This window comes from Pristis pectinata, chromosome 4, assembly GCF_009764475.1.
Source record: "Pristis pectinata isolate sPriPec2 chromosome 4, sPriPec2.1.pri, whole genome shotgun sequence".
Lineage (NCBI taxonomy): Eukaryota > Metazoa > Chordata > Chondrichthyes > Rhinopristiformes > Pristidae > Pristis > Pristis pectinata.
Genome location: NC_067408.1, coordinates 81,195,835 through 81,484,192, shown reverse-complemented (window position 1 = coordinate 81,484,192; position 288,358 = coordinate 81,195,835). Strand labels below are relative to the sequence as shown.

The following is a 288,358-nucleotide window of genomic DNA, read 5'->3' as shown; positions in this document are numbered from 1 at the left end:
CTCCTGATTTAAAACACTGCATTGATGTTGATAATATGCTCTCTGCTGCAGAGCACCTTTTAGGCTTTGTATTTCTTCTCTAAACCAGTCTGCCTCTCTATGTCTCCCTCCTCTTTTAAAGAAGAGGTTTCTCTTGTAACCTTTCACTTTGACCAAATATTTTGACTATCTGTCATTGTCTATCTTACTGGACATCAGTGTCAGTTTTTGTCAAGAGTTAAGTGTGTTAGTGTTTTGCATTACATTAGAGGTGCAATATAAATGCATTTCTTGATGTTGTACATGATACTGGACAAAAATGTAATATAATCTAAATGATATAGAAGCTGGAGAATAATATTAAAATGTTGATTTAAATAAAACTGCAATTAAAAGTCAGGGAAAGATTGCTTTAAGGAACTGGAGAAAGATTAAAGCTGGAAAATCTAACAGGATTTAAGAAAATAATCACAAAGAAGGAAAAGAGAATAATTAAAAATGAAAATCACACTTACTATAGAAGAAATTACAATAGATTATTTTACTGTTCAATGTGGGACTGTAAAAAATGATGTGCTAGTCCAGTTTTTCTGATGATTGTTACCTTAACCCTGAAATTCAGCCACATTTTAAAAAGGTAATGGCAGCATTAATATACCATTGAGAGAAACTAGTGTAATGAATTATAGTGGACAGAAATAATGAGAGTTTATCTATTGTCATTGCTGAGTTTTTTGATGTCAGAAGAAGCCATTGAACCATCTACAAAATGCACTGCCAAAACTTGTCAAGGCTTCTCTGCCATAGAACCATACAGCAAAAAACAGGCCCTTCAGCCCACCATGTTGTGCCGTCCATCAAACCACCCTCACACTATCTAAACCTTTCCTCCCACATATCCCTCTATCTCACATTCCTCCATGTGCCTATCCAACAAACTCTTGAACCTGTCCAATGTATCTGCCTCCACCACCACCCCAGGCAGTGCATTCCGTGCACCAACCACTCTCTGGGTGAAAAACCTCCCCCTGACATCTCCCCTGAACCTCCCATCCATAATCTTAAAGCCATGCCCTCTCGTCTTGAGCATTGGTGCCCTGGGAAGGAGGCGCTGGCTGTCTACTCTATCTATTCCTCTCAATATTTTGTATACCTCTATCATGTCTCCCCTCATCCTCCTCCTTTCCAGTGAATAAAGCCCTAGCACCTTAAGCCTCTCCTCGTATTCCATACGCTCTAATCCAGGCAGCATCCTGGTAAATCTCCTCTGCACCCTCTCCAACGCCTCCACATCCTTCCTATAATGCGGCGACCAAAACTGAACACAGTACTCTAAGTGTGGTCTAACTAGAGTTTTGTAAAGCTGCATCGTCACTTTGCGGCTCTTAAACTCAATCCCACCATTTATGAAAGCTAACATCCCATAGGCCTTCTTAACTGCTCTATCCACCTGTGAGGCAACTTTCAGTGAACTGTGAATATGAACCCCCAGATCCCTCTGCTCCTCTACACTGCCAAGTACCTTGCCACTTACCCTGTACTCTGCCCTGGAGTTTGTCCTTCCAAAGTGTACCACCTCACACTTCTCCGGATTGAACTCCATCTGCCACTTGTCAGCCCAGCTCTGCATCCTATCAATATCCCTCTGTAAGTTCTGACAGCCCTCCACACTATCCACAACACCACCGATCTTAGTGTCGTCCGCAAACTTACTAACCCAGCCTTCCGCCCCCTCATCTAAGTCATCTATAAATATCACAAAAAGTAGAGGTCCCAGAACCGATCCCTGCGGGACACCACTAGTCACTGCCCTCCAATCCAAGGGCACTCCTTCCACCACAACCCTCTGCTTTCTACAGGCAAGCCAATTCCTAATCCACACAGCCAAGCTTCCCTGGATCCCTTGGCCTCTGACCTTCTGAAGAAGCCTACCATGAGGTACCTTATCAAACGCCTTTCTAAAATCCAATATAGACCACATCCACCGCACTACCCTCATCAATCTTCCTCATCACCTCCTCAAAGAACTCTATGAGGCTTGTGAGGCAAGATCTTCCCTTCACAAATCCATGCTGGCTGTCCCTAATCAGTCCATTATTCTCCAGGTGTTCATAGATCCTATCCCTTAGAATCCTTTCTAACAGCTTACACACCACAGATGTAAGGCTCACCGGTCTGTAATTCCCTGGACTATCCCTACTACCTTTTTTGAACAAGGGGACAACATTCGCCACCCTCCAATCCTCCGGCACCATCCCCGTGGACAACGAGGACTCAAAGATCCTTACCAGCAGTTCAGCAATCTCCTCCCTCGCCTCTCGAAGTAGCCTGGGGAAAACCCCGTCAGGCCCTGGAGATTTATCCATCTTGATATTATTTAACAACTTCAACACATCCTATCTCTTGATATCTACAACCTCGAGAACATTACCCTTACTGGCACTCCCTTCCACGTCATCAAGACCCCTCTCCTTGGTGAATACCGAAGAGAAGTACTCATTGAGAACTTCTCCCACTTCTGCCGTCTCCAGGCACATTCTCCCACCTTTGTCTTTAACTGGACCTACCTTTACCCTAGCCATCCTCCTACCCTTCACGTAGGTGAAAAAGGCCTTGGGATTTTCCCTAACCTTACTAGCCAATGCCTTTTCATGTCCCCTTCTAGCTCTCCTCAGCCCTTACTTAAGTTCCTTCCTCGCTACTCTATATTCCTCACGGGCCCTGTCTGAACCTTGCTGCTTATACCTCATGTACGCTACCTTCTTCTCCCTAACTAGTCATTCAACCTCTCTCGTCACCCACGGTTCCTTCACCCTGCCATTCCTTCTCTGCCTCACCGGGACATATTTATCCCTAACATCCTGCATAAGATCCCTGAACATCGACCACATCTCCATGGTACATTTCCCTTCAAAAAGGACATCCCACTTTACACTCCCAAGTTCTCTCCTTATAGCCTCATAGTTCGCCCTTCCCCATTTAAATATCTTCTTGTCCTCTCTGCACCTGTCCCTGTCCATAACAATTTTAAAGGTTATGGAGCAATGGTCACTGTCCCCCAAATGCTCACCCACCAATAGATCCTTCACCTGTCCTGGTTCATTTCCTAAAACTAGATATAGCATGGCATTCCCTCTAGTCGGCCTGTCAACATACTGCGCCAGGAATCCCTCCTGGACACATTTAACAAATTCTGTCCCATCTAAACCTTTGGCACTAAGCAGGTTCCAGTCTATATTTGGGAAGTTGAAGTCTCCCATTATAACAACCCTGTTATTTTTGCTTCTCTCCAAGCACTGCCTGCCAATCTGCTCCTCTATATCTCTACCGCTACCGGGGGGCCTATAGAATACTCCTAGTAGAGTAACTGCTCCTTTCTTGTTCCTTACTTCCACCCATACAGACTCTAAAGATGATCCTTCTACACATCCATCCTTTCCACAGCCGTAACAGTGTCCCTGACCAGTATCACCACCCCTCCTCATCTTCTCCCCCCTTCCCTATCCCTCATCATCTTCCAAACTCATGATCTTTATCATCTAGAGGGACAAGGGCATCAAGTACATTGGAATGGATCACTTGCTAGTTCCCCCTCCAAGTCACACAACATCATGACTTACCAATATCCTATCATTCCCACTGGATCTGATACTGCAACTCCCTGCACGACAGCACCTTCAGTCAAGGTGGTTTGGGAATTCTGGAGAGGGCAGAAGGGGGTCCTCAGTCTGGAGTGAGGACAGCTGTCCAAAGACATAGGGAGATGAAGCTGAGGCCTCCGCTGAGGGCAGGATCAGAAGGGATGGTGAAAACACAGCAGGAGTGGAACTGGGGCAGGGATGGGGTTCGAAGAAAAGGCAGGAGGAGAAAGGTCAGGAGGAGTATTGGAATCCAAGAGCTGTTGAAGTTTGCATTCTTTGATATCAGAAAGGAAAGAAAAACGTGCGTCTGTTGCGGTGCTGAATCCAGCAGAGGATTAAGGGCCAACATGCTCCTGTAAGGGTAAAAGCCTGGGGTAACGAGTTCAGGGCATGCTGGTTGTCAAAGGATATTGAGGATTAGATAAAGAGAACAAAGGAAACATATGACAAGTGTAGGGAACTAAAGATAAACCACCCTGTCAGGAGTACAAAAACGGTACTTAGAAAGGAAATTAGGAAGGCAAAGAGGGATCATGAAATATCACTGGCAGACAGGATTAAGGTAAATCTGAAGGTGTTCTATATTAAGGGCAAAAGAATGACCAGGGAAAGTAGGACCATCAGGGACAACCTGCGTATGGAGCCAGAAGGTTTAGGTGAGGAATAGGTATTCACTGAGGAAACAAACTTTATAGTTGGAGAATTTAGCGAAGGGGAAGATAAGATATCTTTACTAGTCAAATGTACATCGAAACACACAGCGAAATGTGTCTTTTGCATAGAGTATTCTGGGGGCAGCCCACAAGTGTCGCCACGCTTCCAGCGCCAACATAGCATGCCCACAACTTCCTAACCCGTACATATTTGGAATGTGGGAGGAAACCGGAGCACCAGGAGGAAACCCACACAGTCACGGGGAGAACGTACAAACTCCTTACAGGCAGCGGCCGGAATTTAACACGGGTCGCTGGCGCTGTAAGAGTGTTGCGCTAACCGCTACACTACCGTGCCGGTCCAGTGCAAGTCTCAATAAATAAATATGAGGTACTTGATGCCTTAGAGGGCTCAAGAGTAGATAAATCCCCAGGACCAGATGGGCTCTACCCCAGGCTGCTGTGGGAAGCAAGGGGAGATATTGCAGGGGCTTTAACTAAAATTTTTAAATCCTTGCTGACCAGAAGTGAGGTTCACATTGATGGGAGGGCAGCAAATGTGGTCCCCCTTTTCAAGAAGGACAACAGGGAAAAGCCTGGTAGTTACAGACCCGTAAGCCTGACATCAGTAGTGTTTGGAGAAAATGCTGAGGGACATGATTAATGATAAGTTGGAATGACAGCCGACGTGGCTTTTTTTTAAAGAGGCAAATCTGTCTGACCTATCTGATTGAAATTTTTGAAGGGGTAACAAAGTGTATTGATGAGGGCAGAGCAGTAGATGTGGGTTACATGGACTTTGCTAAGACTTTTGACAAGTTCACACATGGGAAAGTGGTCCAAATGGCTTAGGCTCTTGGAATCCAGGGTAATTTGGCAAACTGACTACAAACCTGGCTCAGCAGTAGGAAACAGAGGCTGATGGTCGAGGGTTGTGTTAGTGATTGGATGCCTGTGACCAGTGACATTCTTCAGGAATCAGTGCTAGGACCATTGCTGTTTATAATCTATATGAATGATTTGAATGTAGATATGGAAGGCATGATCCAAAAGTCCACAGATGACACTAAGATTGGCAGAGTTGCTGATATATGGAGGGTAGGCTTAAACTATAGAGAGATATTGATGTGTTGGTGAAATGGGCTGAAAAAGGCAGATGGAGTTTAATCCAGACAAATCTGAGGTGATGCATTTTGGGAGTACTAATGAGGCTAGAACATAAACCATGAATGATAGGTTCATATTGATGAACAGAGGGACCTTGGAGTACAAGTCCATAAATCCTTGCAGGTGGAAGTACAGGTAGATAACATGGCTAGGAAGGTATATGGGATACTGGGCTTCATTAGTCGGGGCACTGGATACAAAAGCAGGGAAGTTACACTCCAACTTTATAAAACTTTGGTTAGGTCTCAAATGGAGTAGTGTGTGTAGTTCTGGGAACCACACTATGGGAAGATTGTGATAGTCCCGGAGAAGGTGCAGAAAAGTTTCACTAGGCTGTTGCCTGGGATGGAGTAGTTCAGCTATGAGGGACGGGAGAAGCTAGGTCTGTTCTCCCTGGAGCGGAGGAGATTAAGAGAGGACTTGATTGAGGTACATAAAATTATGATGGGTATAATAGATAGGATAGACTGCAGGAAACTTTTCCCCATACCAGAGAGCATAGAGCAAAACAAGAGAGCATAGATTTAGGATAATGGGGAAGAGAGTGGATATGAGGGGGAGCTTTTTCACCCGGAGAGTGGTGAGTACCTGGAATGTACTGCCCAAGAGAGTGGTTGAAGGGGGAGCATTTAAGAAGTCTCTGGATGAGCACTTGAATTGCTTAGGCATAGAACAGTATGAGCCAAGTACTGGGAGATGGGATTAGTGCCCACTGGTCAGTGTGGATGTTGTGGGCCAAATGCCCCTGTTGCCATACTGTATGACTCAATGATTCTATGATTCTGAGATCGCAACAGCTTTGAGACAGAGTAAACCAATGTTGTTGCAAAGATAGGTCAAGAGCTTGTACGGTATGTGCCATTATGTACATGGCATAAAGCATGGATACAATGACAACACTGCCTTGAGAATCTAATTTTAATCTCAATCCTTTCACCTTGTCAGTGACGAAAATATGATGTTACTCCTGTAGGGATTTTTGAGTGAAGTTTAAAATAATTGCACTAGATGTTATCCCTGCCCAGAAAACATCTCACACCTCCAGAAATTAATCACCATTGTAAATATCACTATTTTTGCTCATTTGCAGTTTCTCAAAGAAGTCGAGGGATTTTCTTCAGCTTCAAGGATACTAATAGGTACACTTTAAGAGCTATTAAACATAATTGTTTTTAATTTGCTATTTAACAGACTATTGCACACATAATTAGTAAATAGTACAATATATTTTTTCAATGTTTTTAATTATTTAAAATCATGTTACTCACATGTGGTGAACTGGATTCTTTGATTAAAATGCTAATTTTTATTGATAAACCCATTTTCAGTTGCACTAATCAAACTGCACCAAATCAAGGACTATCTTACAATGTAAAATTTTAGTTGAAATGAAGGACATTCCAAGCCACTCCCCGACTGCAGTGGTCCATGGCAGATGTTACATTCATCAACATGCAAATGAGTCCTAGTAGAAAACTAGGGAAAAATCACTTTCTAAAACAAGTGCAACATGGGTGCAACATGCACCCAGAATGTTAATTAAGCCCAAGGCCCTTTATCATTAGCACATAGCAACCAGAGAAAATGTTTTTCAATGCAAAAAGATAAGAGAAGTCAGTGGTGCATGATCTGTGGACAATCCATCCACAGTGCATGAAATTTGCTAACAGCACAGATGTGCGATTTGGATATTTAAGCAACCTTGTAACTGATGGGGGTGTTGTTCACCAATTTACATATCTACTGAAATATTGTGTCAATACAACTTAAACTTTTAACATTGCTATTCACAGGATCAAAGCCTTCAGCATAAAACGAGCAGTCAAATTAACCTGATAATTGTCGATTGCTCACCTTCCAAGGAACAAACAGCAAGGGTTTGAAAATTATCCCACTGTGTTCAAGAGAGAAGAGAAAAAGATCAGAGAAACAAAAAGTAGCAGGCTAAGTATTATTTTGCATGTCAGCTACTGATATCATTGGAAAGATTAATAGTTTCTTCTCCAGGACGAAACCAGTAGCTAAAATGATGGAGAGACAGGTATAGTACACGGAGAAAATAATTGTTACCAGTGAAATGGAACACTTAATATTTCATAGAGAGTGACACTCAGACTGAATGCAACAAAGAATGTCTGTGTTGAATGATGGCAAAATATAAGGATTGCAAAAAAAAACATTAACAACTTTTGGTGTCACTGGACTACGTTTTGAAAGGACTATCACATTTCATAGTATCACTTGCCAAAAGAAATAAAATGGCTGAGTTCCACTGCCCAGATCAAGAAATGAAAGTCATTGTGGACAGCTCTTAATTCAGGAGAATAACATAAAATCTGTGAGAAAGAAGACAAGAGTTCACTGAAATAACTGCTGGAACAGAACTCTTCATAGGGAATTTAAAAACTGGCGTTAAACCAGAAATAGCTGGATGGTCATCAAAAGATAATAGCATGCATACTGTTGAGCTCTGGCTCCACATTCTCAGAACCTCTTGCCTCCACTGATCCTCTTCCTCTTGCATTATTATTTAGAACAGCAGTGTATGAGCATACAACGTTCATAAGCAGGAAAGAACTGGCTGAACAATTAAGTCTGGCTGGAAGTTAATGACAAAACATTTCCTCAGTCCCTCCCTTTCCCCTTATCATTTTGTTACCCACTGTTCTACAGCAATCTTTTCCACTCATCGGGAAGTCTGTTCCAGCTGCCTCAGCCTTTCTGAGAACCTGATAGGTGGGTAGGAGGGTTATGGTTTGTACCTAAAGAGTCTTCAATGAGCTGAGACTTTAAAATGAAGAAAATCACTATCACTCTCCAGCAATCCTGGTGCAGGTTGTGCTGAATTTTTGTATCCTGCTCAATACTGCCATAAATATAGGAGACTCACAATTGCAAGTTTCTTGCACGAGAGGGAAGAGGGTGTGTGTTAATAAGTGAAGCTGGGTATTAAATTGGTTAATTTGGGGGCTATACAAAATTACAGTGTACAATCCCTAAATATCAGTTCCATTCGAGATTCGTTGGGGCACCGGAATAGCAGAATGCCTAAGGAACTGCATGGCCATAAAATACAGCAAATTCCTGACCATTATGCTTTAAGATTTCAAAGCAAATAATGAGAAAATGTCTATTCCTCTTAAAAAGGTAACAAATTATGAATAATCCCTAGAGATTGAATGTTTCAGTTTTTTAAATTTTTGATTTAGTTCAGGGTTTTGTTTTGTTTTTTTATTCAGATTTGCAAAAATTGATTAATATAGGTTATTAAAAAAGATCAGCCAAGAGATACATTAGCTTCAGTCTGTATAGGGATAATGTTTTGAATAAGCTGACAGCTTTTCCAAGCAAAGTTGCTGGCGGCAGGGAATTGCATGCCTGCAGAGTTTGCATGTCAGCCATTACAGTGATCTTCCCAATGTCATTATTGGCGATTGTGAGCAGAGGATTCAGGTGTGGGGAAATCTAGAAAGCTAAGGAGAAAGGACAACTCAATATAGAGTCATGAAATGGGTACTGAGTCCTCTCCCAGGCCAACATCCCCAGTCAATGGGCTCTATTAGACAGGCCACATCATTCAACATACCCAACATCTGGAATTTAATATTCCAGGACACTTAACCTTTACAAGTGAGAGACAAAGCGGAAAAGAAGAAGCAAAGCCCTGATTTAAAAGATGGGATAATGGACAATGGTGAGAAAGGATCTCAGCTCAGAAATCAAAAAGTAGAGTTTTATTAGATGGAGCTAAGGAACAACAAAGGGCTGGAAGTATTTGTGGTGTTTGTCTATAGGCCCTCAAATAATAATGAACTATACAGTGCATTATAAATCAGGAAATTAGAGCTGCATGTAACATAAGTAATACAGTAATAATGGGCTTTACATAAAGACTCAGCAAACCAAAATAGCAGTAAAACTGTGGAGGACAAACTCATGGACAGCACATGAGGTGATTTTGTAGGTCAGTGTGTAGAGGAACTAACAAAGGAGCAGGTTATTTTAGATTTGGTCTTAAGCAATGAGAAAGGGTTAATCAATACTTATAGTTTAGTGGTCTTTAGGGAAGAGTAATCTTCATATGGTAGAATTTTATATTATTTCTTAAATATAAACCAAGGAAACTACAAAGATATGAGGCATGATTTGGCTATGTTACATCGAGAAACTGCATTAAATGACATGACAGTTAACAAGACATGTTTAACATTTAAAGAATTTATCCATAGTTTGCCATGAATATCCCTTTAAAGCAGAAAAAATAGGAAAACCACAGACAACTGTGGTTAACAAGGGAAGTGAAAAAGTACTAGATCAAAGGAAAAGGCTTATAATGTTGCCAGAAGAGAACAGTAGATTGGAAAAATTTCAGAATTCAGCAAAGAAGGACCAAGACATTGATAGAGGAGTGTAACCTACCATGAAACATAACAACAGACTGTGAAAGCTTCCACGGATATGCGAGAAGGTAGAGATTAGCAAAAGCTAATGTGGTTAACACAGAGAGAAAAAAAGAATAGGAAAAAAATCATTTATTTTGGGGTTGGAAGGATATAATTAGCCAGGTGCTGCAGGGATTGCTGCTGGGTCCCCAGCTGTTCACAATCTGTGTCAATAATTTGGAAGCCACCAGAAACACTTTAGTAGTCTTGGCCGTGGCCTATGAGATGTTTCCAGAAAGCACATGGAAGCTTTTATGATGAAGGAAATGACAATTTCACGGTGCCAGACGATAATGGATTGTAGTGAGACTCATGAGTTTGTGTACTACCTTAATTGAGTTGAGGTTTAAATGAGCATGTCACAGCTTGCATGAAGAACTTATTTCTGACAGTAAGCCCCAGTTTCCATCTACTCAGTTCGTACACTTTCTGAAACAAAATAGTATCAAGCATACTTTTGTTCCTTCATGCCATCCAGCTTCAAATGGAACAGCTGGGAGGTTGTCTGAATAGAATAGTTAAAGAAGCCCTCAAGAAGCATCGCTTGATTTTTCAAAACTCAGCATGAAGTAACACTTAACCAATTTCTTGCTGTAGTCCAGAAGAACTCTGGACTACCACAGGGTACAAACCTGGAGTATTTTTGAAGAGGAGAAGGTTAAGAACCTGCTTGAGCCTTGTTCAACCAAATTTGGCTTCCAGAGTTTATCAGAAGCAGTAGAATCAAAAACATCAATACGTCACTAAACAGAAAGATTGCAGTTTCATGCAAGAAGGAGATTGTCTCTTTCATCGACCTAGCAAGTCAAGCTTGCACAAATGAGAGGGAGGAATCATAGCAGAGGTTTGCAGAACTAAGAGTTATTTGGTTGGAATTGGTGACAAAATTCAAAGCATTTGTGTGGATCAAATGATCTCTTTCAGAGATAAACCATTTAAATATTTAAATCACTTAATCAAGAAGTTGTGTCTGAGTTGGATCCAATGCAAATTACAGGAATTGAAGGACCAAATTCAAGCAAGTCCAACAATGAAACAGGATCACCATTTAGTTGAAAAATTCACTTAACATCAAAATCTATTAGGAGGTGGGGAGACTCCAAAACCTGATTAATGGATTAGATTTACAGTTGTTAATCATAAAATATATGTTAATATTTTTGGAGTTGAAAATATAAAAAGCAGATAAACAAAATTACCTTTCTCTAATAAAAACACTTGATTTCTATTGTTAACCATGGACATATTGCTATCAGTTTATTTTTATGTGTATTCATGATCTGATTGGACAAGAGTCAAATTAAATTCCTGTTTTCTAACAATGTCACAGTCAGTCTGTATCAGGACCATAAAGACCCAATATGTAAACGGTTAAGTGTTGTAGCCTGAAAATAAACCATTACCTCAAAGCCTTTTTGAAGAATCTATAGATAACACTGAAAAAAAAATCAGGCCCAAAAAAGTAACCCTAATGAATCCAGCACAGTGGCACAGCTAACAGAGCTGCTGTCTCACAGCACCAGAGACCCAGATTCAATCCTGACATGGGGCGCTGCCTGTGTGGAGTCTGCATGTTCTCCCTGTGACTGCGTGGGTTTCCTCCATGTGGCTCCAGTTTCCTCCCACATCCCAAAGACATACAGGTAGGTACATAGAACAGTACAGCACAGTACAGGCCCTTCGACCAACAATGATGTGCCGACCAATATAAACCTATACTATGATCAATCTAACCCCTCCCTCCTACACAGCCCATAACTCTCCATTTTTCTTACATCATGTGCCTATCTAAGAGGATTTTAAATGTCCCCGTTGTATCAGCCTCTACCACCATCCCCAGCAGTGCGTTTCAGGCACAAACCACTCTCTGTGTGAAAAACCTACCTCTGACGTCTCCCCTAAACTTTCCTCCTCTTAACTTAAACTGATGTCGTCTTGTATTGGCCATTGCCGCCCTGGAGAATAGGTGCTGGCTGTCCACTCTATGCCCCTCAATCTTATACACCTCTATCAAGTCACCTCTCATCCTCTGTCGCTCTAAAGAGAAAAGCCCTAGCTCGCTCAACCTTTCCTCATAAGAAATGTTCTCTAATCCAGGTAGGATGTATGTTGGCCCTAGTGTGTAGATGAGTGGTAGAATCTGGGGAGTTGATAGAATTTAGAGAGAATGGGATTAATGTAGGATTTGTGTAAATGAGTGGTTGAAAGTTTGCACAGACTTGATGGGCAGAAGGGCTCGTTTCTGTGCTGCATGTATGACTCTAAAAATCTGCACATGATAAACAATAGTTAAGATTTATTCAGTGGGTCAATACAGCAAGTGTTGTGGTTCCAGGACAGAAAGACCACAAAGGATTCATCATCAATCAACGTTAGGTGCTGAGCTAACTAATCTCAGCCAGTGGGAGTAATGCAGTTAGTTTCAATGGCCCTCAGCTAGAAAGGGTAAGATAATTGCCAGTACTCCTGGTCTGCATCACTCCCTGCTGGAAGTCGCAGATGTGTGCACATTGTTTGTGGACAGTAACTGCAATCCTAATTGTTTCTCTTCAAAGAAGTAATAACTTTAGCCCATCATACAGCAACTTTGACAAAGTACCAAAGGCTATTAGCATGCAACAGACTGGTAACTTAAAATCAGGGACAAATAATTAGGAAATGAAACTGCTTTTGCCAGTTTTGTGCCCAATTTTGAATCCACTATTTGGTCTGTGGCTTAACAAAAAACATGAGACAAACGAGATGGACCATGCTATAGGTCTCTACTATTCACTCACACATGATTTGTGGGTGCATGATTTTTATTTCACAACTCAGGTTTTGGGTAGTCACCCATCCCTGATGAGTGAGGGTGTTTCTTAAATGGAAAAGTTGCATCCTGGTGATGTCATTGGGATCTACAGGCCATTTTAACAGAACTTGATAGACTTAAAGAGTCAGACTAGAAACACAAATGGTTAAGAATCCTAAATGCAGGAGGCTGAGATCAGTGTCAGAGCTTGTATACGAGGCCCAGGGGTTAAAATGTCCCAGTCCACATGTATTGATCGATGGGAGTAAGGCTTCTGGATGGTTCGCTGCCTGCTTCAAACTATGCACTTCTGATGACTATTTTGGGATCAATCTGTCCTAGTGATTTAAGGCCCATTATACTATTTCCTTGTAGATGCAATTTCAGTTTCAATTCTTTTGCACCAGCCTGTCTACCAGCTGCTAAAAAAGAAACCTTTTCAAATATATAAGATGATCAACTACAGGACTAAATGTGCATTGATTCAACGAGTACCACTGTTGTGACATTTTATCAAATAGTGCTGCTTCTCAGTCTTCTGCAGTTCTCACGGAGCTGTATGAGTTAGGTGAGAAACACAGACATCCTCTGTAACATGTAGCATTCATTTTGTAGTATGCATATAGAGGCCTGTCTTAAAGGCAATTTCTTTATTATCTGTAATTTGTATCAGTATCCTCTCTAAGATACTGAAGGATAGCCTACAAGTTAAATGCCAATTAAACAACAGAACTTACTGAAAGTGCCTGTTCACAGACAGGCAACCACTTCATGCCAGTTCAATACTCATAATGTAACAATATATATGGAGTGGAGTTAGTCCAATGGTACAATTCTTCTTGGGGTACGCACCTGATATTATATAAGCTGCTTGTGTTAATAACTCATGTCACAAAAGAAGTAAAACTTCCTCCCCAAAATAGACGGGTTTGGAACAGTAAAAACCTAAAAGTCTGAAACAAGAATTAAACCTGCTCACTCTAGCTTTAACTAATGGGGCAAAGTGTGGTTAGCAAATCCACCCCAAGGAGGCAAATGGGTGCTTTAAATTTTTCAGTGCCGTCACTGTAATAGCAGTTGTGGTTTTAACCATGATGAGCCTGGACTACCCTCTCCCAGGAAACTTGCCACCATTCCAGTAGATCTACCTGTTCCCTGCTCTTAGTGGTGGCCTCGTGTAACAGGCTTTCCAGTCCGACAAACAAATACTCAGGCTGACTGCACCAAGCACCAATGCAAAAATATTAAAAGACACCCCACAGCTATAAGCTGCAGGACTTAAAGCATGCCTGTGGTTTTTTCAGATTTCCCATCCACAATTTCTTACACCCTGTGCCAAACATTTTCTAAAGATACCACAATGCCACAATGATAAACAAAGACTTCCAGCATGGTGTGAATAAGTTGTCACATCCAAGCAGAACTGCATGCTCAGCACTGTGAACAAAGAATCTTGTCTAAAATTTGTGAGTGTCTGCTTGACATGAGGAAATTGGTCAGGTTATATCCATCAATCTTTACACACTTCCATACACTTTAATTGACTGAAATAAAGTTGCTTGACCTAGCTTTCATCCTAAGTCTCTCCTGAGACAGTTGAAGTTATATTGGAAAATGAGGAATTCAGCAGGAACTTGAACAACTATTTTCTGCCTTCATGGAAGAAGACACCAAAAACCTCTCAGCAACACTGGAGAAATACAATTGTATAATGAATGAGGAATGTAACAAAATCAGGATTATTGAACAAGTAGTATTGAAGAAATAATTGGGTCTGAAAGCCAATAAAGTCCCAACACCCGATGACCTGCATTTTATGGTTTTGAAAGAGGTGGTGGTGGGGATAGTGGATTCACTGGTTGCAGTCTTCCGGAATTCCATAGATCCAAGAATGGTTCCTGCAGATTGAAAGGTAGCAAATGCTGCTAGACTGCTTAAGAAAGGAGAGAGAGAGAGAAAACAGGGGGCCATATTCAGTCAACAAAGTGCTAGTGGAACTCGACAGGTTGAGTAGCATCTGTGGGGGATGAGGAATTGTCAATGTTTTGTGTCGAGACCCTGCATCAGGACACCAGCAGATTGTTTGTTGCTCCAGATTCCAGCACCTGCAGTCAATTGTGCCTCAACAATATTCAGTCAGCCTAATATCAGTGCTGGAATCGATTGTTAAGGAAGTGATAAAAGGGCACTTGGGAATTAATTATACGTTTGAGAAGAGCCAAGATGGATTTACAAAAGTGAAATAGTGTTTCACAAATCTGATAGAATTTTATTTGAAATTGTAGCAAGCAGAATAGAAAAGGGTGAACCAGTGATTGTGGTGTATTTGGAGTTACAGGAAGCCTTTGATTAAGTTCCACACAAGAGGTTACTGGACAAAATTACAGTGCAGAGTATTGGTAGTAGTATACTGGTGTGGATTGAGAATTGGTTAGTGCACGGTAAACAAACTAGGAATAAGTGCGTCATTTTCTGGTCGGCTGTGATTTGTAGAGTGCCATTGAGATCACTACTGAAGCCCCAGCTGTTCAAATACCACATCAATGAGTTTGATGAGGGGATCAAGTGTAGTAGATCTAAGTTTGCTGAAAATACTAAGCTGGATGGCAGTGGGGACTTTAAGCATGCAGAAAGGTGTCAGGGGATATAGACAAGCAGGGTGAATGGTTAGGATGTGGCAAATGGAATATAATGTGGAAGATGTGAGGTCGGCTATTTTATCGGAAAAAATTAGAAAAATTAAAGTTTTTTTTTAAATGGTGTGAGATTGAAAGGTGTTCAGAGACACCTGAATGTCCTTATATGCAAATCATTGAAAGCTATCTTGCAGGCACAGTAGGCAATTAGGAAGGCAAAGGGCATGTTAGCTTTTATCACAAGAAAAATTAAGTATTTGTGCTCAATTATATAAGATCATAGTGAGACTATATCTGGAATATTGTGTACAGCTCTGGTCTCCCCACCTAGGGAACAATATGCTTTCAACGGAGGGAGTTCATGGAAAGTTCACCAGATTGATTCCTGGGTTAGCAGGCTTGATCCATGAGGAGATATTAGGTAGTGTGGGTCTACACTCTCTTGAGCTTTGAAGAATGTCAGGTAGACAACATTGAAACATTTAGAACTCTTATGGAGCTTGACAAAGTAGATGTGGGCATGAACTTTCCGCTGGCTGGGATGAACAGAACCGGGGGTCACTGCCTCAAAATAAAAGGTTGGCTGTTCAGGACAGAGATGAGAAGAAATTTCCTCATCTAGACAATACTGAATCCTTGTAATTCTCTACCCAATACAACAATGGAGGCTCAATCCATTCAAGACTGTTAAATTTTGATACATTAAGGGAATCGTGAGATGTTGGGTAAGTGCAGGAAAGTGGCACTGAGGTAAATGGTCACCTTAATAGATGGTGAAACAGGCACAAGGAACGAAACAGGCTCCTCCTACTTCCATTTCTCATGGTCTCAAAATTCTAATTCCTTTCAAACCACGTCCCAGAATGTATGTGATTCACAAGACAAGAAAAATGCTTTGGACTTTAAGACTAACTTATTAGAAAAGGTAATGTACATTTTCTCTTAATGTTAAAAAAATAGCAAAGTAATGAGACAGTGAATAGGGAAGAAAGGGAGCTAAAGTAAAATGACTTACTTTCTAAGTCTTTAATTAAGCAGCACAAAATTATAAATACAACAATAAAATGTTCCCATATCTGAATAGATTTAGAACTGTGAAATTGGCATTCTTCAAGAAACGCTAAACTTTATCTACTAAATATTAATATTTTTTTTATTCTGCTCTCATTATAAAATAAAGCCATAAATGTCTCAAACAAACCTGTACATGTAATGCAACTAACATTTCTCTTGTATAATATCCAAATACTATGCACAGTCACATAATTCTACACAACAAATTGTGTCAATTTCACTTCTCTGAACTGGGCTTTTGACACAATTCTCCACCACATTCATCCTTTGTTCATTTCATTGGCAGCTCATCGAAATATCCTTTGGCAGTTCTGTAGCCAAGTGGGACAAAAACACTGGACTGCAATCTTTATAAAATCAAGTCTATCAGAAAGTGCGATGGCACGTCAGCAAAGAAGAGATTAGCTCCCTAGTATGACTGTCAAATTGCTGCATCTGATGACTCATGAGTGGATTGCGCCATCTTTAAAGGAAGTCTTTCAGGGAGGCTTTGACTAACACATCCAAAGAAGGGGTTGGGGGGGGAAGGGGTGGTGTGGAAGGACACCACACAGAAGCTCAAGAGAAGATCACAGAATTTCAAGGAGATCTTCAAGATCTTCATAAGTTTTCCACAATGAGATGCTTTGGTTCCAGACATGAGCCAAAAGCAAAGGTTTGTTTCTCACCATTGGCAAACTATTCACTTTCACAAACCCTCTTTGCAATCCCTCCCCAACCCCACTCCTAGTTGAAACAGTGGAAAACACACAGGGGCATATTTTAATGATTCACATTAATGACTGGGATTTGGAGGACTTGAAAACAGTGCAAGTGTGCATTGGAATAAAAGGGGCTGAGCATCCTTCATCTCCATTAGGGAAATTCCCCTTAAGTGTTATAATGGAGTAATCAGTCATTAATTGCATTCTAGGATGAAGTATAAGAGTAAGTTGAGAAATGATGTGTAGTGTGCTTGAGAAGAGGAAGGTGACTTTCAATGCATTATTCCCAAAGCTCTCCACCTCTGGAGTTTCTTTCATATTATTTCTAAATCTGTTCAATATCATTTGATAGAGATTGATTGTCACGATTAGTCAGCAACTCTACCATCATTATAAAATGTAATGACTGGAATGCAAATTAGACAGATGTCAGTCTTCCTTTGTCTAACAATTCCTATGTTTCTCAAAAGTATAAATGCAGGAAAAATACATGAGGTATTGTTGGGATATTAACCTGAGTTTGCCCTTATTCCTTTATTCTACCAGAAATGTTGACTTGCTACAGTGTAATGTGTGGCCTGGCAAAGGAATTAAGGTGTCATCACTCATGTTGTGGAGAATGTGCTGAGGTTTTGCTGATTATACTTTTCACGGTGTGTGTCTGAAAGTAACATCATTGATTAATGTAAGAGCAGGTTGTAAAAAATGTTTGCTTAGTTGGAAATGTGCATCTTGGAAAACAAAGCAAAGCAGCATTGCTTAGTAATTGGATGAACAAAACTGAAGGAGCTTTTGAAGATCAATAGACACCCAAAATATATACCAGTTAAAGGGATGTTAGCTTTGAGCAATGGCAGTCCAATTTCAAGCATTATTGAATATTTCCATATTAGATATAGAATTGGTGGGGGTAGAGAGAGAAGTTCTCAGCAAGGGACTAAAGCAACCAAGGTGTTCAGGACCAATTCTGTGTCAAAAGTGACGGACACCCTCATCAAAGCATGCTCCAGCTGCAACTCCAACCTTAGAAGAGGGGAGGAATCACTTTGCCAGAGGCACTTAAGATCACCATGGCTGTCATGGACTGTAAAATGCTGTGCTTCTTCTAGGATGGAGCTGGAATTATTTGTAATGCATCACAGTTTGCTGCCAACTGCAGCCTAGGAGTAGGAACAGGTCCATTTTATTCCAAGAAAGCTGAGTGCATTCCATTCACTTTTGCAATGGACTACAGAACGAGCACAGGCACAGCTTTGTGAGAATTGTAGGTTTGCCCACAGTGCAAGGTGCATTGACAACATGCATGTTACTTAGTGGGTACTGTTTGAAAGCTCTGAGATATACTGCAGTCATTTGGGTTTCAATGACTAGTTAGTGTGTGCCCACAAACTGTGCATCATGTAGGTCATGCCCAGTATCGTGACACTTGCCTTCATTCTGACAGTCCATTTGCCAGTCGTATTTGAGCCAAAATTGGACAAGGGTGGGTGGGCAAGGCTTGAAGAAGTAGCTCTGATATACAAGCCATGCATACGCATCATTCAGCTTGCACAGAGGATGCCAAGCTGCCACACAAAATGTAACAGAGCAGTCCTGTGGTGTATTTAAACTATGCATTTCCTACCAGGTTTGCTCTGCAAGAGCCCTCTGGTGTTCAGCAGAGGGAGCATCAAGGTTCCTCATGGTCCACTCCATGCTAAGCGACCTCATCACCAGGAGGGGTCAGCCCTTGCTGTCTGTTAACCAGTGAGGAAAGAAATGAGGAAGAGTTGGAGAAAGGATCAGAGACAACCCAGCCAGCTCATTTCTGCCTCAGCCGCTCGTAAATGACTCAACTTGACCGCATTACCGATAAACACAATCTCAGTTACCCATTCACCAGCAGCCTCATCTGCCCTTTCCTCTGTTTGTGACCATCACCGTCTCTGCTCAAATATAAATGTCACAATAAAAGTCAATGGAAAATGAATACTGCAAACCAAATTTACAAATCAAACCATCCAAATACCATGCAAGCATTCACAGATACCCTTGTGCATTTACTTGGTACATGAACCAAGCCCTCACCAGAGTGACTGGTGAAAACTCCTGCCTTTCAGTGGAGAAAAAACAGGTGTCCTTGGAGGACAATCTTGGGTCTGGAAGCAGCAGCAGTTTGGTCTAGCTGGCTGAGAGCAAGGACATTGGCAGGTGGCAGTACTGAAATCACAAACACTGTCAGCCTGAGAGAGGTGTTTTGTGCTCCACTGAGCCACTGGCACCAGAAATTGGAGGACAGATTGCTGGCTTGTAATCCCCTTTGAACATAGGTATCCACAGACACAACGAGCAGTGTGTAAGCCTGTATTACAGCTGTTTGATATTCCACTGAGCACCCTGTCAGTGGATGGTTTCACTTTGTGCTATTATAGAAGCTACAGTAAGTCTTTGACCATCAGGGTGCCACACTGCACTTATGGGTGGGTCCATAAGTGTGTTAGGTGGGAAGGATGGGCTCCAGACTCTGCACAACACCCTGTGCAGGGTTGATACTGAACTCGTTATGCTCCTTGATACAGCAATTTCTGCTGATGCATCAAGTACACTGTGTGCATCTCCCAGTCTTCTCCTGAAGATTGCCCTCTTGAAATTCTCAGTTAAATCCTTAACAGTAGGATTTATTCAGGGCTACAGCCTCTAGCAAGTTGGCACCTACACCGTCCCTTCTCCCTGCACTGGCTGCAAATCTTGTTGACTGGTGATCATACAGAGACATAACCCAATACTATCCATCCTCTAAATACATCAGTGTACAAGCTGGTGGCTGGGAGTGTTAAAGCAAGGATTTCCTTTTCATTGTCACTCCCTTCTTGCACTAACTTTTACCACAGCCTTGCCAGGCTCCTGATTTTGGCTACCTTGAAAGGGAATTGCAGAAGGTACAGGTATGGTGAGAGAAGGGTCAAGGTAAGAGGTACCTACACCATTTGCAGCTCATGAGTCAGAAGAGATTGGATGATGAGGGTGGTGTGGGACATGAGGAGGAGTTTGAGAGCTTGAAAATCTGGCACAGAAGAGGAGTTGAGGCCTGGGGTAGATCTGCCATGGTTATATTGAATGACAAGGCAGACTTAAGGGGCCAAGGGATCTACTCCTGCTCCTGTTTTCTTGTGAATAACTGTGAGCATAGCATCATCTACGATTTCCACTTCACTGCTTGCCATAGAATCAGTCATGGTTGCTGCATGATCTCATCTTTCATTTGCCCAAGTAAACATTCTCAGACTGTCCAGTTTTTCCCGATAGTTATAATCTCTCTGTTCTGGCTCTAAAATGAATTTACCACAGAATCTCAATCCACAACTCTAAAGTGTGGAACACTTTCCCCAGATACAATTTGAGAAAACAAAATATGTAACCGGGTGTTTTTCTAACAGATTTAAGTGGGCATTGCTCAACATTTTAACAACCTCAACATACTTTAATAAAATATTCTGACAATACTGGACAGAGCAGCTGAAGGGATACAGCAACTCATTTCTGACACTATAGAATCACATGCTTATTCTTAGCAGTATTATTACTTTCTACAAACTGCAAGATGTCTCACGGTTTTAGTGACATAGAGTAAGAGAGGAGTTAATGATGCACATAAATACACCTAAACATTGTTAGATAAAAAACATTCGCCTTTTGCAAAAGGCCTGTTACTTAATTTGATTGGGAGAAAACCTTTGGATTTATGTCTGTTTACACCCTGCTTCCAATAAAACTTTAAGGAAGCCAAATTTTCACATGGCTAGTTGCAAATATGATAAGACATGTCTCCTTGCTTCTACCTTCTTATTTACCCCTTGAAAATAAACTACAGAATGGTCTTGCAGTAATGATGTCCTGATTATTTTTTATCCCTATTGCAGTGCCTAGTAGCAATCCATTCCCTGCCATTTGATAAGCATATGGCTCTGGGATTATTTTGCTTTCTAAAGCTTACCTAAGACTTCACAAAAGCTCTAATGCTGAAATAAATAGTCCTGGTTGGTAACTTTAAGTGCACTTTATAGCAGAGACAGAGCAGAGTATAGTACAGTATTTTGCCTCTGAGACTTGTTCCATTCACTTCCAAAACTTTGTCAAGGTCAAACACATCAGACTGTTGCCACTGTAATATGTTCAGAGTTACCGGTAGGGGTGAGTTTCTAGACAGAAATCTTCTGTTACTAGGCAACACAAGGCTATGAAATGTACTTAGAGGAATACTGCAGGGATTGGTCCTTGAGCCCCAACTATTCACAATCTGTATTGACTATTTAACTGAAGGGACCAGCTACCATATTTCCAGGTTTACTGATGACATGAAACTATGCGAGGATGTAAAAAGTAATGAGGATACAAACAGGCTTCAAAGGGCGAGTGGGCATCAACAGGGCAGAAGGAATAAAATGTGGAAAAATAAGGTTATCCACTTCGGTAGGAAACTCAGAAATGCTGAGTATTTTTCAAACAGTGAGAGGCTGAGAAATGTTAATGTTCAAAGGGACCTGGGAATCCTGGCACACAAGTCGCTGAGAATTAACATGCAGATGCAGCAGGCAATTAGGAAAGCAAATGGCATGTTGGTCGTTTATAGCAGAGGAATTGAGTACAAGATTAAAGCACTGTTACTACAATTACATAGGGCCTTGTTGATACTGCACCTGGAATATTGTATCTAATTTTGGTCTCCTTACTTCAAAAAAGTTTCTGCTTGCTGGAGGGGGAGTGCAGTGAAGATCCGCCAGTCTGGCTCCTGGGATGGCAGATCTGTCATGTGGAAAGAGATTGAATAGATTAGGTTGGGATTCTCTCGAGTTGATAAGTATGAGAGGCAATCTCATTGAAAAATACGGAATTCTTTGAGGGCTCAGCAGCATAAAATGTGGGAGGTTGAATCTAGAACTAAGGGTCACAGTCTCAAAATGAGGGGTAGGCCTTCAGAACTAAAATAAGAAATTACTTCACAAGGGTTGATGAACCTTTGGAGTTCCCTATCCTGTACGGTTATGGAGCTCCATCATGGACTGTTTTCAAAACAGAGATCAATAAATTACTGGACATTAAAAGATCAAGAGATCAAGGAAAATGGTGAAAATGGTGTTTGAGGTAAAATAACTTGTTGACTGGAGGAGCAGAATCAAGGGTCAAATGGCCAACTCCTATTTCTTTTGTTTTTATGCATTGTAAGAATCACATGCATCATAAAAATGAAATTCAATGATGCAGCACTTGTTTTGCTAGCTGATAAAGGCACCAAGGTGTCCCAGATAGCAAGTGTATATTTAGACATAGACCAGACTAACCAAACCAATGATCATTAGAGGGACTGCTGGAGCCTGCCACATTACAACTATTTTATTCCTCATGTTCATCTGTTCCATCTCCTCCTTAAACATAATAAGCCTGGTCCTGGTGTCACTACCAGGCATTAACTCTCCTGTTTGCAACCAGCACATGAACTCTTCAGGCAGAACTAAACAGCTTAACATAAAGGTCACTTTGGTGATGGCACAACCAGGTCATTTGAATGATTTTTTTTGCCCACTAATTTACTGGATTTGTGTCAAAATACGAGTGTAGATCAATTTTTAGGTTTCTCTAAATGTGTCAGCATTTATTCTGTAAGCTTTATTGCTATTTCTATCCATGGTGGAAAACAAATGTGGAATATGGGCAGTGAAATGCTGTGGCTCTCCAATTTGTGAGGAAGTCCTTCAAAACTCTCATTACTTTGTACTGGTTGACCATTTTGTCATAAACACAGACAGATCTCAGTGCAACTCTATCAAAGTCAATCCAAGCAATTTTCTGACAAGTGAAACTCTGCTGCATCTAAAAATAATATGGTGTCTGGTTGCCTCAGGTTCCCCTGGCACTGGGTGAAATATACTGCATAAATTATTTTGCAAAGGATGGAATACTTATTAAAGTCAATAAAGACTTTTTGCCAGTTTGACCTACAGAAAACATAATTTCAAATATCATGTTATGTCGGCTTGATTTTTGAATTAGAGTAAATAGTCTTTTCATTGCAGAAAATTCACAGAGGGAAGATTACTGTTTCTATCATGTATGTCGGAAGCTTAATTTAGAAGCCATTTATTTTCTTGAAATACATTATAGAAGGTCCTTGTGGTCTCCTGAAATAATTTATAATGACAAAACCAACCTCATATGTCGAATTTCACCCCTTTCCCAAAACAAAATGAGCTCTACAATGATAGTAAGTAACATGTTATCATTTTACTTATAAAATTCAATATATTTGCCAGGAAGAATAAATTATTTTGAAAGAAGGGAGAAATGAATGAAAAAGCTTTTTCTCTTATCAGCCATGGCAGGCATTTGAAATTGTCATTCATGAGTTTAGCTTAAATGTAATGAGAAGTTGGGCGATATTTGTTCTTTTATAATATTTGATGGTTTAAGTACTGATTTGATTATAGAACTTGCAGATCCGGATGGCCATTTTTTTTTAAGTGGAGCTATAGATTCTTTTTATTTCACCTTTAGAGCTTAGATCATTTGTTCACAGAGTTTCTTGTGGGTGGTCCTTGAATGCAATTTAAATGTCTCAGCAAATCTGATCCAAAATTTAAGGAAGTGCAGAGTATAATGTAGATATTTTAGGATACATTTACTTTTAATATTTTCAAAATATGAAGAAAAAATACAGATTCTACAAAGCAGAACTTGTCACTATTTAATTTTGACTATTAATTCAAGTTAGAAAATGTCAGGTGTACGTGGAAGAATCATAATGTCAGGCTAGAAAGAATGATAGATCAAACCGTACAGAAGAAAATTGATACAAAGGCCTTTCTTGTACCATCTCCCACCCTGTAGACCATGGAGCCTGAAGAGGAAGAGAGTTCTGAAGAGGGTTGGGGACAGATAGATGGAGGATCAGGGTGGAGGGGGAAAGAGAGAGATTCACAGGCATGGTGTGTGTGTGTGTGTGTGTGTGTGTGTGTGTGTACACACACACACACCATGCCTGTGAATCTGTCTCTTTATAGTAATGCAGAGTATATATTGCTTTAAGGTTGGGGGTTGTGGCACCATTACCTGAAGATGGTGTTTCATGCGGTTAACCATTGCAACATTGTATATACCAGGACACTGTGCAGTATTGTCCTAATCCAAAAGAGTTGGATTACACTCCACAGTACAAGTAAAAAAAAAATTCGATGTACCACAGTGGTGAGAAGGATGGCATATCAATCATAAGGATCTCTATTGCCAGAGGGAGACTGGCACTCAATGACTTAAAATAAGGGCAGCAAAGCAGAAGTCTGAATCCCTCAGATCTGAATGAAGGAGCATGCATAAAAAGAGGGTCAAAGCAAGAGCAGAAACAACACAGGAAGGGTATAGAAACATAGAAAAACTACAGCACAATTCAGGCCCTTTGGCCCACAAAGCTGTGCCGAACATGTCCCTACCCTAGAAATTACTAGGTTTACCCATAGCCCTCTATCTTATTCAGTTCCATGTACCTATCTAACAGTCTCTTGAAAGACCCTATTGTATCAGGCTCCACCGCCGCTTCCGGCAGCCCATTCCGCGCACTCACCACTCTCTGAGTAAAAAACTTACCCCTGACATCTCCTCTATATCTACTCCCCAGCACCTTAAACCTATGTCCTCTTGTGGCCACCATTTCAGCCCTGGGGAAAAGCCTCTGACTATCTACCTGATCAATACCTCTCATCATCTTATACGCCCCTATCAGGTCCCCCCTCATCCTCTGTCTCTCCAAGGAGAAAAGGCCGAGTTCCCTCAGCGTGCTTTCATAAGGCATGCTCCGCATTCCAGGCAGCATCCTTGTAAACCTCCTCTGTACCCTCTCTATGGCTTCCACATCTTTCCTGTAGTGAGGCGACCAGAACTGAGCACAATACTCCAAGTGGGGTCTGACCAGGGACCAATATAGCTGCAACAATGCCTCTCGGCTCCTAAATTCAATTGGTATTGGTATTGGTTTATTATTGTCACTTGTACCGAGGTACAGTGAAAAACTTGTCTTACAAACCGATCTTACAGGTCAATTCATTACATAGTGCAGTTACATCAAGTTAGTACAGAGTGCATTGATGTAGTACAGGTAAAAAAAAACAATAACAGTAAAGAGTAAAGTGTCACAGCTACAGAGAAAGTGCAGCGCAATAAGGTGCAAGGTCACAACAAGGTAGATGAAGGACAATACACCATATGCCTTCTTAACCACAGAGTCAACCTGCACAGCCGCTTTGAGCGTCCTATGGACTCAGACCTCAAGATCCCTTTGATCCTCCACACTGCCAAGAGTCCTACCATTAATACTATATTCCGCCAACGTATTTGACCTACCAAAATGAACCACTTCACACTTATCTGGGTTGAACTGCATCTGCCACTTCTCAGATCAACTTTGCATCCTATCTATGTCCCTCTGTAACCTCTGACAGCCCTCCAAACTATCCACAACACCCCCAACCTTCATGTCATCCGCAAACTTACTAACCCACCCCTCCACTTCCTCATCCAGGTCGTTCATAGAAATCACAAAGAGCAAGGATCCCAGTACAGACCCCCAAGGTACACCACTGGTCACCGACCTCCACTCAAAATACGACCCTTCAACAACCACTCTTTGCCTTCTGTGGGCCAGCCAGTTCTGGATCCACACTGCAATGTCCCCTTGGATACCACGTCTCTTCACCTTCTCCATAAGCCTCGCATGGGGTACCTTATCAAACGCCTTGCTGAAATCCAAATACACTACATCTACTGCTCTCCCTTCATCGATGTGCTTAGTCACATCCTGAAAAAATTTAATCAGGCTTGTAAGGCAGGACCTGCCCTTGACAAAGACATGTTGACTATCCCTAATCAGATTATACCTCTCCAAATGTTCATAAATCCTGCCTCTCAGGATCTTCTCCATCAGCTTACCAACCACTGAGGTAAGACTCACTGCTCTATAATTCCCTGGGCTATCCCTACTCCCCTTCTTGAATAAGGGAACAACATCCGCAACCCTCCAATCTTCCGGAACCTCTCCCGTCTCCATCGACGATGCAAAGATCATCATCAGAGGCCTTTCTAGTCTGTCTGTTCCTATCCTTCTCCAGTGCTAACATAAAGGAGATAGAATTATGATCACTATCACCAAAATGTTCACCCACTGAGAGATCTGACACCTGACCAGGTTCATTTCCCAATATCAAATCAAGCACAGCCTCTCCTCTTGTAGGTCTATCTACATATTGTGTCAAGAACCCTTCCTGAACACACCTAACAAACTCCACCCCATCTAAACCCCTCACTGTCTGGAGATGCCAGTCGATGTTTGGGAAATTAAAATCCCCCATCACAACAACTCTGTTATTCTCACACCTTTCTAGGATCTGCTTCCCTATCTGCTCCTCAATAACCCAGTCACTATTGGGCGGCCTATGAAAAACACCCAGTAAAGTTATCGACCCCTTCCTGTTCCTAACCTCCACCCACAGCGACTCCGTAGACAATCCCTCCACAACGTCCACCTTTTCCGCAGCCGTGACACTATCTCTGATCAACAGTGCCACTCCCCCACCTCTTTTGCCTCCCTCCCTGTCCTTCGTGAAGCATCCAAAGCCCAGCACTTGAATCAACCATTCCAGCCCTGGAGCCACCCAAGTCTCCTTAATGGTCACCACATCATAGCTCCAAGTATCGATCCAAGCTCTAAGCTCATCTGCCTTGTTCACAATACTCCTTGCGTTAAAATAGACACATCTCAAGCCTGTCTATCACCTACCTATGGTACTTACTCCTAGCTTCCTCTATTTGAGAGCCAAACACCTCTTCCCCAGTCTCTTCAATACAGATCCCACCCCCCAACAATTCTAGTTTAAACTCTCCCCAGTAGCCTTGGCAAACCTCCCCACCAGTACGTTGGTCCTCCTGGGATTCAAGTGCAACCCGTCCTCTTTGAACAGGTCATACCTGCCCCAAAAGAGGCCCCAATGATCCAGAAAACTGAATTCCTGCTCCTTACTCCGATCCCTCAACCACGCATTTAACCTCCTCCTCAATCTGTTCCTATACCCACTGTCGCTTAGCACAGGCAGTAATCCGGAGATTACTATCTTTGAGGTCCTGCTTCTCAACTTCCTTCCTAATTCTCTATAGTCTCTTTTCAGGACCTCATTCCTCTCCCTACCTATGTCATTGGTACCAATATGTACCGCTACCTCTGGCTGTTTTCCCTCCGCCTTCAGGATATCTTGGACCCGCTCCGAAACATCCCGGACCCTGGCACCTGGGAGGCAAACTACCTTCTGAGTTTCTTTCCTGCGTCCACAGAATCGCCTGTCTGCCCACCTAACTATAGAGTCCCCTGTCACTAGTGCCCTCCTCTCTCCTTCCCTACCCATCTGAGCCACAGGGCCGGGCTCTGTGCCTGAGACACTGCCACTGTTGCTTCCCCCAGGTAGGCTGTCTCCCCCAACATTACTCAAACAGGAGTACTTATTGTCAAGGGGTACAGCCACAGGGGTACTCTCTAGTACCTGACTCTTCCCCTTCCCCCCTCCTGACTGTGACCCAATTGCCTGATTCCGATGGTCCCGGTGTGACCACCTGCCTATAACTCCTCTCTATCACCTCCTCACTCTCCCTGACCAGACGAAGGTCATCAAGCTGCATCTCCAGTTCCCTAACACGGTCCCTCAGGAGCTGCAGCTCAACACACGGGGCACAGACGTAGCCTTCCCGGAGGCAGGCAGGGAGTACAGGAAACTGCACTCATACTCCTTCCTTAACTCAAGTCACCTATCTTTCCTCGCCACTTTACACCGAAGCCCCTTGAGCCAAAGCCCAGAACACTCTGCTCCCTCTCACTCCGCTGCCCGCTCCGACGCTGCCCGCTGGATAGGGCAGATCGCTTTTTAAACAGTCCGCGCCTTACCTGCTGACGTCACGTGCCTGCACAGTCCAGTCCCTACTATTCCCGATTAAAACTTATTTAAAAACTTATAAAACAGAACCTTACTCAACTAAACCTTACAATAAAAACTCTATACAAAAAAAAAGGAAAACTTATCCGTCCTGAAGTCCCGACCTCTGCCAAAGCGAAACCCATGAACTCAGTGAATATGATAAAATGCATGAGGCATTTAGCACTTATCTTGAACAATTGGATATATTCTTCAATAACATTGCCAATAACATTGTAGAAGTTAGAAATGAGAATCACAAAGATTTACAATCAGGAGCAGGCTATCTGGTCTTTTGAACTTGCTCCGTCATTCATCAAGATCATGGCTGATCTTCTGCCTCAGCTCCACTTCCCTGCTCTATCCCCATATCACTTGATTCCCTTAACATCCAGAAACCTTTAGATCTGTGATTTGAATGAACAAAATGCAGTGGCACCTTACAGCACAGTTGAGATCTGATTTAACGAGCTGGCTCATATTCTGGAGATTCCTTTGACCCATCATCATCAGAAATGTCTAAGTTACAACTGCATAATCAAATGGCAGAGGAATGAATCAGCAATAACATTGTAAGTTTAAGACACCAGGCAAGACATTGTAGTTCTGCAGACATAAAAGACTGCCGATGCTGGAAACTGGAGCTCCACACAAGATGCTGGAGGAACTCAGCAGATTGGGCAGCATCTGTGGAGGGAAGTGGATAGTCGACATTTTGAGTAGAAACCCTTCGTCTAGACTGAAAGATAGAGGGGAGATAGCCAGTGTAAAAGGTGGAGGTAAGGGGTGGAGCAGGAGCTGGCCAGGGATGTGGATCCAGGTGAGGAGGGATGATAGGCAGATGGAGGATGGGAGAGTGGAAATAGCGATAGAAGCTGGGAAGTGACATGTGGAGGCGGCAAAGGGCTGAAGATGATGGAATCTGAAGGGGAGAAAGGTGGAGCATGGAATGAAGTGAGGGAGGTGTGAGGACAGATGGGAACAGTGGGGGAGGGGAATCAGTGGGAGGAGTGTGTGGGTGGCGGGCAGATGGAGTGGGTGGAGGAGGGGAAAGTTTTGCAACTGTTTTGGATCCTTTGTTGTGTGTGCAGACTCCCTGACCAGCTGATTAGGTGGAGAAGCTCACCTTTGCCAAAGCCTATGGTATTTCTTTTGATGCAGGATGGCATTGAAGAGTGCGAAGGAGCCTTGGTCAGCCCAGGATGTGGGAAGTAGAGCTGACAGATACGACAATGGCATTGGCTTCATCTTCTCAATTGGACTCATAGGAGTGCAGAGGGCTGTTTCAGTGGCAAAGCAGCAGGTCACATCTGAAAGGCAGGAAAGTCTGCTATCATTAACAGACCAACCAATGCCAGAGAGAGATTCTGACTTTCATGATACCACATGTAGACCAGGACCTGTACATGATAAATAACATGTACTCAACCACTGGTAGCCAAGTGAAAAACTGCAACAATTTTAAAAATATCATCATTGGTAAATGGTTTCATGTTAAAAATGACCATTGATATACCTGTGAAGCATTCAGTAATAGGCATGATAGGAATCAGTATCAATTCAGTTAGGTGCACTGACCTACTGACCTGCAGTGATAAATTACTGCAAACATACTCAGGGTAGTAATGATGAAATTTGGAAAAATCACATGTGTGGTTCAGCATGATGAAAAGCGGGTAAAATTACTAATGATCGTGGCAAATGAGTAAGGATTGGCTACAGGTAGAATCTGACTGAGCATGCATTTACTGTTTCATTCAGCACAATCGGGGTGCACAAATTGTTAACGCAGTATGAAAATTTACTTAATGAATTGTAGAGTGGTATCAATGGGTACAAAGCCATATAGGCAGAGCCAGTGGGCAACCCATCAAACCTAGACTTAGCAGTGTGGTGTGGCAATGATCACCAGATCTCTTTGAATAAAACTGTCAGCAATGAACTACATCCACTCGCAATCCATTGGACCTATATGTGAAGCTGGTAGGAACAAAATTTTCTCTAAATTGTAATTGTCCCATGCTTATGCCAACAGAATGTAGATCTGGCAATTCAGTGCTACTGGCATTTTTGAACAGGCACAGGAAGCTATATGATTATAAAAAGTTGCCTTACAGGGTGAAGTCAGCCCCAAAAGTATTTCAGGTGGTAATGGAAAAAATATTGTAGAGAGTTCCCTGATAACAATGTGATCAGAATATCAAAGTCCATGCAGGAGAACTTGAAAGTGTGGAAAGAGTATCCAAGAGGCTGCATTGTCACAATATTTAGTTGAAGCAAATGCATTTTCATGCAAGGTAAGGTCATAAACTTGGGCGTCAAGGTGGAAACCAGTGCTGGTTGAACACAAAGGGAGCTGAGTAATGTTATAAAACTCCAGTCCTTCTTTGGAATGCTTCAATACTCCAACTTTACTGAATCATCAATGCCACCCCTTTTGCATCAGCTGCTATGAAAAGATGAACCTTGGATCTAAAGTGAACAGCAGTGAATAGCATGAGAGGTACAAGGCCAGACACAGCAGCAACTCTTTCCTTTCTCAATATGGTCTTAAACATGCGCTGATCCTCACATAGAGCACATACAACAGTGTGGGACTAGTACTGTCAAGATGCGTATGATGGCCTCAGGTCATGAGCTGCCAATCACATATGTATCACGTACACACACTCCCCCCCCCACCCCCCCCCCCCCCCCCCCCCCAGTGAACAATAGTATGCACAGATTGAAAAGGAGCTCCTGGCTATCATTTCTGGGGTTGGTTGGTATTCTCAGACAACTTTCCACCCTGGTCATTGACTACAAGCTGCTATTGTCAGTCTTTGACTCAAAATCAGCTATTCTGACGTTGGCAAATTAGCAACTACAACATTGGGCTGCGTTGCTCTCACAATGTGACTACTCCAGACAGAATGCCAAGGCTGACATTCTGTTGTGGATTCTATGCAAGAGTGTCACCATAAACCAGGAAGAGCAAATTTCCACACTATATTTTCCACTTGTAGCTTATAAGATTGCCAGAGCCACATGATGTGATGTCACACCACTTGGGCAAGCTGGAATCTTCAGCAGGCATCAGCGAGGACATTCAGATTCTCCAGAGGAGGTGGCACGAACTTACCATGAACCGAGGACATTTGAAGTGGGGCCATCAAGGGGTCACTTCAAAGCATTGCAGGGGTGTGTTCTCAACAACATTCATGAGTATCTGGCACAGTCTGTGCAAAGGCTACGGCTTGGAGTTTCATGCGTTGTCTGAGTATTGACTGGCACATTGAAGATGTGAATAATGTGTGCTCAATGTGTCAGGACTGCAGGATACAACCACCTGAGTTCCAACAGAGATGTGGAAATGGCCGACTTAGCCTTTCTAGAGGGTGCAGGTTGATTTTTTTCCAGTTAGGAATGGATTATTTCTTTGTTCTGCTGACAGCCTGTTGTATTACTGCTGCTTACTTCAGTTTTTAAGAAGCAGTGTGGCTTAAAAATATTAGTGTGAACTATAAGTGTTGCTTTAAGGAAAGTGGGGTTGCTGTTACTTTTATAATGCCATTAACATAGTGTTATACACTTACACAAATCCAAAATGAATTCTAAAGAAAAATGAGTAGATCACAGAGGCCTTTGAATCTGCTCTGTCATTTAATTAAATCATGACTCATCTCCAGCATCTCTGTTTTCCTGCCCAATCCTCTTTTGTCCAAATATCTATCGATCTCAGCCTTGAATATATGATTCAGAATCCACAGCTCTCTGGGGTAGAGATAGGCGGTTTCACAACCACCTAAGGAAAGAATTCTCTCATCTCCAACACCTTAGCCTGAGGCTGTACCCCTTAATTCCAGATGTTGCCAACAAGAGGGAACATCCTCACAACATCTACCCTGTCAGGCCACTCAGAATCTTACATTTGCTTCCTCTAATATTTTTCTGCAAGGATATAGAGGGATCCATAATGGAAATGAAAACCAAAAATGAGAATTTACTTCAGCATAGGTCCTGAATTAAATCTGCTCAATCCAATTCCCTTTATCATTGCAGTCACTAACTGGTTTGCTTATAAACTCAGCAGCTGAAGAGGAGGTTTGTTGTGTTGGTGGTAAGATCAGATCTGTGGATCTAACTGATTATCAGCTTTAAAGCAGAAACCAGTTAGATGCAACATAAACTTTGGGCAAATTTAAAATCAGAGTATTTATTACACATTTAGTATAGGCCACTTGGACCTGTTTGAGCAACAGTGCCTCTTGGGAAAATAATTTCCCTGAAAGACACCCCACTTACAAAACTCATGCTCAACAGTTCTAACTGTTGAGAAGACTGATGACACAAAAGATCTGAGTCCTTTTACGTATCTTCACCTATCAAGAGAGCCCAAAAATTGCTCTGCTCCACGCCGACCATCAGAGCCACACATCATATTTGCCTGCAGCCAGAAGTTCATCACCTGTCTTCCTGTTCCCAGCCATTTGTTTTAAATCAGATGCTTGTCCGGAGATCGGAACAAGAGAGGACACAGGAGCTCAGAAGCTGAATAAAAGCTTAAAGAGGGGAAAAGATTGGATCAGAAAGAGAGGACGGGGGACTGTGGAATGGAATGGACAGACAACCAAAGGGGAAAATAGGGGAGCATTGTCAGAGAAAGGATAGGATCAGTGTAAAGGACAGGATAGAGAATTAGTGAGCAGAGACAGGACAGGGGAATCAAAGGGGAGTGAGGAAATAGCTTTGGAGGGAGAGGAAATCGAAGTATGATAGAGGGGACAGGTAAACAGAGATGCAGCCTATAATTTTCCATCCATTTTGCTTTGCTGTGCTCCCCTTATTCTGTATATCCCCAGGGTCAGTTGAGAAAATATGGACACCATGGTTCATTATTGGTCCAAATATTTTATTTAGTTACTTTTATTCTCTTGTTATTGAGCAGGCCAAAGGTATATGACCCAGGAGGTCAAATTAGTGAAATGCTGATTCACATAAAACAAACAAGAAGATTTATATTATATTTGTAACAATCAGCAGTTACAAACAGATTAGAATGGTACCTGCTATTTCCGCAAAGATGTTTCAATGAGACTAGTTGGATATGGTTTCAGATCTCTGGTGAAGATTTCCAATAGCTTATGCATACACTACTCACAAGAGAGGATATTAAACAAGATCTATTTACCATCTATGTTCATGATAAAAATCACTTGGCACGAGTCTAAAGAGGAGTGGATAATCCTATTCAATACTGCATATAAATAACAAGTTTCCCTGTGTTTGCATTTCTCAATAATCCAAGGATAAATGAGATTTAAACTGTCATTTAGTGGCCAGTTAAATTGTTCACATAAGTATAAATTTCTATTTATACCCACTCCACATCCATTCTGTAAAGCATATTTCCTCCAGTTGTCAAAACTATGGAAATGAATGATTATGAAATGATGCTAATGATGGTGTTCCAGACACACCAAGGATGTTTATTCACACCAAGTTCGGTAATATATTCAAAATGGACATCCTTTGCATCCTAAAATCCAATAGGATTTTATTATCCAGCTGACATTTCTGCTGAGGTAAAGGCTCCTTGGTTTTCCTGATGGACAATGTAGGATGAGCAGGAGCTCAGACTGAACTCAGGTTGTGTGTTGTGTTAACGCCTCTCAGCTAAGGGTAGTCAGGATACAGTTGTTGACATTAGAATCCTGAGCACGCTCAAGACAGTTCCTGCTGCCAAACACCATTATTTTGTCATGGTCTTTTATTAGGCCTAACGAGAAAATTACTAGAATGATTTTTAGTCAGGCCCCACTGACTCATCATGACCCCAACTGCACATGCTAAGAAGAACCCCATTGGCTTTGGGCACTCTGTTGGCTGTTTGTGGAGGAAAACTTGGAAGGTTAGTTCCAAACGGCTTGAAGAGAAATTTAACCGTCCACCTGCTCAATCTCATTACTGCAGAAGTATGCAAGTCTATTCAACAATTTAAGTGAAATGCTACGCTTAACTTGCATAGCTAAATGGAGATCCCTAATGTGTTCCACTTTTTAAATATTTTAATTATGGTTATTGTTACAGCTGGAGCACGCCAATGTGGTCGGCACCCAGTTGTGCAATTTCTGTTGTAACTGACAGCTAGTGCCAATCTAAACAACCAGTAATAATAGTTTCAAACCTGCTGGATTTTTCAATATTGTATTAAGTTGGAAGACTAATAGACACGAAGAGGATTCTTTTAAGTAAATAATAAATGCAAATCAGAGTCTTGTGATATGAAAAGTGTAGAAAGGTTTCTGATTCTTCCTTTCCAAATGGTGAAACTTTGCTTTCAAATGTTGCTTTCATTCTTCTTCCCTGTAATACCAAGTGTTGTACCCACTGAACTCTGTGCAGTTTCTGAAGGCTGTAAGTAAATTTTACTTACTTCTCTTCCTATCTGGAGCCATAGAACCTCTTTAAATTCATGCCAGATTCAAATGTAAAAAAGTGGCAAAGGGTAATGATGGATTTTATGGGGGAGTGGTGGTATTGAGATCTACCTGTAAACTATAAGGATCATTCAGCCTAAAATCTTCAGGTTTAGATTTAATGATCAAGCATCTAATTTCAACATTCAGCTTCTTACGTAAAGAACAACGTGTGACTACAGTCAGAATTACTCCTGAGAACTTTAAACATTTTAAACTATGCATTGACCTAAATTTTCATCAAAACTAGCTTTTGTCCACGCAGAAAATTAATAAACCTTGTACTAGCGCATGGATTTGATTTAAGGTTAAAATTACCATTTGGAAAGGAAAGATCAGAAACTGTTCCATGTTTGCCACATCACAGGATTCTTATTGGCATTAATAACTCAAAATGAATAAATTTGATATTCCTGTGAGATTTTATAGGATAAATACTAAGATATGAAAAATGTAGCCAATTTATTAGATTGAGAAAGAGTGCAGGCAAATCAGGTCATTTGATTACTTAGTCTGCCAGGCATGAGAGAAAACCCCAACGTACAAGGCAACTTTTTTTTACTTAAGGGCAGATGTTTTCTTGCATTTTGTTTCTGAGGACCCTTCTTGCACCATAGAAACATCACTGATCCCTTTCACCTTACCATATATGTATGTTATCAACTGTATGGTTGGTCTGCATTTGCATTAACTTGGTGCACCCACATATGCACGACTGTGTTTGTGCATTGCACTTTGGTGACCTACAGGACAAGGATTAGGCTCATAGAGCATGTTATGTACGAGTCTATGATCCATTAGTTTAAGGTCATTGGTGGGTTATGCAGGAGATATGAATCCAATGGCAGAGAGCAGGGTTGAAACTCCTGACCAGTAGTGAAAAAAATGAGGGCAAAGGCAAGAGAGGTAGACATGGCAAAAGCTTTAGCAGTTGCACTAAGTCTGATTATCATACCTCTTTGACAGTCCCCTTTTAGACTTCAGGCGGCCTCAGGATACCAGTTGAGAACCCTTGTTTTGGAGAAGTAAGTTAATCAGTTTTGCTGCAAAATATTAAAGAATTGAACATTTAGATCAGCATAACTTGATAATTCAGCTTTCTGTTGTTTCCAATTCCACCAAGGCTGTTTCATTTTTGCAGTTTTAAAACAAAGTGAGTTTGATTACTAAATTAGCATTGGAGACATACTTAACATGTAGCTGTGGTTTTTTTTTTGCAATGCACCATCGTACCCCAGAAATGTCACTCTGTCTAAAGTTATCTTGGAGTGTTTACACTTGGCAGTGTCTGGAGAAAAATGACTAAGAAAACTGATTACTACACAGGAAAAGAAAGGCTGTGATCTGGGAGTAAAAGTCCCTAGTGAGGAAATCTCTAGAATCCAGAAGCTCAAATTGATTTGCAAGCTTGCTAGACATGTTCCTTCCGATCATAATTTAATTCTGCAGTGTTTGGATGTCAGTCCCTGCTCGTGATCCCAATGAGTCTAGTGAAATGGTGCATGCTCTCAGGATGAAATATGTAGCAGATTATCTGACTGTGTTGACGTCTTTGCTCCCAGGAGGTTGATATTCAGGCACACAGTGTGGAGCTATGAAATTAGAGCTTTCTATGTAAATGCAGATGGATCTGTTTGGGAATCATGCAGAGTGGAGTGAAATATGCAAGACTAGCTCCAGATTCTCTGTGAAAACGTGACATATATTGTCATCGCAATTGTAACAGCATGCAAGAAGTGGAACACAGAAATGGCGAAGCCAATATTTAAATGTTACATCTGTCACTTTTTTAAGTTCCATTTCAGCTCTCTATTAACCTGTTAACAAATGGTTTACTTTCATTTTACACCAAGCCAGGCTCCAGCTCACTTCCATACGTTCCCATATTTCATTGCTGCCATCTCTAGGAATTACAAGGTATTTCAGCTCAAGGTCTGAGCCATTTAGTATTGAACCCGAATTAGATGACATAGGCCTAGAAATTCAAATGAACATTAACAGATGAATAAAAGAATGCCACTCCAATGACCATTTCGATTGAGGGCCTGTTGTTGCAAATTTCAGTAGGTCAGAAGGCCGAAGATAAGCGGCCAAGAGGGGTGAGGGTGGAAACAAAGTCCTTTAATTTGGGTTTTGAAACGTCGGGAAGGAGGTCGATTAATTTGGGAGGGAGATCAGTTTGTCAGGGGAGGTCACTGTGACACAGGGGAGGGGGTGCCCTTAAAGTTCAAAGATGACAATGAGCCTGGGTGGTGTTGCTATCTGGCACAGTGTTGTGAAGACTTAGCTTCTCAGGAGTGCCCAGTGACAAAGGCTCCCAGGACAATTTGGTCCAATTTCCCCAAAAGGAGAGTTCCTCAGGGAAAGACATGGTTCTAAATGCAATTGATATGATGCACACAAGGTTGAAGTACCCAATCAAATTTCTAAACTGGTACAATTCAATCCAGTATGCATTTTCGTTAAATGTTTTGTTTAGTTCTCAATAGGTTTGTTTCTCAGCAAACACGTAACCATGGGAATCTAGAAATTCTCTTCTTTCAGCACTAGTTACAACCCCTGAGCATGAATAATTGGCCAACCTCAGCAGACAACCATCGACTTTCTAACTAGCCCTTGGCAAGTTCTGTACTCTCAACAGTGGCAATATTTCTCTTATTAATATTTTTAATCAATGTAAACACATACTTAATAAACACAACATGGGTAAATGAATGTCTGCTTTACTTTTGATTCTTAGTGGCAGAAAACCAGTGTGCTCTCCTCTCTTTTGTTCACACAGTACTGGCAAACATGACCCATTTTCTGTCTGAAGACATTAAGGTTCAGCACAGCCACCAACAGCCCTGCAGGAGATGACATACTCTAAATAAAATCTGCAGCTTTATATGTTTATACGTTTAATAGAAGTCAGGAGCATTACTGAATTGATAATCCACGTGAGATGGAAAGAATAAACACGAATTCTAGAGATCTAAATTGTAACGATATAAGATAGGTTAACCTTTCGAGTACAGTAATATTTGATGAAAAATCATTCAAAAACATTATCCTCAGATGTTAATGATGTTTGTAATGTTTAACACAGTAAATATTTTTCTCATAAAAGTGCCTTCATATAGCTGATTTGAAATATATGTATGTAGAAGCTATTTTTATGTATCAATACACACACTGAATCCTAAAACTAATGTCCCAATTTTAACTCCAGAGAAAAATGAAAGGAAAAGAAAACACAAGGCTTGTCCAGGTAGTCCCAGGCAATTGTCTGATCAAAACCTTGGGAAGCTTTACTGGATATTACGTAGCAGGAGGTCACATTGGAACAGGGATTTTGGGAGGAGGGAAGGGGAAAGGGGGTGACAGAAATCACACTTTAACAACCTACATGTCCACATTTCTGCCTTTACCATGTCCATGCCACTTTGCACACAATCTCCAATTGTCAACCTTTCCTTTATTCACTCTGGCTTCTCAAGGACAAATCAGCCCTAAATGCCCTCCGTAAAAAACTTTGCTTGTTTGAGGACAAAGTCATGGATTTTGGAGGAAAGCACTCAGCTTTTCCCAAAGAGCTGATGAAGTTGGTGCCACCTTCTCCGTGCAGATTACCCAATATTGCTTCACCACTGAATCCCATCTTGTAAAATGAGATGAATAGCAGCTCAGTGCAATGACAAAGAAAGAGGAAACTTGGGGAAGTTGGTTACACGTGGCTTCAACTCGCTTGCAAAAGAAATTGTTAGTGTTACATACCAGCAACAATAGAAGCACACCGAGTCATGTATAAGTGTTAGAAACTATTTTATTAATAACTACTTGTGATAATAAGAAAAGCAAAAATGTTAGATGTTAAACATTAACCCCAAAACTAATAAACTCAAAGTGTGTGTGTGGCAAATTCCCAAACCCCAAGTCTAGGAATAGTTCTCAAAATTCAGTTCAGCAAGTCATAAGGTGAAACGTGAGCAAAGGCTTTGCAAAACCACCAACTGAAGAGAAAACGTAGAGAGAAATTACAAAATCCACACGTTCCACAATGGAACCCATACGACACCTCAATCGCCAATGATCTCCATCGCTTTGTTCCGAAGTATCTGCCACCCCGAAGGCATTCGATACGTGGCTGTTCACAGAAATACCTGTTTTCCAGTACAGGTTAACGACAAAGTGGACTCCACTTGATTGCTCCAAAAATCCATACGTGGATTGTAGTGACAGACACAGCTATTGTTCTTCATCCATTGATACGGAGACCAGCAGTCAGTGTCTCTCTCTCTCTCTCGCTCTCTCTGACTCACTGAGCAAAACAGCCAGCACATTGTTATAGTCTTGCTGTCTTGATAACACCACACACACACACACAACTACTCTACCGTCCAGATGCCTTAAAGGGACATTCCGCAAATAGCAACCTGGTTCATAACATTAGCAACACCAATTCCAGCACCTTAAGTGCACTGAAAGCTGAGCAATTTCACCCCCTTTAAGCAGTAGCATTTATTGACTTACCTCCAAAAGTTTGCAAAATAGTCATGCACAGAAAAGATGAATTAAGTCTTTCAATGCCAAGACATCAAGCTTCATTTTGAGTGGTAAATCATTCTGGGTCTCTGAGTTTGAGATCTTTCTTTATAACAACAGCAAATAGTTCTGCACTGCAATTAAGCAAATGATTTACATTCCAGAAAAGTAATTCAGACTGCAACCATGAAGTTATAACAAAAGCAAATTACAAAAGATATAACTGTTATAAATCAGGCTGCTGATCTTTTTTCATTAATTTTTGAATTATGAGGAGCCTTAGGAACATTAAGTTGAAATCCCACAGCGATTCCACCAATCTGCCACTTTAAGCCGGCAATAAACTTTTCTGCCACTTCCCAAGGGTTCCCAGTGTGTGTGGGCAAGTGGGAGAGTATGGGGGGGTGGGGGGGTGGGGGGGAGGGAGGGAGGGTGGGAAAACACCTGGAGATTGTTCGCTCCAACATAATGTAAGAACTATACGTCAGTCCCAAGCAAGAGGAAGCCCTGCCATGGCGTGCTCCAGCCTCATTTCCATTGATTAAATATTCAGATTAAAACCTGGCATCAAGCAGCTCTACAAGATTATGAAAAGTCTCCAATTAAGTCTTTCACCATTATTATTTGGGCAAAGAAAGCATAGCACAAATATAAAATAATGAGTTGCTGGACCCTCTGGGACATGGCAAACAACGCAAGTAAATATCACATTCTTATTTTTCCGTCACTAAAAATCTACAATAAACTCTAATGAGACCTGCTAATCGCTCGCAATTTTGAACCGGTGCATCCATTAGAAACAGCATGTATGCAATGTTGCAATGCCTTTGCACAGAGATCGGCATTGACCTGTTTGCCAGTTATAATGCTCTGGATTCTTGGGAAGGAAGTGACAGACCCACATCTAGTTACTCTCTCCTTTCAACAGAGAACATTACAACAGTAGACACAAAGAGAGTGTTAGACATACATAGCAGGTCAAGCAGCATCAATGGACAGAGAAACAGAATTAACATTTCAAGTCAATAAGCTTTCACCACAAATGAAAAATGATAGAAATAAAACATATTTTATGTTGCAGAGAAGAGGGTAGGATGGAGAAAACAAAGAGAATGTCTTGGTAGGATGGAGACCAGGAGAGATTGATTGACACAAGAGGCATTGGTGCTGGCTGAGGCAGGTAGGTAGGTGATTGTTAATCACGGATGCCCTCTCTGGAGGAAATATAAATAGGAACAAATGACAACAGGAGAGGAAAGAGAAAGGAATGCTAGAATTCTGAAGTTCAAATTGAAGGAACAAAGTTACACAGATGCTGGAAATCTGAAATAAAAGCAGCAAGTGCTTGAATATTCAGCAGTTATCCTGGAAATCTCTGGAGAGAGAAACAAATTTAACATTACAGGTTGATGACCTTCATTAGAACTGCTCAGTTCTGACGCAAACTGGAAAGGCTTGTTTATCTGAAACTGTCAAAATCCATGTTGAGTGCTGAGAGCTGTAAGCAGGCTCGTCATAAAATAGGATACTGTTCCTTAAACTTGTTTAAATCTATGTTGAAATGGTGCAAGAGGCCAAAGGAAGGAGGTCAGACTCACAGTGGGATGGACAATTGAAGTGGCAGTCAACTAGGGTATTCTGCAAAGTGGTCACTTAATCTGTATTTGGTTTCTCTAATGTTGTGGAGATGGTGAACACTGAATACAATGCACTAAATTGGAAGAGGTACAAAGTAATTGCTACTTGGTGGAAGGAGCATTTGGGTCTCTGGACAATGGGAAGAGAAGAGGTAAAGTGGCAGGTGTTGTATCTCCTGCAGTTGCATGGGATGATGCCATGAGAGGGGGGTTGGATGTTGCTGGAGGTGGAAGAGTGAACCAGACCGTCATGAGGTTACAATCCCGTCAGAATATTAATGTAGTTAGAGAGATGTTTCCTCAGGTAAATGCAGCATCTGTCTCTTTACCATCTCTGGGTAGCACACTGGCTAACTTGGCAGATGAACAACCCATGAAAGGTTAATGCAGTGATGACCTTCGCAGCTACAGAAAAAGCTGCCCCAGTTCTTGAAGTTGCTTGCATGGTCAGCCTGTAGCAGATGGTACATCACTGTCACAGCCTCTAGAGGAAGGCAAAAGTGACAAGAAGAGGTGTCAGGAAGTAAATATTGGTCTGGACATATTAACAGCTGAAAATGTATTTTCTGAGGTAACACCACAACTGCATATGGTGTTCCTAAACCTGCATGGAATTATCTCAATCATAAGGGCTTTACAATTCATGTTCTCAGTTCAGAACGTATTGCAGCAGGAGAATATATCAGAAATTTGGATATTATGGTTCAAACACCTTAATTCAATATATGCATTTGCTAAATATTGTTCAATAGCAAGAAAGTTAATTCATAAAATCTACAGGTCAGAACTGCACACTAAATTTTTGACAGTACACTACAGAGTTTACGACAGAGAATGCAGCAAGACCTATATGAGACCTAATACGACCTCAGTCACCTTCTTTGATGCTTAGAGACCTTTAAGTCTTTGATGGAAGATTATTTTCTTCCCTATTGGCAATCATGCTTAGCTAGTGAGGAACTGTCATAAATGTTTTAATATTTTCTTGAGTGGTATATTCATGCATTTCACTGCAGCACACAAAATAAAATGAAAGTTTCATTTGTACAATAAAGTTATAAGGACATAATGCACCTGCTTTGGATGATTAGAGGATATTTTATGACAAGTAATAAATAAGTGAATAGTTAAATACTTCCCCACTTCCTCTGTAGGCTGTGTGACTTATGATAATTGCATACAAAGAAAATAATTCATTGAAGTACAACATAAATCAAATGTTTGCATGCATAGTTTTGACCTACCAAATGAATAGACCAACCATATTATTAATTGGTATCTGTGTATCAATGCAGAACTGATGAATTATTATTTGAACAATTGAATTACATTTCTGAATAGAAAAACCAGTTTTGTCGGCTGAGTTACCTTCAGCACAATTTTTCATACCTGTTACTTATTTCAAATTAGTTTATATTTCCCAGTTCCTGATTTGAATGCTTCTCTTTCTTGCTTTTAACTGATAACAAGTCTCCCCCACCTCCCACAATCAAATCTTTATACTGTATGTCAAATTTGACAACAATACTTTTTACAGAAATACAAGCAGGATCTATATTCACAACTTACACCTACGTACTGCTTTAAGGCAGCAAAATGCCCTCAGCAAAATGAATTCAGAGAAGCGTTGTGGCAGCTGATGAAAAGCTAAACCATCATGATGAGTTTTGAGAAGTTCTGCCAAAGTGATAGATGGAAGGTCAAGCAGAGCTTTCCCAAAGTGTGGGGATGTGATGCCAGGCAGGACAAAGTGGAGGGTGAGGGAGAGGGAGAGGGGTTTACAATAGTCCAGACACAAGTGTGAAGATGCAAAATGGAGTGTATGTATGGAGGAAATTGATGAGGTACAACAGCACAAGATCAAGCTTAATCTGCTGGGAAAGAGGAAGCCAAAGTATGCCTAGAGGAAAGAGTAAAAACTGATGTAGGATAGGATTTAGATTGCACTCCTTTGCATAAATTGGATTGTACCTTGTATTACTGCCTATCAGTTACATCACTTCAAAGATCTTATATTCAGATCCACTTAATCCAGGAGGACAAGTGGAGACACAACTGGCTATCTTTAACTGGCAAAATCTAAAGTGTTTTCGACTACAACATATGAGTTTTTATACAACTGCTTCTATTTTAAAAAAAAGAATTAAAACGTTGGGTTTGCTACTTTAAGTAGGCTCCGTAGGCACTCAGAAGTTGCATGCCTAGAAATTGGATCACATAGTGCTGTTTCTTTCAGCACAATCCAATCTAAAACCAATGCAAATTACATCAGCAATAATTTCCGAGAGAAAATCATGAAATTGGACTGGGTACTTTGGTCAGGATCCATACAGCCACGTTTGTTGTTACCCCAGTGTCAGACACGCACCTAATGATGTCGGTCAAGACACAGTACATGCTTGAAGCCTTCCAAACATGAACTGGTGCTTCCAGTCCAGAGACTAGCTGTCTTCTGGTGATTGTAAAAGAATGAGAAGCACAATGCAGCAAATTCTACCATGAGATGGTCCCCAAGGATCAAGGATAATTTGTTTCCAATCCAGTTCCCGTGGGTTCCAATGTGGCTCATGAGACCAATGTGACAAACACAGACTCATCCACAATTGGGGCAGAAAGTGGTTGACGGGAAAGGCAAGTCAATAACTTGTGAGGTGGTGTCTCCTTCTACCTCTTGCACAGGGCTTCTGTGTCCTCAGGATGCAGGGACTTGAGGTTCTCAATATCTTACTGAGTGCTTTTGCTCCACTTTGAGTGGTCGTGGGCTACAGGTTCCCGGGAATCAATGGGGATGTTTTTCAAGGAAGCTTTGAACACTTCCCTGATTCTTTTTCTCTGTCTACCTGGTAATCGCTTCCTATGACAGAGCTCAGAATAGAGTGACCATTTCATGAGTGCTGTCAAGAATGCAAATGATGTCACCTGCCCGGTATCGCTGACTGAATGTAACTAGATTCTCAATGCATGGGCTGTTGGTCTGGGAGAGGGCTCATCCTTCCAGAGGATTTGGAGGATTTTGTGGAGACAACATTGGTGGTATGTTGCCAGTGCCTTGAGATGCCTGCTATTGGGTGTTCTTGGGTCTTTTCATAAGTGTCAATTATGGCAAACTTCAGGGCAGCCAAAAAGTAGTGGATGTGTTGCAGCTCTTGCGGGCTGCAAAAATTGGCAGATTGTCTGTGAGGCATCGTCAACAAAGAGCTGCTTCTGTAGGGTCCTCGAAAGCTTCGGCGTTGATCTTGTTGCAGCAGCATTTCTGTTGACACCAAAGTTTTGGAGCCAAGTTGGTGGAGGTAACAGAGCAGATTAGGTGGTGGTCATCCCAGCAAGCAATCATCAGTACCACCAGCTGTGACGCAGAGGATATGACCATCTTTGCAATCACTCGCTTGGTCGATGACACAAGCCAGTGCTTGGACCCAGAGTGTTGCCATGTTAAATAAACAGATTCTTTGTCATGATGAGGCCATGCTCCATGTGAAGTTAGTTTTCCCTGCTCCATCCTTGACGATCACGCCTTGCCAGGGGACTGTGTCCCTTCCCACCCTGCCATTAAAGTCACACAGAAGAATCAGTTCATCTCCCTTTTGGAAGACAGATCAGGGTTTTATCAAGATCAAAGTAGAAAGATCCGAAGCTTCCAGAGTTGGGCGGTAGGTACTGACGCCTGCAGCAAGTTGGTTCCATAGTGGAACCAGCTGAAGGATCACTATTTCCGTAGAGGGTGTCATTGAGATGAAGGACTAGCTTTTTCTTGATGGTGAAGGTCACTGTGAAGACAACATTCCTCTTCTGATTTCTCCCTCCAGAAGATGATGTACCCACCACCTTCTTCTTTAATCTTCCCATCTCCTGCCTGACAGGTCTCACTCAAATCAGTGATGTTGGTGTCAAAGCATCCGAGTTCCTGAGTTATGATAGCAAAGTGGTGTTCAAGTCTGCCACCTTTGGGGTTGTCCATGAGGGTCCTGACATTCCAGGTCCTGAGCTTTATGTTGTGGAGTAGAAATTGCCCTGTGTGTGATTCCTCATAACATGGAGAGGTCGTTACATGTCAGTTGCCACATGGGCTTCATAGACCAAGGTCTCAGTCCACTGGTAAGGGAGACCAAGACAACTGGATATAACACTCACATGTAACGATGGGTACATGCATACAGGTATCAACTGGCACGTGTCACATATTCAGACACACACACACACCAGTTACAACATGGGCTTCACACACCTCTCAAAGTGCTGAGACAAGCAACACATCTTCTTTGGAGTACTAAATTACTGAGGAACTAATTTTATGGGTACACTGGAGGGCAGTGTGCACCATATATAATTGGAAACATTAAGGAGTATATCCATAGTACTGGATGTATCCAGTGATGCCATGATATTTTCTCAGCACTGCTTCAGGAATATTCTCTCCTTCCATGTGTTTCATTCACAAACTTCAATCTCTCCCCGTGCTCCCTCCATGCTTTCTTCATCCTCGCTCTCCTCCACAGCAGCTACAGTGTGTGTTGCTGCCATCTGGCTGCCTGAGGGAGTGTTATTAAGGGCTGATGCTCGTCCTTGATTGTGGCAGCTGTAATAAATTGGGCAAGTCCCCATTGGAAGCTCCGCAGGTTACAATCACACCCATCTTTTTGGGTGGAAACCTCACTAAGCTGATTATATACTCGCCTGCAGTCAATTTTGCAATCATTTAGGGGAAAGCTGATTTGGTGCTACATGCACCAAAAGAAATCCAATTTCCAAGAAAATGTGTCTGGGAGGATTAAATATGCAAGGTTGTGGGCAGAAATTGGTCCTCCTCTCCCTCCAACCCTCCTCCCAAGTGAGTGTACATTTCCCCCATTATCTATGTAGAGTTTTCTGTCATGTTTTACTTTAGTCATAATTTAGATAATTAAATGGGTTGCAGATCTTATCCCAGTTTAAGATGAACAGTAATTTTAATGATTATTTTATGCTCTCCCAAATCACAACGGACTGGGTCTCGCAGCATGAAACCATTGATTCCAGCTGGAGCAAGTGCCTCGTGCACACATACTGAGTCTGGAACTCGGGTCACCGAGGAAGTGGTTGAGGATGACTGGGCCTAAGATGCTGCCCAGAGGAACTCCTATAGTGATGTCCTAAGGCTGGGATGTTTAATCACCAGTCTCTGAGGAAAGGTTGAGCCAGCTAGGGCTTTTCTCATTGGATGACAGAGGATGAGAGACGACTTGATAGAGGTGTATAAGGTTATGAGGGGCATAGATAGAATGGACAGCCAGTACCTTTTCCCCCTCAGGGTGGCAAAGGCCAATATCAGAGGAGTCAGAGGACATCCATTTAAGATCATAGAACACTACAGCACGGTACAGGCCCTTCCATCCACAACGTTGTGCCGACGTTTTATCCTGCTCTAAGATCTATTTAACCATTACCTCCCACACAGCCTCCTATTTTTCTATCATTCATGTGTCTATCTAAGAGTCTCTTAAATGTCCCTAATGTATCTACCCCCACAACCTCTGCAGGCTGTGTGTTCCACACACCTACCACTCTGTGTAAAAAAAAACTTACCCCTGATATCCCCCTTATACCTTCCTCCAATCACCTTAAAATTATGTCCCCCCGCCCCGTGTTAGAGGAGGAAAGTTTAGGGGAGATGTCAGAGGTAGGGTTCTTATTATTTTATTTCATTTTATATATACACACACATACATATACACACACATACATATACACACACAGTGGTGGGTGCCTGGAATGCATTGCCGGGGCGGTGGCAGAGGCTGATACAATAGGGACATTTAAGAGACTCTTAGATAGGCACATGGATGTAAGAAAAATGGAGGGTTATGGGGCTGTGTAGGAGGGGTTAGATTGATCATGGAGTAGGTTTATATCGGTCACCACAACATCATGGGCTGAAGGGCCTGTACTGTTTGATGTAATCACAATCACCTGCTTTTGTGCTAGTTACGAACTGAGAAAGTTCCCTTTGTTCCCTATTGACTTCAGTTTTCCTGAGGATCCCTGCTGCCAAACCCAGTTAAATGTTGTTTTACTGTCACATTCACTTCACCTCTGGAAGTCAGCTCTCTTAAGCACGTCTGGAGCAAGGCTGCAGTGGTCAGCATGGAACTTCCTGCTGGGACTGTGGGACAAGGAAACAATGAATCCTGTGGGGTGATTCCCTCATCAAACTGCATGCCTCATCACCAGAACTCACCAACAAGCACCAAGACCTCATTTGGCTGGCAGTGAGAGGGGCCTTCCCCATCAGATTGTCCCTGCAGGGTTGAAGTCTTACTCCCAATGTATGCTGCCCTTGGGACAGCAATGATCATAGAGTCGTAGAGTTAGACAGCAAACAGGCCCTTCGGCCCAACTTGTCCATGCTGACTAAGGTGCCTTCTTGAGCTAGTCCCATTATCCTGCATTTGGCCCATGTTCCTCTCAACCTTTCCTATCCATGAAATGGTCCAAATGTCTTTTAAACATTGTAATTTTACCCAACTCTACCACTTCGTCTGGCAGCTTGCTCCACGTACCCACCACCCTCCGTGTGAAAAACTTGCTTCTCAGATCCCCTTTAAATCTTTCCACTCTCACCTTAAACCTATGCCTTTGAGTTTCAGATTCCTCTATCCTGTGAAAAAGACTGCAACAATCCATCTTAACTATGCCTTTCATGCCCATTATAAACATCTATGAGATCACCCCACAGCCTCCTTTGCTCCACAAAAGCAGTCCCAGCCTATCCAGTCTCCTTTATAACTCAAGCCATCCAGTCCCCATAATAGCCTTGTGGATCTTTTCTGCACCCTCTCTAGCTTAATCACACCCATCCTATAGTATAACGATCAGAACAGCACACAATATTCCAGGTCCAGTCTCGCCAATGTCTTGTACAGCTGTAATATGATGTCCCAGCATCTTGTAGTCAGTGCCCTATCCAAAGAACGCAAGTATGCCATACACCACCTTCACCACCCTACCTGTGCCACCAGTTTCAGAGAATTATGTATATGTACCCTAGGTTCTCTGTTCTACAACACTCCTCAGGGCCTTATGTAAATCCTGTCCTGGTTAAGAGCTCCAAAATGCATCATTTCACACTTGTCTGAGTTAAATTCCATCTCCTATTCCTTGGCCCATTGTCACACTAGATCAAGATCCTGTTGTAACCTTAGACAACCTTCTTCACCAACAATTTTGGTGTCATCCACAAACTTACTGATCATGTCACTTACATTTCACAACCAAATCATTAATATACATGGCAAACAGTAGGAGAGCCAGCACCGATCGCTGCAGCACACCACTGGTCACAGGCTTCTAAAAACCATCTTCCACAACCACCCTCTGACTCCTTCCATCTAGCCAACTTTGTATCTAATTGACTAGCTCTCCCTGGATCCCATGTATTCCAGTCTTCTGGACCAGTCTGCCATGTGTGACCTTGTCAAAAGCCTTGCTAAAGTCCATGTAGAAAATGTCTACCACCTTGCCCTCATCAATCCTCTTGCTCACTCCTTCACAAAACTCAATTAAATTTGTGAGACATGATTTCCCCACACACAAAGCCATGCTGACTATCCCTAATCGATCCTTGTCTTTCCAAATGCAATAGATCATGTCTCTCAGAATCCCCTCCAGTACTTTACTCGCCGCTGATATTAGGCTCACTGGCATGTAGTTCCCATTTGTCCTTGCAGCCATTCTTAAATAAAGGCACAACGTTAGCCACCTTCCAGTACCTCACCTGTGGCTTACAGAAGTACAAAAACCTCTGCCAGGGCTTCAGCAATTTCTTCCCTTGCTTCCCACAACTAGTCAGGTCCCGGGGATTTATTCACCTTTATGCGCCTCAAGACTTCCAACACCCCTTTGGTAATGTCAATATGTTTCAGGACACAATTGTTCTCCTCTCTGAATTCCATACTTTCCACTGTAAATACAGACAAGTCATCTAAAACCTCACCCATCTCCCATGGCTCCATACATAAACAACACACTGATCCTTAAGGGGAATCTATTATTTCCCTAATTACCCTTTTGCTCTCAATATACTTATAGAATCTCTTAGGATTCTGCTTTACTTTATCTGCCAAGTATATCTCATGTCCCCTTTTTGCTCTGCATGTCTCCTGTTTTCCTTCTTAAGTGTACTGCTACATCCCTAAAACTCAAAGGACTCACTTGATACCAGCTGCCTATATTTGACATATGCCTTCAATCATATCTTCTACCATTGTACAATTACCAATTTATGATTTAGATCATACATGAAAACTAAGAAATTGCTTCCTTTGTGACTAAAATTGTCATGATTTCTTTGGGGTGGTTGAGTTGGCCATCTTCATGGCAGTAGTGATATTGATCTGTGTTCATGGTATAATGTATACTATTACTTCTAAATCCATATCAATGTTTGGCCAATACACATTTTATAAGAATGAGACATTCCAAAGTCCACACCATCCATTGTGAGCTCTCTGGATTTCCCTGAACTGCCACCTGTAATCTTTCATTAAAAGTATTAATTTGCCTACACACATTGAAATTAAATGAAGCAGTGAAGTTAATAGTCAAGACTTTCCACCTCATTGCTTGCCAGCCCATAACTTTCCAACCATTAAAGTGAACAGGTGAAAAATCTCAAGATAATGTGTGTGGAATTGGAAAAACCTAGCCAATATCTTCATAACCCTCAATCTCTTTCTCAACAGATATTGATCCTGGTTCCTTTTAGAAGTGTTATTTGGCCTAGTGTAAACTACAGGACTTCTATCATGTCTTTCCATTCTCATTTTCTCAGGTTCTTTGTGGTAATTATCTATGACATCCATCTTTAAGAAAGTCACCAAGGAAGGAAAATGAAGGATACTGAGATCCAATGAATGCAATTAAAACCATATCTACTTCCTCGATCATTTCAACTCTGTGCTGCAAAATTAAAGCCGTCAATTCAAAATTTACAGAGAAAATAAACTGCAAATGGGGGTACAGGTTAACTTTTGGATGTTAGTATTTTCACAATTTTATTTCAGATCCTGACAGGACTATCAAATCTGCTTGGTATCGTTAGTGCCAAGAATTTCTGGGCCAACGGGTCCAGAATTAATTTCTATTGGAAGATGTTTCTGTCATCCAGTGTTGGATAGCAGACAGCAGCATGAAAGAATCAAAAGAGCTGGAACTAAGGTAGCAATAATGTCATCAGTGTAACACTGGAATCTGCCTTTCTTTCAGATTAAAATGATAAAAAGCCAGATGGTGAAATTATATCCCTTTGTTTATAATTTTCCATTGATAAAACCAATATAATCAAGCTTTTTTTTATAATCCTGAATAGCCTCAAACAACTTAGAATCAATCCAGATTTAACACTGATATTCTCTGCACTTCAGTAACATTTTTGTTGTATTGTCTCCGTTCCTAAATTTTGTACTGTGGGACAAATGTTACCATCTGACACTTGTGTGGCACCTTGCCCACCAAGAGCATAAAATGAGAGATCTTGACCATGAATTCTGAACAAGGCAACAATTTCACAGTTGATGTTCCTGCTGAGAATGAGTCAGAGCCTATGATGTTGTTATTCCCTACTCATTGGTGGACACTTCAAATCAGTTTATATCAAGACCTTTCAGACTAACCTGCAACAAATTAATCTGCAAACCTTTGGCTTCTTCCAGAGCTCTAAACTGTTATCACCTGTGAGCATTCAACTGTTACCTTGTTTTTAAACTGACTCAACTGCTGCTTTTACTCCTTTAATACTTCTCTTGTGCCAGATTAGGAAGTGATATGGTGCACCCAGACTGCACCTCATTCTTTCCTTTCCATCAGATCTAGCGTTGCATCTTCCTTCAAACGCCCAGCTGCCTTTCATCAAATCCTGCCTATCCAAGATGGGTCATCAGTCCTGCAACAACCTGGTCTCTTGAATATAAGTTTCTGCCGTCTGCTGTACAGAAATGATTGAAGAATGTCATCGCAGTATCTGCCTCCCTTCGTCTCCACCAGATACACTTTCTGCTGCCTTGCCAAAGCTATTCTCTTACAATATTTTTGCATTCTTAACCTAAGCAGACAGGAAACTTGCTTCTCTCAGAGGAAAATGTCCCCTTTTTGGCTTATGTTTTCCTCTTATTATAAGATTATAATAAGGAACCATCACTGATCGTTTCCATTGGTAAGATTATCTTGAATAATACAGGTTCTCCCCAGGTTACGACAGGGTTCTGTTTGTAACCTGAACAGTTGGCAAGTCAGTAGTGCAGCCATCTGGCAATATATTTAAATAAAAACATAGGCCAACTAAAGGCAAAGTGTAGTTAAACCAGGACACTTAACTCAACCATTCAGATATTGCTGCGAACTGAGTTCCCACATAACAGAAGATGCCTGCAGCCGGGCAGCATCCAGCAAATCCATCCCGCCGGTCTCCCAAATGCTTTTTCACTGTACCTAAGTTGGACATTTGTAACATTGGGAGGACCAGTTTGGAGTTTTATTTTCCACCAGATTTACTTCAATCTTTTACTCTGGATTGAATAAGAACTCCCGTACTTCAGCCAGAACACAGTTCTCATGTGAACAGCTGACAGAAAGCAGACAGGAAGCAGTGTGCCTCTGAATTTCCCGTAACCCTGTCGCATATCTTTCTTCCAATTCAGCTCTTCATTTTTTGGTATAAATTAATTTCCCCTTCTCTCTAAATTGATCACTCTTGCGAACCAACGTATAACCTACCTTTTTATTCAGCATTTAACAAATTTATGAACAGTAGTAGGAACTGCATTTGCAAATTCTGGCTTGGTCCATGATCAATTACATCGATTGCATCACAAACCTCTACAAATTCTTTTAACATTACTGTAAATCAATTAACATTGCCTTTACCATCTCCAGAGCTTTTAGAGGGCTTAGAATGGGGTCTCCCACCAAAGTTTGTTACAGGTACCCAACGGCCCATTACATTTTCTCCCTCTACACCATTGATAATGGCGTTGATTGTATTCTGTCCCTCCCCTATTAATTCAGGAGTTTCTTGGGCTCCTTTCTTGTCATCATTTCTGTACATTCATCACACTGACGACCTCTATATTCAACCCAAAATTTCCTGACTGTTTAATATTGCTCTCGGAGATACCCACTGCTGACAAGAACTTCCTGTTTTATCACATTGTCTTTTCAGCTTTGGTGGTGTCCTGCTTCCGGGGGCTGACCTTGCCTTTCAACGTAAAACAAAATCACGTCCAGAATTTAGTTGGTAAATTAATTCAGGATTTAATCTGATACATCAAAATTCAAGTAATTCTTAGCAGACTGTATCAGTATGAAATAATTATATTACAATTACCTATCCATTCCCAAATGACAATAATTAGGAGAGTACTGTTCTGCAGCAGTGATTTATACAACAGGATTTCTGATAACTCTTGCAATGTAAAAAAACGTTATCACACTATGCAGCATTTCAAAAGTTATCACACGCTGTGGTATCATGATGAGGAAAATAAAATCCCTCCGGACTATAGCTGTAGATCTATCCTATAACATTGCATTATGATTGTAAAACTACATTCACATCTCACTGAATTGTTCTGAAGTGCCAACAGCAACTTTTGCTTCATGCACTGTAGTATTGCTATTATGGCTGATGTGAGAGTCAGGGCACTTTGAGCACTTTCACTGGAGTGAGTATCCTCAGACATCAGTGCAAGCTCATCTCATTTAAGCATTTCAGTGGTGTTCCAGGCATGAAATACCAGTAGAGCTGCTAAGACGAGCTCGAGATCAGAAGCCAACTGATCCCTGCCCACACTGCAGTCCTGAGCTGACAAGTGGCTTTACAAAACTGCACATACATTTTTTTTGTTTCTGTATTTTACGCTATTGAAACATAGCAGTTCATAAATTCTGATCCAGCCCACTTCCCCATCCCAAATTCCTGGGAGTGGTAATTTGTATATTTGAAGCAGACACCCACACGAGAACACACCACAAAAACCAGGATGCATCCAGAGGCATCACTGGGTAGTAGGGAGAGGCCCCTGGGGTGGGGGCTGCCTCCAAACACACTGCAGGCAGCTCTCCACACTAACCATTGCTCCCACTCTCTAACAGTTGATGACCTGGCCCTACAAATGCTCCCTCTTCACACCACTGCCAAAGCCCCTCTGCACTTTCCAGGCCTGGCATCAGAACAGAGGAAGTCAGTAGAAGGGAGAGAAATCAGTGCATGAAGCAGTGAACAGGGCAACACTTGGCACAGATGGCCCAGCCAACAAGTACGCGAAGAGGTTTAATATTGTGGAATCCACGATTTCCACAAAATCACAACTTAAGTAGGACCTGGCTATTATAGTTAAATTGCACACCAAAATCTTGCAAATCACCATTGACCATAAACCTAACTGGATCAGTCACTTAAATACTGTGGATACAACATCAGGTCAGAGACTGGGTATTCCGGGACGAGTGAATTACCTCCTGAAACCCCAAAGCCTTTCCAGTACCAAAAAAAAAAGCCAGGAATGTGGCAAAGTAGTCTCCATTTGCAAGGATGAATACAACTCAACAACACTCAAAGTTTACAAATTACCAGAGAAAGCAATGTGCACAGCTGAAAGCCCATCCACCACTCATAATATTCCCTCCCTCCGTCACCAATGCAACATGGATCCAACTACAAGATGTATGGCTGCAACTTCTCAAGAACTCCTCTAACACCCAGCTCAAACCATAGACCACTACCATTTGGAAAAACAACAGTAGCAGCTATATGAGAATACCACAACCCCAGGTCACACATCATCCTACCTTGAAAATATATTGCTGTTTCTTCATCATCACTGGGTCAAAATCCTAAAATTCTCTATCTAACAATAATCCAGGATACATCCACCACACACACACACTTAATGAGTTTTAAGGCGGCTGCTGACAATTGTCTTCTCATTTAGAGATGGGCAAGAACGTTGGTCCAACTTGAAGAAGAATGAAAAACATTATGATGCTGGAGGAACTCAGCAGGCCAGGCAGCATCTGTGGAGAAAAGCAGGCAGTCAATGTTTTGGGTCGGGACCTTTCTTCAGGACTGAAGATAGGAAAAGGGGAAGCCCAGAATGTAGGAGGGAAAAGCAGAGCAGTGATAGGTGGACAAGAGAGAGGAGGTGGGGTGGGCACAGAGTGTGATAGGTAGATGCAGGTAAGAGATAGTGATAGGCAGGTGCGGGGGAGGAGGGGAGAACAGATCCACCGGGGGATGGGTCAAAGTTAAGAAGAGAAAGGGGAGAAAAAAGGCAGGGTAGAAAAAAAGAGATAGGCTAGGAAAGGGAAGAGGGTAGAAGCATGGTGGGGGGGGGGGGGGGTTGTGGGGAGGGGATTACTTCAAGTGGGAGAATTCAATGTTCATGTCGTCAGGCTGCAAGGTTCCAAGACGGAAAATGAGGTGCTGTTCCTCCAGTTTGCACTTACAATTCTGCTGGCAGTGGAGAAGGCCGAGGATTGACATGTCAGTGATAGTGTGGGAGGGGGAGTTGAAGTGACTGGCCACAGGGAGATGCAGATCGGACAGCATAGGTGCTCTGCGAAACGGCCACTTGGTCTGCGTGCATGGTAGTGGGGTTCCATTGGAGACGACGTAGACAAGGTGACTGGCATGAACATTGAATTCTCCCACTTTAAGTAATCCCTACCCCCCCTCCCCACAACCCCCACCCCCCATCGTGCTTCTTTTCTTCCCTTTCCTAGCCTCTTTTTTTCTACCCCCCTTTTTTCCCTTTCTCTCCTTACCTTTGACCCATCCGCTGGTGGATCTGCTCTCCCCTCCTCCCCCACACCTGCCCATCACTATCTCTTAGCTGCATCTATCACCATTTTATGCCCACCCTGCCTCGCCTCTTTTGTCCACCTATCACTGCTCTGCTTTTCCCTCCTATATATTGGGCTTCCCCTTTTCCTATCTTCAGTCCTGAAGAAGGGTCCTGACCCGAAACGTTGACCGCCTGCTTTTCTCCATGGATGCTGCCTGGCCTGCTGAGTTCCTCCACTATCATCGTGTTTTGCATCTAGACTCCAGCATCTGCAGTCCTTTGTTTCTCTCATTTGTCCAACTTGTTGTGTCGACATACAGTGAATATATAGAGAAAAATAAGAGTTAACTTGATATAGACAACCTCATGGCTGAGAAACTGAGCAACATTAAAACTTCTAGTTTTTCACTGATGTAAATGCAGCAATCTGCACAACATTTGGAGTATAAAGCATTTTAAAGTACCTCTGCAATATGGCCATAGAACTTATTTCTGACTTGAGAGCGTTATAAAGAATATTTATGAAGAAATAGAGAGCAAAATACCTCCGGTGTGGAATAGCCAATCAATCAGCACGAATTGGCTATTCTAAAAGGTCTAATGAGGGACACATTAGTTTAATCTATACATTGCATGTTCTTCAGCTCAATGCGGCTGTCAGCATTCCACTGTTGGCCAATAAACGCAAGTACATAAAAGATTCAGAAATGGCCGATTAAAAATGGGCCAAGTAATTATTTCAATGAACTATCCGCAGGCTAACTGTGCTTTTCCAAGTGACCTCTAATCCTCCACATCCTTCAGTGTCGAGTTAAAATTACTGCTCCTTTTGTCATTTTTCTTCAAAACTGTTTTCTTTTCTCCACAGCTGATTTCAAATCTGATAAACAGGCAACACTTAACTTCATTTAATGGAAAGTGAAAAATTCAAAAATACCAACATGTTGCCACACTAATTTAACTTTTTATTGTAAATGACAGAGTTAGACAAGTGCACAAGAACCAAAAAGACCAAAAGTTGCTGACTCTGGATTTTTAAAAGGATTAATCAAATAAATGAAATTCAAGTGCAAACAGCTGAAAATTAGTGGTGTTTTCTGCCTGTAATTAATTTTCACTGACCAGCAGTCTTATCCCAATGACCCTGGGTTTGCTTTTAATCTAATCTCCTTGGGTTATTCAATGAGAACTGACTTGCAATCTTAAAAATGAATGTAAATCCTAGGTCTTCTGACTTGTTTACAAGCTGGTGTTTGGTAACTTCTGGAGAAGGTCTTTTGGCACCATTTCATCAACAACCTGCAGTATTTACAAAACACATGAAGACACAGTACTTTAATCATTGCCAAATATCTTTATGGTAGTCAAACACTTCATATCAATGACAACTGAGACAGAGCTGATTACTTAGTTGCAGTCAGTCCTCATTCCCAGTTCAGTACAAAGATGCAAAGAAAGTGCTGGAAAAGTTAAAACTGGATCTAACACCAGCCCTCGATCTCTCTTCCCAAGGACAAAAATGAAGCTCCCCTACTGACTGACCACAACTCTGCAAATATCAAAGCAATGGGAAAATCTGGAATTTGTACCATGCTGCAGTTCTACCTGACCCACAATGGTCATAATCACCAATAAAAAAAATGTAAACATAAGTAAGCATTCCAACCTAATCTCTTAATAGTGACAGGGACCAAAGGAATATTTCTTCAGTAAGTGTTTGTCCAATACTCTAACAAAATGCCAAAGAATCAACTTCAGTCATTCTATATTTACTTTTACTACAACAACCATCTTCAATGTTGCCATTAAACAAAACAAGCGTAAAACACTGGTTTATTATTCCACAGAACAATTAAGACATTTGCATTTTCAATCCAGGTGTGTTATCAATTAAAGGTATCATTCAGTGTTTTCATTCCATTTTCAAGTATTTTCTTCCTCGTATCACCTCAGCAGTCTAGTCTTCTCATGTCCAGGGTCGCCACTGTTATTCTTGTAGAATCATTGTAGCATGATCACTTCAGCAAAAGCAATACATTGTGAAATCTAGCACATGCATATTGAAGGAGGAAAAAAACCTCAAAACTTTTTCTTCAAAGAAACCTATATTGTTCCAAAATCATATCCTGTGGATGAAGTTATTATTTTCTACAATATGCTGGCCATTTTAGTGCACTTAAAATAGTTGACTGAATTTCTGGAAACGAGTTGTTAATTTTCCAGAACCAGTCTATTAAATTCAAATATTACTCTTTGTTCAAACATGTCTTATGTTCCCTGGTGTATTTACAGGCTTCTGAAGGTTAAATGATGTGAGGCATTCACGCTTTGAGATATTCTTGGTAAAGTTCCTCCAGGTATCCCCATTTCTCAGAGGAAAGTAACCATTTTTCAAACACTGATTCAGTCTTTCACAAATTGCTAAGATGATGCAGTCCAATCACAAATGTGGATTGTTCATCTTCAATTTCAAACAAGTATTTTGTTCCTTTTGGAAAATCTGTACTCCAATTTTTTTTTTCCTTGAACCTTATGATGATGTGTCAATGTCAATCTATGACTTTTTCCAAAGTAAGACTTCATAAATGTATTAATTTAAGACAAAGCACAGTTGCATATAAGTCAAACTCAGGCATGAAATGGCTTTGCTTTTAGAGAAATATCTTGCTGATCCGATACCTGGTGAGAAAGGGCATGTTATACTTTATACATGAAAAAGATCAGTCTACAATTGAGGCTTAGGTCACAAGCAATGTCTCCTATCAGTAAAATGTTATCTAGACCAGTGATCCTGCCCTATTCTGTGCAGGAACCATGACTGGTATGCCACCCATTCGCTGAAGATTTGCATGACTCACAGTAAAGGAGAGTGGGTGCTGTGGAGGTGTTTTATGACCAAGTGAACCATTGCACCTTGCTAAGTTTTGTGAAGATGGAGATGAACTTGTGGTAATGACCACTGCCTTTGGTGTGGTGTGGTGGCTTCCATTCGTATACAGTGGACGACTCTGTGCTTGATTGGACGACATAGTAATCGAGTGGCGCATGTGACCATTATATCGATTGAACATGTTTGATTCATAGGTGGGATTTTTTCTTTGCCAGTAGTGGGCACTGTATGTGTTTGCTGATGCAAGGGTATCATTTTCAGAGGAACCGTCTGGATGGAAGCCTTTGATGGATGATGATGGTGGGATGTCATCTTCCCTGAAGAAGAGAATATTGATTAAAAATAATCAGATTGATTGTGAACCAACCGTTGAATCTGATACAACCTCATTTTATGTAAAGAAATAATGCAATGATAATGACGATCATTTTATGAATTAAAAATGTTGAACCTATAAGTCACTCAAAATCAAAATTTAATAAACTAAATAGATCATTGCATTGATCCTGTGCTGGAAAAGACCACAGTCTTCAGATCCAGTATTCCAATTGCACTCCTATTTTGTTAGGCTCTTTGTGCAAGTGCAGCAAAGATAATTTTCCTAATGTGTCACTTGTACTCTATATATTTTGTCTGTACTGCAGGTAGAAATCAATCACATGAAAACTCCCATACAGAGAAGGTTAACCTTCTTCATGGTATCATTGTGAAACTAACACAGCATATAAAACATATCATCAAGGGGAATCCGACCACACGCACAACAACTGTGCATTTTATTTATGATTAAAAATAGTGACATAATTCATCCATGTTAACCTTAATTCTAATTTAAAAAATCATTGTTTTACGAAATAAACCAATGTTTCAATAAAACTAAAAGCCTTTAGGTTAATTCCACTGTGTGTTGATTGTTATGTTCCTATTCTGCAGATTTAGAACAGACCTTGAAGTAAATTACACTAATATCTTCTGTAGAGTTGCCTAGCAACTTGGAAATCAAAGTGGATTCAGCAGCAACAGTCTGGCCTAGTTTCAAACCCACGGACAAGTTGTGAAAGCACAATCTTCTGATCATCTTTTTGTCTCTTTACTCGACAATCAGATATTTGTGAAGTTACTTTCAAGGCACCATCGTCCTCAAGGTCACCTCCAAAATCACACACCATCCCCTACTAGGAAAAATGTTGCCATGCCTTCATAGTGGCTACAAAATGTTGTACTGGGTCAAAGTGCAGCCTCAACATCACCTCCTCAAAGGTTACCAGGGATGGGCAATAAATGCTTGTCAGTGAAGCCTGTGTCCTGTGCATGAGTGACAAGAATACACTGGGAATACACCATTGATTCAGTGAATAGAAGCGCAGGCCAGTGTGAAAATCAAACCTATCTCCCAGCGCTCCATATTCCATTGATACTCATCATTCAAAATATTTTAACCAGTTTAACCTTGCATTTCAAAAATGACTTTTCAAAATAAATCTTGTTTGCTTAATTTACCAAATAGAAACTGACTGTATACCTGATCAGACACCCCATGAAAAAAGGAACACATCATCAATTTTTTTCCATAGTCCATCAATCCTCATCATGCAAATTTTGTACATTTTTTGGAATAATAATTAAGGCAGGAGATTTTAGCTTAAAGGATGACAAATGTAACTGCTCTGGCCTTCAAAGTGAAAATTACATTTATTCATTTAACTCAATAAATCAGGTACTCTGCACAATGGAAATGGAATGAAAATGTGTATTTCAATAAATTTTCATCTGCAGAACTTAATAGGAAACAATAAATTTTGGGGTAACTTACCTGATGTCAATCACATAGTAACACTGAATCTCTCGTTCGAACTTCTTGCAATCACTGATGGTTAAATGGAAAATTAGGTCCATTACCTTTCATAATTTTCATCCTGAAGGCTGCAGCAATTACAATTGTCATCTTTTAAGCTAAATGCAAGGTCGTACACTTTGGTGGGAAGAATAGGGATTATTACTTCGATGGTTCAAGTCTAGTGGAGGAGAGGAACAAAATAATCTTGGAATAAATTACCAAATCTACCAGTTACCAAAAGCTGTGCCACAAGTTGGCAAGGCTGTAAAAGTAAATGAAACCAAGTACAAGGGTTTATCCCTTGAGGGATAGAATTGAAAATTAGGGGCAGAGATAGAATATAGAGAGCATTGTGTATGGCCCTGGTTACCATCCTTGTGTCCAATATTCATCTGAAGCACATCTAATTATTCACCGAGGCTCTCCCTTGCACATGCGCTGTTATTTGAAGCGCTGGGTCCCTTCAAGGTACCAACAGCCCAACACCAGTTGTGTCAATCACCTGGAGAACTGGAGGGAGGCAAGTTCTACTGCAGCTGGTCCCCCTGGGCTCATGGGTTTTGGGAACTTCTGTCAAAGAAGCCTTACCAGTGCATCTTGTAAATGATACCTAATGCAATGTTACCCTGGTGGTAGAGAGAATGAATATTTCAGATGATGTTGGGATGATGATCAAGCACACTACCTTGTCTTAGTTGGCGTTGATCGTCTTGTGTTGGAGGTATCTCACTTTCTTGGCTTACACCTTGTAAGTAGTGGATAGTTACTGAAACTCCCAGTTGAATATCCTGCTCCTGTAACCACAGTATTAATAATGGTGCTCCCCTTCCTTCCTTAGGATAACGATGTTGGGAGATTCAGCAATGGTTAAAAAAAAACTGCCAATAAATCAGGAATCGTAAATGAATGGAAATAGAATAAAAAGGTAGTTTGACTCTTGTTGGAAGTGGTCATTGACTGTTGCTGGTGTGACATAGATGCTACCGGCCACCTACTGGATTATTATCCAAAACTTTTTGACTAATGACACAGGCTGCATCAGTATCTAAAGAGTTGCACACAGGAGCGAATATGGTGCAGACATCAGTGAACATCCCCACCTGATCTTATGGAGGACAGAAGGTCACTGATGAAGTAACTGATGATGATTGGGCCTGGGATACTGCCCTGAGGATATACTGCACTGTCTGCAACTAAGATAATTGGCCTCTGTACAGACTTCCACCAGCTCCTGATGGGCGGTGTGTGTCACTATTCTCGAAGGAAAATGCTTTTAAGTGCTGAACAGACCACTCTTCCACCATATGCATCCTACAGCAGCAAACAGGCAAGCAGGTGGTGCAAGCTGCCTTTTGCCCAAAAACTGCTTTTTGTGCTTTTGCATTGTGTTTTCTTCCATCTTATTTGCATCAGGCAAATCTCAACCCTCCCCAATTTTGTTAGGGTTGGCAAATATATAAAATTCAAATGGAAGCTTTGGAAAGACTGAAATAATACTTACTCACCTTTGCAGTCCTAAGTATGGGCACTGCTTTATATCTCATCTCCTGGCCAGATTTTGTACAAACCTCATTAGCTGCTGGTGTACAGCCAGCATTGTGCTGTAAGCTTAGGATAATTATTCCAACCCCATAAAGTTGGGCATCTTTAGCTCATTTGGCCTTGGATACCAACTGTTCCCGGAGCAGATTTTGCTAGATCACAATGCTGAGGTTTATGTTGAAATGAAGATTAACACACACGTAATACAAATACTTTGAGCTTTATTTCAAAAATACCTTGCTGCAATGATGTGCCAGAACATGAAAAACAGCAGGAAATAGCTTTTCATGTCTGGTGGAAGGTACTAAGCTGATTGTTGGGGTGGTACAGCAAGTTATTTTAACGCATAATTATTGGACATTTTAGAGCTCCTTTCATGACCTCAGGACATCCAAAAAGCATTTCTCAACAGGCTGAAAGCTTTAGATGTGCAGTCACTGTTGTGAAGCGGGAAATAAAGAAGCCAGTTTCCAACCAACAAGATCCCAAAGTAGAACTAAGAAAATGATCAGAAATAAAATCAGAGAATGCTGGAGATAGTCAGTAGGTTAGGTAACATCTGTGGAGAGTGAGAAAGAGACTGATGATCAATCTGCTTTGGTGTTTTTGTTTAAGGGATAAATGTTGACCAGGATACCCCTGGGAAATGCTCCACACCATTCTTTTTTTTTTAATTAATGCCTCGGTGTCTCTGACAGTGCAACACTCCCATCAGTACAGCACTGAATGCCAGCTTAGATTTTGTGCTCACATCTCTGGAATGTGGCATGAACTCAAAATTGACCAACTCAGGAGGTGAGAATATTCCGGTCTGGACCATGCCAGACACCCAATAAATGCTCCTGCTGTTCTTAGAGGACTTAGTAAGAGGGCTTAATAAGTCCAAAATCCAATAAGTACAGAAGGAATGTCATATTGTCAGAGGCACATTTTCAGGTGCCATTAAGTTGAGGCCCCGTATGCTGTTTATTTGAATACAAAAGATCTAAAGGAACTATTACAAGTGTAGCAGCCAGCGTTTACCTCTCAGTCAATACGAACATATACTAAGAATAACTGGTCATCATCTCCCTGGTTGTTTGTGGCTGAGAAAATGTTTAGTGATGTCCCTAGAAACAAACAATGCAACAAAATGCCAAATTCCACTGTCTTTAATGTAATGAAGTACTAACCGTATCTCATTAGGAATTTCTTCCTCTTCATACTTGTTTTTGCTTCTCCGGTAGAACAGAATGACAATAACAAAAATGATGCCGAGCAGAAGCACCAAGATTCCAGTGGCCACAGCTCCAGCTATGATTCCAACATTCTGGAATTGTGCTGTTGAAATAAAAGAAAACACTGAATTTTAGCTTTGTTTCCTATCAGCGTCCATTTAACTCTTACCTTTTAAGGGCTCTCCACACTCTCCAAATTGCAAGAATCTGAGACTCAGAGTGGTTAAGGCACAGGAGACAATCATTTGGGCCAATGAATCCATGCTGGTGCCTGACACAGCAATCCCATCAATCCCATTCCCTCGTTCTTTCCCCATAGCCCTGAAAATTATTCTCTCTCAAGTGACCACCCAAATAATTTTTGAAGGCACTGATTGATTCCCTGCAGACAGTCAGTTCCAGATCATATTCTCTGAGTAAGAGCAATTTTCAAAGGACAGGCAGGTAACTTGCTACCAAGCTTGTACTGCTTCCTAAACAGCTGGTGAGAGATTCATTTTTTAGTCTCTGGAGAAGTAACAAGCCCACACGTGGGACGTTTCCCTCATGCAGGTGGTGTTTTGGGACCTGAAACTGCATGGAACATGCTGATAGATACTGCCCAACTGTACAGTGACACCTCAAATTTCTAATAAGCCATTCCAATTAAATGCTTTGGGCTGCACTGAAAAAGTACTTTGATGGTAAATAAGGTTTTACCCATTCATTGCTGCAGCTTCCATTTCCAGGTTGTAATTTATCCTGCAGCTCCTATTCTGAAAAGAGTTCAAGACAGTGAAAATTGTACATATTTCCCTATGCCCAAAATCCATTTCTCCCTTAATCGAAGACTAATAATGGGATGAAATTTGCTGATCTTGCTCTGCCCCACTCCATCCGAACTTGACACCCAGGTCCCCACATCTGGTCCAGATGTGGCAGGCCAATCATGCTCAGCATCCAGTGCCATGGTCTGAGCAGAGACAGGGCCTCTGCCAGTCCAGTGAGACCCCTCCTGATGCCTTTGACAGCTGGCAAAGCCTCTTCCCCATCTTTGCCCAGTGTAAAATGTCATTGAAATGTCTCTTTGCCATTTCAAAGCTACTAAAATTGAAGTAAATTGGAACAATTAGGAAAATTTAAAAATATCTAAAACACCTAAAATACTCAAAATTAAAAAATATTAAAGCATTGTTTTTAAATTAACTTAGCTTCTTGTTTGCCACCCATTGTTTAAGCCCAAAATCCAAACTGAATTAGTTTCAGCCTTCGAATCTGTCAGCAAGTCCTAGTTATCTGTATGCCCTAACAGTCACGTCTTACTGCTAGCTAAACAGCAAAGCAGTGAGATCTAGTCCAATATTTCTAGAAACCACAATGTTTAAAATCTGCAAAACGCCTGGGAGAGATTATTTTTTGTATAGCATTGCAAACACAGCCTGTTGCAGAAATCTTACTGGAGTTCCCTCCCCCCTACCATCACTATATTAGCATGACATTTCCATTTCTCACATTAGCCAGCCTGTAATGTCTCTGTGAGATTGCCTCATTAGTGTCAATTAGATAAGTACTGGGAGGTCTGTGCAGTGGACCTGCATCCCAAGAGAACAGAGTTGTGATTGCCTGAACTAATTTCACTTAGGACCATTAACAACCATGAAAGAGGTGACTTTCATTCCAGCAGTCTGGCTTGGATTGTCATATGTCACCAAACAGTCCCCTCACTAATAATATTTTTTACAGATCAACTCAGAGGATAATGAATGAATAATAAACAGCAGATCTTTATGAAATAGAATTTTTAAATGGAAAATTTCATAAATACTTTTGATCCATTCCCTAGTGTGTTGTTTTACATGGTAATGTTAACAGCATCTAATAGACCAGAGCTCTATCCATCTTGGCAGAAACAAATGCTAATTATGATGCCATTTTTGTATAATATTTACCCTTTGTTGTTTTTGAGCAGTTTCATGATAATAGCCATGAGCTTCATACTGTTTTGTCACCTGTTCTGCTCATCTCTATCTGAGATTATCTCAAATGTGCAGCAACAAACAGTAATTTTAAATGAAAGAGGCGGTACATTTCAAAGCATATAAATGAACTGAAAAGATAGGTTAGCAAGTTAAGACTATAACTATTGCAGCCATTGGTAGGCAGCTTGCCAGAAATGCCCAAAGAATTCCACATTTAGCCCCTCCAGTTCTGGTTAACTTAACTGTTCACAGTTAGGACAACTACAGGTCCATTACAAATGATCCTGAGGGAAAGTGTACATCTTTAAAAAAAAAATCACTCACTAGTTCCCATGCCTGATCACTCTCCAGTAAATTCTATTAGAATCATAAATGTGCAAGTTCCCCGATGCAAATGTGCAGTCTGCATCATATGCTATGACTCTTCATACATGTACCCAGACAGTGAAGTTTATTTGAGAGTTATGGCCTTGATTAAAGAACGTTCTGTTCATAACGCTATATCTGTTTATCTCCTTACGTGCACCAACATAGGAGGCACTACTCTGGCATTGAATTTGGGATGTTGCTACTTGAGAGAGTAGCAGGGCAATAATTTGGTGTGAGGTAAATAGATGAAAGGGTTCTCTACATACAGCAGTGATGATGGCAGGCAGTGAATGTGTCAGCAAACTCGAAAACCACGAGCAGAGAGTTCATGAAGACAAACAATATTAAGTTCCTCGGTGAGGAAAAAGAACAGAAGCAGCCACACACACACTAGGACGATGAAATATTGTTGCTAGTGCTAGGGCCAAAGACGTTTATTAGCACTGCAAGGTCTCATATACGGACATGGTGGAAACCTTGAAGGGTCATTTCCAACTGACACCAGAGATTTGCAAGAGCTACAAACATGACATGTGCAATCAGGGATTAGACAATACAGTTGGCAAAGACATTGGCAAAACGGTGCAATTTCTAGACCTTTTTAGACTGGGAGTTGTGCAATTGCTAGGTGCGCTGGTGTGCTGACAGAATTCAGAAAAAACATGGTTCAACTGGCAGTATTCTCTCTCTTTTGATTCCTAGGTTATGCGCTCAGACTCCAAATCAGGATTGGAGCACACAATCTTAACAAGCACTCCAATATATTACTGCATATCGAAGCAAATGAGCCATTTAAACCAAGGTTTTGTGAACCTGCTTAGATGGATGTGGACACTGCAATGAGAAGACGGTAGGATAGGTATGAATGAGTTCAAATGTGACACAGGCTTTATTCATCGGAAGCATAACAGTTAATTTTCTTTTGCATCAAAAAAAATTACTCAGTAATGGCACAGGTTATTGAAGAAAATTGTTTATCAAATGCTTAGTTAAATTGATGAGATGGAGATTTATATGACAAACATGCCAACTTGAACATTGTGTTGAAAGCTTACAACTCCTTGCTAGATTTACAATGTGGCTGAATCATTTGAATGGCTAGCTAGCTAATGTTTACAATTCCTTCAGTAACATTTAACATCCCGATTGTAGTTATTGTATGGAATATATTAAAATCTTAAGCAGGTCAAACTGAATTCTGCACTCACAGGAAAAGAGAAAAACAAAGCACAAAGTTATATTTTCCGCAAAGTGTTGGTGTTGACAAAGTACTTACGTGCAATAACCTGGAGATCAATGGCACAGTTGTGGGATCCCATTACATTAGTAACTGTACACTGGTACAAACCATTCGTGGCAGTGCTGATATTCCGGAGAATCAGTGTCCCCTGCGTCTTATCTGGAAAAATATATTGAACGTATTTACAAAAATCCAATGATATTTAAAGACCATTTTTAAAGAGATGCAAACTGCATCAAATGAGCCACCACAGATCACAATTTAGTTGCTACTGATGACCAAAAGAGGGGTGGGGGAATTAAATAGAAACAGGAAATGATGAAAGAAACAGCATCTCCATTTACCTCTGTTAAAAGACAAAGCCACAATTTAGGTAGACACTTGGACTGCAAATTTAGAAACTGTTACCACAAAGCCAAAAATTCCAAGGACACAGGTTTAACTCAAAGTTACTGTACATTCCTGCTCCTTCCCCCTGCAGTAATGTCCAAGACATGCCAAGATGTAGAGCACTCCATAAAATTGGTGCGGTACATACATCATGATCCTCATCGACCAGAGAAGGTCAAAGGATAAACTGAAACTTTAACATTAATCATCCATTGGCTTTGAACTACTTGCGGACCCTAGCTGCTACTGTCCAAATCACGACGTTGCAACACAGACCCACGTCCTTTGACAGCAAAGATTGCTACAGGAAAAGCCAGCATCCAGACCCTGTTTAATGGTCTGGAGCAGAGAAGGTCTTGGTCACATTTCATTTGATAAGGCACCTAAAAAGCATCTCACAACACTTTCGCCAGAACAGAAGCAGTAAATAAAAGAAAAACGTTGCAGTTAGGTGCAGCACACTTTGTGTGCAATGCTCCTGCCCAGCAACAAGACTTGGGAAAAAGGTACAGAATAAACAATCACACATAAGCCAATTGCCAATCTTTAGGCTAATTTTCCATGTGACTTTTAGCTATTTCCATCGACACCTACAGATGCTGAACCCCATAGTGCTCGGTTTCAGCACTTCTGTAGTGCCGAAAGAAACAACCATGCTTAGATTTATACCGCTGTGAGGCTGCACGATCGATAACGTTGGCTGTGTGTATCTGCAATTTTGGGTCTCTGAGAAAAATAAAAATAATTTTAAAATGCGTATCTTTTATATGTATTTATTCATACACATACAAAGCTGGCACAGGTTCAAAGGGTCAAATTTCCTCCTGTCGTCCAAAATTCCTACAGTCCTATATGCACACACAAACTCAGAAATACACACATAAGCATTTTTTGAATTTGAGAGTATATCTCTGGTTTCCACAATAAGACTGTCTGTAATTGTGACAAGGGACATTTATGTGGATTTAATGTAAGTCAAGATGCAAGTCGTCTATCTTTCTCCCAGGGTAGAAATGTCAAGTACTAGAGGACACACATTTAAGGTGAGTGGGGGAAAGTCTAAAGGAAATATGCAGGGCAAGTTTTTACCCCCAACACAGAGAGCGGTAGGTGCCTGGAACAGGCTGCCGAGGGAGTGGTGGAAGCAGACACGATAGTGGTGTTTAAGCAACTGATAGATCGGCACATGAATATGCAGGGATTGGAGGAATATGAATCATGTACAGGCAGAAGAGAATTAGTTTAATTCAGCATCATGTTCAGCACAGACATCATGGCCAAAGGACCTGTTCCTGTGCTGTAGTGTTGTATGTTCTAAGACAGATTTAAATATTGTTATCAATAAAACTGGCCCATACTCAAGTGTTTGCAAGTCTGGAATCTTAGCTTTGAGATGGCAAAGAGAGCCAAGTAGCAGGCAGCTGTTGATAGTGCCAGCAGGCTCCTCACCAGGAGAAACTGAAAACAGCACCCACACCTGCAGCAGAGTGGATCCCAGCAGGAAAGTCAGTCTTTCCTAGTGAGTCCAGCTTCCTCCTTACCCAAACAAGCGAGGAGATAGAAAAAGAGGAATGTCGCTCCAGCTACGGATTTCATCCAGTTTCTTCTTAGTTAGATTTACTCAAGAAAATTTGCATTACTGATATTTTCCCCAACATTTAATTTGTACTACTTGGAACAAGGTCATTATTATTAACAGAAATATTTTCAGGAGAACTTAAAGATCTTTAGATATATTAAAAATTGGTCCAATTTCATTGTGAGATGTTTTAAAACTTTTTTCTATCTTGGATAAATGTATATTTTATGGCCTGATGAAATTTTTATTGCTACTTCAATATTTAAACCCTTGTTGGAATGTTATGTACTTTTTAATTATTAATAAGAACATCTTTACCCCAAAGTTGGGTAGAATACAATGAGTGTGGATAAAGGTTGCAAGCTAGTTAGTCTCCTCTAAAACAAAATACAAAATAAATAAAATTCCAAAAGTTGTTTTTATCCTTGGGATAGTGCGCATGCATTTACCCTTGGAGATGTACCTGTCTTTTCAATACTAGGATCCTCCTTCAGGCTTGCCCATATATTTTGAGGATAAATTTTGCAATGGTTTGCTTTCAAGATGGAGTTCTCCTGGTTAGGGCTTCAGGTGATGGGTAAGTACTCAAAAATTCATATCCTGTTGTTCATCTAATAATGCCAGCTGCCCTGCCATTGCCAATTTGCTCTTTGATTTTCTGTGGTACAGAGCTGCCCTTACTCCAGGACCACATTTGTAGGATCACTCGAATCGGGACACATCAGGCAAACCTGTCTTTTGCAATCTCAGCTTCACAAGCAAGGCAGTTACACAACGCCCTGAGGCTGGCTTGCCACTAGTCTTTTACTGCAGGGATGTTACTTCATATGCCGGTAAATGTCATCATGGCATTAAATTTTCAAGCCACCAGCGACAAATGTTAAATCTGTCATATGACTATCCAAAGATGTGTCATCTTGTGACAAAAATCTTGTCCAATAGGGACAAGACATTTATCACTTTCCCCTGTAGAAAGTAGGCATCAGCTGTTCACAGCATACAGGCTTTGCCAAATTGCGGAGCTCCCAAAAGTACAGAACATCCTATAACTATTATGACAATTGTTCATCAACCCCAAGGTCAGTTTTAGTAGCAACTTTCACACTATAACCTGCTCACCAGCAGGAGCTAAGACACAGGGATGGGAAAACCCAGAAGAAAAGTTTCCTCTTTCTGTCAGGCCTTGAGAATTTCATCATGCAAGTCAATTAGCTGGAGCTTTGACAATATTCATGAAATCTTTATCTTATGTCAAACCGCACAGTCAGAATTATTTTGAAAAGTAGTAGTCTGAATGTTTGGCTCCCAGAACAATAGTTCATTTCCCCCTACTCCATTCCTGAGAGATTCCAGCTGAATGATAATACAAAAGGTAAAGTTCTCAAGGTAATACGTGTTTGCTTCTTGGGATAATGGAGGTGGGTTTGAAGCAATGGAAGAGGCAGCCCATTGAATGTTCAGCAAGTATTTCCATGGCACAATTCAAGAGTTACAATGCAGGAAGTGAACAAGTGGACAGAAGCTAAACTATTGCCAGGGCGTGTTGAGACACAACTTGTCCTGAGAAGAGGGATTTGTTGCGTTTGCAAAATGATCCCAAGAATCCAGCTTAAATCACTGCTCATGCACAAGCTTTCACTTTTCAGTAGCCCAAAAAAATTGAGCTTAAATTAACTCCTAAATAAACACTTAAATTAACTTCAGCATTATAATATCTATCCTCTTTGACTTGCTATAACACTCACAAACTCTGGACTCCGGTGAAATGAAGTGCAAAATTTTGTTTCTTTGCATTGAAACAACATCAAAGTTTGGAACTTCCCTTTGGCAAGGTCTGCAATGGGGTACATCACACAAAATCTAAACTGCTGCTCTTCAAGGTACAACTCTAATGACACCTGTCTGACTTTCATCACAGGACCTCATGGCTTTTTGACAACCGACACCACGTCAAGGCCATTGTCAATTCATGTCCCAAACTGGCACTTCTTCAGACTCATGCCATTATTCCATCATCCTCAGTGTCAGCCGGCTGACCTGCTTTGCCTTCTTTTTATTTATTCATTCATGGGATGTGGGTGTTGCCGGCAGGAACAGTACTTATTGTCTGTCTCCATTTGAGCTTAGGAAGGCACACTCTACACGATGAAGATGTTTCGATTGCTCAGTTGGGTAAGGAGCATTTGGTATTGACTCAGCAACTACATTTCCAAATCAGCATAGCTTGCGGCTTGGAAGAGAAGTTTAGATGACAGCACACCCATGCACCAGCTACCTTTGGCCTTCAAAAAGTAAATGTTAAAGCTACCAAAGAAAACTTGGCAAGAATCATTTTTATACACACACACACACACACACACTGTGCTACACCATGGCGGCGATGGAGAGCATGATTGTTAAGAGTGCCGAATAAACTGCCAAACAAATGCTTTGTCCTGGATGATGTGAAGCTTGAAGCTTGAGTTTTAATACCTTTGACTTGTAGATAGTGGAAGTCAGGATACGAGTCACTCACTGCAAAATAACCAGTCTATGACATGCTTTATTTATTTGGCCACCCTGGTTAAATTTCAAGTGAATAATAAACCCCCAGGATTGTGAAAGCTGGGCTTTCAAAGGTGGTAGTATCAGTAACTGTTAAAGACTACTGGTTAGAGTCTTCTTTTGTCTAGTGAATCTTGTCTGAAACTTAGCTACCTTACATACATATAAACACATGAATTAGAACAGGAGTAGACCACTCAGCCCCTTTAGCCTGCTCCATCAAGGTTGATCTGAATTTTACCTTGCTCTGCATTCCTGTGTACACACAATAACCTTTTGCCTGGAGTGAGAAATAGGGGCCAGTAGGTGATTGGTGGACTGAGGAGGGGTGAAGGATGATGGGCAGATGGAGGCAGGCGGAGGAGGTGAGGGGTGGTGTTGGGAGACATAGGTGGATGACGGGTGTAAGCAGACAAAGATAAAAAAAAAAGCAGATGGAGCCAGCTAGGGGGACAATGAGGGTGAAGGTGGAGACATTGCTGGAGGGTGATAACCGGGAACACCAAGGCAACCTCTGCTGGAATCTGATACACAAGGGACGGTGGTGGGGTGGGGGTGGATCAGAGGGAGACACACAGAGACGGCTTGCCTCATTATAGGAAGGACGTGGAAGCTTGAGAGAGGTGCAAAGGAGATTTACCAGGATGCTGCCTGGATTGGAGTGCATGTCTTGTAAGGATAGGTTGAATGAGCTAGGGCTTTTTTCTTTGGAGAGAAGGAGGAATGAGAAGTGACTTGATAGAGGTGTACAAGATGATAAGGGATAAGGGGCACAGAATCGAATGGACAGTCAGAGACTTTTTTTCCAGGGCAAAAATGGCTCAAGCGAGGGGGTATAATTTTACAGTGATTGGAGGAAGGTCTGGGGGGATGCCAGAGGCAAAGGGTATGTGGGGGGGAAGGGTTAGATAGATCTCAGAGCAGGATAAAATGTCGGCACAACATTGTTGGTCAAAGGGCCTGTACTGTGCTGTGATGTTCTATGTTCTATCATGTCTTATAACCAGTGGTCTTTTGCCAATTTTTATTCCTGCTTTATTTAAACAGTAATTGTTAACAGTAGCATTAGAAGCTTCAAAAGAAGTCTGCTGTGTCATGGAGCTGAAGTGACATTATTGAAAGTGATTTACCCACAATATTTCAATTACTTTTGTACTTTGGACAGGGTGTATTAAATACGTTGTTTTTTTTAAAAAAATAGGTTGAACAATTCCAAATCAACTCTTTGACGAGGCTATTTAATTAAAACATATCCAAAATAAATCACTTGTAATATACAGAAAAAGTGCAAGCTGAACTTATTCAAATCTAGGAAGGGGCTTTGATAATTGTGCTGAGATGCACCCACTGCCCAGACTCACTGGTCGCAGTCCCCTCCAGCCAAAGCCTCAACGAGGTGGAAGTGGCCCCAGGCAGTGAGTAGGCCTCAGCTAAAGACATTTAAAAAATAGTCAAATAGATTTAAATATTTAAAATGTAAAACATTAAAATAAAATAAAGCATTTCAAACACTTAACAGCACTTACCTTTTTCAAAGGGTCGGTGACCCCATTCAAACAAATGAGGTTGCTGTTTATTGTCAGTTCTCCCTGATGCAAAGCTGAGAGACTGGTTGCAAAGTGCATCCAGACCTGTTCTTCAGCACACCAGTGCTCCAAAGCAGAGATAAATGCGAGAGCAGCAATGGAGTAGAAGGTAAGACATATTGGCATTTCATTCTCAAGACACGTCAGGCCTAGACCTTTGATAACATGCATGGTAGCTGGCCACTAGAAACTGCTTGATTTTCCATGGGATGTCTATAGCCCCAGATCAAGCACATCCTTCATCAAGACCTCAGCAGAAGTAACACTGCTTTATGGCAACATATACTGCCAAGGCAGAATTCCAATGAACTTTTGCCTCATTATGTAACTAGATACAATAAGTTCCCATCAGAAGGAACTGATGGATGATCATCAGATTTTGCAATGGAATGTGTCAACAAATTGACATTGGAATGAAATCACACTCTGCGATATTAATAAAGAACGTGGATGAAATTTCTCTGCCTGTTGTTTTAATAAAATCATTATTTCATATTGCTTTAATCAGTAAGTAATGAAATTCTAGATTTAAATGTACAACCATAGGTTCAGAAATTTACAGTACAAAATGAGACCATTTGGTCTTCTGCAATTACATAACTTCTTTGTTAAAGCAAATTTAAAAACTTATCCCACTGCCACACTCTTTTTCCCATAATTCGCTTCAAGTAATTTATCTAATTTTGCCTTATAAACACGTTGCTATCTCAACTTTTCCCATGGGAATGTCTTTAATGTGCCACTGTGCAAAGAACTTGCTCTCATCCCCTCTCCTCACTCTTGCATCATTTGCCTCAAGCATCTCATCAGATACCTTTATTAGGCATTTTCTAAAAGTACATATTCTTTACAATTACTGCATTCGCTTTAACTCTGCATTATTCCTTTCATCAAGAGTCTATTAAATTTGCCAAGCACCACTTGTTTTTACCATGTTGGCTGTCTTTAATTAACACCTGCTTTTCTAAATGATTATCAATTTTATCTCACATTGCAGAGTAAACATTTAATCCAATGATATGTATCATGAAATCACATGCGTGATACATGAGGATCATAACATAGGTCTCTCCCATCTTTTCATCCCTAAAATAACAAGTCCCTTTAACAGAATTTTAATGAAGTGTCCTGAAAATGAGAGGGACAAACACCCGATTTCGAAATAGACGATCAGGAGAGCCATCAGCATTGGAGACTGAATAATTCTAGGCTGCATTGGCTCCAGGCTGCCAGCACTATGGAAATATCACAAAATACAACTCGGCAGGTGAATAAAATAGATTGCAATATATTAGATTAATATTGCACAATTTTACCAGATTGTTTTCCAGGAGCAATTTCAGGCAACTCTGCCTTTGTGCTTTTCTCTCTGGTTATTTCCTTCCCTGAAGAGATTAAATAAGTTGTGCTGAGTCCATGACAGTGTGAATTGCACATGATGCATTGCAAATAGTTGGCTTAATGGGCCAAATGACCTTTCTCTCTTTCTTACTTGCCAATGATTTCTGTTCCTTCTGCATTCTTGCTACATATGTGGCAAAATTTTAGAGGCCTTATCTAATCTCAAAGAATTATTTTGTTTTCATACCAATGTTGATATTTTTTTAATGCAAGATCACCAACATTCAACACAGATCTGCCAGAGGTGACAGCACTCATTCAGGAAATAAATGTTCTGCTTGCAAACTCACTTCCACTGTATAAAGGACCTTAGACTGCAGGAATTCTCTTCATTTGTTACCCTTAGCAGCAAGCACTAAGAGGTCTGAAGGGGTGAACAACAATGTCCCATGCCAATGTACTATCTCAATGCTGTAATCTATATCTGTTACATTAATGTAACTCCCAGCTAAGAATAGTATCCAGGTCTATCACTATTCACCATGATCTCCTGATATTTTACACCAATCCATTTCATTATTCCTTTGATTAATGTTGTCTGATCTTTTCTTCCCCAGTCATGACTTCCCCATTCATCTCTGTCATTTGTCTTGTTCCCATTTGCAAAAATTTACAGTTCAACACTGTTTTGTACTGAATGCATGCATTTATTTTTATCAATATTCCCTATGCTGCATTTCACAAACAAAGGTCTTGTCAGTTAATAAGTCTCAATGTCTTATTTATATAAATGAGGTAACTATTTCACTGTAATTATACCTGAAGCATACACTTAGCCATCATCATTAATTAAATATATAAATTCTATGACATACTGCAGGGGGCCAGATTTAATATTGGAACACTGGCACTTGAGATTTTGGCTTTGAAAATCAGAGATGTCTTCATGAAAATATGTATAATCAAATAAATAAAAGGTTTTATTTCTGATTTGCTGAATAGAAATACTTCATTCTTAAACTACAAGTAGCATTTTTTATACGAAGTTCAGAAATGCAGAATAATAATTACAAAAATATGTTTAATTAGACAAGTTATAAAATCAGAGCATAGACCTTACCCTGTACTGACATTGGTGGCAGCTTAGCAAATGAATCAAGCTTTTCCCAGGAATACGTTGGGAGGGGGAGACCTTCTTCAGAACTACAAGTCAGAGTGACATCATTTCCAGCAGCAACAACTCCTTGAAGTCTGCACAATGGGATAGCAGGAGGAACTGCAAGAAGGGACAGCAAAATGTTAGGCCTAAAACATCAAGAGTTAATATAAAACTTAAACTTTAATTTTAAAACTAAAGGAAGGAAAGCAGTTCCAGTTCAAAGAAAAACAATCCCATTTTCTCTAATCTCTCCGTGTGGCTACGAAGATCCAAAACTGTCCCAAGATCCTGAATGATTAATATGTAAAGCAACAAAATCAAATTCCAGGTTTCACACAACAATTGTCCATGATGTTCAAAGAAAGTTCCATAATGTGCTCCCACTGTATTCTCATCGGGGGTCAGAGGCCAACCTTCGGACACTACAATCAACATATTCTGTTTGCAGGTAGAACTGCATTATAATTGGTTCCTAAGTACTAGTGAGTCAATTGCCAGTTATACCAAGCACGCACACTAACACTTTTGTCTCTGACTTGTACTGTTACACATCACATACTTCCATTTATATTGTGGCATTATGTAGTACGCCCTGAAAACAGAATGATTTCTTATGTCAAGAATTGAATTTTAGATTCAACACATATAAATATTGTGTAATGATACCCTTGCTGTCAAATTAGACGATCAACTAGGGATCTACTGCTGTTCTGTATATTGCTAACCAGCAAAGAAAAGATGAAGCCAGGATATTACCTTAAATAACCCACTTAAGTAATTTAAGGAACCATTGTCAGCAAGAGATACATACAAGGAATAATCACACAACAGATTTTACATGTTAAACCCACATTTTATTTAAAAAGCAGAACCATACAACACAATTGAGACTATTCAGCCATTGTGTCAGTGCTAGGCTCCTGCTCTTTCCACAACCTTCTATCATTTTTCTTTAAGAATATAGACAATTTCCACTTGAAGGTTACTGAATCTGTTTTCAAACAGTACATTCAGATAATTACATCTCATTATGTGAAAAGATTGTCATCTCACCTCTTACGCTATGCTTGTTACCCTAAATCTGTATTCTCTGGTTAATGACAAATTTGCAGCAGAAAACTTTTTCTCAATTAAAATATCAAAACTCTTCAAGATCGGAGAACTTGTATCAATTCAAAGGACAATCCCATTTTCTCTAATCTCTCCATGCAACTAAATTCTTTCATCCTTAGTACTATTCCAGTAAATCACTTCTACAACTTCCAAAGTCTTCACATTTTCTAATGCATGCTGTTTTGCTTTAACCACACTACTTCAGCTAATTCTTAGCTGGTATACTCTAAAGATTTAGCTTAATATCCTTCCTTTTGTGTTCTACATCCATGTTATTATAGCTGAGGACTCCATGTGCCTCTTTAACAGCCTTCTCGACTGCCATCTTCTTTTGACAGATGTACATCCAACTGTCTCTTTTTCTGTGCCCCCTTTAAAATTGTCTTGTGTACTCCACAATAAGACCAAAATTAGTTATTCTCCATTTAATTTCATTGTCACATGTCTATGCCCTCCTGAAACCTATTACTATTCCCCTCATTGCTTACTACTATACTTTTTGTCCCCTAGCCAACTTTAAATCCATACTAGTCACCGTCTCACGTTTACTTTCAGGGCTCCAATTTTGCTAACAAGTATATTGAATGGTACTTCTTCAAAAGTTTACTAGAGTTCATATATACACATTGTCCTAATTACTTTCTCACATCCCCTCAGTTACTGGAAAGAACTCCAAGTTACTCAAGTGTGATTTTCTTTTAATAAATTCATGCAGTTTTCATTTATTAACCCACATTCTTCGAAGTGCCAATTAATTTTGTCCTGTTCCATCACTGCTGTGAGGCTGACTCACATTTAATTACGATGTTTGTTTCTCATCCCTCCTATTAAGATTTGTGAAACATGAGAAATGCAGGATTGCTCTTGCACCACTCCCATAGCCAAGGAGGACTAGAGGATTGTGATCTGAGCTTGCTTAATTACTACCAGTATGGCTTTCAGCAAAATAACTGGATATTGTGTGAATTCCTCTGGATAGAAAAGCTACATTTAGCCAAAAAGCTGACAATACCCATATCTATCCTGTGATCCTATGATACAGGGTATTATATAATAAACATGTTTGTAAGATATAGTGGCAGGACATCAATACTTCACCATCTTTTATTTTCTATTGCATTGACAAGCTGTCCAATTTGGGCACCACAAATTCTTTCCTTCATTTTTAATTGGACTTGCGGTTGTCTATTGACACAGTCAGAGATCTAACATGAATCCATGTGGATGTGCTTCACTGCACCATTAGCAGCTATGACAACTTCACACCACAAAGAGCACTACAGTGGGACAGTGTGTTTCTGGCGATAATTTCAAAGTAAATAGCAAAAACTACATTGCAAAAGCAAAATAATTAAACAGCATCTTGTCTGCAGCATCAGCTCCATAGTACACATCTATGCATGCTGGAATTCTAAATCTATCTGAAATGCTGACCATATTAATATTGAGTGCACTGGTGTGCTTATCATCAAAATTATTCTGTACGTTACAGAAAGCAGCCAAGCAGAGGTGTTTCTTCTATTTAATGCCCACTCTGTAGACATCATACCAATCAGCTATTCCTTATTTTATTGTGAGCACCTTAGCTGGGCGTGTGATATATTCTGGAGTCTACCCTGGACTTGTATTGGGACTGCTAGCAAGGACTAAGCATAATAATAATTCAGGACATAGGAGTTTCAAAACAAGGTTAGGTACTTCATTCTGCAAGGCAGTGCAGAGCACATGGCGTTTACAACATATATACATTATATGATAACATCATATGACTAATTTACAGATTATAGATGGAAACACCAAACTGCTTTCTCTATTTAAAAATTACATGATCACTCTTTATGCATTTACAAAGTCATTGCGAATTCAGTCTGTTGACTGGCTTCCTTAATCAGTTTGACCTCCTGAAACAGGTTATTCTCTCCAATGTTGTAGCTGTTCCTTGAACAGAAGGACTTGGAACATCTTGTCTTAATTCACTGCTAATCTGCAACTCTTCAACAGTAATAACTCTACGTCAACATCAGGAGTAGATTTATCATCACTTTGACATCTTGAGACACATCTGTTCTGATCATCTAATTGGTGTGGGCATGTTAACTTTCCTTTCATGCATGAATTTCTCTACACTGCAGGCAAACTATGCATATTGCCATGACTTCCTCCAAACTTTTATCAATATGCTGCCAAGACACTACGTACCCATTGATCATGCTCATATTACTGATTCTATTATGCCCCCATTTTCTCTTTTTTAAAAATATCTTCATGATGTAGGAAGGGCCATCTGGTCCAAGTCTGTTCTCAGAATATTCCAATTAGTCCCATTCCTCCATTATTCTCTCTCACATGCCCATCAGTATTCTTCTAACTTTTACAAAGCTGCTTGGTTAGTGAACGTGCAATACGGTTCGTAGCCAATTTCTATCAGCAGAATTTCTTTCCTTTATTGCCTCAGTGCAGCATGGTATTTTTAACTTCTGTATTCCACCTTGCAAATCAAGAATTTTATGGCCAGGAGTAACATTCTCGTCCTTTCCATACAGATGTAACAACCCACAAGCCTTGTTTAAGAACTCCCAGACTGCCTACAAGGTTTGCTATGCTCCATCCACCATTTTCTCTCTTTTCCCATCAAAAGAATCTTGCAGCATCCAAGACCTCTGTGTGTTTGAGCTTTACTATCAATGTATTCCATCCAGTATGTTTCAGACCAACACACTGAATATTTCATTGGCAGCAATTCAGCGATTCATGCACAAGGTCACCCTGGTCTCTCTGAACACCACTTTGCAATCTCTCACCATTCCAAACAAAAAATACTCCCCATTTCTATCAGTGGATGACTTCACATTTTCTCACAATATATTTCATCTGCTACCCATTCACCTATCTCTATCCCCCTGAAGTCTCTCTCCATCCTCACAACCACACCAGCACCCAGCTCCTGGAAAGAAATCACTGTGGAGGTAAGCCACAGATGTTAATTTTCATTTTTTTTCCTGAGTTGATTTAAATGTATTTAGTTACTTTCTAATGTATTAGTTAAATGTATTTAGTTAATGTCCACAACATTAACAAACATTCAATTTAAATAACATTATTGATAGCCGGTGCTCCTGGGATGGGGTTTCCCTGGTTACCAAGGCAATTTAATGGGTGGAATTTGATGCTACTCTGAGCCTCTCCAATCAACTGAGAACCAGTTCCCAGTGCAAGATCATGTCCAGGGAAAGAGCAGGCAGCAAACTCTGGACACTTGGAGGTCAGCAAAATACCACCCCTCACACCCATTCCCAGACACAAAGGAAGTGAAAATAAACAATTCTGAAATAAATAATTTTATGATTCCACATTGAAATAGAATTTCACAGGACTGTAAAAGATCTTGCTGCTGCCCTTTCCAAGTTAGAATGGCAGGGAGTTAACTGAAACCCTGGGGCTTTGAAGTACCTAGTGTGATCAAAAGTTTGAAGTAATCAATGCCTGCTTTTCCACAATGATAGCTATCAAAGATCAAAGTTCAGAGTGAGCAGACAGAGGAAAGTCAAGCAGGGTCAGTGTTGCTCAGACTGAGCACTTTTTACCAGCTGGCAATAAAAAAAATGGAATTTCCTCACTCAAGGATGGACATAAAAACATATAATAAGGAAGGTGGAATTCTTTTTTTTAAAAAAGGAAAAGGTTTACAAATGGAGTATGTGATTGTGTCCTTATACCAACTTCAGCATGCCTCACTCATCAGGATTTCTTCATTACACAGAAGTTCAGTGCAGTGACAGCAACAGAGTTGAAGGACATTTATCTTTGTTTCTGGTGCTGATGCTGCCTTCATTTCACTGACAAGTACAGCTGCTTTATCCACTATCAATCGAGTTACAAAAGAAAAAAAACTTTTCCCCTTACCTCTTTATCAAACATACAACAGTCTCCTGGAACTTATTTCCTTAAATCCTGAGGTGCTGGGTGATTTATCTACTACAAAGTAACATTGTCTGAAAATATTTCGACAGACTAGCTGGTGCTTTATCATAAACACTGAGAAGAAAGGAATACATTTTCATTTCTATTAATGTCAATCATCGTCTCCTGTGTGCCAATGAGGTTTGGAAGTTGGAGGCCTGTAAAGCAATGATTTCTTTTATAGAAAATTCACAATTGCACAAGTGCCACACTGAGGTTTAAGTGTAGAAAAGTCACAGCAACACATTCTCAATTGCCCTCTCCCTATGAATACCCCAGGGAGTATTCATAAATATGATTTCATGATATGTGCAGCTATGACCTAGTTGGTAGGATTATAAATGCAAATTTAATGGAGGATGGAAACATTTGAAACTGGAGTTGGCTATTTGGCCCATCGGGGCTGCTCTGTTCTTCAATTAGATAACAACTGACAGGCTCAATTGCTTCACACTTCTTAATATCCTTACGTAAACTCTAAAGCTTCCAATGTCATAGTACCATTGACCTTTAGATGAAGAGAGGGCACCAGAACAGGAAGTTAGCCCCAAATTTCTGTAACCATTTGTTTGAACCTGCTTTCTGATTTTGCCCTTAAATGGCCCAACTATAATTTTAAGACTGTCCCCTTGTTCTCAATTCCACAGTGACTGAATTGATGTGACAATAAGGCTCCTGTGCACTCATTCCAATTCTTGGATTTGCATTATGAATTATTTTTTGTGAAACTACGAGGCTGGACTATTACACATTATATTAAAAAAGATTAGAATATGCTACAATAGCACCCTCTGCTGCTTCATGCAGGAATAAAAATCTCCAATAAAATCTAAAAAAATTTAACAGGATCATCCATCTTTTCATTGGTTACAATTTCCCAGCAATACTATTTTATGGAGGAAAAAAAATTGTCATTTGAATGTCAAACCTAGGCCACGCAGCAGACATAGCTCTGTGAAATCCTTTCAGTTATTAGCCTAAATGTGCAAGAGAAAAAAATAACAACAGAAATCCATTGCTGGTGATTCATTAATTAGTGCAGAAAAATGGATTTAATCTTTTCCTTTTAAGTTGAAGAAAACTAAGTGCAGCAAGAAAAATTGGGTTAGGCAGGTGGAGATTGGAGGGTTGATAAGACGGTTATGACGTCTGCTGCCATCTGTTGGGATTTTTGTGATCTGCAAGCTCCTGTTCGGTTACCCATGCTGCCAATCGGTGAGACATATCAAAGGCCAGTGCCATTGTGATGGATCGTGCTGATCCAATGGATACCACCAGTTCATGCCAAACCTCCAGCCTTCCTTCTCACGGTACCATGCGGAATGGGAGGGAAGTGAGAGCAGGGAAGGAGAGGAAAGTATAGCAATTTGGTGCCCTGGTGGCTAAAGTCACCAAAATTCTGGGAGCTCAAGGACAGTTGCGTTTGCACAAGAGCCCAGCAAAGGGAACAAACTTATCGGAGGAATGTCTGGTTGGCAGAGACTTCAGGGATTGCAAAAATAACAAGGGGATTTGAGCGTAAGGATGAAAATTTTAAAAACTGAAGCAACAGTGAGATGGGTCAAGAAGCATAGGTGGAGTGTCTGAACAGAAATGGATTAAGTTAGCATTTGGGCAGCAGAGTGTTAGATGACCATTTATGATAGCCAGAGCACCAATGGAAGTTTGGCCATTAACATAAAAGCATGGGTGAGGGCTTCAGTAGCAGATTAGTCATGGCACAGACAAAAAGCTGCATATTACAGGGACGGAAACAGATGGTCTTCATGACAGAGTAGCCAGATGCTGAGCTCTGTGTCAAAGAGGCGAGGTGGTGGGCAATCTGTTTCAGTCTAAGATACTTTCAAGATGGGATGGTGTTCATGGCCAGTGTTCAGAGGTTGTAGCCAGAAGTCAAAGTCAACAATTTTGGTATTTCCGATACTTAACAGGAGGAGATTTCAACTCATCCATTTCTGGAGGTTGAACGTGCAATCCAGGGGCAGAAAGGTAGGTGGTGGTGGTAATTATCAGCATACACGTGAAACCATCCATCATGTTGCCAAATGTGGAGCCTTTAGTTTTTAGAGTTGCACTCTGGTTTTGTTTCATACTAAATACTTCATTGAACTAGTGTTTTAGTATTCTTGATAGTTTACCTGGGGTTTAATTTAATGGTCATCCCTTCACATTTGTTTCAGTGCTATTTAAAATCCTGAATTGCAAGTCTCTCCTTCCTTTCAAATCTAATATGAACCTCAATCACGTTATGTTCACTGTTCCAAAGATAGACCCTCACTTCAAAATAATTAGTTCTAGTTCTTCATCCATCACTAAAACCAGTATACTTTCAACACTCAAAGTGCTGGAGGAACTCAGCGGGTCAGGCAGCATCTATGGAGGGAAGTGAACAGTCAACATTTCAGGTCGAGACTCTTCATCTGGCCTGGATTCCAGATGAATCCTGCCCAGATGAAGAGTCTCGACCCAAAACATCGACTGCCCATTTCCCTCCATAGATGCTACCTGACCTGCTTAGTTCCTCCAGTGTTTTGTGTGTTGCTCCAGATTCCAACATCTGCAGTCTTTTGTGTACCCAACTACTTTGTGAATCCTGAGATGCATGGCCTACAAATATTCGCCATCTGTTGGCCTGATGACACAGAACTTGACCCGCACCTTGCGGACACCACCATCCACCCAAAGCCACCTAACCCCACCCACCCACCTACCTCCACTACATGGTAGAACTTACCTTTGGGAGCCACACAGCTGTGAATGCACTCTCAGCATTGCCACTCTGGTCAATCAGGGAGGCTCTGCCATCTGCTAGCAATTAGGCCCAGATAGTGTAAACCTAGGATCTGCCCCTAGACCATAATAGTCCTCTGCTAACTCATGATATCTGAGCATTCAGATATATAGAAACGATAGAAAATTTTAAAAATCATGATAAATTATAATTTCACTTAAGCCAATTTAACTGCCACAACTTACTGAAAAACATCAATATTAAAGAAAATGAAGTGGGAAAAAAAAACACTTAACTTTCTAATGAAGGTGGATGAATGAATTGGGCTGTTCTAAATGTGCCAGTAGTATATGGCTTAAAGCTGAGGGGCCAGAAATGCAATGTATCAGGCCCCTCATCTCACCAAGTTACAGAATAACCCTGGACCCAGTAGTAGGTCCAGTAGTGCAGTGGGAGGTCAGATGTGCCCATACGTGAGCTCCAGAGCGCTTTGAACTTCTGCATTCCACTGCACAGTGTGGAATGAGCTGTACGCTCACTGAGGTTAGACAGGGATACCCCACCCAATCACCAGCTATCTGTCAACACAATCGGCTCTCTAACACCGAGGGCCACAAGTCAAACACCACCAAGGAAATGCAATAAACTGTGAACGGAGAGATTCAAATGACTGAATTTGGCAGTTTCAGAATTATTCCCAGATGCATACATTTTATCCAATATTGCAAGTTTTACAATGGAATTGTAATAATACTTTACTTATCAGAAGTAAATCTTTCCCTAGATATGAGTAACCCCTTCATGCTTTATAGACATGATGAATAAAACTTGAAGACTGAGAAGATCCCAGAGTTACAGGAATGTCCTGTTCTTTGAAATTCGGAAACATGATCCATTTCAAAGCATCTCCTATCCACATTAAATTCTTGTCCACGTGAAAGCAAAGCAAAATCTTATTTGAAAAAGCGCTGTAGAAAGATTTGCCAGTTTCTTAGCAATAGGGAAAAACTCAAGAAGCTCCATTCATCGTAAGTGTCAAAATCCATATCTGTGAATCAGTGTTCATTAACACCTTTTAACTCAGGTACCTCAGTCATCAATGTAATTTTTTTCTTAATTCCTGACCAAAAGGCATTTGACCATTTCCTATTTTCTATTTTGATATTCAGAGAAAATACAGCTGCCACCATTTTAACCCTAACTAGTTAAAAATAACCAAGTCACGCAAATAATACCCATTCTTGTTGAATGCATCTCATAGTGGGTTGGGACTTTTATTCACCACCACTGACCACTGCAATGGAAATTATTTGATACACATGGTTGAGGTGGAAATGGCAGTGCCAGAGATGGAAACACAACTACACCTGAGCAAATGATGGAAGCTGCTAAAGAGGTGCAACAGCCTTGGAGACACAGGGTCTCTACTGAGCCCTCTGGATCCATTTATAGGAATCAGAGCCATCACTGTCACTACCACAAGGCCATTGCCCCACTTCACAGGCAATAATGTTGAGAACCAGCCAGCAAGGAAATCACTGGTATTAAGGTCTCTTTCTCCCCCATCAGTATTTAAACACAGCAGATGGAGCAAGTTGCCCAGCAGTGACTAGAGCAGGAACAGGTACAAGGACATCTAACTCAAAAGAGAAATTTGAGATAGGTCTTGCTATCCAATTCTACTCCCTTTCCAGCCACTTCAGGGCAGGATAGTGGATGAAAGCCAAGTCCAGGCTAGTTAATCTTGACATCTATACTACAATTCGTTGCTTGTCATCTTTCATTTTTCATAGGTGCAGGAGTCATCACATTTCATAAAGTATAGCTTTGATTTGTTTTTTTTTGAAATATGACAGTGCTTAGATTGCAAAACACAAGATGTGAGTTCAAGAACATCTAGGTAAATGTTACATTATATATAAACCATTGAGTGAAATTGATAAACCAGTGCAACTTGGCTGAACTTGAACATGATTTGGTGGATTGATCCAAACTGAAAATAGGATTGAAAATGGCAGGCTCAGATTGACTTGTAACACTTAAAGGCCAAGCTAGAAAATGCAATTTCAAGCCATCTATACAGTCTCAATCCGAACATTAATTCTGCAGTTAAAGGTTCAGGGTAGCCTGTACTCTTTGGAACATTGAACAATTGTGTAATAGGAGAGATCAACAGACATCAATGCAAATCATACTGTGATACAAGAAGTTTCAAGGAAACTGGGAGACAGTGGCACTTAAGCAAGGTGGCAAAATGTTATCAAACACATGGCAAGCATGGTCATAGCGACAGAAAATTGCAGAAGGATAATTAATACCTAGAACAGACAGTCCAAGGACACCTATGTTCCTTTCTCCTCTGTCAGGCGGATTGTTCACCAAACACTGGTACGTCCCAGTGTCTGACAGTTGACTGTTATTAATGAAGATGGAGGCACTCAGGCTGGGCATGGTGATGACAAATCCCACACGGGAATTAAAGTGGCTGGCCCCGCTGATTACCTGGCCTCCCTGGTACAAAATTACCTGTGATAGAGGAAAGCAAATCATTTAATTTATTTCAAGTCTGGTTCAGTTCAAAAAAATCCACACATTACATGCATTTACTAAAACTTCAATTTATCACAAAGTACAGACATACAGATATCATTGTCAGTCCACATACAATTGTACCTGCAGCACAATAGCTCTCATCATGTTTGGTCCGTATATAGATGTTACGGACAACAACTTTTGGAAGTGATTTGCTCATCTGAATATTTTGATATGCTCCAAATTTCACTAATTCTGAGAAATGCTGAACAGTAAAAGATATCCAGTCCAAGTTCCTTAGGACTAAGCACCATTCAAAGCAAAGATAAACTTTGATTATGGAAACCAATCTTTGAGTGTGTACCTTTGTGTACTGATTAATACTTTTTGGTTAAGCATATGTAAACAAATATATAATTTATAAATAATTCTCAAAGAGTCACTCATTTTATGTAGTTTAATTTTCCTGGATTAGGGTTTCTCTTGGAATTGGTAAACTGACCCAATGCAATCATAAACCTGGAAGGATCACTTAAAATTGTTTGGCTTTTCACACCAAGGTGGCCCACAAAAAGCTAAGTCATCAATATGATATTGCATAAGCCAGTGATACGCTAATGAAGGCCAGCTGATTCATCTTTGTGCGTGGTCTTATATGTAGCAATGCCCTTTCTTGAATCACTGTTAGCATAATACAAATAGCTTTTCACATTGCTTTTTGGTGTTGTATATAGTTGCGTTATCAACATTGACGTTTCTCTCAGCTCGCACACTTACCTTTACATCAGTCTCTCAGATTTCAACTTTCTACATAATTATCAGCATAACAATGCATATTAGACCCATTGGTATTATATGGGTCTTCCCTGGTCCCCTAAAGCACAAGCACAAATGTCTCAAACCCAAAATGGCAACACGTAAAAGTGCTTAATTGGGGACATGATTCATTTAAGTGCAAATCCAAAATATATTTCAATTTAGACTATGCATATTTGGACTTGAGACCTTCTCCTGTACTCACTGTCACTGAGGTCTACTTTTTCTGTGATACAGGACAGAGTTTTTTTGCCCCCTTTGTTAATGAAGTGGTAAATGAACTGTATAGAATATTCTGCAGAGAGTCATTACAGCTCAGGACGTGGCTATATGGACCACTAGTCTATGCCGACTCCCTGTAAAGCAATCCACTCAGTCTCATTACCCGAACTCTGTTCTTTATCCTCCAAGTTTACTTCTTTCATGCCTAATCAAGCTTCATGTGATAACTACCAGTTTCGGCAAAAGGTTCTTCCTCGCATTTCTCCTGTATCTCTTACCTAAAACTTTAAATCACAGTTGCTTAATCTTTGTACCATTAGCTAATAGAAAATGGCTTTCCTTTGTCTACCTTATTTAAACCTATCATAATCTTGTACCTCTGTATCAAATCTGCCCTCAAACTCCTTCGCTCCAAGAACAAGCCCAACATCTCCAATCAAATCTTGCAGCTGAAGTACCTTTCTTCCAGGAAAATTTCTGTTAGAAACAGGTCCTTCAGCCCAACTGATCTATGCTGTATTTCCCTGAAGCACTAATTTCTAAATGGAGGAAGTTATTGGCTCATTTTAAAACAACCTTCATAATATATGATGTCCAATCTCTTTTTGGCAGATTGGAGCATCCTTTTAGTGAAAAGCAATGGTTGTGTGCATATCAGTGATATCACTTATCAAACATTCCAGAGACATTTCAGGGTATTGAAAGCAGACAGCACACATTTGGGGAGAAGAACAGCGATAGCTTAACATATTATTGATATAGAAACAGTGTGACAGCCAATTCAGCTGAGCTAAACTTTAGCAGGCTGCTCCTTTAAAAATAAAACTTTGTTAGATTCAAAGGAACTGTGTCAGTCCTTCTACTGAAAACAATGGGATCTCTAGTGTGTAACGAGGCAGAATGCATTAGAATTACTTTTAAATTCCCATTGGCACCACAAGAATGCATCATATATATGTGCCACATTCAATAATACCAACAAACTACTTTCAATCCCAATTAATTACTGATGCTTTGATTTATATTTTCCTCCATTCTCACCCCCAAAATGCCCATTTCTTTTCGCTTAAACACTATTCAACCAGAGTAGACAAGATAGAAAGCTATACTGTCTATTTTAAATCTCTTGCAGAGAAGACATGTCAACTTCAAAAGGAGAGCACTATTAAATTTATTCTCCCACCAATGTGAAACTGCGCTGTTATGCCCTGCCTAATCACTGCCAAGGCTATTTAATAAGTATAAACTAATAAACAGCCTTTCAAGAGCTCAAATTAATAAACCAGGGCATATTCCTATAGAGCAGCAGCACTCTTATTAGTTAAACAATCCTCTAAAATGAAGCATCGCTAATTTAAAGTAGCCTTGTACACGAATCATTGAAAGTTAACATGCAGGCATAGCATGTAATTAGGAAGACAAATGGTACGTTCAGTTTTATTGTCAGAGGATTTGAGTACAAGAGAAAAGGTATCTTACTGAAATTATTAAGGGCCCTGGTAAGACTGTGCCAGGACTATATTAAACAATCTCCATATTGTCCTTTGTCTTGCACTTCACTCTTTCCTCCAGCTGTGTTTTGAAAACTGAAGCCCTTCCGCTCTCTCTTCCACCCCCCCCCCCCCCCCCCCCACTCCCAGTTCTGGAGAAGGGTTGCTGACCCAAAACCTTAACTAGTTTCCATAGATGCTGCTTGACTGGCCGAGTTCCTCCAGCATTTTCTGTCTTTGCTCCAGAAATTGCTTTCAGGACTGGTTTCCCTGAGTAAGGAAGAATATACCTGTGATGGAGGGAATGCAATGAAGGTTCACGATTTTGATTCCTGGGGTGTGTAGAGGTATTGTCCATGACGTTAGTGAATGGCGAGACAGGTATCAGGGGCTGAACATCCTACTCCTACTTCTATCTTTCATGTTCCTAAAATGGTTTAACTCAGAATCATTTTGAAATCAATTTCTAATCTATCATTGACTCTGAAGTAAACATGACCACACATTAAATAAAATAGCTACGGCCTCCTCGGGCAAAGTAAGCAGTGGAGAGGTCTGCTTCCTAATCAACTCCTTGTGGTGCTTGGCGATGACGATCCTGGTGAGTTCCTGCTCACTAGACCTGGAATATCCAATGGTGAAGTGCCGCCCACAATACTTGCCATGGGAAATTCACTTCAGCTATCCTAATGACGGTCTACATTCCAAGACAGGCGAATGTAAAGCCTGCACTATTCTCCTCAATAAACAGCCCAATGAAATGGTATACCCCGAGGCCCTGTTCATCATAGCTGGGGAGTTCAACCAGGCCAACTTCAAGAGTGTGCTTCCAAAATACTACTAGCATGTCTCTTGTCCCACCAGGGGCTCAAACACGCTTGACCATTGCTACACAACCTTTAAAGACACCTACCGATCCATCCCCCGCCTGCACTTTGGTATATTAGACCATCAGGCTGTGCTCCTTCTCCCTATGTACAAAAACTGAAACACGAGGATCCAGTATAGAAGGTCGTACAGTGCTGGTCTGAGGAAATAGATGAGCTTCTATGTGACTGCTTTGAGTCAGTATACTGGTCCATATTCAAGGACTCAGCGCCCCATCTAAATTAGCATGTCACCGCCATCACAGCCTTCATCAGCAAGTGTGCAGAGGACTGTACCAAAGAGGTCAATCTGGGTGTTTCCCAATTGGAAACCATGGATGAACCACTCCCTACTGAAGTCCAGGTATGTGGCATTCAAATCGGGTGACCCTGACCTATAAAGGAAATCAAGATATGACCTTTGTAAAGCTATCAGGGATGAAAAGAAACAATACCGGTCCAAAATCGAGTCCCAGACCAGCCATCACTTGTGGCAAGGTTTGCCTGCTACAACAGGCTACAAGACAAAGTTGGGCAGCAGTGCTGCCAATAATGCATTCCTCCCCGATGAGCTCAATGCACTATATGCACGTTTTGAACAGAAGGGCAATGAAATGTCACCACCTGCCCCAACAGCCTCCGACGCACCTGTACCCACAGTCACCATTGCGGCCGTGTCTTCAGATCTTGTGTGGATCAGCTGGGAGTACTTGCAGACTTCTTTTAACCTCTCCCTACTCCAGGCTGAGGTTTCCACCTGCTTTAAGACCACTATCATCCTAATGCCAAAGAAAAGTAAGGTAACATGCCATACTGACTACTGCCCAGTGGCTCTGAAATCCACCATCACGAAGTGCTTTGAGAGGCTGGTCATGGCACGCATTAACTCCAGCCTCCCAGACAACCTTGACCCACCACCGAAACAGGTCCACAGCAGACGCCATCTTCCTGGCCCTACACTCATCTGTGGAGCATCTGGATAACAAAGTCAGACTTCTATTTATTGACTACAGCTCCATCTTCGATACCATAATTCCAAATAAATTCATCTCTAAACTCCTAAACCTAAGACTCAGCATGTCCCTCTGCAACTGGATCCTTGACTTCCTGACCAATAGAGTGCAATCAGTAAGGATAGGTAGCAACACCTCCACCACAATTATCCTCAACACTGGTGCCCTGCAAGACTGCATCCTCAGCCGGATCTCAAATGATAACGAGATGGAGTACGGGAAGGAGATAGACAGCCTAGCTGCATGGTGATATGACAACAACCTTTCCCTCAATGTCAGCAGAACAAAAGAGCTAGTCAATGATTTCAACGAACACACACCCTTATATGTATCAATGGTGCTGAAGTGGAGATGGTTGAGAACTTCAAATTCCTTGGTGTAAATATCACCAATAGCTTGTCCTGCTCAAACCATGCAGATGCCATGGCCAATTAAGCACACCAGCGCCTCTACTTCCTCAGAAGGCTAAGGAAACTCAGCACGTCCCCATTGACCCTCACCAGTTTTTATAAATGCACCACAGAAAACATCCTATCTGGAGGCATCACAGCTTGGTATGGCAACTGCTCTGCCCAAGACTGCAAGAAATTGCAGAGGGTTGTGGACACCGCTCAGCACATCATTGGACTCTGTCTACACTTCCCGCTGCGTCGGGAAAGCAGCCAGCATAATCAAAGACCCCTTCTGCCCCAGTCATTCTCTCATCTCCCCTCTTCTATCGGGTAGAATATACAAAAGCTTGAAAGCATACACTACCAGGCTCAAGGATAGCTTCTATTCCGCTGTTATAAGACTATTGAATGGACCTCTTGTATGATAAAGATGAACTCTTGATATCACAATCTATCTCATCGTTGCCCTTGCACCTTATTGTCTCCCTGTGCTGCACTTACTCTGTGACTGTAACACTATATTCTGCCTTCTGTTACTGCCTTTTCCTTTGTACTACTCAAATGTATTTATGTATTATCTATATGGATGGCATGCAAAACAAAGTTTTTTTTTGCTGTATCTCTGTTCATGTGACAATAATAAACCAATTACCAAATTATCCTATGTTTGGTCCCAAAAAGATCAGGAAACCAAACCAAAAAGTACATTAACTTGGTGAAGCACAACGCATCACATGCATTATGCTTAAATACCAAAGAAAACTTACCAATGGCAGGTTTGACTCAAGCACCTGGTTCAGATTGGCTCATTTACAAAAACATCATGGGCTGTGAATGGGTGCAATCTGGTGAATTATCAGCTCTTAAAATCCTACTGCTTGCCATCAATGTAGGAATGGATTCATAATTTAAAAACTTGCAAAAGATAACTTAGAATAACAATTTAAGAGATGGGATCAAAACGGCTTCTTTTGAGGAGATGCTGCTCTTATAGAGTGATACACTGTAAGCATTTGGGAAGTGCAGTTATTTTTTTAAAGAAATTAGCAGTGATTAGCAAATCAATGTAGACAAGAGTGAATTTATTTGGATCTGTGGATTGCATATTTTTCACAAATTTGTACACTTTAAGTACGCAATAAAGGCCAACAAGAGGTTTGTTTGCCTTCAGTGCTGGCATATTTTGAATGTCACATACAAATCTTTTACGATGAAACCACTTGGTCACACCACTATCACAATCTGTGCGTTCGAAGACTTACGAAGAGTCTACATGATGTCAGCCCTTGCATGAGAGTGTCTCTGGCGTTCCACATTTAAAAAAATATTCACACTAGGTATCTGTTCAAGGAAAACCCACATGTAGCAGTCAGGAAGAAACACGTATTGAAGATGACCCTAATAAAGGACACCAGCTATTCTTTATCAGAAGAATAATTTTAAAACTCTGCACGAGAGTGTGGAGCAGCAATTTTGGACTCCTCCTCCACACAAAGAGAAATTACCAAGTTTTACTTATTTGTTTTCTCTTCCCTTACTGACTCATTCCCTGGCACAAATGTACACTATATACCGCTGGGATGGAAAGCAACAATTTTCACTCTATTGACAGTGAGAAAACTGACATTTTCCAAAAAAGCTGCCAGCTACAAGTGAACCCCCATCAGTGGTCCAGGGCCTTAAAATATTCCATTCATGCAATGCTGTTAAAAGCCTTGGCTTACGAGCAGCAGTCCAGCATGTCGTCTTCTGATCTTGTGGAAGTCCATGAGGTGGTGCACTCGGAGAGCAACACCAGTCTGCTCTCATTTCCATAATGACAGACACCAGCATCAGTTACGTTCCCTTGGAGTGATTCAATTAGTGTTTTCTTGGTGGCAGTATTAGTTAAGAAGAACATGTGAAACTGACAGTGAAACTGCTTAAGTCTTGCTGTCTACAGGTCCAGCTTAAGTCAGCTGCACAGCTCAGGAATGGGAACCTCATGGAGTCCAGCAATAAAATCTAATTATCTGAGTATAATTACTCCTGTTGTGCACCGATGCTTAGTCACCTAGGCAAACTATAATGCAGAACAAGGCATTGACAGCAGAACAGTAACAGAGTGCATACATGTAGGATCAGTTTTTAAAATGACATCAATGAATGCTCTGTGCAGAAATGAACACCTTTGCTTCCAAACAACAGCAGTGCCTTCTGTTTTTTTTAATCCAGTTTCAAAATGTTGGAAAATCAGATTAAAGCCTGGAAATTGGATTTCACCAGTTTTTGCCACAATAAGTATATTTTGTCCTATTGCCAAATTGGTTATCACCAATAAAAAAATCACTAGGTTGAGTCACCCTTGCTTTAAGGAACAGTTATAGTTTCACCCACTTGTATTAGAAGCCAACTTGCCCATTTACAGACATTTGCTGCTGCCCAAGCTCACAGCTGCCATCTCTTTCTAGTGTTACCTGCTGGGAAATGGGTCAATGTTGTTAAAGAGTTCTCTCCATGGTAACCCCAGACGTTGCCATGGAGGCAAGGGAAAATATTGGATGGAGATAGGGCTGAGGGCAGAAAAGAGAGAGGGAAAAGAAAATGGACAAGAGAACGAAGGGTTGAATGGCTTTTTAAGCAGTGGGGCCTTCCAACCCATTGGGTGGCCTGATAGGATCCTGCCTACAGTGATTATCCAGGCCACAAACTGTGGATTGTGGCATCTACTGCACAGATGCTTGAAAGCAATCTCTAGCTTGGTGCATTGAAAAATCATGTCAGTGCTGCCCATCTCCTGAAGGGAATTACATGACAATAAAAATGTGATAGTGAGTGAAAATAAAATCAACATCCAGCACGGACCTTTCAATTCACTCTGGTTCCCACTATTTGCTCAACATACTTCTTATTTTGTTATGAGTGAACAATGAAGGTGGCAAGTCACTACAATTTGATCCAAGTTTTGTCACCACGTGCATGAAATACAAAAGGGAACAACACCTGCATGAGGTGAATTGTGATAGATAATGCCTGATACAGTATCCCGATGGTCAGGCCTTCTGGCAGAAATGAGGGGAAAGAGTTCAAAACACACACTAAACACTTTTTATGCATGAATTACACATGTACTTTTCCTAATCCAATTTCTAGGCTTAGGAGTTGCATAATGCAGTGCTTCATCGTTATCCAAAAACCACTTCCTACTTAGAGCATTGGACAGGCCGAGGAAGTGCCCACCAATTGTTAGCACAAATGTGGAGCCGTCTCTTGAGGGACGGCACTTCCATCTCACCCCGATGCATGCTCAATGACATGCAATACGTCATACAGCCTGAGAGAACAGGCAACCACTGCAGCATGCAACATTTTCCTTGATCTGCCAATAGTGGCAGCACCTTCAGCTGGAAGGGGGAAGTCCAGAAATTCCCTTCCTAATCCTCCCTGCATCTCACCCTCTCTTAAAATGCTCTCCAAAATCTTCCTCCTTCACAAAGCTTTTGTCATCATATTTATTATCTCCTTATGGAGCTTGATTTCAATGCGCTAATGTATCCGTGAAACACCATGAGATTTTTTTTTAAAAAGGCAATGTATAAATGCAAATTATTACAATAAGTGTGAAGCAGCAGCTGCAGAGAAAGCTCAGCAGTACACAGAGCCAATGCGCTCATGAAGGAGGAGGCAAATTCCTTCTCACACTCAGACAGGTCAATTAGAGGATATATATTCTCCTCATAGACTTTTACAAGGCGTAAATAAAGCAAAGTGAATACATATTTGGTGTTGGGAATAATAAGGTTACAGGCTGTGCCTTGGTTACGAACACCCAATCTATGAACACCCCTACATACAAGCGAGCTCCATAATATCATTAAATTCAAAAGTCCAACATATATACATATGTTCTTTTCTACAAACGACAGAATTAGTTTCCACTCTGTCTCTCCCCACTTTCAGTAATTGATCTTCCATATCAGTCTTATGTGCTTTTGATGCCATTCCTTACAATACCGTGGATGTATGGTTTACTGTGGTTTTTGTGCATTTTCCGACTTAAGGACAAAATCAACCTATGGATACTGATAGTAAAGACACCTACATTAGACTATTATTCATTGACTACAGTTCCGCCTTCAGTACGATAATTCCAAACAAACTCATCTCCAGACTCCAAGACCTGGGACTCAACACCTCCCTTTACAACTGGATCTTTGACTTCCTGACTAACAGACCGCAATCAGTAAGGATAGGCAGCAACACCTCTGCCACGATTATTCTCAACACTAGTGCCCCACAAGGCTGCGTCCTCAGCCCCCTAATCTACTCCCTATACACTCACGACTGCATGGACGGATTCTGCTCCAACTCCATCTACAAGTTTGCAGATGATATGACCGTAGTGGGCAGTATCTTAAATACCGATGAGTCAGAGTACAGGAAGGAGATAGAGAGCCTAGTGACACGGTGTCATGACAACAACCTCTCTCCCAATGTCAGCAAAACAAAAGAGCTGGTCATTGACTTCAGGAAGGGCGTGGTGCACATGCTCTTGTTTACGTCGATGGTGCTGAGGTCAAGCAGGTGGAGAGCTTCCAGTCGAGTGAACATCACCAATAGCCTGTCCTGGTCCAACCATGTAGACACCACGGCCAAGAAAGCTCACCAGCACCTCTGCTTCCTCAGGAGGCTAAAGAAATTTGGCATGTCCCTTTTGACCCTCACTAATTTTTATCAATGCATCACATAGATATCTTTATTAGTCACATGTACATCAAAACATAGTGAAATGCATCTTTTGTGTGGAGTGTTCTGGGGGGCAGTCCGCAAGTGTTGCCACACTTCCAGCGCCAACACAGCATGCCCACAACTTCCTAACCCGCACGCCTTTGAAATGTGGGAGGAAACCGGAGCACCCGGAGGAAAGCCGCACAAACATGGGGAGAACGTACAAACTCCTTACAGACAGTGGCCGGAATTGAACCCGGGTCGCTGGCGCTGTAATAGTGTTATGCTAACTGCTACATGACCATGCCTGCCTATCCAGCTGCATCACAGCTTGGTATGGTAACTGCTACGCCAGCAACCGCAACAAACTGCAGAGAGTTGTGGACACAGTTCAGCACATCACGGAAACCAGCCTCCCCTCCTTGGACTCTGTCTACACTTCTCACTGCCTCGGTAAAGCAACCAGCATAATTAGACCCCACCTACCCTGGATATTCTTTCTTCTCCCTCTTCCCATCGGGCAGAAGATACAAAAGCCTGAAAGTACACACCACCAGGCTCAAGAACAGCTTCTATGCTGCTGTTATAAGACTATTGAACACTTCCCTAGTACGATAAAATGGACCTCACAACCTACCTCGTTATGACCTTGCACCTTACCGTTCACCTTCACCGCACTTTGTGTAGCTGTAACACTTTATTCTGCATTCTGTTATTGTTTTGCCTTGTACTACCTCAAAGCACTGTGTAATGAATTGATCTGTATGAACGGTAGGCAAGAAGTTTTTCCACTGTACCTCGGTACATGTGATAATAATAAACCAATTTACCAATAGAAACAGAACCTGTTCATTATCCAGGGATAGCATGTAATGAACTTTACTTGTTATGTCTTGATTATTTGTTTGCAAAAGCAGAATAAAACCAAGTAGCAGAGGAATGTATGTGACGGTAGGTATCTGTAACATCTCTACTAAGGGAATGGGGCAATGGCCCACTTTGGTCAGTAAATATCAACATAACATTTGACAGGTGCACAGAATAACTGGCATTAATTGCTCATGAAATGCAGCCTGCTGCAAAGCTCTTTCAGCCCACAAGCGAGCTTTAGTGACTTGCTCCAGACTCAAGTTGCATACGCCTCTTGCATTTGCTTGATGTTTGGCAACCTTATTCAACAGACAATGGGTTACAATGTTTTTTTTAAGAGCTTATAAAGAACTATTATCTAACTTTCTACTCCCAGTTTGTTCAAGTATCTAAAATTTTGCCTTAATGTTTAACATGACATTGACCATGACCCTGGTAGGCATGTGTTCTTCACTATAATTATTCTACTTTCTTGACAGTAATCTTCTCAAAGTGACTGGGATTCATGGCTATATCAACAAAAGTGTTTGTTGCCATGGAAGTGTTCATTTGATTATTACCAAGGTTACAGATACATTAGCATAATATTGTGTTTATGGACAAAGACCATAAATGAAATTGTTTTTTCTTCATTAAAGACAAATAATTGGGAAGTCAATTCTTCTGCATTTTGGAGAGAAACTATAGGATTGCAACATTAAAAGAAAAGGTGTGCGTCCTGGCTAACAAACTATCTATCACCAGCTAAATAAATCACTACACCATAGCATCCAAGATTTAGCATATATCCTTTGATGTTGCTTGAGTGCTATCTCTATTAGTCACTTGCAGAATCCATCATAGAACTATTAATGAGGACAACCAAGGAAAAAGTAATAATGCAATCATTCCTGGTGCTCCCCATGGTGCATCTTACAAAATTGCTCACTGCCAAGGCCACAACTTTCCATTGACAATAATGGTTGGTTGGGATGGTGCAGTTTTGTGATGTGCATTCCCAGCACGTTGGAATTATGACTGCAAAATCTTGATTACCATCCTAATCAAGGCCAGGCAGGTATCTTCTGACATATCAGAGTAAGGAGACTTTGGTCTGAAGACAGCCTTGATAACATAGGTGCAGCATACTCGTTTGAGGCCCTCTTCCAGAGCCAGCAGAGAGATTGTTGAGTTCCCAAACAACAGGACCGTAGCTGTTCCAATATAAATTGTAGCTAGGAACTAGCCAAATGAAAAACAAGGCACCGTAAAAAAACGACTATAACTTTGGGAACCAGAAACTGGTAGCAAAACCCTTCTTTTTGAGGAAAGCAAGAACACAAAACAAATTCTCGATGAGTGCAGTTCTTTGCATGGAAAAAAGATCAACAATACATCACACATTTTAAATAAAATAGATTTTTTTTAAGTGGCATTAAGAAGCCCCTTTATAGAAATGTTGCTGTTGCATCAACACAAGGATTAAAAAAAATCACAAATCCCTGTATTATCTTTGCCAGGCATCCAGATTGAGCACAAACAAACCCAGCCTCTTTGACTGGGGGCCAAATTGCCATTTTTGAATACATTTAGTTGCAATATTCTTCAGTATGTTGAATATTTTGTTGATGCATAAAACCAAGAATTTTGCATCTAGAGTAACTGTCATTATAATGCCCCAGGTCAAACATTGGGCAGATCAGACGTTGCCTCCTGTGCATCTAATACTAATCAGAACTTAATAAGAATGTCAGAAACAGAAATAAGAATAGGCAAATGGCCCGTTGAGTCTGCACTATCATTCAATAAGATTATGGCTGATGCAACCTTGGACTCAATACCACTTTCCTGTTCTCTCATCATACCTCTTTGACTCTCTTATAGCTCAAAATTCTGACAATCTTAGCCGTGAACATTACATGATAATGAACAACCACTGATCCTTTTCTGACAGAAGTGATGAAATCAAGAAACTTGCTCTGCCATTGTAAGGATGAATTCCTTTCTATTTTGGCGACCTTCCATGATTCAACCTACTCTGGGCCTGCCTCCTCAAAATACACTGTACATTAGAAGCTGAAGGAGGTTTTGTTGAGAATGTTTTCTGCCTAATCCTGCCTCTCAATTAGCATGATGATGTCGCAAAGAACATTAGAACACTTACCCCCATGACCTAGGACAATCTTGCAAGGAATATCAAAAATAATGCAAAAAATATACATATTTGGAAAAAGCAGGTGGTCAGATGCTATTTGGGAAACTTGAAAATTGAGGAGGCAGCACTGCAAACATAAATAAGCAAATGGCAGACACATTTGGTTAATTACTTTGGCTCAGTATTTACGTGCATTAAATCAGAGACCAGAACTTGACAAAATTAACGTAAGCAAAATAATGGTGAAGAATGAAATGGTACTAAAGGGTGACAAATCCTCAGTCAAGTGATTTTCATCAAGAGTTTTAAAAGGAAGTAGGTGAGAACATTGGAAACATGTAGTCAAGTCATCTGCAATGTTCTTTCAATTCAGAATCCATTTCTTTAAAATGGAAAATTATACACGTCATTATGCCATTCAACAAATTCAACAGATGGAAATCAGAGAATTATAGTTTACTTATTTTAAAATCTGTTGTCTAGAAGTTACTGAATACTAAAATTAAGTTTAGAGTAGCTCAAAGCCTCAAAAACATTTCATCCAAACAAAAAAAAATTCATCAGACTAGTCTGACATGACCTACTCTGTTTTCTCTGAAAGGGTGAATGAAAGGTGTGGGCAGGAAAATGTTTATGGATATTATATGAACTTCCAGAACACATGTAATATAGGGCTTCATAAGAGTCCACGAACTAAAGCTGAAACTCATGGAATGCAAGGCAAATTATTGATCTTATGAAATTATTGAGCAGCAGGAGACAGAGTTGATTGTGACTTATAGTATGTCACAGGAAAGTGTGCTGGGGCCACAACTATTTCACCATATTTATCAGCAAAGCTGATGCTCCTATCCAGAACGATAAAAACCAAGTATTGTAAAAATACAAAGAGAAGGAGAGGAAATTACAAAGTGAGATTAGTGGAGTAATTGAATAGACAGAATTAATGGCAAATTGATTTCAATGTTGACAAGTATGAACTCATCTATATTAAATCTAAAAAGCCTGAAGAATAACATTTTAATTGGGTAAATGCTAAAAACAGTAGAGGTCTAAATAAACCTAGGGGTCCACACAAGTGTCATGGACAGCTCAGAAAATAAGTTGCTATTTGAATGCTAGCATGTAAATAAGAGGACTAAAATGTAATTGGGTATAAATGTTGCCACTATTTAGAGGAATTGGACAACAACAAATTCACCAGGATTACCAATGTCTGGGCTACACAGGACTACAGCTATTTGTGTGAATGTACTAATGCTTGCAGAAAAGAGGAAGGGAGAAAGAAAACCTATTTAAAAAATTCCAATCAATTATCAATCTGATTGAGTTGTTGAACTGCTGTACAAATGATTTGTCCGCAACTGTAGTAGTGAAAGGGAACTAAATATCTGGAAGCTTGTAATGCAAGATAAAGGAGAATATGCCCACTCCTGTTGCTGCAGGGGAAGAGGTGAAAGGAGCTCACTTAAATACATAAGAAAATGCTAATAGCATAACAAGTGACAGGGGAAACGTGGAAAAGGCACTGTAGCTGAGGCTGTTTTCTACATGAGAACGGTCAAAGAAGAATTAAACAGAAGGGAGCACTAAATAGTAAATACTCCAAATAAGTCCTCACTCGGAAATATAGCAGTAATATGCCTTCCCAAACAAACAGAAAGGTTTAAGGAGGAAACTCGTGCCCATTCTCTGATTGGGATGCCATTGAAACCTCTAAATTGGCATCAAAATTATGTAGTTTCCTACTACTCTCACCGAGTACCATTTAATGTAATATCCAGGTACAGAAGGCTGCGGTGACTAAAGTATCTGTAAGAGCAGTCTTTAAACTGAAACTTGTATCACTTGTAATTAAACATAGAATGGGCAGGCCAGATATTTTCAAGGTCAATAGGGAGCTCAAAGGAATAATGGCTTCTCAAGAAAAGAGAAAAGTACTTTTGAATCAGACTGTGTTCCCATGGGAAATTCTGGGTAAGAATGTGGACTGCTGGCAGAGCAAACAGAACTGCAAAACAGGATCAGACTGGCAAGATACAATTTGCCCATCAAGAGACAGCAAGGGCCAAAGAAACATGGAAACATCTTGAGGTTTGAGGAACAAGGGAATGGTAGAATGTGTTCCTCATTCCTAATGCCTTGCGAACATTAACGTTCAGCCACGTAGATGTGACTGAAATTGGATATAGACTAGATGTGTCATATGCTCTCTTTCCCAAATGTTATTAGCAAACCAGTTGTGTTTTTTTTAAATCTCAATCCCATGGATTTCATCCTCATTTTCTGGTGCCTGGTTACAAACTAACATTATTATTCAAAACAGATATATATCCATCCATGACAGTATTTTGAACTGAAGGATGACACATGTTAATCTACCAGTTCAGTCCCTGCAGTTTTGGTCATTTGACAAAAGCCACAATAAACATAAGAAGTTCTATTAGAATGATATGGTACAATGAAAATTTGCAATCAAAGTTTAAAAGCCAAAATCGTACCTAGTACAACAGACAAATTGAAATTCTAAATCAGAGAGAACCAAGATCAATGAAGAGTAACAATCCAAATGACTTAATGTTCCACACTCCAATCCTGATAACGCTTCAGAAGTACTTGGTTGGCTTTAAAAATCCTTGGGTATGTTTGAAGCTCAAGAGAACACTATATATATGCAAGCTACATAAGGAAAATACTGGCAGAGGACAGGATGGTGAAAGCAGCCAGTCTACAGCACCAGAGAAGGAGATAACTAGGAAAGGAATATGCATGGCATGTTTTTCAATACAAGCTAGCTAGCTGCAGCCAGCAAAACAAAAGATAAAGCAGGAGTTATGCATTCTAAATTGATGTTCCTGTGAAATGCACAAACAGCACAAGAAACTTGGGGCTAATTAGGTTTACCTAAATGTCTGATTTCTTAATGACAAAGGATAATATCAAGGATAAAATCAAAGCAAAGGATTTGTTATTTCTTACCATCCAGCCTGCCCTTGTATTTGCAGAGGGCCGGTCTAAAGGAATCCTGGCCTCCTGCCAGAATTGGATTCACTAAAATATGCAAACTAGGGCCCAACCACACATAAGCAATCTTGATGCAATTCTTCTTTCCATGTATGTGCTGTTCCCACTTCACAAAACCAAAACACCAGCATATTATGCAATCATTAGATTTAGCTGATTTGAAGACCATTGAATAATTACAAAGAAAAACTCTCTCAATGTTCTGCATCCTTTTCATGGAGTCACAGAATTGTCCAGCACAGAAACAAGCCTTTTGGCCCATCACATTTATGCTGAGCTTTTTGCACATCTACACTAATCTCATTTGCCAGCATTAGGACCATATTCTCTATACCTTCCCTGTTTAAGTGCCTGTCTAAATGTCTCTTCAATGTAATAATTGTATCTGATTCTACTATTTCCTATGGCAGTGTGTTCCAGAAATACAAACCACTCTCTGTGTAATAAAATTATCCCCAAGACCTTAAAATCTCCTACCTCTCACCTTAAAACTATGTTCTCTTACTTTTGATAGCCCGAACATGGGAAAAAGATTTTGACTATCTGCCCTATCTATGCCTCACAATCTTATAAACCACTCACCCCTCAGCCTCCTTTGCTCCAGGGGAAACAAGTCCAGCCTATCCCATCTCTCCCCGCAACTAAATTTCTCCAACGCAGTAACATCCTGACGAATCTCCTCTGCAGTCTCTCAAATGCAACCACATATTTCCTATAGTACGGCGACCAGAACTGCACACAATACTCCAAGTGTGGTCTGACCAATGTTTTGTAAAGTTGCAATATGGTACCTGGACAAGAGTCTCTGCAAAGTAATAATCATACTTATATTTTCCTGATGTATGGCAGTAGGTGGATGCCCGCATATTCATCGGTCACCTGTTCTCTGGAATTGCTGCAGAAGCCTATGTGAGGGGAACATGTTCTCAAAACTCACATGTAGAACACCCCTCCCCCCCACCCCCATTCCAAACTCAGAGCTCGGGGGATTTAAACGTAGGACCAAGATACCACACCTGGTTCTCTTTTTAAGTCCCACTCATACTATCAAATGACAAGTGGAGAGTTCTGCAGAGGAAGATACTGGTGGACACACGACTGGACTCGTGGGGAATTCAGCTGAGCCCAAGCCAGAGAAACACACATCAAACAAATCGGCTCAGAGTTTAACAAGTGTCACAGAGACATGGAGCACAACAACAGGCCATTCAGCCACCAAGTCCACAACAACCATCAACCACCCGTTTACACTAATCCTATACTGATTCCATTTTATTCTGCCCAAATTCTATGTAAAAGGATGCATTCAAATACAGTTTAAAAAGATATCCTTAGTAAACCTCAGCTACAGGAACAAAGTAGCCTGATGGATATGTGGCTTTTGCCCATGCTCACTCAAGGTGGGAGGTGACTACCCTTGCTCTAGTTGCTAGCGACTTGCCAACATTGTGGTGCCCTTAAGTATCACTGTGAGGCCATGTTAATTGAAGGGACACTCATTCACCACAGAGGGGTGCTCCTAAACGGGACTGACATGACCAGAGGCCACCCTGGGAAAAAGACTGTGACCATTCACCTTATTAATGCCCCTCATGATCTTATATACCTCTAGAAAGCCACACCTCAGCCTCCTGTGCTAAAAATGTAAAAAGCGCTAGCCTATGCAGTCTCTTATCCAGTGTTTTGTCCTTATCCAGTATCTAGGGAAGCTCTTGAATCACCTAGGTATAGAAGTCTATGGGCTGGAAGATGGGACAAGTACAGATGGATATCCACCAGTTGGGGTGGAATGTGGTGGGCTGAATGGCCTGTTTCCATGCTAAATGACCTTATGACTCCATTCCAGAAGCTGAATCACTTCAGCTGTTTGATTTTTCTGATGCTTCTTCTAAGATATGAGGTTGCATTTTTGCTCTTTTATATTCCCAGAATAGGGAAATGGTGCAGAAAGCCAAATGAGAACGAGGTCAGCTACTGCTCCTTCACCTATATCCGCACTTATTTGCTACTCCCAGCGCAGCCCTCACTGACTGCCCACTTCCACATGCAGACCACAGGCAGATGTTGCATCTTTCAGCCACCTGCATTCAACAACTAAAACCAGCAGAAATTTTCAACTGCAAGTTGATAATACAGTATATGAGGTGCAACAACCTTCAGTTTCTTTCAAATATTTTTCTCCAGGAGGTGACAACAACCCCAGAATTGGGGTCTGAAATTCAGCAAGGGCAGTCACCCAGAGGAACCTGAAGAAGAAATCCGAGAGTGGAGGTAGTGGATTGGGAAGGTTCGGGGCTGGGAGATGGAAGGCTGGCAGGTAAAAGGGGGAGCAAAGAGCTCAATAAAGTCTCTATACCGGCTGAGACTCAATATTCTGAAGCTTCCTTTGAGACTTGTTGCCAATTGTGAAAGACCTTGAGTACCTTGTCCAAGTAATTCAATATAAAGAAAGCTCCTGTTGTTATGATGTCAGGGAGACTCATCAGAGGCGTTGCTCTGGAGTAAAATAAACAAGGCTATTCCCCAGTGTGAATATAGCATAGGTACTATTAGGGCAGTTTCTTGATACCTCCTCTCTCCCAATAACCTCACCAGCCTCATGTACTACATAAGAAAGAAACTAATTTTAGGGAATGCAGGCAAATGCAAACATATCAATTTGTAAATGGAGTACTTTTCTTTAAAAGAAAAACCAACCTGTTCTGGCTGATTGGCATTGGAGCGAGGTGTCACAGTCCAGATGACGTTCAGTTGATTCAACGCCGCACTCGTTTTGAAGGTACATGGTAGTACTGCTGTTTGACCTCTGGCAACCTTTACACTCGTACTACCCACAGTAACTTCTAACAACTCCACCCAACCTGCCAAGGAAAAGTTAACATTACACCAATGCAATACAGCCATCTAACATCATTAATCACTGTTAGAAGATATTGTTTGTGTCATGCACTATTCATGAACTGTTCACAGAGTACAAGATATATTGGAAATGTATGATGAACCAATAACATGAGCAAACAGATCAAATGATGAACTTCAAATTTGTGAATTTCAACTCAGTTGCAAAATTGTGTTATAGAATAGAATACCTGTCACCACACAAGACAAAGATACTTCTCAACAACATAAGAACTTGTATGAGCCACATGTGCTTTAGGGTTGAAAGACAACCAAGAATATTTTGTATTCATCTACATTCTTACAAGGAAGTTTGCAGTGCCTAGATTGGATTTCCACTGTTTGCTTTATTGAAGGAAATATAAGACAGCATTTGAAAATCATGCACTCCAGTGTATTATTCAACCCTCAACAATTTTCAGGTTACACAAATCTTATTACAAACGCAGGGGAGAGCTTTGCGTGAGAGGAATGCATTTCAAAGGTGCGACCGGCTACTGCAAGATCTCACCAAGGTTATCTATTAGGACAGCACTATGATCATGAAAATAATCATCAAAACCATTTTCTAAATTCATTTCACACAGGCAAATCACTCAAGGTTTGGTCTACTTGTGCATGTGACAGATACTGCACTCACTTTTTAAGAGACCCATGAGAATTCATAAGGTTTAGCATGACAGCAAGGTGACAACATGGTAGAGCCAAACTATTTTATTACATTGCTGGTTCCCCGAAGTCCAGCACGCAGTGGATGACAACCACACTGAGTTCCTATCATTAACCAAATCAACTTAAACCATTTGACCAGAAGCAAAGAATTCTTCACATAAACTGGCACAAATCTATTTAACCAGCTAGCGCTCTCCTGGAAAAAGTCAAGTAAACAAATGATTGACTGACCTCTGAACAAGCTCCTTGCTGCAATGGAATACAACTTGATTAACTGTTAAAAGCACTGAAGTTAAGGAACAAATCCATGTATCAAATCACGTCTTAATAGTCCAGATTTTCCTGAGAAATGCCTACAATTCCCTACCCGTGTGTCACTAAGTTCAGCAATTCAGAAGACTTGAACGTTCTGATAGATCGCCCTATATTCTTTATTTTAAACCCCAAGTGAATCAGTTTACCATTTGTTTTCCATTTACTTCTTGTGCTTCTTTTCTTGAAAATCTGAAGTAACTACTCCATAAAAGAACAAAGCAGCATTATATTCACAAACTCAGAACATGCCACAACATTTATTTCCTTACTGGACGTGGCCGTCACTGCCAAAGATTGCATTTATTCTCCATTCTTCAAGTGCTTCTACTGATGAGGCAATGAGTCAATCACATTGATGTGGGTCTGGAGTCACAGGTAGGTTAGTCTGCGTGAGGAAGACTGCTTTCCTTTCCCAATGAACATGATTAAACCAAATGAAGAAACAAGACACTGCAGATGCTGGAAATCTGGAGCAGCACACAAAAAGCTGGAGGAACTCAGCAGGTCAGGCTGCATTTATGAAGGGAAATGGGCAGTCGACATTTCGGATCAAGATCTTTCATCAGGACTCAGGACCAAATGACTTTTTGTGAGGATCTGATAGATTCATTGTCATCACTTAATAAATCATTTTCTTTTGCCACAAAAACCAAGGTGAACTCTGTCTCTGGATCACTGGCCTAAGCTTCTGTGTATTAGTCCTGTAATTTAGGTCTTTGCATCCTCAGCCAAGATGATAACTATTACCAAGGAAAACAGGAAGTGTCCCATTATCCTCTTCAAATAGTACCTTAAAATCTTTGGCATCCATCACGTGATAGCAGAGGGGACCACAGTTTGTCATCTGATCCAGAAGGCATTGCACCCATTTTAATGCACCAAAGTGACAGTCCAGATTATGTCCTCAACTCCCAGAAGTTGGATCTGGCCCCATGTTTTTTGACTGAATCCAAGACACGCATTACAACAAATCATGCTTTAATATATTTGTGGGGTATGGTTTTCCTGTCCATTTTGATGGCATGGATTGCAACTGAAATACAGATCAATGAGTTGATGTAGTCTGATGTATTCAAATATAATCATTCTTCAATGGTGAACTTATAAGGAGGATAAAACACCAAGACCAAGCTTCCTTCATCAACTGCTCCAAAAACCTTGAAAACATCCAAAGAAGTCACTGGATTGTGATCTGAAACAAGACCCCATTTTGGTCCTTTGTTGAGACTAAGGATAATACATTTACAGGAACAAGAATAGCTACTCACCTGCAGAAAATTGTTTTAACGTTCATTAACCATTAAAGGAAAATCCTGATCCATGTTAATGAATAATAGAGGAACCTCTTTCTCAACATTCTAAACATTAGACAATTCCACTCTGATGATAGTATGCGGTGGATAAAACCTGGGAAGTTTAGTTATCATTCATTCAGAAAATATTATTTCTTTGATTGTGCAAAACATAATGGTAAATTATGAAGCAAATTGCAATGTTTGTTATCCACTGCCCAACTATCTTGTACAAATGACGTTTCTAATACAGCAAGCCTTGCAGCCTTAAAGTTACCTTGCTGATAACTTGTGCTACCTTACCTAAATTAATGTTCTTGAACTGATTTCAAAGTTAGTGAGTGTCTCAATTTTTCAGCACAGAAACATGCTTGTATCTGAAATCTTGATTTTATTTTCATTACATTTGAGATGGAGCTTAGAAGTTATTAACATGGCAAAGACAGCAGTAATGACAGATAACAAATATAAAAACAGCAGCTGTACTCTAGAAGTCGTATTTTGCCCCATATCTTTGTCCACCGCCACTTCAGCTGCTGAAGGCAGATTTTTCATTCAGATCAACAATGTACAAAACGAGGGCAATACACAACAGGGATCTTCTTATTGCCCTTTGAGTAGGATTTACTACAAGTAGAGTGGATCAATAAGGATGACAATACCACAGTTCTGACAATAATAGTGGCAAGCATCCTTCATTATTTACAGTCAGGAACAGAATTGAAGTTTATATTGTTAAATAAATACAAAGTAACAGAATTTCAAATCTTCTAAATTCTGTTTCTTTTGCTTCATTTTTTTGTTAAACACATGCAAAAAAAAAAAAACTGCCTTTGAATTAAAACTGACATTTCTCAGTCATTATCTGATAAAGTTACTATGTCATAATTGCTAACTGCTGCTTGCCTTGTTTCAATACCAATAGCAATTCATCCATCATGTGTACAAGGACACTGTGGATCCCAGATAATTCTGAGTTTAATGATTCTCAATCACACTAATCGTGAAACCTTACCATTAAAAGATATTGAAAAATCCATCCAAGTTCACATTCAAATTTTCTGCAAAGGGAAGTTCTAACGGAAATCAGGCAGTAGCAGGTCATACAATCTTCTTTACTATTGAGTCCATGGTGAAAACTATTCAGGGTGTACATCAGGCATCTTATATGCCACTGCCTAACATGCACACTCAAAGTCAAATTCTAATAATTTTATGCAACACCATAGTGAGACTGTAAATAATCTGATTTTCAACAAAATTGTGTGAATTTGTTGTATTACTGATATTTTGTGTTCAATCTTTCAACTTCTCAGTAAGTCAGGTAGCATTGAAAGTGAAGGAATGACAATCAAGCCAAAATCACGACTAATTGGACCATTCTTAGCTGTGAAGACAATTCTTTGGTGGGTGAGCAGAGTTTTCCCTGAAAATGTTATGTTATCTATGAAGAGTGAAGGAAGATTGAGTATTCCATCTCTGCCAATGACACACATAATTCTGAAAATCCAATTAGACCATAGTTGAGCAAATATAACATTTATCTGCATTCCAGTAATGTGGCTATCATTTCACTTTAAACAGCATAAATAACCAAATTTTAAAGCACAAATGAAAACAAAGAAGGGATGAAAATAAACAATGTACTCCCCATCCTTCAAAAAACTGTAAAACCCTAAAGGTTAACTTGAAGGTTGAGTCAGTAGTAAGAAAGGCAAATGCAATGTTAGCATTCATTTCAAGAGGACTAGAATATAAAAACAAGGATGTAATACTGAGGCTTTATAAGGCATTGGGCAGACCACATTTGGAGTATTGTGAGCAGTTTTGGATCCCATATCTAAGGAAGGATGTGCTGGTGTTGGAGACTGTTCAGATGAGGTTTACGAGAATGATCCCGAGAATGAAAGGGTTAACATATGAGGAATGTTTGATGGTTCTGGGCCTGTACTCGCTGGAGTTTAGAAGGATGAAGGGGTATCTCATTGAAACCTACTGAATATTGAAAGGCCTGGATAGAGTGGACGTGGGGAGGATGTTTCCAGTAGTGGGAGTGTCTAGGACCAGAGGGACCAGAGGCCTCAGAATAGAAGGACTGCCCCTTTAGAACAGAGATGAGGAGGAATTTCTTTAGCCGGGGGTGATGAATCTGTGGAATTCCTTGACACAGCCAGCTGTGCAGGCCAAGTCATTGGGTATATTTAAAGTGGAGGTTGATAGGTTCTTGATTAGTAAGGGCATCAAAGGTTAGAGGGAGAAGGCAGGAGAATAAGGTTGAAAAGAAAAAATAAATCAGCCATGATCGAATGGCGGAGCAGACTCAATGGGCCAAATGGCCTAATTCTGCTTCTGTCTTATGGCAAAGTCAATCCTGTACTCACTTTATCTCCTTAAGTCAAATTGTATCTGAGCTATTATGATGCTACCTGCACCTCTCATTTTCTTTGACTGCTGTTCATCCTGCAATCTCCACTCTCCCATGGAAGCTAATCTTTCATGCACACTCACATCAGAAACTTTTGCCACGTCTTCAAAGTTTCTTAAAAGCCTGCATCTTCAATTGTGCTTCTGTTCACTCCATAAACACAAAACACCCCAGAATTTTTGTTTATCTATTTGCTGTTTGTCCTTCTTTCTATTTTCCTTTTTCTACATGCACCCAAGTGCTTACTGCATAAACAGTAATTGCTGTTCTTCTCATGAACGTCATATTCTCATGAACGTTTGTACGTTCTCTGCATGTCTGCGTAGGTTTCCTCCGGGTGCTCCGGTTTCCTCCCACATTCCAAAGGTGTACGGATTAGGAAGTTGTGGGCATGCTATGTTGGCGCCAGAAGAATGGCGACACTTGCGGGCTGCCCCCAGCATATTCTCAGTAATGCATTTCACTGCGTGTTTCGATGTACGTGTGACAAATAAATAAATAAACAAACAAACAATAAAATAACTTTACTACTTCATCCCAATCAGAAGCTGCTTTAGGCTAAAGGGACTATTTTGATAGTGTGGTAAAATTTAATTTAACACATTGCAGGACACTGCATTTTGCAATTCATCTGCCAACAATTTTCCTTTTGATGAGAGAGCTTGTTCCATTTTGATATTACTGCCATAGCAATTAATGTATTTCACTTAACCACTGCGCAGATATAAAGGGATTGAAGCAAATTTATATAACTATTGCTTAACCTAATAGGGATAAAAGTGTGCTTGATAATCCTCCAATGCTGATGAAATGTCCATGTGTATAGATTACTGTTTACTTTTCTAAAGTTAATTTACTTAGGATTTATAGATGGAGGTTTAAAGACAGCTTGTGTTGAATGACAAGTTTCCAAGGGATTTTTCCCCAGAGGTTACATCTTGTGATTCCTTAGATATCAAACTTAATAAATCTGCTGGAAAAGTAATGCTTCTGATGTTCTTCAGTGATACAATATAGGTATTGTTTAACTCTACAGATCCTGAAAGATAAATGGCTCTTTTTTGGGTTCAATTTATTTATTTTATTTTCATTCTGCACTTCTTTTTAATTACCTTTCTCCCCCAACCACCCCTTCCAATTTTCTCCCAGTCACTGGGCTCAAGCTGGATACAGCTACAACCTTGTATTACAAATACAGATGTTACATATGGTAATAAAAGTGATATCAATAATTCCCGTTGTGAAGTACATGAAGTAATGAAGCAAAATGCTGCATACATTACCTCAGCTACAAAATGACTATACTTTATTGCTTATGCCATTTTAGGGAGTGATTAATTCTTTTGCTATAAGCAGATTAAGATGGTCCCAGCTGCCAGGGGTGTGCGTCCCTGGTCACTGCAGAACAGGACTAAAGGAAAGAGATCAGGTGTTTCCTGTTGCTATAGTGACAATCTGCTGTAATCTGATTTTAATAACTATTTATAGTTTCCTTCACTAACACAATGCATGTACGTAGCCTATTCGAATTCTGCCAGGTTCAGATGCCAACATCCCAAACTAGAAAACAGGCAAATGCTGACAGTGACAGAATACAGTAAATGGAAATCAAAAAAAACTGCATACACTGGAAATCTGTAATATAAATAAAAAGTGTTGGAAAACTCAAGCGGGTCAGGCAAGTTCTGCAGAAAGAGAAGCAAAGTTAAATGTTTTAGGTTAGAGTCTTCATCAAAACTGGAAAAGGGAGACAAAAAGGTAATTTTAACTTGCAGAGAAGGTGAGGAAGAAATGGACAGAACAAGGAGAATATTTGTGTTTGGGTGAGATCAGATCAAATGGGTTAATGAGGCAGTTTGACGGTGATTATGCTTCTTTGCACTATGGGACATCCCCAGTGGGTCAGGTTGTACTAACAGAGAGAGAAAAACTGAGGCAACATTACAGATGGATGCCTGCCATAAGATGAGAGTTCTGGCAGAGGAAAAAAAAGAACAAGTTACCTAAAGTTGGAGAACTCAATATCCAGCACAGAAAGCTACAATGTGCCCAGACAGAAGAGGAGGTGCTATTCTCAAGGTTATATTGGGCATTATTATTACAGTGCAGGAGGCCCCAGGCAGGTAAGTCAGAATGGGAGTGGGATAAAGAATTCAAGTGGCAGGAAATAGGAAGTTCAGAATCACTACTGCAGACTGAATACTAGTGCTCTGCCAAGTTTTGTCCTATCTGCATTTGGTTCCTTCAGTGTAAAGGAGACCACATTGTCAACACCAAATGCTACTCCAGATTGAACAAGTGAAGTGAATTGCTGTTTGACCTGGAAAGACTGAGTCCTTGGATACTGGGAAGGGAAGAGGTGAAAGGAGACATGTTGCACGAGGATGGATCATTCTTTGCAACTTCTACTAGCTCCAACAAGATTCCACGACTAGAATAATATTATGCTCAACTTTCAGCATTTTGAAGTGATCGCTCCTGTCACAATCCCTGATCTGGTCTTCCATCACCACCGACCCCTTCCTCAGCAATTGCAGGGAGATGCAACACCTGCCCTTGCAACTCTTCCCTTTCTACCATCCAGGGAACCAAACAAATAGTCGTTCCAAGTGAAGCAGTGATTCACTTGCACATCTTCCAATCGAGTGTACTGCATTTAGTGTTCACAGTGTGGTCTCCTCTACATTGGAAAAAATAACAGACTCAGATTTGGTGATCACTTTGCAGAGCTTCTGCACTCAGTCTGGAGGAACAACTGAGCTCCCACTTGCCGGCTACTTTAATTATCCATCCATCCCCACTCTGGCCTTACGGTCTATGGCTTCCTGCACTATTACAACAATGTGCAACAAAAGCTCAAGGAACAACAACTCATCTTCCGTCTGGGCAAGTGACAGCCTTTCATACTCAGTATCAAACTCTCTAACTTCAGGTGACTGACTCTTTCTATCTGTATCAGAGCTGCCCATTTCTGCCTCTAATTCACCTGTGATTCTAACTCAGCATTTCCTCTCCCCATTAGCGCAGCCTGACTTGCTGGGCATCTCCCAAAACCCTGCTAACAGCAACACATTACACTGGAAAGAACAAGAAAAACAACCGAATTCCAAGTCTACAAACTCGGCCACAGATCAGTGGTGGATCAACTAACATGGAGTTGAATTCTCACTTGTATCTTATGGAGTCAAATGCTATAATTCAGTCTGTTTTCATTGAAACTATATATTCTTCTGAATAATAACACAGGCAGTTAGATAGAGTGAGGACTTCGCATAAATTATAACCAACATTCCACAACTTGCATTGGAAAATACAAATTGTGTAAAATTATAATTCTACATTGACACTGAAGTATGCACGTGAGATGCTTACCAGAGTGAATAGATCAGGAAACCAAGCACAGAATGCCAGACTGAGGAAGGGCAATGGGCTGGGATATATGCCAATCTGATGCCCAATGATCCCAGTTATAGGCTAAAAGAAATAAACTGAAACTTCTTCAGGGAACTGGGTCAGGACTCCAAAAAGAGGTCTCTGCCAACAATCAACAGTTTGATACACCTGCTTTCATTCAGTACAACAATCTGCCAATATCTCAACAGATCAGGAATGAGAAAGGTTTTAATCTAGCAGCCTTCAAGCTAGCCACATTAAGGTGCAGAAACTTACAGCGAAGGTCAGTAATGAGCATATCTAGGTCCCAAAATAGTTCTAGCTTCTGCTGCACTCTTGCCCAAACACATGTGCATTTTGGAGCCCAATTAGTCTTGGAAAATTATTTGACTATGACAAACTAATTGTACAGACTTCAATAAACTGAGTAGGATCTACTTCTCCATTGTTGAATTATCCCATACATACCACTCCTCCAGGTTAAATATTTGGTGATAATTCTTCACACCCAGTGCCAGTCCATACATTTATCTCTATAATGCTTCACAGAGCAAAGGAATGGCTGCCTCTTCTGGAAGGACTGTTTGGTCCCGGGATGGCGGGAAAGGATGAGGTAAGGGGAGGCATTGTATTTCCCATACTCCTAATTTGACGGTTTTAGTCTGCACCCTCTCACAAACATTCCCTCTCTCTCCCCCACCCGCCCGCACACTTAATACACTTGTTTTCTTTCTTTTATCATTTCAATGACCCATAGCAATAACTGCTTCTCTCTTCACCAATACTGCTTGACCTATCGAGTGCTTCCAGAACTTTGTTTTTGACTTTGGGTTTCCAACATCCATAGTATTTCAGCTTCTCCTCCAAAAAGAACAAAAGAAAATGGCTAGTGAGAGACACTTTGAAATCTAAAACAAAATCAGAAATTGCTCAGCAGGTCAGGTCGCATCTTTAAAAAGAGAAACATTTCAAGTTGAAGACCCTTCGTCAAAAATGAAAAGGAGTCAAAAGAAGCTTGTAAAGCTGCAGGAAGGTTGGAGGTGGGGGAAAAGTCTCCGATAGGGTAAAACTGGGGTTACCATGGGGATAGGCTATAAGCAGATCATCTGGTCAATGAGTGAATTAGAGCTGATAGAGAGCGAGAACACAGACAAAAGAACCTAGACAAATGGATGTGGGAATTGCGAAATGCAGAGCAGGAGGACAAGCTCATGAGGTCAGGCAGGGCATATCCTCTTCTAGAGGGAAAAATAGGGAAGGAAAACCAAACTGAGCTAATATTACAGACGGATGGCTGAAACAGACTGAGAAATCAAGTTACCTGATGTTGTAGAATTCAATATCAAGTCCTAGAAAGCTGCAGTGTGCCCAGCCTTTGAACTCATGCAGGTTCAGCAGTCCATTACTGTAATTGAGCAGCCATGGAGATCGAATTAAGCAAAGTTTCAGTCGTGAAAAGAAAGAAAATGGATAAACTAGCAGAAAAAAATGTTGGGTCAAATGCAGCAAAATGCTACAGCTAAGCAGATTACCAATTTAGAATGTGCCCAGCTGGGCTGATATTAGGCAACAGAGTGTTTCCATGTTTGAATGCTGAGCAAGAGTACTACTATTTTGTTGCTTATACTACAATATGGAGCTCTTACCTCCAACATGTATTATGACTTCACTAACTGTACCCTTGGTGTTCAGGTTCTTGGCGCCAAAAGGCACTGAAATGCAAAATAAAATTGGCCATAGGAATCACTAGCTCAGTTTTTGTTTTTCTATAATATAAGACTAGTAAATGATCCACTGCAAATTCATTCAACAAATTCCCTCAAAATTCCCTTGCAGTTTGATGGCAGCGATGGTAATGAAAGAGTATGCTGCATGCAGATGGTAATTCTTATTAGCTACCCTCAAGTTTAACAATCTCAATGCTCTACTGGCCATCCACCCAACCTAGCACAAATGCAGTGACATCCAAACCGCTCCTATCCCTGTCCCAACTCCCACAACCCTTTTACCCATTTCCTCTGCTCACTGCCTCTCAGTCCAACAACGCCACACGTTTTGAATTGTCAGCTTTGTTTTCTACCCCTTCAAGGCTTCACATCTCAACCCTCTAAAGATAGGAACACTTCTCTAAACTGGCATTTGTGCATCCATAATTGTAACCCCTCCTTGCCTGCAAGTGGCAAAATCCTAAATTTTGGAATTTCTTCCCTAAGCCTCTCTGCCTTCTTACGTTTTTTTTTAAATGTCAATCATTTAAAACCTACTTCTTTTACCAGATTTTAGGTCACTTGTTCCAATATGCCAAGTGGCTAGGCATCAAATTTTGTTTGGTGATATTCCTATGAAGTACCATACGACATTTCGTACACTGAAGGTGATTTCTAGTTACCACATGTTCGTATTTCAAAATACATTCTGTGGTAGATTAGATATCTTTAATAGTCACATGTATATTGAAACACAGTGAAATGCATCTTTGCACAGAGTGTCTTGGGGGCAGCCTGCAAGTGTCGCCACGCTTCCAGTGCCAACATGGCATGCCCACAACTTCCTAACCCATACATCTTTAGAATGTGGGAGGAAACCGGAGCACCTGGAGGAAACCCACGCAGACACAGGGAGAACATACAAACTCCTTACAGACAGCGGCTGGAATTGAACCTGAGCCGCTGGCACTGTAATAGTGTTACGTTAACTACTACACCACCGTGCCTGCATGGTGCATGCATTTTTAAAAAAAATTTCCCTCATGATGCACAGGCCAAATGTCCTTTGAACAGCACAATATCACTGTTCACTACTATGATGAAATAATTTCATTTTGACCTATTTATTTTTATGAAGTCAACATTATTTGTTGTTGTTATTTTAATGTTCACACCATTGTTTTTATCTCCAGGATAACTAAGCTTATAAATCTTTGAAAATGATATATAATGAGTAATTTCTCACTCAACTTGAGTTCCTGTCCAGACTCAATCTTACATCGACTTGGAAAGCTAAAGAATCAATTCATGTTTTTCTGTCCAAGTAAAAGCACGTAATGTTGTTTATTGGCAGGAATGAAGTTCAAGCAACAAAGAAGGATTGCAATGGAGCAGTGAACCTCTATAGCCAGAGCCTGAAACCAGGACTTAAAAAGAGACACTAAATAACAAGCTGACTTGCTCACTATTTCAGAGATTATTAGAAACAATATTTTTAGAAACAAAGATGATTAGAAACAATAGTTCAAACTGCATACAGCTTTAGTTTACTTTCAAATCATAGCTTTATTACTCTACCAGAAGAGCACTGCAGTTTATTTATATATAGCATTAGAATGTTGTATCACTGTAGAGATGGTCCTTAGCTAAACCAAGAGAAACATCACATGGGATTAAATTCAGTAACACTCAAAAATAGGTATGGGGATCTGTGTGCATGATTAACTCTCACCCATTCATCACTGTGCAGGCAGCATGCAATTTGTGCTGCCTGATCTTTTAAATCAGGGCAGTGAAGTAGCCATAATGTTTGTTGCAAACATCAGCAAGGGACCTGGTATTGCAAGTGGCTAGTGCCTACTTAAAAGGCAGCTTGAATCCCTCAAAGGGGAGGTACATTCTGGTGGAAAGAAGAGTGAAAAGTGAATCCAGGCTATGAAATTTTCAGTAATGAGTGAATATGCAATACACAGCAGGCCTTGGTGTGATACATGGAGAGGAGAAATATCTTATATCTGCTTGAACTCAAATTGACAAGAAACTGAAATACTCACAAATTATTCTGACTGCAGAAATCCCAGGAAGTGCTTTATATCATTGCTTTGGATGGCAAGAATAAAGCTCAAGCAACAGAGGACTGTAGTGCAGCAGTGCCTCTTTGTAGCTGGAGCCCAAAACCAAGGCTTAAAAGGGGAGACACTAAATAGCAAGCTGATTTGCTCGCTTTTTCAATAATGTTGTATCTCATTATTTCACTGCTCTGAAACAGTTAACTAGCATAATTTCAGTATTACAATAGTAAGACTGCACTTCAAAAGTACTTCTTTGGTTGTAAAGTGCTTTGGAATATCACAATGTCATAAAAGAAAAAATAAATAAATGCAAGTATTTGTCACAAAGTTTCTGGTCATAAAAAATTGATATTCAATTCTCTCAGGCAATTAATTTGGCATTTAGTTTTTAAAATAAAAACAATATTTTTACTACCTTTTCAAAGTTTAACATTTCACTCCACCCATTAACCTCATTATTCCACCTTTTATTTTGTTTCAAAAGTTGCTTCAATCTTTTGTTTTTACTTCCTGGTTTGCTATCTGTGTGAATACTACAATGTGACTGGCTACATACATGACAGCAGCATTGTTGCCTAAAGCCAACGAATGAGAGGAAGTTGTCAGGGAAAGAGAAATCCATTTCAGAGAAATGCTAGATTTTTCTATGTAGCTTTCTTCGAGATCAGCGTGAGCGGCATCATTTTACTGCTGCCTCCAAAATTTGGGGCTCTATGTTCACTTGTACAAAGTTAAGATTACTGTTCGAAGTAAGCAGTTAGAAAATGGCAGCCCTGGTGTCAAATCAGCACCGCATACAAACACATTATCACCATGTCACTGCTACATTTTGCCACATTATTAGGAATGAACACAGTTCCTTTATCACAATGATGCCCTCTGTAATTCCCAATACATTTATAGAATAGGCTGTTCCACTAAATAGACGGAATGTGCTTGATGATTTTTTTTGTTCCATGACTATTTGTGTTATCGCCTTCATAACACTCCATGAAACCACACCACACCACACTGTGAAATAATCCTGAAACAAACAAGGATGATTACATTACAGGAAAGCATGTGCATGGTTTCAAACCACAAGGCAATCACATAGCAAAACATGAGCATCCACATTAATCATGAATGCCTACAGCTGCTCTTGCCTTTTCCCCTTGTGAGATGTGAATGAATATGGTAGTCATGTTTAATCAATTACTTTGTAATTGGTATTGACCAAAGTTGAGACAGTTGTGAATATCACATGGAGCTATAAAAGTTGTTCAAAAGTGGAAACAATACCTTTTTATAATCTTTCAGATAATGAGGCTTTTAAAACATGACAGGAAGAAAATCTTGCCAATATTACGCTTAAAAAGTCAAGATTGCACATAAACAGAAAGCTGTTTTACACATAGTATTAGTTGATAACCAAAACCAAGTAATTAAGTCTCATTAACACACACAACAAAAAAAGTTAAATCAAGGAGGATGTAAAAGGCATTTCATGCAATGAACGTCCTTATCTGATAGGTAATCTACCCTATGTACGTTGGTTCCAAATCTCTGACACATCCTGGAACCATGTACAAAATTTGAAGGGGGATGAATTTGGAGAACATCTTTAACGTGGACAAGTGAACTATGGCAGCAATCAGTTAAATTACAGGCACAGTCAGATACAATGCAAAACATGGTATTTAACTGACGATTCTTGGTCTTATTTATTATGCAGAAATTTCCAAGATTTGTATGGTAATTTTGCAGAAAAGCAAGTAACCTTCCCCAGCTCTAACCAGTTGTCAGCATTCAACCACCTAAGGCATTCCAATGGGCTTCAGCTAAATTTAGCCAATCTGTGAGGACTGCTCTAAGTAGCAGCCTCCCACATGCTGTCAACAGGAACCTGGAATAGAAATGGCTGGGAAGCTGTTGTAAAATTAATTGAATACCCTTAAGTCATTTCCAAACAAAATGGAAACAACGCAAGATATCCAAATGATTTTCTGCTCTTTTGTGATTAGTTTGCCTCTACAATTCCCAGTAAATCCAAATACACAACCTCTCAACCAACATAATAACTTGAGAAATCAGACCAAGGCTGTTCAATCCAGGAATGACAAACAGAATATCTCAGCCACTGCCATACTCAAAAAGGGGAAAAAACAAAAACAAGGATATAGAGTTCACCCCTTTCCCCTCCAGCATTAGGCAAAATAGGATCTCGTGAAGGTCCTGTACTAAATGTTCCTCCACTGAAGGCTGACAGCCTGCATCCTGTGAAGACTTTACAGAGAACAACGAAGTCAAAGTAAGTTTATTGTCATGTGCACAAGTACACGTTTGTACAAGTGTAATCAAAAACTTGCTTGCAGCAGCATCATAGGTACACAGCATTAGAGACACAACATTCACAAGAAAATCAAATTAAGCATAAATTATACACAATTATACAAGAAAGAATACAATTAGAACAAAAAAAACTAAAGTCCATTCCAGTGCAAAGTGGTTAAAGTGTTGCTAAACCGAGGTAGCGATTAGGGTTGTGCAGGTTGGTTCAAGAACTAGATGGTTGAAGGGAACTAGCTGTTCTTGAATCCGGTGGTGTGGGACTTCAGCCTTCTCTACTTCCTGCCTGATGGTAGCTGCGAGAAGATGTCATGGCCCAGATGGTGGGGATCTTTGATGACAGATGGTACCTTCTTGAGGCAGCACCTCATGTAGATACTTTTGACGGTGGAGAGTAACGTGCATGTAGCACCAAGCTAAAGTTACGAAAGTCACAGTCAGGCCAAAGTTCTGGGAACTGCCAAGAGAAACGTTCAATAAAGTGCCTGATGTTAAGAGAGGAAGACAGAAGAGACGAGATGCAGAGTTAAAGGGGTTAACAACAGGGAGCTAGGGTTTGCTCTGATAAGCAAACAGAGATGAATTGAAAGTAGTTTCCCATTCCAGTATAACAGAGACTACTGAGCAGGTCTCACACAAAAAAAACCTGCAGCCCTGGCTGGAGGTGGTGAGTAGGCAGATGTTGAACCTTCTTTAATTGCATGGGCGGATGCAATGAATGTCTTCACCTGATAGGTAATCTAGCCTATGTACTTATGTTCCAAATCTCTGACACATCCTGGAACCATGTACAATGGAGTCAACTAAGACAGAGGGAACAAACTGATGGGATTGTATTGTACATGACAAACCACAGAAAATAATTCATTATGAGCAAGAGCTTCAATGCACTAAAGCCAAGCTGCATTTTAACTAAAAGCCAAGGAAATATTGGAGCAGATGGTCTGCTGCCCAGAGGTTGCTGGCCAGCTGACCTTCCAGTGTGGTTCCAGGTGCAACCTTTCACTGCACTCACAGAAAAGGCATGAGAGTCTCAAAGCCCGGGCCCCCAGGATCAATAGCTGTCAAAGTTGTTGATGAAATTAAATACTTATAAATACCTATGAATTGTTAAAATCTAAATATTTAAACAATCCAAATTTGTTAAAAATTTTAAATACTAAAACACATGCTTAAAACGTATCATACAGTTAAACTAACTGAATTTAAAGGTCTATTTACTGTTCACCAATATACTACTTCTACCCCATTGTTTTATCATAGGGTCACAAAGCGTTGACTTGATTAGGATTACTGTACATGTACCAGGTTTAATCTGGCACAGGTTCAATGAACAGATTTCCTAGCCTGAGCGCCAGAAAGTTTTCGGATCATACTGCCCCATTATTAACGGGTGCAGGATCAGCCATCAGCACAGGTAGCACAGCGGAAGACGATAGCTGCTTAAGCCTGTACCAGCACTGGACTTCGGCACTTCCACAGAGAAAGAGGTAGCTGCTGATGCCTTGCACAAGATCTGCCTCATTATGTTTACACAGCAATAAAATTAAATAGAAATGGCTAGGACCTTGATTTATTAATCCTTGATAAGTTTCCCAAAAGCACCTTGAACACTGCATCCAGTAAAGCACCTATTACACAGAGAATTATACATACAATTCAACAGAAAATATAAAATCTCAGTGACTACATTTCACTACAACCTACAGCAAACTCCATATAGTGAGCACAGCTTGAGGGTGGCAAGAAATTATTTTCTATTTTTTTTTAAGAACAGACGGTATGCAAGACAAGTTTTTCACTGTACCTCAGTACAAGTGACAATAATAAACCAATACCAAAGCAACAGAGGTACTCAGACAGTTACAAACTAAAGTCCTGCAGTTTTGACCAAAAGCCGGCAAGTTTGCTCAAGACTTGACCTGGAGGAGAATAACAGGGATGATGGAAATATGGTGGTAAGTCATTTCCACAATTTTCTGATTGCTGCCTCATAGTTTACTATGGGTGAGATCACTCAAAATCCATCGCAGTAGCAAAATCTTCAGTATTATGAAGAATTAGCAGGATGATAGATTGCTCCAAAAGAACATAGAACGGCTCTCTAGACAGATAATCCATGGAGAAATCAATTGAAGAGAATCGTGAACTGAGAATCACAAAGAATCACAGAGAATGTTTTAAGAGGAACGCAGAATCATCACACAAAATGCTAAAGCTACAGGAGTGGAAAAGCACTAAGATTTAAAGAGTTCAGGTGCACAATTCCAAGTAGGTGGGCAGAATGATAAAACTATAAAATAAAATGCGAGATTGCACAAATAGTGCAAACAGAACAAAGGCACACAAAATTCAAGACAAATAGAAATGCACTGGCAGTAATAAAAGCTGATGTGTTTTATGTGACCAACTCTAGGAATGTCAAGCAAAGGTAGTAAGGAAATTCTCTAGGTCAGCATCAAGGATAGCTAGCTGTAGTTGATTGAAAAGAACAGAGAAACTGGAGGCAGCAATGTGATAGAGGTGGTTAAAAATTATTCAGGGTTTTAATAAATGGGGAAATTAGTGAAAATTTACTGCCAATGTTTGGTGAGTTGGTGTTTAATTGGGAAAACTATTACCCAAAGAATGAAAGGTAACATTAAGAGAATTTTCCCAATAGACAATGTGGTGGAAATAAAATGTACAATTCTTAAACAGGAAATTGGATAAATATTTACAAAAGAAAAATCACAAAGTACAGTGAAACTCCAATAATTCAGAGACACAAGAGACTGCAGATGCTGTAATCTGGAACAAAAAAAAGAAACTGTTGGAGGAACTCAGCGGGGCAGGCAGCATCTGCTGAGGCAGAAAAGTGGTTGATGTTTTGGATCAAGACCCTGCATCAGGACCCAAAACATCGACCATCCTTCTGCCTCCACAGATGCTGCCTGACTTGCTGAATTCCTCCAGCAGTTTCTTTTTTTGCTCCAATAACTTGACATTTGATTGTTCGGAAATTCTAATGGTTGGCATCTAGCTCACTGATTAGTCCACAATGTGAACCAGTGATCCTGAGCATGGCAGAGGCCAGAGTCCTGACTGTGTGCTGGAGATGGAGTTGGGGTTTGGAACACCAGGAGTGAGGAACATGGGTAGGTCTCCATGGAGCTGTGGTCTCGAGTGGTTGTATGTTTCCCAATCCCTTTCAACTCACCTAGAAAATGTATTATACTGTTGTGCAACATGTAAAAGTGAAACATGTATAGGTATTAATAGGAGTAGCATCCAATAATCCAGAAAATCTGCTGGTCCAGTACTACCAAAATCCCAAGGGTGACATATTATCAGATTTTTACTGGATTGGGGAAGTGCAGGGGAATGGCACAGAAGGGGCTCTTCTTTCAGAATCCAATAGAGGAATATGACACAGTTAAACTACACTGCAAACTGACAGGATGACAGTGCAGAGTGATGTACAATCCGTGGATTTTCAGCTGTAAAACACTTAAAGCAAAAATAATGAATCTAAACATGTATAGTTACATTTATGCTGTGTATTTATCCAACCATTGTAATTTGATCCTATTTAAGGAAATCCTCAAGTTCTATTTGGAACCAAACTTACTTTTTGTGAAGTGTCACAAAAATGTAACTAACCTAAAGCAAAATTATCAAAAGATAAGCTGAATCCTGATATCAAATCTAGCCTAATCACAATACAAAGGGAAGGATGAAAGTAAAGAGATTTCGTCTTTATTTTAAGAGAAATACAATCCAAGGCAATAATACTGCTTGAGAGCGAGGATGATGTTAAACTGTTTGACCTTTCCCCTTGTGACTGATCACAGTTGATCCTCTCAAAGTGTTACTGCCTGGTAACAGACCAGAAACTGCACACTGTCCTAGATTATACAAGACAAGCACGTACATACATGCAGAGTTTATAATTCAATGGTCCTTGCACAACATAATTACAGTGTCACAGAAACTCCAACTGCATAAACAAAATTACTTGTGATAAATCGTGGCCTTATGAAAGTGTATGATTGTTTGTGAAACTACAGATTTTACATCTGTAATCAAAAATAAAAGTGGAGGGAACTATACAAGTGACAACTCACTATCAATTTTTATGCTTCTGTAAAAAGCCAAAATCTAACCCCTCTTGTAAAACATCTACAGCTTTGTCTGAAATTCCTGCACAAGAGCTCCACACTTTTGTATCTTGACAGAGGCAGATGGCAGTAGACAACATAGAATCATGCCTGCATTAGGTAAGCCAGTGAGTGTTTCCAACCTTTCTAAGATGGGACCCATGAACAGCTGCATATGATCTGTTTACATGTTACAAATCCCAGACAGAATTAGGGCTGAAGTGCACAGTAGCTGACTGTTTGTTTGAAGATAGAATTACCACAACTTGCACTATTCATTTTAACACTTTGAGAAATTTATCAGATTATCCTCAACAGAAGCACTTTAGCCCCAAGCCAAAAAGCAAAATTGCACAAAGCCAAATCTCACAGGCGATGATTCTATTGGACACTATCAACCACTGTCAGCTCAGCTCATCTTGGACTTTCACTTATGCTTGGCAAAACATGGAAGCCCAAAACCAGCTGGAGATTGGATGCTGGAGCAAGCAACCTCCTACCCTGCCACTGGATTTGTCGGGGTGGCAAGGAGACAGCATCCTTATTCATTATCTTTGTGGTAAAAAAGCCCCAAGCCTATTTGACTATACCTATCTGAACAGCTTTTTAAAAAGCTCTGCATGAGAGACATTTAAAAATAGTTCAGAAACATTTAACAGCAATGAGCCTTCAAAAGCCGTCACGGTACTCCTGTAGCAGGGCCCCAGGCTACACTGCCCAAGAGCTGCTCTACTCAAGGAGGATCAGGATATTTGACCCTCCACACATGAAAAAGGCTAGGGCAAGTGAGCTGGCCAGGTCCAACACAATCTACTTCAACCAAATGGTAAAAAATGAAGATTATTGACCCTTATAACCACACTCCGTTTCAGAATAAGGGGTAGGCTGTTTAGAAGTGAGATGAGCAGAAATTTCTTCATTCAGAGCGTGATGAACTTTTGGAATTCCCCACTCTGGAGGGCTGCAGAGGCTCAGACACTGTGTTCATTCAAAACAAGATAGGTTTCTGGATATTAAGGGAGTCCCAGGATATGGAGGTAGTGCTGTAAACTTGTGCTGTGGTAAAATATCAGTCATGATTTCAGTGAATGGCAGAGTAAGCTCACAGGGATGGATGGCCTACTTCTGCTCCTATTTCAGAAAACCATAGCCAAATCAGTCCAAACTCAGCAATCCCTTCCCTTTTGTGAAACTTCATTCACTTGGATACACAGAATTATTGAACAAAATTATTTGTTGAAATTTCCTCTGAGCCCTGTGTCTGATGATTCACACTGTCAAGCTAAATTAGGGACACACTTGTTTGAGCAGGGAAAATGTACTCAAAGTCCCATTTATGGGACTAGCTGCTTCCCTGCCCATTTATTTCATCTGACCCCATCAAGCAGTTTAGTTTATCTGCTTGAAAGTAATAAGCATCACGAGGATTGATGGAGAGGATCAAAAGGTACAGCCCTATAACCGCAATCCAGTCTCCTCACTGTCTCTTGTCAAAATCATAATAAATGAGTGTTGCAACATTTCATTCAGAACGATTTGTTATTGAACCATAAGTATTATTACATGCCAAATTTGTTAACTTCTAATATCATGGATTATATATAGAGGCTGATCTCACGATCACAGCACTGCAACAGGGAAAAAGACAACATGTGAGTACTGGGCTTGCCTGTGGGGCTAGATGCTGACCGTGATTAATTATCAATTAATCTGAATCATCTTTCTGCACTCCTGACACTTCGCATGTGATGTGCTAAAAGGAGTTAGAAGCAGACTGTTCAATGGAAACTTGTGACCTGCAGATGGGCTGTTCATCCAATGCCCACTGCTCATAAGAAGACCATGAGCTACCCTGGTAGCAGAATAAGAAAAAAAGTTGCAGACACCATGTCACATACCCACCCTTTCTGCAACCATCCCGAAGCAGCTTCAGATTGTTACGTGGCTAAAGGTTTTGACAAGGTGTGTTGTCTTGTACTGAAAAACAAAGTGTGTATAAAGCATTGATGAACGTGACATAGAATAGTGAAACAGAATGCCCGACACTTAGTTAAGGGCAACTCCTACACCCAGCTTTGTGCTAAAGAGCATTCAGTGGGAGAATATAGAACATTACAGCACAGTACAGGCCCTTCGGCCCACAATGTTGTGCCGACATTTTATCCTGCTCTAAGATATATCTAACCCTTCCCTCCCACATAGCCCTCCATTTTGCTATCATTCATGTGCCTAAGAGTCTCTTAAATGCCCCTAATGTATCTGCCTCCACCACCTCTGCCGGCAGTGCATTCCATGCACCCACCACTCTCTGTGTAAAAAAAACTTGCCTCTTATATCCCACTGCCCCCCCCCATACTTTCCTCCAATCACCTTAAAATTATACCCCCTCGTGTGAGCCATTTTCGCCCCGGGAAAAAGTCTTTGACTGTCCACTTGATCTATGCCTATCATCATCTTGTACACCTCTATCAAGTCACCTCTCACCCTCCTCCTCACCAAAAAGGTGAGCCCTAGTTCACTCAACCTATTCTCATAAGACATGCTCTCCAATCCAGGCAGCATCCTGGTAAATCTCCTCTGCACCCTCTCTATAACTTCCATATCCTTCCTATAATGAGGCAACCAGAACTGAACACAATACTCCAAGCATGGTCTAACCAGAGTTTTATAGAGCTGCAACATTACCTGGCAGCTCTTGAACTCAATACCCCAAATTATGAAGGTCAACACACCATACGACTTCTTAACAAACCTATCAACTTGCGTGGCAACCTTGAGGGATCTATGGATGTGGACCCCAAGATCCCCCTGTTCCTCCACACTGCTAAGAGTCCTGCCATTAACTTCGTATTCTGCCTTCAAATTCGATCTTCCAAAGTGTATCACTTCACAATTTTCTGGGTTGAACTCCATCTGCCACTTCTCAGCCCAGCTCGGCATCCTATCAATGTCCTGTTGTAACCTACAACAAGCTTCTACACTATCCACACCACCACCAACCTTCAAGTCATCTGCAAACTTACTACCTCACCCTTCCACATCCTTATCTAAGTCATTTATAGAAATCACAAAGAGCAGGGGTCCCAGAACAGATCCCTGTGGAACACCACTGGTCACCGACCTCCAGGCAGAATACACTCCATCTACAACCACATCTATGGGTGAGCCAATTCTGAATCCACAAAGCCAAATTTCACTGGATCCCATGCCTCCTGACTTTCTGAATGAGCAATCCATGTACACCACATCCACTGCTCTACCTTCAATGTGCCTTGTCACATCCTCAAAGAATTCAATCAGGCTCGTGAGGCACGACCTGCCCCTCACAAGGCTACACTGACTGTCCCTAATCATCCTATGCTTCTCCAAATGCCCATAAATCCTGTCTGTAAGTATCTTCTCCAGTATTTTGCCCACCACTGAAGTAAGACTCACTGGTCTGTAATTCCCAGGGTTATCCCTACTCCCTTTCTTCAACAAAGGAACAACATTTGCCACCCTCCAATCAACTGGCACTACTCCTGTGGCCAGTGAGAACGCAAAGATCACCGCCAAAGGCACAACAATCTCTTCCCTCGCTTCCCGTAATAACCTTGGATATATCCCGTCCGGCCCCGGTGACTTATCTATCCTAAGAAGGACCTGGATATCCAAGTGTGCAAGTCAATAAACGCTCCACAATCAGTGCTGTACAATATTACTGAAGCAAATAAAGTGTTAGGATGTATTGCCTGAACACTTATATAAAAAATAAAAACCACTAACCTATCTTCATATTTATCCTGTGTCAGGGCACATCCTGAATATCCAGCTTTAATTCCCTCCTATGGTACCAGATAAAAAGAGCATCTGTAAAAGATACAGTGAAGGTCTGCTAGATTTACATATAGTTTATGACAGCTGAGAGTGCAAGAAAGTGGTTCAGGGTTTGGTGGGGTCAGTGGAAGAGAAGGATAGAAGAAATACATTACCTTTGGGAGAGCATAGACACAAAAGTGTAAACCCAGATATGGTATCTTTATGCCATATGGCCCTGGTGAGACTGCACATGGAATAGTGTATGTGGTTTTAATCTATATGAAAAGGATGTTCATTTATTGTAAGGGTTAAGAGTGGATGCATGGTTAATCCCAGAAAGTAATAAGATGATGCCAGAGGAAAAGTAGATTTGGATCTATTTTAAAAAGGACAGAAAATTATGAAACAACCCTGTGATTTCTTATTTTTTTTAAAAAAAAGCAGAATTTTAAGTACTGTGAGGTTTCACTTTAATACAATTGCAAACAGCAGAAAAAGTGCTTAAGCAAAATAAAAAGCTCAAAACTTTTAGTTGGCTACATGTTAAAAGGAAAAAAAACAAATTGCTGTAAAAAGCTTTCTCTTTTATGTGGCTACATGCTCATATAATGGGTAAATGCAATGTCCATTCACCGTTGTTAACCAAGTTTTATCTTCCTTGGTTTGTAAACTTAAACAAGAAATGAATCAATATGAAGCATTTTCTATTCAACTTTTTATTAAAATTGAGAGAGGAATTTTTACCCTCAAGATTTCTCAGTACCCTCCTCTCCAATAAGTATGCAATGGGACCCATATTCAATTATCATAATTCCTAGCAAATGCAACAGCACATCACAAAATAGCTTTTAACTCAATTCTGACTTGAATTCACTCAAGATAACTAATGAGACAAAATAACTGCACATCACTATAAAACAATGTCATCTCAAGTTGGTGTCAAACAGAGGCAGACCTTGCAGTTTTTTGATCACTGGGATTCAAAAGCAAGAAAGAGTCATCAAAAGTCATTTTCATCTTGGTCAGCAAAGAAAGCTACCAAGAAAAGGGACAAGCTTAGATGGGCATCTTGGCCGGCGTGGACCAGTTGGGTCAAAGGGCTCGTCTCTGTGCTGTACGACTCTACAAAATGAACTCAACCTGACAGCAAAACTGAGCACACTTTTCTGATTGCCTTCAACTTTCATGGAACAGTTTACGAATGAAATGTCCAATATACTTTCTGGAATGTATTTAAGATTATAAATAGTGCTTTTCTGCATGAGTGAATGAGCAAAGTTAAAAGAAGCAGATGACCCATTTGAGCCTCACAAGAGATCCAGCAGATGGTGCGGATTAAATCAGGGGAAAAGACAACAGCACATCTTTGATGCAAGGGAGGTCAATGCCTCCAAAGATCCATCTGTTTCCAAGTCTGATCTGTGGAGATTTCTACTGTAGGCAAATTGAAACCACAATTAATTTTGACAAATCTCTCCAAATCTTTCCCAATATAGCTGTTTATTTGCCTCTTTAAAATAATGATGCACAACTGGACAGCTCTAATTGAAACAAAATACATAACCTTTATCTTCATTAAAAATAAAACTAAACATGACAAACTATTCCTCATTGAAAGAGCATTATGTTTCATTTCACTTTTAGAGAACATTTAAAGAAAGAAAATTCTATGCTGCTAATTTTGGCAGCTGTTTCAATTCAGTCAGTTCTGTACTTTTATTTGATATCCTAATGCCTTTTTACAATTAAGGCAAGCGGCTTGCTATTAAAACAATCTCTTTTGTACGTCATTTCCTTCACAGACAATTGACATTTCTGTTTATTTGATCAATAACCCTACTCAAACCTGGATTGCCTTTTAATCTTGACACCTTCACTTTTTATTGATACACGTTGGACAATTGCATTCAAATATCACTCCCATGAAGGGACTCCATAGTTGCTCCATTGCCAAATGCTATTCAAACTTTGCAAATATACTATAATGTGGAATCTGATCAGGTTTCAACTGTACACAGATGACACCTAGCTCTACCTACACACCTCCTTTAATTAATCGGCTTGCTTGACCAATATCCATGTGAATAAAAATTCCCAGCAATTAAATAATAGGAAGACTAAAATGGTCGTCTTCAGTCCTTGTCTTAAACAGTTTCTTAATGACCGACTCTTTGGCAACTAACTGATTCCAAACTTGTATCATGTGTTGGATCATCATGCGACTGCCCAGTAACCTACACTGGATCTTCATTAAACAATATTGTGATTTTAAAATTCTCATCCTCATTTTCAAATCCTTACCATTTACTATACCCACATTTTCTTTCAGTTGTCCAATTCCCTGACAAGCCTGTGCATCTTCATTTCCAGCCTCAAGTTTCTCTCTTCTTCTTCTCTGGCTGCAGGCATCTTCTGTTCCAATGACTTCAGCATTCTGGCCAGGCTCTCTGTTGCTGCATCCTGACCTCTGGAATTCTCTCCTTATTCCTTTTTGCCTCCCTCTTACATCCCATAAGCAGCTCACTAAAATCTACTTAAAAATTTCTACATCAAAAAAACTACTTAAAAGCACATAAATACCATTAAGCAGTTAAACATTTTTAAAGAAAATTCATTTAATTCAAACCCAAGTTTATAAATTGTTTCAGCCTCAGGTAGTTGTCAAAGAGTCATTAGTTCTTATTCTGCTGCCTCACAGCCATTTCCCCTCTTTCAAAGAACACTCACAGCTTTAGGTCTAACCTAGTGTAGGGGTCAGCAGCTAGGTTTTCAGCACAACTGCAGCCCACCACAGGACTTCACCTATATTCCAAAAATCAGAGGGTAGCTGCGAATTTGCCTGTGAAGCTCAACGAGCATGTTCAGGACTTTCTAATTCACGCAGGAGGTCCAATATCGGTGGTGCTTACGCTGTAAAAGTGCTAGCTGTCCCACACAGCAGTTTCTGCCTCTGCCCCCATGGAAGGCAACAAATTACATCCATCCTATCACCCCAAGTCTTGGTGCTTCTTGCTGACTATCAAGGATCCTCCATACATTTAAAACAAAAGGTACCCCCTGCCTAACCAAACTTAATCTCATAGCTAAAATGCTCCAGTCCAGGCACCATCTTCACAACTCTCCTTGGCACCCTCTCTGGTGCCATCACAATCTTCCTGAAATATGGTGGCCACAATTAAAGGTGGTATTCTAACCAGTGCTTTATATGGTTTCCCCTGCTCTTATATTCTATCCTTTGGATAATAAATTAAAGCATCCCATATCCCTTCATAACCAACACATCTGCAAATCCTGCCATGTTCAGGTAACTGACGGCATGCACTCAAAGCTTTCTCAGTATCCTATTATTTGTTAGGTAAGCCCTTGCCAAACTCTGTCTGCTTTGGACAGAAATCCTGGAGTCCAGCTTCTGGATGGCCTTGTTCTATCTGCTTGACAAGCACACTTGAGAAACTCCATCAGACACCAAGTCACCTCCAGGTTAATTGGTCAACTCACACTCCTTTTCAATGCAAGGGTTATATATACAGGGCAGTAATCATGTGGGATGGCTCTGGCAGTTGCTTTATTGTCTGCTCCAGAAAGACCTCTATAAGCTTACTGGGATACAGTGGGGTAGTACATATCAATAGTCTGTTTCAACATCCTGCTAGATTTTTCCCCACTTGGCTTTACACAGGCTCCACCACTGCAGGTTTTTCATCATATCCTGTGAAGTGGAGGCCACCATGTGAGGGGATAAGTGGCATGCCACAGCTACCAGCTCATCTTTGCAAATCCCACTGCTGGCCCAGCAAGCTTTGACTGCCCATGTCTTCAGAGTGTCAATGTGTTATTCTCACCCAATTAGGGGGCTAGATAAAGCCTCTATGCAGTCAACCAGCACCACTGGGGTTTTTGAGACATCTGCAGTGCAATCCTAACACTGATGCAGTCCTATTACTAATGCATACAAGAGAAGAAGATGCTAACTAAACTCAGCAGCATAGACTCTAAGTTTCACTTGGCCATAAAGGATCTATTGCTTGGTTTGGTGAATACACAAATCACTAAAGTATACTCCTTGCATAAAGTAATACAGATTTTAAAAAGAAACAATCTTACACAACAGTGCTCAATAAGTTACTCTTCCTCAGTAGTATTGACAAAATAGTGCCTTTGCAATTTTTAGTAATGTAACACTGTGTTTAACACAGTTACTAATGTAACCAGCACATCAAATGCACAGACCAATATTCCTATCATGTATGTATAAGTGGGCAAATCACATCCTACAGATTAAAAACAAACAATTATTTGATCACATTTTTAGAACATAAGAAAAAGCAGGATGCCATTTAGCCTGCTTGAGCCTCTGCCACCTTTCAAGATCATGGCTGATTTTTTTTTAAACCTTGGCACTATTTTACTACTTTATCCCCATATAATATTAGAAAGCTATTGATCTATGTTTTGAACCCTCTCACTGACTGAGCCCCCACATCCCTCCAGGTTAGAGAATTCCTAAGATTCACCAGTCTCTGCGTAAAGACATTTCTCCCCATCTCTCATTCTTTCTTTTTCAATATTTTTATTAATTTCAAATAAGTAGTACAAAAGGCATGAAACAAAGGAAAATGAAAGAAAATGTTACAAAATAGATTGTATTGAATCACACTAGAAATCACAATGCTTCATATTGATAAACAAAAGAGATATCAATTGATATTGATAAGTTGGAATAAATTTATTATATGAAAAAAATCTAACCTTACTACCAAAACCAAAGCTGTTTAATAGCATCCTAAAGACATAGTAGTATTGGCCAATATCCGTACATTAAGCACTACATCAGTTGTTTTGAAAGTAGTTCAAAAAAGGTCCCCATAATATTTGAAAGTCCCGAATAATGCAGTTAAAGGATTTGACTTAAAACTTATTTTAAAAAGTATGGAAAAAGTTTGAAATACCTCTATCCAGAATTTTTCCAAACTTGGATATGACCAAAATATATGGATTAAAGAAGCCTCTCCATTATTGCATTTGTCACAATAAGGAGATATATCCGAATAGAAACGCGATAACTTATCTTTGGACAGGTGAGCTCTATGGACCACTTTAAATTGAAGGAGGGAATGACACGCACATAATGATGAAGTATTAACCAGTTTAAAAATTTGATTCCGGGTTTCCTCAGAAATTGAAATCTGCAAATTGCCCTCCCAAGCATTTTTAATTTTCCTCATCTCTCAACAGTGGCCCGATTCTAGATGCTATGCCCAAGGGAAACATCCTCCCTGCATCTCCCATTGAGCCCCTCCAAGAACTCAATGTGTTTCAATGAGGTCACCTCCCATTCTTCCAAACTCTTTTCTCATGAGTCCTAGTCCATTCAATCTCTCCTCAAATGACAGACCAAGAAACAATCTGATGAATCTGTGCTGCACCACACTACAGCAAGTATATCATCATTTAGTTAAGGAGACCAATGTTGTACATAACACTCAAGGCAAGGTCTCATTAAAGCACAAAACAACTAAGATACCTTTACTCCTGTACTCAAATCCTCCTGCAACAACAGCACATCATTTCTCTTTCTAACTGCCTGTTACAACTGCATATTTCAGTGACTTACATACAAGGTCACCCAAATCCCTTTGGATATCAACATTTCCCATTCTCTACCATTTAAAAAAAAACAACTTTTATATCTCTTACCCGTGTGAATATCTCATATGAAGAAGATCATTGTGTCTGTTTGTGTCTTAGGTATTAGTTAGTTAGCTAGCTTTTAGACAGACCAGTAGCTTTTGATCTGCTAGTTTGTGATCATCTGCACACGATATAGTAGCCAAGATTTTAGTAACGTTAAATTTTCTTGATTTTATATATGTAAACTTGTTTGATACCATCTTCATGTTCCAAAGGTAGGTTCATGGTTCCCGAGTTTATAATGGGTGGGATTCACACTACTGGCCACCAGATCTTAAGGGAACCACTGCTGGCTGCAATACATGCATCAGTGCATTTCGAACTTGCATATCTGCATACTGCACCATGGAAATACAGAACACTCTGGGGGACAAATGGGAATGCACCAGGAACCAAAGGCATTCCATCATCTTCTGAGTTGAAGGATACACTTCACATCTGGCCCCTCAGTTATACATCAGCTATAGCTTGTTAGTCTGGTGCAGCCCCATTCATTTGAATAGTGTCTCCACTCACTGACATCAGAAAATATTCATATTTTCCTTGTGCAATTCTTCCAATGAACAAACACAGCGCCTCACAGTGAGGCCCTGCAGGTTGACAAGGTCATCCATGATGTAAGAGAGTCACACCATGGGGATGTGGGGCCTTGATGAGCAGAGCAAGAACATAACCTTTGAAAGCTAGTTCAGCCATAAAGCACTACTATTAACAAGTATAACAAATAGGCTAATTTTTTTTAAAACATCGATATGCAGAAATCTATTTAAAAATGAATAAATTAATGCTTACCTTTGTCCTTTGCTACCATTCTCAATGAAATAAGTGGAAAGGCTGTCCTTATGAAGTGCCCAACCTAGTACAGAGTGATTGTCCACATCTGCCACTGTAAGTATTCAGACACAGCTGCAACTTTGTGCTCTCTTATTGGACTCAAGGAACCATCCAACATTGAAAAGCATTAGGGATTTCCACATCTGCAATAGAAATACTGATATTGCACGATGTGAATAATATTGGCTTGTTACTGTAAGGAAAATGATAACTTTTCCCTACAAAATCCAAACCAACCAGACTTACGATATATGCAATAGTACTGAAGAGAAGGGCCAGAGATGCTTTGATCTTTGTCAATGAATGCTGATACACTGTCTACCAAATTGTCAATAATGGGTTTGTGTACAATTGGTGAAAACATCCTTCATCCAGAAAACCACGAGATATGGCAAATCTTACAGAATTAAATTTCAAATTAACCACATTAATTGATGTGTTTAGTGATAAAAAGAGCATTTATTACATTTGTTCTGGAAAATAACAATACCTGTACATTCTTAGATCATAGGAGAACATTGCACTGGAATATACAGCAACAAAAAGCATCTGTAGCACTGACACATGAATCCCACTGTTGTTTAGCTAATGCAGATGCCTGACCAAAGATATTCGACAAGGTTTGAAGAAGATGGAACAAGCATTCATAAGACAGAAAACTCTACTTTCAGGATTAACAGGAGATTTTATGCTTATAGCTTCATTATGTAGGTATAACAGTACCACTTTTACTGTAAACTTAACCTCAGTGCATTGGCACTGTAACTGTGCACTGTGGTACGTCATGTTATTAAGTGATATATGACACACAAGAATTTGTCAAGTTGATGCTTCAGATACTGCGTACTTGTATTGAGCAAGATTTTGATGTCAAAAGAACAAAAGATAATGACAGTTATGGATATTGATTATAGATAAATAATGCAGCAGCTTTAAATGAGAGCCAAAAACTGATGTCAGAGATAGTGATTCCAAATGACATTTTGCTACAATATCAAGAGGCATGAAGTTCCTGTATTTGCATTCCAGCTTTAAATTAAACTCAATAGAAAAAGATAAACTCCACATAAGTAAACTTGTATTAGTTGCTGCTTTTCATTGCTTGCTGATTGGAAATTAACTCTAAACTGTTCAGCTTTTCATTCCTGCAGGTATTAATTTTTGTTAGACATTAAGATTTAAAAAAATACATTTTTAAAATATCTAGAATACCTAGATTCATCTAGATATTCCAGCATCTGCAGTTCTTTGCTTCTCTTTTTAAAATATCTTTCTCCATTTCCTTTACATCTCCTCTTCCTTTTTAATTCGATCATTCTTTCCAAATCAATTTCCCTTTCTCTACTCGACTTAATATTGAAATCATTTACATTCAGTCACTATCCTGTTTATTTCACAATTTGATCAATTAAGTTGCAGAGCAGTTTGTCCTGTTCACTCAGATTCCAGAGGCCCCATTTCCATCACACCCCCTCCAAGACCACAACTTTATCAGCCCTGCACTTTCATCAGATTGACACACAGAAAACTAAATAAATTGGATGTCACAGGGCAGTTCACATAAAAGATATCATTAAGTACTCTCTTACTGTTGCTGGGTCAAGCAAAATGAAATCAACAAGTTCCAGAAATTTACTTCTAACTCTTGAGTTCGACCACCATCTCCTGCTCTGACCACTGTTGACTGACGTATGATTGTACATGGTGTTTATTTATTAAGTTCTGGGATGCAAGGTTTTAGGTTTTCATAGTCATGGTTTCTCACCCTCTGTTACTCAGATTTTGAGAGCTTATCATCGTGGATGATCAAATTCAGCGACTAGGCATCCCAGAAACACTTGTGTGTTTTTGATCAGCTGCATCTTCTTCCTCTCAGAAACATCAACTGTTCGTAACTATGGATAACTATCAGACACTGAAACACTTCCTTCACAGGCCGAGCAGTACACAAAGATGGTTTTGTTGCATAAGAACAGAAATCTTAAGGTTTTCAGTAATCTCAAATAAGAGCTCTGCAAAGTAGATAACAGAATGGGACACTGAGTGGAAAAGTGGTAACAGAACAGTTAAAGCAGTTTTATAGGAGAGCTGTGGTTTGCAAACAGTACATCAATGATTAAACAGCTCATTCTAAGTTTAATTCAATATTGACTCTGCATCTCATACACAAGTAACATAATAAATGCATTATGTTTAAATATTCCAACTTAATACAAAGTTTTAAATATAATTGCAATTTCTTTGACTCCGCATTTGGTTCATTTTGTCATTTAATCCATTTAAGGGAAGTAAATCAAGTTCATGCCCATTTAATCTGTGCCTTGTGCCACAACTCCATTCCACTCCCAGCAAAGAAAATTTCTATTTTTAGGTTTTCACAACACCTCAGAAATTATTACACTAAAATTCTCCCTGCATCATGTCTCGTTTTCACGTGATCATCATTTCCCATCTGTGCAAAGTTCTGCATAGAATGCCCATGGAAACTAAACTCAGTTTACATAATTTTATAGAACCATAGAACAATACAGCACAGTACAGGCCCTTCGGCCCACCATGTTGTGCCGACCTTCAAAGCATACCTAAGACTATCTAACTCCTTCCTCCAACATATCCCTCTATTTTAAATTCCTCCATATGCTTATCTAACAATCTCTTGAACTTGACCAACATATCAGCCTCCACCACCACCCCAGGCAACGCATTCCATCGACCAACCAACCACTCTCTGGGTGAAAAACCTCCCTCTGACATCTCCCTTGAACTTCCCACCCATTACCTTAAAGCCATGCCCTCTTGTATTGAGCATCGGTGCCCTGGGAAAGAGGCACTGGCTGACCACTCTATCTATTCCTCTTAATATTTTCTATACCTCTATCATGTCTCCTCTCATCCTCCTCCTCTCCAATGAGTAAAGCCCTAGCTCCCTTGGTCTCTCATAATCCATACTCTCTAATCCAGGCAGCATCCTGGTAAATCTCCTCTGCACCCCTTCCAACGCTTCCACATTCTTACTATAATGAGGCGACCAGAAATGGACACAGTAATCCAAGTATGGTCTAACCAGAGTTTTGTAGAGCTGCATCATTACCTCGCAGCTCTTAAACTCAATCCCACGATTTATGAAAGCTAACATCCCAAACAACTCGCCAAAGCCTTTTCGTGTCCCCTTCTTGCTCTCCTCAGCCCTTTCTTAAGTTCCTTCCTTGCTACTCTATATTCCTCACAAGCCCTATCTGATCCTTGGTGCTTACACCTTATGTATGCTGCCTTCTTCTTCCTAACTGGTTGTTCCACCTCTCCCATCAACTACGGTTCCTTCACCCTGCCATTCCTTCTCTGCCTCACCTGGACAAATTTATCCCTAACATCCTGCAAAAGATCCCTGAACATCGACAACATCTCCATAGTACATTTTCCTTCAAAAATGTCATCCCAATTTACACTCCCAAGTTCTCGCCTTATAGCCTCATAATTCGCCTTTCCCCAATTAAGTATCTTCCTGTCCTCTTTGTTCCTATCCCTGTCCATGACAATGCTAAACGTTATGGAGCAGTGGTCACTGACCCCCCAAATGCTCACCCACCGAGAGATCTGTCACCTGACCCGGTTCATTACCTAAAACTAGATCTAATATGGCATCCCCTCTAGTCGGCCTGTCAACATACTGTGACAGGAATCCGTCCTGGATACACTTAAACTCCGCCCTGTCTAAACCTTTGGCACTAAGCAGGTGCCAATCAATATTTGGAAAGTTGAAGTCTCCCACAATAATAACCCTGTTATTTTTGCATCTTTCCAAAATCTGCCTCCCAATCTGCTCCTCGGTATCCCTGCTGCTACCGGGGGGCCTATAGAATACTCCCAGTAGAGTAACTGCTCCTTTCTTGTTCCTAACTTCCAACCACATTGACCCTTAGAGAGGATCCTTCTACATTATCCACCCTTTCTGCAGCTGTGATAGTGTCTGCAGCTGTGATACTGTGACCAGTATCACCACCCTTCCTCCTCTTTTCCACCCGCCCTTTATCCCTTTAAAAACACTGAAAACCAGGAATATTCAATATCCATTCCTGCCCTGATGTCAGCCATGTCTCTGTGATAGCCACAATATCGTAGTCCCACGTACTTATCCAAGCTCTCAGTTCATCACCCTGATGCTTCTTGCATTAAAGTAAATGCACTTTAGCCCATCCACCTTACTACTTTTATAGCCTGTACTCTGCTTCTCCTTCCTCAAAGCCTCTCTACCTGTTAGATCCGACTTTTACCCATCCCCTTCTTCCTCCGACCTACCCCTCTGGTTCCCATCCCCCTCGCAAACTAGTTTAAACCCTCCCAAACCACCCTAGCAAACCTGGCTGCCAGGATATTGGCCCCCCTCGGGTTCGGGTGTAACCCGTCCTCTCTGTACAGGTCCCACTTTTACTTTCTAAATTTAATTAACTCTTAAATGAAATAAATGGTAACCTGAAACTAGAAACCCAGAGATTCTCCACGATCTCAACACTAGACAGTTTTGTTTTTCATCCTATTGCCACCAAGCATTTTAGACTCAGCTTCAAGCAGGTCCTAAAACTACAGTTATTTTGAGTATTAATGTCCACAAGTGATTGTGCGATAACCCCTTCAATCTAAAGCCATCAGTGGGAACTTATCTGACTGCAGGATCAATGCCTTAGGGGTTGAAGGAACACTGAATACTTAGCAGATTCCTCCACATTCCAAAGACATACAGGTTAGGAAGTTGTGGGCATGGTATGTTGGCGCCAGAAGTGTGGCGACACTTGCAGGCTGCCCCCAGAACACTCTACACAAAAGAGGAATTTCACTGTGTGTTTCAATGTACGTGTGACTAATAAAGAAATCTTATTAATACCTTGCATTATTTTGGATTCTACTTGTACACCAGAGAATAGTTATCAGCAGCTCTGGGAAATTCCAAACACACGAAGGGCACAATGGATCAAATATTTAAACATCTATCTTTTATCAGCATCACTGGAATAAACAGTTGTCTCGGATCAGCATTGCTCCGACCCTCAGTAAGAGTTAAGAGCTACTTTCAATCATTGTTGATAGTGAAGAGAGAAATATTGGTTCAAATTTTATGAAAACATAAGAAACCAGAAGATTAGGTTAATCAGTCCCTCAAACCTACTCTGCCGCTCAGTAAGATCATGGCTCAACATCACTTTTCTGCTTTCTCTTCATACCCCTCAACTTCCTTGTAGTTCTCATATCTGTCAATCTCTGCCTAGAATATATTCAATGACAAGACCATTCTCTGGGGTTAAAACAATTCCAAAGATATATAACCTTCTGAAGCAATTCCTCTTCCTCTCCATTTTAAATGGGCTACCTATTATTCTGAAACTATGCTCCTTTGCTTTGGAAGGCGCAAGTTTACCTTCACATTTACATAACCAATGGAATTTAGCTCCTTTGCCCAAGTTTGGAACAGAACTAAAATGAGGTCGAGCCTAGCAGAACCCAAACTAAGAATCAATCATGGGTGAATTTCCTTGTCAAGGACACTTTCAATAATTTAGATTGACAGGCAGTAAATGACCAGAATGGATTTGTCCTGCTTTGTCCAATCAAAGTTACAACTGTTAATAAAGCTTGAAGTACTATCTTCATAAATAAGTTTCCTATTTTTTTAAATATATGAATATTAGAATCCTCAGGAGCTATGCATAAAACTAATTCAGTTTTAAATTGAGTGTGCTGATTTGCACCAAATCTTATGGAGTCTGATGCCGTGGATTTTCACATGGGTCGAAACTCTTGTAACCTCTTTTTATGTACAGCTTTTCTAGTTTCATAATAGCTTTCACTTCCCCATTGATCCTTAAAAATAACTGCAATCATACAGGTCAATACATATTCCTAGTGTTAATAATATCACATACATATATTAATAAAATATACCTACAATTAATAAAGCATTCAGATCAAAATTTCAATTTAAGTCTTGGCTTAAATCAATTAATCTTCAGTTACTCTGTAGAAAATATTAAATCATTAATAATTTATAAAATTTCAATTCAGCAACACAATAATAAAAGCAAATTTACTTCTATCAATCAAAGTTCTGCATAAATTAAATAAAGGAAATATAAATGAAGTATGATGATGAATGTCAATGCTGGGGAAGGACAATCATTTTTCTCCTTTGTCATCCAGTACCAGCATTTTCCACAACAATCCTTGGTACCTTCAGACTGCCAATGCATAGTCAACTGTGGACACCCTCATATCCAAGCAAAATAAGATTACTCACTGAAATTACTAGAAAATGAAGACTAGCCTATTAATCAGGGCTGGATTTTAATTAGGTTATGGAGGAATATACAAAAAGATTAATATCATGTATATCTTTGACCTGATGCAAATCTCCTGAAAAGCAAAGTTCCAAGATACACCAGTCACCCATAACTCTTCAGTGGAAGAAAGGTAAAATTTACATGATATAATTGACAACTTTTCTTCTTATATATTTACTTAGGCCTAGTGTCACTTCTCAATCTTGTTAGTGGATGTTACCTGCCCTACAACCAGGGCACATATTTACAGTTTAATTTCTTAGTTAATTAATAGCCTGACCTAGGAAAATTGCATTGTGTCTTTGGTAAAACTGACTGGTATCTGAAGCAAAGACAAAACAGTGCTACTTTTACTGGAAAGATTAAGAATGGTAACCGACTGTGCAAGAAATGTAGTTATTAAATTATATCACTTGTTATCATCCTTTGTGGAGGAACTCAGCAGCTCAGGCAGCATCTATGGAGGGAAATGGACAGTTGACTTTGAGTCGTGATCCATCATCTCCACCAACCCTTCTTGCTACGAACTCTTTTCCCAACAGACTCAAATAAGGCACTGAACCATGTGCCCACTTCTATGCAGATCACTAATAACATAAGAGATACAAATAGATAAGATATCTTTATTAGTCACATGTACATCAAAACACAGTGAAATGCATCTTTTTGCGTAGCATGTTCTGGGGGCAGCCCGCAAGTGTTGCCACACTTCCGGTGCCAACACAGCATGCCCACAACTTCCTAATCCGTACGTTTTTGGAACGTGGGAGGAAACCAGAGCACCCGGAGGAAACCCACACAGACACAGGGAGAATGTACAAACTCCTTATGGACAGAGGCCGGAATTGAACCCGGGTCGCCAGTGCTGTAATAGCATTTGCTAACCGCTACACTAGCGTGCCAACAGATCTTGGGTGCAAAATCTGGCTTATCATAAATTTATAAATGTTCATGTAAAATTCGGCATTATCTTTCAAGATACGAGGCAATTAAAATCATACAGCATTGTATCATTTGCATACCATACACTGATGTCCTACAAAATATGTACCACTATGGGATTGCTTCAGTTAATCTTTTTGCTGTGTGTGTAATATTGCTACCTGTCAGAAATCATTGTTCCTTTCTCTCAATTCATATGATTGAATAAAGCTGCATCCAAGGTCTATCCTCCATTATACCACACCTCAAACAAAGGAAAAAAAGATTAAAAATATACTTAACAGTTATTACAAAAGAGAACGTCAAGAAATGAGTGCTTTGGTATCACTATAATAATCTCAAAACAGAATATGCAAAAATAAGAACTTAATAGCAAATTTAGTGTATTAAATCCATTGTGGAAGTAACATTAAAGCAAAACAAAGGTACTGTAGTCTTGAAGTACAGAATATATTCTCTTTTATAATAAATGACAGTAAAGGTGGAAATGCTTGGTATGTCAGGAAGCAAGTGCGAAGGGAGAATCAGAGTGAATAACCTCTAGATGATGGGCAACTAAACCAAAAGTGCACAAACAACAATGATAGATAAATGAGATCCATTGATTTCAACCACACCCATAATTCATTACAATTGTGTAAAAAAAACAATGTAAATATCCCCACATTTTTGATTTTTATCATCCAGAGATGTCAAATTATGTAACAAACAACTCTCATCTTACTCTTACTGCTCTGGGCTAAATTTAAAATAAACACAGCAGGGCGTCCATCAACGTTCCTGGTGTATAAATAGGTCATGAAGTATATTCCATGCAAGCATATATTTGAATGAGTCAAACAGTTCGATTCATCATTGAGAAAGGAATCTACAACTACAGCCAAACTGTTTTGAAATATTTCAAGTTTATTAAACAAGCATTCAAAATAAAAACCCTAGAACATAAAGCCCCGTCATAGGATTTCAGCCCCTGCTCCCCCCAGCCAACAGCTCAAAGAAAGATCGGATGTGCAGGATATCAACAGCACATGGAGGTTATCAACACTCAGATATTAGAACTTATTGGAGTTCAGCTCTCGTCACATTAAACGAGAAAAGATGAAAGGATCGCACTTCATTTATGACCATTTCTGCCTGATGGTTTTATCATTAGATTATTGTTGTATAATATTCTAGCTCAATGAGTGTCAGGAATAACCAGCATTAGAAACAAACAGCTTTACCTCTTATTGAAATTAAACAGAACACAACAGAACAGTCTGCTGAGATTTATTCATGGCATGGGGACAGCTCCAGGAAGTATTATCTCCATTAAATGCAGAAATAAAAGACTATGAATATAATCGGTATGTCTGGCTAAAGCTTTTTATCCCCAACACATGAACAGTTTTCACTGGATAACTCAATCCAAGAAAGTATGCAGATCTAATGAAAGTCTACCAAACTGTAATGATAACTCTATTTCTCTTTTCACAGAAGCTGCCTCAACTTTTGGATATTTCCATCATTTTCTATTTTCAGGAAAATTAAAAATGATCATTGACAATTCAGACAAGTGTGAGATAATCCACTTTGGGAAGTCAAATTCTGGAAGGACATATGGAATAAACAGCAGGGACCTGGATATACAGAGGGATCTTGGGTGCTCCCTGAAAATGGCAACACTGATGGATAGAGTAATGAAGGCAGCATTTGGTATGCTTGCCTTCATAAGCCAGGGTATTGAGTATAAAAATTGGGACATCATGTTGCAGCATTAGTTAATGCTCATCATTGGTAAGACCACATTTAGAGTGCTGTGTACTGTTCTGGTTGCCACACTACAGGAAGGATCTGGTAGCAATAGAGAGTGCAGAAGTTCACCTAAATGTTACCTGGAATGGAGGCTATAGTTATAAGGAGAGTATGGATAGGCTGAGTTTACCCTCATTGGAATGTAGGAGGCTGAGGGGGTGACCTTATAGGAGGTCTATAAATTTATTACAGGCAAAGATAGGATAGATATTCAGACTCTTTTTCCCCCCCAAGGCAGGGGAGTCTTGAACTAGAGGGCAGTGGTTTAACGTGAGGGGGAGAAATTTAGAGATCTGAGGTGTTTTCTTTTTACACAGAGGGTGGTGGTTATGTAGAACAAGCTGCCAGAGGTGGTGGTAGAGGTGGATACAACTACAAATGTTTAAGAGGTGTTTGGAGAGGTACTTGGATAGGAAAGCATGGAGGGACATGGGCCTAATGTAGGAAAATGGGATTAGCTTAGATCGACACCATGGTCGGCATGGACAAGATGGGCCGAAAGGGCATGTTTTTGTGCTGTACGGTTCTGTGATTCAATGACTTTACTGTTAATCTTTGGGACATATTTGGAAAGTTTGTCAATTTTTTTTTCCAAACAAACTCAGGAAATACATTTTTGGTGAATTCTTCCATCCAAAGTAAAGCAATTTCCCCACAGTGTTGTAGATCTTTGATAAACCCTACAAAAATGTCTACCAGTCTGCTGATTTGGAAAAACTCTGTTTGTACAGTTATATCCGACAAATAATGGTACAGCTTCAGTTAGCAGAAAACAAAACACTCATCTCAAAAGGCATGCCATATAAAGCACTGGTGTCAGCATTTATTCATATATGAATAGTCAATAGGCTTTTGGAGAAAGAAAAGCAAAACACGTGGTGAACATGTGGGAAGGAACAATGGTAAAATTGCCTGATTTGCATCTCCCTACTCTAGGAGAGCAGTATGGCGTAACAGAACAAATCACAGCCTAAAGGGCTGTAAAGTACCTTTTCCTTCCACGCATATCCCTTTAATGTAGGGTTAGTCCAAAACTGCACCACCCATATTAAGATAAGATATTTATTTATTAGTCACATGTACATCAAAACACACAGTGAAATGCACCTTTTTGCGTTACTGAGAATGTGCTGGGGGCAGCCCACAAGTGTCGCCACTCTTCCGGCGCCGATATAGCATGCCCACAGCCCCTAACCTGTACGTCTTTGGAATGTGGGAGGAAACCAGAGCATCTGGAGGAAACCCACGCAGACACGGGGAGAATGTACAAACTCCTTACAGATAGCAGTGGGAATAAGGGGAGAAGCATCTACTGAATGAGAGCATCTGGGCATATCCACAAAACAATTCAGGACTTCAGAACAGCATCATATCATTTTTAAGGCACTTTGCTTGCTTCCTTCTTTGGCAGTCCCTTCTTTGGCAGTCCCTCAGAGTCAAATGACTTCCACTCCAACTCTGAGGAGATAAAGATGCCACTGCTGCTTTCTTTTAACGTGAGGTGAATGTTGCACACTGCAACCCACATTTTAATCCCCCATCTCCTCCAGGCATGGATCACTGTCCAGAGAAACAAACCCCTTCCCCGCTCCCACCATGCTTCTTCTCTTCTTCCCTTTCCTAGCCTTTTCTCCCCCCTCTCTTCTTACCTTTGACTCATGCCCCGGTGGATCTGCTCTCCCCTCCTCCCCCGCACCTGCCTATCACCATCTCTTACCTGCATCTACCTATCACCACCTTGTGTCCACCTATCACTGCTCTGCTTTTCCCTCCTATATATTGGGCTTCCCCTTTTTTTACATTCAGTCCTGAAGAAGGGTCCTGACCCGAAACGTTGACCACCTGCTTTCCTCCACAGATGCTGCCTGGCCTGCTGAGTGCATCCAGCATTGTTTTTTTCATGGATCACTGTCTCCCTGCATGTGTCCCTCTTCCCTGATGACCGTCCTCAATCCCCCTCCCTCTTAGCACCTCCCACTACATACAACTGCTCTCTTAGTTCCATTCCCTTTCATTTCTGTAACCCCCTCCACTATTTTCCCTCTGCACCATCCCACCCTACCAACCTGACCCATTTCCTCTTCTCCCTTCCAAATCTCTAGCTGCTAGCCTCTTGCTCTTTCTCAAGATGAGGTATCCCACCAACCACCACTATTCTTCCCCAGGGCAGTCCAATTGCCAACTGCCCTCCCTATACCCTCCCCTCCAGGTAAGTCACCCAAAGCTCATGGTCCGGCCCAAAGCTTCGAGGTACTTTTAACCTAGTGTAAGCAGCACAAAGCAAAGCAAGGGGATGGACACCTTAAGAATTTCATGACTTCTGCATATAAGCTTCCAAGTCACATTAAATCACTACTGTGTGGCCTAGGAATGGAGATTTAGGTAGAGGTTGACAAAACCAGAGGACACTAGGTTATACAGATATGAAAAGGTTGTTCAGCTTCACAGAACAAAGGGTGCAAGCCTTGGTGCTCTGTATGAGTATATGGCTCAGCCATTCATCAACAGGGACAAGTAGCTGGAATTATCGACCTGGTCCTTACATCCTTGCTTTCTCGTTGGCAAGACCAGCATTTACTGTCCATCTCTAATTGCTTTCGTGAAGGTGGTGATCAGAAGTCGTCTTGATCCTCCATGACCCTTCTGGTAAAGCAACTCCCGCTGAGCTGCAAGGCATGGAATTCCAGGATTTAGACCCAGTGATATATTTCAAAGTCAGGATGGTGTGTGACTTGTAGAGGAACTGGCAGTAGTGGTGCTGTTCCCATATGACTGCTGCCATTATCTTCCATGATGATAGAGGTCACCAGTTTGGAAGGTGTGCAGTAGCCAAGGCAAGTAACTGCAGTACATTTTGGTAGATGACAGGCACTGTAGCCACTGTACACTGATGGTGGAAGGAAGGAATGTCCAGGGAGATTAATGGGGTGCCAATCTAGCAAGCTGCTTTTTCGTTGTTGGCATATTATTCATCCAGGCAAGTGGAATTGAGCTCTTTGGTCCCTGCTTGGACCAAGGCTGTGATGAACAAAAACGTCCATCACTTTGCTGATGATTGATCGAGTTGCCTTGATTTGTCCTGCTTTATGTGAACTGCACATACGTGTACAATTTTCCACATTAGGCAGATGTCAGTGTTGCAAACATATTGGAAGAGGTTGGCTAGATGTGCAGCTAGTTGTTGGAGTCAGGTCTTCGGAACTGCAGCTGGGATGTTAACTGGTCCTACAGCCTTTGCTGCATCAATTGTTCTCAGTATTAACATCACATGGAATGAATCTAATTGGCTGGAAACTGGCTTCTGCGATAGTGGAGATCTTAGGAGGAAGATGAAATGGAAAATCCACTCAGCATTTCTGTCTGAACATGATCATGAACAGCCTTTTCTTAAGCACTCAATAATTTGGGTGGGGGGGGGTGAAATCAACATGCGAAAGGATGTGAGTGTTCTTGGAGCTGCACGTGTGGTAGGAATGCAGAGCTTCGATGGTCGATTGCAAGATCACTTAACTCTGTCCATTGCTTGCTGTCTTGGTTGTTTAACACACAAGTAGTCCAGAATTACAGTTTCACCAGTCTGGTTTTCTGCAATAGCCTTCTGCATCCTTCATTGAACCATGAAGGATTCGCTGACGTGATGGGAACAGCAGAGTGAGGGATATGCTATGCCTTGAGGTGCAAACTGTGGTGTATATCTGTTGCTGACGATGGTCCACAGTACCTCATGAACACCTAGTTTTGAACTGCCAGGAATATTCCAAGTCTATCCTATTCAGCACATTTGCGGTGCCACACAACAGATTGTTCTTTGTGTGAAGACACGATTTTGTCTCCGCAAGAACTGTACAGTGGTCACTTCTACCAATGCTATCATGGACAGATACATCAGCCACAGGTAGATTGGCTAAGACAAAGTCAAGCAGATTTACCCCTAATGTTGTTTCATTCACTCACTGTTTCTGACCAAGTTGGGCAGCAAAACCCTTCAGGACTTGGCTAGCTCAATCTGTGGTGGTGAGACCAAGCTATTCTTGGTGAAGGACACCAAAGACCCCATCCCAAATAGACTCTGTACCTTTTCTACTTTCAGTGCTTCTGAGGACACTACCAGGGATCATGATGGAAGAATCTGGCACATTGTCTATAGGTATGCTTGTCTAGTCTATAGAACACCAGTCCACAGATGTTTGAGAGGAGGATTTTGCAAAGTCAACTGGGCTAAGAGCAACTTTGAATTATCTGAATTCAGTGCTTGGTCAATATCAAGCTGTTCTTCTACCTCTACTCCTTCTTTGTTTCAAGCAGCTTTCTAGGCTACTTCAGTAAGCATTTACACATGGGTTGGATCTGGAGTCGTACATAGGCCTGACCCAGTAAGGGCAGCAGGTGTCCTCCCTGAAGGATATTAATGAATCAGATGTGTTTTTATTGACAATCCAAGAGTTTTCATAGTCATCATTAATAAAACTGGCTGTTATTTTTTTTTAAATCAAAGTTCCAGATTGAGAACTGAATTTAAAGTCCATAGCTGCTGTAGTGGAATTTGAACTTGATCAGTCCAGGTTTCTGGTCTTGTAACTTAACCACTATGCCATTGCCATACCATGGGATAATGCTGTTGATGATACACAAAGGCCAGCTGTGCATAGACCCTGGGCATGGAAACAATAACAAGTATCACTACCTTTCTAGGTCAGAGTCGAAGAGTCAGAGCTATTAAACAGGCCCTTCAGCCTACCAAGTCGATGCCAACCATCAACCACTCATTTATACTTATCCTACATTAATCCTTTTTTATTACTACTTCATGTCAACTCCCCTGGATTCTAACACTTATTTACACACTGAGGCCAATTAAACCTACCAACCCACACACCTTTGGGACATGGGAGGAAACCCCCACGGTTGCAGGGTGAATGTACAAACTTCACTGAAGTCAGGATTGAACCTTGGTTTCTGCACTGTGAGGCAGCAGCTCTACTGTGTCACTGTGCTGGCCATTTGTACCCAGTGTCTTGAAGGATGGATCTGGCTACAATGTCATATGAACATTCCATTCTGCTGCCCTGTTCAGTACCACCTGTTGCTCATTGAGAAACTTGCACAGAGGGACTCCTTTGACCATGTTAATTAGGTAATAGCCACAGTTGAAGCCCTCCCACCACTGCACACTGAGGTGCAAAGACCTCTCAACTTCATGAAATAATTTTTTTTTTAAATTTTCTTTACAGCGTGGTAACAGGCCCTTCCGGCCCAACGAGTCCGCACCGCCCATTTTAAACCCAAATTAACCTACCCGTATGTCTTTGCAATGTGAGAGGAAACTGGAGCACCCGGAGGAAACCCACGCAGACACGGGAGAACGTACAAACTCCTTACAGACAGCGACGGGAATCGAACCCTGATCACTGTAATAGCATCGTGCTAACTGCTACGCTACCATGCCGCGTCATGCTGATTTTGTAAATTAATGGAATTATAGGTCTTATGCTGTGAGATGGTGACATGTGAATTATGAACATATGCATTATATCTCTGCAAATGTTATGAATGTATTTTTTGGAAATAAATGAGACTTCATCAATGGCATCGTCAAATTGGATCATTAGTGCTGGATGGGACAAAGCTCAGACCTGGAAAATATTGGAATCACAATGAACCCTCTGCAATACACAATGAAGTCGATTTGCATGAGAATCTCACAGGTTATCTCAGATCTAACTGATTATTCATAGAAAAAACAATTTAATGAAGCTTTTCCAGCAGGTGGCTGTCCCTTAGTGATTGATGATTTCTCCTAATTTCGAGCAGCTGAACTAACAACATGTAGTGGCTTCAGTCCCAATCCCTCATCTCAAAAAGATTTTCACAGTACTTCAGGGTGACAAAGTCATAGTGAATTACAACATTTTAACATGGATTTCAGCACCAAATGAAAACAAATATCATATTACAGTGGCTAGCCACAAACTTCGAGGCAAAAAGAATGTTGTATATGATCGAGGAATCTGTGCACAATGTAATCAACACTCATCTTGACAGGAAAATGTCCTGAGCTTTCCAGCACTGCCATATCACATCAAGGTGTGTCTTACAAATGAGAAGATTTGGAAAAAAAAGTATTAAAAAAAAAATGATGATACATGCTCCTTCAATATCTCCATCTGCCATCGACACCCCAGCATTGACACCCTGGCCCTGAATTTTCAGGTTGCCAACTTGAAAATAAACTGGTTATGTTGGCGGAATATAGTACTAATGGTAGGACTATTAGCAGTGTGGAGGATCAGAGGGATCTTGGGGTCCCAGTCCATAGGACACTCAAGGCGGCTGCGCAGGTTGACTCTGTGGTTAAGAAGGCATATGGTGTATTGTCCTTCATCAATCGGGGAATTGAATTTAGGAGCAGTGAGGTATTGTTGCAGCTATATAGGACCCTGGTCAGACCCCATTTGGAGTATTGCGTTCAGTTCTGGTCGCCTCACTACAGGAAAGATGTGGAAGCCATAGAAAGGGTGCAGAGGAGATTTACAAGGATGCTGCCTGGAATGCAGAACATCTTATGAAAGCAGGTTGAGGGAACTCGGCCTTTTCTCCTTGGAGAGACAGAGGATAAGGGGGGACCTGATTGAGGTGTATAAGATGATGAGAGGTATTGATAGGATAGATAGTCAGAGGCTTTTCCCCAGGGCTGAATCGGTCGGTGGCCACAAGAGGACATAGGTTTAAGGTGCTGGGGAGTAGATACAGAGAAGATATCAGGGGTAAGTTTTTTTACTCAGAGAGTGGTGAGTGCGTGGAATGGGCTGCCAGAAACAGTGGTGGAGGCTGATACGATAGGGTCTTTCAAGAGACTGTTAGATAGGTACATGGAGCTGAGTAAAATAGAGGGCTATGGGTAAGCCTAGTAATTTCTAGGGTAGGGACATGTTCGGCACAGCTTTGTGGGCCGAAGGGCCTGAATTGTGCTGTAGTTTTTCTATGTTCTATCCCACCTCAACCTGTAGTCTGTCTCTGTTAACTAATCTTCTCAGCATGCTAATTTATTTCCTTTCATTATCAAGATAAGATTTCTTTATCAGTCATATGTACATCAAAACACACAGTGAAATACATCCTCTGCGTAAATGTTCTGGGGGCAGCCCATAAGTGTTGCCACGCTTCCAGCGCCAACATACCATGGCCACAACTTCCTAACCAGTATGTCTTTGGAATGTGGGAGGAAACCAGAGCACCCAGAGGAAGCCCAGGCAGTCATGGGGAAAACGTACAAACTCCTTACAGACAGTGGCCGGAATTGAACCCGGGTCACTGGCACTGTAATAGTGTTATACTACCATGACCTTGCGAGAAACTTCTTCACCATGCCTTGATATCACATCCTTATTATAGATTCCTGCATTTTAACACCTACCCACACCAGGCCAACATATCAGTCATTCCCTGCTTCTCTCTCCATCATTTCCCAAATAGTGGGATCTCACTCACTCCCCTCCAATCAGCAGAATCAATAGAATTTGGAAAAGAATAAGAGAACTGAATCAGCGCATTAATTATCTCCATAGTCATCACTTTCAAAGCCCTGGGATGTAGGTTACCACAACTTTGGGATTTATGAGATTTCAGCCACATTAACTTCTCCAGTTGATTCTTCTCCCTCACAAATACAAACTTCTTTTCATTCCTCATTTGCTCTAGATCCTTGGTTCTCCAGTATTTCTGGAATGTTTTTCTGTCTTTCATTGTAGCACAGATGTACAATTCACTTCCAGCATTAGGGCTGAGACAGAAATGAATGTTAATTTTGTATTCAATATTCAGCAAGTGTCTATGTGCACAAATCTGTGTGTGCGTTTGTGCATGAATGTGTGGTTTGAGTATCTCTGTGTGCTCAGTATGCATGCAACTCTAGAGTACAAAGGTGTGTGCTTACAAGATGTCTGTGTGAGTGTGTGTATAATTTGCACATGTTTGTCTGCCTCCATATACATGTTAAGTCTGTGCAACAGAACCTGGTCTTCCACCCCTCAGAATAAGTCACCTGCAACCCCAAGGGATTCCCCAAGAAGGAAGGAATATGCAGCTGAAAAGGATAAAAGGACACAGCAGGTAAATGTGATTATAACTGTTTGCATTAAAAGGGCTGACTGCAAGAGGCATTAGTAACTGACACTTGAAAGACTAAGTCATAAGAACGTCACCACCTGTTGGTTTCCTTCCAAGTCACATACCACTGAGACTTGGAGACATATCACTGTTCACTTCATCGTTGCTGAGTCTATACACTGAAATTCCAAACCAATATCATTGTAGGGGATGAACGACGACCAGAAGGACAGTAACAATTGCTCTTTACGATCTCCTTGAGGGAAATTACGCACCAACAATAAACGCTCACATTGCTAGCAACAACTATATCCATACTTAGAAATAAGGCTGTATCACTGCTCATCACTGAGAGCAAATAATCACCCCCAAAATGTCACCTTGACAGTCGATGTACAAAACAATGTTAAAAAAAATCAATGTTCAAGGCTTTTCTAATTAAGAGCTTTAACATGTTGGCTAATAATTACTGTAAAAATTGATGTGAGAAGTTATTAATATATGCTATGAATTCCAATAGAAAATTCAACACCACCTTCATTAAGTTCTACTATCAACTGGATGCAAGACTAACGTCTTGTACATTCATCACTAGATTGCTCTACTGAAGAAGTTCTGACAAGCGTCAATACAATGGCCATGAAACTATCATTTCGATTGTTAGCAGTTAGAGTCAATTGCAGCTGCAGGCTAAAACCACCGATCCAAGGCACTGATTTCAATAGTGCAACAAAATTCATTTGGTTGCAATATTGTCCATCAACATTATAGCATTCAGCAAGTCAAATCTTGGAATCCAGGGACATTCAGCGAAATGTCAGAACCAAATGCTGTAACTGTAACAGTCGCCCAATGCTCATAAAACAAACACCAGCTAAAATATTACTATTCAAAAATGCAAATACTGATGGGCAGCTCTGTACTGTCTATTCATGAAGAATAAAATTATGCTTTTCATAAATCCAGTTTTAATTCATGGAGTAGAAATAAAATCTACTTATTCTTCTTGGCCTTTCTGTTCCCATCTTAACATCTTTAAACTGGACTTTTGCTTTGTACAAAAAAAAACTCATTTCTAACTTTAAAATTAAACTGCTTTTATCCCTCCTCTTGGCTTTCTGCAGCCATCTAGAATGCGGGACAACTTGTGCAAGAAGCTCCAAACTCTTGCTCTTTAATCTAATTATAAGCGGGTCACTAGTAATTTCTTTTATTGTGTCCTAGATGTTAACAGATCAACCTCTGAAATGGATTATATGGGGGAAAAAAAAGGTAAAATGATATAATCATTAGAGCCTCCAGGGTGTATCATGCAGGGAAGCATAGAAGTCAGAACAGTGAAGATTTACGTGCTTGCATGGTAAATGTAATTGGGTCAATTTCTGACATGGTTTTATGCAGCAAAATAGGGAGTAGCCATCAACAAACAAAGATCTACTAATAGCTTCTATTCACCCCCCATACCCCCCCCCACAAGCACTAGCTCAAGTAAAAAAAAACTCATTACAAATGATTTTTGAATGTACTCCTCCATCATTACTGTTTTTAACAATCAATTACAAATAATTATGGCAATTTTAACTTTATTGTTATTCCTTAATTAACAACTGCCTATAATATTTCACTGGCGATTCCACCACTGAGACAAGAAGAACTCTTGCAATATTTAAGTGTCACCGAGTACAGCAACATCAAAACTGGTTAAAAGGCACTATGCCCAAAAAAAAATTTCTTCCCCTCCACTGATTCTTTGATCATTCACTGGAATGATAATGACCTTTGGCTGATATTTTATCCCCAACTCCAACCTCCAATCACAAAACCTCGACGTGCACCCAGATAGAGATTAACTCTGTCAGAGCAGACTAGGAATTAAACCTGATCTGTAGACCTAGTTACTGAATAAATCTGAGAGATGAATTAGATGTTCCGTTCACTGAATGAAATTGTCTGTACATGCAACTCATCATGGTTTCCTGACAAAATAATAAAAATATAACTATCAGATCCTGGAGGTGCTCAGCTAGTCCATCATCCCTATTTTTACACACAAACATCACATATATTTTACCTTTACATTGGTGCATAATTTCACCAGCACAAACTTAAGAGCTCTTTACAAAATGTTTAAGGAAACAGATGGAACAAAAGTTAAAGGATTTTTTAAATTGTGAATCACTGACAGTGAACTTTGTTGTATCTTAATAATTTGTTCAGACAGACACAGCTTGTTCACCACAGCCCCGTGGCCAATTTTGGTCTGCGTGACTTAACAATCTGCTTCCATTACCCAAGCAACTCAATTCTACTTGCAATCATGTTTACCCTTCAGTACAAATGTTTCCAGATCTTAACTTCCATCACTTGCCACTGATTCACTCTCTCTCCTTTCAACCACATCTTCTGCTGTGCATTCCCTATCACTTCTGACTTCCCTTTTGATCTAAAACAGTCGGTCTTCAACACAAGTCACAGCATCATCCCATTATGTCCCTACTTCAATGAACTGTGCTTACCATGACAATGAATTGATCTGCTGTCTTCGCCTCCATGCCCACTTCTTTAGTGAGGAGTCTTCATGCCCGTTCACCCATTATCAGAATTCCCAAACTACCTGGGCTCCTCCTCCTGATCTCTTATCCTCACGAGACCTATTCCTTACAAACTGACTGTGCCATATGTGTCGCCACTCACTCAAACTTAGCACCTCCACTCTACATGGAATATGTCACATTTTATTTACTAAAGTCTAAACGTCATATTAGATCTATAGACAAAGTTAGCACTGCTGATTTTATTTTCAGTGAATAAATGAATTTTGAATCAACTCACCCAGATATATCATGAACAATAATTTATCTTTTCAGGTACTCTATCTATGCCCTTACTCCACCACCAAGACTACAAGGTCTACTCCTAGGTGGTTCACGATTGCATTTCAAAGCACCAAATTTAAATTGCTAATATTAGAATAAAAATGATTCATAAATTTGATATTGTAAATATATTGGTTCCTATGGCACCCCCATTACCATGGGTAAGAAGAATGAGGGTGATCTTATTGAGACATACAAGATCCAGAGAGGGTACAACAGCATAGATGTTAATACACTTTCACTTGTGGGAGAGTCTTGAACAAGGGGGCATAGTCTCAAGATAAGGGGCATTTAAAATGGAGCGGCATAAAAATTTATTTTTGCAGAGGGTGATGAATCTCCAGAATACTCTACCCCAGAGGGTTATAGAGGCCAGATCATTAGAAGTACTTAAGGTCAAGGTAGATAAGTTTTTGAAAGATTTAGGAATCGAGGGTTATGGGGAACTGGTCCAGATGAGGAATTGAGGCCAGTGTTGATCAGCCATGATCATATTGAATGTCGGGGCAGACTTGAGGGGCCTGGTGGTCAACTCCTACCTCCATTTTCTTATGTTCTTGTGATCAGAAAATTAAGGCCATTTTAATTTTTAAAAATATAGCATTAAAACTTATTATTCTCAATCTGGTCAATAATAATTAAAATAGTACCAATTTTGTGCTTCACATTCACATGTCAATATATTACATTTAATTTGGAAAAAAAAACATATGATGACACTTTGTTTCCACTAATAACCCACGCTTAGTTCTTTCTGGACAAATGCTTTCAGATTTATTCAAATGAACTCATTATCAGTTCAAAAAGGAAGTTGCAATGACAGGGAAGCTTGGCACAGGCAGTCACACTGTTTGGTTTGAAATATGGAGTGCTGTGACACACAGCAAGGCTAAACAGTGATAAACAGCAAACTCCAAGAAAACAGTAAAGCCTGCCAACAGGCCCCAACCACCCCTCCCAACTTCCAAAAGAATAAACTGGCAGTGAATCTTCTACACAAAACTTTAAGTGAGAAACAATCATCCATTATGTACTCTATCATTACAGATAATTCACAGATTAAGGTGCAATCTCACTGAGATTGCATCCTAATCCTGGAACTGCATGTACAATTGGAACGTGGCAAACTGGTCTGTTGGCATCGTTAGGGTGGTCCCAGCAAGAAGCAGGAAGCCAGATCACAGTCAAAGATTCTGATGCAACTCACTGGTTGCTGGGGACAATGGGATAGGGGTTAGGTATTTATTAAGGCACTACACCATTAAAAATTCACTTCCAGTACACATCCATCCTGCTTTTTTTCTGGCATCTTTATTTGGCAAGTAGCGTGAACACCTAACCCCCAAATTCATTCTCTTTAAGTGTCAAGAACTTCATTACGGCCCCAACCTAGCAAAGTTTTATCAAGGATATAGACAAACCTGACAGCAACTGCCAGACCTCTGCATTTAACGGCTATGGTTCATTTGTAGCAAATTTGCTTTTGAGGCATCAGATTCTGGATTTGATCCCACTTTGAAGACTTGAATTCAATAAACTTGGTTGAATCAAAGAAGTGTTGCACTACTTGAGATACTCTCCTTTGGATGAGATGCTAAACCAGGGTCCCATCTGCTATCTCAGGTGAACATAAAGGAATACAAACATCAGTGAAGTTATCTTGGTCTCCCAAGTGATATTTGCCCAAGTCAACATATTAAGGACTGGTTTATCTTGTGCTGAAGGACAGAGCCGGCAAACTAGGTCGACAGCAATGAAGAGATGAACCAGCAAGGAGGAAAGACCTACATGCCTCATCTTCACCAATCAACTGAGTGGTTCATCTTCCACAGCAGCATTAACAGAACTGACCATCACACAGACCTTGTGAGACAAAGAACAGTGTTCATTTTGTGAACATTGTGTTGTGTCGCACTTCAAGCATGCTAAAGGGAATAGACAACAGATCTCGTAGCTCAAAACCAGTCATATATGAGCAACAGAAAAATGGATGCAAACACAATGTGTAACCACATGGCCTGGTATATCCATTACCCTTAATCATTATATTCAAGCAGTGGTTCAAATCTGACTCAAATCAAGAGTGCAGAAACATATGCTAAGAGCATTTCCACATGCTTAAAAATTAAGTGCCAAAACTGATGAAGCTGCGACAGAGCACCACCAAGTGCTGAACAAAACAGCACACAATAGATGGAGCTAAGAAATCTCACAACCAAGAGATCAGATCAAAGGTCTTCAACCCTACCACATCTAGGCATAAATGGTGATGGACAGTATAACAGCTAAAAGCAGTGGCTTCAAGGACATGCTGAACCTCAATGATGATGGGTCTCGGCGTGAGTGTTAAAGCTGAAGCATTCATAACCACGTTCTGCCAGAAGTGACAAATAGATGGTCCACCTCTGATTCCTCCCAAGATTCTCACAATCATATTTGACATTCTTCAGTCAATTTGATTCACTTCACATGACATCAAGAAATGGCTATAAGCACTGGATACAGAAGAGGCTACAGGACCAGACACATCCCAGCCATAGCACTGAAGACTCCAGTCCAGCACGAATGTACAAGAAAAATAAAAGGTCTGCAGATGCTGGGATCTAGATGAAAAACACGATGATGCTGGAGGAACTCAGCAGGCCAGGCAGCACCTGTCCTGAAGAAGGGTCCTGATCTGAAAGGTTGACCACCTGCTTTTCTCCACGGATGCTACCTGGCCTGCTGAGTTCCTCCAGCATCATTGTGTTTTTCCATCAGTACTAATGTACCTCCAGCTAAGCTGTTCCAGTACAATTACAACACTGGCATCTCTCTGACCATGTGGAAAGTTGCCCTGGCATGCTCCATTCACAAACAGCAGGACAAATCTAATCCAGTTAATTATTGCTCTGTCAGTCTACTCTCAAAGGGCACCTACAATAACTTGCTCAAAGTCCATTTTAGTTTTCGCCTGGACCACTTGGCTCCAGACATCATCACAGCCTCAGTAAAGGACACAGTGATGTTCAAACATCGACAAAGAGCTAGATGCCATTGGTAAATCAAGAATTACTGCCCTTGATATCAAGGTAACATTTAACCAAGTGTGGCATCAAGGTTCTCTGGGTGAAACAGATATTAACAGACATCAGAGGAATAATACTTCAAATGGTTTGAGTCATATCTCACACAAAAGATGACGACTGTGGTTCTTGGAGATCAGTCATCCCAGCCCAAGGACATCACCACGAGTTCCTCAGGACAGTGTTCTAGGCCCAACCATCTTCAGCCGTCTCACCAATAGCTTTCCTTCTCTCACTAGGTCAGGTCCAGAAGTGGGGATGTTCGCTAATGACTGAAATGTTCATTTGCATTTGCAATTCCTCCACAAATGAACTAGTCCATGCTTGCATACAGCAACATTTAGGATTCAGTTGATAAGTGGTAAATAACATTTGTGCCACAGAAACGGCAGGTAAATTTCATGTCGAACAAAAGAAATGTCTAATCACTTTCCCTAGGAATTCAATGGCATTACCATCACCGTAATTCCTCACCGTCAACATTCTGAGGCTAACTATTGAACAGAAATTCAGCTGCTCTAGCCATATACATAATATGACTGCAAGAGGGGGGTAGGAACTGGCTATCCTGCAGTAAGTGACACGCCACTTTACACCCCAAAACCTTCCCAGCACTTACATGGCACTAGTCACGAGTGCAATGGAACACTCTCCTCTTGCCTGCATGAGTACAGCTCCAACAAATTTCAAGGCACTTGGCACAATCCAGGACAAAGCAGCCTGCTTCACCTCCACCCCATCCACCACCGTTAACGTTCATTCCCGGCACCACCAGCACATAGTGGCTGCAGTGACTACCATCTGCAAAATGCACTGAAGTTACTTGCCTAAGCTATTTCAAAAGCACCTCCCAAATCTGCGATCTCTACCTCCAAAAATGATGAGGGCTTCAAACACAAGGGAACACCTCCATCTACAGCTTCACCCTCCTAGTTGCTTGCACGCTTCCTGCTGACATGGAAACATATCACCACTCCATCCTCAGTGGATCTAACTCCTAGAACACCCTACCCAATAGCCCTGTGAGAATATCTTCAGAATGATTGCCACTGTTCAAGGCAGTGGTTTACCATTTTCTCAAGAGCAATTAAGGACAGTCAGTAAATACTGGTCCCACAGCAATCCCTAGATCCCATAATAAATAAATTTTAAAAGTTCTCACACCGTTGTTTGTGGGAGTGCGCTATCTGAAAACAGGCTACTATGTTTCCTGCATAACATTAATGAATACAAGATATTTAATGGGTTGTGAAGTGCTCTGAGACTGAGAAAGATCGTTGACACTAGTCTCTGATTTGAATAACACCCAATTTTCTCCTTAATGTGGAGGTTGTTTAAGGGATACTTGTATGGGGTTCTGGATAGGTTTGTCCCATTGAGACAGGGTAAGGATAGTACAGTGAAGGAACCGTGGTTGAGAAGATATGTAGAATATCTTGTCAAGAGGAAGAAAGAAGCTTACCTGAGGTTTAGAAAGCATGGATCAGACTGGGCTTTGGAGAGTTACAAGGTAGCCAGGAGGGAGCTTAAGAATGGAATTAGGAGAGCTAGAAGGGGGCATGAGAAGTCCTTGGCGAGTAGGATCAAGGAAAACCCCAAGGCGTTCTACACATATGTAAAGAATAGGAGGATGACTAGAATGAAGGTAGGACCGATCAGGGATAAAAGAGGAAACATGTGCCTGGAGTCAGAAGAGGTAGGGGAGGTCTTTAATGAATACTTTGCTTCAGTATTCACCAGAGAGAGACCTTGACGTTTGTGAGGATGGCACACGACAGGCTGATATGCTAGGGCATGTCGACGTGAGGAAAGAGGATGTGCTGGAACTTTTGAAAAATATTAGGATAGATAAGTTATCGGGGCCGGATGGGATATGTCCAAGGTTGTTACAGGAAGCTAGGGAAGAGATTGCTGCGCCTTTGGTGACGATCTTTGCATCCTCACTAGCGACAGGAGTAGTGCCAGATGATTGGAGAATGATAAATGTTGTTCCTTTGTTTAAGAAAGGGAGTAGGGATAACCCTGGGAATTACAGACCAGTGAGTCTTACTTCAGTGGTGGGTAAATTACTGGAGAAGATTCTTAGAGACAGGATTTATGGGCATTTAAAGAAGCATAGGATGATTAGGGACAGTCAGCATTGGCTTTGAGAGGGGCAGGTCGTGCCTCATGAGCCTGATTGAATTATTTGAGGATGTGACAAAGCACAATGATGAGCAGTGGATGTGGTGTACATGGATTTTAGTAAGGCATTTGATAAGGTTCCTCATGGAAGGCTCATTCAGAAAGTCAGGAGGCATGGGATCCAGGGAAATTTGGGCATGTGGATTCAGAATTGGCTCGCTCACAGAAGACAGAGGGTGGTGGTAGATGGAGCGTATTCTGCCTGGAGGTCAGTGACCAGTGTTGTTCCGCAGGGATCTGTTCTGGGACCCCTACTCTTTGTGATTTTTATAAATGACTTGGATGAGGATGTGGAAGGGTGAGTTAGTAAGTTTGCTGATAATACAAAGGTTGGTGATGTTGTGGATAATGTAGAAGGTTGCTATAGATTACAAAGTGATATTGATAGGATGCAAAGCTGGGCTGAGAAGTGGCAGATGGAGAAGTGTGAAGTGATACACTTAGGGAGATCGAATTTGAAGGCAGAATACAAGGTTAATGGCAGGACTCTAAGCAGTGTGGAGGAACAGAGGGATCTTGGGGGTCCACGTCCATAGATCCCTCAAGGTTGCCATACAGGTCGATAGGGTTGTTAAGAAGGCATATGGAGCGTTGGCCTTCGTTAGTTGGGGTATTGAGTTCAAGAGGCGCGAGGTGATGTTGCGGCTCTATAGAACTCTGGTCAGACCACACTTGGAGTATTGTGTTCACTTCTGGTTGCCTCATTATAGGAAGGATGTGGAAGCTTTAGAGAAGGTGCAGAGGAGATTTACCAGGATGTTGCCTGGATTGGAGAGCATGTCTTATGAGGATAGGTTGAGTGAGCTAGGACTCTTTGGCGAGAAGGAGGATAAGAGGTGACTTGATAGAGGTGTACAAGATGATAAGAGGTATAGATCAAGTGTACAGTCAGAGACTTTTTCCCAGTGCAACAATGGCTAACACGAGGGGACATAATTTTAAGGTGATTAGAGGAAGATACAAGGGGGATGTCAAGGGTAAGTTGGTTTTTTTTTTACACAGAGAGTGGAGGGTGTGTGGAACGCACTGCCAGCAGAGGTTGTGGGGGCAGATACATTAGGGACATTTAAGAGACTCTTGGATAGACACATGAAAGATAGAGAAATGGGAGGCTATGTGGGAGGGAAGGGTGAGATAGATCTTAGAGCAGGATAAAACGTCGGCACAACATTGTGGGCCGAAGGACCTGTACTGTGCTGTAATGTTCTGTGTTAATTATAGTAGCCGCTGATTAGACCTAATGCTATTTACAGGCCAGTGCTCTCAGTAATGGAACAAACTGAAATGATTAGGTTTAAAAAAAAGTCACATGAAGATAACCAAAGTAATTAAATTTAAGCATAAACATGACTACAAAAAGTTCAATGACAAACTGTTTTTTGCTAAATTGTTCTTGTATTCAATCAAAATATTAGTTCTTTTTCTTTGATTTTTAATTCCTTTTTCTTACCTCCCTCATTTCAATTTGCTTCTCTGACTCAATGATTTTCTTTTACTTCTGCCCACCACTTGTGTACAGAAGCTTTTTTCTTCCTTTACCCCTCTACTAATATAATAGTGACTTTGTTCTGGATAACATGTCCAAAATAACATCAGATTTACAAACAAAATTCAGAACAAGAGTCACAAGGCCTTCCTCTGTTATAACAGCCTTCTGGGAAGAAAAAAAATCATGTGCAACAATCTCATCTGATCAAGTTAAGTTTTGCTAATGCTTAATGCCCCCCTCAAATTAAATAGTTAAGTGGAATTATAGCAAAGACTTTTGTTGCTAAAACATTTGTGGAAGATATGACAAACAAAGAGAATGAGTAGCTAAAATTGCCTTGGATCTGATGTGTCTGCCTGAGACAGTAGTCACAAGCTACTACATCAGTAAGGAAAAAAAAACTACAGACTGCAGTCACTTTCATACAGTGCTGGCCAATAGCTCCCGGCATGCAAAGCAAAGTCTCTTCCTAACAGTCACAGCTCTTCAGGGGTTTTGTTTATTGTCTAATAAACAAAGGTCCCCAGTGCGTCTGAAGCCTGATATCAGAGTTTGATGGGACACGATGACCTCAGCACGTATGGAGAGACAGTTGGCTCAGAGCCCATGCTTTCATCATAAACATCATGCAAACAAAGTGGCCAATGGTCCCACAGATTTCACACAGGTACAGATCAATCAGGATTAAAATGGAAGCTGACTACCACAGCCACCAAATATCAAGAATGAGCATATCTCCTCTTCTCTTCACATTGCCAGGTCCAGATATGAAATGTTGAATGCAGAATGATATATCCTTGAAGAAGTAATAATTGGAAAAAAGTTCAAGTTAGAAATCTGGAGCTTAAATAGAAGAGAGAGATATTTAGAAATGTTACTGACTCAGTCAAAAACATTAGAACACATACAGTGGCATGCAAACGTTTGGGCACCCCTGCTCAAAATTTCTGTTACTGTGAATAGCTAAGCGAGTAAAAGATGACCTGATTTCCAAAAGGCATAAAGTTAAATTTCTTTAATATTTTAAGCAAGATTACTTTTTTATTTCCATCTTTTAGTTTCAAAATAACAAAAAAGGAAAAGGGCCCCAAGCAAAAGTCTGGGCACCTTGCATGGTCAGTACTTAGTAACACCTCCTTTGGCAAGTATCACAGCTTGTAAATGCTTTCTGTAGCCAGCTAAGAGTCTTCCAATTCTTATTTAGACAATTTTTGCCCATTCTTCCTTGCAAAAGGCTTCTAGTTCTGTGAGATTCTTGGGCCGTCTTGCATGCACTGCTCTGTTGAGGTCTATCCACAGATTTTCCATGTTTAGGTTGGGGGACTGTGAGGGCCATGGCAAAACCTTAAGCTTGTGCCTCTTGAGGTACTCCATTGTGGATTCTGAGGTGTGTTTGGGATCATTATCCTGTTGTAGAAGCCATCCTCTTGACATCTTCAGCTTTTTTTTTAACAGTGTGATGATTGCTTCCAGAACTTGCTGGTATTTAATTGAATTCATTCTTCCCGCTACCAGTGAAAATGTTCCCCATGCCACTGGCTACAACACAAGCCCAAAGCATGATCGATCCACCCCTGTGCTTAACCGTTGGAGAGGTGTTCTTTTCATGAAATTCTGCACCCTTTTGTCTCCAAACTTTCCTGCGTGCTCACCACAAAATTCAGCGTCAGAAGTTTGCAAAGGAACATCTAAACAAATCTGACGTATTTTGGAAACAAGGCCTGTGGACTGATGAAGTTAAAATAGAACTTTTTGGCCGCAATGAGCAAAGGTATGTTTGGAGAAAAAAGGGTCAGAATTTCATGAAAAGAACACCTCTCCAACTGTTAAGCACAGGGGTGGATCGATCATGCTTTGGGCTTGTGTTGCAGCCAGTGGCACAGGGAACATTTTCACTGGTAGAGGGAAGAATGAATTCAATTAAATACCGGCAAATTCTGGAAGCAAACATCACACCGTCTGTAAAAAAGCTGAAGATGAAAAGAGGATGGCTTCTGCAACAAGATAACAATCCTAAACACACCTCAAAATCCACAATGGACTACCTCAAGAGGCACAAGTTGAAGGTTTTGCCACGGCCCTCACAGTCCCCCAACCTAAACCTCATGGAAAATCTGTGGATAGACCTCAAAAGAGCAGTGCATGCAAGACGGCCCAAGAATCTCACAGAACTAGAAGCCTTTTGCAAGGAAGAACAGGCGAAAATCCCCCAAACAAGAATTGAAAGACTCTTAGCTGGCTACAGAAAGCGTTTACAAGCTGTGATACGTGCCAAAGGGGGTATTACTAAGTACTGAACATGCAGGATGCCCAAACTTTTGCTTGGGGCCCTTTTCCTTTTTTGTTATTTTGAAACTGTAAAAGATGGAAATAAAAAAGTAATCTTGCTTAAAAAATTAAAGAAATGGGTGATCTTTAACTTTATGCCTTTTGGAAATCAGGTTATCTTTTACTCACGTAGCTATTCACAGTAACAGAAATTTTGAGCAGGGATGCCCAAACTTTTGCATGCCACTGTATTCCTAACCACATTTAAAACAGCAATAGAACGGTACTGTTATTCCACAACTTTCTCACACAGTCATTTTCACCCAAACATCAACATTGGCATGAATTTGTCAAGCAGAATATATCACTATTCACAAAGCATGCTTCAGATACACCCACAGGAGTAGCAGGGATCTTAAAGGGGCTGCATTCACTTCAGGGAAAAGGAGTGAAACTAAACAACTCCTGGAAAAAGAGCTCGTGCCTCTGCCTGTTGGACTAAACTGCTTTGTCTCAATTTAATTCAAATATTTATTGAATAATTTCAACTGACTTTTCTTCTGCAACTCTTTTATTTTGAGCCCCAAGTTCTCCCAGAAAACTGAAAATAACCAAAGTAATTCCAGAAGCAGAGTTGAAAGAAAATATTATCAGCACATGTTCTCTTCAGAAAGAAAATTTTCCACAGTAACTTAATTGAAGATATCAATATTGTGAAACTGAAGGTTACCTCACACCAAATGTATCATGTATTTCATTGTAAAAATACTGTCAATTAAAATATTCAGCTCCAAAGTATTGGAAACTTGGGTCAGGTTGTCTTTTGTGCAAGTTCCACTGAGAACATTAGTTCCAAACAAAATAGAAAACAATTAGAGTTGAAGTGAAAAAGATGTTGTCTATGTGCCTATATATATATATATATATATATATATATATATATATATATATATATATATATATATATATATATATACACACACACACACATATATGCCCTAGCCACTAAGTGTCACTGGAGCAGCCCTGGTTTCTGAGGCCCCCTTCAGATTGGCAGCAACCATTTTATTAGCATCAGGATTGATCCAGTCCCATGGTCCACTTGTTGCAATGCCTGATCCAATTTATCAGCAAGTGCCTGCATATCCATGCCATCAGTAAGGTCCCATCCATCTCCCTAACTTGACTTAACTCCATCCTTGTCTCAGTTCATCTGCTGCTGATGCCCTTATCCATGCCTTTGTTAGCTCAAGATTCAATTATTCCAATGCATCCTTTGCCCAGTCTCCCTTATGTTTTCTACATCATTTAGATGTCATCCAAAATTCTGCTGCCCACATCCTAACCAACTCCAAGTCCCATTTACCCATCAGCTCACTGCCTTGCATTCGCTGCCAGTTAAAATTCTCATCTGTATTTTCAAATCCCTCCATACTTTTGTTCTTCATCTCTTCCAGCCATGTAATCATTCAAGATACAAAGGGTCTTCTATTTCCGCACTCTTAGCCATCTTCAAACATTGCTCTCCTATTGGCAGCCATGCCTTCAGCTGCCAAACCCCAAGGTCTGGAATTTCCTCCCTAAACCTGATGGTGACTCTACCTCTCTTTCTACCATTATGCTCCTTAAACAATACTTTTTGATCAAGCTTTTAGTCAGTTATCTAAATCCCTGCCTAGATTGTTCAATGTCGAGCTTTGTTTGAGAGAGTTCTTGCAAAAACCCCTTGTAATATTTGTAGGAAGTCGCTTTTGTTATACATACCCTGGCCTGCACACCCAGTTTGTTGTCCGCTCACAAATGGATGCTCAAATCCTTGCTCGCTCCCTTTATCTGATGGACTGATCATCTTCTCAGGCTGTCCCTTGGGATCAAGGATGACTTACTTCCACTCCAGTTTAGTGGGTTCGAAGGAAACTGATAAGACCAACATGGGAACCACAAACTTCCACAGATGGGACAGCACTGGGTAGATGTGTGGACAGCTTGAAAGATGGTATGCTCTTCTGCTGTTTAATTGGGACTTCTATGTGCTCTCAATGCATGTGCTCAAGGTTCTCAATATCACCCAGAATGCTCCTTCTCCACTTTGAGTGGTCATGGGACAGGGATTCCCAAGTGTCAGAGTGAATGTTGCATTTTTCCAAGGTCTCTTTAAGCAAATCCTTGTATCTTTCCTGTCACTGATGGGATGTCACTGATTGGGTCCACAGGATTCTAGAGCAGGAGGGAGAACAGCCAGAAGTCGTGGTTCATGTTGATACTAACGACATAGGTAGGAAGAGGGATGAGGTCCTGAAAAGTGAGTTTAGCAAGCTAGGCAGAAGGCTGAAGAACAGGACCTCGAGGGTAGCAATCTCGGGATTGCTGTCAGTACCATGCGATAGTGAAGGTAGGAATAGGAGGAGATGGCAAATAAATGCGTGGCCGAGTAGTTGGTGCAGGAGGGAGGGTTTTAGATTTTTGGATCATTGGGATCTCTTCTGGGGAAGGTGGGACCTGTAACTCTACACCCGAACCTGAGGGGGGGGCCAATATCCTTGCAGCCAGGTTTGCTAGGGTGGTTCGGGAGGGTTTAAACTAGATTGTGAGGGGGAAGGGAACCAGAGGAGTAGGTCAGAGGAAGAAGGGGATGGGGAAAAGTCAGATCTGACAGGTAGAGAGGCTTTGAGGAAAGAGAAGCAGAATACAGGCTATAAAAGTAGTAAGGTGGATGGGCTAAAGTGCATTTACTTAAATGCAAGAAGCATCAGGAATAAGGGAGGTGAATTGAGAGCTTGGATAAGTACACGGGACTACAATATTGTGGCTATTATAGAGACATGGCTGACACCAGGGCAGGAATGGATATTGAATATTCCTGGTTTTAAGTGTTTTAAAAGGGATAGGGAGGGGAGGAGAAGAGGAGGAGGGGTGGCGATACTGGTCAGAGACACTGTTACAGCTGCAGAAAGAGTGGATAATGTAGAAGGGTCCTCTCTAGAGTCAATATGGGTGGAAGTTAGGAACAAGAAAGGAGCAGTTACCCTCCTGGGAATATTCTTTTGGCCCCCCGGTAGCAGTAGGGATACTGAGGAGCAGATTGGGAGGCAGTTTTTGGAAAGATGCAAAAAATAACAGGGTTATTATAATGGGAGACTTCAACTTTCCAAATTTTGATTGGCACCTACTTAGTCCTAAAGGTTTAGACAGGGCGGAGTTTGTTAAGTGTGTCCAGGATGGATTCCTGACACAGTATGTTGACAGGCCGACTAGAGGGAATGCCATCTTAGATCTAGTTTTAGGTAATGAACTAGGACAGGCGTCAGATCTCTCAGTGGGTGAGCATTTGGGGGACAGTGACCATTGCTCCATAACCTTTAGAATTGTCATGGATAGGGATAGGAGCAAAGAGGACAAGAAGATATTTAATTGGGGAAAGGCAAATTATGAGGTTATTAGGTGAGAACTTGGGAGTGTAAATTGGGATGACATTTTTGAAGGAAAATGTACTATGGAGATGTGGTCGATGTTCAGGGATCTTTTGCAGGATGTTAGGGATAAGTTTGTCCCGGTGAGGCAGAGAAGGAATGGCAGGGTGAAGGAACTGTGGGTGACAAGAGAGGTGGAACAACTAGTTAGGAAGAAGGAGGCAGCATACATAAGGTGTAAGCAGCAAGGATCAGATAGGGCTCGTGAGGAATATAGAGTAGCAAGGAAGGAACTTAAGAAAGGGCTGATGAGAGCGAGAAGGGGACACAAAAAGGCTTTTGCGAGTAGGGTTAAGGAGAATCCCAAGGCTTTTTTCTCATACATGAAGAGAAAAAGGATGGCTAGAGTAAAGGTAGGTCCAAATAAAGACAAAGGTGGGAGGATGTGCCTGGAAGCTGTGGAAGTGGGTGAAGTTCTCAATGAGTACTTCTCTTCAGTATTCACCAAGGAGAGGGGTCTTGATGATGCTGAGGACAGTGTTGGTGAGGGTAATGTTCTAGAGTATGTAGATAACAAGAGAGGATGTGTTGGAGTTGTCAGAAAATATTAGGACAGAGAAGTCCCCAGGGCCTGACGGAATATTCCCCAAGCTGCTTCGTGAGGCAAGGGAGGAGATTGCTGAACTGTTGGTTAGGATATTTGAGTCCTCGTTGTCCACAGGGATGGTACCGGAGGACTGCAGGGTGGCGAATGTTGTCCCCTTATTCAAAAAAGGTAGTAGGGATAATCCAGGGAATTACAGACCAGCGAGCCTTACATCTGTGGTGAGTAAGCTGTTAGAAAGGATTCTAAGAGATAGGATCTCTGAGCATTTAGAGAATCATGGACTGATTAGGGACAGCCAGCATGGCTTTGTGAAGGGAAGATCTTGCCTCACAAGCCTGATAGGGTTCTTTGAGGAGGTGACCAGGAAGATTGATGAGGGTAGTGCAGTAGATGTGGTCTACATGGATTCTACTAAGGCATTTGATAAGGTTCCGCATGGTAGGCTTCTTCAGAAGGTCAGAGGCCAAGGGATCCAGGGGGGCTTGGCCGTGTGGATTCAGAATTGGCTTGCCTGTAGAAAGCAGGGGGTTGTGGTGGACAGAGTGCATTTGGATTGGAGGACTGTGACTAGTGGTGTCCCACAGGGATCGGTTCTGGGACCTCTACTTTTTGTGCTATTTATTAATGACTTAGATGAGGGGGTGGAAGGGTGGGTTAGCAAGTTTGCAGATGACACAAAGATCGGTGGTGTTGTGGATAGTGTGGAGGGCTGTCGAAGCTTACAGAGATATTGATAGGACGCAGAGCTGGGCTGACAAGTGGCAGATGGAGTTCAATCCAGAGAAGTGTGAGGTGGTACACTTTGGAAGGACAAACTCCAAGGCGGAGTACAAGGTAAATGGCAGGATTCAGGGCAGTGTAGAGGAACAGAGAGATCTGGGGGTTCATATCCACAGATCACTGAAAGTCACCTCACAGGTAGATAGGGTAGTTAAGAACGCTTATGGGACGTTAGCTTTCATAAATTGTGGGATCAAGTTTAAGAGCCGCAAAGTAATGATGCAGCTTTACAAAACTCTGGTTAGGCCACACTTAGAGTACTGTGTCCAGTTCTGGTTGCCTCATTATAGGAAGGCTGTGGAGGTGTTGGAGAGGGTGCAGAGGAGATTTACCAGGATGCTGCCTGGATTAGAGAGTATGGATTATGAGGAGAGGTTAAAGGAGCTAGGGCTTTACTCATTGGAGAGAAGAAGGATGAGGGGAGACATGATAGAGGTATACAAGATATTGAGAGGAATAGATAGAGTGGACAGCCAGTGCCTCTTTCCCAGGGCACCAATGCTCAAAACAAGAGGACATGGCTTTAAAGTAATGGGTGGGAAGTTCAAGGGTGATGTCAGAGGGAGGTTTTTCACCCAGAGAGTGGTTGGTGGATGGAATGCACTGCCTGGGGTGGTGGTGGAGGCCGATACGTTGGTCAAGTTCAAGAGATTGTTAGATAAGCATATGGAGGAATTTAAGATAGAGGGATATGTGGGAAGAAGGGGTTAGATAGTCTTAGGTGTGGTTTGAAGGGCGGCACAACATGGTGGGCCAAAGGGCATGTATTGTACTGCATTGTTCTATGGTTTCCCTGTCCACCTGGTGGTCATTTCCCATGATAGAACTTAAAATGGTGCATCTGCTTCAGGATACCGCTGTTAGGCATGCGGAGGCCCATCCAGCATAGCTCACAGAGTGTAACTGGGTCCTCAGTTCTGAAGATGATGGCCTGGAAAATGATATTTTGCTTGTCTTCCTGTGAATTTGCAAAGATAGTGTTGGTGGTATTTTTCCAGTGCTTTGAGATGGCAGTCGTTAATAGTCCAGGTCTCAGAAGCATACAACAGGGCAGAGAATACTGCAATTGACCAAAGGCTGTGTTGGTGTATTGAAGGCAATGGTGAATTTCATCATCAATATCTGCCTTTGCCATGACTTCTGAGTCAACAGTACTCGTGAGAGAAAGCTGCACTCCAATGACCCACCTCCGCCAATCACCACGTTCACATCAAGAGTCTAGATTTCTTGGCAGAAACCAACTCCTCTTTTCTAATGACTGCATTTTCATCCACCATGATTGGATGACTGGTTGCACTTTGAACCCGGTCTACAAATTCTGTTTCCACCTCCTCCCTTAAACTTCTGTCCCACCACGCACTCCCACTCCACTGCACAACAGCTGCATTTTCATCCCCACCCACTCAATAACCTTAAGCTCATGCTCTTGTCTGGTACTTCACATTCCCCCACCCACTCTCACTAACCTTCCCTTTTGACACTGTCTCCGGGAGTTTTGCCAATCCTGCCAACATTACAACAAAAGCAATTCAGGGCCTGCAAGTACAATCCTAACCTACATAACATCTTCCATGTGACTAATTAGGGCTACAAAAGGACAAGTTAAATGGAAGAAGAATTGCCAGAGTGCACAGGGTAAATGAACCAACAGGTGCCAGCCCTCTCCTCAGCTCTTTGTCGAATTTTGTGGGGATGAAAAGGCAGACCAAGGAAAAACACTCAAGGTACCTTAGTTGCCTAAGCAGCAACTAAATCCTTTTCTTGACTGACTGCATTTTCATGTACCACAACTGGATGGCTGGTGGCACTGTCTACAAATTCTTCTTCCTCCTCCAAAACATTTTTCTTCCCCCCACCATCACATAGCACTGCATTTTCCTCCTCGCCTCCTCAATAATGTTCGGTTCCTTTTCCTCTCCACTACTGCATATTCCCCAACCCACCCTCACTGCCCTTCCCTATTGATGCTGGATCACGGGGGTTTCAAAACCTCAGCCTCCTTGAAGAGATGCAGCATCACCACCAATTCTTGGGAATCTCCACCCATGACCACTCAGAGTGTGAGGAAGCATTTGAAATGAAATCAAGAACAACCAGGCTATGCATCAGATGCATCCAAAAGCTCTACACAAGTGGTGAAAGGAGCACACTTCCTCACAAACTACCTGCCCACCTGTGGTTCCCTCAGTGGCCTCATCAGCCAACTGGTAGCCCATAAAGCCAGAATGAAAGCAAGCCATCCTTGATCCTGAGGGACTTCCTAAGGAGGATAGCAGTGTGTGTAGTTTTTACCCACTATAGGAAAAGATGCAACAATATCATCACTTTGCTGTTCCTGTATTACACTGCATGGTACCTTGGAGCTTGTGGCACTATGGCTGGATGCAAAATAAAGAAAGCTATTCTTCATCCCTGCCAACTCTCAGAAAATTAGGACAAAAAGTGATCTTTGACATCTCCCATGCAGTTAGTTTGAAGCCATTAAACTAAACAATCTGAGGGGCAATACTGGCATTGAACACTCGGAAGAACACAAGGCTGTTGTGTTTAAGCAACAACAGTAGGAAGCCTAAGGTACAAAGCTGGTATTCAGATGCAAATCAGGCTTCCTAGAATAGAGGGTGATTAATTAACGCTGTATCTAGTACCAAAAGAAGTAAACCAGTAAAAGTTTATTTACAAGCAAAATCATGGCTGCGCCTTATACATGGCTGGTATCAGGTTTTCAAGAAAAATATTAATTGACTGTGGACTAACAACTTAGCCAAATGACTGTTTCCCCACTCTACAATTAACATTTATGTTAATGTAAGATATTAGAATTACAATTTGCATACAAATGAAATACCTGAAATACAAATGATTTACAGCAACAATTAAATCACAAAGCTGTGAAAAAGCATGTGTATGCAGTCCCAGAGTTGTTCTATGCTGATCTAATTTATGATTATTACCTCCATAACGCCTCAGTTTACATCAATTAATGCTCTCGTAATAAATAATAAATTGTAACAGTATACAGTACTTTTCCTGAGGGACTCCAAGTATACACAGCAACTCCTTCTGTGTTTTGTAAATTTATTCTCTATATCTGAGCCTCAGAGCTGTTTGAATTGGGTGAGATGAGTCTTGTCTGCGGAATACCTGTTTTGTGGTGTTGCTGGGCCTTCTAAGAGAAAAGAAATAAACAGCATTGCTTTTCAAACAAGCAATCTACCTATAAAATGGCTTCCTGGTATAACAATGAACCATCAGTATATTCCTAGCAATACGGTGTAAGCTCCATCCCTTTGCAGATTCAAAATGACCAGCTATGTTGAACACGCCTATAGGCACTGTTCATCTTTGAGAAGAAAATGCATCTACATGTAACAATGAAAAAAACTTGCATTTATTTTGCATCGTTCACAATTGCATGATATCTTGAAGGACAATTAATTAAATATTTTTGAAATAGGTGTGCTACAGAAAATGTGGCAAATAACCTGTGCAAAGCAAAATCCTAGAAACAGCAATGAGATTATGAACAGATGAGCTCTTTGAAGTGATGAAGGTTGAGGAATAGATATTGGCCAGTACAACAGGGAGAACAGGCTAATTCTTCAAAAAGGAGTTTCTTAGAACTGAACTCGGAGCTTACTGGCAATACTGAGGAAGTGCTCAACTGGAGGTGACTCTCATGTAATTGGAGGCACTGGAGTTCAACTCAATTAAATCATACTACTTATACTTTCATTGGGGTTGCTATAAAGAGAACATAATAAATGCAGTTTTATTGTAGGCTTCCCATCGCAGTCTACCAAATAAATAATATTACCTTCAACTTGAGGAATTAACTTTAATGTCATTAGCCTGAGTAAAATTTCATTAATTGAAATTTAAATAGGTTGTGCAAATAGATTGAAATAGGTTTATTTGGATTAATTTGGATTCTGCTTAATTGAAACCTTCATCCTGATTTAAGACTTCTAGAAAATGCCTGGCACTTAACCTATGCCAATGCAATTTTTTAACATCAACAAACATAATTAGCAATAAGCAATGCTAGGGAATTACTGAGGAAGGTGAAGGAGACAGCAGGAACATTTCTGTGGATTTTGACCACAGGATCGATTATGCAAAGCACCACATACAAAGCCAAGTATTACCTCGCACACTGTATAATTAATTTCTACCCAAAACATGCAAGTAAATTTGTCCCCAGTTAATTCACAATCTTCAGTACATATCAGCACCGAAAGAGCAAACAGATCATAAAATTTCAGGAATTTGATGCTCAAATTGTTGCTCTTAATTTATTGGGGCAATTCTTCCAGCAACCTCAAGATTGCCAACTGCCTGTTTCTTCCGGAACACCTTTGACATCCTGATACCCACAGCGTTCCTCCCTGCCTCCCCACCCACCCAACTGCAATCACTTCCCCAAGCTAACAGGCAATCAAAGCTATCACTGAAACTGAATGATTGTGAATACCTTTCATGTTCAGCAACATACAAAAAGTCTTCAAAGTTATTAAAATAAAAACATTAAAAAGATTAAAATGCTAAATTCCATAGTTTAAAAAAAATCTCTAAACACATGCAGATTTACTGACAGATCAAGTAAAAAGATCTAATTACCACTCTGTACAAAGCTTTTTCTTCTCAGTGGAATCCATGATGCCTTTGCACTTGCTCCAATTCTAACCAAGTGCAGAGTTAATACTGGGGGCTATGAAATCTGCGGGGTTCATTGGTGCAGCTCAAGTGTCCAATTGCCAGGATTTCACTCCAGCTGAAGACTGTGCTTCAGCCCAGATTCAGAATCCCAAGCTTCCACTCAGTTAAGTGCGTCAAAGCCACGAGGTCTGCGGTGATGTGGCAGTTTTTAAGAGGAAGGTTTGGCCCATTATTTTGTTAGCAGTGGATGTTTAAAAGAGTATTGTCTTCACAAAGTAAGTTTGACAAACTTTGGTGGAGGCAGGGTGCACTGAACAAGATAAAAAATATCCAGCTGCTATTCAATTTTTTCCAAAGATTACCCTTCTCAGGAACAACTTTGTAAGGACCAACTCTCCTTACTCAATAATCAGGTAAGCCTCCAGACAGAAAATACCAAGTCTTTGCTACCAAAACTTTTTTTTGTTGGTGTGTCAGTCTCATGTACTCAGCCGTACCTTGCAGACCAGAACCCTTGGGGTGAATGTAGCTGACCTGGAGTCTGAAAGGAGTGGAGTGCTACAAGTGATCTTGTAGCTTGAAGAATGGTGAAGAGGACAAAAACAAACTACAATACAGCTTTATTCAGTCCTTCAGATCAAAGTGTCTGTCAATGGCAGTGACTCTGTTAAGTGAAGGTTTTCAATAACCCTAGACTTGGAGTAGTTCTCTAATTCCCCACCTTCAGTAACCATGACATCACTTCCAATAGATGCTGGGATTTCATTCACAGATGTTGATTTAAATGATGCTTCAGAGGACCAGAAAGTGCACGGGGATGGGCCTCATAGAGAAGAATATGAAGACCATAAAATAAATTCTCCAAGCCAGAAGTTTCAATGAGACTTGATAACAAAAGCCATTCCTGGGACTTGAGTACATAGCCTCTGCTGACACTTCAGTGCAGCGCTGAGACACATCTGTACCGTCAATACTGTACCGCCAAAATTCAAATAGGACTTTAATGCTCTCTCTAGTCTGTAAAGTGAACATAAAAAATGCCACAGCATTATTTTGGAAAGTAGGTAGCTCACCCAGTGTGTAAGCCAGCATCAGAAAACAAAAGCAAGTTAAGTGGTCACTGAGCCAAATTTGCTGCAAAAGGCAGCAGTTCTACAATGAACAGCCAGTACTTCTCCACTTCAGCGCCCCAAAGTTCAGGGTTCTTCATGGAGTCGCGCAATAGAGGGCAAACCTACTGCAGTTGTCCAATGCTTATAACTGGGCAATCTGCAATAAAAGGCACTAAAAGCATATTACGAACAACAGATAATCAATGAGCTAATGGGAAGGAGGAACCCAAAACAGATCACTATTATAAGAGAAAAGTTAATGAGGCTAAAGTCCAACAAGCCCACTGGACCTGACGGCCTGTCTCCATATCTAAAGAATGATATTTTTGCACTGGAGGCAGTGCAGGAAAGGATGGATGCACTGGCGTATGAGGAAAAGTTGACCATTACGCATTGGAGTACAACAGAATGAAGGTTCTGATGGAGATTGACAGGGTAGATGTTGAGATGTTTCACATAGCGGGGGCTTGCAGAAAAAAGGGGCACAGCTTCAGAATAAAGGGTCGCTGTTTCAGACAGAGATAAAGGAGGAATTCCTTCTCTCAGAGGGTCATGAAACATTGAAATTCTCTCCCTCAGTAAGCTGTGCAGAGCCACTGAACATATTCAAGACAGACTGGCAGACATTTAAAATAGGAAGGAATCAAGCAGTATGGAGAGAAGACAGAAGTAATACTCAGGCCAAATTTGGATCAGCCAGGGTCTTAATGAATTGAAGAGCAGGCTCAAGGAGCCAAATGGATTACTCCTGCTCCTCCTCCTTAAATGCACTGAACCAGGTTCAGTAAACCCACTAATAGACCCTAACCAGAACCCACTAAACCCTAACAAAACCCACTAACCAGAATTACACAACCACCAGGTTAGAGCTCTCAGTTTCACCATTGGTGAACTGCATCTTTGTTTCAATTGTTTCATTGATAAAAGGATATTCAATATAATTTAGTTAATTATGAATTATATTTAAATTGAACATATAGTTTGATCAAAATCTGTAACTGTATTTTAGTCAAATAGAGAGCAAAAGACAGAAATACATTGCTTGGGAAATAGTATATGTTTAAATATACATTCAGTTCCATTGAAATAAATGTCAGCCACAAAACAGTTAAAAGGGAAGACAAAAGAATGTATTTTAAGAGGCAGGCCAGGTTTTCATTTAAATATATAAACTTGAAGTTCCAAGTTATTCATAAGATAATAGATTTTCAAAATGACATCTCAGCCTTGGAAAGCAGCAGCTTTGTTCTTCACAAGGGGTAATAAGAGCTTAAAGATGCAATTTTTCCCCCGCCATAAAATAATTATGCATGCATAATCAAAAGAGTAAAGAAATCTAGCAGGAACCATAAGGAAGGGTGAAGGGATAAGGAACATAAAGTTGAGCCAAAAATGGAATGAGGTACCCAAACAATAGGATTGAGAGATCATAAAACAGGCACTTTATCTCCCACCTTTTCCATTTACATTCTTTAGCTCTTGCTATCTCTTGTGAACAATGGATCAAGTTCATTCGCATGTTGCAGGCTCATTTAAAAACAAAAATATCAAAAGAGTTGGGTTCTGCTTTCAAGGCTACATCACTACTGAACTCCACGTGCAAACCCAGATTAGAAGAATCAGTACAGTCAGAAAAAGTCACAAATAATTACACAATCACCAGAAGTCTATCCAATCAGTTCCGATAAAGGAGGTACATGCGAGGAATAAAAACAGAAAATGTGAGGAATAAAGACAGAAAATGCTAGAAGTATTTAGCACGTCAAGCAGAATCTGTGGAGAAAGAAACATCAGATGAAAGATCGACTCGAAACTCTGATTCTTTCTTCAGATACTACCCGGCCTGCTGAAAAGTTTCATCATTTTCTAAGTCTACTGTTTATTTATTTAATTGCTATACCAGTTTGTATTTTGTGCACACTTTGTTTTGTGGACATATTAAACAAAGGCAATGTTATTTGAATTAGCTGATTCAAAACATGTTGATTTGCAATGCAAATCATTTTTAAACCTTACTCTTTGATATACTCCCTCGTTCAGCTCTGCTTGAGGTCATCCAAAACTCTGCCACCAATTCCTGGCTTAGACCATGACTTTTCACTCAGTAACACTGCAGTTCCTGACCTGTGCTGCATCTCAGATTTTACAATGTTTATCCTCTTTGTTTGCTCCTCCCTTTCTTTATAAACTTCACCAGCCAAATAACCCATCAAGATATCTGCAGCTTACTCTTTAATGCTCACCTCTTGATCAAACTCAAACTGAACCGCATCACCACTGGTGACTGTGCCACTTTGCTCCTGAGCTCTGGGATTCCCTACACTTGCCTCCTTTGACACATACTCTACCTCCTTGAGCCACAGAGGAAGGTGTTAGAACAGATGATCAAAAGGTTGGTCAATGTCAATTTTTTGGCTTGATTTTGCTCTGGCCAAAGCCTTGAGTCATGACTGCTTTGTTAAAGATGTTATACAAATTAAAGTCATCGGCATAATGTCAGAAAATACAGAATCCGATCTGTTCCACTCATCACCACCCCCAACACTTGTTGAATTATGACACAAATGAGGAAAGACACAGGTTTCATGTCCTCCGGTACCTGGAATTGTTACTGATTGGGGATGGGGTTAGCCGTGGGCTGCTGCTCAAAACAGACAGCCGCATGTGCCAGCTGTTTTCCAATCTTTTCAGCTATTGAATTTTACCTCCAGGTTGCTTAACAGGTCTGATGGACTAGGGTTTAAACCAAATCAAAATGAGCCTAACTAAACAAGGCCAGAAGGAAGATCAGTTTGAACCACATACGAACACACACAAACATGTGCATTAGGAAAAGGTCATTCATCCCCGCCAGCCTGCTCTGCCATTCAATAACATCATGACATTCCCATTCTACCTGCAGTAACCTTTCACCTCCTTATCAAGTATTATCTACCCCACCTTAAAAATATTCAAATACTCTGCTTCCACTGCCATTTAATGAAGAGAGCTTCAAAGAAAGAGAAAAAAGCCTCATCCTTGTCTTTGAGTGATCCTTTATTTTCACTCTCTCCTGGTTCCAGATTCTCCCAAGGGGAAAAACTTCCTCTCTACATTCACCCCATCAGGAACCCTCAGGATCTTGTGTTTCCATCGTCCCCTCTCACACTTCAAAAAACCTGTGCATACAAGCCTAGACCATCCAACCTTTCCGCAAAACACAAGCTGCTCACTGCAGATTATCCGTGTAGTAAAGCTTAGTTTTGTCAATTCTTGTTACAGTGAATGCGCAGAATGAGTATAGATTCTGTTACACAACATTCATGCAGTTAATTTTCAGAATGACGACAGGAATTTACTATTTCTCAGAGTTCCAGCTCTTAACCGCAACCATTTTTCAGAAGAGTATCTACCTAAATGGAGATAGCGTCATCTATTCCAGGATTCACCACTCACTTAATTGCTTTCTTTTCTTTTTACACCAGCTCATATTTAACTGTAGGGCCAGGCACTTTCAACCTTGACTGCCAGGCAGCAACAAAAACAGGAGCTCAGAGCAGACAGCAAGTAGAAACACTCACAAAGCATGATATATAACCAACGAGAGGAAATGCCAAGATTTAAAACTTGGTTGTAGCTCAATTAAGTGTCATAATTAGATCTTAACACGAACTTATTTGTTGGCCCTACTGCTTCATGACCTGGGTCAAGTATCCGTAGTTTAACATCACTCCATTAAAATCACGAAGACATTTCATCCATTGCACACAATTTAGCAGTAATACAAAGTTGGCAAAATGGTTACTGGTACTATGGAAAGGATGTGATCAAGCTAGGGAGGGTGCAGAAAAAGAGTCACAAGGATGTTGCCGGAACTGAACAGCTCAAGTTATGAGGAGATTCAGGTTAGGCTGGGACTGTTTACCCCGGAGCAAAGGGAGGCTAAGAGGTGATCGTATAGAAGCTTATAAAATAATGAGGGGCAAAAATAAGATGGATTATCGGAGTCTTTTTCCCAGGGTAGTTGAGTCTAAAACTAATGGGTATAGATTTAAGGTGAGAGGGGAAAAATTTAGAGGTTCTGAGGGGCAAGTTCTTCCCCCTCCCCCACATAGGGTGGTGAGTATATGGAACAAGCTGCCAGAGGAAGTGGTAAAGGCAGGTACAACTACAATGCTTAAAAGACATTTGGACAAGTACATGGATAGGAAAGTTTTAGAAGGATTTAGGCCAAATGCAGGTAAATGGGACTAGCTCAGGAAGACACTTTGGTCAGCATGGATGAGTTGGGATAAAGGACCTGTTTCTGTGTTGTATAATTCCATGACTCTATAATGTTCAGACTGCCTGCTATTTGTGCCGTAGTCTCAATGCGGCTCATAGGATAAAACTTGAGCGAGTCCGCAGTCAGAGGGAGCTTTGGTATTAAACACTGACCCACTTGCTATAAATAGGCACAGCACACTATACACACACACCCATAAGAGCAATTACTAAACAGATCTGCTAAAGGATTAAACAATTGTGATTATTTTCCTCCTCCAGTGTTGCCGAAACCAGTTTATCTACCCATTAATTATAGGGTCCCCTAGATGTTGCCAGTAGGTAGAATTCCTGCAGGAAAACCTGGTATAAAAAAATAAACATAATACTGTATGAGATAACCAAAACTGATCATTTACTCATATTACAGCACGTTCTACCAAAAGGTATGGCAACCATGAGAACCAGAGAAATTCAGGGCCAAAGTGTTTATTTATCTTCACATGATCTAGTTTAACCATGCTGAATTTTCAAATATCAGTTTGGAATTTTATATTTAACAATCCACCCCACACATGATTTTTTCCCTGACACTTGCCAAATATGCTTCTTAATAGAGGAAGAAAGTACCAAAGGTTCAAGGAATATAAAAATAAATTTGGCATATCCCAACAAACTTCTGGGTTCTTGACAGGATATTAAAAGAAGATAGTAAAGCAATTATAGAAATACAGTTATAATTTTCAAAAAAAATCTCACTTTAGGAACTTATTCCAGGATTGGAGAATTGCCAAGATCACATCAACACTTAAGGGTACAAATAATAAACTAGCAAATTATGAATCCACAAATCCAACTACTGCAGTGGAAAATTACTAAAAATCATTTGTGCTAGAATAACTGAGCAAGTAAACAGATCAGGAAGAGGCAGCAATAAATTTGTAAAGAACAAGTTATATCTAACAAACTTAAGTGAAAGGTTTGAGCTAACAAATAGCAAGATAAATAAGGAAGTATCCATGGGTGCTATTTTTGATGGACCTTGAAGGCTTCCACTAAAGCCACATGAAAGAAAAACAAAAATGAAACCACATGGAAATGGGGGAAAAGGTTCCTAACATGGACAGAGAATTGGTTAAGAGGTAGACAGCAATTATAACAGGCATGCACTGTGAGAGGCAGATGCATTGTTCACCAGGGATCAACACATGGGTTCATTTTTTCCATTATACTTAAAGTAAATTAAAGGAATAGACACAAATCCAAATTAGCTTTTAAAAAAAAACCAAGTGACATCGGGTGTAATGTCTATGAGAACTGAGAACTGTAATGGAAGAATTAAGTGAACAGACAGAACTAGGGTAGATGATGTTCAATTTGGAAAATTGAGAGTTCATCCATTTGGGAACAAAAAATAGTAATTGTGCATTGTTTTACCATTTAGAAAACAAAAATTATGTAGCAGAGATATTTAGCTGCTTAAAGTACAGGAATCAATGAAAGCAAATGGATGGACACAAATGAGAATTAAGTCGTCCAATGGACTTTTGGCCTTCAACTGAAGAGGGTTAAATTATACATGGGCCCAAGCAACATTACACTTATATAATGCTCCAGTTGGCCCCATTACATGAGCGTGTTCAGTTCTAGGCACCACACTTCAGAAAGGATTTATTGGCCTTGGAATGAGTACAGCACATACTTACTGGAATAATGGAGCTAAAATTATTAAATGGCAAGGAAGAACAAAGGTTGCATAGACCAACCTTACATTCCTTCGAATGTAGATGTTTAAGAAGCAATTTAATTGAGGTCCTTTAGGTGATTAAGAGAGTTAAGATAAAATTTGTTCGTAACTGGGTGAGGGGATGAAGATGGGGATGAAAGAGAGTCCAAAAGCATGGCAGATAATTGGAGCTGTTCAGTACTAACATTAAGAACGTTTCTTCATAATAAATGTGAAAATCCGTATCTCCCTCTCTACAAAGGTAAAGAAGCAGGGTCACGTAAAAATTTCAAAACTGAGATTAATAGATTTTTGTCAAGCGATGCTATTAAATGTTACAAAAAAAAGGCATGAAGACTGACTTAAGCAGAAAATGATCTTCCATCAGACTGAATGGCCTACACCTGTTCCAATGTTGGTTTTTGCTAGAGTAATACAAGACTTGATACCTCAGGTAATTCTTGACATTCTTGTGATTTCAGGAGGGCACTCCATAGCTGAGTGAGTGCAAGATGACTACGTGACAGCACAGCATATCACAATACTGGAATATCGTTCTCAGGAGTTATCATGGGGACACTAACACACTTGTTACCTTCCCATGAAACGTTACGTGATAATTTTTGTTTTAAATTATTGTCATTTATAACCTCCACCAACTGAATATGCAGGTATGCAGAATACAGTTTGTTAAGCAGAACCACAAACTAATCAAACTGAGGTTTATTTAAACTCACTGAATCAACTGCATCTTGTGCAAGGAGCAATGACCTTAGAATACAACTCTGACAAAATTGAACCATTTTTTCCATGCATGATCAAATTATTTAAAAAGAGTAGTTAATCCACAGTGGTAACAGGCTTATGAAGCCAAATAGTTTTGATGCATTCATGTTTTCTTATGGCCTTTAGTGGAAAGGTTTCCTCTTTTTAAATCTAATGTGATTCTACAACTTGAATTCCATTGACTTCACAGATCAGGAAGTTTCTATGGCGAGAGATTAGAAAATTGAATGAGATGCAAAGGAGCACCATACAACTTTCAAGCTACAATGGTCTGCTTTGTACATGTAAAATGTTTTCAAACTTGATCTGCAATTATTTAGAGAAAAATCACACTGTGACAACCAAACAAGATCACCAAAAACTCATTTTTGTGCAATGTACAGTTCAAGAAGTGCTTTTGATAAAAGATTTTAAGTGAATTGAATCAAGATACAGGTAAACAGTCAGTGCTTCTGGATGGAGACACATGAGACCGCAGATGCTGTAATTTAGAGCAAAAAACAAATTGCTGGAGCAACTCAGCAGGTTGAACAGCATCCAAAGAGGGAAACGGACAGTTGATGTTTTGAGTTAAGACCCTGCATCTGGATTGAGGGGTAGAGGGGAGATAGCCAGTATAAAAAGGTGAGAGGAAGGTGAGGCAGGTGCTGGCAGGCAATTGGTGGAGTCGGGTGAGGAAAGAGACGATGGGCAGATGTAGGATGTGGGGAAAGGAGGGGTGAAGTTGGGAAACGGCAGCTGGTGGGTGACAGGTAGAGCCATACAAGGAGGCAGATGGAGCCAGGTGGAGGAGGGGAGGAGGGTGGAGGTAGAGACAAGAGGCTGGAAGGTGATAAGTGGAGACACAAGTGGATGCAGATGCTGGAACCTGATAAGAAAGGAAGGTGATGTGGAGCCAGATGAAAGAGGGACGATGGGCAGCTGGAACCAAAAAGAGAGAGATAGGAACATGGGGGGGGTGCAGGTTACCTGAAAGTGGAAAATTCGATCTTCATACAATTGGGGTTGGAAACTACCCAGCTGGAATATAAGGTGCTGTTCTTCTAGTTTGTGTTTGGTCTCACCCTAGCAGTGGAGAAGGTAGAGGACTGACAGCTCGGTGTGGGAATGGGAGTTGAAATGGCCATTGGAGACAGGGTGCAGGTGTTGCCTAGTCTGCGCTTGGTTGCGTGTGGCGTGGCTTGTGGTGTGTGCACTCGCGTGCAATTCTTAAGAAGACACACAAAAAAGACTGCAGATGCTGGAATCTGGAGCAACAAACATTCTGCTGGAGGAACTCAGCTGTTCCTCCAGATTCCAATGTCTGCTGTTATTAAATGTTACACACCCACCATTGAGAAACTATCTAACCAGACTGTCCATAGTTCAAAAAACATTTAGGCGATGCTGAAGTGTGGAAGACAGAACTAAGACCAACAGATGACAGCTAAGTAAAACTAATGGCTACTAAGAGTTATCCATGGGAATAGATACAATCAAAGAATTCCTAAAGGAATTTATGTCCACAGTTGGGATTTTGTTAAATGATACCTTACTGTATATGTTGCAGTTCCTTTGTCGTATCATTATTCAATGCTCAAAGACATTGTAAGTATTTGAATTAGTACCCTCTCATAACCTTTGAAGATGCATTTGTTTTTGTGACATCAGTTTGAATAAAAATTTTGTGAAATAAGTATTTTTAAACATCAAAATATGGTCTCACCAAGATGAGAGACCAGATGTAGTTTCACTTGAACTGTGTTTCTGAGCCAATATTAAACTGCTGGAATCATCGATAACACCTTCACCTTGTGAGGAAAATAACTGGTCTAGAACAGGATACCAACCTTTTGGATATAATTATACGTAGTGGAGCATTACCCATTCACCAATCCTTTGGAGTCTCAATAAGCCCACAATAAACAGACCAGTTGCATCACACACTTTTCATGTAACAGAGCATTTAATAGCCAAAGGCCACTTACTGGTCTTTGGAGGTATTAAACAGGCTATCCAATGATTCCTGAGATATGAAGGTTAACATAATTAAGATTCTTAACCTTTTCTTGTTGCAAAATGTGATAGTTAAATGAGCTTCCTTGCAACAAGACAGGCAAATTCAAAGGTAAATTGCATAAATCTCTGGTTCAAAATTGCTCTTTAGAACCATGGGGTGAGAACTGTTTAATAATGGTATCCCAGGGAGAAAAGGTAGTGGCATCCAAAAATGGAGTAGCCAAACCAGATTAATGTTATTGCAGTCATTCCGAAGTTCACTGAACTTAGGAGAGGAACTGCTTGACGGAGCAAACAGACCACTTGCTCTGTGCTCACAGTGCACCAAAAACAGATAAATGAAAACAAGCTGAACACACATTATAGCTGCTTGAAAGTAATGTCCTACCCATGACTGTGCAAGCTTAGAATATCATTGTATTTGTTGAAGCTAAGTGAAAGAAGTTATCTTAATACTTTGATCAGAGTTGTTTGCTTTCATCAAGGGGTCAGGATTGAAACTGCAACATCACTTTAAATCCCAACTTGTTGCAGGGCAACTTCAAGTGAAATTTAACCCAGGCCAAAATGGTTTCATCCAGCTTCTAAAAGCACACTTGAAATGGTTAAATATCTCACCACGTTTTGCATCAGTATCCGAGCCAGAATGCAATCATACAGGGGAAGTAAAAGGATAAGTTTTATTCCTCATGAACAAAAACAGCTGTGCCATGAGAATCATAGAGCAAGAAAAGGGAACAGTTGCTGAGACATTGTTATCTGTACTGGAGTATTCAATGAGATGCTTCAAAGGCAGACAGAATTATGGAAACCTGCAAGGTTATTTAGCCTTCACAGTTAAGGCTGCAAACATATGTATGCTCCTAAGAACACAAGTTAAGGGTATCAGATTAGAAGGGGATCAAATACCTAAATAAATTACCTCAGCTAATGCACGAGTGTGTTAAAATGCTGTCCCAGATGCACAAATAGTGTACAAATGGGGTATTTTCTACATCAAATTGGAGCATTTGGGGACAAAGTGCTTTCCAGATAGCCAAAAGTTCATTGCCCTTAAAATTAATCTACGTCTGAGAGACCTTGTAAAGAAAACAACTGCTAATCACTTGCCATTTAATATAATCAGATTTATAGAGAGATACATAACAGAAACAGGCTCTTTGGCCCACTGAATCCATGCTAACCAACAACCACCCATTTACACAAATCCTACATTAATCCCATTTTTTGAATTGTCCCAAAAATCCCATCAACTTCCTCCAGATGCTACCACTCACCTACACAGTGGGGCAATTTGTAGTGGCCAATTAACCAACTAACCTCCACATCTTTGGAACGCGGGAGGAAACTGGAGAACGTGGGAGGAAACCCATGTGGTCACAGGGAGGCCATGCAAACTCCACACAGACAGCACAAACAGTCAAAATTAAACTTAGGTCCCTCGCATTGCAAGGAAGCAGCTCCAGGATCAGCACCACTGTGCTGAAGAACAATTTACAAAATCAATACTGTTAATTGTCAATATACTTTGAAAGGATACTTTTCAAAACGATGGCCTAAATCATGGAAAGTTTACAGTTGCTAGAGTAACAGTCCATTTGTTGTCATCATAACTACAAAAAAAATCCACTAGCACTGAGAAAGCCGAGAGATGAATAAATTAGAAGCAGAATCAGATTTATTATCACTGACTTATATGGCATGAGATTTATTGTTTTGCAGCTGCAATACAGTGCAAAGACATGAATATTACTATAACTTACAAAAATAAATAAGTAGTGCAAAAACAAAAGGAATAATGAGGTAGTGTTCATGGACTGTTCAGAAATCTGATGGCAGAGGGGAAGAAGCTGTTCCTAAATCATTGACTGTGGGTCTTCAGGCTCCTGTACCACCTCCCTGATGGTAGTAACGAGAAGAGGGCATGTCCCAGATGGTGTGGATCCTAAGTAATGGATGCCACCTTCTTGAGGCACTGCCTCTTGAAGATGTCCATGATGGTGGGGAGGGTTATGCCAATGATGCAGCTGGCTGAGTTCACAGCCCTTTGCAGCCTCTCGTGAAAGTTTCAGATTAACTTAAACTGGAGGATCAACTTGTGAAGTTGACAGGGGGCCACTACAATGGTCGAGCCCCGAGGTAAGAAGTGCTTTGACGAGAACTTTAGAAGCAAAAAAGCTGAATCAATTGTTTAAGAGTACAAGCAATACTATGGACATGAAAGGATGCAAGTTTGTGTGGTGTCACAGATGCGAGGATGGAAGTTAAACCCAAGAACAAAGTGTTACCATTGTCAATGGTTCATTTGGTACTTCACTTAGCAACAGTGGCCAGGCAAGTTACTGGAATTAGTGTTGCAGAGATGGGAGTTTGTGGCACGGACCAAAAACGGTGGCTTCAGTCTCCTAATATTTAATTGGAAGAAATGGAAACCAACCCAGACAAATAATTTAACAACAGAGAATCAGTGGTGGGATTGAGAGATGCTGGTAAGGGAGGACTGGTTGTTGTCTTCTAACATCCCACTCTTAGAAGATATCAGCAAAGAGGCAACCATATGGTTAAGAATTAAAAAGGGGAAGTAATAAGTAAACTGGAAGAAAATCTCAGAGGCCATAGTAACAAATTCAGCTAGAGAAGCTACTGCGGGAGATCCTCTGACTATGAGTGGGTGGAAATAAGGTAGACAAGGACATTGGGCAGATTGTGGAGAAGGATGGAATGGAATGGTCAGCCACATTAAATGCTGTAGACTGATCAAGGCAGCTGAGAACGGATAGTACACCATGGTTATAGTCACAGAGAACATCACCAGCAATGCTGACAAGAGCCATTTCACTGTTAAAACCTAATTAGGGAGTTTCAAGCATGGAGCCATGAGCACCCATGAGTGGGTTTTTGAAAGTAGATTGGCAAATAGTGGAGCATTATTTTCAAGATCACAATGGTTCAAAAGAGGTTTTCTTTTCCCAGAGAAAAGGTGAGTTAGAAAAGGGAACTTTAAACTTTCTGGATCCTCAGGAATCAAATAGATACAAAAGTGTGATTGAGTAGATATTCCACTGAAAATATTAGGGGATCTCCTAAAAGACATGTGCAAAGAGGCAAATGCAGTTTAATTCAGAATTAAAAAAGGGAGGGAAAACAAGTATGTTTAAAGCAAAGTGCAATCCAATAAAGATTAATATTTATTCCAGCCATTCATGAAAATTAAACAATAAAGATTCATTCTGCAATTTTACAAGAATTAGAGCAGAATTAATGGCAACTCTTCATGTGGCAGCATAATAGCAGCAGCAAGGATAATTTGATTGCATATTCAGTGGAGCACGCAGTTAAAGTTCACGAGGAGGAGAGGATACAGTATTCAAATGAAGAGAACTTCACTGTATACTGGCACACATCCAAATCACTTGAAAAAATACCGTACATCACTGTAATTCATTTTGTGCTTTTGTTCTGCATTATTTCCTGAATACTGCAGTTAAAAATAATGCAAGGGCTTATTCAAGTAAAATTTCAAGCTATGAATGGGTGTCACAGAAAGGATTCCAGTGGAATAATGTTGCCCCTGATGCCTCAATTTCTTTGTTAACATGTATAGAACTAATCATATCAAGAATGAGCTGTAACAAGATATTATCACGTAACGTAGAGAGAGACTGATGACTGTGTTAGGAAATCACGAGGTCAACAAAACTGCTTCTTATATACCACTATTTTCTGGAGTTTAAAAAAATACCTTGGCTTTGAATCAGGGCATAATAGTGAAAGAAATTACGAGCAGTTGAATAGTTTCTCATCAATCTCAGGAGTTGCATAAGTAACCAATCAACTAAGCACTGGTCAAACAGATACTTCCATGAAAATTCTACTTAAGCACTTTCCTACTATGTTTTTAAGGCATTGTGTGTTCAAATTTAATGCACTGCCCTTAACCTAAAATAGGGTATCTTTCAAATAAGATGAATAATGCTCTTGTATATGCAGAAGATGTCAATAATTTGACAAGAAAGTCAATAGAATTCACAGTTCACTTGCATGTAAAAATTAGGCAGGTTACAGTGAATTCAAACGGAAAAATTGGAGGGTTTTGGGGAGAGGGTGGAAGAGGGAGACTATCTGCATTGCTCGTGTAGAGCCGGCACGGACACAGTGCGCAAATGGCCTTCTTCCATCCTGCAAGTCTTCTACAAATACAAGATAGTTGCTGGAATACATTGTGGCTCCACAAGAGAAATCTCTTAGTTACAATGGGCTCCAACCAAAAACAACTGCCCAACCATTGGTCACATCAACTTTGATTACATAACTGATCCACACTGGACTTGCTGCTGAATGTTCACCAGAGCACAGAGTTGAATATTAGGTACATAAATTTAAAAGGACACAGCCAAACTTAAAAATAGCCATGTATTAGGTATCCAGGCAGGGGCTGGCAGATATTTTAACATATCAATTTTTGCAAAGAATTTTAGATAACAAAGAGAGTTAACAAAATGCCATGGTTGGTACAATAAATATGAAAGAAAACAAACCAAGACCGTGGTAGGTGATAAGCAGCAAAGCACTGGACAGTTCTATGACTGGTAATATAATGGTGGTGCTGCAAAAGCATGCAGCACTCTTAAGTAGGATGGCCCAATTTGTCATTCCAAGGCATAAAATCATGTGCCTAAAAGGAGACCAAAGACATAAGGGCATATATCAAGCACTAGCATCAATGCAAAATTAGTCCAATGATGTATTTTAGATGCTACAGTTATACATCTGGACTTCACTGAGACAAGACTGTGAAACCAGTTGATCATGATAATGGCATGGAGATTTAAGTCAGTGCAACTTTGGTTTTTCATCCAATCCTCAAAAATGAATGTAGGTAAAAAGGGATTCCTATCATGCCAACAGATCAGACAGGAGATGAGTAAACTCCCTGTAGTAGAAGGTTTTGGGAATCGTGGTCACCTGTTCCTTCCAAGCATGCAACACTTAACCATATGTCATGTCTCAAATTGCACGGCGATGAAAGCTTGCAATAGGGAAAGTGTTACAGAAAGTAAAATGTGACACCTCCAGGAAGTGTATGCAAAATGTCCCTATAATTATCCAAGGAGAGTCACTTAACCTTCAAATTAAATATTACCTCAACCAACAACATGATAAACTACAGTTCATAATGTAAAGGTTAATTATAAGGACAAAAAAACTCTTGCTGCTAAATACAAAATGCATTTTTAAAAATAATTTCCAGGTCATGCATTTTTTTTTTAAAAATTGATGTTTTCTTCTGTAAACTTTTGCTCTGCTTGGTAATTCCTATCATTTCAAAGAGATTTTGATAGCACTTGGAGTATTGTTACTTGTTTGTAATTTTACTTCTGTAACAGCAGATATAGATTATACCCAGTTTTGTGATACAAAGTCAAAGGATACCATTGAAAGATGGTTCGAGGAAAAGAAATCCCCAAATGGTTAACTTTAGCCCATCCACAGTTGCTGGCAGAATCTCACCACTGGAGCTGCTAGACATAGTACTGTGCTGTTCACTGCACTGCTTGGTATTATAGAGTAATCAGCAATGGTGGTTTATCCCTCCAAACTCAATGCCTTCTGTTGATCCATAACATTGACACTCCCACTTTTCTAAAGCCAAATATTATGTGTTCTGTATTAGGAACAAAAAAAATATTGAAAAAATCCTTAGATATTTGACCCCTATCAACCTTGTGGTTCTGATATGTGATCGGATATGAAGAATTTTAATTTTCTTTAAATCGCAACATATTCCTGGGGATGAGCATAAGCTGAAAAAACATCAGCTCAGAAAGGTTATGTACAGGATTTAGGCTATGGTAATAGCTCTCTAATAGAAGATTTACCCAGATATTAATATACAGCAGCTCTAATTCAAGACTTGTATTCAATCTCGTTGAACCATCTTCAAGAAACATAACCAGCACTCAATAGCCTTCACAGTGCTCACCCTCTTGCTGCTGATATTTGTGACAGACAGTACTGCATGGTGTTGTAAATAGATAAATAAACACCCATATCAAATACATACAAGTTAGGAGTAGGTTATCTACTCAGATGGGAAATACAAACAAATAATCAATTGCGGAACAGAAAGCAAAGCAGGAAACCTCAATTTGAACCTGCAGAATTGATAAATGCAGCACCAACATTTGTCGAAACCCACATGCAAAACCTTTCTTAGGTGTCCGACACTTTACAGCTCTCTGCTCTTGAAAGTGCTAATTTTTGTCGGGATTTGGTTCCACAGTCAATGGCTGTTTGCCAGTACTCTATCTAAATGATCATTTTTCATTTGTGAGTAATGGCAGGCTTCCGGAGTACAACTGTGAATTCCAGCCCAGCCAAAATAAGTCTCCAGGAGGGTTCAATGGTCACCTGATAGCAATCGAGTGGAAACCTGGATGAATATTTCTACTTGCAGCCCAGCAACTCAGAGGTCAAATGTAACAGTGTCACTGCCAATTCAGCTGCCAGTGAATACAGCAAGGGGATTGGAATTAGAAAACATTTCCTGTCTATGAAGATGCCATGCAATCCAATTATCTCAAATACCTGGAGTGTGCATGGGGAGTCTCCCATTCTCTCACTGTAATTTTGGTAAAGACTGACAAAAACCCATGAGAAATGCTGCATCTGAAAACTTAGAGTGTCAATTGAAGCTCTACAGAAATCCTACCCCATAATATATTTTGTCAAGAGTCACAATTTCCAGCATGATAATTCAGAATGTTTCTTATGTCAACTCCTCAGGTGGCCACAAATCATGCTGTTGTGGATGACATGAAGCATTCCAAGTGCGAGGCTCATTATCTCTGCATTCAATAATTTTTCATAAGCATTACAATATGGTATTGCCAAATAGGAAATATGACACTGGGAGAATTTTGTCCATTTCTCAGACCGATGTGCACCTTCTGTTTCTCATTCAGATCTCCTGTGGGTCTCTTAAAAGGGAAATAAACAAAAGGAAATAATACGAATTGTAGAACAAGGATCTTTTTGGCCCTTGTCCAATAATAAAGTATATTATGACTTGGATAGAACCCAGTAATCTACCAAAGAACCAGTTTCATGCTGAAGTTGAATTATAAAAAAAATATACAATTATCTTGGATCTTAAATTTAACTATGGGTCTTTCTGTTGGTCTGATCATAAATGTAACTGCAGAGCATTCCTGCAGTCTAGTTTCTTTCCATTTAGCAATATGGCCAAAATATATGTTCATAAAGACTCAGATTGTTTAATCTCCATTACAAAATAATTACACTTGAATGAAGTCTCCAGGAATCATAAGAAAATTGGGAATGTTTGTAAAATGGTCAACCTAAGGGCCTGATGTACCGAAAAAGAATTATGGTAAATTAAGCCAGTCTGCTGTAGGTAGGTTGAAAGCCATGTTAGAAGAGCCCATTGTAATAATTAGATTAGAGAAGTGCTTAGGCTGCAAGGCAGAGTTAAATAGAGCAAAGATAGTCACATATAAGAGCGGAAATGTATGACCATGAATAGAAAATCAAATCACGGGACAAGCAAAGATGTGATTATATCAGAAAAACGGGTCCATAGATCCTCATGTATGTACAGATGGCCAATGGAGGAGTTGTTACTACAAGAAGAACAGGGGAACTGTTGTCAAGCAAGTCCTGCATCAATTGATAATAAACAAGCACAATCCACAAAGAAAAACAGGATCTTGATGACTTATTGCGAAATTATAAAACCTGCATATAACTACTGTAACACGATTACTATAAAGTGCTGGAATTTTTTTGGGTCAGTGAAGCATCTTTGAGCTCTCACTTTAAGTGCTTCCCAGTGTACACCGTAACTAGGCCAAAATAAACCAAGCTTGTTCAAGAACCTCATCACAGCTGTATGAATTTTCTTCAGTTTGCCATCTCAGTCTGAGCTGTAATTAAGAGAGCAACTGGGACCCATGTGAAAGCCAGACCTCGAGTGCAGATAAACACACTAAATCCTCGCCCACCCCCCCCCCCCCCACCAACCAAACACACCCGTGAAGCACCGAGGTAACTAAGCAAATTTTAGCTTGTATCTGTATCTTTACTCTCAACAGCAAAGATTTCCCACAATAATAGTAAAAAAAAATAACACAAAAAAAATCACCAACTTTCCGTTTAATGAGACTATCCATTTGTCCAAGGTGATAACTGCTTAGTAGCTCATTATCAAGGCTTTTATTGTTAAGAACATGCAACTCATTGCACACATTACTTTGCATACATCGTTAAGTAGTGCATTCACAAGAAGGTCACAACACTGGACAAGACTGGGGCTTAAAACTGTCCAATTCTTATGATCTGCCATTCACAGATACAAAAGTTCAAAGTTTCTGTCCACCAAACCAGGCTATTGCTGACATTGTCACTGACATCTAACACTTAACCAATCTGGTGAAATGCAGGGTCAGCAAATTTGAAGGGAAATTTTTGGCCATCCACAATATTGGCACAAAATTGCTGTAAGAGCACATACCCCCGCCGCCCCCCCAACCCCAACACACACTCCACAACACCAATGAATTTGAATAAGTTGGGTATCTAATGCTCGACTCAGACTAACTTGTAAAACAAATTCAAGGCTGACTACAACACGTAGCTTGCACGATGTGGTCAGTTTCTCAGTACACAGCAATCAAACCACCAGTCCATTCTGAAGGGCTGGAGTCTGGCTCCAAGAAGTTTAAAGGTTTTCTGGATTCAGAAGGAGGAGGATTGCTCCTTCTGGGCCAACACAACTGCTGCTAGCAGTCATTTGCTCCTTTACTGATGGACTAACACACCATTCCTATCTCCACCAGACTCACCAAGTCTCCCTACACTGTATTTAAATTTGTTCAAACCCCATAATACCTTTCTGTCAGAACTGGCAGACTAAATGACCCAGGTCCTGCTGCCCGCCTCCATCAGCATGACCTGCACCAGGATCAAATTCCATTTTGGGTGGATTTCATTTTCCTGATTACGAAAAAGAAACTGTGTCTTGCATCTTAGGCTGCAACTTAATTTAGGTCTTTGATTATTGCAAATTTTCACATACAAAAATCCACATGTTCAAATTAGACGTTATTTTCCTCCCACTTTGTTGCTTTGTCACATTGATTGGCCTTGCCTCTTTTCTGTTGGTTTTGGGGCTTAAAGCTCCAACCCAACCTAATATCCTAAAAAAAAATCATACTTCCATTATAGCCATGGTAGAGTTCCGATGAAAGGTCATCGATCTGAAACACTAACTCTGGCTCTGCCTTCACAGATGCTGCTTTACCTGATGAGCATCCCTGGCATTTTCTGTCATTTAGGGTTTTTTCAGTACCTCTGATAATTTTGTTTTATGCAATATCTCAGGTCATTCCCCTTGGGCCTTGATGACATCCTCTAACATTGGGTTCCACTTCCACATGTAAATCAAAGATACCCAAAAAAAATTGGGCTAATTTCAATTTTGCTAATCCAGTGAAAATATGACATCAATGAAGAATAAAAGTGAGAAGATTGCAAAAATTGTTCTATTTGACTGCAACCTGGTGAGTTACCTTGCAAATACTCTTACTATTTTGCATATTTACTGAATTGAACAGAATACTTACAGCATCACTGATTCAAAAGGTGTAGTCACTTTCTATAGATCCAAGTTAAAGCTGCGAGAAGCAAAATTAAACATACCAGAGTACACATGACTCTCTTGGTCCTGCACTACCTCTCTTGGCCATCTCTTGTTATTCCCACTACCATTCTGTCAGGCAAAATCTAGTTTGAAATGACCTCCAATTTCTCCAGTTGATTCAAGACCAAAACCACTGCCTTTTGAAACCCACAACCCCCACACCTTTACCACTGGCTCCATTTTCTAAAGCCTGATTACTTCAAAGACTAAAACTATGAATCACAAAAAAAAAACAAACTACATCATACAGAGAATTCCCAAGTGTGTTCATTAATGTTTGTGTGAACCAGGGATACAAGCTCAAAGTTGCTTTCCTTTTCCTTCACTACCGAATTTAGTGGTCATGTACAAGGTTCATGCAAATTACCGGCATGACTAATCTTTGTGAGAGAGCCCAAATGGTGAGAACCTGTGGCTGTCTTATCCATGGAGTGCGCTACAGATGTATCAAACTGTTTCCTCCATCCATTGTTGGGGGGCTTAAAGTTTCTTACTGTCAGTGACATTCAACCATTTCAAATTTAGTAACCATAGGTTTTCTTATACTGCATCAAAAATTAAAAAGGAGAACAAGTTTGTTACTACATAGAAAAATTCCAGTGCATGAAGAGTTTTATTGGGTCAAAATGCACAATCTGGCCTGCACTTGCGCTCATTTCCAGCAATATATGTCCGGCCACACTGACCTCTCGTGGCATTGCTGATCCACTCAAAAATCAAGATCTTGCAGCCATACAAATTCCAAGAGGCAGAATCGTTCACAAGTGGCAACAAGGCCTCTAGCAACAGATACTGAGTCACTGCCCCTGCCCACCCCCACACACACCCTGAACACCAATGGTTTTAGACACTAGTAATCAGAAATACTTCAAAACATTTCAGAAGAAATGAAATAATTTAAAATTTCCAAAAACCTAAAAACAGGATAAGTTAAAAATATCCTTAAATGCTAAAAGTTAGTTAAAAATTAAACAGTATAAATAGGGAAATAAAACACACTTAACACCATTCACCTCTCCAATCAAGATCAGTGATCCATTACAAAAGAATACAGTAGTGCTAAATAAACCATCTAATTCTGACATAGAACTGAGGGGCCTTATGTGAAGTACATTCAGCCCCAGCAGCTTAGGACGTTTACGCTTCATATTCACCCCTGGACTCAGTCCAGCAGAATGCACCTGACCTTTAGATCTTTTCCAACTTCTATATTGCAATGCACAGAAGTCAGGAACAAGCCAGCCCGCTAAGCTGCCAGCTGAAGAGCTGCTCAATCTTGCCCACTGTGTAAATATTAAGCTGCCATTTGTAGGTCACATTGAGGCTTGCCAAAATGTCAAAAGTCTGTAAATTGAGCTCCATATGTTAGAGTAGCCCTCAGTCCCAAGCTAATAAGAACTTTTGATGCATGACAGCACCAGATCTTTTTTTTATTATTTCCCTATTAACCCCAAAGTAACAAATGAAAACTCTGAAAGAGACAGGAGGCAAGCCAATCATCAAGTCTATGATGGAACAATTAGCTTCAAGAAAATCGCCGATTATAATCAGTACAACTTTAATCTCTGCAAATGGTTTCCTTTTTTGCTATTTGCTGGTCTCTAAAAGATGCAAAGGAAAACAATTTATTTGAAGAATGAGTCATCAAAAGATTAGAAGGAATTTTACTTAAAGAAGATTCTGAGCTCTAACCAAATACAACCATTCTGTTCCGTCAACAGATCATCTAGTGTTTATCACAAGCAGCAGATAACAAGCATTTTCAGAAACTGTCACAAGGTTGGACTGAACTGAAATGAGGCAATAAAGCACTTTCAAAATTGGAACTATTTATTCAGAAGCACAAGACCAGGCAATAATAAAGGTGTTCTTCACAAAAAATGCAAACCCTAGATCCAATCCAAAAGCTCAGAAATCTAATATCAATAAAGCATGAAGCATAAAAATTGAAAGTATGAGGGAACACATTTTCCTTTGTTGATTTATCCTAGCCCCAGATGTCTGTCTATAAACTCACTGCAATATACTACAACCTCAAGTCCTGCAAGGGATGATAAAGTACTGAATAATATCATTGTTTACATTTCATATACATTCAATTTAAAATCAAGAGCTATGTCTGAAGACTGCAGGAATCAAAGAATAATTGCTTTACTGCCAGTACTGAACTGGAGAAAATATTTGTGTTGCAGAGGACAACCATTCCTGATTCTCCTATCCAATTATGGAATTCCAAAGTTTCCTTGAAGTGTTCAGGGTAAGTGAGCATAGTTAGCATGGGGAAATTAATCTATTTCAGACATGTGAATGAGATTAACATTATCAAGCACTCTAGGTCAGGTACAACACCATTAATTACATAGTGAGACTCTTCTAGTCTGACCTAACAACGTGTCATAATTCAAAGCCCAAGAAAGTATCCTACATCCATTTCTCAGGCCTCCTTGGTAGTTATTTTAACCTGGGCTGAGCAAGTTAAAATTTCAAATAAGGCTGTTTGTTTTTAACTGAGACTGTTTTTAATACACTGTCCTCAAGTGGTCTCCTAAGAGTGCATTAGAAGTACTCCTGTGGTAAAATATTTCAACAAGTACTTGTGTCTGATTTTTACTTCTGTCTCAAATTTAAAACTGGCAGCTTAAAGACCATCATTCAAGTCTCTCAGATCTAAAGGAAACTGAACAGCTGAAGGGAGATTGAATAGAACAGCCTTTGTAGAACTGTTTCTGGGTAGTGGCCATGCTTCGCAAGCTCCAATCTCCAAAATAACCCATTTCTCCTCTGTGATCAGACCTGCATTTTTTGCCACCTTCCCCCAATGTTTCACCCTGAAGTCCAACAACTTCTTATTGATCCACTTCTTCAACACTTCTAAGTTGAGAACCCAGCTATACACTGCCACCCAACTTCTCAATCTAACTGGATGCTGCTTGAAATCCAATTCAATGAAGTCCAGTTGTTAATTCAGCAGGGTACTCTGACTACCAATTCTTCTAGCTGGTGAAGCAAACCCCTGTCTTTCTGCCTTACAGTTACAACCAGATTTTTGACATTTATGTTAATGAATGTAAAATTAGTGGCAGTTTTGCACTGGAGGCTGATGCTTTATTAGAATTACACTGAAGCTATGCAAAGTCATTTCCCTTATTATCCTTACAACCAGCAAACAGAGGAAAATATCAATCCATCAGCCTATTTATCTGCTGAAGAAAACTGCAGTGTCTCATAATCCACAGTTCAGGTTTTGCCATATAATGTGACGTACAGATTTAAGTTTGACTTAAAATGCACAAGTCATTTCAATTTGACAATAATGCAGACCCAAGAGACAATTAATCGGTCTTCTTATATATGACCATGATGACCTCACAAGACAACATTAGGTTCATAGGTCAGGATCCAGTAGCAGATTTTGGTGCAGTATGTGTTATAGATTTTATCAGGTCTTAATACACTACAACTTGATCATTCCCCAATTAAGATACATTTCCAGTACTCCCTAAATGCCCCATCAGCACTATATCCTGTCAAGTGAGGAGTTCAAATTTCTAACTAGAAGAATTTAGAGTTCAACCAGATACAAATTCACAAAGGGGAGCAGAACGAATGCAAAGCAAAAATGATTTGAATTTACCAATACAGGAATCAACATTGATATTTACCCATACAAGCAGTCTATAGGTTGTGAAGCACAAGTCTGAGAGGTTATGTGTACTGTTCAATTAAATAGCAACAAGCAAATGTGAAAAGGTTTTCAAGTGTCTGTTATGTATAGTTTCCCCCAAATCTCATGAAATCCAAACAAAAACATAGAAAACTACTGTTTTGTTTTAAAACCAGGAACACCACTCAGCAACACTTAAAGCATGAGTTAGCCACATCATTGGTTCCCACATGGAAAGGATGCAATAATTACATAAGTTTCAGAGATTTACAAAGATGTTCGCAGGGATGGAGAAGTTTTGAAAGAAGACGACTGGTATTGTTTTGTTTTGCACATACAAGGATTAAAAAGGGAGACAATCCAGATGTGTAAAATTATGAAGTGCCCAGACAGAGAGAATGAGAAGAACATATTTCCCTTACCAGAAAACACAATAATTAGGGAGTAAAGATTTCAGGCAAAGAACACTTTCCTCCCGCCACGCAAACAGCAGTGAAAGTCCAGAACACACTGCCTCTAAGAATAATTGAAACCCTCATCACATTTAAAATGTACAACTTGATGTGCCTGTACATACAAAGCTACAGACCAAGAGGTGGAAAGTAGGATTAGTCTCCAAGTACTTTTCAGCTAGCATCGACAAGATGGGTTGAAGAGTGCCGTAAATTTTTATGATACTGTGAAAAATGGAATATTCTCTTGACACTGACCTCCCATGGTCAATGATCACTTCATATCTCCCACCATTCAAACCAAGTCTACATGTGTGTTATTATCCACAATCTATACATATCAGGCCAGAATGTGCTGAACTAGACACACTGTCACTATACGATCTCACTTAAACGGTCTGGATGTACTGGGTCAAACTCATAGGCCCCCAGTACCCAGGTCATCTGGAGACTCCAGAGCAGGGTGGTGGAATGTGGAAGCCCTGCTACTAAAAGCCTTTGGCAGTAAGCATAGCTAAGGGCTAACAGTTTTTGAACATCTGACATCCAGAGGTATTTAAAAGCAAAACTGAAATAAATAATTAAAAAAGTTGAAGCATACAAAAAGACTGAAGAGATAATTACCAGTTTTAATCTAAAGTAAAATAATTAACTGGCTTCTCTTTTGCCTCTATTCAGCGGACCTAGCACCCCACTGAAGTCAATGGGGTCTTGGATCCTATGCCAGGTGTGGCCAGCGTAGGTCAGAAAGACAATTCTAGTTTAGTGACCGATTTAACCCTCCAAAACCATCAGCAAGTCCCAGACTCGCAACATTTCCGCAAACGTTGGGGCTGAATTCAATTTGAATGGCTGCTAGAGCCAGTGCTATTTGGACCATGGCTTAAACAGAATGACCACAAAATTTGTGTTTGTATTTTTTTAAAGCTGATATAAACTTAAAAACCTAAACCCTCTGTAGAGGTCATACAGGACACATTGCATTAGCCTCAGAAACAGGATTATAAGCAACTGCTTTTTATATTAAAAAAAAGATATTTTTATTACTTTTTCCGTCTCCAACTACAATTCCCTCAGGTGTTCATGCCTTTTCACTCCTTTTCATCGTATAGATAGATGGGCAATTCGTGGAAGCATCCATCTGTCCAAAATACCATGCAGCTGCTCCAGCATGTTTCAGTGTGGCCAATTGGAACTTTACAACACTGGCTTTGCTATTTTTATCCTGGATTTGAACTAATTCAACATTCTGGAAATGTTACTTTTCCCAAACAATAATTAGCCTTTTTATGATCAGAAGAGAAACATACAGGGAAACAGCATTATATTTTCCTTCAGGAATCTAATCTGAAGTGAACAGAGTTTCATCGCTGGCTTGTGCAGTGGTGATACAACAATTCTGGTGGACTTTCGAGAAGCTGGATCAGCAAAACATAATAGGTTTCAATTGGCCAATTCTAAATTACCTTTTGTGGCCAAGACCAAGAATGCCTACTCTCTTTCACTTGGTTGACAAGACAGATTAACTTTATTAAAACTAGTTCAAGTGTAATTCCTCAATGTTCAACAAGTATAATTAAAATAGCAGGGAACACATTTGAATACCTACCAGCAAAATGCCTGGTTGGTCTAAACAAAGGAGGCTGGGAGAAGATGCAATGCCCATTTGGAAATCACCTTTTTTTCGACATTTCAGAAATGTTTGGATCAAAGGAAAAATGGTCCCAGCTAATAAGGTCACACCAGTGCCAAAATATGACTGAACATTTTTAGCAAAAGAAATAAGCATTTAATTGTAATATTTTCATTGCAAAAATTACCTACTCATGTAGTAATTGGCCTTGGCCAACATACATTGAGCAGCTTTAAGCATGCACATTGGAGAAAATACCAACTATAACAGCAAATTATACATCAAATGGGAGGTAGGCACAGAGCGGTCCTTTTTGCATACCTGTCATTAATTTTACTAAATTTCTAGCGATTTGAAAACAATTTAGAGTCTGTTCATTACAAGCTGCACCTTGGAGCAATTTTCAAAGTCCGAAAGGACATTTAAAACAGCTTTTTAAACAGGTGCTGATGATGAAGAGGTTCAAAAGATCACAAGATGGAAGAAGTGCTTTCTATTCTAATACAAAATTGTAACACATTTATTTGTACAAAGCATAAATCTGTATACCTCAAATGTTTGAGGGATTGAATATCACATCTTAAGGTTAGGTTCACATTCACCGTGGAGAAAATCAAGAGTGTACAATCACCAACTCCTTAATTACCAAGAGCAAAAGCACCTCCTGATAAAATGCTGCATAGCACTTTAGTTGCAACTTCAAATACTCGTGTAAATAAAAGGAATCGTCCTGCTCAATGTGTCATAATCCCTGCCAAAATATACATTTATATATCATGTAAGGAGACAATCCTCATGGCACATCTTCACAATAAATGCTCTACAATAACTAAAATAAATTACCAGCTCAAAAGGTTTTTTTTAAATTTGTGTTTCAGGATGTGGAAGTTGCTAACAAGTCTAGCCTTTAATCACCCATTCCCAATTGCCCTCATGGTGGTGAATCGCCTTCTTTAACTGCTGTAGTTCTTCTGGTGAAGGTACTCCTACTTGACACTATGGAAAGATAGTAAAGGACTAGCAGCGTTTATGCTATTGTGGTATCAGATCAACTCCTCTTGATCTTTTATTTGTGAAAACATGCATGTTTTCCTTAAGAAATAAAAGCGTAGCTCCTATGCAAACCATACAAGTGCTGGCATTTCTATTAATTGTGATAAGGATCTTTTGTTTGGAATCAACTGAGGAGATGCTGCAGAACTGAGATAATGTGTAGTGACTCTTTGTGAGATTGACCTTTCTACACAGTAACTGGGCATGCAATCAATTGTATGTTTATTGCTTAGAAAGCTTGCAAATGTAACCAAGCTAGATCAAATCTGTATGGTCATTAATTGGCGGCATCAACAGGGCACAAGTGATTGTTCACAAGATCATAATAGGCAGGAGTAATTGGGTAGGAGCAAGCGTGAATAATCACAATTAAACCACCATGTATTGCTGACCTAGGTGAAACCAGAAAGTCACCAGAAGATTTCAGCGGCAGTAGCACTTGTATTCACTAGACCCAATGAAATCAAATGGAGCCTATTAAAGACCATTTGTGACACTGATTTGAGTGGCCTTGGCTTTATGCCTCAATTCTCAGACAAAGAATATGGAAGAAAGATTCACTCAAGCATGGGAAGATGAGAAAAAGGAGAATAGACGGAAGATAGCACCACCTGTGTACAAGGGGCTCCAGAGACCAAGAGCTGTCAGCTACTTATCATCTATTGCCTGTGGTTAAGTGTAGAATTTTGTATTGAATAAATCCCCGATCCCTTGCACAAACACTATTAGTTGCTGGCAATTTTTGTCCTGTCCAAGAACCATCCAGCCTTAACAATAAAAACACAAATTAGTGCCCATAAGAGAAAGGGAAATTTCCTTATAAGTAAATATTATTGATGTTCAGACTTTGAAAATAAGGAGTTACCCAAATGCTAAAAAATATTTTTAATCTTTGCAAGGTAACATTAAGCAGCATCAGAACAGTAGCAAGCCACAAATCACAATTAAATAAATGATCTCCATTAAAATTATTTATAGACTCCACTCCTGTGGCTCAAGCCAATCAGGGCACACAGTCTGTCAACATCTTCCATAAGACTGCTGCTAAACCTCACTCTACAAACTTCAGCACCACATTCAAGTTTTAATAGGCTCCCTTCTCTTAAAAAACAGGGAAATTGGGCAGAAGTACAATTGTGTGCAGCACTAGAACTCTGGTGTTTCCTAAATTTAAGTGTAAAACTTGTGGACAAAATAAATCATGTACTGAGAAATTAAAGCCAACTCCACAATTTGCAATGTGCAACTCCTGCCTGAGATGTCAGGGTCAATAACCTCCAAACACAATATGCACTGCCACCTCAAAAGTATTGCCCCCGAAGCACTGAATTTTAAATATGCAGCCTCTAACTACAGCAGGTTGAGCCAGGGGATTACATGTGTAGCCATTTTCTATGGACAAGATTAGTATCTGGAACAAAGATCACCAGAAGAATGTGAAATTCAGCGTAACACCTGACTTGAGACATTTCTACGCATCCTCCATTTGCCTGTCATTTTTCACTGCAGAGAAAAAAATGTGCTAAGGATGGAACTCAGGCACGTTTTACGACCAACACCTGCCCCCAGTGAAGCTCCATACCACTGACCGACAGGGGTAAAATGAAAAGCACATTTTGACTAATGCTGCAAATGAAATCTCATTGTTAATGATTTTAGTTATACTAACTGAATGAGTCTCCAGGTCCCAGAAACAGAAATGTGGAATGATCCACATCTCAAAGTGGACAACACAATATATTGGGATATGAATAAACAACACAAGTATCCCATACCATGCATACTCCCTGTCGTGGTGGGTAATGAGATCAATCATACATTTAATATCCAAGAAGGAAACTAAATATTTCAAAAGCATTTCTCTGACAGGAATATCCGATTCTCCTCAATGTACAGTAACCCAATGCATTCTAAATATAAATGAGCTGGTTTCCCCAAATTGGGAATCACATTTCATATCAAGACAGAGAAAAAAAAACAGCCTTAGCTCAGCTGTCAGAATACCTTAATGGTTAAAAAATAGATCTGTAAACTAAGATACAGTGCACCGGGTTCCAGAAGCCATCAGTGTTTAATACTCAATAACATTATTCCCAAAAATGTTATCTTCCATCCTTGAGGGCACATTTGTTAAAAGAATTGCATTTACTTTAAACTAACTTTATCAATAAACTATCTTAGTTTTAAATTAATAAAAGTTTCAACCAATTAACTAACTGTGATAAAATAAGGAAAGTCCAGTAGTAAAACAGTGGAAACCCAAGACCACTGGTAAATTTCTTAGTTATTAGCCTGAAAAACAGAGGCAGAGAATAACATATCAGCCCTATTAAATCCACAATCTGCAACATGTGGGAACATCAGGATTTTTTGCATACCCTGGACAACTACTGGTGCAGAAAGCATTGTCAGCTCAATGGTTCAGAGCCGGAACAACAGTTCCCTACTGCATACACAAGGTCAAACGTTACCTGGATAATGCATCTCAGATGATGGTCACTCAAAGTTTATTTGTGCAAGGAGACCAGGACAACCAGGCAGTGCAGAATGCTTCCCAAGTGCATCTGGCACTCAAACTACTACTCAACTTAATACTGGAGAAAAGGATAGTTACACTAGAGAGCACCGTCAGAGCCAAATCCTTGGCACAACATTTGGCTCAGGAAAGCAGTCGTCATCAATAAAGCTACAGTGGCAGAGGATTCAAAAGAGAGGAGGGCAGACAGGTATTTCTGCTGAATTGTAATTCTAGGATAGTATCTTGCCACCCTGGTGCTAAGTTGAAGAATGTAGCTGAGTGGCTATAAGAAATTCTGAGTGAGAGAGAGTGAAGAGCCAAAAATTCATTCAGACATGAGCATCACAGAAGAAAAGAAGAACAGGGCCCTAGGGATAGAGTTTAGAGGAGAAAGATTATAAAACAGTTCCTCTGTAGGCGAAAAGCTCTGGTTTACCACCACAGTGGGGTACGATACACGGGAATATGAAAATAACACAGAAGTATGTGGAGCTGAAGAGATGGTGCAGGAGGGAATGTATACAACTCCACGGGCACTGGGACCAGTTCAGAGACAGATAAGCCAGCGCGAGCTGGACAGATTGCAGCTCAACCTAAATGGGACCAACATCCTGCCATGGGGAGGGGCAGGGGTGGAAGGAAGAAAGTTTCAACTAATTTAATCTGGAGTGGGAAATCAGTGTGCAGCTTTAAAAACCAAAAGAGAAACAATATGCATAAGAGACTGCATTAGACAGACACTTGAGCAAGAAATAGGACAGTATTTGCTGGGAGCAGACTGAAGGCAACATGAATCCAAAAGCTGAGTGCATTTGCATTTTCAGATTGTATGTTTGCAACCTTTATAATTTTGCACCAGCTAATGAAGTAAGAAAGATCTGCGTTATCACATTTCAAAATACAACAGCGTTGAAATCTGATTTTAGTCTCAAATGGCATGCAAGGTTGAATCATTCATTGATTAAAAGGCTGAGAGAGCAGGGAAAGTTCTGTTTTGCAGACATTTATGAGGCTATGAAATGGATGTCTATAGTTAGTGACTGCAGCAGAGACCAGTCAATATTTACGAACAGGTTAGACAGGTGGCTGAAGAGGAGAATAAATGGAAAAGCAAACTCGAGAGTGGACATGTAGGATTTGGATGACTGTTCATGTGGAGAACAAATATGAACATGGACTGGCTGAGAAAACAGCCTGTAGCCAAACAGTAATTAGGCAGTCAAATGCAAACGTCAGCATTTATTTAATAATGATCACTCATACAAAGTTGTTATCTACAACGAGCAACCCCGACTGAGGTTACAGTTGCTTAGCAAACTGGTTCTGTGGTTTACTGCTGTGTTCACATTACAGAAACTGTTTTATGCTTACAGATAAATGTCAATTGTTACACACCTGAAAAACAACACTTCCACAGCAAAAATGAAGTGGGCGATAATGCTGAGCTCTGCAGCTCCAAAACCTTTGTGTATTAGCAAAGAAATCCTGGATCACCAAAGTTCCACAATTTTTTTTAAATGATGCAGTAACACTCCAGCAAGCTTATTCATTAGTTTTCACTGATGTAGAAAATTTCCAATATGACCAAAGAGACTGTAACCCTGCTCCTGAACCAAGGAAGCTGCTTATCTGAAGTATTAAACCATTAGCACAGTAATACTCCCATCACTGAGGCAGAACATTGGACAGCAAATACTCCTTTCTTCTGCTCTTCGGTTCAGAGTGGAAACTAATCACTCTGGAACTGCTCACAGTATAAACCCAACAGATTTAACAATACTCTGATCACTCAACATTTTAATTAGTTTCTAGATATCTAACTCCCCATCAAACAAAGGTTGCAATTTCTGTTTTTGTCCAGAGAATCAAGTCTTGACGAGAAATTTTCAGCCATTTGCAACTTAACATCTTTTGAAATGCAGGCTATGGAAGTGGATGCAAAAATACATATCCTGATATTCAAACAGCAAGAAGCCTTCATCAAAACAGCACAGTTGCCTTTAAAATGTGTCAACCCCATCTCCTCAAACACAGTTTTGCGCTAGGCATTTGGTCAAATACTATCCAATTCTGAAACTTTTTTTTAAATATATAGATTTGCAGGATAGATGGATACCAAAACATTTTACTAACATTATAACAGCAAAATGATAATTCAGAATAAGTTGGAGACTCTTGAATGTACAAGTTGCCAACATGCTAAATTATGACTGCTTCTGGTTGGGACGAGTATCAAACATGAAGCACGACATGGCTGCTAGTAAACTAGTGGTTCCAGATAAACTACTGGAATGGGACCCAGTAGATCTGAATCTCTGGTAACATAGATGTGACAAGAAACAAAAATTTGCAAGGCACAGATGCCATTTTGCAAAAGTCAATTGGGTTGGCAACTAGATCTTGGGGACAGACATACTTGTTCTATGACTTAAGAAAGCCATCAGACTCGATGGCAAAGGCAAACCCATTACCCAAGGTATTGTTAATGTGCCTGGATTTGCCAGTTAAATGCCAAAAGGCCAAAGACCTGCTCTACAAGAGCTCAAATTGAATTGGTGGACCCAATGGCAGCATCGAATAGCTGCCAAACAAGATTTCCCTGAGAAGAATCATAATACAAAGGGACAACCTTTCTCACAAGCAACCAGCCTGACACCTGCCTGGTAAGGACAAAGTGGGAAGGATTGGAATATCAATATAATATGAAAGGTATTATGTCATCCACCAGAAGTCAGATATAGATATTCTTTATATGCAGCTGCTAGTCACACAAGACTACATGTTAGTAGCATGGAGACCCTGCAATTCAGAAAGGCAATGGACTTGGCTAAAGGGGCCTACAGAGCAACATATCTATAATTCACAGCGCCACTGAATTAAGGAAAACCTGCACTCGATCAAACCTTAGAGCTCTATCCTGCCATTTCCTGTTGTCCTGAGGGAAAATAGTATAACTGTTTTTACAAACATTTCATCAGTAACCTGAAAAACTACTGATGTGGCTGACTTCCCCCAGGGCACCCTCAAACCAGCAGACCTCCAGCAATAATTCAAATGCATTTACTGTACTGCTTCTGCCTAGTTTACAGTGCATGTCAAAAGCTGACAGAAAGCTTATAAAACAACGTGCAAGACTCATTTGAAATGTCTTCAAGACTGTTGCACTTACTCCACTCATTCTGGTTCCTACATCATCCATCCCACTGAGCGTGTTTGAGTTGTAAATTACATTCTTGCCAAGGGAGAACAAATATGCATATTTAGTGAGACAAAGGCTGGACAGAAGGCAAAGCATTAAAATGGATGAGATCCTTTTAATTTTCTATTCGTACTTAACAATGTACTGCTATAGTTTAGTCCAACTCAGATCTTACTCAGGGTTTACTTTCAACCAAACATTCAACATATTATTTTTTTTATAAACGATTTGTTCTACAATTGGGACAAACAGCCACATTCGTGTTATTTCAGCGGATGACCTCCTGAATGTTCCCTACGTTCAATAAACTGCAGAGATTACACTAACTGTTTAAAAGCCAGCAATAAAATCTTCATGAAAAAAATCTTTACACTTTGAGGGATTTAACAGATTCCTATTATTCTGTTCGTGTTCTGTGAAGAGCAGCCCATTTTCTGACTGACGAAATTCTGTGCTTCATCAAGTCCACACATTAAAGCAGACTATTTTGGCCCGTCTTCATCATTAACACTTAATATACCTCCAATGAGATAACACTTTTCACCCTAATTTACACAAGGCATGAAACTCCGTTAGCCCTCAATTGTAGGCATTTACACTATTCTAATTTAAACAACGATGTATACATATTTAATAGCAGTTAGATACAAATAAGGCTTTCATTCTTTTGTGAGTGATTGTAATATATGACCCTCAGTGGCATAACTATGTCAGCAGTCCAAGGGCAAATTTAGGCATTAAAAAAACAGGAATGGAAAAGATTAAATTAAGAAATGCAGAAACTTGGTATTGGTTTATCATTGTCACATGTCCCAAGGTACGGTGAAAAGCTTGCCTTGCATACCATTCACACAGATCAATTCATTACACAGTGTTTTGAGGTAGTACAAAGGAAAACAATGACAATGCAGAATAAAGTGTTACAATACAGAGAAAGTACAGTGCAGGTAGACAATAACGAGGCTGATCGTGAGGTCAAGAGTCCATCCTATCGTACTAGGGAACCATACAATATAACAGTGGGATAGAAGCTGCCCTTGAACCTGGTAGTACATGCTTTCAGGCTTTTCTATCTTTTGCCCAAAGGGAGAAGGGAAAAGAGAGAATGTCTGGGGTCGGTTGGGTCTTTGATTATGCTGGCAGCTATACTAAGGCAACGAGAAGTACAAACAGACAGAGTCCATGGAGGGGAGGCTGGTTTCCGTGATGTGCTGAGCTGTGTCCAAAACTCCCTACAATTTCTTGCGGTCATGGGCAGAGCAGTTGCCATACTAAGCCGTGATGTATCAGGATAGAATGCTTTCTTTGGTGCATCAATAAAAATTGGTGAAGGTCAAAGGGGATGTGCCAAACTTCTTCAGGTTCCTGAGGAAGTAGAGGCACTGGTGCGCTGTCTTGGCCATGGTATCTATGTGGTTGGACCAGGACAAACTATTGGTGATGTTCCGTCCAAGCACCTTAAAAGCTCTCAACCCTCTTGACCTCAGCACCATTGATGTAGACAGGAGTGTGTTCATTGCTCCACTTCCTGTAGGGAATGACCAGCTGTTTTGTTTTACTGACATTGAGGGAAAGATTATTGTCATGACACCATGTCACTGGGCTCTCTATTTCCTTCCTGTACTCCGACTCATTGTTATTTGTGATTTGGCCCACTATGATGGTGTCATCTGCAAACTTGTAGATGGAGTTAGAGTAGAATCTGGCCACGCAGTCGTGAGTGTATAGGGAGTAAAGTAGGGGGCTGAGGATGCAGCCTTGTGAGGCACCAGTGTTGAGGATAACCATAACGGAGGTGTTGCTGTCTATCCTTACTGATTGCGGTCTGTTGGTCAAGAAGTCAAGGATCCAGTTGCAAACAGAGGTGTGGAGTCCCAAGTTGAGGAGTTTGTAGATGAGTTTGCTTGGTATTATAATATCGAAGGTGGAGCTGCAATAAATGAACAATAGTCTAACGTAAGTGTCTTTACTGTCCAGATGCTCCAGAGATGAATACAGGGCCAGGGAGATGGTATCCGCCGTAAACCTGTTTCAGCAGTAGGCGAATTGCAGTGGGTCGAGGTTGTCTGAGAGGCTGGAGTTAATGCATGCCATGACCAACCTCTCGGAGCACTCCATGATGGTGGATGTCAGAGCCACCGGGCAGAAGTCATTAAGGCACGTTACCTTGTTTTTCTTAGGTACCAGGATGATAGTGGGTCTCCCAAAGCCTAAAATGGCAATGCACCCCACATCTAATGGATGTGGAACTCCTGTCTATGCTGGCTGATGAAAACTCAGAATAAAAGCAAATTCAGCCTGTATCAACCTTAGCCCAGTCAAGTATTCACAGCTCAAAACTGCCACCCAGCGTGGTGCCCGATGACACCTGTATGACAAATTCAATAATAAAAGCTGAGAAGAAAGTAAATATGGGAATATAAATAATCACACAGGCAATAAGAATAGGCTGTTCCTCTGTTGCTTCGGAACATGTCAAGATATAGTTTACTTCAACATACTTGTACTCATAGCATCACACAATACTCATGCAATGGTTCTTGGTATGGGATGATAAACTTCTCCTTCCAATTTCATTCTACACCATAAAGAGAACATACTATGGAAATGAATTGCATTTTGCATCACACAATTCTCAGCAATTGAGCTGGTCACAAGGCACAACTTTAAAAACAAAATATTGTTGAGCTGTATGGTTCTCAGGAAAGTTCCATGATTGATATGCAAAGTCACCCATGCAATTAATGTTTGGTCATCCATAGGTCATCCACCATCAGGAAGTGTTGAGAGGCTGGTTATGGCACACATTAACTCCAGCCTCTCAGACAACCTCGACCCACTGCAATTCACCTACCACCGAAACAGGTCAATGGTAGACACCATCTCCCTGGCCCTATACTCATCCCTGAAGCATCTGGACAGTAAAGACACCTACATTAGACTATTGCTTATTGACTACAGTTCTGCTTTCAATTCTATAACTCCAAGCAAACTCATCTCCAAACTCCTGTACCTGGGACTCAACTTTGCAACTGGATCTTTGACTTCTTGACCAACAGACCGCAATCAGTAAGGATAGGCAGCAACATCTCCATCATGATTATCCTCAACACTAGTGCCCCACAAGGCTGCATCCTCAGCCCCCTACTTTACTCCCTATACACTCAAGACTGCGTGGCCAGATTCTGCTCTAACTCCATCTACAAGTTTGCAGATAACACTACCATAGTGGGCCAAATCACAAATAATAATGAGTACAGGAAGGAGATAGAGAGCCTAGTGACATTGTGTCATGACAACAACCTTTCCCTCAATGTCAGCAAAACAAAACAGCTCGTCATTGACTACAGGAAGGGGGGCAGTGCACGCACTCCTGTCTACATCAATGGTGCTGAGGTCAAGAGGGTTGAGAGCTTCAAGTTCCCAGGAGTGAACATCACCAATAGTCTGTCCTGGTCCAACCATGTAGACGCCATGGCCAAGAAAGCGCACCAGTGCCTTTACTTCCTCAGGAAGCTGAAGAAATTTGGCACGTCATCTTTGAGCCTCATCAATTTTTAATCGATGCACCGTACAAAGCATTCTATCTGGATGCATCATGGCTTGGTATGGTAACTGCTCTTCCTGAGACCACAAGAAATTTCAGAGAGTTGTGGACATAGCTCAGTACATCATGGAAACCAGCCTTCCCACCACAGACTCTGTCTACACTTCTCACTGCCTCGGTAAAGCCGACAACATAACCAAAGACCCTTCCCACCCTGGACATGCTCCCCCCTCCCATCGAGCAGAAGAATCAAAAGCCTGAAAGCATGTACTACCAGGTTCAAGGACAGCTTCGATCCCACCGTTATAATACTATTGAACAGTTCCCTGGTATGATATGATGGACTCTTGACCTCACGATCTACCTCTTTATGGCCTTGCATCTTATTGTCTGCCTGCACTGCACTCTCTCTGTATTGTAACAATTTATTCTGCATTCTGTTATTGTTTTTCCTTGTACTACCTCAATGCACTGATATGATAAAATGATCTGTATGGATAACATGCAAAACAAGTTCTTCCCCTGTATCTTGGTACATATGACAATAATTAATCAATTTACAAGCACAAGTATCCCCTCTTGTACAGGACCTTTAAGCTTTCAATTCACCAAAACAAGCTACATTCAGAATCCTAGGATTTTCTCACTACTTGAACTGAACTGGAATTTGCCAAACAATGTAATACAGAGACAGCCATGCATTGCTGACACAGACTCTACTTTCTTGATCATGAATACATAGTGTACCATTGTTTTCATACAAAACAACCTTTAGACATTGCTGTAGCTTAAAATTTAAAGAAAATTATTTTCTAAAAATATTCTAAAATAATATTAAGTATTTAATAAAACTTTTCTCTTGCCAGGAGAGAAGGTGGTCTCTTTTTGATAATTGCTATACGTCGTGCAACAATTTTGGGCCCTTTTGATCTAAGAGGCCCAAATTTTTGCTGCTATGCACCTTGCAAAAATGTTTCTAATAGTCCAAGAAAAATATGAAAACAGCTGTTTTGCTTGTTCTATTGCCTTCATTTGCACGTGTGCATAATCAAACCTTAGTTTAAGGACATAAGTTCTTCAAACTTTATCATACTTGTTGAATTAACAGTACAACAAAACTTTTTTTTGCAGTCTAGGGTCAAATAGGACAATAGAATTAAACTCTGAAAAGGTGAATGAAGCAAGGAGTGATTGCACTTGACAACCCACATGCATTTGGTAGGATGTGGTTATCAATGAACCCAAGTGAATCAGAAGTCAATGAGAATCAGGGAAAGCTTTCCAATAGTTGGAGTCATACTTGCACAAAAGGAAGATGGTTCTCATTCTTGAAAGACAGGTCATTTCAGTGAATGGAAATAAAAAAAACTTAATGTATTAAAACATCTTTTACTCAAAGATTTGAAGTCAAATTCAGACAGATAGAACAGAGGTGTTAATAAGTCATTTTGATATTCTCAAACATTGCAAATGTTGCAAACTCCTTGGGACACCACCCACGTACTACTTGATCTTTACATTGATGGTCTGTACAAACTATGACTGAAGATGAAGGTGGTCAAATCCAAAATGCGAGTAACTATACAAAGATAAGGGGTAAAGATTCCATCTTATTATTTATCAGGATCGAAAGCGGGACAAGTTGATGGTCTGCCATGAACCAGTGCAATACTTTAGAAATGATCAGTTTAGAAAAAATGATTTGCATGAAAATGAAATCCATTAAAATTATGTAACTTAGAGCAGTTTGAGTAATACAACTGAAAAATGAGTTTTATTACAAAAAAAAAGCTTTTTTTATTTAGAGTATCTGGTTCATCACTTCTTGTAGTCCATTTTAAAATAAGCAATATAAATTTTAAAACACCATTAAAAAAGTGTTCATTCAGGGTTTTAAAAAGGAACTCAAGGGAAAATAAGCTGCAGGGCGACTGAGAAAAGCAGGTAAATCAGGGAGCCAGCATGAACTCAAATGGGCAAAATGGCCTCCTCCTCCACATTCATGACACACTATCATAAAAAGTTGCACTAAGCATTTTTTTGCAATTGGAATTCCACAAACTTTTGGACTGGGTCAATTAAACAAAAATTGCTGGCCAAAATTTTACATGAGTTAATAGTATAATATTTAGCAGTATATCTGTTTAGAATCCATGTCAAATTGCATCAGGCATTTCCTCCTTGAAGATACTTGTCTGATACACAGACAGTGTTTCATTAATGTACCGGGATATCTCTTAGCTGCAGGATGTTGTGATTCGTGACAGCCAGAAATAAGATGTCATAGGCTTGTCAGAGAAGCTTCTTGTTGTCCTGTGTCTAATAGAGAAGTTGTATGACGATCTTACCATCTCTTCAAACATACAAGACGATCCCTCAATCCCACCTGGCTTTGCAAATAAAAAGGAACCCAAGGTAATTGATCCACGTCTGCAGCTCCTAGTTGAGTAGGAAACTGTGCTTAACTGAACGCCAACTATTTCTAGTACAACCAGTGTTGCATACAGACAGGGAATGGGATACTTAGAGCTCAAGAAAAAGCAATTAGAGACCAGGAAACATAAAGCAGTCAACTAGGCGAGAGCAATTCCTTGAGCAAGTTACACCCATATCCCCCACAATAATTTAAAAATGGGTTATATTATTTGCATTTTCAAGTGCCAAATAGTGGTCTGAATTTCTAGTCTTATAAATAAATGTGCACATTAAGGCCAACTGTTTCACTGCCTGTAAATTCGGCAGGAATCTAACTGAACAGTGCCGACTCTTACTTAGTTATAGTCTTGCGTGTTGCAATTCAGCCCACTGGGTCCATGCCAGCTCCTATCAGTCCTGTTCTCCACTGCCCTGCAACTTATTCTCTTCATCAACTCCTCTTTGATGATTCTTTTGCCACTTACCCAGTGGCAGTGATTTTTAGTCACCAAGTAAACTACCGGCATGTCTTTGAGCTATGTGTGGAAACTAGAGCAGCCAGCAGAAACCCACATGATCACAAGGAGAACCTGAAAACTCCACAGAGACAGCACCCAAGGTCAGGATTGAACTTGGCACCTGGAACAGAGACATCAGCCCTATTTGCTGTGCAATTGAGCCACTTCGTCTGGAAGAAGTTTTTACAGGGCTAAATTATCAAGGGAATGGGTCACATGGAAATTATACAAAAATTCTTTTCAGAATATCTGGCATTGAAAACTGTGCCATGATTATGACTGAGAAAGTAAACTACATATTTTATTCAAATCTATAACTTCATGGTGCAGCATATTTTTTCACTTTATCATTACTGTCAAGCCCAGGGACCAACTCTCGTTGAACAAGGAGTACAGATACACTTGGCCGCAGCATCAGGCATATCTAAAAATGTTGAGGTCCCAGCCTAGTGAAGCTGCAATTCAGGATTACATGCTTGCTGAACAAGAACAGTAGATAGAGCTAAAACCAGCAAAAGCAATTAGAAACTCTTCAGTAAATGGTGGTGGACAATTAAATAGCTTTTGACAGGAGGAGGCTTCAAGAACATGTCAATCCTGAACAATGGCAAAGTCCAGCACACGAGTACTAAAAGACAAGGCTAAAATACTCACAATCATGTTCAGCTAGAAGTGCCAAATGGATGATCCATCTCAGCTTCTTCCTGAGAGTCCCACCATTATCAAAGCTGTTATCTACACAATTCAATTTGTTCACATAATATCAAGAAACATCTGTAAACACTGGGTACAGAACCAGACTGCATCTCAGCTGTAGTACTGAAGACCCACTCTCCAAAACTAGTAAGGGTTCTCCCACTAGCACAGTGTAATGCTATTACAGCACCAGCGACCTGGGTTCAATTCTGGCCGCTGTCTGTAAGGTGTTTGTACATTCTCCCCATGTCTGCGTGGGTTTCCTCCGCACACTCCGGTTTCCTCCCACATTCCAAAGACATACAGGTTAAGAAGTTGTGGGCATGCTATGTTGGCGCCAGAAGCAAGGCAACACTTGCGGGCTGCCCCCAGAACAATCTAAGTGAAAGATGATGTATTTCACTGTGTGTTCCGATGTACATGTGACTAATAACAATATCTTAAAAACCTGTTGCAGTAATTACAACACTGGCATCAACTGGCCAATATAGAAAATTGCACAGGTATGTCTTGTTCACAATGAAGCAGGATAAATCCAATTTGGCTAATTGCCACCCAATTGGACTACTGTCAATCATCAGCAATAGGATGGAAGCTGTCATCAGCATTTACTTATCAACAACCTACTCACTCATGGTCTTGCCAAGACCACCTGTCTTCAAACTTCATCACAGCCTTAGTCTGCACATATACTAAGGAGCTGAATTCCAGAGATGAGGCAAGAGTGACTGCACTTGACTTGAAGGCAGTTTTCACTGGATAGTGGTACCCAAATAAAACAGAAGTCTATAGGAATCAAAATGGAAAACACTCCAATCGCTGGATGTATTGCTTACACAAATGAAGGTTGTGGTTGTCAAATCTCTATCATCCCAGCCCCAGAACTGAACCGCAGGAGCTCCTCGGGGCAGTGTCCAAGGCCCAACTACCTTCAGCTACTTCATTAATGCAGATGATTGCACAATATTCAGCAAGACCTAGACAACATTCAGTCATGAGCTTATAAATGGTGGTAATATTCACACCACTGAAATGTCAAGCAATGATCATTTCCCAACAAGAGAGAGTCTAACCACCTACTCTTGATATTCAATGGTATTACTATCACCTCAATCCCCAGCATTAGTATTCTAGGGATCACAATTGACTAGAAACTAAACTGGGCCAGCTATGTAAATATCATGGCAACAAGAGAAGGTAAAAGGCTGGACGTCCTGCAGTGAGTGACTCATCTCCTGACACCCCAACGCTTTTCCACAATCTACAAGATGCAAATACAGACTGTGATGGACACTCTCCACTCGCCCAAATAAGTACAGCTGGAACAAACCTCATGAAGCTCAACATCATTCAGGGCAAAGTATCCCTCTTGATCATCACCCCAACCACCTCCCTAGAAATTTATTCCCTCCACCACTGAAGCGCAGTGGTTGCAGTGTGTGCAATCTACAAGATGCATTGCACATATTTGCCGAGACTGCTATGACAGCATCTTGGAGACACAAGAGACTGCAGATGCTGTAATCTAGAACAATAATCAATTTGCTGGAAGAACAACAGGGAGAGCAGTATCTGGCGAGTCCTCCTGCAGATTGTTTGTTGTATGACAGCATCTTCCAAACCCTCAATCTCCCACCATGAAAGACAAGAGCAGCAACCACATGGGAAGATTATCACTGCAGGTTCCCCTCCAACCCACATACCCATTCTGACTTGGAATCATATAGACGGTCCTTCATTATCACTGGGTCTAAATCTTGGAAAAGTGTTGCGGCTTCCAGTATTTTGGCTGGATCCACCAATTCACAACAGCCTCACCAGCAACCTATCATGAGACATATAATTGGCCTTTCATTTTATGTCGAACTTGGGAACTTTTTCAAATATTTCAGATACTAATCAGGTATTTTCACATATTTAATAAAAACTCAGCCAAGTGCATCAACCCCTGGTTTCTATAATAAATTGCAATTAAATTGGTAATGACAGTCAATAATACCTGCACATTGAAAGTTGACAGTTCTGCCCATCATTTTTGCAAATCCAAGAGCTCCCTTCCCCTCCCATGTTCCCTCGTAAAATAAACAATAAGCAAGTATTCTCAGTGTCGCTTCATGCACGGGAGGCAATGGCTGAAAGTGATATGTTAGTTTCAATGTTAGGCAGCAGAAATTAAAATTTTGACTTTTTTAAAAAAATAGCTAGAGTTTAGACATATAATTTGCTTACATGAATGTAAATTGAGCTGAAATATTGTGCGATTAGGTTTGTGAAGATAGAGATTGAACACATGCAGTATTCTAGAGGTTAAAGAACTAGACTAGCAGCCTGACTTCTGGAGCTTTGATCCTAAGACATCAGTTCTGATCCTACGATGCCAGCTGGAGGATTCACATTCAAGAAACTAAATAAATTTGCAATATAAAAGAAATGCTTGTCTCAGTAAGTACCAACTTCCATAAAAACCATTTTGCTTTTCTAATGCCATTTAAGGAAGTAAATCTGGCATCCTTACCCAGTCAGGCCCATGTGCGACTCCTGATCTACCAATGCGCTTAACCTTTTCATAACTGCCTTCTCAATTCAGGATCTATTAAGGACAATAAATGCAAAGATTGCCAGGGATGTCCACTTCCAATGAATAAATAAACTTAAAACCCACTCAGTATAGAATCTGACGAATCATTCAAGGAATGGAACATATTTATTGCTTACAAGGGGCTAGAAATTTAGGTTTGAATCAGAGGGGAGAGAGATCTGAATATGAGATTTGAACACATAGTACAGACCCTTAACTGTAGGGAGATAGCTGGACCCCATTACTCCTCAATAGCATAAGATACATAATAGGTGGTGCTTTACTTACACTTTACAACTCCTCTTATGTACTTTTAAAATAGTAATAGAATGCTCAGATATTCTGTAGTAAAATTCTTAATGTTATTATTCACATCTTAAGGTATAAAATGTGGAACTACTTGACTGAAAAGCGCATTGTCATAAAAGGTACAATATGTGTCACTCAACCCCAACCATACATCCGCTGCTACCTGCATATAGAATTCCAAAGATTCACATTCCTTTGACTGAGGAAATCTCTAACCCAGTCCAATATACTAACCTATTACCCTGAGATTATGGCCCCTAAATCACATTGAAAATTCCTAAAACTTGGAGAATATAAATTCATCCTCAGGTAATCTTTCTATCCCAGGAATCAGTTGAGAGATGCTTATCAAGACATGCATATCCTTATTGAATACAATAGTGCAATCGCACTAAAGTGCAGCAAGATTTTTTGTCTTAAACTCCAACCCCTTTAGAATAAACAAATACATCATTTAAATTTCTATTTGTTTGTATTATATCCATGCTAACACAGTCACATTGGACATCAAAATCCTTATCAACCCTAACACTTATGAGTTTTTTTTTGCCTATTACATCCTTCCTGCAGGGTAGTGACTAGAACAGTACACAATACTCTAGAGGTGAAACAATTAAAGTTGTACATAGCTTTAGAATTACCTCTCTTCTCCTGCATTAAACCCCCTATCTAACGGTCTTCTGTCATCAAGGATCTGTGGACATGCAGCCTGTGAATCCTGTGTTCCTCTACATTTCTTTGTATCCCTCAATTTACTCTGTACTCCCTTGCCTTGTATGCTTTCCCCAAATGTATATTTTATACTTCTCTGGTTTGAATTTCACTTGCCACTTTTGTGCCATACAAACCATTGATACTTTCTTGCAGCACAGAACTTACTTTCTCACCATCAAATACACTGCCAATTTAGATTTTATATTCAACTTTCCAACTCATGACTCTATCACTTCAGTCTAAATCATGATATATACCACAAGATGCAAGGGACAGAACAAAGCCCAGCACATACGGCATTACAGTATAGTAGGAATTATTAGAAACTGAAGTGTATTTTAGCAAGACATGATCTAATCTCCTTTTTACATAGTTATAAAAGCCTTTACATATGTTTGTTTCTTGCTAGTTACTCTTATGCCATTTAATCTCTCTTCAGAAAGACAGAGTACATTGGCTTTCATTGCAAGATAGTTTGTAAAAGAAATCTTGCTCCAATTACATACAACACTTGTAAAACTACATCTCGGATATTGTGTAAGAGTTTGGTCCTTACCCAAGGAGGGATACATTTGCAATAGAGGAAGTAAAGTGAAGATTCACCAAACTGATTCCTTGAGTGGAACATTTATCATACAAGGATAGATTAAGCAGACTGGACCTACATTTTCTGGAGTATAGAAAAATGTGATCTCACTTTAAGCATACAAGATTGCTGGGCTTGACAGGGTGGGTGCAGAGTTAATGATTTCCCTGGCTGGAGTGACTAGATCCAGAGGTGACATTCTTAAAGTACAGGATCCACCAGTCAGAGATAATACGAGAAGAAATTTCTTCACCTAGAGGATAGTGAATTTGGGAATGTCAGTCAAGGGAGTTGCAGTGACTCGGTCACTAAATTTATTCAAGACAGATCAACAGATTTTTGGAAGGTAAGGAAATCAAAGAATACAAGTCAAGTGCAAGAAAATGGCACTAATAGAAAAGATCAGCTGTGATCCTTTGGATGACAAAGGAGACACAAGGAACCAAATGGTCTTTTTCTTAGTCATCATTTTATCACTTTTAAAACTTTCCCAATCCTCATGCTTACTATTTTCAAAGATTAAGATAGTGCAACTGCCATCTGGCCCTTTTAATCTGTACTGGTCCTCCCAGAACTATTAAATTAATTCCATTCCTCTGCTCTTTCCAACAATCACTGATTTTGTTTCCTTTCATCAATTCCCTTTTGAAAACTACCACTGAATCTGTTCACACCACCTAAAAGATGGTGCATTCCAAATCCTAAATTCTGGTCCTTTTGCCAATCATCTTAAAATCTGTGCCCTTTGCTTCTCAGCACAACACTTATAATTTGCTGTCAAAATAATAACAATTAGCGGTACTTGTATATAAATGCTACATTAACCAGGAAAATGCACAATCAAACACACAAGTTCAAAAGTTGCTGTCTAGTTTATATTTGCCACAAAACTAATGACAGAGAAATGACACTTTGCAGTCTGTCTCTTCATTGACATAGATTGAAGAAGATGAAATTACTGCATTTGTCAGGTAATTACAAATGAAATTTGCTGTAGAAAGGTATTTCAAATAAAAGGTACAATTCTTACAAAGACTTAAGTGAATTACTACCTGTGAACATTTTGGATGCTCTGGCAAGTGCATTTTCAGTAGCTGTAGGAAATTTTAATGGTTAGTTTTGTTTTACTTGTTTTTCTTTTCATCTCTTTTAACTCTCTCTAAATCCAATCTTCCCCCCTTTACTTCTCTTTCCAAGCCTGATGTGATGCCGAATTCACATACTTTTAATTACTTCCTGTTCTTATACTGTCAATTTCATAATTCTTTAGCCTGTTTGGATACAGAGCTTCACAGTTGCTTGCTCTACTTATTCAAGTCCAGAGACACCAATTCCTTTACTTTATATTGTCTGTAACTTGTTGAAAGTTTAAAATACTTTAAAAAAATTAAAATTGCAAGAAAATGAACTGATAACAGACACCAATGTGTGCCCTGCTATAGCAAATTAAGGGCCGGTGGTCTTCTTGGCAAAACTGAAACCCTTGTTTAGTCTAACACTAGTTTAATCTTTACTCCTTAGCCATGATTGTACAGCTATTCCGATTTTTATTCCTCAAGATAATGTACACCCACTGAGAATTATTTATTATGTTTGGCATTGCTCACCCACCATCATCTTTTAATTGAATTCCCCAATTTATATCAGACAATTCACCTCCATAATGGAGTTCCTTGAAATTTGAGTTTTGACCTTAGATTAAGCTTGAGAACGATGCAGTTAAGTTTCACCATTTTATGATCCTCACAGAATTGTTAACTGGCATAACCTGTCTCTTTAGACACTGCTAGCCTACTAATCTAAAATTGTCTGCTTCCTAGTTGGCTTCTGGATACAACGGACTGGATTGTTCTGGACCAAGCCCATGCCTCAAATTTATCTTTCATAGGAAGCCGATGGAGACATTTACTTACCTGGCTGAATAGCTACCAGCATCCTCCTAGTCTCACTGGAGTGGCCACTCTGCCAGGCAGAACAGGCCATGAGAAGTAGAAACTAAGGGTCCTGCCTACAGGATCATACATTAAGGAATATTGAAGACATCAAGAAATTCTTTTTAAAACATTCAATTTAGGAAAATTTAAAAGCATTACAAAATGAAGTAGAAAGAAAACAAACCTCTCATCTTTTAAGTGAATGAAAATGTAAAAAAACTGCAGATGCTTGAAATCTGAAATGAAAGCAGAAAATGCTGGAAACACCCTGCAGGTCAGGCCGTATCTTCGGAAATAGAAAATAAACATTTTAAGTCTGAGATGCTTTGTCAGAGTCTGAGACTTAAGATGTTAACACTGGTTCTATTTCCATAGATGCTGCCTGACGTGCTGAGTGTTTCCAGTATGTTCTGACTTTTTAAAGCAAAGCCCGGTGATCCATTCAAATGAATGGGGCCATGCTAGATGCACCTATCGTGACCAGTGTAAAACTGAGGGCCCAGATACAGAGTGTATCCACCCCTCACTTCAGTACTTCATGGAACTACTGCTGGACTCTGTGCTGTCCAGTGGTGGAGTGAGAGGTTAGATCCAGTATCATCTGACCTCCAGTGCTTTCCACACTTAAGTGCCACAACGCAAAGCAGTGGACGACCAGAACATGCTGAAACAAGAACTTCTGCTTGCCAGCAGTTCTAGGCTTCAATGTAATCCAGCCCACTGTTTTAGGAAAACTGTCACATAAGGATTCAATGAACTTATCCTACAGGCTACATTCGTCAGTTTGGTCGGCCCACTTTGTAAGACTGACATCCTCTGCAATTTTTGTATTACCCTTCTTACGTCTGCCTCAAAATTGATAATTTATATCTTATTCAACACTGTAATTACGAGAGTATCTAAAAGTACTCCCAGTGTACTCTGTCATCATTTCTTAATTTAATCTGCAGTGATTGAAGAAGGAATCTCCAGGAATCATAAGAAAGTGGGGAAAGTTTGAAATATGATCAACCAAAATCCCTCCATACTGGAAAAGGTGGAAAAGGATTGTGGGAAGCCAGGCCAACATAGTGAAGATAGCTTAAAGGTCATATTAAAAGAGGCAGTGCAGTAATTAGAGTAGAGAATTGCTTAGACTGCAAGGCAGAGTTAATTAGAGCAAAGATAGCTATGAATAAGAGCTAGAATGCAGAACTATGAACAGAAAAGCAAGGTCACAGGATAAGTGAAGATGTGATTAGGACAGAAAAACAGGCCCAGAAATCCTTCTGTACATACAGATGGCCAAATGAGTCGTTATTTATAAGAAGAATGGGGGAACTACTGTCAAGCAAATCTTGTATAAATTAATAATTAATGAGTACAATCCACAATTAAGAAAAACAGGATCTTGACAATTTATTTTGAAACTGTAAAATCTTCATGTTACCATTGTAAGGCAAAAACGATAAATTACTGGAAGTTTGTTGGGTCAGTGAAGCATCTTTGAGCTCTCACTCAAAGTGCTTCCCAGTGTACACTGTAACTAGGCCAAAATAAACTGACTTGTTCGAGAACCTCACCACAGCTGTATGAGTTTTCTTCGGTGTGCTGTCTCAGTCTGAGCCCTAATTAAGAGGGCGACTGGGCCCCACATGAAAGGCAGACCTTGAGTGCGAGTAAACACACTAAATCCCTCCAACACTGATTCTATATCCTGCGCTAAGCATATTTCACACCATTTTTTTATCTCATCCTTTATTTATTAGAGATAAACCAATCGCTTCTTCCATCTCGCACATATTTTCTCAAAGTTAGTATTTTCTTTCACTTGATCATTCTACACCCAGTAATGGCAACTGGATTGTTCACTTATCCATTTGTGCCGGTCATTAACTAGCCTCATCACAAATGCTTTGTGCATTCCTACAAAGTCTCTTAGCCTTCACCACGCCTCCCACCCGCCCCCAATACAGCCTTTTTAGTTAGCATTCTATGACCACTGCTGATCGCACTGTGGTAGAAGTTCACTTTCAGTCACATGATCTAAAGATTAATAAATATAGTAGTGTTCCACTTCCAAAGTTGGATGCAACATGCTGCCTCCACTAAATCACACGTTTAGTGCGTGACCTAGCAAATATTTCTCCCTCTCTCAAAACTGCTCCATTTTATCCAAATCACTGTTTTGCTCCATAGACGTAGTTACCTTAACTTGAATACTACACAACAACATAATCTAAATTATGTCAAAATGCACTATTTGGTCCTAATGTCACAACTACAAAATTTGAATATGGTTGTTACCCTGCCAACTAAAAATTTTAATAGTTAACAAGATATTTTGAGACACTTACATTAGAACTGAAAGAACATTCAAACATGCTGAATGGAACTGGGAGAAACTTTAGTGCCTAACAATGCAGGTCATCAGAAACTGTAAATTAATACAGGTCCTACCCACACTACTTCTGTAAATAAAGCAATAATGATTCTTCATCGACTCACTGTTTAATTCACGTTTTACTATTAATCTATTACCAACACTGGAGCTCCAAAACATGTTTCTCTCTCTCTCTCCCCCCACACTTGTATATCAGCTACTGGAATGAAGCATAATTAAATGAATCGGAAATTCCAAAACAAATAGTGCTGTATTTGAAAATTACCCTGACAAGCAAATCTCTAAAGATCATTTTCATCTCAACAACCTACTATTTTCATCAAATTTCCGAAAAACTCAAGTCTCATTAGTAACGTTGTTTTCTTTGCTTCCGGTCACATATAAACAATCTTGCAAATTGCAAGCACTGGGTCTCGTATTTATTACCGCATTAGTTTGCATTGGATTTTCGATGAATCTAAGCCAAATTCTTTCAGTAATCCTCCAAATATTGTTGACTGAGGGCGCTCCAGAGAGAATTTACACCTTGCTCTTGCGATGGTGACTAATAACTCACTTTAGATGGCCATTGGTCCAGCTGATAACAAAAGTAATATCCACAAATTCATAAACATGGAGTAAACAGCTCCAACCGTTCAAATTGTTATTTCCATTAAAAACGGTCAAAAAAATAACAAGAACCTGAAATCAAGATTTCGTTTGCAGTAGTTTGACAACTTTGCTTGTCATTTCTCTCGAGCTATCAGCCCGAGCTGATGCTCGTTTGCGCTTTTTAAATAGTGAATCTTACCTTGGAAGCAAACTATGCAAAGACAGGCAATCCACAGGTTCCAGTCAGCCCGTTTCAGCACCATCTCAGGACAGGGCGACTGGAAGCAAATAACTGAACCAGAGAATTAAAGCTCAGCCCCTGGCCAAGTACCAGACTGGCTGAACTAAGGGGCAAAGTGCTCGTGTTGCCGCGTTTGCCTTAGGTTTCTCAGAGTTAATTTCCCAAAGCTGCAACCATTCCCAGTGACTCCGCTGAGTTTGCACAGCAGACCCTTCGCGCAGCCTTTGATTGCCCTTGATTGACAGCCGCCGCCCGTCACCTAGCAACAAACGCCCTCCCCCTCCGAGACAGCGCCCTCTAGGAAATCAACGCAGGCATTGGGTGCAACTTATGTGACAACAGCACTGATACACTCCAGGGGTATTAGTGTGATGTAGATCGATATATCCTTTCAGTCTTGAAATTCATGGAGCAGAGAAACAACTCTGGCATTGAAGTAGCATTGCACATTGATTTTATTCGTTGAAAAGTTCATTGATAGTTGTTCCAGAAAAAAGTTTTCTCTAAGTCTGCACCACTATGTCAGTCTCAGGAATTTCTACGTGTTACAGTCAAAATAGAGGCAGCTCTATTTAGAGATAACCACTTTTCCTTTAAAAAATGATTGAGCTTTTTGTTTCAGTGATAGGTTCAACAGAGTTGAGAAATTGAGAAATATACAGATCCCTTTATAGATCCCTGGATTTAAAGAAAAATGGGTCCTCTCTGAATCTTCACTTAATTCAAGCAGCTTCCTTTCCATGAAGAAAATGAAAACTATAATTTAGGTACTTTCTGTCTTACTAGGAATATGTCAAGAGGACCTGCTTTAAGCATTCCTAAGGAATTGTGTCCTCCATGACTCCCTGGCCCACTCTCTCATCACCATCAACCATTCCCTTTTTAAAGGCACCTTCCCATACAACTACAGTAGATGCCGTTATACCTCCTCCCTTCCTGCATTTGATGTTCATAATGACATCTTCTCTATATTGTAGAATCCAAATGCAAACTGGATAACCCCTTTGCAGATTTCTTCACTCCAACTTTGACCTCTCTGTCTTTGGCCTCTTACATTATTCCACCATAGCCCAACATAAGCTTGAGGGACAGCATCTCATCTTCCATCTGCGTATGTTACAGCCTCCAGTTTCAACCTTAAATTCAATAACTTTATTTAGCCAACCTTTCCAGTTTGTGTCAGCCAGTTCTGATGTAAGGTCCTCAACCTGTCACGTTAATTTCATTTTGTTCCCACTACAGATGCCGCATGACTCACTGGATATTTCCAGCATTGTCTATTTAGGTTTTCACAACTGCCGTGTTCTATATTTCAGGGTTCCAGCACTGTGTATTCTTTCCTCTCTCCTCTGTTCTATTTCATCTCCCACTTCTTACACCTTCTCCAGGCAGATCAACTGCAGTTAGCAAATCCACCACCCTCTCTCAGCATCAACACCATCTGTGTCTTTCTATCTCTCTTGGTCTCCAACCTACCAGAGATATTTCCTTTATTCTCTAAATGCACCCTCCCCCACCACCACACACTCCTCTCTGCAACTTAAAACTTTCTAATTTTCCCCAAATCCGATGAAAGATCATGAACCTGAAACTTTCACTCTATTTCTTTTTTCAGGTGCTGTCTGACCTGTTATGTATTTCCAGAATATTTATTACAAAAATAATGGGCTGTTTCATTGTTTGTCTTAACCTTTTAATCTTGTAAATGATTAGCGTCAATCTCCAGTAGAAAGAAGCACATTTCCTGAAGCTGTCCCTTTGAGTTGTTGACATTTTGAAGGATTGACATTGGAAAACTTCACATTAAGGCAGAGATAAACTTGTTATAATATAATATTTCATGCGCGCACACAAGAACACAACAAAATAGGAGCAGGAATAGACCACCAAGCCTGCCCTGCCATTTAATATGATCATGGCTGATCTATGCTGTCCTCAACTCTGCCACTTATTTGTTTCCTGTTATTAATTCACCAGCCTTATTCTCTAGAGGTCCCACACATGCCTTAGCCGCCATTAGACCTTTCTATGTCTACCTATCCATGGTAACTCTTGTTGTTTGTTTTCCTATTACATGCAAGTTTTCTCTCAAAATCAATGTTCTCCCTCCTTATGAGCCTTTTAGCTGCTGGATCCTAAAAACTTCACAGTCCCATGGCCTACTACCAGCCCTTGCCATTTTGCGTACCTCACTTTTCAACTTAACATTATCCTAGAGCTCCTTTGTTAAATGCAGATTGTGCCTCTTTCTCATGGAATCCCTCTTTCTCTTTGGGATAAATTCCAACTGAGTGTTATGGACCATCTCTCTGAATAACTGCCACTCTTCATCTGCTGACCTGCCTCATAGCTTATTTGTGCAGTTCATCTGAGACAACTCCATATTCATACATTATAATTGCCCTTATTTCAGTTACAGGATCTGAAGCATGAGCCAAGTTGATTAAGATCATTGTTGACCACTGTATCTTGTGCGACCTTGTGTTGCATTCGCAGCTCTTCACTCACAGCTTGCCCTTCATTGACTGTTCCTTTCTATGATGGACTTACTGACCACCCCTCCCTATCCTACAGTAGACAAATCTGTGATGGTGCTTACCGCTTTTGGAAGGAATAAACCAAGAGTGAACATTGAGACACAAAAGACTTGAGATGCTGGAATCTGGAGCAATAAAGAATCGACTGGAGGATCTCAGTGGGTTGAGCAGCATCTGTGGGGGAGAGGAATTGCTGACATCTCAGGTTGAAACCCTGCATCAGGACAAAGGGTGGAGAGGGATGATAGTAAGAAGAGGAGAGGGAGAGTGGTGAGACAGCAGCCAGTGGGTGATTGGTGGGCTGAGGAGCGGTGAAGGATGATGGGCAGGTCGAACCAGGTAGGGGAGGGGTGGAGTTGGGACACAGAGGCAGGTGGATGATAGATGAAGGCAGACAAAAAAAAGGGACAGATGGAGTCTGGTGGGGGAGGGGAGGGGAGGGGGAAGGTGGAGATAGCTGAGAAGGTGATAAGCAGGAACACAAAGGCTACCAGTGCTGGAATCTAATAAGTAAGAAAGGTGATAATGGAAACCATTAGAGGAGAAGTGAAGGGCAGATGGAAACAGGACTGGATGGAGGAGAAGGGAGCTGGCAGTTGAAATGTGGGGAATAGGCAGATGGAACCAGGAGTGGGAAATGGGATAAAAATGGGAGGACCGGAGGAGGATCAGAAATACACTGGAGGTGAGGGTTACCTGAAATTGAAAAATTCAGTGTTAACTGAATTGGGTTGTAGACTACCCAGGAAAAATATGAGGTGGTGTTCCTCTGGTTTGAATTGGGCCTCATCCTGGCAGGGAAAAGGTCAAGGATGGACCGGTTGGGATGGCAATGAGGAGGAGGATTGAAATGGCATGCAACTGGGAGCTTGGGATGGTCATGGCAAACAAAGCGCGGGTGCTCTGCGAATCGGTTGCCCTGTCTGCATTTGGTCTCGCTGAAGTAGAAGAGGCCACATCGAGAGCACCAAATGCAAGAGGAGAGGTTGGAGGAGGTGCACGTGAATCTCGTGCAAGGGCTGTTTAGGTCCCTCGATGGTGGTGAGGGATGAGGTGTAAGAACAAGTGTAGTACCTCCTGTGATTGCAGGAGAAAGTGCCAGAGGTCAGGGAAGGGTGAGTGGGAAGGGATGATAGGACTAGGGAGTCACAGATGGAGTGGTTCCTGCGGAAAGGGGTGGAGTGGAGAAGATGTGGCTCGTGGTGGGATCAAGACAGGAGTGCATGTTCAGGTTTGCCAACAACCTCCTGGTGGGAACTTATAAGGATGCTCTAGTTCAACAAAGGAGTTTAAGTTCTTACATGATTTAAGAATTCAAATTTAACGGCAATCTTGATACACAGAAGCAGGTGGTGTCGACCAAACAAAGAACTATTTCTAGATTAGGTGACCTTCAGCACAGGATAACAACAAGCAGCCAGACAGCCTTATGGATGAGAACACTGTGTACAAAGACTTCTTCGCTCTATTATCTGTACAGCATTTTATTGTGCTAAATCTCCCACAGACTGACAGCTACATTTTTCTATGACGTCTATTACTAAAGGGGCATGTTGGAAAGGATCTATATAACTAGCCAATCTTTCAATACAATTTGAGATATTTCAGATCAAACGACATTTATCTAAACAATTTGTTTCAAAATGAAAGGTTTTGAGTGGTGAAAGACTTGGTGAAGATTTTCAAAATGGTTTCAAGAGTCTTCCACTATTTCAAGGAAATTTAAAGAAGCATTGTTAAATGACCTATGAAAAGGCATTAATTTTTTTTTAATTATGTTTCTCAATGCTGAAAATACAGTCCACCAGGGAAAATCAAAAAGGAAAACTAATAATAAGTGGAAGGTCAGCTCATTAAAAATACAGCTGAAGAAAGGTAATGTTTGCAAACTCTGTATGAGTGTCCAAAGAAAGTTATATTAGAGATTTTGTATAAAATCCAATATCTTAATTGAATCTGATTTCTAGATGTGTACTGGAGAAGGAAGAAAAATTGTCTCATCTCCTTCCATCACTTATGATTACATGAGTAATATTTTGAACATAAACCATTCACCTGTCGGATCTCTACAAATCTCAGAGATGAAGAGAAACTATAGAAAACTGGCAGTTAAACATCCCTTACACGGCAAGATATTCATGTGTGTTATGCAGTTACATCAGTGCATGAGGATGTTAAATAATAGAGATAAAGAATGAAAACAAAGGATGATATTAGCCTTTAATTTGTAGAGACTCACCCATCCCCAACCAAGCTCACTTCTTCCTATATGTACACAACAAAAAGAATTTTCTAACAAGTTAAGAGCCATATGTTAGGTGACTGCACCCCCAAACTCAAACCATTTTTTGTCTACTAGCTATGTATCAAACAGAAAAAGACTCACATATGCACATATGTGGAAACTTTGGACAGGAAAAGATTAACTGACGCAGACCTGATGCAGGGTCACGATCTGAAACGTCGACCATCCCTTTGTCTCCATGGGTGCTGCTTGACCCATTGAGTTCCTCCAGCAGTCTTTTTATTTGTTCCAGATTCCAGCATCTGCAGTCTCTTGTGTTGCCAAAAGGTCAACTGGTCCATCTATTCCATCCCATATAACTGTGATGTCCGATGAATCAGGTCAGGAGATGTCTGGTGTCATGTACATGTAGCCTCCTTAATAACCGAATCTCATCTGAAAGACTGTGGACCAAGATGAAGAGATGAGGAGAAATTCCTGCTCTCAAAGAGTGATGAATCTTTTGGATTTTCCACCCCAAAGAACTGTGCGGGTCATTGAACATACTCAAGCTGAGATCGATAGATGTTTGGACTATGAGGCAGTACAGGGGTACAGACAGGAAAGTGGAGGCACGACAAGCATCAGTTCAGTTATGTTTTTGTTCAATGGTGAAGTAGGTTTGAGGGTCTGTATGGCCTATTTGTGCTCCTTTTTCTTGTTTTTATTACATACATTAAATTAAAGGATGTGATCTATTCCCCAGCCAGTATCCTTTTCATCACTCTCCCAAATGGAGACACTGGTGAGCCAGCATTCATTATAGAAACACTTCATGAGACTAATATTTCTGATAATACCATTTTATTTTATGTTGAAAATGAGAATCTGAGAAAAAAATGTCCAGTGCCCTGGTAATTCCCATTTTACATGATTCTCTAAGCACCCAAAATGATATGGAGGAGAAGGAGAGGACAAGAGGGGGAGGGCAAGCAGCCAGAGGTCATTGGACACATTGGTACAAACGACATAGGTAGAACAAGGGATGAGGTTCTGCAGAATGAGTATCAGGAGTTAGGTAAGAAGTTAAGAAGCAGGACCTTGAGGGTAGTGATCTCCAGATTACTCCCACTGCCATGCTAGCGAGGTCAGAAATAGAAAGATAGGCCAGATGAATTTGTGGCTGAGGAGCTGGTGAAGGGGCAGGGATTCAGATTCTCGGACAATTGGGACCTCTTCTGGAGTAGAGGTGATCTGTACAAGAGGGACTGGTTTCACTTGAACCAGAGAGGGACCAATATCCTTGCAGGGAAATTTGCTAGTGCTACATGGGAGGGTTTCAACTAGATTAGCAGTGGGGTGGGACTCTGAGTAAGAGCAAGTCATGGGATAAAGCAGTAGCCAGCGAGAACAGAGGGACCTAGGAGTACAAGTGTATAGTTTGTTGAAAGCAGTGTCACAGGTAGGCAAAGTAGTAAAAAAGGCATTTAGCATATTGGCCTTCATCAGTCAGAGCATTGCGTATAGTAGTTGGGACATTATGTTGTAGTTGTATAAGTCACTGGTGAGGCTAGACTTGGAGTACTGTGTACAGTTTTGGTCACCCTGTTACAGGAAAGAAGTGGTTAAACTGGAAGGAGTGCAGAAAAGATCTACGGGGATGTTGCCAGGACTAGAGGGCCTGAGTTATAGGGAGAGGTTGGCCAGGCTCGGTCTTTATTCCTTGGAGTGTAGATGAATGCGGGGTGACCTTATAGAGGTTTATAAAATCATGAGGGGCATAGATAAGGATGATAGCAGTCTTTTCCCCAGGGTAGGGGATCCAAAATTAGGGGCATAGATGGAGGATGAGAGGGGAAAGATTTAAAAGGGACTTGAGGAGCAACTTTTTCACGCAGAGGGTGTTGAGTATATGGAATGAGCTGCCAGAGGAAGTGGTTGAGGCAGGTACATTAGTATCATTTAAGAATACTTGGATAGGTACATGCAGGGTCGGGGCTTGGAGAGATATGGGCCGAACGCAGGAAATTGGGATGAGCTGAGTGGGCACCATGGTTGGCATGGACTCGGTAGGCCAAAGGGCCTGTATCCATGCTGTATTGCTCTCTGACTCTAAGAGATGTTACCTATCCCCAAATGCCAGGAACCCCTCCAACCAAATCTGCAATTGGGTAGAGGGCAGTTCAAGCTGAGAGCTGTAGCCTCCAAAATCAGAAGACAAAACCCAAGGACATATTTCCAATGCTGTACTGAGTTCAATGTCCATACATGTTGCTCATGGTTAATCAATGCCACTTTAAATGTCATATTGAACCAACTGTATCTTAACCCCAACTGACAATCAATAGACCAATCCTCATCAATCACCTACCAATTATCTTGATCAATTAAGAATTATAATTAATGTTCATAGGTTTACCTCAGGTTCAAGCCATTAACACTGATACAAGGCTCACACCTTCATCCTACACAAGATGGCCAGGGTCATGCTAAGCTCTCAGAAAAGCGGTTGCAGTATTGACATATAAAAAATTCAGCCTAAGGATATTGCTGCTGGAATCCCTTAGGACAGGGCCCTGGGTTAGAAATCGTCAGCTGCCTTGTCAGCGACTTTTTCTCCATCATAAAATCTGAAGAGGGGTCGTTCACTGATTATGGCGCAGTTTTCTGTTTTTTGCAACTTGATACATAATGGATCAGGACATGCACAAATGCAGAAAGAATTGGACAATACTCAGGCATGACAAGTAATGTCTCAGCCACATGAGTGTCGGGCAGTGACCATCTCAAACAGGAGCCAGTTGAACCACATATACCCAAATAGCATTACTGTTGCCAGATTCTGCACCATCCACTTCCTGAAGGTCATGAGAACGTCAGTAAGCTGCAAATTCTCCTCCAAGTCCATGTGCCATTCCTTCTATATATCTGGGTCTGAATCCTGGCACTCCCAAAAACAACATGCTCAACAACATTCTGGGAGTACCTTCAGCAATTGCAGAAATGGAAGAATGTTCTTTGCCACAACCTTCTCTAGGGCATTGAGAAAAAGGCAATAAATTCTGGTCTTAACGGAGATGTCCACATCACACAAATGAAAGAAAATGTGAGAGAAACAAAGGACTGCAGATGCTGGAATCGAGATGAAAAACATGATGATGCTGGAGGAACTCAGCAGGCCAGGCAGCATCCGTGGAGAAAAGCAGGTGGTCAACGTTTTGGGTCAGGACCCTTCTTCAGGACTGAAGATAGGAAAAGGGGAAGCCCAATATATAGGAGGGAAAAGCAGAGCAGTGATAGGTGGACAAAAGAGGGGAGACAGGGTGGGAACAGGGTGGTGATAGGTTAGATGCAGGTGAGAGCTAGTGATAGGCAGGTGCGGGGGAGGAGGGGAGAGCAGATCCACCGGGGTATGGGTAAAAGGTAAAAAGAGAGGGAAAAAAAGAAAAAAAAAGAGACTAGGAAAGGGAAGAAGAAGCATGGTGGTGGGGGGGGGGGGGGGGGGGTGGTGGTATTACCAAAGGTGGGAGAATTCAATATTCATGCCGTTGGGCTGCAAGGTTCCAAGACGGAAAACGAGGTGCTGTTCCTCCAGTTTGCGCTTGGAATTCTCCTGGCAGCGGAGGAGGCTGAGGACTGACATATCTGTGATAGTGTGGGAGGGGGAGTTGAAGTGACTGGCAACAGGAAGATGCAGGTCGTGGTTATGGACAGAGTGCAGGTGTTCCGTGAAACGGTCACCTAGTCTGCGTTTGGTCTCACCAATGTAGAGGAGGCCACACTTGGAGCACCGAATGCAGTAGATGATATTAAGGGAGGAGCAGGTGAATCTCTGTCTCATCTGAAAGGACTGTTTGGGTCCCTGGAAGGAGGTGATGGAGGTGGTGTAGGGGCAGGTGTCGCACCTTTGGTGGGGGCAGTGGAAAGTTCCCGGGGTGGGAGCAGGATGGGCGGGGGGGGGCGGAGGAGTAAATGAGGGAGTGTGGAGAGAGCAGTCCCTGCGAAAGGCAGAAAGAAAACGCTGCCTGCTATTCAGAGACCCAAATGCACATCCTGACCTACTTCATTGTCACTTGCCAAACAATGAGATACAAGTTTGGAGACAGCAGTAGAGTAACTGAATGGGGTGGAGGAAGATAATGTTCAAGAGAGTAGACAGAGTGCCCTATCAAGTGGTTTAGATGACGACAAGCTCCTTGAGAGTTGCTGGAGCTGCACTCATCCAGGTAACTGCAGAATATTCACTCATATTCCTGACTTTCTCTTTTCTTGATTTGATTTTTGGATGGTAAGTATTTATTGCCCATCTCTGACTGCCTTCTTGAACTGCTGCAGTCCTTTCTGGTAAAGGTACTCCCACAATGCTGTTGGGTGGGGAACTTTAGGATTTAGACCCAGGGACAATGATGAAATGGCAATATATTTCCAAGTCAGGTGTGTGATTTGGAAAGGAACTTCTATGTTGTGGTGTTTACATGCACTTGCTACCTTCATTCTTCCTGGTGCAAGGGGTCATGTGTTTGGAAGTTGCTGTCAGAATGGCTCAGGCAAACAACTGGAATGTATTTTGTAGATAAGGCATAAGACATAGGAGCAGAATTAGGCCATTCAGTCCATCAAGTCTGCTCCACCATTCGATCATGGCTGATTTGTTTTTTCCCTCTCAATCCCATTCTCCTGCCTTCTTCCCGTAACCTTTGATGCCCTTACTAATCAAGAACCTATCAACCTTCGCTTTAAATATACCCAATGACTTGGCCTCCACAGTCGTCTGTGGTAATGAATTCCACAGATTCACCACCCTCAGGCTAAAGAAATTCCTCCTCATCTCTGTTCTAACAGGACGTCCTTCTATTCTGAGGCTGTGCCCTCTGGTCCTAGACTCTCCCACTACTGGAAAAATCCTCTCCACGTCCACTCCATCCAGGCCTTTCAATATTCAGTAGGTTTCAATGAGATACCCCTTCATCCTTCTAAACTCCAGCGAGTACAGGCCCAGAGCCATCAAACACTCCTCATATGTTAACCCTTTCATTCCCGAGATCATTTTCGTAAACCTCCTCTGGACCATCTCCAACACCAGCACAACCTTCCTTAGATATAGGGCCCAAAACTGCTCACAATACTCCAAATGTGGTTTGACCAATGCCTTATAAAGCCTCAGCATTACATCCTTGCTTTTATATTCTAGCCCTCTCGAAATGAATGCTAACATTGCATTTGCCTTACTTACTACTGTCTCAACCTGCAAGTTAACCTTTAGCGAATCCTGCACTAGGACCTAAGTCCCTTTGCATCTCCAATTTCTGAATTCGCTCCCCATTTAGAAAATAGTCTACACCTTTATTCCTTCTACCAAAGTGAATGACCGTACACTTCCCTACACTGTATTTCATCTGCCACTTCTTAGCCCATTCTCCCAACCTGTCCAAGTCATTCTGCAGACTCCCTGCTTCCTCAACACTTCCTGCCCCCCCCCCACTTACCTTTATATCATCCGCAAACTTGGCCATAAAGCCATCAATTCCGTCATCCAGATCATTAACATATAACATGAAAAGTCGCGGACCCAACACCAACCCCTGCGGAAAACCACTAGTCATCGGCAGCCAACCAGGAAATGCCCCCTTTATTCCCACTCTTTGCCTTCTGCCAGTCAGCCAATCTTCTATCCATGCTAATACCTTTCCTGTGATACCATGGGTTCCTATCTTGTTTAGCAGCCTCATGTGCAGTACCTTGTCAAAGGCCTTCTGAAAATCCAAGTAAACAACATCTACTGACTCTCCTTTGTCTATCCTGCCTGTTACTTCCTCACAGAATTCCAACAGATTTGTCAGCCAAGATTTCCCCTTTAGGAAACCATGCTGCCTTCAGCCTATTTTATGATGAGCTTCCAAGTACCCTGGAACCTCATCCTTAATAATGGACTCTAACATCTTACCAATCAAGTCAGGCTAACTGGCCGATAATTTCCTATCTTTTGCCTCCCTCCCTTCTTAAAGAGTGGAGTGACATTTATGATTTTCTAGTCCTCCAGAATCATTCCTGAATCTAGTGATTCTTGAAAGATCACTACTAATGCCTCCACAATCTCTTCATCCACCTCTTTCAGAACCCTGGGGTGTTGTCCGTCCAGTCCAGGTGACTTAGCTACCTTCAGACCTTTCAGGTTCCCAAGCATCTTCTCAACTATACCTTCGTGACTACATTCGCTTCTGTCCCCTGACTCTCTTGAATTTCTGGCATGTTGCTAGTGTCTTCCATGGTGAAGACTGATGCAAAATATTTATCCAGTTTGTCTACCATTCCTTTGTTCCCCATTACTACCTTTCCAGCATCATTTTTCAGTGGTCTGATGTCCACTCTTGCCTCTCTTTTACTCTTTATATATCTGAAAAAACTTTTGGTATCCTCTTTTATATTATTGGCTAGATTACCTTCATATTTCATCATTTCTCCCCTTATTGCTTTTTTAGTTGCATTCTGTCAGTTTTTAAAAGCTTCCCAATCCTCTAGCTTCCCACTAATTTTTGCAATATTATAGGCTCTCTCTTTTGCTTTTATGCTGTCTTTGACTTCCCTTGTCAGCCACAGTTGCCTCATCCTCCCTTTAGAATGCTTCTTCTTTGAGATGAACTGATCCTGCATCTTCCGAATTACTCCCAGAAACTCCTGCCACTGCTGCTCTACCGTCATCCCAGCTAGGGTTCCTTTCCAATCAACTTTGGCCAGCTCCTCTCTCATTTCTCTGTAGTTACCTTTACTCAACTATAATATTGATACATCTGATTTTAGCTTCACACATCTTAGATCACACACAATGCAGCCAACGTATGATGGCGGTGGAGTGAATGTGTATTTAGGCTTATACCTCGCAGAAAGACTTTAAGGAATCAAGAGGTGAGACACCATGGAATATGCAGCCTCTTGCCAAAGTATCCAAGTGACTGGCTTTGTTAAGCTTTTGGTCAATGTTGTGCCCAAGATGTGCCCAAGGTACTCAGCAATGGTAATGCCACTGAATGTCAAGAGGAGGTGATCAGTGTCAGTGCTGTGAGAGATGATCATTGCTGAATGTGTTCATGATGCAAATATTGCCAACCAATTATCAATAGATGTATGAATGCTGTTTAAAATCTTGCTGTAGGCAAGATGAGATATTTCAATATCTAAGTGGTTGCAAATAATACTGAACATTGTTCGATCAGCAAACAATCCTATTTCTATCCTTATCATGAGGCCAGGTTACTGATCAAATAATTGGAGGTGGTTGAGCCTCAATCATTGACCTTAGGAGCTCTCGAGGCTGTGCCTTGAGGCTGAAATGATTGGTCTCCAACAATCACAAATATCCTCCTTTCCATGGGTATGGTTTTAGCTAGTTTTCTTCTTCACACTAAGTTCCTTATATATACAGACGTACTATCTCAAATATAGTACATTGCTCCAAAGCCCCCTCCTGTGAATTGGAATCAGATTTATTATCACTGACACGTGTCGTGAAATTTGATGTTTTGCAGCAGCAGTACAGGGCAAAGACATAAAATCTATAAATTACAAAAATAATAAATAGTGCAAAAAAAGAAATAATGAGGTAATGTTCATGGGCTCACGGATTGTTCAAAAATCTAATGGCAGAGGGGAAGAAGGTGTTCCTGAATCATTGAGTTTGGGTCTTCAGGCACCCTTATGGTAGTAACGAAAGAGGGTGTGTCCCAGATGGTGAGGGTCCTTGATGATAGATGCTGCCTTCTTGAGGCACCACCTCTTGAAGATGTGGTGTCCAGTGAATCCTGTTTGCCATGAGATGGATTGTATTTGATGTCTTGTGCTGGCAAGTAGTGAAATATCAATTGGTTTGTAAATGGAGCTGGGCTGGGTGTCCAGCTGGAGCTGGGATCTGGTCAGGGTTGGGAACACCAGAGGACCAGGAATATTGGCAGGTGTGCAGCTAAAGTGTGGGTTGGATGTGCAACCAGTATGTGGGTCAGGGTTGCTGAAGTCAAGAAGACTGGAGGGGGTGCGGGGAGGGGGGGGGGGGGTCAGGAACATGGGTAGGTTTGTGACTGGAGTCAGGGTTTGGAGTGTTTGTATGTTTCAGCTTGTTTTCAGCATGGGTCAGAGAACTAAAAGGAGGGATGTGTCCGGTTGACATCAATTTCATCAACCTATTTGTTGGAGATAATATCTGTCCTTGATAGATTCAGAACAGACCTTTCTGCTCAATGCAAGATAAATGTGTGCTAAATAAACTAAAGCAGTTTCCTATAGACAGAGCTAAATGATTCCACAGATCAAAGCTCTACAGCATTGCCACATCCCATTGTGGACAAACAAACAACCAACAGCAGTTCAAGAACATCCGCATTTTCAGTGATGATGGAGCCCAGCATGCGACTGCCAGAGATAAGCCTGAAGTGCTTGCAACCAGGAGAGCTGAGTTGATGCTCCATTTCAGCTGTCTTCCAAAGACACAATTCAATCTACATAATATCAATACACAACTGAGAACATTGGATCTTACAAAGGCTATGGCACCAGACAATGTCCTAGCTCTGGTACTGAAGATATGTTCAAGAAGTAGCTGTGCCTCGAACAAGCTGTTTCAATCATTTTACAACACTGGCGGCTTCCTGACAACATGGAAAATTGCCCAGGCATATCCTATTCACCAATGGCAAGGCATATCAAATCAAGTCTGTCATTTGGTTGTGCTGATAACCACTCAGTGGTGGCATTGAAGACCTCATATTCTGGCCCATTCTCACTCTCAGTCTTTCCTTCAAATGTGAAGGAGAAATGTTTAATCAGCTTGTGGAGGATGGCAGAAGATAATTAGCCAGGGTAAGCTGACTCAATGTCATGAAGCTCTAAAATGTCCTGCCAATATTAAGAGCTTCCAGGGGTACTCTTGCTGATCTTATACCATCACAGTGCCACCTCAGACCTGTCCTACTAATGGGACAAAATACAAATGGGCCATTATACAAAACTGTGGGATTTCAGCTGAAAAATATAATTCTGTGGGCAGAACAATGCCAGGCTGTTGTTTCACTGATCTGTGTGAGGACTCTCACAATTTATACAACAGTCTCTAGTTCAGTCAATCTTTGCAAGAGTGACTCAGCTGAGAGAGCCTTTGCTGGATCAATGCCTGATATCTAGTTTGCCCAATTGCTCCTCCACCCCCTTTGGAATAAATGGAAGAACTTCAACCATCTGGTGCTGCACCCTATGATTTTCTCGTTGTTGTTCTTCTTTGCCTCCCTTCTGAACCATGCTCATAAACTATCTCTTTGGTCATTGCTTCAATCACATACTCAATTTTCTCCTTGCTTGGTCTCCACCAATACCATGTTAGGTAGCTTTGCATATTTCAGAAGTGCTTTAAAAGATAAGTTATTATCAATAAAGTTGTAACTTGGCATTACAGTTTGTAAATGATTGCAGTACTTGCATACAAATATTTGATGCACTCACAGGGCAGCCTTTGCTCTTCCATTTTGACAAACATATTAACCCATTTATTTTAAACAAACTAACATCGCCACATGAACAAGAACAAATGAACATTGTGTGAACGCAAAAAAAGTAGTTTCATGCTAATAAACTATCATTTCTAATTTATAAAACTGCAATACTTTTTTATCTGTATAACTAATGCACTCTGCAGTACATTTGATATCATATTGAACGTAACTCCTTACATTAGGGAAGGTCCACTGAACATTTATTTACTTTCTGTTAAATTATTTTTGGGAAATTAGTTATACAGTCATTTTTTTGAAGTATAAAATTATGATGCAGTTCTTCAAAGTAAAAATCTGTGGGAAGACAAATGCAAGGGGATTATGAAAGATTTTAATGAATAAAAATGAATTCAGCTCTGCAGGAGCACCTGAAATCCCTTTCAGGATCACACATTGCCCTCTGCTGCACAAATTCAGAGACATGGCCTCTGCAGAAGCATATTTTATGTAGAAATATGCAAAAGCAATTGATTCATTTTTACTTTTACTTGTTTATATTTTAAATATTTCCTTCACTGCTAGTGGCAGGACAGTGATCATACTTAAATTATATAGCACCACATTATGCCAAAGTATTTCAAATTGCTTCATGTAATGAATTATTTTGGAGGTCCAGAGAGGATTTCAGAAACAAACACTGCAGTTTTTTTTTAGAAGTGACAATCTACAGAGAGAACTAATATATAGTCATGAGGAACAGAGTCTAAATCTTCAAACTAGGCACAGTAGTCATTAGAGCTCAACAATAAATTGAATAAATTCAGATAACCAGCCTTTCCAATTTGTATCAGAACTAGCCAGGTCTGATGAAAGATTAAAGTTCAAACTGTAACATTAACTCGGTATTCCTCTCCTCAACCTGCTCTGCTTGCCTTTTCTGGCATTCTCTTTATTTCAGATTTCCAACAATGGCTGTTTTCTGTATTACAAATCCTGTCGCTGGCTCAAAATCCCAAAACTCACTCCCTAGCAGCATTGAGGGTATATCCACACCTCAAGGACTGCAGTGGTTCAAGAAGGCAGCTCACCACCGCCTTCTCAAGGGCAATTAGGGAAGGAGAATTAAATGCTGGCTCAGCCCATGAAGACCACAACCCTTGAATGAATAAAAAAAATCACAGCTCCAACAATTTTTCCTCTCTACTCTGCTCTAATTCAACTCCTATTTACACTTCTTCCAGACAGATCAGCTACAATTAATAGACCTTCACTCTCTAACAGCTGGCGCCATGACTATTCGCAATACCAGTCTATGTTGGCCTCCACCCCATCGCGGATATTCCCTTTGTTCTTTCCCCCCACCGACTACTCTGCCACTTCACACGCTTGTTTCCTAACCTTGCGTAGTTCTGATGAAAGATCATCAACCTGACAATGTTAATTGTTTCTCTCCCTACAAACATTGGCTCACTTGCTGAGTACCTCCAGCATTTTCTGTCATTATTTCAGCTTTCCAGCATCTGGAGTTTTTTGGCTCTTCATTTAATGAAAGTCATCAATTGATCTGCCTTTTGATAGTATTGTTTGACACCAAAATATTAGCCAAATGAAATGAAAACTCTTTATTTTAATACATTTGTGAAGATGTTGCTCTTGAAAAGACGGTAGTGACCCAGCTTCCTGAATCCCTGATGATCAATGCTTTGTTTATACATAGCACTTTTGATACAACTGAATGACTTGCAAGACCATTTCAGAAGGTTGTTAAAAGTACAGTTCCAGATTCATATATAGGAAAACTGCATAAAGGCAGCTGAATCTCCCCTGAACACCGCCCCCCCCCCCCCCACCCACCATCTCCTGCTGGCCAATAGTTGTGACTCCACTATTTTCTTTTAAATTCCAGATGATCTTCACAACATAATTCAAATCTTCCATGTACAATGGTGGAACTTGAATTCATGTCTCCAAATCACTAGAAGTTCCTCAGGATTATACATTAATTTTTAGTAATCACCTGAAATGTATCACAAAACTGTGATTTAGAATGTAATGCAAAAGGCAGTTTCTCCGGTAATGCTGCATTCTCTTGTTGCTGCAGTAGCCCAGAAGAAAAGTGGCTTTGCTTGATTTATGTTCCTCATGTAGAAGGTTATCTACTGGGAAAAGCATAGGCTCACTTTCCATCTATTAAATAGAATTCCTCCCTATTGTGTTTAAACCTGAATAATGGGCTGGCACCAACAAGCTTCTGGCCCAAAGCCAGACACCAGAGCTTTGAACCATTCTTGCCACCAAGGCAGTAAGCAGACATCTTTCACTCAGAATGTGCCAGAGCAGCCAAGGAGATTTACCATCTGATTCTCCTGTCACTTTACCCATTCCCCTACCCTGCACAAAAATAATAATCACTCAGTTCAATACCTTCCCCTGTTTCCTGTGCTGACATAAGGAGTTAACCATGTCTTGAGGGACAGATAGGAGTATACATCCTGCTATTTTTAGAATCAACAAGCTGGAACAATGCTAATTATTTCTGCCGGTGGAGAATTTACTTATACATACAGATTTAATTGAGCACAAACGTGGAATGTCACTTACACACAGACTGTATAGGCCTTTTATTATTTGTCTAAGATAAAGATGGTAGCCCATGTAAATTTTACCCATATTTCTCTTCACTTTAAGAACTTAACATTCAGGTCCAAAGAAGTTGGACGGTAAGGCCATTGTACCATCTCAGGTGAGTCCAATCTTTTCCTCACCCATTTGCCACTTGCAAATATTTTCCACCAGGGGTCACTGCACACTGGTCACAAGCATGAATCCTGGCTGATTCCAGGGGATACCTGGAGTACTGCTCTCACAGGTCTAGCTGAGAGCATCCAACTCAGAAAGCACTCTTTGTCAAGACTCAAGTCTTCACTTCTATGAGATTTATAGTAACTGGACAATACTTGACCCCTGTCACATATCTATACTTGAAAAATAACAATTTAGGGAGTGAGCTTGAGTTACATTTTAATGGATGGGTTGTTATCTAGTTTGTATTGAAGTATACCACTAAATTGCTCTGCAAAACAAAGCTTGCAAAGTTCAGAGGGAGACTTTCATTTTTAAACTTTTTAACATGAATTTGACTGAAATACAACACAGCAACGGCTCAAAGGGGATAATCTCTAATCATAAATCTTTTCATAAAATGGCATCAGTTAAGCAACGTTACATTAGTTAAACCTAAAACAGAATCTAGTGGTTTGCTTTCCACAAAAGGATTTGCCTGATAAAAGTGCATGTCAGGAAATCACACACTACAATTTTCCATTAATTTTAATTAATCTAATTGAAGTGTTTAGGATAATCAAATACGGTGGGATTTACAGACATAAATTATTTCCAACAGTGGAAGAGTCCCAAACAAGCTGACATAACATATGAGAGCCTGGTTGTCAAGGGTAATGTCAGAGTATAATGGGAGTCTGGAACAGCTGTTGGGGCTGGATCAACATATAGATGGAATTAAAATACAAGTCATTCATGATCAAATTGATTCACGAGACAAGTTTATGGGGATGAATGACCTTCTATTCTTGTCTTCCTTACTTTGTTTTACATTCCTGGGATGCACACATAGGGTGAAAAGTTTCAATCTGCTACTCCATTGGCAGAGCTGAACCCATGTCTGCCAATACAAGAACATCCAAATCACAAGCCAAGCTGGAGGAATACTGCCATCTGTATAGTTGGGGCAGGCTGGTGGCCCACAGAGACAGCAACACTGAAAATCAGAACAGCACCACATTATTCCAATGTGCAGTTCAAGAGTAGAGCAGAACCAAGGCTCAAGAGGAAATTGACAGATTCATTGTGAGGGATTGCAGTGTCACCGAAGATATAATAATCTGTCCCCTCCACGTTTGATTTTTTTTTGTCTGCGAGAGGTCTGGGAGATTTATTTCAGCCTCAGCTGCACTCATTGTGGACTACTAATCCCACAGTCCCCTGGAACTACTCCAGAATGACTCTTGATGAAAGAATTTTAGGCTGGTAGAATTTCACAATATCCTGTTCCTGAGAGTGCCAGTGAATGTAGAAAAAGCCACTAAAAATGGCAACTAGCACTTCAGATTTTATAAGTAGGAGATGCAGGGTACAAAAGGGATAAAGAAAGTAATGTACAGACCATACTTAAAGAAAGGTCTGAGGATACTTGAGCTCCATGATAGAAAGAATATGAAAGATATTGAAAACATAAAGTGCAAGTTGTCCAGAATGACATGAGCATTTGTATGTAATAACTATTCATGCAGTTTGAAATCATGAGTTGATTTACACATGTGTAGAAAACGTGAAGCAGAAATTTAATGAAAGTTGAAGAATGCATGGTGAATCTTTTCAATTTCAAATTGCTAGAACAGAAATTGGTGTATATTTCCAAGATTCAGGAATGTGGGATCAGTAGAGTTTCAACCTTACTGTCAGTAATAATCTTAACTGGATGATTACCATGAGATATCTGCTTGGTCATTAAACCAAATATATCTTTGGAATGTCAAAGGCTAAAATAAAGACTGAGAAATCTTTCTTGGTCTTTTTCCAACTTAACCCAAATTTCCTGAGATCAGTACTTAGATGATTACAAAGATTTTGATCTTTATTAGCACAGTTTAAATATGGTGCGAAATCAAGCATTGTCCATCCTGCTATAAATTGTTTAATAATTTGCTTCATTGAATTTGAAAATAAATAGAACAATTCAACCTGAATTATACAGTTGAACATATAATATGCAGTATTTTTGAAAGGAAAATTTGGGAGGTAACCTAGTAGTTTGCAATTACTGAAGAGAAATTCTAACATGTGGCATAGCAATGAATGATTATTAACTTCATGTTAAAGAAGAAGCAGGAATTTGCTTCTTTAATCTGTCCATGTGTCAATAGTAGTAGAAAATGCAAAAGGAAACTGAGTGCTATTGTATGTGATTAGACAGCAGCTTTTTGCAGAACTATAACATTGCCCCATTTGGGAACTCATATCAAGTTGACACCTGTAACATAACAACACGAATAACCTCCAGCCATGTGAAAATTTGGCAGATGTTAAAATGAGACAGAACAATTAATAAAAGTAGTACAGATTTAGTGCTGCAGTGTTTGTTTCTGTGTTCCTTACCGAACTGTTTCTGGTTGTTTCCCTTTTCAATCGTCATGTTTATGAAATAGTTTAGAAACCACCTCTGTGCAGCAGCAATTAATACCCAAATAACAAATAAACCTTGAGGACTTGTGCTACTTACTGTTAAAGATGTCACCCGGATTCTGCAACCAATAGCAAAGTAAAAGGTAATTGGTAATTGGTTTACTGTTGTCACATGTACTGAGATACAGTGAAAAGCTTTTGTTTGCATGCCATCCAGATAAATCATTCCAAAAATAAGTACATCAGGGTAGTACAAAAGGAAAACAATAACAGAATGCAGAATATAGTGTCACAGTTACAGAGAAAGTGCAGTGTAGGTAGACAAAAAGCACTTATTGATGTCCACAAAGATTTGAGGGCTGGATTTCACATTTACTAAGATCAGTTGCTATGAGGATCCCAGTTTTTAGTTTAAGGAAATTTCTATTCATCTAGCACTGAATGTCAGACAAGTAATCAGACAATTTAAAGGCAGTGGGATGATCAAGAGAGAAGGTGGTGAGGTAGAGGTGGATATCAATACTCTGCATATGGAAACTGGCACCATCTTTATGAATGAGTGGCGGTGCAGAAGCTATTGAAACTGAATCTCTGGCAATATCCAAATGACTGGATGATGACCAAAAGGCTTTGGGAGAAAGTGGTCAAGGTTAACCATGTAAAAAGCTGAAGAATAGGAAATGATCGTTTACATCTCTCACGGTGAAATAGTCATTGTTTTCCTGAGGCAGTGTTGGAAATCTAATTGAAGGGATTCAAGCACAAAGTTCTAGAAAAGCTGGGCTCAGATTTCGAAGACAATTGCACATGCCTGGGCTTTTGAGAGGAAAGAGAGTGTGAGATCTGCTGAGTCTCAGTAGTGCTCTCTTTTCCTCAAAAAGTAGAAAAATGGAAGAGATTTCATGACACAAAGAAAAACAAACAACATAGCTTTTAATCAACAAAGCCTTAACCTCCAAATACACTGCAGAGAATCAAAAGTTAATACAGTCCAAGAAGGCAACAGTGGGATTTGATTGGCTTAAAAATCCAACTGGGTAAGGTGGTATAATGACAGCTAAAATGAGCACATCTACCAGGGCCTCAAGTAAATACTCTTCTAATCTTAAGATTTCCTATCCACTTCTACCGGACAGGAAAAATGGTCATGTTTTTCTAATGCAGATAATGACAAGCTTTCAAGTAGATACATTTAAGCAATATTTTGCACTCTCATATTTAGAGCTTTCAAGGTTGAGGTAGTTATCAAAACATATACTGTATAGCGAAAGCTGTTAAATATAACTGAAGTACACATTTACCATTTGCTAATTTTACAGCAAAGCAGGCTTGGAGCATTGTATGTGGTACATCTTGTTATATTTGGCAGTTTGTAAATTTGGGGAAAAGACTGCAGGCAAGCGTATAGGAATGTTTTCTATATTATTCAATTCTCAAATAAGACTACAGTAAATAGGAACAGTTAGCAATTCAGTCTAGTAAACTCTTCACCCACCATAAATATGGCAATGGTCATGCTGAGATTGGTGAATACCTCACGACCTCGGTACTAGCTTCTCAGCCTTTAATTCTGCAGTTCTCTGATATATTCAGAAAGTGCGATTTGACTTTCTTATTTTAACATCTTTGCCTTCCAATTATTGAATTTAATGAAGGTATATCAACAACTTCTGCAACCTGCTAACTTTCACTCCTGAAGGGTGGCTATCTTGATTCTTTGAGATACCAGTATTGTAAAGTTTGCATCAATGGCATGTGTTTTTTGTGCATCATAGATGCTGAAATGGTTCCAAATTAGGACCAACTTACATGCACACATATGTAGAACAAGGAGTGTCAGAGATGCCATTTTAGTGAGGGCATTAGCTGCCCATCAGATGCATGTGGTGTGGATGTATCATGACTTCAGTCAACATGTGCTGCTGACTGAACGCCAACACTACCATTTGGGAGCTTAATCTCTTAACCATGCACAGATAAATACAAGTCTAATCCCACACTAGACCATTTGAAGAGGTCATCAATTCAATGTAGGTTGCTTGTTGAATGATTTCCATGAGCTGATGCTACAATTCTATGTGTTGTGTGTTCATCTAGAGTTCTCCAAAACTGCTAAAATCCACAAGGAATGATATGCATGTTGGGGTACTTGTTCCTGACTTCAAAGCTTCTTCAGTGGTTGTTGCTGAAAATATAAAAAGGGCGGTCACTCTGCAGGTACTGGGAGAATAAACAGAGGGCTTACAGAGCAGATCTGTGAAAGTTATATGGAGAAGAACACTCTGCAAAAGACCAATGCACCAGGCTGTCATGGAGGAAATCTATCTGAGCAATCAACCCTGCGTGAATCACCTACGTTTCCATAAGCATGCCTCACTGAAATCTGTCACCTGCTCCAGCAATAATGAACCTCCCCTTTAAGAGATGTGGGCCGGTTTTAGTACTGCAGGCTTGCTATAACCGTATAGCCTCTCACAAAACTCCATGCTTAGATAAGTAGTCACATAATAGCATAGTTAATACTGTACAGAATCAGAATCAGTATTATTCTCACTGACATATGACATGCAATTTGTTGTTTTGCAGCAGCAGTACAGTGCAAAGACATAAAAATCTATAAATTACAGAAATAAATAGAGTGCAAAAAATGGAATTAATGAGGTAGTGTTCACGGGATAATGGACCATTCAGAAATCTGATGGTGGAGGGGAAGAAGCTGTTTCTGAATCGTTGAGTTTGGATCTTCAAGCTCCTGTACCACCTCCCTGAAGGTAGTAATGAGAAGTGGGCATGTCCCAGATGGTGAGGGTACATAATGATGGATGCTGCCTTCTTGAGGCACCACCTCTTGAAGATGTCCTCGATGGTGGGGAGGGTTGTGTCTGTAATGGAGCTGGCTGAGTCTACAACCCTCTGCAGCCTCTTTTGATCCTGTGCATTGGAGCCTCCATACCAGGCTGTGATGCAATCAGTCAGAATACTCTCCATCATACATCTATAGAAATTTGTAAGAGTCTTTAGTGACATACCAAATCTCCTCAAACTCCTAATGAAGTAAAGCCGCTGGCATGCTTTCTTCATGATTGCATCAATGTGTTGGGTCCAGGATAAGTCCTCTGAGGTGTTGACACCCAGGAACTTGAAGCTACTCACCCTTTCCACCACTGACCCCTCAGTGAGGACTGGTGTATGTTCTCCCAACTTCCCCTTCCTGAAGTCCACAATCAGTTCCTTGGTCTTGCTGACGTTGAGTGCGAGGTTGTTGTTGTGACACCACCCAAACAGCTGATCTATCTCACTCCTGTAAGCCTCCTCATCACTATCTGAGATTCTACCAACAACAGAGGTGTCGTTGGCAAATTTATAGATGGTGTTTGAGCAGTGATGAGTGTAGAGAGAGTGTAGAGCAGTGGGCTAAGCACACATTCTTGAGGTGCACCTGTGTTGATCGTCAGCGAGGAGATATTATTGCGATCTGCACTGACTGTGGTCTCCCTATAAGGAAGTCGAGGATCCAGTTGCAGAGGGAGGTACAGAAGCCAAGGTTTTGAAGCTTGGTTATCAGTACTCAGGGAATGACGGTGTTGAACGCCGAGTTGTAATCAATAAACAGTAGCCTGACATACGTCTTGCATTTTTCTAGGTGCTCCAAAGCACTTCATCACAGTAGATGTGAGTACTACTGGGTGATAATCATTGAGGCAGCTCACCCTGCTCTTCTTGGGCACCAGAATGATTGCAGCCCTTTTGAAAAAGGTGGAAACCTCAGACTGCAGCAGCGAGAGTTTGAAGACGTCCTTGAATACTCCAGCCAGTTGGTTGGCACAGGCTTTCAGTGCCAGCCAGGTACACCGTCAGGGCCTGACACCTTTCAAGGGTTCAAGGACGTTCTGACATCGGCCTCCGAGACAGAGATCACATGGTCGTCGGATGCTGTGGGGATTCGCACAGGTGTACTGTTAATCACCCTTTCAAAGCGTGCATAAATGGCGTTGAGCCTTTTATAAAGGGGAAATGGATTAATAGCAACATGAGAAAAAACTTATCTACGTAGCATGTGGTTGGAATCTGGAATGCATTGTCTGCAGATGTGATGGAGGAAGGTTCCATTGTGGTCTTCAAGAGGGAATTGGATAAAAATGTGATGAGGAAAAAATTGCAAGATTATGGAGAAGAAGCCAGGTGTGGAACTAGTGAGTTGCTCTGGTAGAAAGCTGGCACAAGACATGATGGACCAGAAATCTCCCTTCCTTGCTGTAACCATTCTATGACTTCACACACTACAATGTTGCCAATTGGCAGACAGCAAAGAGTTGGACTCTTTGTGTCTGAATTAATATGCACAGATTAAATAAAAGGAAGACTTGCATTTATATATGACATTTTTGAGGATATCACAAAGACCTTACCTCCCAATTAAGTACTTTTTAACAATAATCACTTATATTCGTCAGCATTGTAGTCAACTTGCACACAAACAACAATGTAATAATGATCAGATACTTTGCTGTAGTATTGCTGAGAAAGAGGTAAAACTTGCACATCAAAATAGTGCTTATAACCTTTTACATCCATTTGATAGTGCAGGCAAGGCCTTGATTTAACTTTTCATCTGAAAGACATGCCTTTGAAAGAGTTGACTAAATCAAAGCATCAGCCTAATTTTTAATGCTCAAAGCCATGATTTGGGACTTGAAATCACAAGCTTTTGAACAGAAGAACAGTGCAACCCACTGAGCTGTAGCTGAAACTAGCATAACAATCTGGAACGTCCTACAATACCAGGAAAGAAAATTCCAACAGGTGGAATTTTAATCCTATTAGGTGCAGATTTTGTGAAATATCTATAATTTGTGGTTTTGACAACAGTTAGTTTATTATCCACAGCTAAAGGCTGAATATTCCTGAAGTGGAAGGAATGACGATTTAGTTGCATACTAAAAACCATGGTTCTAGTGTGTTCAGTTAAACACTGCAAGTTTTAAAGTATTTATGAAGCACAAGAGGGAACGAGGTGAAGCAGATCTAAAAAGCAAAACAACCTCCACAGCAATCAAAAACAGTATTGCATGATAAAATTAGGGGCTGGAGATTAATTTTCACAGCATGTTTAGTAATTTTAGCTGCAATTTTTTTTTCATGTTTGTTCTTCCCTGCTGTGCATCATGATGTCAGTGGCCAATAAGCTTGGTTCTAATGTCTGCTGGTGTCCCTTCTGGAGGTTGGTGGCCATTGACATCAGGAAATAATGAAGTTTTTTTCTCTCACAAGATGACACAAACCAGTCACAATCAAGGATTTTAATAGCTTCACACGCAGCTTGACTTCCGCAATATACAAAATAATTACATTTTAATAAGTGCAATCTATGGTAATGATATCAGTACTTTAATTAATCTAATTTATGCTAATTACATTAGTACTTTCATTAATCTAATTTATGCCCATAATATCACCATTTTAATGATACTCATTTATAAGCAGCCATTTTAAAAATCATAGTCAAAGAATTGTAGTTATCTTTACCCTTCTTTTTCTTCCAACTATTTCTCCTGATTTATTTCAATATATTTATTCAATGAGTGGCAATGACATCATTCTGGGCAAGGACATGAAGAAGTTATTTAGGACAGTATAAGTAACATTGCAAAGTCGATATTGCATCATTAGTTAACCAATGGCACTAATGATCAAGGCAAATACTATTATTCAACTCGCTAGCATTGCTGAGTAATTCCTTCTAGTCCAATTGTTGAAATAGCACTAAATATTTAGAGTCATACACCATGGAAACAAGCATTTTGACCCACTGTTTATGTCAACCATCAAGCACCCATTTAAACTAATCCTCTTTTATTCTCCCCACATTCCCATCAACTCCCCACTCCATCCCCAGATTTTACCGCTTACCATTGTACTGGGGACAATTCAGAACAGTCAATTAACCTACACATCTTCGCGATGTGGGAGGAAATCAGAGTACCCAGGGGAAATCCATGCAGTCCCAGGGAGAACGTGCAAACTCCATACATACAGCACAAGGATCAGGATTGAACCCAGGCTGCTGGAGTTATGAGGGCACAGCTCCACTAGCTGTGCGACTGTGCTGCCCAGTTCGTAGCGGTTAGCGCGACACTATTACAGCGCCAGCGATCAGGGTTCAATTCCCGTCGCTGTCTGTAAGGAGTTTGTACGTTCTCCCGTGTCTACGTGGGTTTCCTCCGGGTGCTCCGGTTTCCTCCCACATTCCAAAGACGTACGGGTAGGTTAATATAGGTTTAAAAAATGGGCGGCGTGGACTCATTGGGCCGGAAGGGCCTGTTACCGCGTTGTAAGTAAAATTTAAATTTAAATATAATTATTCAAGTAGACAGACAAGAATAAATACTTAAATTGTTTTCAAAAAAAGCAGTATTGAAAATTCTTTTGCTTTCTCATAAGGGTTGCAGATTCCGTTCTCTCTCTAGAAAGATGGCCAAAGGACCAAACTATGCCTTGATAGTGACAGGTAGCAGACTATTTGATTGCAAGGCACAGCACCTTCAATCCAGATGCCATTCACTATGAAGTCCAGATATTTTCACTTCTTGGAAAAGCTTCTGGGCATTAATCTTACTTACTAATCAGTGCTTGAATTGCAGTCTTCTTTTCCTCCCTCTCTTCCTCCTGCTCACACCTGCTTGTCTTCATTGGTGTCAAGGGTTGAGCCCTCATGATGGTGACATTCAGTAGCCTACAAAAGACAACCAGGAATCTTAAGACTCACTTAGTCAAACATTAAAAGTCTCCTCCAAAACATTAAAATGTGGCCTTAGTGTGCAAGTACTCCACTTGTTGTCTGCATGTTACCCATGTGTGAGTGGGTTGCTATTTGCAGTCAAATCATGTCATCAGTGGCACCCTTCAGCCACTTTTTGGCTTGTCATGGTAACTTAATCCAGATGGCACGATAAACTGCAGTAGAACAAAGGTATCATGACATTGTGTATTAACCTGTTTAAGCACTGCATTTGGTCACACATCAGCTGGACATTGAGGGAGTAGAATCTCTTCAGTTCTAGTAGATCTTTAAGTTAACATATAAGGTCTCTAAAGCAATAAATGTGTAATTAAAAGTACCCTCAACATGTAATCCTCATAAAACAGCCTGGAAAAGGAGAACAAAATGAACTCTCTTTAAACAGAGTGTGCCAGTGAACCTCTCTTTGAAACACTGGAGAGCAAACTGTGCGATAATCTCCAGCATGAGTCTGGAAGAATCCCAGTATTTAAAAGTGTGTGGTTATGGTTGTCTTGCCGATTACTGTCAATCCAATCCTCACGCTCCTCTGAAGTTGCAAATTTGGCTGCAGAAAATAGCAGATTACAGTCAGAATATTCCCATTGAAACACAGGTGCCTTAGACATTGTTCCTTACTGAGATTCAGGAAGGAGAATTGCTCCAGACCGCCCTGTGCAGAATGGTCTTCCACTGAGAGCTCTTCTCTTCCTTCTACTTCCAGCTTGTCCTGCTCCAGGTGCCTACTGCTTATTTTCCCAATTACCATCGATATGTCAAATTATAGCAACTGTCAGTGGAAATCAATTGGTAACAGAAATACCATTAGGTGATCATCATTATAAATTGTAGGGGTGTATAATTCTTCCTGCTGATGAGTTTTCAACCATGTATAATTAAGGGACATGTTAATTGGGTCATTGCACTTCGAAATGGCTGTGCTGATGTCAAATCAGCGTGGACATCATGATCTGCCTATCCTGCATATGTCTGCCAGACACAGCTGAAGTATGTGGTACTGCCCTGACCCACACCAGAAATATTTCCATGCACGTTGCTCACCGTACTGGAACCAACTCACCAACCATCGCACCCACCCAAAATTCAACCTTTTGAAGCAGAATTTTGCATCCATAGACCTTGCTATAAATTACAACCTGCACCATATTTCAAAATCTGAATTTTCACATTATTTAACAGGAAACTTGTCAGAATTATAATTTTCTCACTTTTATAATGGACTTCCCACACTGGGTAGTCTTTGCAAAGGAACATCAGTAAAAGGCTGCAGGAGGAAAATTCACTGTGGATGCACAAAATTAAATGTGTATCTGTTTATTAAAGAGCAACAATGCACTAAACTAGGATTAGATTTCTCATATTCCTCACAGGCAGGTGGCCATTTGGCCCATCAAGTTTATGCTGGCTCTCAAAATAATCCCTTCAATCCCATTCCCCCATATATTTCCCTGTAACCTATTCTCTCTCACATGCATATCAACTCCCCTATTCCTGATAATCCTATCAACCCCAACACAAGGGGCAACTTAACCAACCAACCAGCACATCTTTGGCATATGGGAGGAAACCCAAGAACCCGGGAGAAAACTACACAGTCACGGAGAATGTGCAAACTCCACACAGATTGCACGGGAGGTCATGATCCAAACAGTCGCTGGATGTATGTGGCAGATGTGCTAACTACTGCACCATTAGATGTGGGAGAGATTTGAGCACTTTAAGAAGTCTGACAAGATAAGGTTAAGCAACACCATCATATACCAGCAGAAGAGAAAAACATACATGCTGCAAAGTATTAACAGATGGAATTATGAAGCCTGTAGCATGAACAAGGCCATCCAGCCCGGCTCATCAACGTTGGCGATTATGCTCCACACTATCCTCTCCCTTGTCATTCATTGGACAATCTAGTTTCCCCTTAAATGCAGCTATGCCAAATGCCTTATCCACTGCTTGTGAAAACACATTCCACAATTCTGATTTTTTTTTAATAAAGAAGTTTTTCTTGAATTCCCTGTCGGATTTTTATAAAAATAAAAGTCCAGAACAATAATAATAGTCCAGAAGATTAAGTTACATGGCATCCATGATGACTGGGTAAACTGTATCTAAAATTGGCTTGGTCACAGAAGATGGAAGGTAGTGTTAAGGGGTGTTTTTCTCATTGGAGGTCTGTGACCAGTAGTGTTGTGCAAGGATCAGTACTGGGACTTCTGTTGTTTGTAATATATACATAGGTGGTCTGACTAGTAAGTTTGCAAATGGAGTTGTGCATGCAAGGAAGATTTCCAAAGGATACAGCAGCATATAGGTCAGCTGGAAATTTGGACAGAGAGATGATACATGGAGTTTAATCCAGACAAGTGTGAGGTGATGCATTTTGGGAGGTCAAGTGCAAGAGGAAAGTGTACACTAAATGGCAGGACCCTGAAGAGCATTGATGTGCAGAGGGATTTTTGGATCCAGCACCCTGAAAGTGGCACCGCAAGTGGATAGGGTGGTAAAGAAGGCACAGGGCAAGTTGGCCTTCATCGGTCAGGGCATTGAGTATAAAAGTTGGGAAGTCATGCTACAGCTGCATAAAACTTTGGTTAGGCCGCCTTTGGAGTATTGGTCACCACATTATAGGAAGGATGTGGGCACTTTGGAAAGGATGGAGTAGAGATTCACCAGAATGTTGCCTGGACTGGAGTGCATTGGCAATAAGGAGAGGTTGGACAAACTTGGATTGTTTTCTCTGAAGCGTCGGAGGCTGAGGGGCAACCTGATAAAATTACAAGAGGCGCAGGTAGGGTAGTTAGTCAGGTCTTTATCCCAGGGTGGGGATGTCAAAAACTCGAGAGCATGGGTTTAAGGTGAAAGGGGGAAAGTTTAAAGGAGATTTGCGAGGCAAGTTTTTTTTTACACAGAGACTGACAAGTGCCTGGAACATGCTGCCAAGGGAAGTGGTAAAAGCAGATATATTTAATAGGCATTTAGTCAGACACATGAACAGGTGGGGAATAGAGAGATATGGACAACATGCAGGCAGATGGAATTAATTTAGATTGGCATCATTGTCAGCATGGAATTGGAATTGGTTTATCCAGTGCGATACTTTTCGATGTCTATGAGAACTGTGACACTATTGTGAGTGACAAACTTGTTAAATGTTTACTGGTCCCCGATCTTGCAGTTCTTTGTCTGACTGCAGTGACATCCCTAGATTGCTTTGAGGACTAACTACATCAAATGCTTATCGTGAGTAAATCATAACCGATTTCTAAATTGTAACCCAGTATTGAATTAGCTGTATGGTCAGATGCAATACTAACAGCAGAATTAGCATTTGAGCATATAATATTCCAGAAATGCAAAAGTGCAATAACTAATTTGAAACAGTAATTAAAATCCACACAGTTCGATATATTCAACAACTTTCAAGTCTAAAATCGTCCTTTCAATTGACTTAACAATGTAAGCAAGGAAATATTGATTAGGTTTAAAACTGCAGGCATTCCTAACTCAGTAGTAGACAAAGAATATCACCTTTAATGATATTAGTATTTCTTTTCTGGAAAAGGTTCAGAAAATTTGTGGGAAGATTTGATTCTGGGATCGGTTTTGATTAATCGTTTTTAATTTAGTGGTACAGCTAATAGAGATTCTGCCTCATAGCTCCACATATGTAAGTTTGATCCTGACTTCCAGTGCTGCTTGCGTCGAGTTTGTACATTCTCCATGACTGTATGGGTTTTCTCCAGTGCTCCAGTTTCCAAAGACATGCAGGTCAATAGGTTGATTGGCCACTGTAAATTGCCCTTGTTGTGCCGGTGAGTGATAGAATCTAGGGTAGTTACTGGGAGGAGAATAAAATGGGGAGAATAACGTGGACTTGGTGGACTCAAGTGCCAGTTTTCTTGCAGTATGACTCTATGACTTAGTAACTTCATGACTCTAATTTCTTCATTTTCAGCAGTCCCTTGAGGATTACTTGCTTTCACTCCAGTTCTGACACAGGAAAGATACCTGTATGTGAATGCTTTAATGTGCAGTGGCCTTTTACACCAGCTACCACATGGCTTTGGTCCAAAGGCAAGGTGATCCAAGATAATTGGAGACCAGGCTCTCTGCTACACACACACACACACACACACACACACACACACACACACACACACACACACACACACACACACACACACACACACACACACACACACACACACACACACACACACACACACACACACACACACACGCTCCAAGCCCTGTTCAGATCACACCTGGTGTAATGTGAGCATTTCTGGGTGATGCACTTCGTGGCCTTGGAGCAAGTGCACCACTGATTTATCAATATGATTCCTGGATTCCAAGAGTTAATTACAAGAAGAGAATGCAAAAAGTATGGTCGTAATCCCTAGAATCTAATCACAATTTTTAAGCCATTAGGGAGAAATGATAAGGTAGATACGTAGAGTAGAAAATGCTGGAAGTCCTCGACAGGTGAGGAAGCATCTATGGAGAGGAATCATGCAAATGTTTCAGGTTATTGATCTTTCATTACAGCTGGGGAAAATTAGAGAAAGAGCATTTTTAAAGATGTGGGTTAAGGGGAGGGGGGTAGAGAACAAAAGGGAAAGTGTGATGGGGGCAAGGCACAAAAGGTTAAATGATAAAAAAGAGTGAAGGCACAAAGCAAGAGAGACTGGTAAAAGATGAAGTTAAGAAACAAAAGGCCAGCCTGAAGGAGGAGTAAATGTAGTGGGTTTGAGCTAGATTTTGCCATAGCTTTCTTTAAACCAGTTGACACTACTGAATGTAACGACTATGAATGTGGAAGTTTTTTGCACCGCTTCTTCCTCCATATATAATTATGAATAAAGTTTATTTCTGAAATTAAAAAAAATCTGTAGTAAACTTTAGCAAGGCATAAATGGTTCAACAGGACCAAACCATTAGAATGTATCGATATCACCAGGTTCTCAACCACATGATTATCATATTTGCATTTGTTGAGTATATGAAGGCCATCAGGCAATTAAAGGACTAATTCCCCAATCTTGAAGCTATTTTCTACTCATTAGACTTGCCAGCGTGTTGTTGTCATTTGGTGTGTTAACTATTTTTCAGATGGTTGACCTGCTCATTGTTAACCCACCTATTTAATGATGTGAGGATTGATCATTGCTTCCTTCAACTATCCTCTCCTCCCTCCCTTCTTCCAAAAACATGGGGATTATCTGTTGTATTTGGAAAATTTATTTCTGTTAATGTATCAAAACACTTGTTCAGAAGGGTCCATGCTTTCATTTACTCTCCTGCAGAATAAAACATGGCTTGAATTCACTTTACTGCCATATTTCACCAGTGCTGGAGGTAACATGAAACTGTACTCTGTGTCAGTAACTTGAAAAGTATTTCATGCATTTATAATGGGTTGGCAGAATTTTCTGAGTGAAACACCTTTGGTGTTCAGCAGGTACAAATGAAATTTGTATCCACTCTGAGGGTTGACAAATGTCATTTGTCCTTGGCATTCAAGGACTAGCAAGGAGGATACATTTATGACTGATACTCAGGTATCTGCCTCAGGAGTGCTATCAGCCGGTCCCCTGGATATTACAAAAAGGAAGCATTGTAAATTATCTCCAAACGGGGTATTGGGATAATGTGCCTTTGGTACCAAATGTAAACCTCCTTTGTTTCAATTTATGATTTAGAAACTGACAGTGCATTATTGTCCATAATGTGACTCAAATTATTTTTCTGCAATGCAATTTAGTCAATTATTCCTTATCAAATCTGTTCAAAATAGACTAGTATCAATACACTGGTCTCTGTGAAGAGATCATAACATAAAATGTAGTTGTGTGCATTTCAAGATTATTTTTCCTATGTGGTCAATTAATAAGTTTGTTATGAATCGAATCACATGGTTTCATTTTTCATAGAATTGTGGAATGCGATCATAAAATTCTAATAATAATGATGATGAAATTCAATATAATAAAAAGGAATTTAACCAATTCATATCCTTTGAAGCAGCCATCTTGGTCAAAGCTGATTTTGAGTTGAATAGTTTAAGCTGTCAGCTTTATTGAAGTTGCTCAATTTCTCTTAGCTTTAAGTTTGGTATTTTTGTCTACCACCCATCCTTTTTATTCGTGTTGGTCAATGTGCTGATCTGATGAACTGGCTAGAGTAGTGACAACTTCACTTAGAAAGTGTGTATATTTGGTATAACATACATTTCTGAATTTATGAGTCAATAACATGGGAATATGCAAGGATTTAATGTGACCTTTTTTGAAGGGGCCTGTTAAATGCACATAAATTTCATATATGTACATATCTATAGCATGCTTAATGATGAGAGGAGGGAGGTCTTGCCCTGTTACCCTGCCCCTCTCACCCCACACCAATCTATCACACTCTCCAGGCCGGGATCTTATTGTTTGATTTTCTTTAGTAGTTGCAGGCAGATTAAGGTGGAAGTGTTGCTTATTGTTGCTTATTAACTTTGTCCAAGTTTTGCATATATAAAGTAAGTTCATCAGAATGTAGCCCTTTGAGCTCAGTCTTCAGGATGATGCTTGTTTATTCCAAAGGCAAAAATGCTGATATTGTCTTTGCCAATCCTGCAGGATATTGCTGCATTAATATGGACTCCAAATGTATGGGTAGGTGAATCTGCTCAGAATAAGAAGAGTGTAATCAACAATTGTTGCGATAGCCTGAATATTATGATTGGAAAAGTACCAGTGTCTTTTTAAGACTGAAAGTCACGACAAATTTCAGAAAAGCTATTAAGGATGGTTCTTGATTGTTTGCGTATTTGACTTGGGTGCAGTGAGGAGAACTGCCGCTTCACGGCTTCAATCCTGACCTCCAGTGCTGTCCGTGTGGAATTTACAGGTTCCCCCTGTGACTGAGTGAGTTCTCCTGTCTCCAGTATCCTCAAAGACATGCAGGTTGATCGGTTAATTAACCACTGTGCCCCTAGTGTGTAGGCAGGTGATAGAATAGGGTGAGGGGTGATTTGATGGTAATGTGATGGTTACAGGGAAAATTGGGGGGGGGGGGGGTGGGGGGCAGAATGGGATCGCTTGTGAGTTGGCATAGATTTGATGGTCATGCTCTATGTCTAAGGAGATATGAAGAAGAAGTGCACATTTAGAAGCAAATGGAATTGCCAAATAAATCTATAAAAGTCAGGCAGAAGAGCTTTGCAGTTGTCTGGCTGCAGAACTCACATCAGTTATGGCTCTTCCTGTTCTGAACTTACTCTCAGGTAGAATTTTTACAGTGATGAAGAAAAAAATTATTTATTTAGTTCTTATGCACATCTGAAACCAATATGTTTCTGTCAGCTTAAACTAAAATTTTATTTCCTAAAAGTAAAATACTGCAGATGAATGCAACAGCTGGAATTCTGAAATAAAAGCAGAAATGTTGGAAACTCAGCAGGTCAGGCAGAACCTCTGGAAAGAGGAACAGATAAATGTTCCATGACCTCATTTGAACCGGGAAAGAAAAAAAGTTAGTTTTCACTGGCAGAGAAGGTTGAGGAAGGATAGTTTTTTTTAAGATAGAATATCTCTGATAGGGTGAGGCCAAATTACCTTAAAGTGGCAGTTAGAAGAACATTATGCTTCTTTGTTAATGGAAATGTGAGGAAAATAAAATTAGATTAGGACAAGATTAGTGTGTACGGGTGGTTGATGCAGAGTCAGTGGACCAAAGGGCCTATTTCTGTGCTGTATGACTCTCTTAACTACCTAAAGTTGAAGGTTTCAATGCGAGTCCAAAGGGCATGCCCAATCAGAAGATGAGGTGTTGTTCCTCAAGCTTGTGTTGGGCCTCACTGTAACAGTGCAGGAGGCACTGACATACAGATGAGAATGAGATGGGGAATTACAGCGGCAAGCAACCAGAAGTTCAGGGTCACTCATGCAGGCTGGATGCAAGTTCTCTGCAAAGCATCACCCAATCTGTGTTTGGTTTCTGCATTTGAAAAGAGACCATATTGTGAACACTAAATGCATAATTCTATGAATCTCATTGCAAGTGAATCACTGCTTCACCATCAGGACTGGTATGGGCATTGAATGGTGGAAAGGGAAGAGGTAGAAGGACAGGGTAGACAGTCAGAACCTTTTCCCCAGGGTAGAAATGTCAAATACTAGAGGACATGCATTTTAGTTGAGAGGGGAAAGTTTAAAGGAGATGTGCCTGGAACAGACCGCCAGGGGTAGTGGTGGAAGCAGATACAACAGAGGCTTTTAACAGGCTTTTAGATAGACACATGAATATGCAGGGAATGGAGGGATATGAATCATGTACAGGCAGAAAAGATTCAGTTTAATTTGGCATCATGTTCAGCGCAGACATTGTGGGCTGAAGGGCCTGTTCCTGTGCTGTACTGTTCTATCTTCTGTGTTTTACAGAACACGTTTGCATGGGGAGTCTCAAATAGAAATACAAAATGCTGGAAATGCTCAGTGACACTTCAAAACATCTGAGAATGACCTTCTTCCAGAATCACTGACCCGAACCCCTGGTCTCTCTCTCTCTCCTCAGCTCCTGTTTGGCCCGTTGTTCCTTCCCCTCAGCACGGTGAGGATGGTTCTCCCGTCCTGGCGGGGGCGCTGGCGCGGCCGGAGGCCCATCTTGGCGCGGGGCGCGATCGTTGGTGCCGGGAGGATTGCATCACCCTGGGAGCGGCGCGACGTGCCTGTCGGCAGCGAGGATCGGGATCGGGATGACGGGGGACGATGCCGGAGTCACGGTGGGGCAGCCGCACCTGGCCAAGCAGGACCTCAGCGCCCTGGTGAGTGCCGCCACGGGGCAGGAGCAGTGACCAGGGGCCCGTCCGTGAGCCGGCGGGGCTGAGCGCGGGACCTTAGGCCTGTGTCCGGGGGCCTTGCGTTGGGCTGGAGCCCGGGGGCCTTGGGGCTGTGTCCGGGGGCGTTGGGGCCCTGTGTCCAGGTGCCTTGCGTTGGGCTGGAGCCGGTGTGTCTGTATCCCGGTCTGGTACCTGGGGTCTGCGTCCCGGCTCTTGCGTTGGGGGGCCTCGCACTTGGTTCGGAAGCCCAGCGATAGTGAGAGGTGGGGAAAAGGGGGGCCTCAAGTGGGTCAAGAGGGTGCGGGATGGGGTTGGAAACGGTCTGCGCCTCTGTCCAGGGCCTTGGCGGTGGAGTAACTTCCTACTATGCTTGCTGCAGCTCCGCTGCGACCTGAGCCGCCGCCGTTTTATGCCCATCCTCTCCCACCTTTCTGAAGGGTTTTTAAAATGTACTGGCCGAAGGGACAAAGACACCACCACTATTTCACTCTCTCTCACACAGACGGACACTCTCGGATGTTACTCCGCAAGCGCACAGGTTAGCTTGCACAAAGACTATTGATAGGTTTGGTAAGGTACTTTAATGGAATCCCCGCTAACCTGAAATAATTTTATATTGTTTACCAACCAGCGCAATAAAGTGGATGGAAAGTCTTTGGGGGACGGGTGGTGTGTTTGAGGGGGAGGGGTAATAAAGTTTTGGAATTGTGCTCTAAGTGTGGATGGAAAAGTTTTGAAGGAAACAGTGCTCAAATCCTAAAAATGGGTTGCTGATGAGTCTTCTATGATGAAAGGAGGCCCATCAGTGACAGTAAAGGGAGTGCATTACAGACGAGAGAACTGATGTCAGAGATTAAATTTTGAGCTGAAAATTACTGAGGTAGTCTGAGAAGGCATGGGGAGATTTAAAAGCAAAAAATTGTTTATTTTGCAGTTATCACTTTAACTTTTATTGTTTGGTCTTCTACTTTATAAAAATTCCTGAGGCAGAAGGAAGCCGGGTGGTTGGTGGGCAGGGCAACTCAATTAAGGGTATTGACCTGAAACGTCGACTGTTCATTTCCCTCCATAGATGCTGCCTGACCTGCTGAATACCTCCAGCTCCTTTGTGTGTTGCTCCAGATTCCCAGCTTCTGCAGTTTCTTGTGCTTCCAAACAAATATGTTCATTTATATAGAAACATTACTTAGAAAATGTGCTTCACAGGGTTTTTTATCTGCTACAGCTGTTCTGAGAGTTGGATTGTGTTGCATTTCATCACCAAGATTTAATTCCCTTCCAGAGTGCATGCTTGCTGTTACACATGAGCATCCGTGATCCTTTTAACTACCATTTGCATGAACCATCATACAGATGGACCCCAAGCCCAGCTGAATACCTGACTTCTGTATTGTCAACCTTGCTATAACCATGGATATCAGGAAACTCAGTCAAGTTGGGTCATAGATGAGATGGAGAGAGAAACTTGTAATTCATATGTACAATCCAGACATCCATTTAAGGTCATTTAATTTTTGCTGTTGAGTGCCATGAGGAGGAAGGAATTTTGCTAAATATTTTAAAAGCATGTAAAGCAGTTTTTTCCATATCTTCACCTGGTTATTTAGGGTGATTATGGAAATTACTGTCTTCTTAGAGTACAACACAGAAACAAACGTTTTGGCCCAACTCATCCATACCGATTGATATGCACACCTAAGCTAATCTCACGTTCCTGCATTTGGCCCATGTCTCTCAATTCCTATCCTTGTAACTGTCCAAATGCTTTTCAAATGCTGTGATGGTACCTGCTTCTACCACCTGCAAATAACCTCTGTGTGAAAAATTTGCCCCTCAGATCTCCTTTAAATAATTACCCTTTCATCTTAAACTTATGTCTGCTAATTTTAGACTACCTTATCCTTGGAAAATGATGGTGGCTATTTAAGTTGCTCATAGTTTTATAAAGGTCTTGTAAGGTCTTCAGCCTCCTGTGCTGAAGTGAGAACAATCCCAGCCTATCCAATCTCGCCTTTTAACTGAAGCCATTTATTCCAGGCAACAGGCTGATGAATCTCTTCTGCACTCTTCCTAGTGCTACCACATCCTTTTTATAGCGTGGTGACCAGAACTGCTACCAGTATTCCAGGTGCCAGTGTCTAAAACAGCTGCGACATGATGTCCCAAGCCTTATACTCAATACCCCTGCCTCTGATGGCAAGTTAAATATCCTCTTCACTACCCTATCCACCTGTGTCATCATTTTCAGGGAAATGGGCCTGAACTTGCACCCCAAAATCCCTCTGTACATCAATGCTTTTAGGGTCCCTCTCATGTACTGTATAGGTCCTAGCAATATGAAACAACTCAAAATGTATCACTTCACACATGTCTGAATTAAATTCCATCTGCCTCTGCTCCACCCAACATTTCACCTGATGTATGACCCTTTGTATCATTGGGCAACCATTCTCACTATCTACAACTCCACCAATCTCTGTAATAAATGGGCAAAGTAAAATTTTATAACCCAACAACTTTGAAATTATTATCATCACTGTGGTTGTCGATGTGGTGTGTGGCCTGCATTTTTCAACAAATGCTATTTTAAGCAATAGGGACTGCACTTGAAGCAGGTTGGAGAGGAACGTGAAAACCTGTCAAAGTGAAACAGATGCTGGGGGTTTGAGAGTAGAAGCAAGTTGGCAGCAGGGTTTCAAACCACCCTTCGGAAGATTTGCAAGTGGTTATTGCCATCCTGGAAATGTTCAGATTTTCACTGAGGAAGACAAAGGGAAGGAGAAATTAATATTTCCTGACTGAAGCAGGGTGAAGGATTGATATTTTTTGCAAATTTGTTTCTTAACCAGGAGGGAATTGATGGAAATAAAGAATAAGAGGAATGTTGGGAAGGAAATGTAATGTATATCTATTACTGAATAATTTAGATTTGTATTATGTTTTATGGTTTTAATTCAGTGCTTGTGTTTTGCAGGATGTTACCAAGCTAACACCACTTTCTCCTGAAGTCATTAGCAGGCAAGCCACTATCAACATAGGTGAGTTATTAAATGTTTTTGGCTGATACTCATTTTTGGTTTTAGCGTCATTCATGTATTTTTTGATATTTATAGTGAATACATCTGTTGAAATTCCAATTTTGACATCTTTAGTCTACACATATAAATGCTTGTGTTTGAAGTATCTAACTGGATGTAAAGAAACCAACTTCAGCAGATCAAGAATTTGTAATTTTGAATGGATGCAAGTTAGAAATGATACCTGAAAACTTACAAAAGGTATGCAGAGCATCTCCTTTGTTAGCATCACCTTTAGATGAATTTTCCCATCTTCCACGTGTATATCTGCCCCCAAATTGAAATTGAGAATTTGTGAAGTGTTATGCTATAATTCTGCAGCAAATTTCATTTAACTTGGAGGTTTTATCCTCTTAATCTGGTTAACATTTGAACACACATGGACATATGATAGTAAAATTGAATTGTCTGCCAACCCCATTTGAGTCCGCGAAATTTTTTTTAAAATTTCAATTATGGGATTTCAAATATAAAATTTAAACTACAAGATCAAATGTGTGCATGTGCACTTTTACGTTAGAGTTCCCTTAACAATAGGTCACAATATGATTGTCTTGACCTTGCACTTCCTCTGGTATATTTGATTTAGGGCAGTGTTGGGCAACTTTTTTGTGGGAAGGCCTCTATTTACAATCCAAATCTCTTGAGGGTTATTACAAGAAACGTGTTTTACTTGAACTGTAGATAACCAGAGTAATATTTTCAGTCAAATTTAAAGACACATACCATAATTCTTGCCACTTGCTTTGTTCACCAGTTGCACCACTGCTGTATCCCAGTGTAATGCACAGACAAATCTCTGCCCAGCAATACCTGGGTCTTGAGCTGGCTGTTGACTTGGACCTGGACTCTTGGAGTTGGCTAAAAATCTGGCAAAGTTGATAACTTGCATTAATGTATATCCTGGTTGAGTGGATGTGGTCCGAATGGTGTTACAGTTGAATAACGTTACAATTCCTGAGTGAATGTGAGCAAGTGGGAGGAAATTTCATTGCTTCAAAATCAAAAGTTTACAAATTTTGTGATATTTGCGACGTGTGAATCAGAAGATGTATAAGTAGCAGTTAGACTGGAAAATTGCTTGGTAATGCAACAGGAAGCTTTACAGATCATAACAGCAGGAAGGTATGCAGCAAATAAATGGCTATCAGATTTCTGTTATCTACCAGACTGCGTTACCCGATGACTGAAAGATAAAGATGGACAGTAGATTAAATGATATTGCTTACCCCTTAATAACAGATAAACTAAATTGCAATCAGCCTTTCTCAGATGGGATTTGAAAGTGTGAGTTCTCATTTTAAGATTTTTTTTATCTGAAATTTAATTATTTGTTGTAAATACTGCACAAGGGGCTTGGGAAAACGACCACCCTAAATTACTGGGTTTCATGTTTAGCTGTTCAGTTAATCAAAAAAAAAATTGGATTTTTTAAAAAATCTTGCTTAAGCTCAGGTTTTGAAGGCATGCATTGCATACAATAAATCATGTAATTTAATTTCTGTTCCAACCAAATGTTTTTTCTTAGGCACAATTGGTCACGTAGCCCATGGGAAGTCCACTGTAGTTAAAGCTATTTCTGGCGTTCAGACGGTCCGATTTAAAAATGAGCTAGAAAGAAATATCACAATCAAGCTGGGATATGCCAATGCCAAGGTTGAAAAATCTTATAGCAATGCATTCTCATTCTGTTAAATGTTTCTTTCATTGAACTTTTATGAATATTTTTATTATATTTATGCTGTACTTCCATGTAATATTGTCAAGATTGTTAAGGTTTTATGTTCTGATGTTTTTCATTTTAAACTGTAAACCACTAAAATGCAATTTTCTCATTTGCACTTGTTCTGTATTGTGAAATTCTTAATTGTTTGAGAAAATAGTTCATGCTGTTTCGTGAAAAGGTGCCCATCTTTGGACTATCTTTTTGGTTCATTATGCGCTTACTTGATGGAAAATAAATTAATGAACTATAGTCTTAATGTTTAAAGATTTTAATAATAAAGATATCTAACAATTTAAGGTCAGTGTACTAAAATGTAAACACCATGAGCTCATTTTAAGTTGTTAAAAATGGTTGTTGCCTTCTAAACTTTCTGTATAAATTTTCTATAACTAGTTGCAATTTCTCTAGGTTTACAAATTAGATGACCCCAGTTGTCCAAGGCCTGATTGTTACAGATCATGTGGTAGCAGCACACCAGATGAGTTCCCTTCAGATATTCCTGGGGTCAAAGGAAATTTCAAGCTAGTCAGGTTGGTGCAATCCAGATCATTATGTCTTCCACTATTATGATTTGTACGGATGATGACAATACCATTCCTTGCAACATTTCTGAACATGTGTCCATTTGTGCTGGTTAATACTGAGCCAAACCATACAGATTTTCACTTTGTTTAAGCTTTGTGGTTAATGATAAATAATTTGAGATGTAATATTTAAATTGGCTCTGAAATATTCAGGAATGTTAATTAAATATTCAAAGTGGGTAGAATTTAATTATAAATATCCTCTTCTCGTTTTAATGTGCCTCTAAAGGGGAAAATAAAAGATGATTTATTTACTCACGAAATACTAAATTTACATTCTTAATGGCTTCAAATGCCCATTGTAAATCATTCTTTGTCCTCGGGTACTGACTCCTTTAAAAACATTGCCTCCTGAAAATTAAATGAAGAAATAACAAGAGGAAATGGTTTTTATGCAACCAGTTATGTTCTGGATAATACAACCAGAAAGAGTGATGGAAGCAAATTTAATAGCAAGATTCAAAAGGATATTGACAGATCTATAGTAAAGGTGTGGGATTAATTGAAAAACACTTCTTTGAAATAGCCCTAAACGTTATCACAAATTTCATGACTTCCAAATTGACTGTGATACTGTATCCCACCAGATCTCTGTAGCTTTCAATGTCAACTTTTTTTTCCTGGTAGCACGTATGTAGCACTTCTGTTCAGTAGGAATGTCCTTATTTAGATGTCTCCTTACATATCCACTAATATGTCTATCAATGGTTTTTATTCCTTCGTTTGCTCTGTTGCCTCAAGCTTTCTAAGGATCTGAAGTTTTCTACTTCCTGATACCTGTTGCTCTTTGGCAACGGGTATCCAAAAATATTGTTATCATCTATAATAGGTTGACCAACATTGTTCTGCACTGACATTTGCAACCCTTTAATATCCTTGTAAGACTGCTTGTCTTTGAAGCAGATTTGGCTGAGCCAGAGTTTTCTTCTGTGAGAAAATAAAAAATATTGTCTTTGTCCTCTGTTATCAGTAGTGAGTGAATTAAGGAATCTCAGGTTTAAAACCTTGGCAAAATGCAAGGTAGTCTTAAGAATAAGATCTTTATCTTTATTAGTAAGATATCTTTATTAGCCACATATACATCGAAACACACAGTGAAATGCATCTTTTGCGTAGAATGTTCTGGGGGCAGCCCGCAAGTGTCGCCACGCTTCCTGCGCCAACATAGCATGCCCATAGTCTTAAGAGTTGTTCTTCTCATGATTAGACTTTTATTAGTCTCTGCAAAGTGTCTTTTTATGATTTCGGGAGATGCCAAAGTACTTTTGAACCGTAGACACTACATGATATGTTTTATAATGTAGGAAATGTTTATCATTTTTTCCCTCTTTGCATGATTAAAAAGTAAATTTGGAATAGAGTACTGACTTTTGTAGTGTTCATGAAGAGAAAGGAGGAAAAGTTGTCCTAAGTTAGGGTATGGTTTGTTTCCCTGTGTTTATAGGCACGTTTCTTTTGTGGATTGTCCAGGGCATGACATCTTGATGGCTACCATGTTGAACGGAGCTGCAGTCATGGATGCAGCTTTGCTGCTAATAGGTAACTGGGGATTAACAGTGGGTACATGATTGTATCAGAATGTTGGAAAAATGAAGGGAAGACGGTGCTGTATGTACTCAGCAGGTCAGGCAGCATTCTGTGGATAGAGAAAGAAAACATTTCAGGTCCATGACCCTTCATCAGTACAGAATGCTGCTTGAGCCGCTGAATATTTCCAGCACGATTTATTTTTATTATATCAGAATGTTCTTATTTTGTGACTTTTTCAGCCCTTGGTTCTTAATGCAGATTTACTTGGAAGTTTCTTGTGATTTAAGCAATCTTTGAAGGGTGCCTTAAATTACTTCTGAAAGCTTGCCACTGAAATCCCATACCATTGTGTTTCATCTCTAAATTGGCAGTAGTGAATGCACAGATCTCGAATGAATAGTCTATTCATTTAAAACTAACTTAAAGAATTTGAAGATATTTAATCCACAGAGTTGGAAGTTATAAAATATCAGATCAGTGTACCCAGAGACAACACTAATTTTTCATTGGAAACACTCTCTAAGTTAGTGAACAGTTATTATTGTGCATAATAAAAAAAAAAGTCCTTTTGAATTGGTCAAACCCTCTGAGTTGGTCTGTGGGGCTGGATTGACTTTTCAATTGAGAGAGGGACATTCAGTATATTATTTCAAGATGGCCAGCAGGATTTTTGAACGTGGCTATCATTACTGGGCTAGATTCTGTCTAATTTTTGCAGGTCATATATATTTCCTCATTGCTACATCTTTTACTAATTTTTCAGATGAGTAAATACTTTGTAAGTAAAATCTTGCCAGCAATAAAGTTCCAAGATCATTCTGGTCTACATTAAGTTACCCATCACAAAAGTGGAGACATTACAGATGGGCTAGCTATTGTTGGCCAAAGAAATACAATGTTTCCAACACCATGTGTTGCATACATATATGTAGGATGGGCAGTAAATGATCAATCTCTGCTGCAGTGATGACTTAACAGGGACCATAAAGGAAGTTAGTTGACTCCTTTGGGTCATGCTTGTAGGTTGGAGTATCAAAATAATGTAGATGTCTTGAACTATTTTCCAGCATGTGCAGACTTATTAGTAATAATTGTACAGATTATGTTTCACTTGACTACTACTCCTGTGTTGTTTTACTTGCCTGATTGCCATCCCAACATTCCCTCCCCCCAAGTGTAAATTTTAGTAAAATGGTACTGTGAAAAAAATAAAATAGCGAGTGCCTGGTATCATAAGCATTCAAGCTTTTTGTTAATATGTCTTTCTATGTCTTCTAGCTGGCAATGAATCTTGTCCCCAGCCTCAGACTTCAGAGCATCTGGCTGCTATTGAAATCATGAAACTGAAACACATTCTGATTCTACAAAACAAGATTGACCTTGTAAAGGAAAGTCAAGCGAAGGAACAGTATGAACAGATACTTGCTTTTGTTCAGGGTAAGTTGCTCTTAAATGGGCCTTTTTAATTTATAAATAATAATTAGATCCTTTGAATGGTATAACATCAGAAGGTATTTGTACATCTTGCCTAAGGTAATTAGATAGCTCACTAATCTTTCCTCGGAGCTTTGTAACTTCTCCAGCTTCAAAGTATGTATTCAGTTCCCTTGTGTTGTTATTGAGTGCATTCTGGGTCCTAATAATTAATGGTATAATCTCATCCTGTTCTTGTTGTCTTAAATTTGTACATTTTGGTTACTGGTTCATTCTGGAAGTAGTTTTTTTACTTTGTTAACGAAAAACAACCATTGAACACCCATTAAATCTCCTGTCCTTCTCCAATGAGAAAAATCCCATTTTCTTTTATTCTTGGTGCTCTACTACTAATCTTTTTGCACTGTCCTAGGCACACATCCTTTCTTAAGTGTGATGCCCAGAATTCAACACAATATTTCATGAGGTCAGACTAATGTCTCACAAAAGTTCAATATATCTTCGATTTTTTTTTGTAACCTAATAAAGCCTTCTCATCTTGTTCTTCAAAGGTCCCTCTACATACACTCCTGATTTTTTCTGTAGCTGTACCATTTGCAGATTGTGCCATTTAATTCATATTAACTGTCGTTCTCCCTACTGAAATGAACCACTTCATATTTATCTCCATTAAATTTGCCAAATGTTTGTCCATGTTGACAGCCTGTTCCCTTCTGGTCTGATGGTATCCACCTAATGTTTTATCATATTTCAGTGTGTTGATTCTCAATTTATCTTGTGGGAGGGGAGGTGAATGGATGGTGTTGGAGGTCATCGATCTATTGTGACACCAACGCAACTAAAAGCAGTTAGTTTTACTTATTCACTCAATGTTAAAACACGTTGGTATGGCTGAAACAGTTATGAGTCTATGTTACCCATATGAATAATAACTCCAAAATTATTTATCAAGATAAGGTCTCCAAATGTCAGCTGGCCAAGATTTTCTTTCCTGTGAGATCTTAGGGACGTTAGGCTCCAGTTTGCATGGATCAATTCAAGTCCCCAGTTTAATGTTTTGGTTTTGTACTGCAAAGATGCTCGTTCCTACTGTAATTTATATTAAAGTTTCACCCTCAAATTTTAAACTAATTAGTAATGGAAAACCCTCGGAGTCATTGCATTAATGCTGACCACATTATTAATAATTTCTGTTTCTTGGGTTCTGCAAAGATATGTTTCCTGCAGCCAGCCTTCTGTCTAAATATTTTTCCTTATCCAAGATTTGCCAAGGATCAGCATTTCCCATTGCCTGCGTGTTAAATATTAGCATTTTAATTTAACTTCTCCATCTCCAGCATTCAATTTAGTGATGACATTGTTTTACCTCCTCACTTTTTCTTGCAGCCTTTATTTAAATCCAGCCCATCAATATATTATTGAGAAGAGCAGAGGTCTAAATACCCACTCCTGAGGATCATTGCTGAGTATTTCCCTCCATTATGAAAAACATCTGTTCATTGCTAATCTCGACATTCTGTTGGTTTCAGCCAATTTCATACCATCTAATAGCGTGGGTTGAATTTTGCTGACAACACTTCTGTATGCTTTTGTAGTTACCTTTGAAAGCCCAAATATATAACGTTATCCAGACTGCTCTCTGCACAACATCCAAGAACTTGTTCACATTATTCTATTTGTCTTTAACAAAAATAAAATGATTTTCATTTATTAACCTACACTTTATCTCATACCAATCAATTTTGTCGCACATTGAAAGTTTTCTCAGCACCATTGACAGGCTGACTTTTTTGTAGCTGTGCTTACTTCTATTCCTTTAAGCAGATTGTAACATTTTCAATATTACTGGTGTATGAAACTGGATACAGATGTTTCGGAATATGTACTAAATAGTGCTTCAGGTGAGCACCGTAAGTATATTCTGACAGTGAGGCTGGTAAGGGCAGTGTTTAATTTGATCATACTGACCTGGCTTACCTGGACTAGATTTGGGATGGTTGAATCTCACTGCTAAACGGTTTAAAAATTAACCACTTTTTCTCCTCCTAAATGTTCTTTGATTCCACTGCTGGAAGATCTGTAGTAATATACAGTATAAGCAAGGATCACATGGTTTATTAAGTTTCTTTCAAGGCTTTAAAATACTTCACAAACAATTTATTTAATTTTAATGTTTTCAGTTGTGTAATATAGGAAGATGCAGCTGCTAATCAATACAGTCCTGATCTCAGCAATGGTATTAATGACCCATTTGGAAGACAACTGTTATGTTGACCAAAGATAGGTGGAGGGGCAGGTAGTGTTGAGGAAGCAGGGAGTCTGCAGAATGACTTGGACAGGTTGGGAGAATGGGCAAAGAAATAGCAGATGAAATACAGCGTAGGGAAGTGTACGGTCATGCACTTTGGGAGAAGGAATAAAGGCGTAGACTATTTTCTCAACTGGGAGAGAATTCAGAAATTGGAGGTGCAAAGGGACTTGGGAGTCCTAGTGCAGGATTCCCTAAAGGTTAACTTGCAGGTCGAATCTGTAGTAAGAAAGACAAATGCAATGTTAGCATTCATTTCAGGAGGATGTAATGCTGAGACTTTATAAGGCATTGGTCAGACTACATTTGGAGTATTGTGAGCAGTTTTAGGCCCCATATCTAGGGAAGGCTGTGCTGGTGTTGGAGACGGTCCAGAGGAGGTTTACAAGAATGATCCCAGGAAGGAAAAGGATAACATATGAGGAGTGTTTGATGGTTTTGGGCCTGTACTTGCTGGAGTTCAGTAGGATAAGAGCAATCTCATTGAAATCTACCGAATATTAAAAGGCATGGATAGAGTGGACGTGGAGAGGATGTTTCCAGTAGTGGGAGAGTCCAGGACCAGAGGACACAGCCTCAGAATAGAAGGACATCCCTTTAGAACAGAGATGAGAAATTTCCTTAGCCAGAGGGTAGAGAATCTGTGGAATTTATTGCCACAGCCAGCTGTAGAGGCCAAGTCATTGGGTATGTTTAAAGCAAAAGTTGATAGGTTCTTGATTAGTCAGGGTGCTAATGGTTACGGGGAGAAGGCAGGAGAATGGGGTTGAGAGGGAAAAATAAATCAGCCATGGTCAAATGGTGGAGCAGACTCGATGGGCTGAATGGCCTAATTCTGCTCATATGTCTTACGTTCTTTATTGCCATGGGTTAGGAATACAAGAGTAAGGAAGTCTTGTTACAGTTTGTTCTTGGACCAAAGAAGAATGCCCTTGCCTTGGAGGCTGTGCAACACATCAATGGCTTGCTTTGAAGTTTTTAAAGTACTTGAATTACCAAAGAGGTTGCTTAAATAAACAATATAGTGCCTTTTTCTGTTTTGATATGCAGGTACAGTGGCAGAAGGTGCACCAATTATTCCAATTTCGGCACAATTGAAGTATAACATCGAAGTAGTATGCGAGTATATTGTGAAAAAAATTCCCGTTCCCATCCGAGACTTTATATCTGAACCTAGGTTAATTGGTAAGCATTTTATTTTATTCATCCTTTAGAATGTTGATTTGTTTTTGAATGTATTTTGATCCTGTACTTTGACAATAATGAGTAAACTAAATGATACTGTTTTCCTTCTGTTGTTAACCTTATTAGAGCAAGGTAATAAGCTTCTTTACGCTTTGAAATGTACCATAAGTGCTGCACCTCCAGGATTATAGGTGTTCTTGCTGGAGGCAATCATTGTCACAGCCTGTTAACTTTCTGTGGATGTATATGATCTTCAAAATATGTTGAGCTAACTGATTTCCGATGGATTGGCAATAGGGGTTTTCCAGTTGGCTGGGACGTTCCTTTTGGGAAGGAGGAACTCAAAAGCAGCCAGGCTTTCTGCCAATCATGAATCTCGATGACCTCTGTTTTTAAAAAAATCACTTATAGCTGATGGGTGGAATCAAGATTGGCTGTGACCCCAGCCACGGTAAAATAGAAAACATTAATTGTACTGGTTTTTAAGTGAATGAGTAAAAACCCTGTGTTCAGCTTTGGTGCCCATGTTATTTAAAGAAAGATTTTGTGCCTTCTAGGGTCCTCATCTGTTTTGTTTAACCTGTGCACTTTTCAGGATCTGGGCATTGCTGGCAAAGTTAGCATTTATTGTCCATCCCTAATTGCCCTCGAGAATATGGTGGTGAATGTGTCTCCTTCTACCACTGCAGTTCTTCTGGTGAAGGTGCATGTACAATACTTCAGGGAAATGGAATTGCAGAATTGGACCCGGCAATGGCGAAGGAATGGTGATATATTTCCGTGCCAAGTGTGTGTGACAAGGAGGATAGCTTGGAGGTGGTGCTGTTCCCATTCAACTGCTGCCCTTGTCATTCTTGGTGTTAGGAGCTACAGGTCTGGGAGGTTCTGTTAGAGTAGCCTGGGCAAGTAACTGCAATGCATTTTGTAGATAATACACATTGCAACCACTGTACATTGTTGGAGGTAATGAAAAGTTCTGGGTTGATGAGTGGGCTACCAGTTAAGCAGGTTGCTTTGTACTTGGTGATAATCAGGTTTCTTGATTGATGTTGGAGGTACATTCATCCATGCATTTTATCACATTTCTGACTTGTTACCTTGTAGGTCTTGGAAAGACTTCTAGAGTATGAAGAGATAAGTCACTTGATGCAGGATATCCAGCCTCTGACATGCTCTTGTAGCTACAGTATTTATGGGGATGTTCCAGTTGAGTTTCTGGTCAATGATGGCTCCCAGATGTTGATAGCGGGGTACCTGGTGATGGCATTGCATGTCCAGGGTCGGTGGTTTGAGTTTCTTGCTGGAAATGATCATTTCAAGGCACTATTGGTAATTACCTGACAATCATATGGCACAAATATTATTTGCCACTTATAGGCCCATCTCCGAATGCTTTCTAGGTCTGGTTCATTTGCTGAGGATTTGCGAATGCATTTGAGCATTCTTAAATTATCAGCAAACACCTGCACCTTTAAGATGGGAGGCAAGTCCCTTATGAAGCAGCTGAAGATGATTGGGCTTAGCACTCTGCCCTGAGGAGCTCCTGGGACTGGAATGATTGACCTCCAAAACCACAACCATCATCTTGTGTGCAAGGTATGACTCCAATCTTCAGATAGTTTTGCACTTGATGCCCCTTGATTGCAATTTTAGTCAGGCTCCTTGATCAATACTCTGTCAAATGTTTTTTAAATGTGATTCTCATCTCACTTCTGGATATCAGCTCTTTGGTTCATGATTGGGTCAAGGCTTTGATGGGGTTTGGAGCCACAAAACCTAAAATGGGTATTTGTAAGCAGGTTATTTTGTGTGGGTGACATCTCCATTACTTTGCTGATGATTGGGAATAGATTGGAATAGATTGAGATGCTAATTAGCTAGATCAGATTTGTCATGCTTTTTGTGAAATGGACATACCTGAAAATTTTTCCTCATTGCCTTGTTGATGCCAGTGTTCAAAGTACTGGAACAAATTGGCCAGAGGTGTGGCTAGTTCTTGTTTCCCTCTGTTGCATTATTGTTTAATGTGTATTAAATTTAGGGCAGCTTTGCCAGATTAGGATCCGTTTTTTTTAAGGTATGCCTTGTTCCATCATGCCCTTCTGTACTCTGAACCAGGATTGATGTGCTGGTTTGTAAGTGATAAAATGAGGTATCTGCTGAGCCATGAGGTTACAGATTGTGATCATGTATATCTGTGCTGCTGCTAATGGTTCCCTGTGCCTTGTGGATACCAGCCATTTTTCAGCTGCAGGATCTGCCATTTAGCGTGAGTGTAGTGCCAAACAGCATGGAGGTGACAAGGGCCATGTGCTAGTCTCTTCCAATGCTCCTGCAGATGGATGAACCTGCTATAGATAGATTACTGAGGACAATGTTAAGTATCCATTGCACTGGTCTACTTGCTACCTGCTTTAAACCTTATCTAGCAGCCATGTCATTTAGCCATGCCACAAAACAACAAATTTAATGACATATGTCAGTGACAATAAACCTGATTCTGATTGTTCAGTATAGTCAGTGATGTTGCAAACAAACCACTCTTGGTAAAGGATGACCCCACCACAGTACATTCTGTGCTCTTGTTCCATGTTTCTTTGAAGTGCTGTTCAACATGGAGGAGCATTGATTCATCTATTGAGGAAGAACAGTAGGTGGTAGTCAAGAGGAAGTTTCCTTGCCCATGTTTGACCTGATGCCATGAGTCTTTATGGGGACTGGACTCAAAATGGTGGGGGTGGTGGGGGGCTTCCAGGGCTGTTCACTCCTGTCTGTTTCCCACTTTGCTGCCCTCTCTGGTGGGTCTGTCCTGCCACTGGGACAGAATGATCTCTGGGTTTATGATGGAGTCGTCTAGCACGTTATCTGAAAGGTAACCTGTGAGGACAACTGTGTCAGGCAGTTGCTTGACTAGTCTTTGTGACATCTCTCCAAATTTAGATACCAGTCCCTAAATGCTTGTGAGGAAGACTTTGCAAGGTGGAATGAGTTGGGAGAGACTTAGTTGTGTCTGAATTTGGCAACTCCAGCATATGGATTTTTTTTAACATACGGCTTCTTTTTCACCATCATACCTGTTGGATCCCCCACCTCTCCCTTGATCAACTCTCATTGTGACTGCTTGTAAAAGTCATACCATACTTATAAGTGGTTTGTAAATTTCCATTGGGAGTAGTTGTAAAATGGGACTCATTTTCTTAATCCAGGGGCAAGGGTGGGTGCTGCGGAAAGCTGAGTACTTGTTTATACGTTTTTCTGTTTGCTTTGATGCAGTTATTCGATCCTTTGACGTGAACAAGCCTGGATGTGAAGTAGATGATCTAAAAGGTGGTGTGGCTGGTGGCAGCATTCTGAAAGGGGTGCTAAAGGTATAAACTATTATTTCAGAATAAACATGATGGAGGTTGGGGGAAGGGGTGCAACGCCATAGGATGGATTGTGAAACCCTTGAATAGCTATGTAGTGTTGAAGAATTAAACATTTTACTTGATACTGTAATGTAATTATAAAATTCAGTAACTGGAATACTATTTAAAATATTTTTCTTATTCTAACGTTTGTAGTACCAGCATATTCCTGCTGGTGGCAGTAGTGGACTCCTAATTACTGCATGTGATTCCAAACTGGTTTGTGGCCTTGAATTAGCTGCATTGTTCATTTGTTTTAGTACACTGAACATTTATACTGAACAATAGAGTTAGCATAAATGCCAGTAAAATATAGTGCTAAATGCAAGCAATGATAAATTGCTTGATTTTATTCTAATATTTAGCTTGTTCGCAAAAAAAACGCTTAACTTTAAAAATACAGTGCCTTCATTTGCTGTGATGTACTTTCCGCCAACTTGGGTTTAGTCCATCTTATGAATAAATGTAAATGATGTGAAGGAAAAGGGTGGCTGGTCCATAAATTTGTCCCACAGTCATACTGGAGTAGTTTGTCATGACTAGATACTTGAAGCACTTCAGCACCAACTTGAAGGCATGCGGACTGTCATCAATCACTGCATCATTACCCTCTAGGAAAAGGATCAGCTACTGTCTGCCCTGTTTTGGTTCCTTCCATCATCCTCATCAATGCACAAATCAAGGCACTGCAATTTTTTTTAACCTAAGCAATTTTTTGTGAACAAGCTAAATATTATAATAAAATCAAATAGGAAAAATAATTTTCCATATCAAAATCTTGTATGCTTGACCAACCTGCAGGGGTTACCCAACAGCTGCTTCACTGGGAGTGGGAGCCGTCCATTTCTTTGAAGTCACTGGAAATCAGGTGGCTTCAATTGAAACAAAATGTCAAATTCACAGCCTAGGTGGGCCTATTTTATCAGTACACTAATTTTCTCAAAAATACCATTAGAAATTGTATATTTTGGGTTTGAACCCAAAACATCAACAATTCCTCTCCTCTCACAGATGCTGCCTGACCTGCTGACTTCTTCCAGCAGGTTGTTTGTTGCTCCAGATTCTCACATCTGCAGTCTCTTGTGTCTACAATTGGAAATTGTTTGGCTTTCCCCCTTGTTCTTTTAATCAGTGCTGGCTGTATTTAGTAGCGTGACACTTTCTAGCTTTAGAAATTTACCCACAATAGTATTTTGCTGTAATAGTGAAGGTGAGGCCCTACATACTCACTGTTATTACATGGTAAATCTGTTGTTCATGTATGCATAGTTATGTGGAAATCCAGAATTTACTGTCAGACATGCCTTGTCCCTCGAAATGGAGCACTGTGGAACTTTTTTCTGATAAACATGGTATTGAAGTGACTAAAATGGCATGAACTTAGGATCCTGCCCCCTTGTTCAATGATAAAAACTGAAGGAAACATGAGAGTTGTTGCAATCAGTCCTAAACTTTTTTAATAATTAAAGCTGAAAAAACCCATGTCTTAAATACAAGTTTTTACAGGTATTCTCATTCTATCATTAAAAAAAAACTCATGTTGAAGATTTTGAGAGTTTTACTGTCTTGTCTGTTTCCTTTCAGCCCATCTGTATTTCTCCAGACACCTTTTCTTTAAATGATTTAAATCTAATCTCTATTTCTTCATTTAATTTCCTGCCTCGGCCACTGCATGTCTGCAGATTCTTCAGTTTGATTTGATGGCCACTGCATGTCTGCAGATTCTTCAGTTTGATTTGATGGGACCTGCTGTCATTTTTCCCTATTGACAGGCACTAGAGATCCCTGTAGAGCTTATTTCCCTTCAACAGAGATGGGCTTTTATGAAATACCAACTGACAAGTTCATGAAAACCGTGGGCAGTTATCAGTTACATGGCTGTTACAGTAGTTCCTTTACAGAAGGGAGCTAGGCACTCTTAGAAAACTTGTAGTTAAGAAGTTTTATAGATTGATAACGATGGACAAAATGTATTTTGGTGCAGTGTATTCCTGTGCATAGAGAGGTGTGCCCTATTTGTTGTGGTAAAAAAGTAGCTGTGTAAATCAAAACCACATATCCCAAAGGATCAATGGTATTATAGCAAAAATTTGTAAATTCCACGTTTATGAATCAAGGAATTGCCATAATTGCCACTGAGAGCAATAATTTTTTGGCTTTTGTATTTAAACTGCAATGATAGTAGAAGAGGATGAATCTCTGGAGACACCAACGGTGATCCCACTTAAATTTTTCCTATGCAGATCACATTTTCCAGAACATCATATCAAGGTCTTTAAATAGATTTAATATGTTTGGATCATATCATGGGAATACATCATATCTCCTCTGTAGTGAGATTTGAAATGATTAGTTCGTTGTGCTTTATGACTTATTTTTTTTAAAAAAAAGTAAATTTCCTATCAGTCCAAATGAGGTTTCTTGAAGATAAACTTCATGGATATTTCAGTATCCCATTGCAATACATTTGAATGTTCCTGAAAGAAATATCAGTGTTGCGGACGATGAATTTTGAAAACTGATGTTTTCACAGAGTCTCACTGTGGGATTTAATTTTTATTGGTCACTAGACGATACTGAGTTAGCCAGGACCCACTTGGTAGCTAACTTGCCTGATCCTAGAGGATGACTTTAAGTCTCCTTTGCAAAGACTTGAGCTCAAATCCTTTTAGTTGTTACTCCAGTATTTGAGGTGGTGCTGCATGTCGGAGTTGCAGGTCTTTCAGATGAGATGCCTACCTTTCATTCTTCATGATTCAGCAAAGTTTAGCAATAAGTTCCACTGCCACACAAGTTCAGCCAATGTTAGCTTATCTGAGCCATATATTGAATTTTATAACTGACATCATTGTGCCATATCTGTAAGGAAGGGCTGGCTTTCTCTCATCACATCTATTCAATACCCTCATCAGCATTGGTGTTTGGGGGAGGAGGGAGTCAAAATGGGCAGATTTGAGCTTAGCTATGTTCGATAAGATTTCCAATACAGTTCATATGAGCAAAGTATATTCCACCAGGGATTTGGTGCCTCTACAGGAGGTGAATAGGTATGGCGGAAAAAATAAGCTCGTGTGAAAAAAAATTGATTTTTAAAAGTGTATGATAATTTGTGATACAATTTTATATCCCTAACTGCATGCTCTTATGTCCCTGAAGGTAGGACAGGAACTTGAAGTTCGACCTGGTATTGTGTCAAAAGACCATGAAGGGAAGCTGATGTGCAAGCCCATCTTTTCCAAGATTGTGTCACTCTTTGCAGAGCATAATGACCTCCAATTTGCAGCCCCTGGTGGCCTTATTGGTAAGAGGAATCCTTAACTTCAGAAGATTTATAATTTTAAAGTTTCATGATTTTAAAAACCTGGAAGTATCCATGTTAGTATGCTGTGTGAATATTATCCACAAGACTCTTAAGTATGGTGTAGAAAGTATCTCTCCAGTCAGACCAGCAGCATCATTGTGCAATATAGTTTTAATTGTCATACTGATTGGTGAATGATATTCCTCGGGGAGAAATGGGGATTAATGTCCATTTACTTGATGTACTTGGTGAAGGAATGTTACTATTTGCCCTAAATATTTTGTTCATTCCCAAAATTATATGTTGATTAATCAGAAGATTTTTTTAAACTCAGAATGTTACTTTGGTGGCATTGTGATTAAATTACTGACTGTTGATCAGACAGGAGTTCAAGTCCCACCATGGCAGCTGGGGAGTTTAAATTCAATTTAAATCCACTCTGGACCAAAAAGCAAGTGTCATAATGGTGACCTTGAAACTGCTGTACTAGCATTAAAATACAACATATAGTTTCCTCATACTCTTCAGGGAAGTAAATCTGCCATACTTGCCTGTTTTGGCAGACATGTGACTCTAAACACATAGCAGAAAAGTTATTCTTAAAATATCTTTAACTTTACTCTGGAATAGCCAAGCAAGCCACTAAATTCAGGGGTAATCAAAGATGGAAATAAGTGCTAGGCCTTGTTAGTAATATCCATATCCTTTGAATGTATTTAAAAGCATCTCAGTACTGGCAACTGAAATTAAGATGGTTTGGCATAACATCAGAAATAGAAGTAGGAATAAGCTATTAGGCTCTCAAGCCTGCACCAACATTCAACCAGATCATGGCTGATTTTCTACCTCAAATACTATTTTCCCACCAGATCCCCATATAGTTTGATTCTTGTAATATCCAGAAATCAATTGATTTATGTTTGAACGTGATCCGTGACTGAGCCTCCACAGTCCTTGAGGGTAGAAGGTTCCAAAGAGTCACCACCCTTTGAGTGAAGAAATTTCTTCCAACCTCAATCCTAAGTGGCCTACTCCTTGTGTTCTGGACTCCTTAGCATGAGGAAACGTCCTCCCTGCCTTATTCTGTTGAAACCCTCTAAGAATTTTCTACATTTCTAAATACTCAAGAATAAAGACCCTGTTTAATCTCTCCTCATATGGTAGACCTGTTATCTCAGTAATCACCCTGGCGAATCTTTACTGCAGCTCTCCTGTAAGAATTTTTTTGGGTAAGGAGATCAAAATCACAGCAGTCTAGGAATGGTCTCATTGAGGTCCTATATTGCAGTAAGACAGCACTATTGCCTGAGGATTTGAGTATAAGAGTAAAGGTCACTATATCTTTTGGCTTCCTAATTGCTTGCTGCACCTGCACATTTGCTTTTTGTGCCATGTAAACGGACGGGCATTTATTTCCCTTTGAACATGAACATTTCCTCATCTCATATCATTTAAATAAAAATGCACAGCATGTTTTTTCTAACTCATTGTTCACTGATGAATCCTCATTACCACTTACATTCCTGCTTACTTTCATGTCATTAGTAACTTGGAAATGTTACATTTGGTGCTCTCAGCCAAACTGTTGTTATAAATTGTGAATAGTTGGAGCCACAAGCACTGAATCCTACTTGTCACAATCTGCCAACCTGAGAGAGACCATCCATTTCTAAAGGTTTTCTATCTTTGACTCTCTTCCAATCCACATTAGTATTCCATGCGCTGTAACCTTCTTAAACGACCTGTATGGGATCTTGTCAAAGGCCTTCCGAAAATCCAGATGGATCAGATCTACAAGGTACTTGCCCAAAGAACTCCAGTAGATTAGTCAAATATGATTTCTCTTACATAATTTCACATTGACTCTACTTAAATTAAAACACTTAGAAAATAATAATTACCACGGAAAGGTGTTGGTAGGTTAACTACATCAGAACAGAGATTAGCAATTTTCATAACAGATGCAAGTTATAATGTTAAATCTTGTAACAGCAAATTATTTGCGGGTTTAAACTGATTCTGATACACTCCAGTGTATATTTAAAAGTTTTGACTATTCCTGTTCTTCAGTATATGATACTAAAAGGAGCTCAAATAAAATTTCAGTATTTTTCATTCCTCTTGTCTCTCCAACCTCTTAAAGTTATTTTTTTAAGTCAAATATGAATCCATGAACTTGGTCTGTGTTTCACTTCATTAGACCTTGCTGAGAACCATTTTGAACCTTTAGGTGATCGGTCATAATTAGCTTGCATGCTCTTCAGTTGCCTTGGTTGGCCATTATGAACTTTTTGGCCAGGTGACCTCAGAAGAGTTCATAATTACGAATGATTGGATAGAGGGGAAATGGTTTCTGAGCTATTTTTTAAGCAGCTGATTTTGTTTTAGGTGTTGGAACGAAAATTGATCCAACCCTTTGCCGTGCTGATCGTATGGTGGGACAGGTTCTTGGTGCTGTTGGAGCTCTCCCAGAAATCTTTACAGAGCTGGAAATTTCTTACTTTCTTCTCAGGCGATTATTGGGTGTACGTACAGAAGGTGATAAGAAAGCTGCAAAAGTGAGTTCAATACTGAGTCTATTTGAAAATGAAAATATCCATAATAAATGTCTTTTGAAGAATATAGTTTGCTACATTGATCTGTTGAAGCCCTTTTTATTGGAAATATTGGCAGATAATTCAGGCAGTTTGTACTCAGTTATATAAAAGCATTTTGTCTTCAAAATGTAAATATATTCCTTAACTGCATTGTGTCATTTATGTATAATCAACCAGTGGAATTACACTTGGTCAGCCTAAGCAAAAAAAAATTGAGAATATTTGTGTGTTTTTTAGGTTCAAAAACTATCCAAAAATGAGGTGTTGATGGTAAACATAGGATCCCTTTCTACTGGAGGGAGAGTCAGTGCAGTGAAGGCTGACTTGGGAAAGATAGTCCTCACAAATCCAGTATGTACAGAAGTTGGTGAAAAGATTGCTCTCAGCCGAAGAGTAGAGAAACATTGGCGGTGAGTGAAGAAAGTCTGTGAGATTTGGAAATCTATTTTGCACATCTTTAGAGATTTCCTCAGTAAGATGAGCTGTGATGAGTTTGTTTTTGAGGGGAGCAAATGTTGTTACAGGTTTCTAGTGTAACAGTATTTACTGTCCACAAAAACAAACTCAAGATTTAACATGTAAGATTCTTGATGCATTGATATCATTCATTTGAGTAGATAAGCATTGCTTTAACTCCTTGAAAACTAATCAACTTTTTCTTTTACAGTTTAATTGGTTGGGGTCAGATAAGAAGAGGTGTAACGATAAAGCCAACAGTTGATGACGATTAAAGCTGGAGAGCATATTATCATTGAAGCGGATTAGTTGACAACCTGCAGCAGTGCACACCATTTTCCATATACTGTTGAATGCTTCTTAAACTTTGTTTAAAAGAACTTCTGGTATCATGCCAGTGAATTTGAAAAAAGTGATTTTTTTTTAAGATTTCAAATATCTCCTGGTGATGAAAATTGTCTAATTTATATTTGAGTAGAAGTTGTCTTCAGAGAGAATAACGTTCCATTTAGTCAGATCTGTGACCACTAACAAACATTAAAAAGTGTTTTGACATTTAAATTTGTGTTTTTTTTCACCCTCTACTGCATACTCTTTCCTATGCCCATCTTCTGATTATTTCCTTAAAATAACTTTTGTTTTCATTGCCAGGGATCCTAGTCTAAACAAAGCAAATTCCCGTGGTGTATTTTTAAATTAAAATGCAAAAGAAAAAATTGATAGGAAAAATATAATGGATTCAGTTTAAGAAAACCATTCAGTCTTTTTGAAAGGGGGGGGAGGTAAAAGAGGTGGAGGGGTTGCACTACTGATAAGGGAGAATGTCACAGCAGTACTCAGAGGACATACTGGAGGGCAATTTGGGTGGAGCTCAAAAATAAGAAAGGTGCAATTGCATTGATGAGGTGATCCAATAGGTCCCCCAGTAGTCACCAAGAGGTGAAGGCACAGATATGTAGACACATTATGGAAAAGAGCAGAAACAACTTGCATAGTTGTCATAGTGTGGGGCTTTAAATTCCCCAGTATTGATCGGAACTTCTTTAATACAAGAAGCTTAGATGGGGCGGGATTTCTTCAGAGCATCCGAGAGGGGTTCTTGAAACAGGATGTGACGAGTCCAATTGGAGGAGAGAACATACTGGTCCTAGTTTTGGGAAATGAGTCAGGCCAGGTGACAGACCTGATAGTGGGTGAACATTTTGGGAATAGTGACCACAACTCATTATGTTTTAAGATAGTTATGAGTAAGGATAAAATTAGATCTTGCGGGAAGATACTAAATTGGGAGAGGGCAAGCTATGACAGAATAATATAGGAGCTAAGGTGCGTTGATTGGGAGCAGCTGCTGTCGGACAAGTCCACATCTGACTTATGGAAGTTGTTTAAAGACTAGCTGATCAGAGTTCAGGATCGGCATGTTCCGGTAAAGACAAGGAAGGTAAGGGAACCTTGGATGACCCGAGAGGTCCTTAGGAAGGAAAAGGAAGCATATACGTAAGTTTTAGGAAGCTAATATCAGACTGGGTCCTTGTGGAATACAAAGATAACAGGAAAGTGCTCAAGCAGGCAATTGGGAAGGCCAACGGGGCCATGAAGTGTCTGGTGAACAAGATCAAGGAGAATCTCAAGGCATTTTAGACTTGCATTAAGAAAAAGAGAACTGAGGAGAGGGTAGGTCCACTCAAGGATAAAGGAGGGAATTTGTGCTTGGAGTCAGAGGAAGTGGCTGAGGACTAAGCAAGTACTTTGCGTTGATATTTTCCGAGGAGGATTTGGAGGATAGTGAAGACAGGGTGGGGCATGCTAATGTGCTGGGACATTTGAGATTAAGGAGGAGGTAGTGCTAGGTCTTCTGAAAAGCATGATGGAGATAAGTCCCCAGGGCCTGATGGCGCACATCCAGAATATTGAACAAAGCAAGTGAGGAGAATGCTGGGGCTTTGACAAAGACCTTTGTGTCCTCACTAGCAACAGGTAAGGTCCATAGTTCACTGAAAGTGGCTATGCAAGTGGATGAGGTGGTAAAGAAGGCGTATAGCATGCTTGCCTTCATTGGTGTAGGGGTGCTGAGTATAAGAGTAAGGAAGACATACTGTAGTTGTATAAAACTTCAGTCAGACTGCTCTTGAAGTATTATGTGCAGTTCTGGTCGCCCCGTTATTGGAAGGATGTGGAGACTGTGGAAAGGGTGCTGAAGAGGTTTACCGTGATGCTGCCTAGATTAGAGGGTATCAGCTATAAAGAAAAGTTGGACAAACTTGGGTTGTTCTCCCTGGAGCATCAGAGACCAAGGGGAGACCTGATAGAGGTTTTTAAAATTGAGAGGCATAGATAGGGAAGATGGTCATAATTTTTGCCCAGGACAGAAATGTCAAATACCAGAGGACCTGCTTTTAAGTTTTGAGGGAGATGTTTAAAGGCGATGTGAGGGCAAATCTTTTACGCAGAGAGCGGTAGGTGCCTGGAATGGGTTAGCAGGGTCATGGTGGAAGCAGGCAGCTTGGCGGAGTTCAAGAGGCTTTTAGATAGATACATGAATATGGAGGAATATGAATGATACACAGGAAGAGGACATGCACTTAAAATTGGCATCAACCTTGGCACGACATCATGGGCCGAATGGCCTGTCCCGTCCTGTACTGTTCTATTTGATTCAAACTTTACAGAATACCAACTTGCCTGTCTTTCAATTATTTTATATTCTATTATTTCAGTGAAGTGACTTCAACCTGGAAATAGCTTTCAGCTTCATTCACTGAGTAAGGAATAATTTATTGACAGTTTTCCTTCAATGTGTGGGCTCTTAATTGAAATCCTATGGGATGAGAGTAAGTCTATTATGTCAGTTGTCTATTAGGTTCCAATGTGAAAGATTTCTGTTGTGGATGAGTCCTCAGCACAGAACTACCATGATTTTTACCTTTGAATCCTAACCTCGTGCTCATTTTAAGTATGAGATGGAAACTATCATAGGTACGCAGCAGGAGGGAGAGTTCTTCAACAACTGGGTGAAATGAAAAATAGCTTCAACAACAAATGATATGATACCTTGGTATTTCATCTTGGCTGCTGAAAATGGAAACCTTTTATATTTTCTCATATTTATGCAGCTGACAAAAGTGCATTCCTTATTTTGAAGCATTCAAAAACTTGATCTGGCTACCACAATCTTATGGCTAATGCTTGGATATTTCAAGCCATTAAGATTAAAATAAACTAACAAAAATTAGATGCTAACAGGAAAATTTAATTAGAGAAAGCATTTTTGACAACAATTGGCTATAGTTGGCTGTGTTTGACATAAAGACAAGGGTTGATTCAAAAAGAGTTTTCCTCCCTCACATTCAAGTGAGTGTTCGGTGTGCAAATCCTTCGTTATATTGTGCCGTCTGCTTGGTTTCCTCTAATGGCTCAACTTTTTAAGCCACTAGATGAATGAACCATACAAATCTAACCTGAATTCATCCTAAGCAGCTATTGAGTTGGTGCAATTGGTATCTCTAACTTTACAGTAAAAAGGGAAAACTGACTGAATTCCTTGCTTTGGTAGAGTATATAAGGTGATTGATCCGATGATGTTAACTTGCTTCTTCTGTCAGTACTCAGTATCCAGGCTTGGTCATCAAAATCAGCCAGTGGATGAAGTACCAAATGATATTGGAAATACTTGCGCCAGCAAGCAACAAAAGGGAAGAGCAAAAATTGACAAAGGGAAGAAACAAAAGCCATGATCCAGAATAGCTGGTCAAATTCTGAAATTGTATTAAACATGCAGTGATTTTGTAATTATTTGTTGGTAGCAAACAGAAAAAAATTTGTCTAGTAAAGTATTTATTACCTCTTTATGACGCAGCTATTGGAAGTAAAATATTAAGTAATTGTGAAGCATGGAATGAAAATATTGCTGGATAATACACGTGTATTCGCCTGAACCTGTTAGGGGAGCCTTGAGTTATAAAAAGGTCCTTTATCTAAAACAGATGCCAATGGAACTACATTCCTGAGGTGCCATTTATTTTTACATTGACAAAGCATCACAGAGTCCATACTTCTATATTAAATCCTAATCCTGCAGCTGGCTACAAACTAAAGTTCTGAATGAAAATGTCTTTTAAGATTCTTTTCTGGGCACAATTTGTCTTTATGATTTAAGATGAGTGATACCTAAAATGAAAATTTCAGGTTTTTAAATTTGTATATTAACTGGCTTTGACATTCAGTTATCATACCTATAGAGTTTAAAATATTACAAATCTACTGCATAAAGTCGGATAAAATGCTTAAACAGTATGAATGTTCTGTTCATGATTAAATAAAATGCAGAGAAGGCTAGGTGGGAAATGACACCTTTTGGAAATTTTAATGAAATTTGGCCTCTCTCTTTATTTTCTCACCTCAATCTCGTAAGCTACCAGTTACTAGTTTAAAAATAATCAATGGGCTACTGTTTGAGGTTACAATAGTTAATGAATTGTGTGAAGCAAAACAGATGGGAGGTATTTGGAAGATTAATCTGTTTATATCAATATGGCAGAAAGAAATCATTTTACTGAAGTATTCCTACCTGTCCAAAATTATTGCAAACTGTTACTAAAAGTATATATAACAATAGTAGCTCCAAAAAAACAGTCCTGATGCAGGGTCTCAATCAAAACATTGACTATCCCTTTGCCTCCACAGATGCTACTTGACCTCCTTTGTTTTTTTCTCTCCACCTTGCAGCATTTGCAGTCTTTTGTGTCTCCATATAACAGTGGTAATCCACTTCCACAGTTAAATTTCCTTCTGGACAATTTAGGAGCTTCTCATTTTAAGTACTTTCCCATTGCAACACTTCCAACCACTACTTTGTTGCAATGTTCCTACAGTTAAGAATGCCCTGTTGTCTTGGATCTTGGTTAAATTACTGACAGCTTTTCCCCAAGCATTAAGCTCTCCGTTTAAATTTGGTTAGATATTTGTTTTTAAATGATTCCAAATGAATACATTGTTCTTGCATTGTACTTTTCTAGAACCATGTGTGGGTTTAATGAAGAGTTTTGTGTTCTCTTGCTTCGGGGGGTTTCAATGGATCTTTATGATCTCTGAGCATTGCAGAATTCTCTTGTTTCTGTTTGGCCCATCTTCTGAACAAAGCTTTACAGTTTTTTTTTTCCTCCTATCCTGTAATTCATATTTATTTTTAAGGTCCCTCTTGAATTGGAGAAATCACAAAGGATTTTTAGTTTTGGATATAATTTTATAAGGATCACGTCATGTAGGATCACAGAAAGCAAGCTCAGGTAAGTTGGCTGACTATGTCTGGCCTGGCTCTTTTGACAGAGGTATCAATCAAACCCTCCTAAACTGTTTCCATAGCCCAGCAGATATTTCCTTTTCAAATATTTATCTAATTCCTTTTGCTGATTCTGCAGGTAGTGAATTCCTAACTCCGAACTCATTCTACATAGCTTTTTCTTGTCTTTCAAGCCAACGCCTATTCTTGTAAATCTCAAAATGCTCCCTCAGCCTTTGACAGTCTCAAAGTGTGATGTCTCAGAATGGCCACAATATACAAACTGGTACCTAACAAAATGTATGCACATCTATGTGTATATCCAGGGTTAAGATCAATGGATTCTGGATGGTTAGGGGATCAGGAAATATGGTAATCTGGCAGGAAAATAGATTGGCTATGCTTTTATTAGGAAGGTTTGTAGGGCCTTCTACCTTTATTATCTAACCAAAGTGATTGCTTTAGCACTCTGTACTTCCGAAGATCATTTTTAACAGGACTGAGATAAGGTTGGGCCAATTTCATGCCTCTGCGAGAATCTTCATATCTACGCCCCACAAGTCTCACCTAAAACTCGGGGGGGGGGGGAGAAAAAAGTACTTTTATTTAAAACCATTTAATTAGAACCTGATTTTAATGTATACCCACAAGTATTTATATTTTAAATCTGGAATTCTATTACTAGTTTTTGAAAACACACATTTGTAAGTGGGTTTTTTTCTAAAGGACGTTGTTTATTCCATTTTCCTCTAATCCTCTTTCATTTATTCTTCTAATTTTGACTTTTTATTCAAGGTATGCTGGGATTCAGAAGCTCAAACAATATATTATGAATTATTTGTGATGCAGAGTTCACTGAATGAATGAGGGAAATCAATGAAAGACTGCAGAAAAGCAGGTTAGAGAGGTGCAGAGCAACATAAAATGGTGGAATGCTGAGATATGTACTTGAATCTTGGACCACATTGTAACAAATCCCTAAAGACACAATGATGGGTAGATAAAGTGGTTAACATTGCATGTGATGTATTTTTCCTCACTGGCCAGAAATAAGACATTTAAAACAGGGAAATGATGCTTGAAGTATGCTAAACTCTTATGATCACAGAGTTCAGGAAAATGTGATGCCAGTCAGGAGGGAATACAGATTTTTAAAAATGGTTCAGGGACTGGTGAGGCAGGAGAAGGTGCTTTCACTTCAGAAGAAATGAAGCTATAGGGAGATTTAATAGAGGGATTTTCCAATCGGTTGAATTTGCCCCAGTAAAAAGGGCAATAAAGAGTGGAGGTGCAAAGATTTAAGATAATGGAGGGAAAATGAAGAAATTCTTTTTCACTCAATAGTATTGGTTTGGCACTACTAGCCTGAAAAAGTCTGTTAATGGATGAGGACATGAAGATCTGTAACCTGCAAGACACAGCTAGCAAATAGGGTATGCTGGATAATTTTTTTGTTTTGGCAGAGAGAAAGTAGACCAAGTGGTTTATTTCTGACTTAAGCTTATGATTTTATAATCCACATGTACTTTTTGATATTATGTTGCTGTTTATCTGTAGAAGACATCACCCAAGCTGATTCTGCTCAAGCTATACTTTCCACAACTCCTATTTCTCAGCAGAGGCACAGGGGTCACTGCTTAGCAATTAGGAGTGGTGAGAACATGGGAAAACTTTGGTAGTGATGGCTAATGTCAACTAATTCATCACAGAACACAACAGCAAGGACCTCCCTGGTCTGGAATAATCAGAGACGTTAACCCAAAGTTTTGTTTGATGCATTAATATTGCATGCAATCATATTTAGTTAGATTTCTAAATTATTTAAAGCTGTGATTTCATTTTCCAATGACTCATTATGAATAGATTTGCTATACAAATGGCTTGGCTACGTTGTGACACTAGTTGCAAGTACTGATTGGTTTGCCAGGAGCACGAGCGTTAATCTGCCTCACATACCTGGAATGAACATGACAACTTTAGCCCTACTACTAGAAACTTCAAGATCAGCACAATGATGATGTTTTACTTGTCCAGCAAAATCACATTGTCAGAAACTGACAATCATCATCAAGAAATTCAACATTAGTGTCATATGTTTATTATGAAGATAATTTTTTTTTTTGCTGATAGTGAGGTAGAGTAAGGAGAGACTTGAATTAAGCATCCAGAGTTTTTACCAAGTGATGCAATGGCACAGGCATTAAGCATTGAAAAGGATCTGCAGTTTTGTCTCTAGCACAATGGATTGCTAATCCACCATTTCAATTAGCTGGCCACTGCAGTGTAAGTGAACCTCTTTGCTTTTCAAAACATTTTTCTATCACAACTCTTGCACAGCATTTCTTTCTTTAAGAAATAGAAAACCCACTTTTAAAATCTTCAATGTTACACAAAAGCTGAATTTAACAATGTAGTTGCAGTAGATTGTAGTTAATTTATGTAGAATTCACACTTTGTCTTCAGCTCAGTCTAAGCACAGACAACACATTCAGGTCCAGATTGAAAAATCAATATTTTATTACAAATTAAGCGATGCACAGAACTTTATGAAATGAAAAGTTACCGTTATAACATGATATTATTACTTATGTAATATATTTAAAAATAAATCCTAACATGATTTTCTTTGGTAGAAAACAGCTTTGACATTTTCTAAAATTTCTTCAAAGTTTTCTTCACAAAATGAATTACTTACTCATGAATTCACTTCTGCAAATAACCTCCAAATCTAGTCAAACAGCAGTACTTAATTTATTACAGACTCCCTTCGATCTTCAATAATATCCATTAAAGATCAACGATGGCAGCTTCCCAGATTGCTTATAGTCTTACAAAATGTTATCACATGAACCTTTAGCTTAAAAAATGGAAAATTACAGAATATAAATCTTAATATGGCCTTAAGTCTGGACAACCACTTCTTTCCCAGCTACATCAACCCATAACTATGTGTTCTACATTTATACCACTTACTATACATTCACATTTTTAAAATTGTGACTCATCTTAATCAGCCTTTAAATCAAATTGATTTTCTTGACAAATCTGATTCACCATAAATCATTATATACTATCTAGTTTTAAAACATGTTACTATATCTAATGGTATGAGTCAACAAAAATCGACATTAATGCAATGTCTCGACCTGAAATGTTGACTTATACCTTTTACTTCCACTGATGCTGATTGACCCACTGAGTTCTTCCAATGCTCTGATTTTTGTTCCAGATTTGATTTTCTGCAATCTCTTTTGTCTTTAACTATGTTGTTAGCAACTCAAAGTTTTGGAGACATTATAGTTGGGCAGCAATAGAAAATCTTCAAGCAAAACAAAACTGCAGATGCTGGAAAATCTCAAATAAAAACAAAATAATTGACCACCTTTCCTCAGAAGTGGCAACCAGAAAGGGTGGTTACCTGAAATTTTGAATTCAATGAAAGGTCATGAACCTTTAATACATAGTATACTGTTTCGCAAATAAGTAGTGATGCAGTTTTCTTCCCAATGTATCTTGCTCAACATATGCCTCCGACAAACAGATCAGCTATGATTAACAGGGCTCTGTTACCACTTGTATCATGTAATCTCCCTCGGTATCCACTCCACCTTCTTTGTTCTCTCCAGTCCTCCCATTTCTGTAACTTAAAACAAACATGCTTTCTAACTTAGAGTTCTGAAGAAACATTGTCAACTTGAAACATTATGAATTCCCTTATGAATATCCAAGACTGCTAAAGCAGGTCATTATTAAGCCTACATTCGAATTTCCATATACAACTTAACACAATTCTGTTAACTTTAACTTGGATGCATTCTGCATTTTCATTTTACAAGACCTTTCTTCTGCTTTTATCCTGCATGCTCCATCCCCCAGGAAATATCCTCCAATGGATCCATTCCTACCCATTCTCACATGGTTAATATATCTTCAATAATAGCTTCTGCTTCTTTTCCCATATGATCTCTTCCCAAATGCGCATTGGTCCATTTTTATCCCATCCTTTTCCTCATCTACATAATAGCTCATTTACCATTATCAATAGAGGTGGGAATATGTTTTCAGATGTTGTTGTCAATTATCAGCTTTACTTCTCCACAGTCATATTTGATTCCAGAAATGACATTGTTACCCAATCATTCTTTTGGATGAAACAGCTGATGACGGTTTGCCACATTAAAAACCACGTGCAATGACATAGAACATACAGCATGAAACAGGCCATTTAGTTCAACAAGACTATATGTTTCTTTTCCACTTGTGCTTCCAGCCATGTAGGTCCTTCTAGCTCTCAGGATTGGCTCCTCCTTTTTGCACCGAGATTATCTTTACATGCATTCATTTGATGCACCTCAGCAACTTGAGGTAGAGGAACGAGGAGAGAGTGGGAATATGGTATTGAAATAGAGGATCAGCCCTGATCAAATTGAATGGTGGAGCATACTGGTAGGTCAGAGTGGCCTACTTCAGCTCATTTTTCTATGTTTTAATTCCACATTCAAATCACTCTCAAGATGCTTATTAGTAATTTGTCTTTCATTTATTCTTCCTAGTTTTGGTTTCCTCCATGTGGAACAGACTCTCTTGTTATCTAGTAATAACTTTATATAAAATTTGAGTTTTTATGAGTTTGTTCAGTATTTGTTAATACATATAAACTCCCAGTTTTAGTATCTATTTTTGTAAACCTCTGTCCCCTTCTCCTTCAAATACTTGCGTAGCTTCCCAACATCGTTTTCACATCAATTACCCCATGTACCCAATTCCACATTTACACACCTATTTCTAGGTAACATTTTGAATTTATTAACAATACTTTAGTGACAGTCTCCAGTCTTTGTTCTTCTCCAAAGTAGAAACTCATTTTTTTTCAATGAAAAACTTACATAACATAAAAGCCAATTAGATCATTCATCCTTCTATTTTCAATAAAAAAAATACCTACTGTTAATGCTTTCCTGATGGTACAATCTCATAATTCTATGACCATCTTCCAAATCTTTGTTGTACCTTATCTGATGCATCATTTATACAATATAGAGGCAGAAATTTGTTTAACAAATTTTACAAAGCTGTGTTTTTGAAATCCATCTCTCCAATAATAAACCCCAATGATTCATTTGCTTTTTATTTGGGTTATCAAGCTGTGTCGATAGAGATGTACCCTGAGATTGTAAACTGCTCCCCCACTGAGATGTATCTGTTGAAATTAATTCAGCAATTAAATGTCCCGTGTTTACTAATGTCTCTTTGAACTTCCATCTCACATGGCATTGCCTGCTGCCCCCAGCTTGGTGTTGAATCCAAATTTTGCAATTGTATATATATCAGCTTCCCTAGTCACATCCTTTTTGTTGGAGAAAATGAGCCATGCCCAGGAAGAAATAAAAACAGAAAATGCTGGAAACACTCAGCAGGTCAGAGATCTGTAGAAAGAAAACAGATTTAACATTTCAGTTTTCAATTTAATTTTAAGTTGCAGAAAAGATGGGGAAGAGATGGACCAGAAGGGAAAACAGACACCGCTGAAGGTGAGCAAGGGAAGAGGCAGACAGAATTCACATGAGAGAGAGAGCTTCATCAAGGTTGCCATTCCTGGAATTAACAGTAGTTAAAAATCAAAAAAATTACAAATGCTGGAAATCTGAAATAAAACAGAAAATGTTAGGAACAGTCAACCAGTTAAGCAGTATCTGTGGATAGAACAAACTTAATTTTTCAGTTGAAGGCCCTTCATCAGGACTGGAAAAGTGAGAAAACCAGTTAGTGCTGAGAAGTCCCTCCCCAATCCTGCAACTTGAAACTAACTTCTTTTCTCAATTACCCTTAATGTCTTGGACTTGAAACGTTAACACTGTTTTCCTTTCCATCGATGCTGCTTGACCTGTTGTTTCCAGTACCTTATATTTTGATTTCAGATTTCTAACATCTGCAGTTTTTTTGTTTTTCTATTAGAGGCAAGGAAAAGTTGTTCAATGTAAGAATGTGATCTGCCAGGTGGAAAAAAGTGGTGTTGGAAGGGGATTGGTAAATTTGGCCAAGTCAAGGATAGAAAGAATCGAATAGAAAGAAACAATATTACACTGGTATTTCAGGATCTAAAGAGGACAAGAGGTTAGATGGAAATGTCCATGTGGAATAAGAGTTCTTAAGAGGAAAGGATCTTCCGTACAGGTAGGGAAAGACTCCTGGTTTTTGTTTTGTATTTGACCATACAGTACAATCCACTCTTTGACATTTTCTAACCACTTCTATTTGGCGAGGAATTGCAGTTATACAATTCATAGTGTTCTCAATAGTAATTTGGTTTAAATTCAAACCAGACTAACAAGTGAAAAAATTCTGACTCGGTCCCCACGCATTTCTCTGTATCTTTATTGATGGCAGTAACTCGCGTTGGGAGCTGGAGTATATAAATTTCCAAAAGGATGCCTTTGAGACTTATGTATTTGGGTGTTCTAAAATGCATACAAATAGAATTCAACTTGAAAGTGATCAAGGAAAATGAATTTAGCTGCTGTACTAAATTCTGAGAAAGGCTTTTATTCAAGAAAACCAAAGGCAAGTTAAAACCATGAGCTAGGCTTTTGCCCATAGGAGTTTTGTGATATGGCCACAGAAATCTATTAAGTGAAAGGCCATAAAGCAATTGAAACCTTAATAACCAGAGAATAAAATAATTAACTTTTGTAGCTGTACTAGCCCATTGTAAACAGGAAAATTGCTAAGATCTGAAAAAGGTGAAAGTGAAGCTATCTCAAATATCATCCACCTTGCACAAGGTGATTTGAGTAGAACAGAAATTCCAAGAAAAAGAGAGAAAGCATTGCTAAAAAAAAGGCACAGCAACTTGATCCAGACATAAGTTATTGGACAGATTATCATTCCTAGACAGTACTATTTAAAAAATAGTAATATTTCAAAATTTTTATAACCATGTCTTTGTACGCAGTCAATACCCTCCCTGGGAATAGCATTATTGTCAGATGCACCATTGAAAGCAATGATTTGACAAATTTCCCCTCTATCCCAGCTTTATGTCTGGGGATTACCCAGTTCATCAAACGAGCATCTCAGCGGAGATCAGAGTAATAATCCAGGAAAGATCTGAAAACACTGTATCTTGATTAAAAAATTTAAAATCAGTAGTGATTGGTGTTCATTCTCGATCTGCATTAACCATAGTATATCATGAAGTCATCAACATGTGTGAGCACGCTTGCAACCTGTTTTTCAATGCATCTTCCTTAAGCATGCCATACTAGTTGCCTTGCAGGCAACATATCACATTTCAAAAGACAAGATGATCCCATGGTCATACCATATATAACACCAAATAATTCCAGATATAGGAGGATTGGAGGGTGGCGAATGTTGTCCCCTTATTCAAAAAAGGTAATAGGGATAGTCCAGGGAATTACAGACCGGTGAGCCTTATGTCTGTGGTGGCAAGCTGTTGGAAAGGATTCTAAGAGCCTATCTATGAGCATTTGGAGAAACATAGACTGATTAGGGACAGCCAGCATGGCTTTGTGAAGGGAAGATCTTGCCTCACAAGCCTGATAGGGTTCTTTGTGGAGGTGACCAGAAAGATTGATGAGGGTAGTGCAGTGGATGTGGTCTGCATGGATTTTAGTAAGGCGTTTGACAAGGTTCCACATGGTAGGGTTCTTCAAAAGGTCAGAGGCCAAGGGATCCAGGGAA

At 40.2% G+C, this 288,358-nt stretch overlaps 2 protein-coding genes across 5 annotated transcripts; one reads left to right on the top strand and one right to left on the bottom strand.

Annotated features, from left to right (window-relative positions):
- Window positions 1-54,879: 54,879 nt before the first annotated feature.
- igsf11 (immunoglobulin superfamily member 11) lies at window positions 54,880-223,784 on the bottom strand. Of its 4 annotated transcripts, XM_052014219.1 has the most exons (8): window positions 218,668-218,894; window positions 112,663-112,728; window positions 102,719-102,882; window positions 84,274-84,481; window positions 74,113-74,268; window positions 65,589-65,711; window positions 61,941-62,088; window positions 55,502-57,706 (listed from the first exon to the last, which is right to left on the bottom strand). In XM_052014219.1, exons 1-8 carry the CDS (start codon window positions 218,729-218,731, stop codon window positions 57,277-57,279), a joined length of 1,359 nt encoding a protein of 452 aa, XP_051870179.1. In that variant the 5' UTR covers window positions 218,732-218,894; the 3' UTR covers window positions 55,502-57,276. The 4 variants fall into 4 exon arrangements, with proteins under 4 accessions (XP_051870182.1, XP_051870179.1, XP_051870183.1 ...); XM_052014222.1 differs by lacking the exon at window positions 112,663-112,728 and having other exon boundaries at window positions 54,880-57,706; window positions 218,668-218,908; XM_052014223.1 differs by lacking the exons at window positions 112,663-112,728; window positions 218,668-218,894 and adding an exon at window positions 223,684-223,784.
- A 29,836-nt stretch (window positions 223,785-253,620) lies between these two features.
- eif2s3 (eukaryotic translation initiation factor 2, subunit 3 gamma) lies at window positions 253,621-275,937 on the top strand. The gene is made up of 12 exons (XM_052013948.1): window positions 253,621-253,756; window positions 256,746-256,809; window positions 258,377-258,504; window positions 258,983-259,104; window positions 260,603-260,697; window positions 261,967-262,125; window positions 265,481-265,615; window positions 268,889-268,983; window positions 272,179-272,323; window positions 274,712-274,881; window positions 275,158-275,330; window positions 275,588-275,937. The coding sequence occupies exons 1-12, from the start codon at window positions 253,688-253,690 to the stop codon at window positions 275,649-275,651; spliced, it is 1,419 nt and encodes a 472-aa protein (XP_051869908.1). The 5' UTR covers window positions 253,621-253,687; the 3' UTR covers window positions 275,652-275,937.
- The last annotated feature ends 12,421 nt before the right edge of the window (window positions 275,938-288,358 follow it).

Bases quoted from the DNA above. Each gene is read 5' to 3' on its own strand.
- igsf11 (XM_052014219.1), bottom strand. From the start codon at position 218,731: ATGGTGCTGAAACGGGCTGACTGGAACCTGTGGATTGCCTGTCTTTGC. The intron at 102,883-112,662 runs GTAAGAGCTCCA...TTTCCTTGGCAG, and splicing joins AGTCATAATACATGTTGGAG to GTTGGGTGGAGTTGTTAGAA. The intron at 62,089-65,588 runs GTAAGTACTTTG...TTATTTCAACAG, and splicing joins TGATCTCCAGGTTATTGCAC to CACAATTCCAGAATGTTGGA.
- eif2s3 (XM_052013948.1), top strand. From the start codon at position 253,688: ATGACGGGGGACGATGCCGGAGTCACGGTGGGGCAGCCGCACCTGGCC. The intron at 260,698-261,966 runs GTAACTGGGGAT...TATGTCTTCTAG, and splicing joins TGCAGCTTTGCTGCTAATAG to CTGGCAATGAATCTTGTCCC. The intron at 268,984-272,178 runs GTATAAACTATT...ATGTCCCTGAAG, and splicing joins TTCTGAAAGGGGTGCTAAAG to GTAGGACAGGAACTTGAAGT.